This window comes from Corella eumyota, chromosome 4, assembly GCF_963082875.1.
Source record: "Corella eumyota chromosome 4, kaCorEumy4.1, whole genome shotgun sequence".
Taxonomy (NCBI): domain Eukaryota; kingdom Metazoa; phylum Chordata; class Ascidiacea; order Phlebobranchia; family Corellidae; genus Corella; species Corella eumyota.
In genome coordinates, this window is record NC_137493.1 from 2,084,333 (window position 1) to 2,363,566 (window position 279,234).

The 279,234-nt window shown below is 30.2% G+C and overlaps 22 protein-coding genes, 1 long non-coding RNA gene and 1 pseudogene across 33 annotated transcripts; 18 read left to right on the top strand and 6 right to left on the bottom strand.

Annotated features, from left to right (window-relative positions):
* The first annotated feature begins 801 nt into the window (after positions 1-801).
* LOC145751630 (uncharacterized) lies at positions 802-29,307 on the top strand. Of its 2 annotated transcripts, XM_082567816.1 has the most exons (38): positions 802-1,157; positions 2,252-2,389; positions 2,880-2,989; positions 8,493-8,597; positions 11,606-11,728; positions 15,341-15,463; positions 15,612-15,740; positions 15,952-16,074; positions 16,247-16,372; positions 17,469-17,606; positions 18,283-18,405; positions 19,079-19,201; positions 19,598-19,703; positions 20,122-20,249; positions 20,906-21,034; positions 21,338-21,466; positions 21,863-21,997; positions 22,151-22,285; positions 22,469-22,597; positions 22,694-22,822; positions 23,017-23,142; positions 23,355-23,483; positions 23,609-23,737; positions 23,968-24,096; positions 24,256-24,384; positions 24,542-24,670; positions 25,032-25,160; positions 25,349-25,489; positions 25,691-25,807; positions 26,140-26,268; positions 26,352-26,480; positions 26,571-26,708; positions 26,794-26,922; positions 26,997-27,125; positions 27,555-27,683; positions 27,780-27,911; positions 28,068-28,196; positions 28,282-29,307. In XM_082567816.1, exons 1-38 carry the CDS (start codon positions 1,054-1,056, stop codon positions 28,494-28,496), a joined length of 4,902 nt encoding a protein of 1,633 aa, XP_082423942.1. In that variant the 5' UTR covers positions 802-1,053; the 3' UTR covers positions 28,497-29,307. The 2 variants fall into 2 exon arrangements, with proteins under 2 accessions (XP_082423942.1, XP_082423943.1); XM_082567817.1 differs by lacking the exons at positions 802-1,157; positions 2,252-2,389; positions 2,880-2,989; positions 8,493-8,597 and adding an exon at positions 7,797-8,106.
* LOC145751637 (uncharacterized) lies at positions 29,302-31,278 on the bottom strand. Its single transcript, XM_082567825.1, has 6 exons — positions 31,137-31,278; positions 30,963-31,064; positions 30,756-30,815; positions 30,451-30,528; positions 29,822-30,007; positions 29,302-29,640 (listed from the first exon to the last, which is right to left on the bottom strand). The coding sequence occupies exons 1-6, from the start codon at positions 31,236-31,238 to the stop codon at positions 29,512-29,514; spliced, it is 657 nt and encodes a 218-aa protein (XP_082423951.1). The 5' UTR covers positions 31,239-31,278; the 3' UTR covers positions 29,302-29,511.
* Positions 31,279-32,352: 1,074 nt separating this feature from the next.
* Positions 32,353-34,451, top strand: LOC145751635 (uncharacterized). Of its 2 annotated transcripts, none has more exons than XM_082567821.1 (5): positions 32,353-32,610; positions 32,759-32,815; positions 32,933-33,028; positions 33,299-33,533; positions 33,649-34,451. In XM_082567821.1, exons 1-5 carry the CDS (start codon positions 32,394-32,396, stop codon positions 33,812-33,814), a joined length of 771 nt encoding a protein of 256 aa, XP_082423947.1. In that variant the 5' UTR covers positions 32,353-32,393; the 3' UTR covers positions 33,815-34,451. The 2 variants fall into 2 exon arrangements, with proteins under 2 accessions (XP_082423947.1, XP_082423948.1); XM_082567822.1 differs by having other exon boundaries at positions 32,942-33,028.
* A 203-nt stretch (positions 34,452-34,654) lies between these two features.
* LOC145751638 (thiosulfate:glutathione sulfurtransferase-like) lies at positions 34,655-36,732 on the top strand. Its single transcript, XM_082567826.1, has 5 exons — positions 34,655-34,793; positions 34,870-35,008; positions 35,126-35,271; positions 35,593-35,743; positions 36,007-36,732. Exons 1-5 carry the CDS (start codon positions 34,748-34,750, stop codon positions 36,056-36,058), a joined length of 534 nt encoding a protein of 177 aa, XP_082423952.1. The 5' UTR covers positions 34,655-34,747; the 3' UTR covers positions 36,059-36,732.
* Positions 36,038-38,369, bottom strand: LOC145751636 (large ribosomal subunit protein uL24m-like). Its single transcript, XM_082567824.1, has 6 exons — positions 38,171-38,369; positions 37,465-37,660; positions 37,268-37,325; positions 37,096-37,142; positions 36,911-37,020; positions 36,038-36,744 (listed from the first exon to the last, which is right to left on the bottom strand). The coding sequence occupies exons 1-6, from the start codon at positions 38,305-38,307 to the stop codon at positions 36,564-36,566; spliced, it is 729 nt and encodes a 242-aa protein (XP_082423950.1). The 5' UTR covers positions 38,308-38,369; the 3' UTR covers positions 36,038-36,563.
* A 971-nt stretch (positions 38,370-39,340) lies between these two features.
* LOC145749771 (uncharacterized) lies at positions 39,341-41,755 on the top strand. Its single transcript, XM_082565631.1, has 3 exons — positions 39,341-40,345; positions 41,080-41,263; positions 41,493-41,755. The coding sequence occupies exons 1-3, from the start codon at positions 39,341-39,343 to the stop codon at positions 41,753-41,755; spliced, it is 1,452 nt and encodes a 483-aa protein (XP_082421757.1).
* A 1,243-nt stretch (positions 41,756-42,998) lies between these two features.
* On the top strand, positions 42,999-44,859 carry LOC145751634 (COP9 signalosome complex subunit 2-like). Its single transcript, XM_082567820.1, has one exon. It carries the CDS (start codon positions 43,037-43,039, stop codon positions 44,363-44,365), a length of 1,329 nt encoding a protein of 442 aa, XP_082423946.1. The 5' UTR covers positions 42,999-43,036; the 3' UTR covers positions 44,366-44,859.
* Positions 44,860-44,966: 107 nt separating this feature from the next.
* Positions 44,967-49,750, top strand: LOC145751632 (vacuolar protein sorting-associated protein 33A-like). Its single transcript, XM_082567819.1, has 10 exons — positions 44,967-45,106; positions 45,336-45,617; positions 45,750-45,971; positions 46,195-46,369; positions 46,739-46,923; positions 47,210-47,336; positions 47,649-47,854; positions 47,993-48,127; positions 48,612-48,774; positions 49,165-49,750. Exons 1-10 carry the CDS (start codon positions 44,987-44,989, stop codon positions 49,359-49,361), a joined length of 1,812 nt encoding a protein of 603 aa, XP_082423945.1. The 5' UTR covers positions 44,967-44,986; the 3' UTR covers positions 49,362-49,750.
* Positions 49,751-49,812: 62 nt separating this feature from the next.
* LOC145751631 (uncharacterized) lies at positions 49,813-55,504 on the bottom strand. The gene is made up of 16 exons (XM_082567818.1): positions 55,269-55,504; positions 54,921-55,049; positions 54,524-54,630; positions 54,273-54,420; positions 53,815-54,034; positions 53,393-53,623; positions 53,089-53,213; positions 52,744-52,888; positions 52,371-52,555; positions 51,863-52,034; positions 51,596-51,716; positions 51,198-51,448; positions 50,822-50,963; positions 50,542-50,646; positions 50,157-50,344; positions 49,813-50,005 (listed from the first exon to the last, which is right to left on the bottom strand). The coding sequence occupies exons 1-16, from the start codon at positions 55,344-55,346 to the stop codon at positions 49,941-49,943; spliced, it is 2,412 nt and encodes an 803-aa protein (XP_082423944.1). The 5' UTR covers positions 55,347-55,504; the 3' UTR covers positions 49,813-49,940.
* A 14,554-nt stretch (positions 55,505-70,058) lies between these two features.
* LOC145749773 (uncharacterized) lies at positions 70,059-84,463 on the top strand. The gene is made up of 19 exons (XM_082565634.1): positions 70,059-70,189; positions 70,413-70,579; positions 70,731-70,833; positions 71,382-71,559; positions 71,794-71,918; positions 72,090-72,374; positions 72,812-73,015; positions 73,150-73,332; positions 73,861-74,033; positions 74,131-74,248; positions 74,511-74,684; positions 74,757-76,514; positions 77,010-79,327; positions 79,397-79,643; positions 80,118-82,784; positions 83,331-83,510; positions 83,690-83,872; positions 84,155-84,270; positions 84,398-84,463. The coding sequence occupies exons 1-19, from the start codon at positions 70,099-70,101 to the stop codon at positions 84,461-84,463; spliced, it is 9,336 nt and encodes a 3,111-aa protein (XP_082421760.1). The 5' UTR covers positions 70,059-70,098.
* Positions 84,464-86,832: 2,369 nt separating this feature from the next.
* LOC145750206 (uncharacterized) lies at positions 86,833-93,868 on the top strand. Of its 3 annotated transcripts, XM_082566185.1 has the most exons (15): positions 86,833-86,964; positions 87,188-87,354; positions 87,506-87,608; positions 88,158-88,335; positions 88,913-89,037; positions 89,178-89,462; positions 89,896-90,105; positions 90,301-90,468; positions 90,705-90,877; positions 90,974-91,091; positions 91,158-92,492; positions 92,697-92,909; positions 93,149-93,264; positions 93,380-93,414; positions 93,660-93,694. In XM_082566185.1, the coding sequence occupies exons 1-14, from the start codon at positions 86,874-86,876 to the stop codon at positions 93,386-93,388; spliced, it is 3,291 nt and encodes a 1,096-aa protein (XP_082422311.1). In that variant the 5' UTR covers positions 86,833-86,873; the 3' UTR covers positions 93,389-93,414; positions 93,660-93,694. The 3 variants fall into 3 exon arrangements, with proteins under 3 accessions (XP_082422311.1, XP_082422309.1, XP_082422310.1); XM_082566183.1 differs by lacking the exon at positions 93,380-93,414 and having other exon boundaries at positions 93,660-93,868; XM_082566184.1 differs by lacking the exon at positions 93,660-93,694 and having other exon boundaries at positions 93,380-93,504.
* A 2,019-nt stretch (positions 93,869-95,887) lies between these two features.
* On the top strand, positions 95,888-99,991 carry LOC145749776 (uncharacterized; the record flags this gene model as incomplete). The annotated part of the gene is made up of 11 exons (XM_082565638.1): positions 95,888-95,978; positions 96,201-96,367; positions 96,522-96,624; positions 97,178-97,355; positions 97,596-97,720; positions 97,892-98,170; positions 98,332-98,538; positions 98,663-98,854; positions 99,201-99,373; positions 99,471-99,588; positions 99,858-99,991. Coding segments are annotated over exons 1-11 (1,767 nt in total), but the record flags the coding sequence as incomplete, so codon positions are not given.
* LOC145749779 (uncharacterized) lies at positions 99,992-112,162 on the top strand. The gene is made up of 7 exons (XM_082565641.1): positions 99,992-100,631; positions 103,239-105,320; positions 105,804-108,739; positions 108,782-110,717; positions 110,897-111,109; positions 111,395-111,510; positions 111,910-112,162. Exons 1-7 carry the CDS (start codon positions 100,001-100,003, stop codon positions 111,946-111,948), a joined length of 7,953 nt encoding a protein of 2,650 aa, XP_082421767.1. The 5' UTR covers positions 99,992-100,000; the 3' UTR covers positions 111,949-112,162.
* On the top strand, positions 102,170-103,232 carry LOC145749521 (uncharacterized; the record flags this gene model as incomplete). The annotated part of the gene is made up of 2 exons (XM_082565307.1): positions 102,170-102,679; positions 103,218-103,232. Coding segments are annotated over 2 exons (525 nt in total), but the record flags the coding sequence as incomplete, so codon positions are not given.
* Positions 112,163-114,298: 2,136 nt separating the features above from the next.
* Positions 114,299-138,449, top strand: LOC145749780 (uncharacterized). The gene is made up of 16 exons (XM_082565642.1): positions 114,299-114,426; positions 114,628-114,788; positions 114,950-115,052; positions 115,146-115,323; positions 115,514-115,638; positions 115,767-116,048; positions 116,485-116,694; positions 116,890-117,057; positions 117,291-117,463; positions 117,561-117,678; positions 117,927-117,967; positions 118,790-122,293; positions 122,417-136,352; positions 136,613-136,825; positions 137,339-137,454; positions 137,843-138,449. Exons 1-16 carry the CDS (start codon positions 114,336-114,338, stop codon positions 137,879-137,881), a joined length of 19,458 nt encoding a protein of 6,485 aa, XP_082421768.1. The 5' UTR covers positions 114,299-114,335; the 3' UTR covers positions 137,882-138,449.
* A 2,340-nt stretch (positions 138,450-140,789) lies between these two features.
* On the top strand, positions 140,790-170,692 carry LOC145749786 (uncharacterized; annotated as a pseudogene). Its single transcript, XR_014283652.1, has 23 exons — positions 140,790-140,880; positions 141,479-141,559; positions 141,620-141,651; positions 142,040-142,157; positions 142,391-147,750; positions 147,868-148,341; positions 148,499-148,620; positions 148,763-148,819; positions 149,546-149,642; positions 149,781-149,947; positions 150,100-150,202; positions 150,760-150,937; positions 151,555-151,679; positions 151,821-152,105; positions 152,260-152,469; positions 152,569-152,763; positions 153,122-153,294; positions 153,683-153,800; positions 154,047-155,294; positions 160,677-161,924; positions 167,034-170,021; positions 170,183-170,304; positions 170,450-170,692. The product of XR_014283652.1 is annotated as an uncharacterized LOC145749786 (transcript).
* A 232-nt stretch (positions 170,693-170,924) lies between these two features.
* LOC145749787 (uncharacterized) lies at positions 170,925-180,431 on the top strand. The gene is made up of 13 exons (XM_082565649.1): positions 170,925-171,003; positions 171,291-171,451; positions 171,709-171,811; positions 172,135-172,312; positions 172,491-172,612; positions 172,730-173,011; positions 173,111-173,302; positions 173,414-173,608; positions 173,768-173,943; positions 174,098-174,215; positions 174,421-179,880; positions 180,039-180,154; positions 180,294-180,431. The coding sequence occupies exons 1-13, from the start codon at positions 170,925-170,927 to the stop codon at positions 180,369-180,371; spliced, it is 7,260 nt and encodes a 2,419-aa protein (XP_082421775.1). The 3' UTR covers positions 180,372-180,431.
* Positions 180,432-183,395: 2,964 nt separating this feature from the next.
* On the top strand, positions 183,396-192,358 carry LOC145749373 (eukaryotic initiation factor 4A-I-like). Its single transcript, XM_082565121.1, has 12 exons — positions 183,396-183,790; positions 183,967-184,052; positions 184,378-184,437; positions 184,637-184,921; positions 188,092-188,224; positions 188,519-188,658; positions 188,906-189,074; positions 189,600-189,687; positions 190,075-190,378; positions 190,562-190,731; positions 191,141-191,291; positions 191,607-192,358. The coding sequence occupies exons 1-11, from the start codon at positions 183,433-183,435 to the stop codon at positions 191,283-191,285; spliced, it is 1,938 nt and encodes a 645-aa protein (XP_082421247.1). The 5' UTR covers positions 183,396-183,432; the 3' UTR covers positions 191,286-191,291; positions 191,607-192,358.
* Positions 192,359-193,244: 886 nt separating this feature from the next.
* On the top strand, positions 193,245-200,964 carry LOC145751522 (kelch-like protein 3). Its single transcript, XM_082567696.1, has 13 exons — positions 193,245-193,510; positions 193,780-193,886; positions 194,142-194,293; positions 194,659-194,791; positions 195,613-195,722; positions 196,101-196,217; positions 197,371-197,520; positions 197,833-197,967; positions 198,602-198,782; positions 198,839-198,940; positions 199,269-199,397; positions 199,536-199,676; positions 200,084-200,964. Exons 1-13 carry the CDS (start codon positions 193,338-193,340, stop codon positions 200,254-200,256), a joined length of 1,803 nt encoding a protein of 600 aa, XP_082423822.1. The 5' UTR covers positions 193,245-193,337; the 3' UTR covers positions 200,257-200,964.
* An 8,974-nt stretch (positions 200,965-209,938) lies between these two features.
* LOC145751324 (cysteine--tRNA ligase, cytoplasmic-like) lies at positions 209,939-216,830 on the top strand. 2 transcript variants are annotated; one of them, XM_082567440.1, is made up of 17 exons: positions 209,939-210,053; positions 211,077-211,171; positions 211,315-211,500; positions 211,694-211,792; positions 211,994-212,176; positions 212,359-212,448; positions 212,607-212,817; positions 213,079-213,191; positions 213,391-213,519; positions 213,703-213,810; positions 214,234-214,359; positions 214,540-214,640; positions 214,783-214,972; positions 215,135-215,282; positions 215,424-215,572; positions 215,763-215,906; positions 216,113-216,830. In XM_082567440.1, exons 1-17 carry the CDS (start codon positions 210,038-210,040, stop codon positions 216,239-216,241), a joined length of 2,217 nt encoding a protein of 738 aa, XP_082423566.1. In that variant the 5' UTR covers positions 209,939-210,037; the 3' UTR covers positions 216,242-216,830. The 2 variants fall into 2 exon arrangements, with proteins under 2 accessions (XP_082423566.1, XP_082423565.1); XM_082567439.1 differs by lacking the exon at positions 209,939-210,053 and adding an exon at positions 210,357-210,820.
* A 153-nt stretch (positions 216,831-216,983) lies between these two features.
* Positions 216,984-223,695, bottom strand: LOC145749789 (uncharacterized). Its single transcript, XM_082565651.1, has 19 exons — positions 223,602-223,695; positions 223,285-223,453; positions 222,927-223,033; positions 222,363-222,519; positions 222,104-222,244; positions 221,488-221,611; positions 221,078-221,219; positions 220,846-220,971; positions 220,549-220,697; positions 219,993-220,140; positions 219,560-219,790; positions 219,219-219,350; positions 218,979-219,134; positions 218,556-218,830; positions 218,300-218,456; positions 217,836-218,022; positions 217,560-217,663; positions 217,329-217,461; positions 216,984-217,218 (listed from the first exon to the last, which is right to left on the bottom strand). Exons 1-19 carry the CDS (start codon positions 223,693-223,695, stop codon positions 216,984-216,986), a joined length of 2,967 nt encoding a protein of 988 aa, XP_082421777.1.
* A 1,490-nt stretch (positions 223,696-225,185) lies between these two features.
* LOC145751648 (uncharacterized) lies at positions 225,186-244,569 on the top strand. Of its 5 annotated transcripts, none has more exons than XM_082567842.1 (16): positions 225,186-225,314; positions 237,500-237,690; positions 237,885-238,053; positions 238,318-238,452; positions 238,759-238,895; positions 239,279-239,449; positions 239,564-239,663; positions 239,855-240,079; positions 240,630-240,698; positions 241,604-241,706; positions 241,922-242,134; positions 242,486-242,723; positions 242,913-243,015; positions 243,241-243,406; positions 243,521-243,632; positions 243,707-244,569. In XM_082567842.1, exons 1-16 carry the CDS (start codon positions 225,251-225,253, stop codon positions 243,761-243,763), a joined length of 2,253 nt encoding a protein of 750 aa, XP_082423968.1. In that variant the 5' UTR covers positions 225,186-225,250; the 3' UTR covers positions 243,764-244,569. The 5 variants fall into 5 exon arrangements, with proteins under 5 accessions (XP_082423968.1, XP_082423969.1, XP_082423966.1 ...); XM_082567843.1 differs by lacking the exon at positions 225,186-225,314 and adding an exon at positions 227,527-227,612; XM_082567840.1 differs by lacking the exon at positions 225,186-225,314 and adding an exon at positions 232,622-232,825.
* A 199-nt stretch (positions 244,570-244,768) lies between these two features.
* Positions 244,769-251,727, bottom strand: LOC145750166 (sodium-coupled monocarboxylate transporter 1-like). The gene is made up of 14 exons (XM_082566128.1): positions 251,634-251,727; positions 249,334-249,558; positions 248,621-248,808; positions 248,261-248,326; positions 247,973-248,092; positions 247,722-247,876; positions 247,334-247,474; positions 247,047-247,176; positions 246,817-246,905; positions 246,402-246,579; positions 246,213-246,299; positions 245,791-246,053; positions 245,589-245,689; positions 244,769-245,477 (listed from the first exon to the last, which is right to left on the bottom strand). Exons 1-14 carry the CDS (start codon positions 251,674-251,676, stop codon positions 245,221-245,223), a joined length of 2,043 nt encoding a protein of 680 aa, XP_082422254.1. The 5' UTR covers positions 251,677-251,727; the 3' UTR covers positions 244,769-245,220.
* Positions 251,728-252,756: 1,029 nt separating this feature from the next.
* On the bottom strand, positions 252,757-253,605 carry LOC145751267 (uncharacterized). The gene is made up of 3 exons (XR_014283722.1): positions 253,445-253,605; positions 253,096-253,242; positions 252,757-252,912 (listed from the first exon to the last, which is right to left on the bottom strand). It is a non-coding gene; the product is annotated as an uncharacterized LOC145751267 (long non-coding RNA).
* Positions 253,606-279,234: the final 25,629 nt, after the last annotated feature.

Here is a 279,234-nt window from a genome sequence, read left to right on the forward strand (position 1 = left end):
AGTTAGAATACGCAAAAGCGGTTAAACTTTTGTTAATTCGATTATTTGTTACAGAACAATTCAAATAGAAAGGGATTTGTTTGAAATTTTTCGACGACAATCACTAGTTTTATTGACGTCACAATGCGAAATTTTTTTTCGTAAATCGTACCAGACAGGGCCGAGAGACAAGATTCGGCGTTTTTTCCAGTCTAGGGTTTCTGCGGTTTGTTTAAATTGTGACGTAATAAAGCCGACATCTTTTTATAAATATGTGCGCATTTGTGTAATAGCCACGCACACAGAAGCGCAACAAAGGGTAGCCAGGGCAACCAGAAATGTAAATATGAGAACTATTTTTGCGTAAAAGGTAAAGTCTTTTGTGGAATTCGACAGACGATCTAATCCTAAGTTGTTAAAATTTAGGTCGTGTCAATTTTTGTGAGTTATTTCCCGCAAATCAAACTGTGTGGTCTCGTAATTCACTTATGCCCAGGTCAGTGAATACATGTGCATTAAAGGGGCAAAGCAATAGGTCCCTAAATTGAGGATAAAAGTTTAATAAAAGTAAAGTCGGGACGGGAGAAATGTATGTTATGGAAGACGGTCTTCTTCTTAGATTTTAATCTTTTTGCTTAGTTTTATATGACCCGAGGGCATTATGAGATCACAATACAACCGTTGTTTAAGCATAGTAAGATTATTCGACTACGGCTTAGTACAATTGAGTTTTGTTAAGTCTACGACAAACAGTTTATGAATTGTATGCGTCATTTGCTTGTACTTAAAACCCAGTGTTTTATATTTTTACCACGCAGATTAAAACTTGTGTTTGTTAGCTTAGGGTTTTAAAGATAACTGGTCCATAGTTTAAACTTAAGGAACCCAAGCCTTAACATAGGGTTATAACGAACGAATCAATCAAATTTGCCTTGTTTCGGACATTGAAGATTACAAGCAAGCAAAAGGGATTTATTAGACTTAACAACATACCAGACAGTAATCCAATAGACCGGAACACCCGATTTAAAGGCCGAAAAGTCGTTCTATTGTGACGGAACAATTTTAATCGAAATGAATATTTTAATAAGATCGAAAAGAAAGCGAATGTTGCTCCAACTTTTTCTCACCACAACATTTTTCACTCTAGTCGCATCAGATGGCCTCCGAATGGGAATGTAAGTAAAATTTTTATCGATAAAAGATTAAAGTTAATTTGTGGTTTCCATTAAGAGCAGTAGATAAGTTACATCAAAGCCAGAGATCGATTTAAATTAAGATAAAAGATGTCCAAATTTGACTCCATACATAAATGTCACTTTTCGTAAACCTAAGTGCTCGAACAAGGTGTGCGAAGAAAAAAATCTCAAGTCCTTCGCGCGAGCTCGACAAGTTTCGCTTAGCTGCACGCTCGAGTGTCGTTTTTATTGTGACGTCATAAGAGTTGGTATTGTCCGAGCGCGAAGTTTCAATCGTCACTTTTTAACGCGTGACACGACTCGGATAAAAGCCATTGTCGCCCGACTTCCGCGAACAACTAATTCCCTTGTTAACGAACACGCGCGACCGCCGTGACGTCATAATTTATTCACTGATGACGTCACAGGCGGTTCATTGTTTTTCGCGTAATCATGTTTTTATCCGCAGTGTGTTTTGTATCATGCTGCGGTTAGCGAAAAACGAAAAAAAACAAGTTACTCGAGCTTGAAAACAGGCTCGCAATATTTAATATTTACACAAGTAATCTAACTAAACAATTTAAAGTCCAATCAATCTCCTTAAATCGCAACACATTCTCCTTCTTTTATGTAATTACTGTTTGTTAGCGGATATAGTGTTACTTTTGTAATTTATGTATCTTTGAAGCTTGGATACGTCAGCACAAATTTTGCTGCCTTGTAAATTATAATAATTAACTTTGAAACTTGTAAGAAATATTAAAAAAAGTGTAATTTAGTATTTGTCCATACTTTATTTAACTATGATTTATGTAAAGGTTGCTAATAATTTTAATTACCGATTTAAAATGATCTATTTATCATTTTTTGTGATTTATGTAATAACTTATTCGACAACTGGGTTTTATAAAAATAAATGCATATTAAGTAAATTTTTGGTTTATAATATTACCTAAACCTCCAAAATAAAATTTAGTTTAACCCAGCAATTCTTACAAGTCATATTTTATTATTATATTATCTTCCTATGTTTAAAAAAAACATGCTTAAATTACAAAATCCACGTAATTTATGTTTTAAATTTACTTTTTTAGGCCCAACGTATGTGAAGAAGAAGAAGTGAGGGTCGTAAGATCAGTCCAACCCTGCACCAAAGCATTTACAAGAATGGTGAAAGTATGGAAACAAAGTTGTGGAGGTTCGAAACGTTGGTGTGTCGGATATGAGAGGAGGTCAGTATAAGGGCAATATAAGTAAGATAGTGTAAGTTAAGGGCAACCTTTAAACACCATTGTGTTAAGGTTAATACTAACCACATGATTTTGGGATCATAATGTCAGGGAATTTTTGTCTGTAGATTACAATTATATAAAAACCTGCAGTTTTAATGGTCTATTGTAATACATCATATTTGTGCTTAATAAACAAAACTAGAAAAAAACGTAACTATCTGGGGTAAAAATGGGGGTAAAACATAAGACTATGGGTAAATTTATGTCATGTTGGATAAAAATAAAGCAACATTTTTAGGGTAAAAATGGGGGTTAAACATATTACGCTGGGTAAAAGCATAGCAAGTTGGGGAAAACTGTTAACGAAACATGCATACCATGGGTAAAAATGTGGGTGATATACATGGAGTGAAACTGTGTCATAAATTTGAATACCTGGTTTAAAAACGGTCGTAGAACAAGACTTTTTAGCATTCTTGTTTTTGCACAGAACCGCTTATTACACGACTTATAAAACAAGTTACGACACCGAATCAACAACAAATTATATTTGTTGTGCGGGGTGGACTCAACATAACAACGAACCTGGATGCAACCATCGTAAGTTCCTATTGTTTATATTTGTGACGTCATAATAATATTGATTCGCTTTAGTGTTTGGGTCAAGGTTTAGTCTTAACTTGTAGATTATTAAAAATATTTTTATATAGGTAAATAAATAGGTGGATTTTATTAAAAAACGACTAAATTTATGGCCCATCCACGTTGTGAGTCAATTTCTAGTAAATGTTTTGGACCGATTTAAAATCTGCTGACGGCTTTTTTATTTGTGTTGATATGAACTCGTTAGATTTTATTAAGGGATGTTAATTCTGTTTGTTTATCGTTCCTACGTTGTCGAAACATACCTCGTGGTCATGAACTCAAGTTTTTTTATAGTTCATCGGGTAGTATATATTATATTATATTAGGTGTTTCGGGGTCTGCTACAGATAAAACCATTGTTATTTCTGTATTTGTAAGTCAACATCGTTTCTTTGCGATTTTTTTTTTACGATTCGGTAAACTTAACACTTAGCTACAAAAAAAAATCTTTGACTTTGCAAGTTTTTATCCGTTTGTAGTTTTGTTTAATTCAAGCAAAGAGTTTTTTTTGCGGATAATCTTTTAAATCTCTGTTTAAATTGAAGATTTAAATGTTTGGAAAACGAATTAAGTTAATTTGTTTCTAAACGCTGGGGGATGAAGTTACGCGAAATTTAAACACTTTTCATTAATTAAGATTAGTCAAACCATTATTTATTTGTCCAATTAGTTTGTCATTATCGAATTACCAACAATAATACAAAACAATTATTTATATTCTCATTCAAAGTACATTTGTATGTAAAGTTAGAGTTTTTTCTACTTTAAACCTTGTATACACAAAACATTATTGTTTCGAACAATCATCATTGTGACGTTGACTCACGTTCAAAATATGTCTTTAAACGAGGGTTAAAGTGAACATGAGGTCACGTGACCGGTACGGTTTCCTTATCGCAGCCAGGTAACAAGTTCCTGTTCTTGATTGTTGGTTATTACCCAAGCTAACAAGCGTGTCGTTGGTTACTGAGCCTCTTGTCACCGGGTAATCTACACAGTCCCCTTTTCATTATGACGTCATTATAGTATCGATGTTTACACTTTATTAGGTTGTTAATTGTTTTTTAAAAAATGTGACCTTTCTGGTAGTTTAATCGTTCTGTTTGTTTGTTCATTATAATTTCATTGTCTTGGACATTGAACCTAACAAACGGTATTGTTTAACCAAGTCTAAAACAATGAACTCCATTCATTAATTTCTTGGTCACGTTTCATTAATCTCCCTGTGAGGTAACAATGGATACTGTGACGTCACATAGAGCCTGATTAACCTATGATTTGAGAGGATATGGTCCAAAGTAGAATAATTGGTAAACAACAAACAAAACTTCATAACAAAAATATTTTTGCGTCCAAATATTTTGGAACAAGAATTAAAGTAAAATTAAAGTTCACAGTAAAGTTTGAAATCGTAAAAAGTCGAATTCTCCTTAAAATAATTGCTCGTAAAATATTTTACAACATTTTTAAGCACCTTATGTGCACAATATACAAGATTTCCTAAGAATTGTGAACCGTTCTTGGTAAACAACTTTACCTTGAATTAAATCATAATAAACGTGTTTGTTGGAAGTGGATTAAACAATTGTGACGTATTCACCATTCTCTTGTGACGTAGTTTTTGATGTGAGAAATTAATATTTACGTCAAGTTTGGGTTTTAACCAAAAAAATATTTTTAGTGACTAATTTGTTTTTAACAAATCTGTTGTTTTACAAAACCACGTGACCCGGTTCAAATGCAAGTTACTATGGCAACAGAATTAGACAGCTTAGCGTTGATTGATTCTGCCAGAGTGAAGGCGCGCCCGAAACTCGATCCGGACCCGGTTCATGGCGCCCTACGATCTCAGGGTCCCGGTGAACTTTTGTTTAAAGGTGACCCTAGTGCGGTCAGATCAACGGATTGACGTTTCTAATTTACAGTTATGGAAACAAATAGTGGGGTGTAGTAAGGGTGGGCAAACTCGTTAATGTTTTATTATACCTTTGGGTAGTTTTGAACCTCTTTTATTTTTGACCAAGAATTAAAATTTCTTTGCAGATCTTGTTTTTAACTTTGTACCTATAAAAAAATTACTTTATTTTCTTCCTATGCTTACAGTCCCCAGTGTAATGCAATGCGCGTGAGTTTGTGGTAGTTGTAATCTTTACATTTCTTTGATGGTTTAAATTGCAAATCAACTAACTTTTCCCATGGGATGATATGTTGTTAAAATAGTTTGCAGAGTTGTAAAAAACATTTTAAATCTGTGATTGATTTATTAGGATATTTGTAAAAATAAAGCGACCTTGGTTTGTAATTTAAAGATCATCACGTTTTGGGGTTCATTTTACCCCAATTTGCATGCAAATACACTTACCTGGATCCTATAATTTTAACTCATTTCAACACCAATTTTTTTTGTCGAAATCGTGTGTGGTTTTATTGTGCTTCATCCAGACGTCATGTCACGTGACCCCACGACCTTTAAAGTGTCACGTGACCTCTACAGTGTTCGATGTCGCAAAAAGTTTGGTTAAATTATTGGCGAGACGGATCAAATTGTCACAAAATTGAGAAATCTGTAATTTCTTACAATTTGTTTTGACCTAGATTTTATCTTTTCAATTTGTAACAACTTATACACAATTGGGTTCTTTTTTTTATTCAGTATTTTCATAAAGAATTCGTATTTTATTCTTAGTTAAAATGAATTTTAATAATTTAATTTTTTTCCAATTTTTTTCTTAAATTTTTTCTCCATTTTACTCGAATTTCAGGCAACCCTGCCACGATTTGCAGTGTTCGGTTTCCTATGACGTCACAAGGAAATCTCGCCCGTTCCAGAAAAGATAATAAAAAGTGATTTGTTATTGTTTTGAGGCGTCGCGCTACCTTGAATATGTTAAACGAAAAATTGTTGAGAATTTTGGGAAAATATTCGATCGGGTTTGACCCGTGAAATAAAAAGGTCAAATCATTCTCTGTTTATTTTGTTGCCAAGTTTTTATTTTATCCATCAACACTCTTCTGTAATTGCTTTACTCAGCAAAAGATTTCACTTATGCAACATTTTTGTTTTCAAAACAACATTTATTACCCTCAAAATGACCATTTTTAGTGATGTAAAAAATGACGTCAAAATTAACCTTTATGACGAATATACTACGTACAAACGCAAAGCGATGACGAAATAATGATTTGTTTAATCCCGTGCGGTCAGACCCTAATCGACCGGGCTCAAAGTAAACAAATCCCGCCAACGCTGACAATATTTCCCGATAAGTCAACACCAAGTTCCTAAAACGTCAAGTTTTATAAAATATTGAAGATAAATCACGTAAAGCAAACCTAATTGTTCCGATGAATTTTAAAATATTTTGTTTTATATCTCTCTGAAAATCTTGTGGATACAAAAAGTTTATTTTTCGACAAGCAATTACGGAGATTTCTTTCACATTTATCTATTTAAATTGACAGTGAGTAAATATTGGAATAATGAAGTAATTGTATATACATGGTATCTTGTTTTTATCTATCAATAAAGACCAAATCTTTGTCATTTAGTTTTATAGATTTATCAGAAATTTAACATTTAGCAACACAAGGTTCAATGTTGTGTTATATGAATCACAAAGTAAAATGTCATCCTAATATCTCACATTTTCCCCCCAAAGTACCAAGCTTTAAATGTTAACAATCCCTTAAAAATCTTAAGGATTTACACAGATGGTCCTATTCTTAACGACAAGTACTTTCGTGACGTCACCTGTCAATCAAATAACGAGTGGGTTCGATTGTCTACTTTCTGGCTACTTTATCGCCAACTTAATTCAATCAAATTTGAGCAAATTTCGGGCGACCTGGAAGCCTGATTTGACCTTAAATTTTGTTTCAATCTCAAAGGGCTCCAACTATTTAAATCCTTATAAACCTATTTAATTCTAATAGAACAATACATTTTGTATAAGGACAATACGCAGAAAACTAAGTACCAAGCTTAGAAATAAGTTGACATCGCGTTTAGTTAGTTAAAAGTTTATGTTTTAAGATTTTCTGTTCTCACGCTTATCCATGTTTAAAATCTGGTTAAAGATTAAGCGATCTCACCACTTTAAAGTAATCTCTAAACTACAAGAGCGACAACACCCTCCCTTAATTAGAAATTAACATAAAAGCTCGGTTCGTAAAGAGAAAGAACAAACGGATTTCTTGCAAGTTTTTTGAGGTTTTCAATTCAGGAAGTTATTACAGTTTGCCAACTTTTATGTCGTATATGAGCAGCGAAGGTGTCATAGTTTCTTTATTTTCACCTTTCTGTATCTCAGATCAACATAACAGTTAACCTGGAGGTTAATCTAAAGAAATATAAGCCGAGGATTGCTATTGAATTTAGTTAAGATATCAGCTCGATATATTAAATTTGAGACCGTGTTATTTCAAATTGTTTGTACAAGAAATTAACCCCATGGACCTAGTGTTATGATTTCCCCTTTATTCTAAATGACGGATAGACTAACTAATCATCATACCAAAGTTGTGGCTTGATTAAATTTACTTTTTTGTTGCTTTTGAATGACTATGTAGGCCATTTAATGAAAACAATCCTTTGTGAGAATTCTATTTCGTGATTAGAGTTCGGAAAAATCGAGTCAGAGTCAGCAGAAATATTGTTATATAAATAGGGATTGCAGGAGATATATATCATTATAGAGGTATAGTCTGCAATAAGAAAGGTTTCGAGTTAAAGTTTTGTAAACATTCGAGTTTCAACTTTGATTTCTTGTTTATTTAGAATAGAAATAGGTAATTCGGGTTCAAAAATAGTTTTGGCATTATGACGAAACTACTTTTCATTGTCGTGGTGGCGACGTTCTTCTGTGACGTCATAGCACAACAACACATGCCGTCGTATCGAAACCTGCATCCCATGGACTTCACCGTGGAGGAATGTGGTCCCGATATCTCGAAGTACCACGATGAACCGAGTCAAAACGATCCCAATGTGTATAAGCCTTGGATGGGTCATAATAACCGTTACAACGTTCACGCGATTGAGAAAACTTGGTTTAAACGAAAATGGGCCACAGGTCACGTGATATGTTTCGACTTTTATTGAGTTTCAGTGGATTAGGCAACCAGAGTAAAAATTTTTATAAAATTTTGACAAAAAAATATTTTGGATTTAAATTTTTTAAATTAATTGTCAAAATTAGTTTGGGTATCAACACTGGTTGCGAAGATCTCTGAAATTCAAGTCATTTTTTTCTCTTTCGCTTATTGTAAATTCAGAATAATAAACTCACGACTAATAAGTTGTGGGTTCAACTGATAATAACAATATGCGAAAGCGCTGTTAAAGAAATTGAAAGCTTTTGCTAAAAACGCAAAATTTCACTCTTTCAATTTCTTTACAAAACAGCGATTTTTTACTATTTTGTACCGATCATAACCACTTTAATTTCCTCCAATTTAGCACAATGCTCATACGGAGTTTGCTTCAACGGAGGTCGGTGCCAGGATTCGGCGGTAAATATGTGCCAGTGTGCCGGCGGGTTTACCGGTGCCAGATGTGAAAAGGGTAAGATGTCTTAAAGAGGGGCTCGGGTGGTTAAAAGATTGTGTGTTTGTGGATTATGGGTTATGTATACATAGTAACTTGGTGTATATGTATATGGGATGTGGTATAATTGTATAAGTTTATATAGGGATTAAGTATGTATGTATATAATATTATTTGAATAACCTTTGTTAACATGTGGTTTAATTTTAAATGTAGCACACAACCTTTTTTTTAATGTAAATTAATTAAACCTTACTTTTTGGTGTAGTTTTAATTATAATTTAGGTTTCCATAGTGATATTATACGTTAAACTTTCGCCTAAATTAAAATTTAATTTCGCTAAAAATAAATGACAAGGCAAATATAATCTCGCTAACAAGATCCTTGTTTGACTTTCCCTTGTGACGTCATAATGGTTTTACGCAACGTCACGACGTCTTGTTAGACACGGCTAGTTACGTAACAATGTTTGATTATTACTGGACATCTTTTATATTATGACACGCCTGTTTGCGGAACGTGACAACGCACTTTGTACACCAGGAACTTAAAATAGAATTTAAAGAAAAAAATTAACGTTTTTTTTTAATTTTATCGAAAAATAAAACGGTAAGAAATTCGAAATAAAACGGTAAATATTATAAATTTAAAACGGTAAAAATGTAGCTAAAAACCGGTTAAATATTTAAACTAAAAAGGTAAAAATTAGGTAAATAAAACGGTAAAACAGTAAATAAAAAACGGTAAAAAATTAGGAGGTAAAAAAACAATTATATATATATTTTTTTTTCCGGAACAACTTTAAATTTAGGGAATTATATTTAAAATCGTTTATTTAAAATTAGTTTCTACAGACAACCTAATACACCTTCTAATTATTACTTTAGATAACAAGTTGTACATTTCCTTTCACGTAATAATTAAACATTATTTAATATAACCAATTGTTAAACAAATTTTATAGATTTTAAAAAAATTAAAAAAAAATTAATGTTAAAGTGTTTAAAAAAATATTATTTCAATATATGTTGCAATATTACAATTTTACAAATATCCATTAAATTTGTAGGTAATTTAACCTTTCTCTTATACCCAAAATACCGGTTTTAAACCTCTATTTACCCTGAAATTTAAGGCCAGAAACTCGAAAACAAATCAGATTTCGCGAACTTATTATGGTAACCTCGTATTACCTTTACTTGAATGTACATAACTCACACACCTTTACAAGTATATAACAAGAATGTATTTACTTACCAAACACCTAACCCAGTTAACCTTTTAATTTATAAAGAAAACTGCATTTTTTGTTTATTAACAAAGGATTGCCTGCATTAAACGGTATTTAGTTTGGCATTTTAAAAATGTTAAACTTAAACTTGTGTTACCATATAAGAAGGGACCACTTATAACCTTTTAAATTTTTGTGTAATTCACAGAAAACGATCTTGTTTTTAAGGTATAAAAGTATGGAAAAAATGTTGATAAAATCTAGTTAGAACCCAGATAAAATCAAACTTTTTAAAACTATTTTTAGAAGGTAATATTTACAAACGAGCTGACATTTACATTCATTCTGATTACGCTTCTGAACAAATACAGACTTTAGATTTTGGCTCCAAATTTTATCAATTTTACAAACTAGAACATAAAAACAAATTTCAAATTGTGACGTAATGTCTGTTATACTTACATCATATATTTGCAGCAGCAAAGTGCAGAATTAAATTCTTATCTAACCTGACATTACATTGAAGTTAAAACAATCATAAAAACGTGAGGTATTTTATTGAAACACCTGTGTACAGTTTGTGTATTTAGTTATTAAAATACCACAACTTGGCTGATATCTTAAGTTACGACGACATAAGATTATTCGCACGGCTGCGTTTAGCGTCATCTACCGGTTAAAATTGGTCACGGGTCAACGGGTTAACCGTTAAAAATGCAAACGACAAAAACCAACAATTTGTGTTTAGTAAAAATATTTTCGTAATTCGCGAAAAAATTATAACATCGTATCTTAAAAATCTAAGTTTACTTTTTTAATCCCTCACTAACTCGGTAATGATCTCCGTGAAATGGATAAAAACAACATCTTATATCAACTGACAGAATATTTTAATCACAAAAGTATGTAACCTAAGCCCTTCGTGTTAATTTAAACCCCCATGTAATTGAAATTTTTTGCTGATGTTTGAGATACAATTAAGTTTACTAGACTGTTTGTGTATATATAAATTGTAGTCATTTTTTTGTCAGTTAATGTGTAAGTGGAATTGGGTACTATGTGAGTTTACATGTATTTATAAGCCTTTCTTTTTCTTAAACTTTGTGTTCTATTTTTGCTTTACAAATTAGGTGGATTTATAAAATTAACATATGTATATGTATGGGTGTATAAATCATCATGTAAATATATAAATACTTTTTCTTAACTTTAAAGATTAAAATTAAGATCTTCGAAATTTTTGCTAAATCTTCATGTGATATCAAAATTCTAGTTATAAGTATAGGATTACAATATAAGTATGTCCGAGCGCTAGTGTGGTTTATATGAAAGTGTGAATGATTAGATCGACTTAGTATATGGGAGTGGCTGAAACAGGAGTTTTACTACAAAGTGACGACACATTTTAAATGCTTTATCTCAAACTTGTCAGCTCTTCTGCTTTGAAAATCAAATTTCAACCAATTTTAACAAATTTATAGTTGTTTAATCTATGCTGTAGTTAAAAAATGTGTTAATAATGTCAATTAAATGGCTATGCTTTTTGCAAAATTAAAAGTTTTGCAGTAGGAGTTCATGATATTTTTGATTTTTTTTAACTAAATAATTTTGTTAGATTAAATTAAAAGAAGTTTATAAAACTTTTTTCCAAAGGATAAAAAATTAAATATATAAACTACTAATATTAATATATGCAATTTAAATACCTATTTTTCAACTAAATATTGTTATTTCATCGAAATTATTTCTTGTTTATCTTTTTCTGTATTTTAAAACTTAAATATTCCACCTCAGATATCAACGAATGTGCTACGAGGAATGGAGGATGTCAGCAAATGTGTTGTAACACCTTCGGAGGTTATTCCTGCAAATGTAGAGATGGGTTCCATCTTGCTTCAAATGGAAGGGACTGTGTCGGTAAATACAAGTATTTCTTTTTAGTAAAACTAAACAATAATTCGCAAAAAAGAGTTTTTAAAAAAATTAATTTTAAAGTCTTTTAATGATAACATAACCTTTTGTGAGTCATCTTATTACGCAATAAGTACTTTATGACGTAATGCGGTTGTTGTGACGTCATATTGTTATATCTTTCTTGTGTTAAAAGCGTTTTAAAATAGAGTAAAGTTTATTTAAATGGGTTTTGTTACACGAAAGTCGTCGGTGTTGTTGTTGTGAGTTAAAAGTTGTCGTTTTTAAGTCTTTATTTGGTTTTGTTTGTGATTTCTTTAAAACTTAAAATAGAAAAATTCTTGGCAAATTCCGAGCACTGGAAATGATCATATCTTAAATGATTATGTTTTTATCTCGATGTAATATTTTACTTCACATTTTAGGCCAATTTTTGTTGGCAAACCTCGTTAAAAATCAAAGGTTTCAGGAAGGAAAATATGAATTTTAATATCGATTTTGCAATAAAAAATGTGATAATTTTGCATTTTATGAGCATCCTATATACGGTTTAATAACTATGTGTAATTTGATATTGTCTAGACCTAACCTATATCACTTTGTCAACCATTTGACTTAAATCCAACGTACCTAAAACACAATAACATTTGAGTGATAATATTTGTTTGTGGATTATAGTTAAAGATAGATGAATCTAAAGATTAAATTAAATCTGTTGCACAAATAAAAACTGCAACACCAGTTTAACGTTAAACGATTTTTTTGTTTTTTATTTGGGGATAAATAGTTTAAAATTTGTGATTTTTTTTGTGTTACTTGATAACGTTAAAGATTAGGTGGAAAACAAAGGAATTAAGAACTTAGGAAGTTTCTCACGAGTATTTAACTAATAAGTCACACTTTGTTAAAAACTTCTATTTTAAGAAGCGTTTATTTTCTTTTTTTTTTTTTTTTCGGTATTTTTTCTACAAATATAATAAATTTAATTTGGGAAATTGTTAATTGTTGTCAAAAAATGACAAATTTTCAATTTATTTCAATTTAACAAAGGGGAAGTGTCAAAACGATTTTATTCTCATAAGGCTCAGGTTAAACTACCAGGTTCAACATTTAATACTTTAACTTTATTTAAATCCCTCTCACAGGAATACCACTTCACTTAGGGAGATTTAATGACGTATTTTTATACACCAGTGGCTATTATGATGTAATTATTGCCCTGTATCATGTTATAATTGGGTTTCATTTAAAATCATTTTGATTGAAGATTTTAGAAAACGGGAAACCAAATTTTGTCAACTTTTTGTAAAATTTAATTAAATTTTTATTAATTTTTCGGATCTAATTTATAGAAAATCAATCATCGGTTTTTAATATTTAGAAAAATCGGCAAACAATTTTTAGTGTAGCATTTTACATAAAAAATACGTTTTTAATAAATTTTAATAGGTTTGAATAAATTAATTGCTAATTGGTTAATAATTCGTCCATTTAAAATACTTTAACTTTATTTAAGATAAACTATATTACACCTAAATGTAATTGCTTACAAACATATACTTAACTTAAATAATTTTCAAGGATATTTTGTGTTTTAGCCCTAGGGGTTAAAATATGTAATATGCAAAATTTTTAGTACTATGGCTTGGTGATATATTAAAATACAAAATTTATGCTTTACTATGGTTATAACTCTAAACTTCAAATACTGTTAATTTAAAGTTAAAAATTTTAAATTCCATTTCAAAAACAGCCTTATCTATTAATATTGCTCTTTAGCGACCTAATATGGTAAAATAACAACTACTATTACTTATATTAGATGGGCATTAATATTACCTATACATTGCTATACTATAAGGTTATATTTTTGCAAATTTGAGCCAGAATTTGTTGCAGAAAGTCGTTATAAAACGGTTGGGTACAAAAAATTTCAACTTTTATGCAAATATTTATTTGTTGATTTAAAACTGAAATAATTTCATGTCGTTAAACAACAATTCAATTTTGCTGCCCTAGCTTTGTAGGGAGCGTACCCTAAGTTTATTAAATCCCAGTTTTTATTGTTATTAAATAAATAGTAAAGGGGTGTGCGGTTCTTACCTCAGCAAATAACAACAAACAAACGCTTTGTCTATATAGGCGTGGTTGCTCTATATAAAAACAAAAAGTTATTTTATTTGTTTTTTAAGTTGGTTGCCATTATTCCACGTTTTGTGTTGTTGATTTTTGGTTAAACCACAGTTTTATTCCGTGATAAAATGTTGGGGTTTTAAGGGTTTGAGTTATATTATGTCAATCAACGCTTATTTATATTTTTGGGGGACATTTTTTTTAGCAATATAACGTTTCCAAAGCCAGAAATTGATTTATTTTAACCACAAGAAATGTTTTAAAAAATGGATTAAAAAAAGTTTAATAATTGAATATATAACTATTTTATATTTACTTTAGTTTTTAAGAAACCATTTTTAATTAATTTTCACACGCATTTAGCTTAATGATATTCGTTCTGTGGGAAAATAAAACCAAACACTAAATGTGGTCAACCACTATGGTTGAACTAATTACTACGTTGACAAAACTTAACCTTGCGTCTTCAGTTTAGCATGAAATTGAGTTAAAGTTTGTAAATTAGACAAAGTTTAACGTTATTTTGACTTGGTCAGCTTGTTAAAATACTTTTACTCATTCGTAGTTGCATTTCATTTCACCAAAAAAATTCTTGTCTTTAATTTCAGTAAAATGTTGTAGAAGTTTCGGTTTTCTAGCAAATTTCCTTTTGCAGTTAAATAATTTTCGGTCATATGTCTGAGAACTTATTGCATTTAAAATGTTTTTACTGAAATTACTAATTTTTTTCTTTAACTTTATACATGTTAGTAATAGAAAAAAATACAATAGAAATAAAAATAGTTGTTTAACATTTTAAAATGAATAATGCCAAACAAATATCTAATTAAATAGAGACAGCATATTAACCTATTGGACTACATTGACATTTCAGTGCACATGCACCACACAACCCAGCATACAAGTGTTAACACTTTAGCTTAAAACATTCCACCAAGATTATTCTCACATTTTTGTGTTAAAACTTTCGTGTGACAAAGTACCTGGATATTGATTTGTAAACAACTTAAATTTGATTTAAAATTGCAAGGAAACCAAATTAAATCATAATTTCACTTGATCAAAGCTTCTAAAAAAAAATTATTTTGAAATAAGGGCAATTAAAAATTGACTAAAACGATTAAAATTTGTATTTTATTGATCATATTGAAAGAAAGTATGAAAAAGTTAAAAATACTGCTAATGAATTGCACAATTCTGCGCGTGGTTTAAATTAATTAACTTAAATAGCATTATTAAGTAATTAATTAGTAATTTTTTTACCACGAAAACGGAAAATAAATACTTCAAAATTACCCTATATTTTTTAAAAACGCCGGGCAATATTTGATAGCTATTCGTTGCAGATTTTAGATGACGTAATTAGATTATGATTTGAATTCTTCAAATAAAAATTTAGGCTTTTGCAAATTTTTTCCTCAAGTTCTTGTTTTAATATTTACTAAAACTTAAATATTAAACGTAATAAATATATTTTTTTATTAGATAACAATGAATGTGATGACCACAATGGAGGTTGTTCACAGAATTGCACGAACATCGAAGGAGATTCATATTGTAGTTGTTATGAGGGATACAGGCTTCATATCGACAAAAGATCTTGCATCCGTAAGTGTTTTACCTAAATATTCTTAACTATTAAAAATATATCATAGATACAGCATCATTTACTGTTGCTAAATTTAAAATAATTTTTAACTAATTTTAATTTCACTTTTTAATAAATTATTTTAACTTTATTTTTTTTCGATTACAGCTACGAATATGTGTTTGGAACAGAACGGGGGTTGTGAACAAACGTGTGAACCACAAGGCACTAGTGGGCGTTATAGATGTCTGTGCGGGAAAGGTTACGTCCTTAATTACAACGGGAGGACTTGTGACAGTAAGATTGTTTATAAAATTAGTAAAAAAGTAAATTTATATTTTATATATGTTAGTGAAAGGTAAATTTAAGGCTTCAAGTTAAAATTAAACAAACTGTCTTTTATACTAGCTTAAATTTACGATTAATTTAATTTATATATTCTTTTTTTCTTAAAATTTTTACTGGTTAAACTGTTTTTAACGACTTAATTTTAATTTTTTATTTCTAGTTGCTGATCCATGTGAGGATAACAACGGAGGTTGCACTCATACTTGTGTTCCAGTTGGCTTTATGGCTCAATGTTCATGTTTTGAAGGATATCAGTTGGGGGCGGATAACAAAACATGCTCTGGTAGAATTCAAATTTAACAAACTCTTTTAATTATAATCAAATTTTACAAAAAAATACATTTTCAGTGTGTATTCTATGTACAAACTGTATTTGTAATAATATTTACCCCAAAAAATTGATTTTTAATAAAAATATCTTAAATTTAAGTTAATAAAAACCGATTTTTCACTAGATATAAACGAATGTCTTGCTGATAACAATGCTGGTTGTTCACATAATTGTGTCAACACAAGAGGTTCATTCACTTGTGTTTGTGACGCAAACTATGAACTTGGAACCGACGGCAAAACGTGTTATAGTGAGTTTTTATTTAAATTCATGCAAAATTGGGTCTAATTTTAAAAATTAGGGTCTAAAATCACAGGTTTTGAAAATCATTCTCAGATTTATGTTTTATTTGAATTTAAAAAGGTCAATTTTTCATTTTTGGTTCAAAAATATGTTAAAAAACGTTTTTTATTATTTCTGTCAGTTTTTATCACACTACCTAATAATTACTACGTAAAACATTAGCGCTATCTCGCGTTTTGTGACGTCATTTAACAGTCTATGACGTCACAGTCAATACCGCTTTGATCTTGTCATAAATCAGAGGTTTTGTGTTAATAAACTTCGAAAGTTGTTTGAACACGATATTATCAATCGTAAAAACGTGCGATTTTGACCTTATGGTTAACCGAACGAGGTCGTATATTTAAACAGTTGAAATATTGATAAATCACTTGTAAAGTAAAATGGGTTCAAAATTAAAGAAATTAATTAAAAGTTACCACTTTTGACTTAAAATTTGCAATTATTGAAAATTTTAAAAGAACTTGATAAAATATGATTGATTGCTCGAATTGTTCTCCAATAATGCCTGATTATGACGCCACAGAATGACTTCCGATGCGAATATGAAATTGTTGTAAACAAAAGCGAGAATAAAGATTAAGATAAACAATAGGAAACCAAAGTCGCTTTTAGAGCAATTTTTGGCGCAATTTTGGGACGAAATTGTTGGCGAATAATGCAATTTTTTATTGCCGCAAAATCCTTAAAATTTGACAAAATTTAGAATCAATTTTTGCTCAACACGTTTCTGTATTTGGGGTAAGGGGTCGTAAAATCACCCAATAAAAATTAAAGAGAGTATTATAGGTAGCTAAAAATACGTTTTTAGTATAACGTAATTCTATAATTACAAAATAACACACACAACGTACGTCATAACTGTATTTATTCTGGTTTTGTAATGATTTCTCAACAAATTTGTGGCGTCATAAAAACCTACCAGTGACGTCATAATCTAAAATTAAAATGTCGCTTTTCAACGTCCCTACTAATGAAATTGTATAATAGTTTAACATTTATAAAACGTCAAAATCATGCTAATAGTGACGTCATAATAACAGGGGTCGAGATGGAGGTGATAAGATCTTGTTCAGCGATGAATGGAGGTTGTATGCACACTTGTGAGATGAACAGAGATGTAGTTATCTGTAGTTGTAGAGATGGGTATCGACTGGATTCGGATGGAAAAAGTTGTACAGGTAAGTTGGTAGTATAATAAGACCTACTAATTAAAAGGGTTATAACTGGATTGGATTTAAGATTTTTTTTGTATATATCTTTATCCTCGATGTGGAAAAGTCGAATGCGCTACTTAAACATAGAGTAACATCAGTTACTCCGACCCAATCTCGAGATGCCTGTGGCAGTTTGGGATATAATAGATTATATTTGCCCGATAATTATGCTGCTGATTAAGTGCTGGCTCAGCAGGAGTTTATACGTTTATAGCACCTTACTCAAGGGCGCTACAGCATGAGACCAGAGGGAATTGAACCCATGACCTTATGTGTGGTGTAGCAAGTGTTCTTACCACTATACCACGCTGCCGGCTTTCAGATATTGTATTTATTGAAAAAAAGGTGTCAGAATGTTTTTTTTGAGCTAGTCATAAATGCTGGTCTCAAGGGCGAATAGTGTGGCAATGGGGCCGAAACCTTTTGGCTCGTAGTACGCTGATACCACGTTAAACAACTTTTTTATTACCCTTTTTTTAAGTTTTACAAGTACAAAGCTGGTCTTATACCCGCTTCTAAGCCCTGCGTTACAGATAGCTCAAACACGTCACTAGCACACCCTTTCTTAGTAAAACTAAAAACCCATATTTAAACAAGCTTATGTTTTTCTATTTTTTAACCTTGCCCCTATTTGTACCAGATATTGACGAGTGCACAGATGGGACGCGATGTTGCGACCAGGGTTGTTCAAACCTACCTGGAAGTTATCAGTGTAATTGCCGATCTGGATTCATCATTTTACCTGATCGATGTCGTTGTCAAGGTAATTTAAAAAAATGTGTTTTTACCACAAATTTTACTATTTTATTTATTTAAAATTTGGTTATTTCATATATTATGATGTAGCCTAATTTTAACTATTTTTGTTTATTTGTTACTACTATCTTATTAACATAGCTTAAATGCACGTCTGTAAAATTCATTTAAAAATACTTTAAAATAATAACATGCACATTAAGTTATTAAGTTATTAGACTCTGTCTTACTAGAATATAAATAAAATTGAAATTGTAACCACAAATATGTGAAAAGAAAACGACAAATTTTAAAATAACTTCTACTGAAGCATGTAAATTTTTTTTCATAATAAGCTATATAGGATTAGTTGCATTTTTGTGGATTTTTAGTTAATATATTTTGCATTTTTTTTAAAGTTAAAATACTATTTTTATTTTCTCTAAACCCTACTTAAATTGCAATATCAAATTGCAGCATAGATTTAACCTTAATCTTATAGGTTAAGGGTTAAAATAATTCATTTTAAAAATAAATTTAAACCGTAGAAATTCAACATTTACAATGAGTTTACCAATAAAAATCGACTCTTTTTACTCTTGATATAATTAGCTTTAAATTTTACAATATAAGTGTATATATATTTGTTACTTCAATATGTCAAAATTTTAAAAATCTAAACTCTAATTTTTTCCACTCAGATGTAAACGAATGTTTAAACAACAATGGAGGTTGTGATCATATGTGTGTTAACAGTGTTGGATCGTTTGAGTGTGCGTGTGATGGTGGACATTTACTTGGGGAGGATAGGAAAAGGTGTATACGTAAGTATCAGTTCAGTTTTTTTTTACAATCTTCAACAAAACATAAAGTTTTATTAATTATGGTATTTTTAATTATTGGTGGTGCAGCGTTAAAAATACTTGTCTTTACTATATGAGGTCCTTAGTTCGATACCCACTGATTCCATGTTGTAGACTCCTTAAGTAAGGCTTTCTTGATGTTATAAACTTCTGCTGAGCATTTGGCAAATTAATTTTAGGGCATATGTCATTAATGGTATCTTAAACTGAAGTCAACTTGAGGCTGCAGGTCGGGGTAACAAATGTTACCCTATGTTAAGGCCCACATTAAGAATAAATAAATACAACAAATATATTTTAAGCATGCAGCCGTTGTTAACAATATAATTTTCCGATCTAACATGTATTAATTTACAGCGATGCTCCCAGACGCCCCCTTACGAGAAATAGTTTTCAGACCCAATATACAAAAGATAGACGAAGCAGATAGCAGTGATTTGTTAGCTTTCTCTCTTCTTACAAGGTAAGTTCTTTTAAAAAATTACTAAAGTGATTTTCTATAAAAATATAAAGTAATTATTTCGATTATCACACAAGCTAAAATTAAGAAAACCTAGCGTTAACTGACCTTACTATAGAAATAATATTAAGACCTACCATAAATCTATATATAAAAGAGCTTAGTGGACGATATATTAAAATATTTATACATGTCCAATACAATGGGTTTAAAATTAAAAAAACTGCCGTTCGTGGTTTGCGGGGTAAAAGATCTCAAGCAAATGTAAGTTAAAAGTAGCGACCAATTTAGGACAACTAAAATAAAGCCTGTGGGGCAGAAAATCTACTAATATTGCTAATTCCTACATTACAATAACAGACATCTTATAGCGCAATACTAAACATGTATTAATTAACTTAAAATTTTATTTATATTTAAGATGTCAGGCTGGTCAGTTTGGTTCAGATTGTGAATATTCATGTTCAGATTGTAGACATGGAAGATGTAACGACGAAGGAAGCGGATGTGTTTGTGATGCTGGATACGCTGGACTCACTTGCAACCAAAGTAAGTGTGACGTGATATTGGTATGCAGTTTTACGTCATAATAGTTTTATTCTAGGTGCGGTATTATTTACTTAACAATATAACATGTTATTTCTCCAGATTTTATTTATTTAAATAATATTTATTTTATAATTAATAGTAACCTTAACATTCATGTTACGTATATATTTAAATGTCGTTCATCCTTAAGGTCAAATACTTGGTGTTATGACGTCATATAACACTGTTTTAATATTAGAAATGTTGTAATATTTACAAACGTAAAAGTTTGTATGTTTATTGAAGGGGTGTATGTATTGACATTATGTAGTATTAAAATGTTTACTATGGTATATAAGATAAATGCTAAACTAATAACACAGTGTTGTAACCTGTGGGTTAATGTTTAAAAATGTAAAAATTATTTTTGACGTCGTTTAGTCAATACAGCAATGCTTTTATTCCAAAAATATAGCAAAAAATGATTTAAAATAAAATTTTAAGTTAATTTTTCGAAACATTTACTTAAATTTTTTATTTTTTAATTTTTATTTTAAGTATTTATTTTGCATGTTAGACTCTTTACCATATTAGGTTTCTACAGTTAAATTATATAACATGTATTATAAATTTATGCATCTATATACTTTATTAAAATATCGTTTTTCACTTTACAGCTTGTCCAACTGGTACTTATGGTGAAAATTGTGCAAGTTTGTGTGAATGTATGAACGATGGAATTTGTCATCCAACGACTGGCGTTTGTAAATGCCCGAAAAGTGTGTTCGGAAAAAGATGCGAGAAAGGTAAACACTGTTAAATTAAAGTGTTTACCTTTTGGGGTAAACACTTAAACCGTCTAAATTGCACATAAAATGCCTTTTTTTGATATTTTTTAGACAGAAAAATCACTTTTTTTTTAATTTAAATACCTGTTCTTTTTAGTCCTATATGATTTATATTAGATTTGTTGTCAAAATAAATTCCCTTTTTTTAAAATTAGTATGAACCCTAAAAGGTAAAATAAACATTAAATTAAACAAATATTTTTAAACCAATTTGGGTACTTGTTTTTATAATTTTAATTATCCCTATTTCTTCGACTTCAGGTTGTCCAGCAGGAATGTATGGACGAAGTTGTGGTAAGAAATGTAAATGCCAGAAGGGAGTAAGATGCCACCGAACTCTGGGAGTTTGTTTCTGCAACCCTGGTAGATATGGAAGAAGATGTAACAGAGGTAAACTATATATATCATGTACTGTATTTGAGAAATGTATATATAAAGGAGAAGTAGTGGAGGATATATATAAAAGTTGAATTTACAGGCCTACAAAATTTAAAAAAATTGCAGTTTGTGGGTAAATATTAGTGGCAAGTTCCGACCATGTTACAACAAATAAAAAAAGACTTTAGGACAGACTATTTATTACTGGTTTAAATAATATAGGCAAAACAAATATCTATTATTTTAAATTTCAAATAAATGTAAATCTATAAAATCAAATGGTTTCAATGTTTTTATCGATTCTGTTAAAGTTTCAAAACGCGATTGAACACAATTATATTTGTTTTTAATGCCATCTGTATAACCACCAAGCCTCATATTAACTCAACCTTCAACCTCTTTTAATAGCTTGCCCAGCATGGAGTTATGGGATGATGTGTAGAAACAAATGTGAATGTGTAAAGAACCAAACCTCGAAGTGCGACAAAAAAGTTGGATCTTGTATTTGTAAAGCTGGATACACTGGCGAAACCTGTGCATCACGTGAGTAACTACTATGATGTAATAATGACGTCATATCGGTTTAAATCACGCTATAGTGACGTCATTTATTTTTCCTCAATACAATGTCATATCATAAAAATAATTTTTATTGTGACGGAATTGTTGAATAATTGCTTTATTATGACGTAACAGAATGTGCGGAAGGAACGTACGGAAAGGGATGTTCGAAGAGATGTAGATGTGACGAGGGAGTGGATTGTCATCACGTGACTGGGGCTTGTAAAAGGGAATGCCCCCCAGGATACAGGGGAAGAGATTGCACAAAACGTAAGAACATAAAACTCCTTTAAATATTTAAATTTTTATACAAGGAGTTTTTATATTTTTTTAACTAGTATATTTGATTCTTTGTTTTTTTTTTAATTAAAAAGCCTTATAATCTAAAAAAATGTACAAATAATTATTTCAATTTTTTTCCAATTTTCTAAATTATTATTTTTAACTTAACAGAATGTAGTGAAGGAACGTGGGGATTAAATTGTTTGGAAATATGTAGTTGTTCGATGGGAAGTTCATGCAATAAAGTTGATGGAAGTTGTATTTGTGGACCTGGAAAGAGGGGACCCACTTGTGAAGAAGGTAAAATTCTAGAATATTTTAAAACCTGTTTTTCAAAAAAAAATTTGAATACAATTTAAATTTTTATTTTTTTTTTTTTTTTTTTTTTTTTTTCAGATTGCCAACATAACACTTGGGGACTTCTATGTGCAAACACGTGTTCCTGTCTCAACAATGGAACTTGTGACGTCATAACTGGGGTTTGTCAATGCAAAGCTGGGTACTATGGTAGCGATTGTGCTGAAAGTAAGTCAAAAATTAAAAATATATTTTTTAAAGTTTTTTAAAAATATATTTTTTAAAGTTTTTTTCTACTTTATTTAAATGTAATCGTAAGGACTCTATTAAATAATTTTTTTTAAATTTTTAAAATTTAAATTGGCAACTGCAAGGATAAATTAAATGTGTATATTTAAATTTAATATTTTATGTGTATTTAGGTTGTCCAGTAGGTAAGTTTGGAATGAGATGTCTTCTAAATTGTAATTGTGGAACTGGAGATTGTAATCCAATTGATGGAAGTTGTACTTGCAAGCCTGGATTCGTTGGTTTACACTGCCAGAAAAGTAAGTTCATTAATTTCCAATTTATTTGCTTAATTTATCAAACTTTAACTTAACCTTGATATGACCTTCTTTTACATAAGTATTGTCCGCTAAAGAGTGCAACAACATGCCAGCAGTTGGTATTGAACACACAACCTCGAGGGTTTAATCAAAATATCCTAAAATTCAATTATTTTACTTTTATCTTTGTTTAATTAAAGTCTTTTTTTTAGCTTGTGGATTGGGATATTGGGGAGCGAGTTGTTCAGAGAGATGTGATTGTGAGAACAATGAACCTTGTGACGCAATAAACGGTGTTTGTAATTGTGCTTCCGGATGGAAAGGAAAACGGTGCCAAGAAGGTAAAAAATAATTTATAATAAAAAATGTGTTAAAATTAAAAAAAAAGATTAAAAAACTAAAAGCATAAAAAGGTATTTTTTTAACTTTAATATTTTTTATTTAAACAATTTGTTTTTATTTTAAGCTTGTGCGGATGGAAGATATGGCCCACAATGCCAACATAAATGTAAATGTCAGAATGGGGCCACTTGTGACGCAATAAGTGGGGCTTGTACTTGCTCTCCGGGATGGAGGAATACTTATTGTGATAGAGGTAACAAATGTATAAAAAGTTACTAATAATAAATTAATACTAATTTTTATATTTGTTTTAATTAAATAGAATAAATGAAATTAATTTTTGATCAAACAGAACAATTTTTTTCTCGACATTAAAGAGGCAATTTTAACAAAATCATTTTTAAATAATTTTTAATAAAAAATTATTTAGTTAAGGAAAAAAAATAATTCAAAAATTTTCAAAAAATTTTGTTTATTTTTCAGCCTGTCCGGACGGTTACTTCGGTTTAGACTGTGGTAACACTTGCGTGTGTGGAAATGGCGCCAAATGTAGTCACGTGACCGGAGAATGTTTCTGTCCACCAGGTTGGGTCGGAGAAAACTGCAACCAACGTAAGTACCCAGGGTTCGAATCCCAGCTAACGACAACTGATGTTAAAATTAAAATATTATAGAATGTAATTTATAATTAAAATTACTAAAGAATTCTATTGCAAAGGTTTTTTCCTGTATAAAATAATTATTTTTTAAATTAATTATGTTTTTTTCTAGAATGTGACGAATTCTCTTACGGTGAGAATTGCACGAACCGATGTGAATGCGCAAATGGCGCGAAATGTGATCACGTGACCGGAAGATGTGTTTGTGGATTAGGTTTCCACGGTGTTAGATGCGACAGACGTAAGTTTTCATTCTAGAATTAAAAACAATTAAAATTATGGTAATTAAAATTTAATTGCTAATTGTTAAATTTTTTGTAATTTTTAATTACTTGTAATTTTAAAAAGGCGAGAGTTTTTAATTGTGCGGAATAATATTTTTTACGATCTACTTACAGCGTGTGCGGAAGGATACTTCGGAGCAGGTTGTAAGCGAAGTTGTTTATGCAGACATGCGCGGGGTTGTGATCCATACACGGGAAAATGTATTTGTGAGCCTGGGTGGATGGGAGTTGCTTGCGAATTAGGTTGGTTCATGTAGTTTAAAAAAATTTGTTATATTTTGTGGGTTATGACGTGTTTCGAGCTATCCAGAAATGTCAGATTCAAGGGTAAATAGTGTGGCATTGGTGCGGATCGAACCTGAAACCCTTTAGCCTGTTGCCAGGAATGATATACCAGCTATAAGCTTGATTTTTTATTAAGATTAAAATACATCAAACTGTAATGGACTATGTCCCATTCATGGACCTTCAAAATTAAAATAAATACCGTTTGTGGTGCACATAACTTAGATGCTATAATAGTAACTTGGTGAATAAGTTAAAATGCAGCTGTTTAACTATATAACGAACTTACATTTAAAGCTATATAACCTTTAACTTTTAGAATGTTCAAGTGGAACATATGGAGATGGATGTACGACAACTTGTAGTTGTTATAACGGGGGTAGATGTAACTCCATGGATGGACAATGTACATGCAGACCTGGTTGGACGGGCCCTAGTTGTGAGATTCGTAAGTTTTTATTTCTGTCTTTAATTTTATCTTTTCTTATTGTAGAACTTTTTTAAATGTTCAATCTTAAGAATAATTTTATGCAGTTTTGTACACTACAAGAATAATAAATAATAAACAATAAAATCTACTTAAAACCCATCCAAAACACTTAATTAAAATAAATTAAAAATTATTAAACTTTTTAGGTTGTGATGATGGATTCTTTGGACTTGAATGCCGGGAAACTTGTAATTGTGAGAACGCACATGGCTGTGATCACGTGACTGGAAGATGTAACTGCGACGCAGGATGGAGAGGATCAAAATGCAACAAACCGTGTATCGCAGGTTCGAATCCCACTAATAGCAAATTAATTTTTTTTTTAATACTAAGCTTGCTATGTTGGATCAATATTATCAGAAAATTTTAGGACGGATTAGCACTATAAATAACATCGTTTACTGACTGTATTAAAACAATATTAATAGTAAATTTTAAGAATAATTTAATAGATATTTTGTATTTTAATTAACACCACTATATTTCAGGTTTGTTTGGATTGGATTGTGAGCAGAGATGTAGTTGTAGAACTGGTCAACCATGTCATCATATTACTGGAGAGTGTTCTTGCCCATCTGGGTTCACTGGATCTGGTTGTCAGTTTGGTAAGTTAACAATCAAATTAACAGTTGTAAGATGTAAAAACTATTAAAGATAAAGAATTTTGGATTCCTAAATTTTTGAGCTTTACAAAAAGTGTTATAAATAGTTTTTTTTTATAAAAGTTTTATAATTATATTTAAATGAGTTTCTCTGCTTTTTGCATTATGCATTTTATTTGTCTATTTTACAATCCTTTAAGAAATATGTTTAAACATATTTTAGGTAAAAAAATTAATTTGGTTAAGTCATATTAATATTAACCCCAAATGTTATATTTTAGTTCTGAAAAATAATTTTTATTTAATATTTTATGAACCCCATTTTTTTATTCTAGTTTGCCCCCCTGGTCGACATGGGGATAATTGCGAAGGAATCTGTTCGTGTGGAATTAACTCCCAATGCGACCCAACATCAGGGGTTTGTACTTGCTCTCCTGGGTGGACTGGGTCAGATTGTAGACAGAGTAAGTGTTTTTCTAGATTGTGACGTCATTTTTGTCAACTTTATTTTGAAGACAGATTTTAAATATTTTTTTTTTTTTTCCAGGATGTCGAGAAGGAACCTACGGTGATGGATGCGAAGTTGATTGTTTGTGTGAAAACAATGGAGTTTGTGACGTCACAAAGGGAACGTGCACGTGTACATCAGGATATACCGGACCTACTTGCAGTCTAAGTAAGTTCAAAAAATTTAATTTTAAAAAAACAAAAATTCTCTATTTCTAAAATTGTGACGTCACCATAACTTTATCATCTTTTATTCTAGATTGTCCAGAGGGTTTCTATGGTGTGAATTGTAGATCGACTTGTAACTGTGTGGGAAATTCCCCGTGTGATCACGTGACCGGAGTTTGTAAAACTCTGGTTTGTCCGGCCGGCAAAACTGGGCCGAATTGCGACTCAAGTAAGTTCTATTATGACGTAATAGTTGCTTAGTAGCAATGTAACTATTTAAAACTTTTTATAATTTTTTTATTATTTTTTTCAAGGCTGTACACCAGGGAATTGGGGAGTGAATTGCACGAGTAGTTGCCAATGTGAAAACAATGGGGTCTGTGACGTCATAGACGGAACTTGTAGTTGTGGATTGGGTTGGACTGGACCGCAATGTGATCAAGGTAAAATATCGAAATTCTAATTTTTTGTTTTAATTTAATCAAAAGTTCTTTGTAATTATTTATTTTTATTCTAGAATGTTCTTCTCACACATGGGGACCAAATTGTGGGTTGGAATGTGAATGTAACTTGAACGGGACTTGTGACCGATTCCACGGATTCTGTCAATGTTCACCTGGATATTATGGAGTTAGCTGTGATCAAAGTAAGTTTATTTTTTAGTATTTATTTATTTATCCTCGATGTGGGAAAGTCGACTTCACGACCTAAACATAAAGCAACATCATTTACCCCGACCCAGTCTCAAGTTGTCTTTGCAAGTTTATTATATAGATTATAATCGACGAAAATTAAACTGCTGATTAAGTGTTGGGTCACCAGGAGTTTGTGTGGTTTATAGTGCCTTACTTAAAAGGCGTTATAACATAAGAGCAATGGAAATCAAACCCAGGACCTTATGTAGTAAAGCCAAGTGTTAACAACTACATCACGCTGCTATTCGTTGTAGCTTTTTGCTAGTTTTCCGATTTGATTTAATAAAAATTGTAAAACTAATGGTCTCACAATACCTAAATTAAAAAAAAAATAAATAATCAAATATAAATCAAAAATTGATTTTAATTTTGGTTTCCAGTTTGTCCTCGCGGTTTCTTTGGTGCAAATTGCGCCCTCAAGTGTGATTGTTTGAACTCATTGAATTGTGATCACGTGACCGGACAATGTCAATGTGAGGCAGGGTGGCACGGACTTCAGTGCGAATTAGGTAAAAAAAAAAATTTGACTAAAAATTTTCATATTTGTGATATTTTTAAAAGTTTTAAATTAAATTAAAACGTTTCTAAAATTTGTTTTTTTAAAGGGTGTCCATCTGGCAAATACGGGGTAAACTGTCTTCAGAATTGTAATTGTGGGGATGATAGTGTTCTTTGTGACGTCATAGATGGTTCTTGTTCGTGCCCAGCTGGTTATTGGGGCGGAAGTTGCCAACAAAGTAAAAAACCAAGATTTTTTATTAAAACATTTTAAAGAAAATTAAATAACTGATAATTATATAATAAATTAAAAAATTAATACTTTTGTAGCATTTTTGAATTGGTTTATTATTAATTAAATTATTTTTTTTATTAATCAATTTTTTTGTTATTAGTTTGTAGTATTGGTAAATATGGTCCTGGTTGTTCGTTCGATTGTCAGTGTGAGAATGGAGGAATTTGTGACCCGAACAATGGGGCTTGTTCGTGTAATAATGGTTGGTTGGGTGCAACTTGTCAAACTGGTAAGTACCGCTTCTAATTTGTTTTTAATTAATAATTAGTGACGTTTTTTTTTTTATTTTTTTACACCTAATTTTCTGGTCACAGCTGGACTCCGAGCCCAACTTCGTTATGGTTATAACACCCAGACTTCCGGTCACGCCCGGTCCCAGTCTTCCGGTCACGCCCGAATGAGCCAGCGTATTACGTCATCTGCGACGCACCGCCGCGTGAAGATGACCCGGGTTCGAACCTCGTATCAGACAACTCAGTCTGGGGGCAGATTTCAATATAAAACCCACCACCAAAACCGAAGCACCTGATTCCCACTTTATCCTCTTTGATTCTGTCCGCTAGGGGGCGCCCTTTTGCTCTACTTGCCTCCTCTCTGTCACGCTATTTTCTTTTACACCGTGACGTCACATCAAATGATCTTATTTTTTATTATGACGTCACAATGCGAAGTTTTTTGCTGTTTTTAATCGCTATGACGTCATGATGTATGATTTTATTTTTATGGTGATCATGTTTTTTTTCTTTTTTATATTTGTGACGTCATAAAATCTGATCCAATGCGCCATATTACTTAAATGTTTTGTGCCAAAAACATTCAGAAAACATTTGATGACAATCGCGAAATATTTTTTGTTTTTTATTTGTGACGTTGCAATCACGTTTCATTACGTCACAAGTTGCGCCTTTTTTTTCTTTTTTGTTTATTCTCGTTTATGTAAATTTCGCCAAAAGTTCCGTTTCAACTTTGAGATCATAACAAAAGGCATTCTACAAGGCCAAGCAGAATCGTTTCCTTTTACCTAACTAACTACAAACTTTTGTAGCTTTCCAGTATTAGACAAATAGACCAATCTTCACTTTAGGTTAATTTTTTGACGTTCGTTAACTCGTATATAATGTACTTCTAGTTAAATCCACGTAAAGCTTGGTTATTTGGACTTAAAAAATGTTTTTTAGTGTTAGTTTTTAACAATCTGACGATAGCGCAAAACCGCTATAATGTACATAGACATCGTATATTTATTTTTCATAAATATTCTCAGCATTTTACATTAATGGTCCACCCAACTTTTTGCTGTATGTTTGCCAATATATAACAAATAAACCAACCAGCTCCAACTTGAAAATTTACATTTTGAAACAGTTAATAATCATATACAGTAATATAGAAATAAAAAGTTTATTTAAATAAAAATATCGGCAAGTGAAAGGCAGTATTTATATAGTGCTGTTTAATACACAATTTGCCGTACATTTTAGGCCTATTGTAACCAAATATTGGTTTAAATGGTACAGTTTTAAGTAAGTTAAACAGTGTTTTGTTTAAGCCTGGTTTGCTGTATATTTAACTTGAGTAACACGCGGTATTAGATGCGTGTTGTTGTAAGGCCGGGTTGGCGGCAAATTCTCGGCTGCTGGTTGGTCAGTTTCAGTTCGAGGCTGCTTTTCCATCTAAATAGATTAAAATGTATTACTACTTAAATACTGGTTAGATTAACAGGCTGTGAATTATATTGCTGACCAGTCACCAGTATTGTTATGCAAATATCATATGTATTATCAAACATAAAATTTTAGTTTGTTTAATATGATGTTAGGAAAAATATTTCACTTGAATAAAGTTAGAATTTACCTGTACACAAACACATCCACCACAGGCTCCACTATACCCCAATGCAGAGTTTACTGCGCAGCAAAACGATGCACTCATCACGCAAAATAAAACCACGAAGCAGTCGAGTACACCAAGTGCTAATAAGCGGGGGTCACCGGGCAGTAAAAGTGGAGAAACAGGGAAAAGCTCTAGGTGAAACGGACTCTAAAAATCATGTAACAATTAAATAAATATAGGCGTCATTATAAGGCTTAACCCTGGTTTAAGATTTAGATTGATGCCAGTTTACTTACAATATATAGATACTTGGCAGCGTGGTGTAGTGATAAGAACTCTTGCTACACTACCATGAGGTCGTGGGTTCAATTCCCACTGATCTCAAGCTGTAGCGCTCTTGAGTAAGGCGCTATAAACGGTATGAACTCCTGCTGAGCCAGCACTTAATCAGCAGCATAATTACCGGGCAATTATAGTCTCTATAATATTCCAAACTGCCACAGGCAACTCGAGACTGGGTCGGAGTAACTCATGTTACTCTATGTTTAAGTCGCGCATTCGACCTTCCCACATCAAGGTTAAAGATATATACAAAAAAAAAAAAAAACTTATTATTTTTGGAATAATTTAAAAAGGTTTGCCAAACTCACTGATTGATAAAATCCAATAAATGATAACCCTGCGCCTCCGAGTGCAGAAGTAATACAGAATGACATATGCGTATTAATCTAAATCAGAATGAAATAATAATTATCATAAAAAACTATTTATATTTTAATGCATTGACTGTGCTTAAAAAACAAATAGTGAAAATTATGAAGTTTAGTTTTTGTTTTATATCAGTTTATATATATAAAGTACATATAGCTTGTGGTGATAAGTTCTAGGAAAAGGCAAATACACAAAAGTTGCATGAATACACACAATAAGGCTATAATATATCAAACATATTTACCAAACAAGCATTTGAAAATCTTGTTCCCGAAAATGTTCCAATAAATCCAGTTATCGAAATCTTTAAATATAAAAAAGATATACCTATGTTATCTAAATCATTTATTTAAAGCAGCGTTAAATACTATTTTGTAAAACCACATTTTTTAAACAGATATTAGTTATAAGTATGTTAAATAACAAATTTTTTATTAAATAAACTATCTACCCATATTCCTCCAATAACCCAAAATGCGGTGAGATATGTGCTTTGAAAACTGAAAGATGCCCCTATGCCAATATTTGTAAGTCCCAGTACTACTTCAGAGATCTATATAGTAATAAAACAAGTGTTTATATGACTATGCAAATGCTCTAATGCTTTGCTATACGCTAAACTCACCGATAAGATTAGAATAATTCGTTTATATAAATGCGAAATTGGTTTTAGCGGATACATTCGGTTGCCTGTTGGATTAATTGCTTCTAGCTTAGGACTTTCCATTATCTTGTGCTACAGCTAGTTCCTTTGAATTTACTTCGCTCATTTAGTTATAATTAAAAAGTTGTCAACAGTTTGTACCATTCCTCCCTTTTTAGAATTATCTCATGTCAAAAGTAATTTGAAACCACTGATGTAATGATATAACTCCTTTGTTTTGGTTGTTGACCGTTTCTTTTAAAATTACAAATATCTTTAACTCTTTATGTACGCGATATTGAATTGTATGTTTATATTTTTTTACTTATAGCCTATCTCAGTTGCGGGCTGTGGTTTTTTATTCATCGTTACAAAAACAAAATACAAGAACATGATAACAGTTATTCAGCATTATTTATTATTGTTAGCTAAACTTAAAAATACATAAATTCTTATAGAATCAAAAGGATAATATACAATTTGTTTAATAATAGGGTTATTAAACAGCATTTTCTTGTAAAAAAATAATAATTTTTACTCGAAACTAACTTTATAAAGAGGATAACTTAAATAGCCTAGAAAAATCAGTTATTTTAGAGTTGCCGAGATAAAAATTAAAAAAATTTGAAAATTAGTTTTTACAATGTAATTTGAAATGACGTTAATTTTTATGAACTGTATGGATAATTACTTAAAAACTAATAATTTTTTCAATTGTTTTATTTAGCTTAAGTAACATTAAAATATAAATTAATGATTAAATTTTTTTAATAAAACTTTATTGGCAACATCAAAAAATAGTAAATTTTTTAGTGCGGTGCGGTCTTGATGAAAAATAGATTTTGAATTTTGATTCAATTAAATTCGTTTTTATTTGCTACATTTTAAGGTATAAAGCAAAAATAAATCAACCTCAGGGCATAATGTATTAATAAGATACTTATAATGGTTAGTCTGTTCAGTTGCATGTATAAAAAAAATCGCTAGTTTTGTACTAAATATGCAGATATGTTCATTTTGTACTTTTTATTAAAGCACGTGACCCAAAAATGAATGAGCATTTTTACCACGCAGAGTTATCGTTAGTAAGCAAAGCAAATATCTTTTTCACAACCCAATATAAAAGGAATGTTTTTAAGCACAATTCAACCTTATGCTTTAATATGTTATTAATAAGAGATTAATTTTTCTAGAAAATTTGATAGTTTTTTTATTAAAATAAACAAACAAGTTGTAAACATGCCTGATATTAGGGACGATAGAGATAGTTACGAGCCTCGTAGGTACAACAACAGCGACGAAGTTTGTTACTCTTGCGAGAAACCTGGTCACTTTGCACGAGACTGTCCCGAGAAGGAAGGAGGGGGTTATCGCCCTAGCAGAGGTCGCGGAGGTTACTACAGAGGTCGTGGAAGAGGGGGTAGAGGGCGTGGACGTGGAGGATACCGATCAGATAGTCAGTTTTTTTTCTCGTTTCTGTTTTCAATTTTCTAAAATTTAAGCTTTTTATGAATTAAATTTTTATATCAATCTCTACATATTTCTGCATAAAAATATATTTTTTTGTAATATTTTAAACTTTTTCAATCTTTATTTCTTAACAGATAATTGCTTCAACTGTGGAAGAAAAGGACATTATGCTCGCGAATGCAACCTGTCAAGTAATTTATCTTATTTTTAAAACTAAATATAGGTTTTATTACTCAATATATTTTATTTACTATTCCCATAGCAACGTTTTATTTTAGTTTCTTAATTTTAATTTCTTAACTCTGAAGGTGATCCAGAAGATCGTCCACGAAGGTCGAATAATTATTGTTACAGATGTGGGCAGGCTGGTCATATGGCTCGTGACTGTTCTTCAGATCAAAATGGTAGATTTTGTTGCTTTGTAGTGTAGTACTATGATAATCCCTCCAATTTTGATTTTATGTGTTTTTTACCTAATAGTATTTGTAAGTTTTAATAATTAAATCAAAATGTCCTTACATCTAAATCAATTCCTCTTACCTCTAAATCAATTAAGTTTGCGATTTTATGGTTAATTAGTAGAAACAGTGAATAAACTATTCTTTGTCAATTTTTTTATGTAGAGTTTTGTAAACGATTGTGCCACAAAATAACTTTTATTTTTTGTTATACAGCATGCTACAACTGCCACAAAGAAGGTCATCTGGCACGAGATTGTCCTGAAGATAATGAATGTTATCGATGCGGTAAACCTGGTCACTTGGCTCGAGCTTGCACAGAAGAATATGAAAGAAATAATGACGGAGGAAGTCGTTACCAGGGTCGCAGGGAGGCAGGGGTGAAAGAATGTTACATCTGTCATAGCACAGATCACATTCAAGCTCATTGTCCCAATGCGACGTGCTATCGGTAACATTTTTTAATTGATTTTTGTCACAGTTTTAATCAAAATAGCTGGTTTAAAATACTTTTTAAAATCTGCCGAAAAAATGGGTTTAATTTATTTGAAAATTTCATTACCTAGTTGCCAGAAGGAAGGTCACATTGCTCGCAATTGCCCTAACAACAACGATGAATGTTACACTTGTGGTGAGGTCGGCCACATTGCTCGTGACTGCACTGAGCGTCGTCGTGACGATGCAAGTAATGATGAAGAAGACGAAGACGACCAGCAGGAAAACGATTCTTAAATCCAACCGGGCCACACATGGTTGCTACGCAAAATATCGGTTGCCGGACACTAATTACAAAATTAAATTGAAGAGCCATCAAAAATGTTATGTAGAAAGAGAGTGTTTGTGTATAAAAAGTAGATTTTTTGTGACGGCGTGTTTTTATGGGGTTTCAGGGGGTATGAAAAAGGGGGGTGAATTTTTGCGAGTATATTTTTACTTTAGAAGCATGGTTTTTATTATTTAGATTTAAGTTTTAAAATGTTGAATTATTTCGTTGGATGAAAAGAGCAACCTAATATTGTGTGTGTTGATTATGTAGTTTTGTCTGTTTGTCTATTTTTTAAAGCTTGGTGATTTGTACATATTACGATAATTTGTAAATAATAGCATGAAAAAACAAAGTAATATTTTACTTCAAACATTGTTTAAGTTACGGATAATAAGAATAATATTTTAATCACCTGAAGTTTTAATTTGTAGTATGTTTATAATTAATTAGGTGCATTTTTTTAGCAAAGCATAAAATTGTAGACTGTTTTTGTTGACACTGGCTTAGAAATTATTTTGTGCATGTTGTAATTTCTTTTAATTTGGAATTTTAAATCCATTGATGCATCAGTTTGATGGAAATATGAATAAATACTCTGATTATTATAAAAGTGTTTGGTATCAAATTCTACTACTCCACATATCAAATAATATTACAAAATTAGGTTGAAATCTGTGATACATAAAACCTTAATTTTAGAGGTTAAAAATTACATTTTTTCTGGGAGAAAATGAATTTCTGACTTTAATGTAATAGGGAAAGGTTGTTATACTTTACATTGCGATAGGTTATTTCCTAACTAAAAGGAAACGTATGCGTAATGATGGCGGTTTTGTTATCGATTATAAAACGCATAACTTTCTTTCGTTAAGTTAGATTAATGTAGTAGTTCTAGAGAAATGGCAAGTCGAATTTACGCGTTACTTAAACTTGCCAAAAATTCAGGTAACTCTATTTTTATTGATATTTTTGCATTTATTTGCCTTTTCTGATATTCCTTGACTAACGTTTTTGAAATTAGGTGCAGCAATACGGCAGTTCAGCCATCTGCAAAACCAAAACCAGTTTGTTGAAATAACAAAAAATGGAGGTTTTCTATGTAAAAATACGACATCAGTATTTCAAAAAGCAAAATTTTCTGACGATACAATTGATATGAGGTCAGAACCAATTTAATTATTTAAAAATTGTGTTAACAAATTAAGATGATTTTATACATTTTTTTAAGTATTTACTGACATTTTTATTCGTGAATTAAGAATGATATATGTTTTTAGAGAGCAGTATGTAATATCAGTCAATGAGTTAAAAGAAAAGTTACCAGAAAATAAAGTTTTTGTAATTGATGTAAGAACTCAGCAAGAAACTTTAGATGGAATAATAAAAACCCAAAACTGGGTTAATATTCCACATGATGAAATAGGTAAATATATCTTATTAAATATCTTCTCATCTACTTGTATTAATCTTTTATTATAAATCTTATTATGTTGAACAAGTTGGTATAAACAACTTACGGATTTATACAGCAAAGTTTTCCATGTTGTTTGTCAAATAGAGCAGGTAATGTTTGCTCTGCAAATATAGCCTTTTGTTAGCTTTTCAAAAACCAGTCAAATATTTGTAAAATGTAAATAAACATATCAATAGCTAACAATACATTTTGTTTTTTAATGTTAACTATTTAACAATCACGGCACATAAACACAGTTTATTGTTGATAAATATTATTTTACAAATTAAGATGGTGCTCTAAAACTTCCTCAAAAAGAATATTTTTCCAAATATGGGGTGGAAAAACCCAATAAATACAGTGATGATATCGTGTTTTATTGTCATGGTGGAAGACGAAGCACAATTGCTTTACAAACTGCCGTAGAACAAGGATTTTCCAAGTAAGAAGCTTGTTTTATCAACAGCTATAGACAAACCATAATTTTTTTAAACCCTTTATAGTTTTTTACCTAAGGGTGCTACAATTTGAGACTGGGGATCGAACCCAGGACCTCATGTAGTGAAGCCAAGTATTTTGCTGCCATATTAAAGACTAATATTAACTATTTCATTTTTTTGTATTAGTTTCAATTAGGTAAATTTATTAGTTGATTATTTTTTTATTTAAAAAAACAGAATTGATTATTTTTTTTACCTTTCCTAGGGCAAGGCACTTTCCACATGGATGGGTGGGTTGGGTTGATAATAAGAATTAAATATTGCTAACTCTTAAGTTACAATCTTTTTTACACAACGTACTACTACACAATACAACACCAAATACACAAATTGTACATAAACCTATACACAACTTTTTTGTTTTTTTTGCGGATATCATGTATATACATAAAACTTAAGTTGGTAGCTAGATATTTAATGAATCTGGTAACTTGTAAAATTAAAAAAAATAAACCTAGTTTATCTAAACTACAGTTTACACATTTTAAAGTTACACATAATTTATTTCTTGTTTGGTTTTATTGTTGTTTTGTTTCGTATTTATGTTTTATTGGTTTAATGTTTTTAACATGTTTAGTGTTTTATAAAAATATAGATAAGGAGTTGCAACTAAAATTTTCTTCTTTTAAAATAACTAGACTTTTTTACAGCTAAATAATGGATAACAATGTTTAAGTCTTGAAAACTTGATGGTTACAAAGAAGTTGTTTAATTTGTGGCCAATTTTATTATTAACAACAATTTGTTTTAAGGTTTGTTTTTTTAATACCAATAAGTTTTCTTCCTTGGAGGATCTTTTACATTAAAAATTTTCATTAACTCGTCTTCCCAACTTTCCATTGTCGGGAGATATGACCGCTCGAGGGCGATATCTTGTTGTGTGTCTTTATCCCCACATTTAAATTCGTCTTTTTTTGTTCCATCCCATAATAATTCCGGTGGCCTACATAAAATTTAAATCTTTTTAAAAGAAATTAAGTTTGAGATAAATTTAAAAAGTTTAGCCAAAAATTTGTTGTTTACACTTTTAAATACATCTAAGTTGTTAGGTTTTTTGATAAAAAAAAGGGGTAAAAAAATAATTGTTAGCAAGATAAGGTTTAACTTGCCATGGTATCGAATGCCCACTTCTAGTTGAAACACGAACTCGTTCTCCTTTCTCATTTACTCGAAACTCAACTTCAACTGCTTTTAAATCAATAGGATCTAGTAGTTGTACCTAGGATTAAAAAATCATTTAATGCAATAAGAAAATCTTTATTTTAAATTGTTGAAATCAGATATTTAAATTAACCTCATGATGTTGCAATGCCTTCTCTATTTTTTGAAGTTTATTTTGTTCTAAAAATCAACAAAATTTTTATATTTATGATTTTGATTCTGAATGTTAAAACTATAAAGCAATTTTGAAACCATGTTCACAAATTTAATAATTTAAAATATGTTTTGAAATAAAAACTAATTACCCAGTTTATGTTCGCAATTTAATCCACCAACAAATATAACATTTCCTTGAGGATGAGCCTAAGTTATTAAAATATAAGTTACTCTAATAAATAAATACAGAAACACTTCAACTACATCATACGAAGTTGGGTATTACTTTTAAATTTAAAAATTCAAACTTTTTGCTGTTGTTATTAACGAAGATACATTAATTTACCACAACAATTTCCCCTTGTTTTCCTTTATCTTTTCCAACCAGAATTTCAACTTTATCTCCAATTTTAAACAACCATTTATCTGGTGGAACCATTTTTAATTTATGGTAATTAAATCGGTACCAATTAACATATCTTCCTTCCAATATTTTGTTCTGTTCTTCAGGTTTGTAAGGTGATTCTCTTCCCCATTTATACCTTTATAAAATTCAAAATATTCGTAGAAAAATTTTAGCAGTTTTATATAAAAAATATTAAAATTATTTTAGCTTTTTAGTTAAAAGGTATTTTTTATTTTTTTTGTATATATCTTTATCCTCGTTGTGGAAAAGTCGAATGCGCGACTTAAACATAGAGTAACATAAGTTACTTCGACCCAGTCTCGAGTTGCCTGTGCCAGTTTGGGATATTATAGAGACTATAATTGCCTGGTAATTATGCTACTGATTAAGTGTTGGCTCAGCAGGAGTTCATACCGTTTATAGCACCTTACTCAAGGGCGCTACAGCATGAGATCATTGGGGATTGAACCCATGACCTCATGTGTGGTGTAGCAAGAGTTCTTACCACTACACCACGCTGCCGGTGCGTTTTCTAAAATAAAAGCTACCAGATGTATGTAAAATAATTTAAATCAAAAGGCAACTATAAGGTGTTAAAGTAAGTTAAAATGTGTTAAAGTTAGTAAAATCACTTTGTAAAACGTACCAATACGGCGGATCAATATATTTTGATTGGTAATCTCTCCACTTTACTTTTCCCCATTTTATTAGTTTTGCACTTTCTGAAGGTTCGTCTGGAAATCGTAGCCAGCCCCTTCGCAGTAACTGAGCAGTAAAACGCATTTTATCGAATAGTATTAGAATATAAAACGAAGCTTTTGTTAAATTTTGAAATCAAAACAAAATAACGTGAGGCCAGTCATGCGTTAATAAATATTTTCTTTGGCAACCCTGGAAGGAAGATAAACGCGGATAGACGGAATGGAGGGGGTTATAGGAAATTCGTTTGTGGTCTTTTTTAATAAATAATAAAAATTATTAATACTAAAAGACAGGATAATTAAAAAGGGGAAAGAAAGTTTATGTGCAAATATAATTTATTGTATAGAAAACAATTGGTCGATAGGAATGTGCTTTTAATCCGTGCCAAAAAAGTAAAGAATATAAATATATTTAACAAATATGTTGCGACGCCGACATTTTGTGCTTTTAAAAAAATATTTTAAATAAAATACTTTACATAAAAATTACTTATTTTTCATTTAATTTTACCTTTTTTTGTATTTCGTTTACCTTAAATCCCACCTTTTTGTACGCACAATTTTTGCTGTTTACTAAAAATGACCGCAAGAAACTTTTTCTCTGTGCCCACTTTTTCTCGCTTTTTTGTTGGTGTTGCCATCGTCGTTAGATAGCGACAAAGATTTAAAAATAGTAAAGCAAAATTTTGTGAGGAATACAGATGTTGATGGTAAGGATAACGAATGTTTAATTTACTCACAGCTTTGACTTTTGGCAGGGCATAAGTAATCAATAACGTTGATAAAATAATAAAATAGATCTAATTAAAAAAAGGTCGATAGTTAAGGAATAATTTTGTTTGAGTAGAATAACGTTTTAAAATTATTTAGACATTACTATATTTTAACCAGGCAGTCTATAAGCAGATAAGCTGAATGGTTTAGCAAAGTTTCCTTTGAACTTAACTTTATAATATCAATTTAACATAACTACAAATGCACAGCAATTTATAATATTGGATAACACTTTACTAGTCATATACTTATCTTTTAATTTTTGAATATAATTTTTATAAAATAAAAAAAATGTTTGTCTTTCAGATGCCTTCTAGAAATATTGTATGAAATGTTAAAATATGATACATTGTGTTTGCTCTAGAATACCTTATAATGCACATTCTTATAGATCACCAGAGAATACTGAAACATCAATCGAGATTGAGAGTTATTTATGTAAACAAAATGATTTTCAGAACACTTTAGATAAAGAAATTATTCCTACAAAAAATGATGAAGAAATTGTTGATTCGGAAGATATTTATCTAAAGAAAATGTGCAATAGTTCTATAAGTTGTAGTTGTCAATGTTCTTGTACTAAACAGAGGATTTACCAGACCAAAAACGAGGATTATAACAGATATATGAACACTAATCCAATCTACAAGTATCCTCCTGTTAGACATAAATACCTAAACTTTATTTCTGCATCACAATCAGTCACTCACTTATTTTGCCTTTTAATTTCAAAGAACGTAACTTACTGGTGTAGATTTATTTTTCTTCTGTTGTTATTATCTGGTTTTCCTTTACATGTGCTCTCCTTTGTTAATACCCTCACAACGACTGAGAAGTGCATGAACTATAAAACAACATACAGAGATGTTGTGACAAAAGTTACGACAAAACATACTTTACGTGATTCAGTAGACTGTAAACAATCCTACAGTGATTCTGAATCATTTTGTGCAAATTTACCGAAGTGTTTTAATATATTTATTCCATCAAAAGACAACTTAACTCTGGGGACAACTCGATCATATTCAGAAGAAACAAGAACAAATTTAAAGGATTATAATTGTGGAGTATCTTTATCAATTTTAAATTCAATGGAATATGATTTGTTCTGCAACCATTTTTCTATATTTTTATTGCTAAATATCAACTTAAAAGATAAAAATTTATACAATGATTGCCAAAACCATGCTACAAATTGTCAGTATGAGCAATGTCAACAAGATTTAAAAAGAATAAAAGAAAATGACCAGCAGGCTTTGGTTCAGTTTAATCAATTTTACGACACAATCGAAAAATATGCGACGCCAAATTCTTATTCAATAAATTGGTCAAAACAGCAGTGTTTGGTAAGTTTAACAAATATACTTTATTAAATTTCAAAAAAGCTTGCAACATTATTATATTGGCAACCCATAATTTAATTAACATAATAAAGAATGGAGAAAAAAATTCATTTCTGCATTACTTTTGCAAATAAACTAGCAAGTCGTTGCAAATAATTTTCTTTAGTGGAATCGATGTTAAATCGGTTACTTAAATATAACAACAAGTCATGAATTATTAATCATGAATTGAAGCTGGGTTAATAGTAAGACTGCATCATTTATATGTGCAACTTTATATTTTATTGATTTTTTTGGCTTGGAAATTACATAACCTGAATAATAATTTAATTACCTTTATCAAATTGAATATATTTTTTGATTGTAATCACTAAAATTTGTTAAGTTTGCTTTTTTTAAATGGTATTAGTTGATATAAAGTTTTACTATTTTTTAGTATATTAAAAAAGTTAAATATTATAATATTTTATCAAAAATAAACTAGGGTAAAACTATTTTGATTTTATAAACAAAAAATGTAATAAATTAATTTTTTTTATTAAAAATTTGCAATAAAACAGTGCCCTCTTCAAATTGTGACTAGGTTATTTCTCATATTGATAATCAATATATTGTTTTAAAAAACCCTTAATGTGAATAGTGATAATTGTATACTGAAAAGAGTAAATTATAAATGAAGACTACTAGCTATATCAAGCTTGCATATTTTCTTATCATGAATTAATTATGTATTTCAGTTGAATTATAAAGCATGGATATGCTCCGAAATGCACCAAATTTATGGCGAAACCAAAGATTGTACAAGAGAACTAGTAGAACCATGTGCATCAAGTTGTATTGCAACTGAAGCTTCTTGTCCTTTTTTTCGAGTTTTTAATGAAACTAAATTGGCGGGGGGACAACCAGTTTTCATATGTAATGGTAAGACTTTTTACATCTCTATAAAAGAAAGTGTCTCGGTTTTAACTTTTATATAAACACATCATATTGTGGTTATCTTTTTTAGATTTATATTGCTAATACAACTATTTTTTTTGTTTTTTACTAAGCTTTTTCGCATTAACAATTAATTAAAATGTTTAATAAAAAATTCACAATTAATTATATTTGTTCTCAACTTATCCTAAAATTTTGTTTATATTTTTTTTAGGTTTTAAGGTCAGAAATATAAAACAAGACAATCATAATTGTTTGAACATTCCTTTAGATCAAATTTACCTTGGTAGCGAATACATTATCATAGAAAACGAAAATAATTTAAATAATTTTACAGAAGAAAACGTTTTAAGGAATTTTACAACAAATTTTTCTAATTCGAAAGCAACAAAACCATTACTTTTATCTTCCTTTATTTTTTTCTATTCTTTAATAATATTTTTAGACAATTTTTATTATCACTGTTTATTTAATTGAATTTTACTTCTTCTAAATTAATTTATATTATTATATTTAACAAAACAATTTTATAGAATTTTATTTAAGAATGTATTTGTTTTAATAACGTGAAGTTTCCATTTTTGTTTGTGCATTAAAACTTATTAAATATTCTTCAGTTGTAGTTACTATAAAAAATTGCAGAACTTAAAAAATATAAAAAACAATATAAATTTATTTAAATATGGAAGAATTTTTGTTATCTCATATTTAATGTTTGATTTTGACAAATTAATAAAAAAACTGCGGGAAAACCTCGTAGACAATGATTAAGTTGATCCAAATTAGCACGTTTTCGCGAATTTATAATTAGTTAAAACTATTAAAATAATTGTAATTTATTTAAAGTAGAAATGTTTGTAAGTTGTATTGTGTAATCCTGCAGCCCTAAAAACCGCGTGGGTGTTTATTGATAAAAAATAGAAAGAAGAACGCATTAGAAAATTAAAAGTGCGACTGCTTCGCACGGCTAGGCCGAACAGGCTGCTTATTTTTTGCAGCATTGATTTTTCGTATCGATTGGAAGGCAACTTGTGATATTATTCGTAGCTTAAATTCTCATTTTGGCTCTCTTTTTTCAGTTCAATATGTTCATTTACTCTGTGCTGTTCTAATTTCGTTTTAAAATAATCTCCCGATGCTGTGACGTCATGGTTCGCGCGCCCTGATAAATATACTGTAATTAAATTAATATTCAAGAAAGGTGACTCAAAATGGACAGTTAAATTGAATAACAGGTCGCCGGGAAAAAAAAATTTATTGAAAATTTTAATTTAATTTTTATATTTCCAAAGTTACGTCGGTAAAATATAAAAAAATTATAAAAAATTTAGGTTTAGTACAACGGTTTATTTATGCAACAGTCAAAAATATTTAAAATTTTAAGCAAACCCAATGTGCTTGCAAATTTTGCATGCTCTTACAATTAACTAACACCGAAATCAATTATTAATCGCTCCCTCCAAATGCAAAGATCATTCTAATTAATGAAAATGTAACATTTTTTTTTTTAATTAAGATTTATAATAATATATATTTTTTAGTAATTGAAATTTAATTTTTTATAAAAACGGTAGTTTTAAGTAGTAGAAAATGTTTTAGAATATTATTTTTGTACTATCGAGGATAAACAAAAACTTGTATAAATAATCTATAAATCTTGTCTTAAATTATGTTACCGCTAGAAGATGTTCAAGAGCTAAGCAACACATGAAACGAAATTTCCTCGACTAGTTTTCAGGGATTAGGTAACTTTTAAACATGGATGACTCTGATTTTATGTGCGATAGTGATGTAGATTATGATCTTGAATATTCGGAAGATGACGCGTCAGAACCTGATGTCGACCTTGAGAATCAATATTATAATTCAAAGGCTTTAAAGGGCGGAGAAAATAAACTTGCACTAGAGAGTTTTCAAAGAGTTCTAGAACTAGAGGAACAGAAGGGCGAATGGGGGTTTAAGGCGCTCAAACAAATGACAAAAATTAATTTTAAGTTGGGAAAATATGAAGAAATGATGACAAGATATAAACAGCTTCTAAGTTATATTAAAAGTGCTGTAACGAGAAATTACTCAGAAAAATCGATCAACTCAATTCTTGATTACATTTCAACTTCAAAGCAGATGGATTTATTACAGCATTTTTATGAGACTACATTAGATGCGTTAAAAGATGCAAAGAATGACCGCCTATGGTTTAAGACCAACACAAAGTTAGGAAAATTGTATTTTGATCGAGAAGATTTTATTAAACTTGCAAAGATTTTAAGACAGTTACATCAATCTTGTCAAAATCAGGATGGTACAGATGACATGAAAAAGGGAACACAGTTGCTCGAAATCTATGCACTCGAAATCCAGATGTATACAGTTCAAAAAAACAACAAAAAACTAAAGAATGTTTATGAGCAATCACTTCATATTAAGTCTGCAATACCTCATCCATTTACGATGGGAGTAATCAGAGAATGTGGAGGAAAAATGCATTTAAGAGAAGGTGAATACGATAAAGCACACACCGATTTTTTTGAGTCTTTTAAAAATTATGACGAATCAGGCAGCCCACGTCGAACGACTTGTTTAAAATATCTAGTGCTTGCAAACATGCTAATGAAATCTGGGATTAATCCATTTGACTCACAAGAAGCAAAACCTTATAAAAATGATCCTGATATATTAGCAATGACAAATTTAGTAAGTGCTTATCAGAACAACGACATTGCAGCTTTTGAATTGATCGTTGCAACAAATCGGGCTAATATTATGCAAGATCAATTCATCCGGGAACATATTGAAGATTTGTTACGAAACGTGCGAACCCAAGTTTTATGCAAACTAATAAGACCTTACACTAGAATTCGAATCCCGTTTATATCAAAGAAATTGAACATTGATTGTGCAGAAGTAGAGAATTTATTGGTGACTTGTATTTTGGATGGAACAATTAAAGGAAGGATTGATGAAATAGAGCAGGTCTTGGTGATTGATCAAACTAACTTAACTTGTGCTGCGCGATATAGAGCGTTAGATAAATGGACTGAGCAGTTATCCACCTTACATCAAGTTATCTCAAATCGATTATTGTAATTCAAAATAATATCAATTTCTTTCATTCTTAAGTCTGCCTTTAAAGACATTGTAAAATGTTTTATAATATCTGTTCTATATATAACTTTTTTACTACTTTTTGTGTTTACCAATTTTTCACAAGGGTTATAATAATTGAAAGTTCATATCATACAGCTATGATTAGTAAATGGTTAAAAAAATGTATTCGTGATATTGTTCTTGTTTCTGAGAGTTATTTAATCATGTTATTTGTACACTGTAACTTGTGCAAGATTCAATTCAAAGTTTTAAACATAAATGGAAATTTCTATCTGATTTGGATTTTTAAAATTGTAGTTGGAAACCTTTTTTTGTATTTGTAGTTCAATGTTCTTTACAAAATCTTTATTTAAAATTTTTGAAACGCTTTTGTTAAATTGCATGGTACTTTCAATATTTTCTTAAAACAACATTCTACAAATCTTAATATGTTTTTCAACAGCCTGGAATTGGGTATAAAACCCAATTAATTTCTCAATTACAATTATTTTTATTTTCAAATTTCTTTTTATATAAGTAGTAACTATTTCTTGAATTTATACGTTAACAATTATTTTTTTGTTAATTTAGCAGTACTTAAGTTGTTTTAAACAAACAAAAATGTCTGGTTTAAGTAATGGAGCTGCCCATCTTTCAACAGGACCTGTAAATATCGGGTTAATTAGAGAAGATTCAAGAAAAGAATTGTTGAGATTGTTGGATCTGTGCCCTGGAAGCAAGGTTAATATTTAAGTCAAATATTCAAGTTAAAACTATGTTATTTAATAAGGATTAATAGCTTTATATGTATTTTTGTTATTTCTACTGGCTTATGTTAAAAAATACTTATTTAAATTTCAACATTCAAAATTTTTTTTTGCTGAAGAAGTTGCAAATTACCTTTTTTTAAGATTGGCAATTTTTGCTAATGTTATTAAGCTTTTTAAATAACTTGAACATATTTATTTAGGCACTTGTATGGGACCCAGAACTAACTGAACAATTTGGTTTGATTGCTGAATATTCATTACTTAAAGAATATGAAGTTGATCGAATGTTCCCACTTAGACCAACTCGACTACCAAAGTCAAATGTTCAACACATCGTGTTCATGTGTCGGCCTGTTCCTTCCTTAATGGAGCAAGTTGCAATTAATATTAAGGAGGAGGAGAAAGGGGATGGGTTTGGGAGAAGAGAGTATCACATTTTCTTTGTTCCTTGGAAGAGTTTTTTGTGCACACAAAAGCTTGAGGTTGGTTTCAACAACATTTATTTTAGAAACTAGTAACGTTTATTTTTTATTGTTATATTCATATCACAGTAGTAAAAAAATACAAATACCTTTTTTTAAACAACCTTATGATAAACTTTTGAATTTTTTTAGGAACTTGGCGTGTTTGGTTCCTTATCGAATGTTGTAGAATATCGTCTTGATGTAATTGCATTGGACAGTGACATTCTATCGATGGAAAATCATAATTCCTTCTTAGATTTGAACATTGATGGCGATGGGACTTCTGTTTATTTGGCTGCCAAAGCTATTACTACTATTCAAAAACAATTTGGGGTTATACCCATGCTGTATGGGAAGGGAAAATGTGCCAAGGTTAATTTAACTAGACCTATTTAATTTTATGTTTACGTAAAATGTTATATAATATGGCATATAAAGTTATTATTTATGACATTTTTTTGATATGTAATGACATAAGCTTTTGCAAAAATTATCCTAATTATATACTTTAATTTGTCATTATTTTTGTTTTTTTTTATAAATTTAAGTACAAAAATTTCTCCTTAACTGTTTTAAACAATTATCTTCTTTCTAGAGTGTTTGTGGATTGGTTCAGAAAATGTGGGCGGAGTCTGGTGATAATTCGGAGGAGGAGATTAGTTTGATTGATAGGTTGGTGGTGATTGACAGGTCAGTGGACCTAATAACTCCAATGGTTACACAGTTAACATTTGAAGGATTAATCGATGAAGCTTATGGAATAAAAAATAGTAAGTTAAGTTATTTTTGGTACAATGTAAAATTTTTGCTTATTTTGACATTGAAATTTTGTAGCTATTTTCAATGGTTAGTCAACCAAAATTTATTGCTGAAATTTTAATATTTTTAGCAAGTATAATATACCTTTAATAAAGCAATAATATAATATTGCTTTTCATAATTTATTTTGTTTGATGACTGTCATTTATATATATACAGCAATAAATTATTAAAATATATTGTAAAAATGAAACGAATTGAAACAGATTTTGGAGCAAAAAATAATGCAAATCAAATTTTGATTTAAAATATAAATATATAAATACTACCACTGTATATGTAATAACTATATGAATAATAAATTAAAATTAAATTCATAGTAACTGCTTCTTTTCCGCCTGAGAATTTCTCTCAAACTTCAAAATCTGACGACCTTACTAACGAAAAGAAAAAAGTTCTTTTATCATCGAAGGATGAGTTGTACCAGGGTTTAAGAGACAAAAACTTTAATGCTGTTGGACCCACATTAAAGAAACATGCTAAAGATATATCTGAAAAATATGAGGTTTTTATCATTTTTTTGTTAACCTAATTTTTAAATATTTTATTTTTTTATCTGTGTTACTTTTACAGTGGGTGTATAAGGAAATGTTGCTTAAATTTTCACTTTGTTTTTAGGTTAAACTGCTGACCATGTTAGAATTACTGTAAAATTATGCATAAAAACTTTAAACATAATGCTCTTAACTAAATATTGGATCTAATTTAGGGAGATTCTTCATTGTGTTATTATTTTGTATTATTTTAAATGTTGGCTTAAAAACAAGAAATAATATTTTATTTTTTTACAGGCGCGACATTCAGCCAAAACAGTTGGTGAAATGAGACAATTTGTTTCACATATGCCACAAATGCAACAATCAAAGAGTGTTCTTTCTATTCACACAAGTATAGCTGAGTTAATTAAAGAATTTACAGGTATGTTTATGTATAAAAATGACAAAATATTTAACAATTCTATGACTAAAAACACTTGGTAATTTATATACAAGGCAAACATTACAACTGTATATAATGGAGCTTACTGTACGATATATGTATGTCCAATTTATAGGCCTATAAAATATTTAAAACTGCTGTTTGTGAAATATTAGTTGTGGCCAGTGGTTGGTGCCCATATTACGACAAATAAAATGCCAACTAGTGGTTTTTAAAGGACTTATGTTAACATATGTTTTAGTCAAAAGTCTTGTGATTATACATATTAGTTAAATTTATTACTTAATTTAGACGGAGATGATTTCCTTGAGAATTTATCAACTCAACAAGAATTTCTAAATGGAGTTGGAACAGATAAAATTAATCCCTTTTTAGAGGAAAGTATATTTCGTCAACGTCCCATCACCCAAGTCTTCAGACTTCTTTGTTTACAAAGTTTAACCAACAACGGTCTAAAACAAAAAGTTTTGGAGTATTATAAAAGAGAAATTTTACAGGTAAAAAATATTATTTTTTTCATGATTTTATGTTAAAAATAAATTATAGTATTTTTTAAGCACAGCGCATTTTTTTTATTGTTTTTATTCTAAAACCAAATTATTTTTGTATTTTAACTAACACAATGTTTTTTTTAGAGTTATGGTTACAAGCATTTAATCTCATTACACAAGTTAGAGCGATGTGGTTTAATTCGCACCAACAATGGACCTTGGAATTATAATACTATAAGAAAATCATTAAATTTAATTGTAGAGGATATTAACGAAAAGGTAAAAGCACTAATCTATATATAACAAGCGTAATGGTAGAAGTGTATATAAATACATGTTTTTTTTTTGTATATATTCTTATTCTTGATGTGGAAAAGTCGAATGCGCGACTTAAACATAGAGTAACATCAGTTACTCCGACCCAGTCTCGAGTTGCCTGTGGCAGTTTGGGATATTATAGATTATAATTGCACATTAATTATGCTGCTGATTAAATGCTGGCTCAGCAGGAGTTCATACCGTTTCGAGTGCTTTACTCAAGGGCGTTACAGCATGAGAGCAGTGAGGATTGAACTCACGACTTCATGTGTGGTGTAGCAAGTGTTCTTACTACTTCACCTTGCTGCCGGGTATTTTTTTTTTATTTTAAATGAATTAAATGTAGCCCATAGGGCGGTCACTTAATTAGCATTAATTAATCCATCATTACATGGTATTTTTTTGTAGCTCTTCTGAATATCACATTTTTGATTAATTTTTGTAGGACCCACAAGATATAGCATATGTTCATAGTGGGTATGCCCCTCTTAGTATAAGGTTGGTTCAAATCCTATCCCATCCGGGATGGAGAAGCATCGACGAAGTTCTTAAAATATTGCCTGGACCAACTGTTCATGGAATTCAACAAGTTAAACCAAAGACCAAATGTAAGCTTCATAATTAATTTTTAAGGCTTTGTGTTAATAGATAATCAAATATGTACTTGGTTTTAACATAGGTAAATACAAGATAATATTCTATAGTTTGATTTTACAGTTTAAAAATTATTAACTCAGTATAAATACATTAGGTTTTGACATATTAATATGTAAGACAAGATATATCATATTATAGTTTAAAATTTATAAAAAAATAAGTATATTTGGTTGATGGTATAATGTAAACTTTGTTGTTTACAATAAAATAAGATAAAAATCTGTACTGACTTTTTTTTCAAATTTCAAGGCTTTACTAAATTAAGTCCAAATTTGCTAATGTTAAATTTAACAATTTTTTTTGACTTGTTTTGATTTTAAATATGTTTTATCATGTAATAGGGCAAGGCAGCTTGAGTGGAGATAGTAACTCATCAAGCACAGTCACGCTTGTTTATTTTATCGGTGGCATGACTTATGCCGAGATGTCAGCACTCCGATATTTATCCTCGCTTAAGAATGGATTTGAATATGTTGCCGCAACAACTAACATGATAAACGGAACATCTTTGATTAAAATGATGATAGAAGAATCATAATAGGTTTGATGTTTGATTTTAATTTGTATAACTCTACTTAACCAACGTATGCTAGCAAGTGTTAAAATAGCAAAATGTCTTAATAACATTAAGTTTATAAAGTGATAACGTACACTAAACAAAATGGCTTGATATGGTTAAAATGAATTAAGTAAATTAAAAAGTGTGATTACTATATATATTTATACACACTTTTAACCATCCTAATCTAATTAAAATATATAATCTATATTTCATAATGAATTAAAATTTAAATCCATTTACAACTTTAACTTATTTCTAAACAACAAAGTAATATTCTTATTATACAAATTTTCATCTTTTTTAGTTTTTGTTTCGAATTTTTTTTGATTTTTGTTTATTTTTCTGTGCAATATTTTGTTTTAATTTCTGCAGTCAATTAAAATTTATTTTCTCTTTATTTTTGTTTTTTTTTTTAGACATTCTGTAGAACACTTTTTAGAATTTTATTTGTAGTTGCACCTTTACAATTTACTTTACAGCACCTTGTATATAAGCATTAAGTATTTTGAACTAATTTACATTACACAAACACGTTATTATAAAACAGAAACACTTTTAGCCAGCTGTTCTTGCTCTGTATGTTAACCAGTTCTTATACTCCAGTTGAAAATGGCGCAAACCTGCAAAAAAATGATAAAGAGTCAAAACTCCTTCACTGGACTATAAAAAGTCTTGTTTAAATATTATTTTGAACCTTAGTTTAACCTAAAATTCTTGCTAGAAAGGGACATGCATATAGATTCGACGATCTACCTATTTTATTATTTTTACCTGCAACTACCCCTTGCATTCCCGCATTGTAATCGAGCCCAACTCCATTGCTCCTAAAATTTGACCGATCGTCCTGCCACTGATCCAAGTTATCCGGACCTCCGACCAAGGCTCCGTATAAAATCTGTGGATTGGATGAATCTGATTCAAAAACATCCCATTCGCATCGACCGTCTAACGGGCATGAACTAAAAATAAAAATTAACAAGTTTTGCGTAAAAAATTTACCCATTCTATTGAAGAATACTAAAATTATTTTCGTTATGATTAAATCACATTGTTTATAAACCCCCCTTAAAAATAATAATATTTCCATTAATTTGACGAAAATTCTTTAAAAATTATCCCCAAAATACTTCAAAAGTATAGAGATTTGCTGTTTTACCTCATTCTGTGATGAGGTCTCTTGGGATATTTGGTTCCGTATCCAATCACAAAACTTTTTCCGGTTTTGCCAAGAATATAATCTATTTGACTCTCCGCAAATTCCCTGTAATAAAAGATTGTTTGTCATATATATTTATGAAAATAGTTAACTGCTATCCAATGTCCAATCATATTATCTTAAAGCTACCAGAATGGTATCACCCAAAAAGATGCCAGATATTATTATCTAAACGATTTTTTTTTTGAAGAGTTTGTATTGTACAAAGTTATTATTCTACCTCCATGCTATTTTTCTATCATCGGGGGTTTGGGGTAAGGTCGAGGCAACCAAACACACAAATGCAGCGTTGCAAGCATATCTTGTCGTCCCCCATTCGTTTGTAAACAACAAACCTTGCGGTGTGTACTCAGCACCTCCTCCTGTAGTAAAAATCAAGGGTTCTCAGTTTAATAAATTTTCAATACAACGCAAGTGTTCAAATTAAGGTCAAAAGTTTTCCTTTTTGTCAAACTTTTATATCTTGAAAACTACTTAATGTAAAATTATGGCATCTTTGTGCAAGTCTGAAAAGTGCCAGTATAATTAAAAAACCAACACTTTAAACAACGTTAAAGTTTTCACATCGTCTACACACTAACAATATTTAAACCTGCCTGGTAAGTTGTATTCGCAAAAAGAAGTAACAGGTTTAAGGTACTCCTGTGCTGGTTGTGTTGCACCATTCCTTTGTGCAAACTTTGCCATTAGAACCTGAACTCCGACGGTTTTCGAGTCCCAGGAGAACTCCGATTGCGGCGATTTTAAGTTATGCTTCTCATAGAATCCTCCGGCATCCGCTAAGTAGCGGTGTTCATTTGTGACGTCATATAACCACAATGCCGCCCAAGCTAGCTCGTCGTGGTAGCTTTTAAAAAAATAATCAAAACTTTGATTTTATGATTCAAAAATGATTTTTAAAGTGTTTAATAGAGACAATGTGTTGGTAAGTCATCTTCTAACTACACTGGGAGGAAACTAGACATTTAAAAAAGCAATAAGGTTAAACTTTTACCTGCTTGAAGCGTAATATGGAATCACTTCTCTGATTGAGCTGGAATAAACGCTGCGATATCTTGTAGCGAATTCGTACAACTCTTTCGCGTGACGTAGTAATTCGACTACGTACGGATCATCTAAATAAATAATTGTGATGCTATTTTAGAAACAAAACAAGAAAATTAAATTTAAATATATTTTTTATTTAAAAGTTGGCCCTACAACTTTAGTTATATTTGAAGAAATGTAAAAAATGTTAGTTTTCATGAAGTACATCATTTACCTCTGCTGACATTTGTAGCGATCAACACTTTAGCTGTTGCTGCCAAAGCTGCTGCTGTCTCACCAGCAAGATCCGAGCCCGGGTTTTTGTCAGTTATACTAAAGCAAGGTCGAGGTACATTCATTTCATCAGGTCGCGACCAGAAAGTATTTTCGACATCAGGATTTCCAACCTAAGATTGTTCAAAGTTTGTTAAAATAAGATGCATTTTAAGCCTAAATTTAAATTCTTATAGAGCGTACAAGATGGACAAAACATCTACAAAGTTGTCTTCTAATGGCAAAAGTTTTTTAAATTTGCAAATACGTGTTATGTTTGTTTTAAAATTAGAAACTTTTTGGCTCCACATCTATACAACCAGCATAGAAAATATACATAAGGTATTTCACTTGAGGTATTTAAATATTCGACCAAGCAAACCAAATCTTGCCTGATTGATAATGTTGTTAACCGGTAATCCGTATTAGACATATCGCAGTTTGCATAACCGCCTTCACAGACAACTTACCATTCCAACTAACTTGTACTTAGAAACATGAGCTTTCATAAAGTAATCGGCTCCCCACTTAAGAGCACGTGTAAGAAACGTTGTCTCCCAAGCTGACTTATAAGCATCTGGAAACTCAAGAAAACCCCAAGCCAGGACAGTCATTGCAGATGCAGTTGGGAAGCCAAATTTGATATAGTCCCCAGCTAAAAACAAATAAACATAAAACATTCCTCATGATGTGTTTATTTTGTATAAAAGAATTATGTCTTTTACTTGAAATTCGTCCAAGCAAGCAAAATTTTCATTGTTAATGATATTTTTACAACAGTTTCGACTGTGCTACATTTGCAACCAACTACATATACTTAGACATCTCTATGTTAAAACTTACAAACGTAATATCCTCCTTGTAGATCAACTCCTCCACATTCTTGACCATCATGCATATGAGAGTTTGTTTTCCAGTATATTCTACCGTTCGTTCCAGCATTCCCCGATCTTTGTGCTTCGTAGAACAACAACGAATTGTGAATTAGCTTTGAGTAAAAACAAAACGTATAAACGAAAGGAACTTTACAGGTTAAAAATGAAGGTCAATGTTATAAAGAGCTTTATGTTGTAATCTAAACTTGGTGTTAAATCAGAATGTTTTCTTTATTTGTGACCCTATTTGTATAGTTATTTACAAATGCAACTTAAACCCACAACAACTTTGTTTTATACCCTAACAAGTTACCAGGTTATAGTTGTAACTATTTCGTGGTGTAAAAAGTGGTTTTGCCTGCGGGGCACCACCCGAAAACTGCGCCGTCACTGGCGTTTTCATCGTCGTGGTTGTTGTTGCTTTCGTCACAAGTTTGCCTGAAACAATGACGTCATAGTTACGTAACAAAGAAAAAGACTAATAACTTGAGCAAATATTTAAGTTAAATTTTTTGTTATAGCTTTTAATCTAGTAAGTATACCTGGAAATAAAGTTACTGGGTAAATGGTGTTTGACATTTATGTCTTAAGGTTATAGAAATTTTTTTTAAGCTTACCAATATCACATCTTAGCCTTGACGAATGTTTATATTTAACAATTTTACTCGATCTCACACCAGTTCTCGAATCAACACACCAGCAAGATCCTCTATACCTCCAACATTGAAGTACATTATATCTTCTTGGGTTATTCTTATTACATTGTGGAATGTTGCATCGTTTTAACGGCTTTCCTGCGGCTTCGCATACCGAGGTTAGTCGTTCTTTTACTCGACTACATGATGGAGCTGAAAGTTTTAAAAAAAGATTAAAAATTAAATAATTAACAGTCCGCAAGCCTCTGGTTCACTTTAACTTAGTTAAAACTAATTAAAGAAAAATAGCGTAAATTAAAATGGTAAACTTAATATTTATTAGTACACTAAATATTAAAAAAGATATATAATTATAAAGTATATCAAAAAGAGTTAAAATTTACTGAATTTCGCAGCCTTTGTGCGTTTCACTTCAGATGTCGTTGTCGTCGAAACTTTTGTTGTTAAAGTTGGTTTTGCCTGGGGTGGGGACCGCGTCTGCACGAACCAAAAGAACCCTGCACCAGGGGGTTTTGTTCGTGGGGTCGTGGTGGACACTGTGGGGGCCGTTGTCGTGGTAACAGTTAGAACAGGAAACATTTCAAAGTTATCGGGAAGAATGTACTAGAATAAATTTAATATGACGTAACAATGATAAGTTTAATTGGGTAATAATATTGTTTTGTATAAAACAATAAACTTTTAAATGTATTTGTAACAACGTCTAATTATTACGTAATAATATAGTGTCCAACATATCAAGCTTCTGGAATAGATAAAAGTTTAAAAATTTTATGATTTATTATTTATTTGAATCACAATCTATACTTGAATAATTTAAAAATAGAATTTCTAAATTCACCTCTCCAACGTTGTAAACTTTCATTTCATGTTCATGGTTGTTATATGGGTTCGGTTTATAAACTTTATCGCGAAATACGATGACGGGTCGGGGTCCGTAATATTCAGTGTAATCTACATCCGGTTCCATTATAAAGTCAATAAGGTATCTGCGTAAAAACGAAATTTAAAGTTAAAAAAGCTTTTTGTTTACTGGTTTTAGTTAATAAAATAAAAAATTAAGAAACTTACAAATTTAAATTATCAACCTACCTTTGATCCATAACCTGACCCACATATTGGTGTCCATTCCATCGAGTTTGTTTTATATAGAGAATCTTTTTATCAGGACTTTGGTGAAAGAATGTTCCTTGCCATGCCTATAGATTTATGTTTCAAAAAAAACTTTAATTACATTTTGTCGAAACTAATAAGTCGTAAAACAAGCAGGTGATTTGGTTAATGTTAATCTAAGCAAGTACAACTAAAGGTTATAGACAGTATTTTAAGATACTGTTTAGGCTGTGAAATCGTCATTTCCAAAGCGGGAATACTTTCCTATAATTTGTAACTACAAATGTTTTCGCGTTTTAATAGTTAAAGAAAACCCAACTTAGCATTCAGCTAACATAATCAGGTTATAAAATAAACCCCCTTAACAGTAACCTACTTCAAAGTTGACGATAGGCTGGGGATAAATTAAGGCGATCCACCAACTTGGAAACTCAACAGTGACTGGGAGCTTGAAATGGCCGATGTAACCTGCATGAGTTTGATTCTTCCAACCTTGTCCTTCAATCTAAATCAAAATACAAAACATCGTTGAAAAATATCGTCGATGTTCCAATGTTTCAAAGTCTAAAACATTGCAAAACTTTTTTGTTTCCGCTAGTTAAAATTAAATCTCTCTATTTCAAATTTCCCTTTTTATTATAGTTAGTTAATTTAAATATATCTCAAATTGAATAACATTATTTTACGGCTGTTAAAGTGACTCTTAGTTGTATTCCAAACTTACAAAAAATACGGGGTTGATATTTCCAAAGTTTCCTGGTAAAAAATATAACAGAATCCCGAATAGCAAGTAAATTTTCATTTTATTTATGTTGTCTTTGACGGTATTTAAAACTTTAGGTGATTTAATAAACTCTTATAACCTTGTTTTAAATTCTGAAATCTAAACTTGTCTTCTAACTCTTTTTGCCAATTTAATCGTTTGAATAATAATCTAAATTTTCGTTTAAAAGTATCAATATAGCTCGAGTTTTTGGTTTATTTTATTGCGATTTTTTCCTGTATTGGATTATGACTAACCATAATAACGTGCACCAATCGTCGATTTTGTTACGAATCGCCGTGGGCATTGTCATATGCTATGACGTCATAACCCTTTATTAGCCAATATCACTAATACTGAACCAATTTTAATAAAAAAAATAATTTTTCTGTTGCGAAAGGGTTAAATATTTAATAAAAAGTTTATTGCATATAAAATCGAAAAATTTTTTGCAGGATTTTCTAAAGAAAGTGAATAATTTTTTCTAAATTGATATAAGTTTTAATGTAAAAATTACACTTTTAATATTTTTATTTTAACAAAATTATATAAAAAAAATTTTTTGCGCTGCAAAATTGTAGAAAATGCATAAAAAATAACCTAATGCATCTAATTCTTTGCCAATAGATCCTGTGTTTAAAAATCATACTAATGGTACGCTATTTTTAAAATGCTTAATGTAATATGTGGTTTAAATATTTTTTAAATTTAACAACACATTCCTTTTTTAATTAAATAGATAAAAAGATATCACAAAAATATAAAAGTAAAGGTTTCTAATTCATATCTTTAAAGCATATTTAAAAACTAAAATCATTTGAATAAGATTGTGTAGTTATATTAGCATACTAGGAATTTTAATAATAATAGCCCAGTGCTTTATGTTTGCAAAACTTGCATTTTTAAAATTAAAATTATAGATAATGCTGCAAAATTTACAAGTATCAATACCTTTTTATGCAACGAATATAAATTTGTTGAATTTTACAAAACTTAGCATAATAATAAAAAAATGTTTTGTTATTGTTTTTTAAAACAATTACTAGTTCACAATTTTTATTTAGTCATAATTAATAACAAAAATATTATTTAACCAACTAATGTAAACATGAATATGTTAATTCGTATTGAAAATAATTCAACTATTATGTAGGTTATAGGCTATGTATAAAAAGAAAAAAATTGGAGAAACACAAAGATTGTTAAAGGGTGTTATCTAATGTTTTGAATTAAAAATTGAACATTTACAATATAAATGAGAGTTTATTTCGTATTAGGAATACTGGTTTATTTTATAGAAAGAGGCTTGGGAATTCTTAGTCCCAAGTTTTTAGTAAGTTTGCAGAGCAGTTTTTAATGTGGATAAATAAACTATTTTACCCTATGTTTAAAATTATTAAACTTTATTTAATCTTATTTATCTAAATCATATCAATGGTTACAAAAATTTAAACATTTAAATAAATGAAATTAACAAAAAATTAATGTTGTTTATTATTTTTAACAACTTTTTTGTTGTACTAAAAAAATTTAAATTCTAAATTTTTTTAAATTTATTTATTACTACAACAAAATATTATTTTTACGATTTGTAATGTTTTAGATTGAAGGACAAGGTTGGAAGAATCAAACTCATGCAGGTTACATCAGTCACTTTAAGCTTCCAGTCACTGTTGAGTTTCCAAGTTGGTGGATCGCCTTAATTTATCCTCAACCTATTGTTAACTTTGAGGTGAGTTAATATGAAAGGATTTATTTTACAATTTTATTTCACATTCAATGTAATAATGTTAGCTAAATGCTTAGTCGGTATTTATTTAACTGTTGTAACGTAAAAGCATCTGTGGGTACAAATCATATTAAAGTATTGGCAGCGTGGTGTAGTGGTAAGAACGCTTGCTACACCACACATGAGGTCATGGGTTCAATCCCCACTGATCTCATACTGTAGTGCCCTTGAGTAAGGTGCTATAGACGGTATAAACTCCTGCTGAGCCAACACTTAATCAGCAGTATAATTATCGGGCAATTATAATCTATAATATCCCAAACTGCCACAGGCAACTCGAGACTGGGTTGGAGGAACTGGTGTTACTCTATGTTTAAGTCGCGTATTTGACTTTTCCACATCGAGAATAAAGATATATACAAAAAAAAAATTCCCCAACCCATCAGCAATTTTATGTTTAGTAAATATGTGCTTTTTTTTAATAAAAGTTTGTTTTTAATGTATTTAATTTATAGGCATGGGGGGGAAAATTCTTTAACCAAAGCCCTGACAAAAAGATTCTTTACATTAAACAAAAAAGATGGAATAAACATCAATATGAGGGTCAGGTTATTGATCAGAGGTTCGATTTTAAACTTGTTTTTTTTTAATATTTTCTTTTTTTTCTTTCACATGTTTGTTTTAATAAAGTCATTATAAAAAATAAAACAAATATTATTTTAATTTTTTTAAATTTTAAACAATTTATAATGACTGTCCATTACTAAATGGACATGATTTTTTAGACTGAACTTTATTAACTCGTTACACAAAAAAGTGTAGAATATTTAAAAACAATGTGCTATATTTGATTAAAGTTTTTGTGTAAAAATTACTATGTGTCTTACAGGTATCTCATAGACTTTATAATGGAACCCGATGTAGATTACAATGAATATTACGGACCCCGACCCATCATCGTATTTGGCGATAAAGTTTATAAACCGAACCCATATAACAACCAAGAACATGAAATGAAAGTTTACAATATTGAAGAGGTGAATTTGAATTACATTTTAAGATTATCCAAATATAGATTGTAATTCAAATAAATAATAGATCATAAAGTTTTAAAACTAACATTCATTTTAAAAAACATGATAGGTTTTATTACTTTATTACTACTTAAAAATACAGCATTAGTTTCAATATATGTTAATGACAATTGTTTTATGAAAAACATATTTACAATATTACTGAACTAAAGAAAAGGTAATTTAATAATAAAAGTTTTATTTAAAAAATGTGTTTTTAGGGTCTTTTTTTAGGGTCGGCAACAATTCCTAAAATCCACAGAAAAAGGTCACTTGGTGGAAAAATCTTAAATTATATAAAACCTAGGTTACGAGATGCAAGACAAGGGACTTCAACAACTGCAATGCAAAGTACAGTGACAAAGGCAAATGGTAATTTATTTAGGTTTTATTTTTTTTTATTTGTAGGCAATTAACAATGTACTTTTTATAAGTAGCCAAATGCTAAAAAAAGCTTGTTATGGATTTATTTTTTTTAATTTTAAAACAAAAATGATATTTTAGAAATTAAAATCAGTGTATTTCTCTAACAAAAAAATCATCGATTTTTTTATGTTAAGGTAATACATGTGATCAAGTAATACAACGTGAAATTGAAAAATGTGAAGCAAACAATACACCATTGGACCAATGCAAATTGCCACAATGTGATGAAGACAATTCTCAAACAATCCTTCGATGTTCAGTAGAGGACAACACTTGCTATTGTGAAGACCCAGAAACTGGGGAAATAACAAGCAGAGTTGTCCAATACAAGCAAAAGTCAATGCTGGCGTGCACTGCAGGTACTTTTTTTTAATTAATAATTTTAAATAATCATTGCACAACTTTAAAGCCCAAAAATAACAATGACATGATTTAGTATTAAAACACTGGTTTTACAGCCTTTAATGCTGTAATACTTTTGAGTCAAGCGCTATCACAGTTTAAATTACTGCTGAGCAAGCTTGCCTTAAAACAAAAATATATCTAATGCAAAATTCGAGTTAGTAAATTTAAAGTCTACTTAAAGAAATATATTTATATCAAGCTAAGTTAGATAAGCATACATTTTGTAAAAGTTAGTGAATCAATAAAAGCAATGTTTTTGTTTAGAGGAAAACCCATGTGAAGATAAAACTTATCCCTGTAGTCCAGTTGCTAATTGTACAAACAATGCTGGGTCATATATTTGTTCTTGTAATACTGGTTACATTGGCGATGGAATTACCTGTGCAGATGAGAATGAATGTTCAACAATGAATGGCGGTTGTGACAGTAATGCCAGCTGTATGAACAATGTTGGGTCATTTACTTGTTCTTGTAATACTGGTTACATTGGCGATGGAATTACCTGTGCAGATGAAAATGAATGTTCAACAATGAATGGCGGTTGTGACAGTAATGCCAACTGTATGAACAATGTTGGGTCATTCACTTGTTCTTGTAATACTGGTTACATGGGTGATGGATTTACCTGTGCAGATGAAAATGAATGTTCAACAATGAAAGGCGGTTGTGACAGTAATGCCAACTGTATGAACAATGTTGGGTCATTTACTTGTTCTTGTAATACTGGTTACATTGGCGATGGATTTACCTGTGCAGATGTAAATGAATGTTCAACAATGAATGGCGGTTGTGACAGTAATGCCAACTGTATGAACAATGTTGGGTCATTCACTTGTTCTTGTAATACTGGTTACATTGGCGATGGAATTACCTGTGCAGATGAAAATGAATGTTCAACAATGAATGGCGGTTGTGACAGTAATGCCAACTGTATGAACAATGTTGGGTCATTCACTTGTTCTTGTAATACTGGTTACATTGGCGATGGAATTACCTGTGCAGATGAAAATGAATGTTCAACAATGAATGGCGGTTGTGACAGTAATGCCAACTGTATGAACAATGTTGGGTCATTCACTTGTTCTTGTAATACTGGTTACATTGGCGATGGAATTACCTGTGCAGATGAAAATGAATGTTCAACAATGAATGGCGGTTGTGACAGTAATGCCAACTGTATGAACAATGTTGGGTCATTCACTTGTTCTTGTAATACTGGTTACATGGGTGATGGATTTACCTGTACAGATGAAAATGAATGTTCAACAATGAATGGCGGTTGTGACAGTAATGCCAACTGTATGAACAATGTTGGGTCATTTACTTGTTCTTGTAATACTGGTTACATTGGCGATGGAATTACCTGTGCAGATGAAAATGAATGTTCAACAATGAATGGCGGTTGTGACAGTAATGCCAACTGTATGAACAATGTTGGGTCATTTACTTGTTCTTGTAATACTGGTTACATTGGCGATGGACTTACCTGTGCAGATGAAAATGAATGTTCAACAATGAATGGCGGTTGTGACAGTAATGCCAACTGTATGAACAATGTTGGGTCATTCACTTGTTCTTGTAATACTGGTTACATGGGTGATGGATTTACCTGTGCAGATGAAAATGAATGTTCAACAATGAAAGGCGGTTGTGACAGTAATGCCAACTGTATGAACAATGTTGGGTCATTTACTTGTTCTTGTAATACTGGTTACATTGGCGATGGATTTACCTGTGCAGATGTAAATGAATGTTCAACAATGAATGGCGGTTGTGACAGTAATGCCAACTGTATGAACAATGTTGGGTCATTCACTTGTTCTTGTAATACTGGTTACATTGGCGATGGAATTACCTGTGCAGATGAAAATGAATGTTCAACAATGAATGGCGGTTGTGACAGTAATGCCAACTGTATGAACAATGTTGGGTCATTCACTTGTTCTTGTAATACTGGTTACATTGGCGATGGAATTACCTGTGCAGATGAAAATGAATGTTCAACAATGAATGGCGGTTGTGACAGTAATGCCAACTGTATGAACAATGTTGGGTCATTCACTTGTTCTTGTAATACTGGTTACATTGGCGATGGAATTACCTGTGCAGATGAAAATGAATGTTCAACAATGAATGGCGGTTGTGACAGTAATGCCAACTGTATGAACAATGTTGGGTCATTCACTTGTTCTTGTAATACTGGTTACATGGGTGATGGATTTACCTGTACAGATGAAAATGAATGTTCAACAATGAATGGCGGTTGTGACAGTAATGCCAACTGTATGAACAATGTTGGGTCATTTACTTGTTCTTGTAATACTGGTTACATTGGCGATGGAATTACCTGTGCAGATGAAAATGAATGTTCAACAATGAATGGCGGTTGTGACAGTAATGCCAACTGTATGAACAATGTTGGGTCATTTACTTGTTCTTGTAATACTGGTTACATTGGCGATGGAATTACCTGTGCAGATGAAAATGAATGTTCAACAATGAATGGCGGTTGTGACAGTAATGCCAACTGTATGAACAATGTTGGGTCATTTACTTGTTCTTGTAATACTGGTTACATTGGCGATGGAATTACCTGTGCAGATGAAAATGAATGTTCAACAATGAATGGCGGTTGTGACAGTAATGCCAATTGTATGAACAATGTTGGGTCATTCACTTGTTCTTGTATTACTGGTTACATGGGTGATGGATTTACCTGTGCAGATGAAAATGAATGTTCAACAATGAATGGCGGTTGTGACAGTAATGCCAACTGTATGAACAATGTTGGGTCATTTACTTGTTCTTGTAATACTGGTTACATGGGTAATGGATTTACCTGTACAGATGAAAATGAATGTTCAACAATGAATGGCGGTTGTGACAGTAATGCCAATTGTATGAACAATGTTGGGTCATTTACTTGTTCTTGTAATACTGGTTACATGGGTGATGGATTTACCTGTGCAGATGAAAATGAATGTTCAACAATGTATGGCGGTTGTGACAGTAATGCCAACTGTATGAACAATGTTGGGTCATTTACTTGTTCTTGTAATACTGGTTACATGGGTGATGGATTTACCTGTACAGATGAAAATGAATGTTCAACAATGAATGGCGGTTGTGACAGTAATGCCAACTGTATGAACAATGTTGGGTCATTTACTTGTTCTTGTAATACTGGTTACATGGGTGATGGATTTACCTGTGCCGATGAAAATGAATGTTCAACAATGAATGGCGGTTGTGACAGTAATGCCAACTGTATGAACAATGTTGGGTCATTTACTTGTTCTTGTAATACTGGTTACATGGGTGATGGATTTACCTGTACAGATGAAAATGAATGTTCAACAATGAATGGCGGTTGTGACAGTAATGCCAACTGTATGAACAATGTTGGGTCATTTACTTGTTCTTGTAATACTGGTTACATGGGTGATGGATTTACCTGTACAGATGAAAATGAATGTTCAACAATGAATGGCGGTTGTGACAGTAATGCCAACTGTATGAACAATGTTGGGTCATTCACTTGTTCTTGTAATACTGGTTACATGGGTGATGGAATTACCTGTTCAGATGAAAATGAATGTTCAACAATGAATGGCGGTTGTGACAGTAATGCCAACTGTATGAACAATGTTGGGTCATTTACTTGTTCTTTTAATACTGGTTACATTGGCGATGGAATTACCTGTTCAGATGAAAATGAATGTTCAACATTGAATGGCGGCTGTGACAGTAATGCCAACTGTATGAACAATGTTGGGTCATTCACTTGTTCTTGTAATACTGGTTACATTGGCGATGGAATTACCTGTGCAGATGAAAATGAATGTTCAACAATGAATGGCGGTTGTGACAGTAATGCCAACTGTATGAACAATGTTGGGTCATTCACTTGTTCTTGTAATACTGGTTACATTGGCGATGGAATTACCTGTGCAGATGAAAATGAATGTTCAACAATGTATGGCGGTTGTGACAGTAATGCCAACTGTATAAACAATGTTGGGTCATTCAGTTGTTCTTGTAATAGTGGTTACATGGGTGATGGAATTACCTGTTCAGATGAAAATGAATGTTCAACAATGAATGGCGGTTGTGACAGTAATGCCAACTGTATGAACAATGTTGGGTCATTTACTTGTTCTTGTAATACTGGTTACATGGGTGATGGATTTACCTGTGCCGATAAAAATGAATGTTCAACAATGAATGGCGGTTGTGACAGTAATGCCAACTGTATGAACAATGTTGGGTCATTTACTTGTTCTTGTAATACTGGTTACATGGGTGATGGATTTACCTGTACAGATGAAAATGAATGTTCAACAATGAATGGCGGTTGTGACAGTAATGCCAACTGTATGAACAATGTTGGGTCATTTACTTGTTCTTGTAATACTGGTTACATGGGTGATGGATTTACCTGTACAGATGAGAATGAATGTTCAACAATGAATGGCGGTTGTGACAGTAATGCCAACTGTATGAACAATGTTGGGTCATTTACTTGTTCTTGTAATACTGGTTACATTGGCGATGGAATTACCTGTTCAGATGAAAATGAATGTTCAACATTGAATGGCGGTTGTGACAGTAATGCCAACTGTATGAACAATGTTGGGTCATTTACTTGTTCTTGTAATACTGGTTACATGGGTGATGGATTTACCTGTACAGATGAAAATGAATGTTCAACAATGAATGGCGGTTGTGACAGTAATGCCAACTGTATGAACAATGTTGGGTCATTTACTTGTTCTTGTAATACTGGTTACATTGGCGATGGAATTACCTGTTCAGATGAAAATGAATGTTCAACATTGAATGGCGGTTGTGACAGTAATGCCAACTGTATGAACAATGTTGGGTCATTTACTTGTTCTTGTAATACTGGTTACATGGGTGATGGATTTACCTGTGCAGATGAAAATGAATGTTCAACAATGAATGGCGGTTGTGACAGTAATGCCAATTGTATGAACAATGTTGGGTCATTCACTTGTTCTTGTAATACTGGTTACATTGGCGATGGAATTACCTGTTCAGATGAAAATGAATGTTCAACATTGAATGGCGGTTGTGACAGTAATGCCAACTGTATGAACAATGTTGGGTCATTTACTTGTTCTTGTAATACTGGTTACATTGGCGATGGATTTACCTGTGCAGATGAAAATGAATGTTCAACAATGAATGGCGGTTGTGACAGTAATGCCAATTGTATGAACAATGTTGGGTCATTTACTTGTTCTTGTAATACTGGTTACATTGGCGATGGATTCACCTGTGCAGATGAAAATGAATGTTCAACAATGAATGGCGGTTGTGACAGTAATGCCAACTGTATGAACAATGTTGGGTCATTCACTTGTTCTTGTAATACTGGTTACATTGGCGATAGACTTACCTGTGCAGATGAGAATGAATGTTCAACAATGAATGGCGGTTGTGACAGTAATGCCAACTGTATGAACAATGTTGGGTCATTCACTTGTTCTTGTAATACTGGTTACATTGGCGATGGACTTACCTGTGCAGATGAGAATGAATGTTCAACAATGAATGGCGGTTGTGACAGTAATGCCAACTGTATAAACAATGTTGGGTCATTCACTTGTTCTTGTAATACTGGTTACATGGGTGATGGATTTACCTGTACAGATGAAAATGAATGTTCAACAATGAATGGCGGTTGTGACAGTAATGCCAACTGTATGAACAATGTTGGGTCATTTACTTGTTCTTGTAATACTGGTTACATGGGTGATGGATTTACCTGTGCAGATGAAAATGAATGTTCAACAATGAATGGCGGTTGTGACAGTAATGCCAACTGTATGAACAATGTTGGGTCATTCACTTGTTCTTGTAATACTGGTTACATTGGCGATGGACTTACCTGTGCAGATGAAAATGAATGTTCAACAATGAATGGCGGTTGTGACAGTAATGCCAACTGTATGAACAATGTTGGGTCATTTACTTGTTCTTGTAATACTGGTTACATTGGCGATGGACTTACCTGTGCAGATGAGAATGAATGTTCAACAATGAATGGCGGTTGTGACAGTAATGCCAACTGTATGAACAATGTTGGGTCATTCACTTGTTTTTGTAATACTGGTTACATTGGCGATGGACTTACCTGTGCAGATGAGAATGAATGTTCAACAATGAATGGCGGTTGTGACAGTAATGCCAACTGTATGAACAATGTTGGGTCATTCACTTGTTCTTGTAGTACTGGTTACATTGGCGATGGAATTACCTGTGCAGATGAAAATGAATGTTCAACAATGAATGGCGGTTGTGACAGTAATGCCAACTGTATGAACAATGTTGGGTCATTCACTTGTTCTTGTAGTACTGGTTACATTGGCGATGGACTTACCTGTGCAGATGAGAATGAATGTTCAACAATGAATGGCGGTTGTGACAGTAATGCCAACTGTATGAACAATGTTGGGTCATTCACTTGTTCTTGTAATACTGGTTACATGGGTGATGGATTTACCTGTGCAGACATAAATGAATGTGAATTAATGACAGACAATTGCAGTGATGATGCTAATTGTTCAAACACAATTGGATCGTTTACATGCAATTGTTTATTTTATGGGAATGGGATTAATTGTACATATTGTCCAAATGTTTCTCTTATAGATGTGTGTCAACCATTGAACATTTTTGAAAGTTGTCCATTTAATGAACTGTGTTTTTTAGAAACGGCAAGTATGTAAAGATGTGTTATAATCAATTATGTATTGTTTTTTTTTTTAAATAATTCAAGTTATAACTTACTACTTGCTTAGTCAAAAATTAGTATATTAAATTAACTTTCATGATTAAAAAAGTATACTGATTAGTTATATTATGTTGAGAACAGACAATTTATCAGCACAATACAATTGTGATGTTTGTGAGGTAACAACCAGAACAAACTGTGTTGAAGCTCGTGAATTATGTCCAGATGTTCCAAATTATTGTCAACAAGATGGTGTTTGTGGGAACCATATTGGGTCCAACTGCACCTTTAATGGTACCGGGGTTTCTTGTTCATGTTTGGACGGTTTTTCATTTAATGCTACAACGCTTTTGTGTAAGAACTTTACATATATTAATGTTTTAAATAAATAAGAAATCGAAATCTCAAACTGCCTAAGTCAACCTGACACTGATTTAGAGTAACAAATGTAAATTTCCAATCAAATATAGAAAAAATTTATACCGTGAATGTTTTTAAATTTGATGACTTTAAATATGTATTTGTTTTAGATTAGTTACAATAACTTAAAAATATTAGTTATTTTTCTTAAAAGTATTTTTGCAGAATAATTTAAATCCTACTTTAAGGTATTAGAAATCCTTCAACTTTGCCAATTTGGGTAACATCTGTGATTGCTGTGGTTGGTGTAGGTTTCACAGCAACTACAGTCTCAGCTTTAACTTTATTTTTAAGAAATGAGGTAACTTATAATTTATTTAACATTTATTATATATACTTTATTTTTATTACTTTTTACATAAGTTTAATAAAATTAGGCATTGTATTAAATTAATATTTTTTTTTAGTTATCTTAAGGGAGTTTTAAATTTTGATAAATTTGTTTTTGAATATTCTTTTTAAAAATTCATTGTCTTTATTTGTTGAAGTCCTTTTATAATTACCTAACATTTTTATAAATTTATTTTACATGACATTTAAATATAAATTTAACCCTTTTTATTTTAGGTGTGGATTAAATATAAAGTTACCCCTGGTTGAACAAGGTTTTGGTTTTTTTAAATTTGTAAGTTGCCAAACTTATTAGGCAATTTAGCCCAATTGTTTATTTATTTAACTTAAAATATTATTGGTAATTTAATTTCTTAAAATTTTTATTTTAAGTAAATTTCACTTTGACCAAGGTTTGGTTTCGTTTTTTTACAGATTGTAATTTTTATTTTTATATGTAAATTATATAAGTCTACATTTTTAAAAGTATTTTTTAAGTGTTTTTTTACAGGACATTTTTATTTTAGTAGCCTCAATAGGCCTATATAGATTTTTTAATGATTGTTTTGCAACAGTTTAAAACAAATCAATTAAAATTTGACAAACGACTTATTATACTGTGAATTTGTTTACACCGTGAAGTTCAAAATAGTAAAATTTAGGAGGCTGAAAGTTTATCAACCGTAAAGAAGCAATGTTACGTATACAAATGCGATGCTGAGTCATAGAACTCAAAAGGGCAAGAAAACCAATAAAGAAGTTAACTCACCACAATGTAATAAAAATAACCCAAAAAGATATAATGTACTTCAATACTGGAAGTATAGATGACCTAGCTGGTGTGTTGATTCAAAGATCGAGTAGAATTGTTAAATATAAACACACGTCGAGGCCAAGTTGTGAAACCAACAAATACAATAAATATTTCTTTTCTCTGGAATTTAAACTTTAATTTTACTTCCAATGATCGTATTAAAGCCATGAAGTAAAACAATATCACATAAGAATTTTTGTTTTGTTTTTAAACGCTTTTGATGACGCACTATCAAAGTTTGTAAATATTTATATTTTTGGGGGAATGAAATTAACTCGCAAAAATATATATTTTTAATAAAGTTTTAATACTATTGGTAGGTTAGCACAAACGTATGTTTTTGTATTAAGATTTGATGCTTTTTATTAAGGTTTATATAACGTAATAGTAGTTTGACGAGGCGCATTTACATATAAGTAAGTTAGGGTAAAAATAGTTTTTCTTAACCTCAACTAAGAAATTTATAAATAGCCTAAGCAATTTTTATCTGCTAAATTATGCTTCGAAAAACATGAACGAGTATAACAAATTGCAACAAAATTTTTTTTAAACTGTAGTAATTTTATCGACCTAAATATATTACAATAAGAAGAGCGAAAAATGGTTTTTGATTGAGAGACTATAAAATATTTGCATGTTGTTTAAAAAGCGTTTTTATTAAGCTCTATTCGGGGTTTTCTAAAACAAAATTTTTATAAAATCAAAATCTTTTATTTTTATTTTTACAACTGTACATTTTCTTTTGTGTAAAAAAAAATATTTAGGTTCAACAAAAAGTTCTGTAAATATCCAAAAGGATATAGGCTACCGCAATCTGTTTAGCTAGATACTCTATGTATAGAAATCAAAATAATCTTGTTTAATAAAAGTCAGTACACTTATATATATATTCAAGCGTAACACAACTTTATATATAGGAAACAGCCACTTGTTATTATTTTTTATGTTATTTATTTGCGTGTAGAACATGAATAGCTTTAAAATGATGTTGCAAAGAGAGATTATTTTAATAGGTTAGAAGTGGTTTATTTCGTTCACTGTAAAAATTGAGAAATTTAAGAGGTTTGTTTTTATTTTAAATGGTTCAGGTAATAAACTACGCATGAGTTAACATTTAAAAGTTTCGTTTTTTTTAAGGAAGATTAAAAATAAATTTAAGCCTAAAGTCAAAACGCCAAGTGAGGTTTTACTTTTATTTATTTAACTGAGTAATAAAAAATTCTCCTTAAGCAAATTGTAATTTAACCCGGGACCCAATTTTTAGTTTGTTTGTTTTTTGTTATAATTATTTTGTTGGCGGAATGGCGCCGGTCTTGTTATGACGTCATAATCAGTGATAACTAACCGCTTCTTAGCTGTGCAAACGTAACTTGTTACCACAACCAGGAAATATAAATTTTAAAACAAAAATAAAATTAAAAAAACTTAAAACGATTTTTAAAGCACGGAAACGCTAATTTTAAGTTCCCGATTTTTTGTTTTTGACGTAAGACCTGGCGCGATTGTTTTGTGTGGTTAGGGTCAAATTCCCCTTGTCTACGCACGAGACTAAACCCCGTTTTTTTATAAATTTTAGTTCTATTCGATTTTGCTATTACAAATATCAACAAGACTATACAAATATTTATATAAAAAGTTTTCACAATTCAAAATAAATGTTAATTTGTTTGTGTTTTTAAATAAAATTTATTTTTAAATATCGAAACCTAGTGTTGTAAGATTTGGTCGAAATTTAATCTAAAACAAATATCACGTAAAAAGAAATTCTACGGTTGTGGACTAAAATTCTAAAGAAAATCGTTCTTTTGTTAGTTTTATCTCTTTCTATATCGAGATTTAATTTTACTTTTATATGCGGTGATATAGCTTTACGATTATAAAAAATTTTTTTCCACTAAATTTAAATTTTATGAAAATCCCAGAAACATAGCGACAAAAACCCCTTATCTTGTTTGAGTAAACTTTTGCTTAGATCGTTTGCTTCATTGCATTTAAATTGAAAAAAACCTTTGAAAGAAAAAGGGAAAATTGAGCATTTTTACCCATTTTTGTTTGTCGTAGAGTATTAAGTAACATCAGATAAAGTTTTTACGTGTTTTTAGTAACTTAACAGATTAAAGATATGTTTAATTTCAAAATATATTATTATATATAATTAGGTAGTGCAACTTTAACAAAATTTAAGTTAGAATATCCAAAATGTACATTAACTTTTATATTAGCGGTTACATATAATATTAGCTTTACGTTTTAAAAAAATAATTCTTTCAGTTAAAAAAGTGTATTTAAGTTAGACTTATTTGTTGATGTATTTTTGCGCCATATTTAACTTTACTTTACCTTAACCTGCATGCAAATTACGAATATTTTCTCACAGCAGAAGTATGTTGTTACTATTTTTTGTGGTGTAACGGTTGCTGATTTTGTACTTAAAGTTAAATTCAACATAATACGAGATTGTTGTGTTATTATATGTTGCCATATTCAAGAGTAATTGTCATTAAAAAATAATTTTTTTATATAGTTTTACAATTGTAACAAGCAATAAATATAAGGTTTTGCCGAATTTAATTAATTACGTTTGCGTAAGCTTGAGTTGGTTTTAAAAATGCGCTTAGATTTTGCAGAAATATCTTTAATTCATTAAAACCTCATGCACGCACAAATAAGGTTGCTTCAATTTAAAATAATCAAATTACTTGTCTGCTTTTTGTTGCTAATTTAAATAGTTTTTTGCAAGGCGCGTATATAAGAAACTATTTATATGTTATATTTAAAACTACATGTTTTTTTAAAGATTAATTTTTATTAACGTTATGTATAAATGATGCAAAATGTTTAAAAATCCTCAAAAATCGATGTTTAAAATCCCAGTCTTAGCTTTTGTGTTTTGTTTAATAAATACAGGAAATGGACAATTAGCAGGTATTTAGTTAATTACTTGTTTAATAATAATAATAAAAATTTGTTTTTTAAGAAGTTTAAATAGCTGGAAGAATTTAGTAATTAAATACATAATTTAAGGATAAAGTTATTTTTTTAATATTAATGTTGCATAGGGAGTTCCCCTACTATTAAACTTACCACGAGTTTTAAAACTTTGATTATAAAAGGATAATCAGATTAATCCTTTTTTATTATTTTATAGCTCCAGTAGTTGACCCAATAAACGAATCCTCGGTAACTTTTAACAGTTTTCAAGTCAGTTTTTCAAGTGTAGATGATGTTGTTTTATATCAAGTTAGATTCCAATCTCGTTACGATTCCAATAATGTCGGGTTCGTTAACGGAACTAGTACTATAATACTCGTTTCTGTAAGTAAACTGTTTACTATTAAAGTTGACTTTGCTGTATTACTGCCCCTTTATTTGTTAACTTTTTTTTAAACCAATATACCGAACTTTATATTATACACTCATAACTGATGTATTTTAAATCAATGTAATTATGTTTTAATATGTGTAGAGCGATGATGTTCGCTCAAATATTATTTATGATGTCCAAGTCAGAGCTTTTGATAATTTCAGCAATGTCGGAAATTTTAGTGAAATTGTTTCCATCAGAACAGGTTTTTATTTTTTTAAATTTTTTATTAATTTTACTTATAATTTATGCATTGTATAAAAGTAAACCTGAGCAGTGTGATGTAGTAATCAGAACACTTGCTGCACTACTGAGGTCCTGGGTTCGATCCTTACTGCTCTTATGCTGTAGCGCCTATGTGTAAAGCCAGCTCTTAATCGGCAGCAAAATTGTCGGGCAATTATATTTTATAACATCTTAAACTGCTAAAAACAACACATTGGGTCGGTGTAGATGATGTTAATCTATGTTTAGGTCATGAATTTGATCGTACCACATCGAGAATAAATATATAAAAAACACTGTAAAAAAAATTTACCACAAAAAATACTAATGGATTAATTATGTTAGAATTGTTTTGTTTTGGGTGTCTTCAGCCTCACTTTAAGAGCCAGGGCATGAGAACAGTGAAAATTAAACCTAGAACTTGCCAATTTGATGTCAGACAATGGGAAAATGCAAATACATTAGTATTGTGCCTAGTATGGACCATTTCATTTTAAATAGCTTATTTTTACTAATTTTTTATTATAGCTCCATCTGGTGTCAACATCACAAGTTTCATCACTACTCCAGAATTTATCACGGTTTTTATTCAAGAAATACCAGGGGTTATCTCATGGGTGGTTGAATATACAAATACAAGAACTAGTCAAGTTAATACAAGTATTGTACCTGATGATGTACCAGCTAATTCTTCCTATATTGCTATGTGAGTTTATTTTTTTTAGACTAAGTTTTTTTGCTGCATTACGAAACATTGTGATTAATTTGCTTAACAAAATATTTAAATTTTTATTTGGAATAAACCTATCCCAAAAAAGAAATCATTAAGCCAATCGAAATTCTATCAATTTAATGTCTAACTTAAATTTAAGTTTAGATGCATTGTTTGTTTCTTTATAAAATGTTTCAATTAAAATATTACTGTTTGTTTTTTTTGTAGTTTGTTAGATTTAATTCCAAACACTGAATATAACGTGAGAGCTCGGGCATTAGGTGTTCAGGGATTTACATCAAATTTAACTGAATCTCAAAGTCCTTTTGGTGTTTCACAGTTAATTACAACAGGTATTTTTTATATTAAAGTAGGTTTTAGTAACTAAACATTTAAAAAGTGTAGTTTTATTTCTGTATATTTAATATACTTTCACATAATGCTTTTTACATATGTTAAAATAGTTTACTAATAATTTTTTCTATTTATCTAGCAATAAAATCATTTATATTTTGTTATTATAGACATGACATCAGTTTTTGGGCAAGTTAATTCTCTTACTACCACTTTTACTGTAGCTAACAACTCCGATACAACTTTAAGAAATGAGATTTCAACCAACCTCACCTCTGCTTATCAGAGTTTATCTAGCAATGTTTTTAATGTTGTTGTACTTATGTTAATTGATGGATCAATGAATATAGACCATGAGATATTTTTAAATGACAACACAACTACTCCAGACACGAGTGCCTTAAATACAACTAATTTAGATGTTGGTTTATTTGGCTCTAACCAAATTATTACTAGTAAGAAAATTAATAAATAGTTTTTAAAATAACAAACAGAATTTTCGGGAAATTAGATTTTGTTTACTTTTTTTAAGTTATAGATTACTACTTTTTGGATAACAATATATTTTGTAAGCATTAACTTCATACTGGCAGCGTGGCATAATGATTAACTATGTTAGGTCCTGGGTTGGATCTCCATTGTTCTTATGCTGTAGGGGCCTTATGTAAGGTGCTATAACTGGTAAAAGTTTCTAAGCCAACATATAATTAGCAGTTTAATTTTCATGCAATTATTATCCACAATTTTTCAATCTGCCAAAGTAAACTTCAGACTGGGTAAAGGGTAACTAATGTTACTTTATGTTTATGTTGTAAAGTCATTATTATAATTAAATTTATTATGTGTTTAAAAACTGCATTTATCACTAATATTTTAACAAATTTATATTAAGGAACTGGATCATTTCCTGATGGATACATATTTAGTGATAACAATTTAATTGCTTTTGCATCTATCCCACCTTGTTCAACTCAAGATAATAGAACATGGTCTTTGTATAATAACATGGGGTTAGTTGCTTCAACTTTATTTCCTGAAAGTTCAAGTAGTGATGCATCTGCACAAACTCCAGATAGAATAGAATTTAATCAAACAGGTATTTGTCAAAAAAGTTAAGTTATTTGTTTCTCTTTTAAAAAAATATACATGGTAGGTTGTAATAAATTTATATTTATCCAAATGTTTATTATAAATAACAAACTATATTTAATGATTGTATTGTAATTTTAGATTTAACAATCTTGCCCGAGGGTGATACGAATTTTACTATTCTTTTCAATTTAACATCAAACACGATCTATGGAATAAGACAAACTTATTTGATTTATTGTGATACTAGGTTTGAATATAGTAGATTTTATCAAGCTATTCAAAGTTCTGAGTTAAGAAGATATACAATTTTATATACTACTGGTAAGGGTATAAATTAACACATGTATAATAAATACCGGCAGTGTGGTAGTGGTAAGAACACTTGGTACACCACACATGAGGTCGTGGGTTTTATCCCCACTGATCTCATGCTGTAGCGTCCTTGAGTAAGGCGCTATAAACGCTATAAACTCCTGCTGAGCCACCACTTAATCAGCAGTATAATTATCGGGCAATTATAATCTATAATATCCCAAACTGCCACAGGCAACTCGAGACTGGGTCGAAGTAACTGATGTTACCCTTAAAGTCGCGCATTCGACTTTCTCTCATCAAGGATAAAGATATATACAAAGATATACAAAGAAATAACTAAACACTATTAAAACAGTTTAGTTAAAGTGTTTTAAAGTAAAACTGCCATTATTGCTATTACAACAGGAAGTGTAAATATTTTGCATTTTTGAATTATAGTTTAATGTATTTTTCATATAACATTTTTTGTGTTAACATGATTTTGCCATATGACTGAATTACAATATTAGTTTAAATGCCCAAATTATTTTTTAGACCCATCCCCATTAGACCCAAGTAATTTTATATTTACCCCATCCACAAGTGGGACAAGTGCAACTATAACCTTCCCAGCAAGTTTGAGTAGAGCTACAACTTATTTGTTTAGAGTTGATGGAACTCAGACTCAATTACAAGAAAGTCAATTGGACAGCTCAAATAATTATCAGGTAAAATTATTTTTGAATTATTTTGTGTACAGTTTGTATACATTTTAATATCTTAACATGTATGAACTTATTAAGTTGTTTAGATTTTTATCTTCAGGTTATTTTGAACAACCTTACACCAAACACAAACACATCTATTGAGATTCAAGTTTCAGCCAGATCTGCAACAAATGAAATATTAAATTCCTCTTCTACTACTCTTACAGGCTTTACAGGTATTCCTTAAAGGTTTTCTTTGTGTGATTATAAGTCAATTAAAGTATTAGCATAAATCTTGTTTAATGCATTAACTGGAATTTGTCATAACTTGTATGTCAACTTTAGTCTAGACTACCATATTTTTAACTTAATCAAATTATTTACACTATGAACTTAGGAATAATGTCTTTCAAAAAAAAAAACTAAAAATAAACAAGCTTTTTTTCAATATTTTTAGTAAAACCAAATAAATATTTTTTTAAAAAATTTTTTGTTTAGAGGAAAACGAATGCGAACGTGAAATATTTCCTTGTAGTCCTGTTGCCAACTGTACCAACATAATTGGATCATTTACTTGTGCTTGTAATGCTGGATACACTGGCGATGGAGTAAACTGCACAGATATAGATGAATGTGCTTTAATGACAGACAATTGTGATGATAATGCTACTTGTACAAACACGATTGGATCATTTACTTGTGCTTGTAATGCTGGATACACTGGCAATGGAGTAAACTGCACAGATATAGATGAATGTGCTTTAATGACAGACAATTGTGATGATAATGCTACTTGTACAAACACGATTGGATCATTTACTTGTGCTTGTAATGCTGGATACACTGGCAATGGAGTAAACTGCACAGATATAGATGAATGTGCTTTAATGACAGACAATTGTGATGATAATGCTACTTGTACAAACACGATTGGATCATTTACTTGTGCTTGTAATGCTGGATACACTGGCAATGGAGTAAACTGCACAGATATAGATGAATGTGCTTTAATGACAGACAATTGTGATGATAATGCTACTTGTACAAACACGATTGGATCATTTACTTGTGCTTGTAATGCTGGATACACTGGCGATGGAGTAAACTGCACAGATATAGATGAATGTGCTTTAATGACAGACAATTGTGATGATAATGCTACTTGTACAAACACGATTGGATCATTTACTTGTGTTTGTAATGCTGGATTCACTGGCAATGGAGTAAACTGCACAGATATAGATGAATGTGCTTTAATGACAGACAATTGTGATGATAATGCTACTTGTACAAACACGATTGGATCATTTACTTGTGCTTGTAATGCTGGATACACTGGCAATGGAGTAAACTGCACAGATATAGATGAATGTGCTTTAATGACAGACAATTGTGATGATAATGCTACTTGTACAAACACGATTGGATCATTTACTTGTGCTTGTAATGCTGGATACACTGGCAATGGAGTAAACTGCACAGATATAGATGAATGTGCTTTAATGACAGACAATTGTGATGATAATGCTACTTGTACAAACACGATTGGATCATTTACTTGTGCTTGTAATGCTGGATACACTGGCAATGGAGTAAACTGCACAGATATAGATGAATGTGCTTTAATGACAGACAATTGTGATGATAATGCTACTTGTACAAACACGATTGGATCATTTACTTGTGCTTGTAATGCTGGATACACTGGCGATGGAGTAAACTGCACAGATATAGATGAATGTGCTTTAATGACAGACAATTGTGATGATAATGCTACTTGTACAAACACGATTGGATCATTTACTTGTGCTTGTAATGCTGGATTCACTGGCAATGGAGTAAACTGCACAGATATAGATGAATGTGCTTTAATGACAGACAATTGTGATGATAATGCTACTTGTACAAACACGATTGGATCATTTACTTGTGCTTGTAATGCTGGATACACTGGCGATGGAGTAAACTGCACAGATATAGATGAATGTGCTTCAATGACAGACAATTGTGATGATAATGCTACTTGTACAAACACGATTGGATCATTTACTTGTGCTTGTAATGCTGGATACACTGGCGATGAAGAAAACTGCACAGATATAGATGAATGTGCTTTAATGACAGACAATTGTGATGATAATGCTACTTGTACAAACACGATTGGATCATTTACTTGTGCTTGTAATGTTGGGTACACTGGCGATGGAGTAAACTGCACAGACATAGATGAATGTGCTTTAATGATGGACAATTGTAGTGATGGTAATGCTACTTGTACAAACACAATTGGATCATTTACTTGTGCTTGTAATGCTGGATACACTGGCAATGGAGTAAACTGCACAGACATAGATGAATGTGCTTCAATGACAGACAATTGTGATGATAATGCTACTTGTACAAACACAATTGGATCATTTACTTGTGCTTGCAATTCGGGATACACTAGCGATGGAGTAAACTGCACAGACATAGATGAATGTGCTTTAATGATGGACAATTGTAGTGATGGTAATGCTACCTGTACAAACACAATTGGATCATTTACTTGTGCTTGTAATGCTGGATACACTGGCGATGGAGTAAACTGCACAGACATAGATGAATGTGCTTTAATGATGGACAATTGTAGTGATGGTAATGCTACTTGTACAAACACAATTGGATCATTTACTTGTGCTTGTAATGCTGGATACACTGGCGATGGAGTAAACTGCACAGATTTAGATGAATGTGCTTTAATGACAGACAATTGTGATGATAATGCTACTTGTACAAACTTGATTGGATCATTTACTTGTGCTTGTAATGTTGGGTACACTGGCGATGGAGAAAACTGCACAAACATAGATGAATGTGCTTTAATGATGGACAATTGTAGTGATGGTAATGCTACTTGTACAAACACAATTGGATCATTTACTTGTGCTTGTAATGCTGGATACACTGGCGATGGAGTAAACTGCACAGACATAGATGAATGTGCTTCAATGACAGACAATTGTGATGATAATGCTACTTGTACAAACACAATTGGATCATTTACTTGTGGTTGTAATGCTGGATTCACTGGCAATGGAGTAAACTGCACAGATATAGATGAATGTGCTTTAATGACAGACAATTGTGATGATAATGCTACTTGTACAAACACGATTGGATCATTTACTTGTGCTTGTAATGCTGGATACACTGGCGATGGAGTAAACTGCACAGATATAGATAAATGTGCTTTAATGACAGACAATTGTGATGATAATGCTACTTGTACAAACACGATTGGATCATTTACTTGTGCTTGTAATGCTGGATACACTGGCGATGGAGTTAACTGCACAGATATAGATGAATGTGCTTTAATGACAGACAATTGTGATGATAATGCTACTTGTACAAACACGATTGGATCATTTACTTGTGCTTGTAATGTTGGGTACACTGGCGATGGAGTAAACTGCACAGACATAGATGAATGTGCTTTAATGATGGACAATTGTAGTGATGGTAATGCTACTTGTACAAACACAATTGGATCATTTACTTGTGCTTGTAATGCTGGATTCACTGGCAATGGAGTAAACTGCACAGATATAGATGAATGTGCTTTAATGACAGACAATTGTGATGATAATGCTACTTGTACAAACACGATTGGATCATTTACTTGTGCTTGTAATGCTGGATACACTGGCGATGAAGAAAACTGCACAGATATAGATGAATGTGCTTTAATGACAGACAATTGTGATGATAATGCTACTTGTACAAACACGATTGGATCATTTACTTGTGCTTGTAATGTTGGGTACACTGGCGATGGAGTAAACTGCACAGACATAGATGAATGTGCTTTAATGATGGACAATTGTAGTGATGGTAATGCTACTTGTACAAACACAATTGGATCATTTACTTGTGCTTGTAATGCTGGATACACTGGCGATGGAGTAAACTGCACAGACATAGATGAATGTGCTTTAATGATGGACAATTGTAGTGATGGTAATGCTACTTGTACAAATACGATTGGATCATTTACTTGTGCTTGTAATGCTGGATACACTGGCAATGGAGTAAACTGCACAGACATAGATGAATGTGCTTCAATGACAGACAATTGTGATGATAATGCTACTTGTACAAACACAATTGGATCATTTACTTGTGCTTGCAATTCGGGATACACTAGCGATGGAGTAAACTGCACAGACATAGATGAATGTGCTTTAATGATGGACAATTGTAGTGATGGTAATGCTACCTGTACAAACACAATTGGATCATTTACTTGTGCTTGTAATGCTGGATACACTGGCGATGGAGTAAACTGCACAGACATAGATGAATGTGCTTTAATGATGGACAGTTGTAGTGATGGTAATGCTACTTGTACAAACACAATTGGATCATTTACTTGTGCTTGTAATGCTGGATACACTGGCGATGGAGTAAACTGCACAGATTTAGATGAATGTGCTTTAATGACAGACAATTGTGATGATAATGCTACTTGTACAAACACGATTGGATCATTTACTTGTGCTTGTAATGTTGGGTACACTGGCGATGGAGAAAACTGCACAAACATAGATGAATGTGCTTTAATGATGGACAATTGTAGTGATGGTAATGCTACTTGTACAAACACGATTGGATCATTTACTTGTGCTTGTAATGCTGGATACACTGGCAATGGAGTAAACTGCACAGACATAGATGAATGTGCTTCAATGACAGACAATTGTGATGATAATGCTACTTGTACAAACACAATTGGATCATTTACTTGTGCTTGTAATGCTGGATTCACTGGCAATGGAGTAAACTGCACAGATATAGATGAATGTGCTTTAATGACAGACAATTGTGATGATAATGCTACTTGTACAAACACGATTGGATCATTTACTTGTGCTTGTAATGCTGGATACACTGGCGATGGAGTAAACTGCACAGATATAGATAAATGTGCTTTAATGACAGACAATTGTGATAATAATGCTACTTGTACAAACACGATTGGATCATTTACTTGTGCTTGTAATGCTGGATACACTGGCGATGGAGTTAACTGCACAGATATAGATGAATGTGCTTTAATGACAGACAATTGTGATGATAATGCTACTTGTACAAACACAATTGGATCATTTACTTGTGCTTGTAATGTTGGGTACACTGGCGATGGAGTAAACTGCACAGACATAGATGAATGTGCTTTAATGATGGACAATTGTAGTGATGGTAATGCTACTTGTACAAACACAATTGGATCATTTACTTGTGCTTGTAATGCTGGATACACTGGCGATGGAGTAAACTGCACAGACATAGATGAATGTGCTTTAATGATGGACAATTGTAGTGATGGTAATGCTACTTGTACAAACACGATTGGATCATTTACGTGTGCTTGTAATGCTGGATACACTGGCAATGGAGTAAACTGCACAGACATAGATGAATGTGCTTCAATGACAGACAATTGTGATGATAATGCTACTTGTACAAACACAATTGGATCATTTACTTGTGCTTGCAATTCAGGATACACTAGCGATGGAGTAAACTGCACAGACATAGATGAATGTGCTTTAATGATGGACAATTGTAGTGATGGTAATGCTACCTGTACAAACACAATTGGATCATTTACTTGTGCTTGTAATGCTGGATACACTGGCGATGGAGTAAACTGCACAGACATAGATGAATGTGCTTTAAAGATGGACAATTGTAGTGATGGTAATGCTACTTGTACAAACACAATTGGATCATTTACTTGTGCTTGTAATGCTGGATACACTGGCGATGGAGTAAACTGCACAGATTTAGATGAATGTGCTTTAATGACAGACAATTGTGATGATAATGCTACTTGTACAAACACGATTGGATCAATTACTTGTGCTTGTAATGTTGGGTACACTGGCGATGGAGAAAACTGCACAGACATAGATGAATGTGCTTTAATGATGGACAATTGTAGTAATGGTAATGCTACTTGTACAAACACAATTGGATCATTTACTTGTGCTTGTAATGCTGGATACACTGGCGATGGAGTAAACTGCATAGATATAGATGAATGTGCTTTAATGACAGACAATTGTGATGATAATGCTACTTGTACAAACACGATTGGATCATTTACTTGTGCTTGTAATGCTGGATACACTGGCGATGGAGTTAACTGCACAGATATAGATGAATGTGCTTTAATGACAGACAATTGTGATGATAATGCTACTTGTACAAACACGATTGGATCATTTACTTGTGCTTGTAATGCTGGATACACTGGCGATGGAGTAAACTGCACAGATATAGATGAATGTGCTTTAATGACAGACAATTGTGATGATAATGTTACTTGTACAAACACGATTGGATCATTTACTTGTGCTTGTAATGCTGGATACACTGGCGATGGAGTAAACTGCACAGATATAGATGAATGTGCTGTAATGACAGACAATTGTGATGATAATGCTACTTGTACAAACACGATTGGATCATTTACTTGTGCTTGTAATGCTGGATACACTGGCGATGGAGTAAACTGCACAGATATAGATGAATGTGCTTTAATGACAGACAATTGTGATGATAATGCTACTTGTTCAAACATGATTGGATCATTTACTTGTGCTTGTAATGCTGGATACACTGGCGATGGAGTAAACTGCACAGATATAGATGAATGTGCTTTAATGACAGACAATTGTGATGATAATGTTACTTGTACAAACACGATTGGATCATTTACTTGTGCTTGTAATGCTGGATACACTGGCGATGGAGTAAACTGCACAGATATAGATGAATGTGCTTTAATGACAGACAATTGTGATGATAATGCTACTTGTACAAACACGATTGGATCATTTACTTGTGCTTGTAATGCTGGATACACTGGCGATGGAGTAAACTGCACAGATATAGATGAATGTGCTTTAATGACAGACAATTGTGATGACAATGCTACTTGTACAAACACGAGTGGATCATTTACTTGTGCTTGTAATGCTGGATACACTGGCGATGGAGTTAACTGCACAGATATAGATGAATGTGCTTTAATGACAGACAATTGTGATGATAATGCTACTTGTACAAACACGATTGGATCATTTACTTGTGCTTGTAATACTGGATACACTGGCGATGGAGTAAACTGCACAGATATAGATGAATGTGCTTTAATGACAGACAATTGTGATGATAATGCTACTTGTACAAACACGATTGGATCATTTACTTGTGCTTGTAATGCTGGATACACTGGCGATGGAGTAAACTGCACAGACATAGATGAATGTGCTTTAATGATGGACAATTGTAGTGATGGTAATGCTACTTGTACAAACACGATTGGATCATTTACTTGTGCTTGTAATGCTGGATACACTGGCGATGGAGTAAACTGCACAGACATAGATGAATGTGCTTTAATGACAGACAATTGTGATGATAATGCTACTTGTACAAACATGATTGGATCATTTACTTGTGCTTGTAATGCTGGATACACTGGCGATGGAGTAAACTGCACAGATATAGATGAATGTGCTTTAATGACAGACAATTGTGATGATAATGCTACTTGTACAAACACGATTGGATCATTTACTTGTGCTTGTAATGCTGGATACACTGGCGATGGAGTAAACTGCACAGATATAGATGAATGTGCTTTAATGACAGACAATTGTGATGATAATGCTACTTGTACAAACACGATTGGATCATTCACTTGTGCTTGTAATGCTGGATACACTGGCGATGGAGTAAACTGCACAGACATAGATGAATGTGCTTTAATGATGGACAATTGTAGTGATGGTAATGCTACCTGTACAAACACAATTGGATCATTTACTTGTGCTTGTAATGCTGGATACACTGGTGATGGAGTAAACTGCACAGACATAGATGAATGTGCTTTAATGATGGACAATTGTAGTGATGGTAATGCTACTTGTACAAACACGATTGGATCATTTACTTGTGCTTGTAATGCAGGATACACTGGCAATGGAGTAAACTGCACAGATATAGATGAATGTGCTTTAATGACAGACAATTGTGATGATACTGCTACTTGTACAAACACGATTGGATCATTTACTTGTGCTTGTAATGCTGGATACACTGGCGATGGAGTAAACTGCACAGATATAGATGAATGTGCTTTAATGACAGACAATTGTGATGATAATGCTACTTGTACAAACTTGATTGGATCATTTACTTGTGCTTGTAATGCTGGATACACTGGCGATGGAGTAAACTGCACAGATATAGATGAATGTGCTTTAATGACAGACAATTGTGATGATAATGCTACTTGTACAAACACAATTGGATCATTTACTTGTGCTTGTAATGCTGGATATACTGGCGATGGAGTAAACTGTACAGATATAGATGAATGTGCTTTAATGACAGACAATTGTGATGATAATGCTACTTGTACAAACACGATTGGATCATTTACTTGTGCTTGTAATGCTGGATACACTGGCGATGGAGTAAACTGCACAGATATAGATGAATGTGCTTTAATGACAGACAATTGTGATGATAATGTTACTTGTACAAACACGATTGGATCATTTACTTGTGCTTGTAATGCTGGATACACTGGCGATGGAGTAAACTGCACAGATATAGATGAATGTGCTTTAATGACAGACAATTGTGATGATAATGCTACTTGTACAAACACGATTGGATCATTTACTTGTGCTTGTAATGCTGGATACACTGGCGATGGAGTAAACTGCACAGACATAGATGAATGTGCTTTAATGACAGACAATTGTGATGATAATGCTACTTGTACAAACACGATTGGATCATTTACTTGTGCTTGTAATGTTGGGTACACTGGCGATGGAGTAAACTGCACAGACATAGATGAATGTGCTTTAATGATGGACAATTGTAGTGATGGTAATGCTACTTGTACAAACACGATTGGATCATTTACTTGTGCTTGTAATGCTGGATACACTGGCGATGGAGTAAACTGCACAGACATAGATGAATGTGCTTTAATGACAGACAATTGTGATGATAATGCTACTTGTACAAACACAATTGGATCATTTACTTGTGCTTGCAATTCGGGATACACTGGCGATGGAGTAAACTGCACAGACATAGATGAATGTGCTTTAATGATGGACAATTGTAGTGATGGTAATGCTACTTGTACAAACACAATTGGATCATTTACTTGTGCTTGTAATACTGGATATTCTGGCGATGGAGTAAACTGCACTGATGAAAATGAATGTACATTAATGACAGACAATTGTGCAAATAATGCTAATTGTTCAAACACAATTGGATCGTTTACATGTACTTGTATTCATTTATTTGATGGAAATGGAACTGTTTGTGAATTTTGTCCAGACATTTCTCGAGAAACTTTGTGTAACAATTCTCTAAGTTGTTTATTTCATGATAGTTGTTCAATAGTATCTGGGGGTAAGTTTAAAATTTGTTATTTTTGTACTATATTTTTATACTATTAAGTGTAACAACATAACTTAATAATTTTTATATAGTTTTCTTTTGATGTGAGAAGTATTTAAATACGTTTAAATTTTTTTTGAAATGTTTTATCAGTATAGTCAAATTTAAATACTGTTATTTGGGGATGACAGATAATGTAGCAGCACAATACAATTGTGATATCTGTGAGGTTACAATTAGAACAAACTGTGTTGAAGCTCGTGAAATATGTCCACATGTTCCAAATTATTGTCAACAAGATGGTGTTTGTGGGAACCATGTTGGGTCCAACTGCATCTTGAATGGTTCCGGGTTTTCTTGTTCATGTTTGGAAGGTTTTACTTTTAATGTCGGAAGAACAGTATGTAAGAATTTAATCTTATTTTATTTATACTGATAAGGTTAGAAATATGTCTTTTATGTTTGTATGCGTAGTGGTTGTCATTATGTGTTCTGGGTTGGATTCTTCTTTTTATTAAGTAAAAGAACATATATTAGGGGTTATAATCTGCTGTAATTTTTGTTCATTTAAAAAACTTTAGCAAGGTTCTTTAGCAAGTTACCCAGCAGACTATAAATTCATAATTATTAAAAATGTACAAATTACATATGTTAAGGTATTGAAGAGCCCTCAAATGCTTTGCCTGGGTGGCTTATTGCTGTGATTGTTCTTATAGTGGTGGTCTATACTGTTATTATAGTCCTAGCTCTGACTTTATTTTTAAGAAATCAGGTAAATTATTTTTAAGAATTATATATATTTATATATACAACATTTTTATGTGTTTTATTATGTTTTAAAAATTGATAAGTAAGTTTTATATAAAGTTTATAATATTTTGTTTCAGTTATCTTGACAGAATGTTCAAAATCTACCTAATTGGTATTATATTGCTTTGGCATGCAACTGGATTAAAAATGCTTAAGAATGTTAAATTATTATTTTAATATTTAATATGTTAAAAAGAAGATATAACATTTGAAAATTAAATTCCTCTAGAAACTAGTTATTACAATGCATAACATATATAATAGTGCATGTTATGATATTACTGATACCCACAATTTTGTGTTGTATAGTAGATTAGTTTATGTAGCCTTAAATTTTTTTTCATTTTTTGTTTAGAAATCGAAAATATATAAGGTTACCTCCACACATCGTTAACAACACACTCTACTGGAGACTCAAGGAAATAATTGTAGATTAACCCAGAATTGTAAAAATATTTATCCTTTAAATTATAAAAAAAGTTTGAACGTTATAGTATATTAGGCAATGCAGTTAATTTTACTTGTATGTTAGGTTAGTTTAGGCCATGTTACTATGCAAATGTTTATAAAATACCATATGCACTTTTAAAAATAATTTCATTTTTTCTGTAATATCTGAAGTTTTTTGATTTACTTTAATATGTTTTATATTTATACTTAAAACTTACTAGTATTTTCTTTTATGCTTGGCTATGATTGCTAAAATATAGTATATGCCAATTAAAAACTTTTGTTCGGTATTAAATGTATTATGTTAAATGCCTACAAATTCTAAATAAGAAATATGTTTAAACTTCTTTTACCCATCTTTCCTTAAAATATGTAAAACAATACTGTTATAAGGACATTTTTTTACTATATTACTATATTAGGGGATTTTTTTGCGTATGTTTACAATTTTTAACAGTTTTTCAAGCGTAGATGATGCTGTTTTATATTGAGTTAGATTTTAATCTTGTCCTAGTTCCAATAATGTCATAAATATTCATTTTTAGTTTGTTTGTTTTTTGTTATAATTATTTTGTTGGCAAGATGGCGCCGGTCTTGTTATGACGTCATAATCAGTGATAATCATCCACTTCTTAGCTGTGCAAACGTAACTTGTTACCACAACCAGGAAATATAAATTTTAAAACAAAAATAAAATCAACAAAACTTAAAACAATTTTTAAAGCACGGAAACGCTAATTTTAAGTTCTCGATTTTTTGTTTATGACGTAAGAAGTGGCGAGATTGTTTTGTGTGGTTAGGGTCGAATTTCCCTTGTCTACGCACGAGACAAATTTTAATTCTATTCGATTTTGCTTTTACAAATATCAACAAGACTATACAAATATTTATATAAAAAGCTTACCAATTCAAAATAAATGTTAATTTGTTTGTGATTTTAAGTAAAATTTATTTTTAAATATCGAAACGTAGTGTTGTAAGATTTGGTCGTAATTTAATCTAAAACAAATGTCACGTAAAAAGAAATTCTACGGTTGTGGACTAAAATTCTAAAGAAAATCGTTCTTTTGTTAGTTTTATCTCTTTTTATATCAAGATTTGATTTAATTTTCTTGTCAATGGCGGTTTTATGGTTTTAAGGTTATCAAAATTTTTATTGCACTAAATTTAAATTTATGAAAATCCAATAAACATAGCGACAAAACCACCTTTGTTGATTGGGTAAACTTTTGCTTTAATCATTTGCTTCATTGCATTCAAATTGAAGAAAACCTTTGAAAGAAAAAGGGAAAATTGAGCATTTTTACCCATTTTTGTTTGTCGTAGAGTATAAAGTAACATCAGATAATATGTTTACGTGTTTTTGGCAACTTAACGGAATAAAAAGATTGTTTAATTTCAAGATATATTATTATATATAATTAGGTAGTGCAAATTTAACAAAATTTTAGTAAGAATATTCATAATATACATTAACTTTTATATTAGCGGTTGCATATGATATTAGCCTTACGTTTTAAAAAAATAATTTGTTGGCGTTTCAGTAAAAAAAGTGTATTTGATTTTTTATTAGATGATATGTTGATGTATTTTTGCGCCATATTTAGTTTACTTCACCCTAACCTGCATGCAAATTACGAATATTTTCTCACAGCAGAAGTATGTTGTTATTATCCTTTGCGGGTAACGGTTGCTGATTTTGTACTTAAAGTTAAATTTAACATAATACGAGATTGTTGTGTTATTATATGTTGCCATAATCAAAAATAATTTTTATTTAAAATACTTTTTTTAATTAATAGTTTTACAATTGTAACACGCAATAAAATTAAGGTTTTACCGAATTCGATTAATTACGTTTGCGTACGCTTGAGTTGGTTTCAAAAATGCGCTTAGATTTTGCAGAAATATCTTTAATTTATTAAAACCTCATGCACGCACAAATACGGTTGCTTCATATTAAAATAATCAAATTACTTGTCTGGTTTTGTTGCTAATTTAATTAGTTTTTAGCAAGGCGCGCATATTGGTAAAAACTATGTATATGTTATATTTAAAACTACATGTTTTTTTAAAGATTAAATTTTTATTAACGCTATGTATAAATGATGCAAAATGTTTAAAAATCCTCAAAAATCGATGTTTAAAATCCCAGCTTTAGCTTTTGTGTTTTGTTTAATAAATACAGGAAATGGACAACTAACAGGTAGTTAGTTAATTACTTGTTTAATAATAATAATAAAAATTTGTTTTTTTAGAAATTTAAATAGCTGGAAGAATTTAGTAATTAAATACATAATTTAAGGATAAAGTTATTTTTTTAATATTAATGTTGCATAGGGAGTTCCCCTACTATTAAACCTACCACGAGTTTTAAATTTTTGATTATAAAAGGATAATCAGATTATTCCCTTGTTATTATTTTATAGCTCCAGTAGTTGACCCAATAGACGAATCCTCGGTAACTTTTAACAGTTTCCAAGTCAGTTTTTCAAGTGTAGATGATGCTTTTTTATATCAAGTTAGATTCCAATCTCGTTACGATTCCAATAATGTCGGGTTCGTTAACGGAACTAGTACTATAATACTCGTTTCTGTAAGTAAACTGTATACTATTAAAGTTGACTTTGCTGTATTACTGCCCCTTTATTTGTTAACTTTTTTTTAAACCAATATACCGAACTTTATATTATGCGCTCATAACTGATGTATTTTAAATCAATGTAATTATGTTTTAATATGTGTAGATCGATGATGTTCGCTCAAATATTATTTATGATGTCCAAGTCAGAGCTTTCGATAATCTCAGCAATGTCATAAATTTTAGTGAAATTGTTTCCATCAGAACAGGTTTTTATTTTTTTAAATTTTTTATTAATTTTACTTATAATTTACGCATGGTATAAAAGTAAACCTGAGCAGCGTGACGTAGTAATCAGAAAACTTGCTACACTACTGAGGTCATGGGTTTGATCCTCACTGCTCTTATGCTGTAGCGCCTATGTGTAAAGCCAGCTCTTAATCGGCAGCAAAATTGTCGGGCAATTATATTTTATAACATCCTAAACTGCTAAAAGCAACACATTGAGTCGGGGTAGATGATGTTACTCTATGTTTAGGTCATGAAATTGACCTTTCCACATCGAGGATAAATATATAAAAGAACAATGTAAAAAAATTTACCATAGAGATTACTAGTGGATAAATTATTTTAGAATTGTTTTGTTTTGGGTGTCTTTAATGTCACTTTGAGAGCTAGGGCATAAGAACAGTGGAACTCAAGAACTTGCAAGCCAATTTGATGTCAGACAATGGGAAAATGCTAATACATTAGTATTGTGCCTAGTATGGACCATTTCGTTTTAAATAGTTTATTTTTACTAATGTTTTTGGTTATAGCTCCATCTGGTGTCAACATCACAAGTTTCATCACTACTCCAGAATTTATCACGGTTTTTATTCAAGAAATACCAGGGGTTATCTCATGGGTAGTTGAATATACAAATACAAGAACTAATCAAGTTAATACAAGTATTGTACCTGATGATGTGCCAGCTAATTCTTCCTATATTGCTATGTAGGTTTAGTTTTGTTCATATATTTTCAAACTTAGGTTTTTGTTGCTGTATTACTAAAAAGGGTAAATAATTTCCTATATTGGCGATTTTTTTACTCAAAAATTAATAAGAGTTATTGTCACTGAGCACAAAAATGGTTATAAAAAAAAATTATTTTGATTAAGAAAAAAAAAGGCAAGCCCTGTTTGTGATGACGAAAAAAATATTAACTTGTTAACACTCACTACGCTAACTTAGTACTTTCTACCTCACAAATAATATGGTAATCTGTTTTTGGTGTTTTTTATTTTTAATATTTTTGAAATTTGAATTGTAAGCACCACAAACATTTTTTAGAGGTTTTATAGGCATTTTGTGATTTATTGTTAACCATACTAACATGTTATATTACTTACAAAATTGCAAAACTTTCTTTAACAAAAAATTTAAATTTTTAAACATCATAAACTTATCATAAAAAAGTAATTCTCAAACCAAATAAAATCCTATCAATTAAATATCTAATTTAAATGTAAGTTTATATCCATTGTTTGTTTCTTTATAAATGGTTTTAATTAAAATATTACTGTTTTTTAGTTTGTTAGATTTGATTCCAAACACTGAATATAATGTGAGAGCTCGAGCATTATGTGTTCAGGGATTTACATCAAATTTAACTGAAGCTCAAAGTCCATTTGGTTCTTCACAGTTAATTACAACAGGTATTTTTTTATATTTAATTTATACTAAACGCTGACAATATAATGCTATTTACATATGTTAAAATAGTTTACTATCTTAAAATTTTTAGTTCTTTTAATATTCATCTAGCAATAAAAGCATTTGTATTTTGTTGTTATAGACATGACATCAGTTTTTGGGCAAGTTAATTCTCTCACTACCACTTTTACTGTAGCTAACAACTCTGATACAACTTTAAGAAATGAGATTTCAACCAACCTCACCTCTGCTTATCAGAGTTTATCCAGCAATGTTGTTAATGTTGTTGTACTTAGATTAGTTGATGGATCAATGAATATAGACCATGAGATATTTTTAAATGACAACACAACTACTCCAGACACGAGTGCCTTAATTACAACTAATTTAGAAGTTAGTTTATTTGGCTCTAACCAAATTATTACTAGTAAGAAAATTAATAAATAGTTTTTAAAATAACAAATAGAATTTTCTGCAAATTAAACTTTGTTTATTTTTTTAAGTTAGAGATTACTACTCATTAAATAACAATATATTGTGTAAGCATTAACTTCATATTGGCAGCGTGGTATAATGATTAACTACGTTAGGTCCTGGTGAAACTCCCCCGATCTTATGCTGTAGTGCCCTAAAATAAAGAGCTATAACTGGTTAGAGTTTCTAAGCCAACACCTAATTAGCAGTTTAATTTTCATGCAATTATTATTCACAATTTTTCAATTTGCCAAAGTAAACTTCAGACTGGGTGAGGGGTAACTGATTTATTCTATGTTTCTGTTGTAAAATCATTATTATAATTAAACTTATTATGTGTTTAAAAACTGCATTTATTACTAATATTTTAACGAATTTGTATTAAGGAACTGGATCATTTCCTGATGGATATATATTTAGTGATACCAATTTAATTGCTTATCAATTTGCCACAAACCCAATTTGTTTAACTCGAGATGATAGAACATGGTCTTTGTATAATAACATGGGGTTAGTTGCTTCAACTTTATTTCCTGAAGGTTCAAGTAGTGATCTATCTGCACAAAGTGTAGATACAATACAATTTGGTCAAACAGGTATTATTCAAAAGCAATTAATTTATTTTTTTATATATTTTTTTTACCCAATAAATTTTAATTAAAAATTATTTTTTTAAAGATTTTTTAAATAATTTTTTTTATTTAAAAATAAACATTGACTTGGTTATTATATTTATCTACATTTACATTTTAAATACTCTACTATATTTAATGATAATTTTTTGATTAAAGATATAACAATACTTCCCGATCGTGATCTTTTTAATTTAACATCAAACACGATCTATGGAATAAGACAAAATTATTTGATTTATTGTGATACTAGGTTTGAATATAGTAGATTTTATCAAGCTATTCAAAGTTCTGTTTTAAGAAGATATACATTTTTATATACTACTGGTAAGGGTATAAATTAACACATATGTAATAAATAACTAAAACATTTTTAAAACAGTTTAATAAAAGTATGTTTTAAAGTCAAATTGCCATTCTTGCTAGTACAACATAAAGTGTACATATTTTGCATGTTTAACTATAGGTTAATGTAATTTTATATAACATTTTTTTGTATTAACATGATTTTACGATTTTTTGACTGAAATACAATATTAATTTAAATGCCAAAATTTTTTTAGACCCATCCCCATTAGATCCAAGTAATTTTATATTTACCCCATCCACAAGTGGTACAAGTGCAACTATAACCTTCCCAGCAAGTTTGAATAGAGCTACAACTTATTTGTTTACTGTTGATGGAACTCCGACTCAATTACAAGAAAGTCAATTGGACAGCTCAACTAGTTATCAGGTAAAATTATTTTTAATTTTTTTGTGTAGAGTTTGTATACATTTTAATATCTTAACATGTATGAACTCATTAAGTTGTTTAGATTTTTATCTTTAGGTTACTTTAAACAACCTTACACCAAACACAAACACATCTATTGAGATTCAAGTTTCAGCCAGATCTGCAACAAATGAAATATTAAATTCTTCTTCTACTACTCTTACAGCCTTTACAGGTATTCCATAAAGATTATTTTTATGATTGGAAATTAATATTTTTTTTAAACGTATATTTTGTTTAGAGGAAAACGAATGTGAACGTGAAACATTTCCTTGTAGTCCTGCTGCCAACTGTACCGACACGAATGGATCATTTACTTGTTCATGTAATGCTGGATACACTGGCGATGGTGTTAACTGCACTGATATAAATGAATGTACTTCAATGACAGACAATTGTAGTGATGGTAATGCTACTTGTACAAACACAATTGGATCATTTACTTGTGCTTGTAATACTGGATACACTAGTGATGGAGTAAACTGCACTGATATAAACGAATGTACTTTAATGACAGACAATTGTAGTGATGGTAATGCTACTTGTACAAACACAATTGGATCAATTACTTGTGCTTGTAATGCTGGATACACTAGCGATGGAGTAAACTGCACAGATATAAATGAATGTACTTTAATGACAGACAATTGTAGTGAAGGTAATGCTACTTGTACAAACACAATTGGATCATTTACTTGTGCTTGTATTGCTGGATACACTGGCAATGGAGTAAACTGCACTGATATAAATGAATGTACTTTAATGACAGACAATTGTAGTGATGGTAATGCTACTTGTACAAACACAATTGGATCATTTACTTGTGCTTGTATTGCTGGATACACTGGCGATGGTGTAAACTGCACTGATATAAATGAATGTACTTTAATGACAGACAATTGTAGTGATGGTAATGCTTCTTGTACAAACACAATTGGATCATTTACTTGTGCTTGTATTGCTGGATACACTGGCGATGGAGTAAACTGCACTGATATAAATGAATGTACTTTATTGACAGACAATTGTAGTGATGGTAATGCTAGTTGTACAAACACAATTGGATCATTTACTTGTGCTTGTAATACTGGATACATTGGCGATGGAGTAAATTGCACAGACATAGATGAATGTGCTTTAATGACAGACAATTGCAGTGATGGTAATGCTACTTGTACAAACACAATTGGATCATTTACTTGTGCTTGTAATACTGGATACACTGGTGATGGAGTAAACTGCACAGACATAAATGAGTGTACTTTAATGATAGACAATTGTAGTGACAATGCTACTTGTACAAACACAATTGGATCATTTACTTGTGCTTGCAATTCTGAATACACTGGCGATGGAGTGAGCTGCACAGACATAGATGAATGTGCTTTAATGACAGACAATTGTGCTGATAATGCTACTTGTACAAACACGATTGGATCATTTACATGTACTTGTAATAATTTATTTGATGGAAATGGAACTGCTTGTGAATTTTGTCCAGACATTTCTCAAGAAACTTTGTGTAACAATTCGCTAAGTTGTTTATTTAATGATAGTTGTTCAATAGTAGCTGGGGGTAAGTTTAAAATTTGTTGTTTTTGTAACTTTAATAACTTTTTTAAGGGTGGTATACATTTGATATACTTTTAAGTGTAACAACATAACTTCATAATTTTTATATATTTTTCTTTTGATATGACAAGTATTTGTATCCGTTTAAATTTTTTGAAATGTTTTATCAGTATAGTCAAATTTAATTACTGTTTTTTGGGGATGACAGATAATATAACAGCACAATACAACTGTGATATTTGTGAGGTAACAATTAGAACAAACTGTGTTGAAGCTCGTAAAATATGTCCAGATGTTGCAAATTATTGTCAACAAGATGGTGTTTGTGGGAACCATGTTGGGTCCAACTGCATCTTAAATGGTTCCGGGTTTTCTTGTTCTTGTTTGGAAGGTTTTTCATTTAATGTCGGAAGAACATTATGTAAGAATTTAAACCTAATTTATTTTTACTGATAAGGTTAGAATTATGTTTTTAATGTTTGTATGCGTAGTGGTTATCATTATGTGATTTGGGTTGGATTCTTCTTTTTATTAAGTAAAAAAACATATATTAGGGGTTATAATCTGCTGTGATTTTTGTTTATTTGAAAAACATTGGCAAGTTACCCAGCAGACTATAAATTCATGATTATTAACAATGTACAAATTATATATGTTAAGGTATTGAAGAACCCTCAAATGCTTTGCCTGGGTGGCTTATTGCTGTGATTGTTCTTATAGTGGTGGTCTATACTGTTATTATAGTCCTAGCTCTGACTTTATTTTTAAGAAATCAGGTAAATTATTTTTAAGAATTATATATATTTATATATACAACAGTTTTACGTGTTTTATTATGTTTTAATAGTTTGTAAGTATGTTTTTTATAAAGTTTATGATATTTTGTTTTAGTTATCTTGACAGAAAGTTCAAAATCTACCTAATTGGTATTTTATTGCTTTGGCATGCAACTGGCTTAAAAATGCTTAAGAATGTTAAATTATTATTTTAACATTTAATATGTTAAAAAAAATATATATAACATTTTAAAATTATGTTTCCCTTGGAACTAATTATTACAATGCATAACATATTCAATAGTGCATGTTATGATATTACTGATACCCACAATTTTGTGTTGTTTAGTACATTAGTTCATGTAGCCTTAAATTTTTTTTTATTTTTTGTTTAGAAATCAAAAATATATAAGGTTACCTCCACACAACGTTAACAACACACTCTACTGGAGACTCAAGGAAATAATTGTAGATTAACCCAGAATTGTAAAAATATTTATCCTTTAAATTATAAAAAAAGTTTGAACATTATAGTATATTAGGCAATGCAGTTAATTTTACTTGTATGTTAGGTTAGTTTAGGCCATTTTACTATGCAAATGTTTATAAAATACCATATGCACTTTTAAAAATAATTTAATTTTTTCTGTAATATCTGAAGTTTTTTGATTTACTTTAATATGTTTTATATTTATACTTAAAACTTACTAGTATTTTCTTTTATGCTTGGCTATGATTGCTAAAATATAGTATATGCCAATTAAAAACTTTTGTTCGGTATTAAATGTATTATGTTAAATGCCTACAAATTCTAAATAAGAAATATGTTTAAACTTCTTTTACCCATCTTTCCTTAAAATATGTAAAACAATACTGTTATAAGGACATTTTTTTTACTATATTACTATATTAGGGGATTTTTTTGCGTATGTTTACAATTTTTAACAGTTTTTCAAGCGTAGATGATGCTGTTTTATATTGAGTTAGATTTCAATCTTGTCCTAGTTCCAATAATGTCATAAATATTCATTTTTAGTTTGTTTGTTTTTTGTTATAATTATTTTGTTGTCAAGATAGCGCCGGTCTTGTTATGACGTCATAATCAGTGAGAATCATCCACTTCTTAGCTGTGCAAACGTAACTTGTTACCACAACCAGGAAATATAAATTTTAAAACAAAAATAAAATTAAAAAAACTTTTTTTTTAAAGCACGGAAACGCTAATTTTAAGTTCCCGATTTTTCGTTTATGACGTAAGAAGTGGCGCGGTTGTTTTGTGTGGTTTGGGTGGAATTCCCCTTGTCTACGCATGAGACTAAACCCCGTTTTTTTATGAATTTTAATTCTATTCGATTTTGCTTTTACAAATATCAACAAGACATAAATATTTATATAAAAAGTTTAACAATTCAAAATAAACGTTAATTTGTTTGTATTTTTAAATAAAATTTATTTTTAAATATAAAAACTGTAGTGTTGTAAGATTTGGTCGTAATTTAATCTAAAACAAATGTCACGTAAAAAGAAATTCTACGGTTGTTGACTAAAATTCTAAAGAAAATCGTTCTTTTGTTAGTTTTATCTCTTTTTATATCAAGATTTGATTTAATTTTCTTGTCAATGGCGGTTTTGTGGTTTTAAGGTTATCAAAATTTTTATTGCACTAAATTTAAATTTTATGAAAATCCCAGAAACATAGCGACAAAAACCACCTATGTTGATTGGGTAAACTTTTGCTTAGATCGTTTGCTTCATTGCATTTAAATTGAAAAAAACCTTTGAAAGAAAAAGGGAAAATTGAGCATTTTTACCCATTTTTGTTTGTTTTGTTTGAGTATAAAGTAACATCAGATAAAATGTTTACGTGTTTTTGGCAACTTAACGGAATAAAAAGATTGTTTAATTTTAAGATATATTATTATATATAATTAGGTAGTGCAAATTTAACAAAATTTTAGTAAGAATATTCATAATATACATTAACTTTTATATTAGCAGTTGCATATAATATTAGCCTTACGTTTTAAAAAAATAATTTGTTGGCGTTTCAGTAAAAAAAGTGTATTTGATTTTTTATTAGATGATATGTTGATGTATTTTTGCGCCATATCTAGCTTACTTCACCCTAACCTGCATGCAAATTACGAATATTTTCTCACAGCAGAAATATGTTGTTATTATCCTTTGCGGTGTAACGGTTGCTGATTTTGTACTTAAAGTTAAATTCAACATAATACGAGATTGTTGTATTATTATTTGTTGCCATAATCAAGAATATTTTTTATTTAAAATAGTTTATTTTTATATAGTTTTACAATTGCAACAAGCAATAAATTTAAGGTTTTACCGAATTTGATTAATCACGTTTGCGTACGCTTGAGTTGGTTTTAAAAATGCGCTTAGATTTTGCAGAAATATCTTTAATTCATTAAAACCTCATGCACTCACAAATAAGATTGCTTTTATTTTAAATAATCAAATTACTTGTCTGCTTTTTTATGCTAATTTAATTATTAATAGCAAGGCGCGTATATTGGTAAAAACTATGTATATGTTATATATTTAAAACTACATATTTTTTAAAGATTAAACTTTTATTAACGCTATGTATAAATGATGCAAAATGTTTAAAAGTCTTCAAAAATCGATGTTTAAAATCTCAGTCTTAGCTTTTGTGTTTTGTTTAATAAATACAGGAAATGGACAACTAGAAGGTAGTTAGTTAATTACTTGTTTAATAAAAATAATAAACATTTGTTTTTTAAGAACTTTAAATAGTTGTAAGAATTTAGTAATTAAATACATAATTTAAGGATAAAGTTATTTTTTTAATATTAATGTTGCATAGGGAGTTCCCCTACTATTAAACTTACCACGAGTTTTAAATTTTTGATTATAGAAGGATAATCAGATTATTCCCTTGTTATTATTTACAGCTCCAGTAGTTGACCCAATAGACGAATCCTCGGTAACTTTTAACAGTTTTCAAGTCAGTTTTTTAAGTGTAGATGATGCTGTTTTATATCAAGTTAGATTCCAATCTCGTTACGATTCCAATAATGTCGGGTTCGTTAACGGAACTAGTACAACAATACTCGTTTCTGTAAGTAAACTGTATACAATTATTAAAGTTGACTTTGCTGTATTACTGCCCCTTTATTTGTTAACTTTTTTTTAAAACAATCTACCTAAATTTATATTATGCGCTCATAACTGATGTATTTTAAATCAATGTAATTATGTTTTAATATGTGTAGATCGATGATGTTCGCTCAAATATTATTTATGATGTCCAAGTCAGAACTTTCGATAATTTCAGAAATGTCGGAAATTTTAGTGAAATTGTTTCCATCAGAACAGGTTTTTATTTTTTTAAATTTTTTATTAATTTTACTTATAATTTATGCATCGTACAAAAGTAAACCTGAGCAGTGTGACGTAGTAATCAAAACACTTGCTGCACTACTGAGGTCCTGGGTTCAATCTTTACTGCTCTTATGCTGTAGCGCTTATGTGTAAAGTCAGCTCTCAATTGGCAGCAAAATTATCGGGCAATTATATTTTATAACATCCTAAACTGCTAAAAGCAACACATTGGGTTGGGGTAGATGATGTTACTGATGTTACTTTAGGTCATGAAGTTGACTTTACCACATCGAGGATAAATATATAAAAAAACAATGTAAAAAAATTTACCATAGAGATTACTAGTGAATAAATTATGTTAGAATTGTTTTGTTTTGGGTGTCTTTAACGTCACTTTAAGAGCTAGGGCATGAGAACAGTGAAAATCAAGAACTTGCAAGCCAATTTGATGTCAGACATTGGGAATATGCAAATACATTAGTATTGTGCCTAGTACGAACTATTTCATTTTAAATAGTTTATTTTTACTATCATTTTTTTGTTATAGCTCCATCTGGTGTCAACATTACAAGTTTCATCACTACTCCAGAATTTATCACGGTTTTTATTCAAGAAATACCAGGTGTTTTCTCATGGGTGGTTGAATATACAAATACAAGAACTAATCAAGTTAATACAAGTATTGTACCTGATGATGTGCCAGCTAATTCTTCTTATATTGCTATGTGGGTTTATTTTTTTTAGACTAAGTTTTTTTGCTGCATTACGAAACATTGTGATTGATATTGCTTAATAAAAAATGTTTATTTTTATTTAGAATAAACCTATTCCAAAAGAGGAATTATTAAGCAAATTGAAATTCTATCAATTTAATGTCTAACTTAAATTTAAGTTTAGATGCATTATTTGTTTCTTTATGTTTCAATTAAAATATTACTGTTATTAATTTGGTAATTTTTTTTTAGTTTGTTAGATTTGATTCCAAACACTGAATATAATGTGAGAGCTCGAGCATTAGGTGTTCAGGGATTTACATCAACTTTAAATGAAGCTCAAAGTCCTTTTGGTTCTTCACAGTTAATTACAACAGGTATTTTTTATATTAAAGTGGTTTTTAGTAACTAAATATTTAAAAAATGTAGTTTTATTTCTGTATATTTAATATACTTCCACATAATGCTATTGACATATGTTAAAGTAGTTTACTATTAATTTTTTCTATTTATCTAGCAATAAAATCATTTATATTTTGTTGTTATAGACATGACATCAGTTTTTGGGCGAGTTAATTCTTCTACCAATTTTACAGCTGACAACTCTAATACAACTCTAAGAAATGAGATTTCAACCCAACTCACCTCTGCTTATCATAATTTATCCAACAATGTGGTTAATGTTGTTGTACTTAGGTTAATTAATGGATCAAATAATATATACCATGAGATATTTTTAAATGACAACACAACTACTCCAGACACGAGTGTCTTAATTACAAATAATTTAGAAGTTGGTTTATTTGGATCTAATGAAATTATTACTAGTAAGAAACCTAATTAAATTTAACTCATGATAAGAATTACCAAATATTTTAACTAGTCAGACATTTTTTTAAAACTATAACTGTGTATTATGGCAAATTTTTTTTGTTAAAAAGTTTATTTGTTTAATTAAGTAATTTGAACAAAAGTTTTTATTTTTTAGGAACTGAAGCTTTTATTGGTGCTTATAGTTTTGCATCTGCAAGTTTAGGTTTCGAATCGTTAAATCCCATAGGTTGTCCAAATGGTAATGAAAGAACATGGTCTTTGTATAATGACATGGGGTTAGTTAGGTCAACTTTAATTCCTGCAAGAACAGGTGGTGATGCATCTGCAGAGGATGTAAATGAAATTGCATTTACCCAATCAGGTTCATTTGTTAAAAAGAAAATAAATATTATTATTTATTTTTTCTGCACTTAAACAGTTTTTATGTTTTTTTATTTGTAAGATAATAAGATTTTTCATATTTAAAATAATTTTTAATTTTTAAGCATTGATAAGCATTGATCGTGACTCGAATTCCATTGTTTTATTTAATTTAACATCGAACACCATCTATGGAATACGACAAAACTATTTAATTTTTTGTATAAATGATGATGCGTTGCGATATAGTCGATTTTATCAAGCTACTAATGTTGGCCCTTTGGAATTTCGAAGATATTCAATTTTATACACAACTGGTAAGAGCATTAAAACACATTAAACAAAATACTCATGAACTTAATTTTTTAAATGTTTATTAAATATGTTTATTTGTTATTTTGACATGCTAAGAAAATATTGTTAAATTGTCTGGGGTAGCATTGTTGAAGAAAATATTAACACTTAAATATTATTTTTAAATTTTGAGCTTTTATGATCGATAATAAATAAGTAAGTTATAAGTGTAAGTGATAAAAGCTAGACTAGATAAAAATATTTATAAACAAAAAGTAATAGATATTTAGCATTTGACAATTTGTTTTGTAGTTTATCAAACGGTTTCTTTCAAATACAAATTACTTGTTACTATTTATTATTCTTTAGACCCATCCCCATTAGACCCAAGTAATTTTATATTTACTCCTTCTACAAGTGGGACAAGTGCAACTATAACCTTCCCAGCAAGTGTGAATAGAGCTACAACTTATTTGTTTACTGTTGGTGGAACTCAGACTCAATTACAAGAAAGTCAATTGGACAGCTCAACTAATTATCAGGTAAAATTGTTTTTCAATTATTTTGTGTAGAGTTTGTATACATTTTAATATCTTAACATGTATGAACTTATTAAGTTGTTTAGATTTTTATCTTCAGGTTATTTTGAACAACCTTACACCAAACACAAACACATCTATTGAGATTCAAGTTTCAGCCAGATCTGCAACAAATGAAATATTAAATTCCTCTTCTACTACTCTTACAGGCTTTACAGGTATTCCTTAAAGGTTTTCTTTGTGTGATTATAAATCAATTAAAGTATTAGCATAAATCTTGTTTAATGCATTAACTGGAATTTGTTATAACTTGTATGTCAACATTAGTCTAAACTACCATATTTTTAACTAAATCAAATTATTTACTATTTACACTATGAACTTAGGAATAATGTCTTTCAAAAAAAAAAATTAAAAATAAACCAGCTTTTTTTCAATATTTTTAGTAAAACCAAAAAAATATTTTTAAAAAAAATTTTTTGATTAGAGGAAAACGAATGCGAACGTGAAATATTTCCTTGTAGTCCTGTTGCCAACTGTACCAACATAATTGGATCATTTACTTGTGCTTGTAATGCTGGATACACTGGCGATGGAGTAAACTGCACAGATATAGATGAATGTGCTTTAATGACAGACAATTGTGATGATAATGCTACTTGTACAAACACGATTGGATCATTTACTTGTGCTTGTAATGCTGGATACACTGGCGATGGAGTAAACTGCACAGATATAGATGAATGTGCTTTAATGACAGACAATTGTGATGATAATGCTACTTGTACAAACACGATTGGATCATTTACTTGTGCTTGTAATGCTGGATTCACTGGCAATGGAGTAAACTGCACAGATATAGATGAATGTGCTTTAATGACAGACAATTGTGATGATAATGCTACTTGTACAAACACGTTTGGATCATTTACTTGTGCTTGTAATGCTGGATACACTGGCGATGGAGTAAACTGCACAGATATAGATGAATGTGCTTTAATGACAGACAATTGTGATGATAATGCTACTTGTACAAACACGATTGGATCATTTACTTGTGCTTGTAATGCTGGATACACTGGCGATGGAGTAAACTGCACAGATATAGATGAATGTGCTTTAATGACAGACAATTGTGATGATAATGCTACTTGTACAAACACGATTGGATCATTTACTTGTGCTTGTAATGTTGGGTACACTGGCGATGGAGTAAACTGCACAGACATAGATGAATGTGCTTTAATGATGGACAATTGTAGTGATGGTAATGCTACTTGTACAAACACAATTGGATCATTTACTTGTGCTTGTAATGCTGGATACACTGGCGATGGAGTAAACTGCACAGACATAGATGAATGTGCTTTAATGATGGACAATTGTAGTGATGGTAATGCTACTTGTACAAACACGATTGGATCATTTACTTGTGCTTGTAATGCTGGATACACTGGCAATGGAGTAAACTGCACAGATATAGATGAATGTGCTTTAATGACAGACAATTGTGATGATAATGCTACTTGTACAAACACAATTGGATCATTTACTTGTGCTTGCAATTCGGGATACACTGGCGATGGAGTAAACTGCACAGACATAGATGAATGTGCTTTAATGATGGAAAATTGTAGTGATGGTAATGCTACCTGTACAAACACAATTGGATCATTTACTTGTGCTTGTAATGCTGGATACACTGGCGATGGAGTAAACTGCACAGACATAGATGAATGTGCTTTAATGATGGACAATTGTAGTGATGGTAATGCTACTTGTACAAACACGATTGGATCATTTACTTGTGCTTGTAATGCTGGATACACTGGCGATGGAGTAAACTGCACAGATATAGATGAATGTGCTTTAATGACAGACAATTGTGATGATAATGCTACTTGTACAAACATGATTGGATCATTTACTTGTGCTTGTAATGCTGGATACACTGGCGATGGAGTAAACTGCACAGATATAGATGAATGTGCTTTAATGACAGACAATTGTGATGATAATGCTACTTGTACAAACACGATTGGATCATTTACTTGTGCTTGTAATGCTGGATACACTGGCGATGGAGTAAACTGCACAGATATAGATGAATGTGCTTTAATGACAGACAATTGTGATGATAATGCTACTTGTACAAACACGATTGGATCATTTACTTGTGCTTGTAATGCTGGATACACTGGCGATGGAGTAAACTGCACAGACATAGATGAATGTGCTTTAATGATAGACAATTGTAGTGATGGTAATGCTACCTGTACAAACACAATTGGATCATTTACTTGTGCTTGTAATGCTGGATACACTGGCGATGGAGTAAACTGCACAGACATAGATGAATGTGCTTTAATGATAGACAATTGTAGTGATGGTAATGCTACTTGTACAAACACAATTGGATCATTTACTTGTGCTTGTAATGCTGGATACACTGGCAATGGAGTAAACTGCACAGATATAGATGAATGTGTTTTAATGACAGACAATTGTGATGATAAGGCTACTTGTACAAACACGATTGGATCATTTACTTGTGCTTGTAATGCTGGATACACTGGCGATGGAGTAAACTGCACAGATATAGATGAATGTGCTTTAATGACAGACAATTGTGATGATAATGCTACTTGTACAAACACGATTGGATCATTTACTTGTGCTTGTAATGTTGGGTACACTGGCGATGGAGTAAACTGCACAGACATAGATGAATGTGCTTTAATGATGGACAATTGTAGTGATGGTAATGCTACTTGTACAAACACGATTGGATCATTTACTTGTGCTTGTAATGCTGGATACACTGGCGATGGAGTAAACTGCACAGATATAGATGAATGTGCTTTAATGACAGACAATTGTGATGATAATGCTACTTGTACAAACACGATTGGATCATTTACTTGTGCTTGTAATGCTGGATACACTGGCGATGGAGTAAACTGCACAGACATAGATGAATGTGCTTTAATGATAGACAATTGTAGTGATGGTAATGCTACCTGTACAAACACAATTGGATCATTTACTTGTGCTTGTAATGCTGGATACACTGGCGATGGAGTAAACTGCACAGACATAGATGAATGTGCTTTAATGATAGACAATTGTAGTGATGGTAATGCTACTTGTACAAACACGATTGGATCATTTACTTGTGCTTGTAATGCTGGATACACTGGCAATGGAGTAAACTGCACAGATATAGATGAATGTGCTTTAATGACAGACAATTGTGATGATAAGGCTACTTGTACAAACACGATTGGATCATTTACTTGTGCTTGTAATGCTGGATACACTGGCGATGGAGTAAACTGCACAGATATAGATGAATGTGCTTTAATGACAGACAATTGTGATGATAATGCTACTTGTACAAACACGATTGGATCATTTACTTGTGCTTGTAATGTTGGGTACACTGGCGATGGAGTAAACTGCACAGACATAGATGAATGTGCTTTAATGATGGACAATTGTAGTGATGTTAATGCTACTTGTACAAACACGATTGGATCATTTACTTGTGCTTGTAATGCTGGATACACTGGCGATGGAGTAAACTGCACAGACATAGATGAATGTGCTTTAATGACAGACAATTGTGATGATAATGCTACTTGTACAAACACAATTGGATCATTTACTTGTGCTTGCAATTCGGGATACACTGGCGATGGAGTAAACTGCACAGACATAGATGAATGTGCTTTAATGATGGACAATTGTAGTGATGGTAATGCTACTTGTACAAACACAATTGGATCATTTACTTGTGCTTGTAATGCTGGATACACTGGCGATGGAGTAAACTGCACAGATATAGATGAATGTGCTTTAATGACAGACAATTGTGATGATAATGCTACTTGTACAAACACGATTGGATCATTTACTTGTGCTTGTAATGCTGGATACACTGGCGATGGAGTAAACTGCACAGATATAGATGAATGTGCTTTAATGACAGACAATTGTGATGATAATGCTACTTGTACAAACACGATTGGATCATTTACTTGTGCTTGTAATGCTGGATACACTGGCGATGGAGTTAACTGCACAGATATAGATGAATGTGCTTTAATGACAGACAATTGTGATGATAATGCTACTTGTACAAACACCATTGGATCATTTACTTGTGCTTGTAATGCTGGATACACTGGCGATGGAGTAAACTGCACAGACATAGATGAATGTGCTTTAATGACAGACAATTGTGATGATAATGCTACTTGTACAAACACAATTGGATCATTTACTTGTGCTTGCAATTCGGGATACACTGGCGATGGAGTAAACTGCACAGACATAGATGAATGTGCTTTAATGATGGACAATTGTAGTGATGGTAATGCTACTTGTACAAACACAATTGGATCATTTACTTGTGCTTGTAATGCTGGATACACTGGCGATGGAGTAAACTGCACAGATATAGATGAATGTGCTTTAATGACAGACAATTGTGATGATAATGCTACTTGTACAAACACGATTGGATCATTTACTTGTGCTTGTAATGCTGGATACACTGGCGATGGAGTAAACTGCACAGATATAGATGAATGTGCTTTAATGACAGACAATTGTGATGATAATGCTACTTGTACAAACACGATTGGATCATTTACTTGTGCTTGTAATGCTGGATACACTGGCGATGGAGTTAACTGCACAGATATAGATGAATGTGCTTTAATGACAGACAATTGTGATGATAATGCTACTTGTACAAACACCATTGGATCATTTACTTGTGCTTGTAATGCTGAATACACTGGCGATGGAGTAAACTGTACAGATATAGATGAATGTGCTTTAATGACAGACAATTGTAATGATAATGCTACTTGTACAAACACGATTGGATCATTTACTTGTGCTTGTAATGCTGGATACACTGGCGATGGAGTAAACTGCACAGATATAGATGAATGTGCTTTAATGACAGACAATTGTGATGATAATGTTACTTGTACAAACACGATTGGATCATTTACTTGTGCTTGTAATGCTGGATACACTGGCGATGGAGTAAACTGCACAGATATAGATGAATGTGCTTTAATGACAGACAATTGTGATGATAATGCTACTTGTACAAACACGATTGGATCATTTACTTGTGCTTGTAATGCTGGATACACTGGCGATGGAGTAAACTGCACAGATATAGATGAATGTGCTTTAATGACAGACAATTGTGATGATAATGCTACTTGTACAAACACGATTGGATCATTTACTTGTGCTTGTAATGTTGGGTACACTGGCGATGGAGTAAACTGCACAGACATAGATGAATGTGCTTTAATGATGGACAATTGTAGTGATGGTAATGCTACTTGTACAAACACGATTGGATCATTTACTTGTGCTTGTAATGCTGGATACACTGGCGATGGAGTAAACTGCACAGACATAGATGAATGTGCTTTAATGACAGACAATTGTGATGGTAATGCTACTTGTACAAACTCAATTGGATCATTTACTTGTGCTTGTAATGCTGGATACACTGGCGATGGAGTAAGCTGCACAGATATAGATGAATGTGCTTTAATGACAGACAATTGTGATGATAATGCTACTTGTACAAATACGATTGGATCATTTACTTGTGCTTGTAATGCTGGATACACTGGCGATGGAGTAAACTGCACAGATATAGATGAATGTGCTTTAATGACAGACAATTGTGATGATAATGCTACTTGTACAAACACGATTGGATCATTTACTTGTGCTTGTAATGCTGGATACACTGGCGATGGAGTAAACTGTACAGATATAGATGAATGTGCTTTAATGACAGACAATTGTGATGATAATGCTACTTGTACAAACACGATTGGATCATTTACTTGTGCTTGTAATGCTGGATACACTGGCGATGGAGTAAACTGCACAGATATAGATGAATGTGCTTTAATGACAAACAATTGTGATGATAATGCTACTTGTACAAACCTGATTGGATCATTTACTTGTGCTTGTAATGCTGGATACACTGGCGATGGAGTAAACTGCACAGATTTAGATGAAGGTGCTTTAATGACAGCCAATTGTGATGATAATGCTACTTGTACAAACACGATTGGATCATTTACTTGTGCTTGTAATGCTGGATACACTGGCGATGGGGTTAACTGCACAGATATAGATGAATGTGCTTTAATGACAGACAATTGTGATGATAATGCTACTTGTACAAACACGATTGGATCATTTACTTGTGCTTGTAATGCTGGATACACTGGCGATGGAGTAAACTGTACAGATATAGATGAATGTGCTTTAATGACAGACAATTGCAGTGATGATAATGCTACTTGTATAAACACGATTGGATCATTTACTTGTGCTTGTAATGCTGGATACACTGGCGATGGAGTAAACTGCACAGATATAGATGAATGTGCTTTAATGACAGACAATTGTGATGATAATGTTACTTGTACAAACACGATTGGATCATTTACTTGTGCTTGTAATGCTGGATACACTGGCGATGGAGTAAACTGCACAGATATAGATGAATGTGCTTTAATGACAGACAATTGTGAAGATAATGCTACTTGTACAAACCTGATTGGATCATTTACTTGTGCTTGTAATGCTGGATACACTGGCGATGGAGTAAACTGCACAGATTTAGATGAATGTGCTTTAATGACAGCCAATTGTGATGATAATGCTACTTGTACAAACACGATTGGATCATTTACTTGTGCTTGTAATGCTGGATACACTGGCGATGGGGTTAACTGCACAGATATAGATGAATGTGCTTTAATGACAGACAATTGTGATGATAATGCTATTTGTACAAACACGATTGGATCATTTACTTGTGCTTGTAATGCTGGATACACTGGCGATGGAGTAAACTGTACAGATATAGATGAATGTGCTTTAATGACAGACAATTGTGATGATAATGCTACTTGTACAAACACGATTGGATCATTTACTTGTGCTTGTAATGCTGGATACACTGGCGATGGAGTAAACTGCACAGATATAGATGAATGTGCTTTAATGACAAACAATTGTGATGATAATGCTACTTGTACAAACCTGATTGGATCATTTACTTGTGCTTGTAATGCTGGATACACTGGCGATGGAGTAAACTGCACAGATTTAGATGAATGTGCTTTAATGACAGCCAATTGTGATGATAATGCTACTTGTACAAACACGATTGGATCATTTACTTGTGCTTGTAATGCTGGATACACTGGCGATGGGGTTAACTGCACAGATATAGATGAATGTGCTTTAATGACAGACAATTGTGATGATAATGCTACTTGTACAAACACGATTGGATCATTTACTTGTGCTTGTAATGCTGGATACACTGGCGATGGAGTAAACTGTACAGATATAGATGAATGTGCTTTAATGACAGACAATTGCAGTGATGATAATGCTACTTGTATAAACACGATTGGATCATTTACTTGTGCTTGTAATGCTGGATACACTGGCGATGGAGTAAACTGCACAGATATAGATGAATGTGCTTTAATGACAGACAATTGTGATGATAATGTTACTTGTACAAACACGATTGGATCATTTACTTGTGCTTGTAATGCTGGATACACTGGCGATGGAGTAAACTGCACAGATATAGATGAATGTGCTTTAATGACAGACAATTGTGAAGATAATGCTACTTGTACAAACCTGATTGGATCATTTACTTGTGCTTGTAATGCTGGATACACTGGCGATGGAGTAAACTGCACAGATTTAGATGAATGTGCTTTAATGACAGCCAATTGTGATGATAATGCTACTTGTACAAACACGATTGGATCATTTACTTGTGCTTGTAATGCTGGATACACTGGCGATGGGGTTAACTGCACAGATATAGATGAATGTGCTTTAATGACAGACAATTGTGATGATAATGCTATTTGTACAAACACGATTGGATCATTTACTTGTGCTTGTAATGCTGGATACACTGGCGATGGAGTAAACTGTACAGATATAGATGAATGTGCTTTAATGACAGACAATTGTGATGATAATGCTACTTGTATAAACACGATTGGATCATTTACTTGTGCTTGTAATGCTGGATACACTGGCGATGGAGTAAACTGCACAGATATAGATGAATGTGCTTTAATGACAGACAATTGTGATGATAATGTTACTTGTACAAACACGATTGGATCATTTACTTGTGCTTGTAATGCTGGATACACTGGCGATGGAGTAAACTGCACAGATATAGATGAATGTGCTTTAATGACAGACAATTGTGATGATAATGCTACTTGTACAAACACGATTGGATCATTTACTTGTGCTTGTAATGCTGGATACACTGGCAATGGAGTAAACTGCACAGACATAGATGAATGTGCTTTAATGACAGACAATTGTGATGATAATGCTACTTGTACAAACACAATTGGATCATTTACTTGTGCTTGCAATTCAGGATACACTGGCGATGGAGTAAACTGCACAGACATAGATGAATGTGCTTTAATGATGGACAATTGTAGTGATGGTAATGCTACTTGTACAAACACAATTGGATCATTTACTTGTGCTTGTAATGCTGGATACACTGGCGATGGAGTAAACTGCACAGATATAGATGAATGTGCTTTAATGACAGACAATTGTGATGATAATGCTACTTGTACAAACACGATTGGATCATTTACTTGTGCTTGTAATGCTGGATACACTGGCGATGGAGTAAACTGCACATATATAGATGAATGTGCTTTAATGACAGACAATTGTGATGATAATGCTACTTGTACAAACACGATTGGATCATTTACTTGTGCTTGTAATGCTGGATACACTGGCGATGGAGTAAACTGCACAGATATAGATGAATGTGCTTTAATGACAGACAATTGTGATGATAATGCTACTTGTACAAACACAATTGCATCATTTACTTGTGCTTGTAATGCTGGATACACTGGCGATGGAGTAAACTGCACAGATATAGATGAATGTGCTTTAATGACAGACAATTGTGATGATAATGCTACTTGTACAAACACGATTGGATCATTTACTTGTACTTGTGATGTTGGGTACACTGGCGATGGAGTAAACTGCACAGACATAAATGAATGTGCTTTAATGATAGACAATTGTGATGATAACGCTACTTGTACAAACACGATTGGATCATTTACTTGTGCTTGTAATGCTGGATACACTGGCGATGGAGTAAACTGCACAGATAGAGATGAATGTGCTTTAGTGACAGACAATTGTGATGATAATGCTACTTGTACGAACACAATTGGATCATTTACTTGTGCTTGTAATGCTGGATACACTGGCGATGGAGTAAACTGCACAGACATAGATGAATGTGTTTTAATGATGGACAATTGTAGTGATGGTAATGCTACTTGTACAAACACGATTGGATCATTTACTTGTGCTTGTAATGCTGGATACACTGGCGATGGAGTAAACTGCACAGATATAGATGAATGTGCTTTAATGACAGACAATTGTGATGATAATGCTACTTGTACAAACACGATTGGATCATTTACTTGTGCTTGTAATGCTGGATACACTGGCGATGGAGTAAACTGCACTGATATAGATGAATGTGCTTTAATGACAGACAATTGTGATGATATAGCTACTTGTACAAACACGATTGGATCATTTACTTGTGCTTGTAATGCTGGATACACTGGCGATGGAGTAAACTGCACAGATATAGATGAATGTGCTTTAATGACAGACAATTGTGATGATAATGCTACTTGTACAAACACGATTGGATCCTTTACTTGTGCTTGTAATGCTGGATACACTGGTGATGGAGTAAACTGCACAGATATAGATGAATGTGCTTTAATGACAGACAATTGTGATGATAATGCTACTTGTACAAACACGATTGGATCATTTACTTGTGCTTGTAATGTTGGGTACACTGGCGATGGAGTAAACTGCACAGACATAAATGAATGTGCTTTAATGACAGACAATTGTGATGATAATGCTTCTTGTACAAACACAATTGGATCATTTACTTGTGCTTGCAATTCTGGATACACTGGCGATGGAGTAAACTGCACAGACATAGATAAATGTGCTTCAATGACAGACAATTGTAGTGGTGGTAATGCTACTTGTACAAACACAATTGGATCATTTACTTGTGCTTGCAATTCTGGATACACTGGCGATGGAGTAAACTGCACAGACATAGATGAATGTGCTTTAATGACAGACAATTGTAGTGGTGGTAATGCTAATTGTACAAACACAATTGGATCATTTACTTGTGCTTGCAATTCTGGATACACTGGCGATGGAGTAAACTGCACAGACATAGATGAATGTGCTTTAATGACAGACAATTGTAGTGGTGGTATTGCTACTTGTACAAACACAATTGGATCATTTACTTGTGCTTGCAATTCTGGATACACTGGCGATGGAGTAAACTGCACAGACATAGATGAATGTGCTTTAATGACAGACAATTGTAGTGGTGGTAATGCTACTTGTACAAACACAATTGGATCATTTACTTGTGCTTGCAATTCTGGATACACTGGCGATGGAGTAAACTGCACAGACATAGATGAATGTGCTTTAATGACAGACAATTGTAGTGGTGGTAATGCTAATTGTACAAACACAATTGGATCATTTACTTGTGCTTGCAATTCTGGATACACTGGCGATGGAGTAAACTGCACAGACATAGATGAATGTGCTTTAATGACAGACAATTGTAGTGGTGGTAATGCTACTTGTACAAACACAATTGGATCATTTACTTGTGCTTGCAATTCTGGATACACTGGCGATGGAGTAAACTGCACAGACATAGATGAATGTGCTTTAATGACAGACAATTGTAGTGGTGGTAATGCTACTTGTACAAACACAATTGGATCATTTACTTGTGCTTGCAATTCTGGATACACTGGCAATGGAGTAAACTGCACTGATATAAATGAATGTGCTTTAATGACAGACAATTGTAGTGATGGTAATGCTACTTGTACAAACACAATTGGTTCATTTACTTGTGCTTGTAATGCTGGATACACTGGCAATGGGGTTAACTGCACTGATGAAAATGAATGTACATTAATGACAGACAATTGTGCAAATAATGCTAATTGTTCAAACACAATTGGATCGTTTACATGTACTTGTAATCATTTATTTGATGGAAATGGAACTGTTTGTGAATTTTGTCCAGACATTTCTCGAGAAACTTTGTGTAACAATTCACTAAGTTGTTTATTTAATGATAGTTGTTCAATAGTATCTGGGGGTAAGTTTAAAATTTGTTATTTTTGTACTATATTTTTATACTATTAAGTGTAACAACATAACTTAATAATTTTTATATAGTTTTCTTTTGATGTGAGAAGTATTTAAATACGTTTAAATTTTTTTTGAAATGTTTTATCAGTATAGTCAAATTTAAATACTGTTATTTGGGGATGACAGATAATGTAACAGCACAATACAACTGTGATATTTGTGAGGTTACAATTAGAACAAACTGTGTTGAAGCTCGTGAAATATGTCCACATGTTCCAAATTATTGTCAACAAGATGGTGTTTGTGGGAACCATGTTGGGTCCAACTGCATCTTGAATGGTTCCGGGTTTTCTTGTTCATGTTTGGAAGGTTTTACTTTTAATGTCGGAAGAACAGTATGTAAGAATTTAATCTTATTTTATTTATACTGATAAGGTTAGAAATATGTCTTTAATGTTTGCATGCGTAGTGGTTATTATTATGTGATTTGGGTTGGATTCTTCTTTTTATTAAGTAAAAGAACATATATTAGGGGTTATAATCTGCTGTAATTTTTGTTTATTTAAAAAACTTTAGCAAGGTTCTTTAGCAAGTTACCTATAAATTCATATATAAAGATATAAATTCATATATAAAGACTATAAATTCATGATTATTAACAATGTACAAATTACATATGTTAAGGTATTGAAGAGCCCTCAAATGCTTTGCCTGGGTGGCTTATTGCTGTGATTGTTCTTATAGTGGTGGTCTATACTGTTATTATAGTCTTAGCTCTGACCTTGTTTTTAAGGAATCAGGTAAATTATTTTTGATAATTATATATATTTATATATACAACATTTTTATATGTTTTATTATGTTTTAATAGTTTGTAAGTAAGTCTTATATAAAGTTTATAATATTTTGTTTCAGTTATCTTGACAGAAAGTTCAAAAATCTACCTGATTGGTATTATATTGCTTTGGCATGCAACTATAGCTTAAAAATGCTTAAGATTGTTAAATTATTATTTTAACATTTAATATGTTAAAAAGAATATATAACATTTGGAAATTAAATTCCTCTAAAAACTAGTTAATACAATGCATAACATATATAATAGTGCATGTTATGATATTACTGATACCCACAATTTTGTGTTGTATAGTACATTAGTTTATGTAGCCTTATAAATTTATTATTTATTTTTTGTTTAGAAATCGAAAATATATAAGGTTACCTCCCCACAACGTTAACAACACACTCTACTAAAGACTTAGGGAAATATTTGTAGATTAACCCAGAATTGTAATAATATTTATCCTTCAAATTATAAAAAAAGTTTGAACATTATAGTATATTAGGCAATGCAGTTAATTTTACTTGTATGTTAGGTTAGTTTAGGCCATGTTACTATGCAAATGTTTATAAAATACCATATGCACTTTTAAAAATAATTTTTTATTACTGATTTTTTTAAGTATTCTATTTCAATTTAGTTTAATGGCGTTTTTTCTTAAAGACGTTTATTTTTACATTTTTTCTGTAATATCTGAAATTTTTTAATTTACTTTAATATGTTTTATATTTATACATAAAACTTACTAGTATTTTCTTTTATGCTTGGCTATGTTTGCTAAAATATAGTATATGCCAATTAAAAACTTTTGTTCGGTATTAAATATATTATGTTAAATGCCTACAAATTCTGAATAGGATATTTGTTTAAACTACTTTTACCCACCTTTCCTTGAAATATGTAAAACAATAAACAGCTCGTCATGTAATTTAAAAGTGATGAGTTTTTAAGGAAAACCACCATTTTGACAAGGTAATGTCGTAAGTAGTTTTTATCATATTAGGGGATTTTTTTGCGTATGTTTACAATTTTTAAAAGAAATTTTACAGCTCCAGTAGTTATCCCAATATAGACGAAACCTCGGTAACTTTTAACAGTTTTCAAGTCAGTTTTTCAAGCGAAGATGATGCTGTTTTATATTGAGTTAGATTCCAATCTTGTCCTAGTTCCAATTATGTCATAAATATTCATTTTTATTTTGTTTGTTTTTTGTTATAATTATTTTGTTGGCAAGATGGTGCCGGTTTTGTTATGACGTCATAATCAGAGATAATCAACTGCTTTTTAGCTGTGCAAACGTAACTTATTACCACAACCAGGAAATATAAATTTTAAAACAAAAATAAAATCAACAACACTTAAAACGATTTTTAAAGCACGGAAACGCTAATTTTAAGTTCCCGATTTTTTGTTTATTACGTAAGAAGTGTCGCGATTGTTTTGTGTGGTTAGGGTCAAATTCCCCTTGTCTATGCACGAGACTAAACCCTGTTTTTGTGAATTTTAATTATATTTGCTTTTGCTTTTACAAATATTAACAAGACTATATAAATATTTATATAAAAAGTTTAACAATTCAAAATAAATGTTAATTTGTTTGTGATTTTAAGTAAAATTTATTTTTAAATATAAAAACTGTAGTGTTGTAAGATTTGGTCGTAATTTAATCTAAAACAAATATCACGTAAAAAGAAATTCTACGGTTGTTTACTAAAATTCTAAAGAAAATCGTTTTTTTGTTAGTTTTATCTCTTTTTATATCAAGATTTGATTTAATTTTCTTGTCAATGGCGGTTTTGTGGTTTTAAGGTTATCAAAATTTTTATTGCACTAAATTTAAATTTTATGAAAATCCCAGAAACATAGCGACAAAAACCACCTATGTTGATTGGGTAAACTTTTGCTTTAATCGTTTGCTTCATTGCATTCAAATTGAAGAAAACCTTTGAAAGAAAAAGGGAAAATTGAGCATTTTTACCCATTTTTGTTTGTCGTAGAGTATAAAGTAACATCAGATAAAATGTTTACGTGTTTTTGGCAACTTAACGGAATAAAAAGATTGTTTAATTTCAAGATATATTATTATATATAATTAGGTAGTGCAAATTTAACAAAATTTTAGTAAGAATATTCATAATATACATTAACTTTTATATTAGAGGTTGCATATAATATTAGCCTTACGTTTTAAAAAAATAATTTGTTAGCGTTTCAGTAAAAAAAGTGTATTTGATTTTTTATTAGATGATATGTTGATGTATTTTTGCGCCATATTTAGCTTACTTCACCCTAACCTGCATGCAAATTACGAATATTTTCTCAAAGCAGAAATATGTTGTTATTATCCTTTGCGGGTAACGGTTGCTGATTTTGTACTTAAAGTTAAATTTAACATAATACGAGATTGTTGTGTTATTATATGTTGCCATAATCAAAAATAATTTTTATTTAAAATACTTTTTTTAATTAATAGTTTTACAATTGTAACACGCAATAAAATTAAGGTTTTACCGAATTCGATTAATTACGTTTGCGTACGCTTGAGTTGGTTTCAAAAATGCGCTTAGATTTTGCAGAAATATCTTTAATTCATTAAAACTTCATGCATAAATAAGGTTGCTTCAACTTAAAAAGATCAAATTCTTTGTCTGCTTTTTGATGCTAATTTAATTAGTTTTTAGCAAGGCGCGTATATCGGTAAAAACCATGTATATGTTATATATTAAGACTATATGCCTTTTTAAAGATTAAACTTTTATTAACACTATGTATAAATGATGCAAAATGTTTAAAAATCTTCAAAAATCGATGTTTAAAATCTTAGTCTTAGCTTTTGTATTTTGTTTAATAAATACAGAAAATGGACAACCAGCAGGTAGTTAGTTAATTACTTATAATTACCGTTTTTTAGGAACTTTAAATAGTTGTAGGTAATTAAATACATTATTTAAGGATAAAGTTGTTTTTTTAATATTAATGTTGCATAGGGAGTTCCCCTACTATTAAACTTACCACGAGTTTTACATTTTTGATTATAAAAGGATAATCAGATTAATCCGTTGTTATTATTTTATAGCTCCAGTAGTTGACCAAATAGACGAATCCTCGGTAACTTTTAACAGTTTCCAAGTCAGTTTTTCAAGTGTAGATGATGTTGTTTTATATCAAGTTAAATTCCAATCTCGTTACGATTCCAATAATGTCGGGTTCGTTAACGGAACTAGTACTATAATACTCGTTTCTGTAAGTAAACTGTTTACAATTATTAAAGTTGACTTTGCCGTATGACTGCCTCTTTATTTGTAAACAATTTTTTAAACCAATATACTAAACTCTATAACATACACTCTTAACTGACGAATTTTTAAATTAGTGTAATTGTGTTTTAATATGTGTAGATCGATGATGTTCGCTCAAATATTATTTATGATGTCCAAGTCAGAGCTTTCGATAATTTCAGCAATGTCGGAAATTTTAGTGAAATTGTTTCCATCAGAACAGGTTTTTATTTTTAATATATATTTTTATAATTAACTTTATTATTTAACGAATAACGCATTAGCATGGTTTATTTTTACTAATTTTTTATTATAGCTCCATCTGGTGTCAACATCACAAGTTTCATCACTACTCCAGAATTTATCACGGTTTTTATTCAAGAAATACCAGGTGTTTTCTCATGGGTGGTTGAATATACAAATACAAGAACTAATCAAGTTGAAACCCATATTGTACCTGATGATGTGCCAGCTAATTCTTCCTATATTGCTATGTGGGTTTAATTTTTGTTAGTAGCTTTTTATTTTTTTTATAATAAATTTTGCTTAACAAAAAATTCAAAAAAATATTCAATATCAAAATGTTATCAATTAAATGTCTAATTTAGATGCATTATATATATTTTTTTCATAAAATGAATTAATTAAAATAATTCTGTTATTAATTTGGTGATTTTTTTTTAGTTTGTTGGATTTGATTCCAAACACTGAATATAATGTTAGAGCTCGGGCATTAGGTGTTCAGGGATTTACATCAACTTTAAATGAAGCTCAAAGTCCATTTGGTTCTTCACAGTTAATTACAACAGGTATTTTTTTATATTTAATTTATACTAAACGCTGACAATATAATGCTATTTACATATGTTAAAATAGTTTACTATTAATTTTTTCTATTTATCTAGCAATAAAATAATTTTTTATTTTGTTATTATAGACATGACATCAGTTTTTGGGCGAGTTAATTCTTCTACCATGTTTACTGAACCTGACGATTCTAATACAACTTTAAGAAATGAGATTTCAACCAACCTCACCTCTGCTTATCAGAGTTTATCCAGCAATGTTTTTAATGTTGTTGTACTTAGGTTAGTTGATGGATCAATGAATATAGACCATGAGATATTTTTAAATGACAACACAACTACTCCAAATACTAGTGCCTTAATTACAACTAATTTACAAGTTGGTTTATTTGGCTCTAATGAAATTATTACTAGTAAGAAAATTAATAAGTAGTTTTTAAAATAACAAACAGTATTTTCGGCAAATTAAATTTTGTTTACTTTTTTTAAGTTAGAGATGACTACTCATTAGATAACAATATATTGTGTAAGCATTAACTTTATCATGGCAGCGTGGTATAATGATTAACTACGTTAGGTCCTGGTTTGGATCCCCACCGATCTTGTGCTGTATGGCCCTAAAGTAAAGAGCTATAACTGGTTAGAGTTTCTAAGCCAACACCTAATTAGCAGTTTAATTTTCATGCAATTATTATTCACAATTTTTCAATCTGCCAAAGTAAACTTCAGACTGGGTAAAGGGTAACTGATTTATTCTATGTTTACATTGTAAAGTCATCATTATAATTAAACTTATTATGTGTTTAAAAACTGCATTTAATACTAATATTTTACGTAATTTATATTAAGGAACTGAATCATTTCCTGATGGATATATATTTAGTGATACCAATTTAATTGCTTATCAATTTGCCACAAACCCAATTTGTTTAACTCGAGATGATAGAACATGGTCTTTGTATAATAACATGGGGTTAGTTGCTTCAACTTTATTTCCTGAAGGTTCAAGTAGTGATCTATCTGCACGAAGTGTAGATACAATACAATTTGGTCAAACAGGTATTATTCAAAAGCAATTAATTTATTTTTTTATAAATTTTTTTTACCCAATAAATTTTAATTAAAAATTATTTTTTTAAAGATTTTTTAAATTATTTTTTTTATTTAAAAATAAACATTGACTTGGTTATTATATTTATCTACATTTACATTTTAAATACTCTACTATATTTAATGATAATTTTTTGATTAAAGATATAACAATACTTCCCGATCGTGATCTTTTCAATTTGACATCAAACACAATCTATGGAATAAGACAAAATTATTTGATTTATTGTAATACTAGGTTTGAATATAGTCGATTTTATCAAGCTATTCAAAGTTCTGAGCTAAGAAGATATACATTTTTATATACTACTGGTAAGGGTATAAATTAACACATGTTTAATAAATAACTAAAACATTTTTAAAACAATTTAATAAAAGTATGTTTTGAAGTTAAAATGCCTTTATTGCTAATACAACATAAAGTGTACATATTTTCATTTTTTAACTATAGTTTAATGTACTTTTTATGTTACGTTTTTTGTAGTATCATGATTTTGTTACATGACTGAATTACAATATTAATTTAAATGCCAAAATTTTTTTAGACCCATCCCCATTAGATCCAAGTAATTTTATATTTACCCCATCCACAAGTGGTACAAGTGCAACTATAACCTTCTCAGCAAGTGTGAATAGAGCTACAACTTATTTGTTTACTGTTGATGGAACTCAGACTCAATTACAAGAAAGACAATTGGACAGCTCAACTAATTATCAGGTAAAATTGTTTTTTAATTTTTTTGTCTACAGTTTGTATACATTTTAATATCTTAACATGTATGAACTTATTAAGTTGTTTAGATCTTTATCTTTAGGTTATTTTGAACAACCTTACACCAAACACAAACACTTCTATTGAGATTCAAGTTTCAGCCAGATCTGCAACAAATGAAATATTAAATTCCTCTTCTACTACTCTTACAGGCTTTACAGGTATTCTATAAAAGTTTTTTTGTATTACCATAAATCTTATTACCATAAATATTGTTTAATGCCTTAACTAGAATTTGTTATAAGCATGTCAACATTAAACTAGACTACCGTATTTTTAACTCAATCAAATTATTAACACTATGAACCTAGGAATAATGTCTTGTAAAAAAAAAATAATAAAACAAGCTTATTTTCAATATTTTTGTTAAACTAATATAAATTTATTTTTAAATGTATTCATTGTTCAGAGGAAAACGAATGTGAACGTGAAATATTTCCTTGTAGTCCTGTTGCCAACTGTACCGACATAATTGGATCATTTAATTGTATTTGTAATACTGGATACACTGGCGATGGAGTAAACTGCACAGACATAAATGAGTGTACTTTAATGACAGACAATTGCAGTGACAATGCTACTTGTACCAATTCAAATGGATCTTTTATTTGTGCTTGTAATGCTGGATATACTGGCAATGGAGTAAACTGCACAGACATAAGTGAGTGTACTTTAATGACAGACAATTGCAGTGACAATGCTACTTGTACAAACACAATTGGATCATTTACTTGTGGTTGTGATACTGGATACACTGGCAATGGAGTAAACTGCACTGATGAAAATGAATGTACTTTAATGACAGACAATTGCAGTGACAATGCTACTTGTACAAACACAAACGGCTCATTTACTTGTGGTTGTGATACTGGATACACTGGCAATGGAGTAAACTGCACTGATGAAAATGAATGTACTTTAATGACAGACAAATGCAGTGACAATGCTACTTGTACGAACACAAATGGCTCATTTACTTGTGCTTGTAATGCTGGATATACTGGCAATGGAGTAAACTGCACTGATGAAAATGAATGTACTTTAATGACAGACAATTGCAGTGACAATGCTACTTGTACAAACACAAACGGCTCATTTACTTGTGGTTGTGATACTGGATACACTGGCAATGGAGTAAACTGCACTGATGAAAATGAATGTACTTTAATGACAGACAATTGCAGTGACAATGCTACTTGTACGAACACAAATGGCTCATTTACTTGTGCTTGTAATGCTGGATACACTGGCAATGGAGTAAACTGCACTGATGAAAATGAATGTACTTTAATGACAGACAATTGCAGTGACAATGCTACTTGTACAAACACAAACGGCTCATTTACTTGTGGTTGTGATACTGGATACACTGGCAATGGAGTAAACTGCACTGATGAAAATGAATGTACTTTAATGACAGACAATTGCAGTGACAATGCTACTTGTACGAACACAAATGGCTCATTTACTTGTGCTTGTAATGCTGGATATACTGGCAATGGAGTAAACTGCACTGATGAAAATGAATGTACTTTAATGACAGACAATTGCAGTGACAATGCTACTTGTACAAACACAAACGGCTCATTTACTTGTGGTTGTGATACTGGATACACTGGCAATGGAGTAAACTGCACTGATGAAAATGAATGTACTTTAATGACAGACAATTGCAGTGACAATGCTACTTGTACGAACACAAATGGCTCATTTACTTGTGCTTGTAATGCTGGATATACTGGCAATGGAGTAAACTGCACTGATGAAAATGAATGTACTTTAATGACAGACAATTGCAGTGACAATGCTACTTGTACAAACACAAACGGCTCATTTACTTGTGGTTGTGATACTGGATACACTGGCAATGGAGTAAACTGCACAGACATAAATGAGTGTACTTTAATGACAGACAATTGTAGTGATGGTAATGCTACTTGTACCAATACAAATGGATCTTTTACTTGTAATTGTAATGCTGGATACACTGGCAATGGAATAAACTGCACAGACATAAATGAGTGTACTTTAATGACAGACAATTGCAGTGACAATGCTACTTGTACAAACACAAACGGCTCATTTACTTGTGCTTGTGATACTGGATACACTGGCGATAGAGTAAACTGCACAGACATAAATGAATGTACTTTAATGACAGATAATTGTGATGATAATGCTACTTGTACAAACACAATTGGATCATTTACTTGTGCTTGTGATACTGGATACACTGGCAATGGAGTAAACTGCACTGATGAAAAGGAATGTACTTTAATGACAGACAATTGCGATGCTAATGCTATTTGTACGAACACAAATGGCTCATTTACTTGTTCTTGTAATGCTGGATACACTGGCAATGGAATAAACTGCACAGACCTAAATGAGTGTACTTTAATGACAGACAATTGCAGTGACAATGCTACTTGTACCAATTCAAATGGATCTTTTACTTGTAATTGTAATGCTGGATACACTGGCAATGGAATAAACTGCACAGACATAAATGAGTGTACTTTAATGACAGACAATTGCAGTGACAATGCTACTTGTACAAACACAAACGGCTCATTTACTTGTGCTTGTGATACTGGATACACTGGCGATGGAGTAAACTGCACAGACATAAATGAATGTACTTTAATGACAAACAATTGTGATGATAATGCTACTTGTACAAACACAATTGGATTATTTACTTGTGCTTGTGATACTGGATACACTGGCAATGGAGTAAACTGCACTGATGAAAATGAATGTACTTTAATGACAGACAATTGCGATGCTAATGCTACTTGTACGAACACAAATGGCTCATTTACTTGTGCTTGTGATACTGGATACACTGGCAATGGAGTAAACTGCACAGATATAAATGAATGTACTTTAATGACAGACAATTGCAGTGACAATGCTACTTGTACCAATTCAAATGGATCTTTTATTTGTGCTTGTAATGCTGGATATACTGGCAATGGAGTAAACTGCACAGACATAAATGAGTGTACTTTAATGACAGACAATTGCAGTGACAATGCTACTTGTACCAACACAAATGGATTATTTACTTGTGCTTGTAATGCTGGATACACTGGCAATGGAGTAAACTGCACAGATATAAATGAATGTACTTTAATGACAGACAATTGCTGTGACAATGCTACTTGTACCAATTCAAATGGATCTTTTATTTGTGCTTGTAATGCTGGATATACTGGCAATGGAGTAAACTGCACAGACATAAATGAATGTACTTTAATGACAAACAATTGTGATGATAATGCTACTTGTACGAACACAATTGGATCATTTACTTGTGCTTGTAATGCAGGATACACTGGCAATGGAGTAAACTGCACTGATGAAAATGAATGTACTTTAATGACAGACAATTGTAGTGACAATGCTACTTGTACCAACACAAACGGCTCATTTACTTGTGCTTGTGATACTGGATACACTGGCAATGGAGTAAACTGCACAGACATAAATGAGTGTACTTTAATGACAGACAATTGCAGTGACAATGCTACTTGTACCAACACAAACGGCTCATTTACTTGTGGTTGTGATACTGGATACACTGGCAATGGAGTAAACTGCACTGATGAAAATGAATGTACTTTAATGACAGACAATTGTAGTGACAATGCTACTTGTACCAACACAAACGGCTCATTTACTTGTGCTTGTGATACTGGATACACTGGCAATGGAGTAAACTGCACAGACATAAATGAGTGTATTTTAATGACAGACAATTGCAGTGACAATGCTACTTGTACCAACACAATTGGATCATTTACTTGTGGTTGTGATACTGGATACACTGGCAATGGAGTAAACTGCACTGATGAAAATGAATGTACTTTAATGACAGACAATTGCGATGCTAATGCTATTTGTACAAACACAAACGGCTCATTTACTTGTGCTTGTAATGCTGGATATACTGGCAATGGAATAAACTGCACAAACATAAATGAGTGTACTTTAATGACAGACAATTGTGATGATAATGCTACTTGTACAAACACAATTGGATCATTTACTTGTGCTTGTGATACTGGATACACTGGCGATGGAGTAAACTGCACAGACATAAATGAATGTACTTTAACGACAGACAATTGTGATGATAATGCTACTTGTACAAACACAATTGGATCATTTACTTGTGCTTGTGATACTGGATACACTGGCAATGGAGTAAACTGCACTGATGAAAATGAATGTACTTTAATGACAGACAATTGCAGTGACAATGCTACTTGTACAAACACAAACGGCTCATTTACTTGTGCTTGTGATACTGGATACACTGGCGATGGAGTAAACTGCACAGACATAAATGAATGTACTTTAACGACAGACAATTGTGATGATAATGCTACTTGTACAAACACAATTGGATCATTTACTTGTGCTTGTGATACTGGATACACTGGCAATGGAGTAAACTGCCCTGATGAAAATGAATGTACTTTAATGACAGACAATTGCGATGCTAATGCTACTTGTACGAACACAAATGGCTCATTTACTTGTGCTTGTGATACTGGATACACTGGCAATGGAGTAAACTGCACAGATATAAATGAATGTACTTTAATGACAGACAATTGCAGTGACAATGCTACTTGTACCAATTCAAATGGATCTTTTATTTGTGCTTGTAATGCTGGATATACTGGCAATGGAGTAAACTGCACAGACATAAATGAGTGTACTTTAATGACAGACAATTGCAGTGACAATGCTACTTGTACAAACATAATTGGAACATTTACTTGTGCTTGTGATACTGGATACACTGGCAATGGAGTAAACTGCACTGATGAAAATGAATGTACTTTAATGACAGACAATTGCAATGACAATGCTACTTGTACAAACACAAACGGCTCATTTACTTGTGGTTGTAATACTGGATACACTGGCAATGGAATAAACTGCACAGACATAAATGAGTGTACTTTAATGACAGACAATTGCAGTGACAATGCTACTTGTACCAATTCAAATGGATCTTTTACTTGTAATTGTAATGCTGCATACACTGGCAATGGAGTAAACTGCACTGATGAAAATGAATGTACTTTAATGACAGACAATTGCGATGCTAATGCTACTTGTACGAACACAAATGGCTCATTTACTTGTGCTTGTGATACTGGATACACTGGCAATGGAGTAAACTGCACAGATATAAATGAATGTACTTTAATGACAGACAATTGCAGTGACAATGCTACTTGTACCAATTCAAATGGATCTTTTATTTGTGCTTGTAATGCTGGATATACTGGCAATGGAGTAAACTGCACAGAAATAAATGAGTGTACTTTAATGACAGACAATTGCAGTGACAATGCTACTTGTACAAACACAATTGGATCATTTACTTGTGCTTGTGATACTGGATACACTGGCAATGGAGTAAACTGCACTGATGAAAATGAATGTACTTTAATGACAGACAATTGCGATGCTAATGCTACTTGTACGAACACAAACGGCTCATTTACTTGTGGTTGTGATACTGGATACACTGGCAATGGAATAAACTGCACAGACATAAATGAGTGTACTTTAATGACAGACAATTGCAGTGACAATGCTACTTGTTCAAACACAAACGGCTCATTTACTTGTGCTTGTGATACTGGATACACTGGCAATGGAATAAACTGCACAGACATAGATGAATGTACTTTAATGACAGACAATTGCAGTGACAATGCTACTTGTACCAACACAAATGGATCATTTACTTGTGATTGTAATGCTGGATACACTGGCAATGTGGTAAACTGCACTGATGAAAATGAATGTACTTTAATGACAGACAATTGCGATGCTAATGCTATTTGTACAAACACAAACGGCTCATTTACTTGCGCTTGTGATACTGGATACACTGGCAATGGAGTAAACTGCACTGATGAAAATGAATGTACTTTAATGACAGACAATTGCGATGCTAATGCTACTTGTACAAACATAAACGGCTCATTTACTTGTGCTTGTGATACTGGATACACTGGCAATGGAATAAACTGCACGGACATATTTGAGTGTACTTTAATGACAGACAATTGCAGTGACAATGCTACTTGTACCAACACAAATGGATCATTTACTTGTGCTTGTGATACTGGATACACTGGCAATGGAATAAACTGCACAGACATAAATGAGTGTACTTTAATGACAGACAATTGCAGTGACAATGCTACTTGTACCAACACAATTGGATCATTTACTTGTGCTTGTGATACTGGATACACTGGCAATGGAATAAACTGCACAGACATAAATGAGTGTACTTTAATGACAGACAATTGCAGTGACAATGCTATTTGTACAAACATAAATGGAACATTTACTTGTGCTTGTGATACTGGATACACTGGCAATGGAATAAACTGCACAGACATAAATGAGTGTACTTTAATGACAGACAATTGCAGTGACAATGCTACTTGTACCAACACAATTGGATCATTTACTTGTGCTTGTGATACTGGATACACTGGCAATGGAATAAACTGCACAGACATAAATGAGTTTACTTTAATGACAGACAATTGCAGTGACAATGCTACTTGTACCAACACAAATGGATCATTTACCTGTGCTTGTAATGCTGGATATACTGGCAATGGAGTAAACTGCACAGACATAAATGAGTGTACTTTAATGACAGACAATTGCAGTGACAATGCTACTTGTACCAACACAAATGGATCATTTACCTGTGCTTGTAATGCTGGATATACTGGCAATGGAGTAAACTGCACAGACATAAATGAGTGTACTTTAATGACAGACAATTGCAGTGACAATGCTACTTGTACCAATACAAATGGATCCTTTAATTGTGATTGTAATGCTGGATACACTGGCAATGGAGTAAACTGCACAGACATAAATGAGTGTACTTTAATGACAGACAATTGCAGTGACAATGCTACTTGTACCAACACAAATGGATCATTTACTTGTACTTGTAATGCTGGATATACTGGCAATGGAGTAAACTGCACAGACATAAATGAGTGTACTTTAATGACAGACAATTGTAGTGACAATGCTACTTGTACAAACACAAATGGATCATTTACTTGTGCTTGTAATGCTGGATACACTGGCAATGGAGTAAACTGCACTGATGAAAATGAATGTACTTTAATGACAGACAATTGCGATGCTAATGCTACATGTACAAACACAAACGGCTCATTTACTTGTGCTTGTGATACTGGATACACTGGCAATGGAGTAAACTGCACTGATGAAAATGAATGTACTTTAATGACAGACAATTGCGATGCTAATGCTACTTGTACAAACACAAATGGCTCATTTACTTGTGCTTGTGATACTGGATACACTGGCAATGGAATAAATTGCACAGACATAAATGAGTGTACTTTAATGACAGACAATTGCAGTGACAATGCTACTTGTACCAACACAAATGGATCATTTACCTGTGCTTGTAATGCTGGATATACTGGCAATGGAGTAAACTGCACAGACATAAATGAGTGTACTTTAATGACAGACAATTGCAGTGACAATGCTACTTGTACCAATACAAATGGATCCTTTAATTGTGATTGTAATGCTGGATACACTGGCAATGGAGTAAACTGCACAGACATAAATGAGTGTACTTTAATGACAGACAATTGCAGTGACAATGCTACTTGTACCAACACAAATGGATCATTTATTTGTGCTTGTAATGCTGGATATACTGGCAATGGAGTAAACTGCACAGACATAAATGAGTGTACTTTAATGACAGACAATTGTAGTGACAATGCTACTTGTACAAACACAAATAGATCTTTTACTTGTGCTTGTAATGCTGGATACACTGGCAATGGAGTAAACTGCACTGATGAAAATGAATGTACTTTAATGACAGACAATTGCGATGCTAATGCTACATGTACAAATACAAACGGCTCATTTACTTGTGCTTGTGATACTGGATACACTGGCAATGGAGTAAACTGCACTGATGAAAATGAATGTACTTTAATGACAGACAATTGCGATGCTAATGCTACTTGTACAAACACAAATGGCTCATTTACTTGTGCTTGTGATACTGGATACACTGGCAATGGAATAAATTGCACAGACATAAATGAGTGTACTTTAATGACAGACAATTGTAGTGACAATGCTACTTGTACAAACACAAATGGATCATTTACTTGTGCTTGTAATGCTGGATACACTGGCAATGGAGTAAACTGCACAGACATAAATGAGTGTACTTTAATGACAGACAATTGTAGTGACAATGCTACTTGTACAAACACAAATGGATCATTTACTTGTGCTTGTAATGCTGGATACACTAGCGATGGGGTAAACTGCACTGATATAAATGAATGTACTTTAATGACAGACAATTGCAGTGACAATGCTACTTGTACCAACACAAATGGATCATTTACTTGTGCTTGTAATGCTGGATATACTGGCAATGGAGTAAACTGCACAGACATAAATGAGTGTACTTTAATGACAGACAATTGCAGTGACAATGCTACTTGTACAAACACAAATGGATCATTTACTTGTGCTTGTGATACTGGATACACTGGCAATGGAATAAATTGCACAGACATAAATGAGTGTACTTTAATGACAGACAATTGTAGTGACAATGCTACTTGTACAAACACAAATGGATCATTTACTTGTGCTTGTAATGCTGGATACACTGGCAATGGAGTAAACTGCACAGACATAAATGAGTGTACTTTAATGACAGACAATTGTAGTGACAATGCTACTTGTACAAACACAAATGGATCATTTACTTGTGCTTGTAATGCTGGATACACTGGCAATGGAGTAAACTGCACTGATGAAAATGAATGTACTTTAATGACAGACAATTGCGATGCTAATGCTACTTGTACAAACACAAATGGCTCATTTACTTGTGCTTGTAATACTGGATACACTGGCAATGGAATAAATTGCACAGACATAAATGAGTGTACTTTAATGACAGACAATTGCAGTGACAATGCTACTTGTACAAACACAAATGGATCATTTATTTGTGCTTGTAATGCTGGATATACTGGCAATGGAGTAAACTGCACTGACATAAATGAGTGTACTTTAATGACAGACAATTGTAGTGACAATGCTACTTGTACAAACACAAATAGATCTTTTACTTGTGCTTGTAATGCTGGATACACTGGCAATGGAGTAAACTGCACTGATGAAAATGAATGTACTTTAATGACAGACAATTGCGATGCTAATGCTACATGTACAAACACAAACGGCTCATTTACTTGTGCTTGTGATACTGGATACACTGGCAATGGAGTAAACTGCACTGATGAAAATGAATGTACTTTAATGACAGACAATTGCGATGCTAATGCTACTTGTACAAACACAAATGGCTCATTTACTTGTGCTTGTGATACTGGATACACTGGCAATGGAATAAATTGCACAGACATAAATGAGTGTACTTTAATGACAGACAATTGTAGTGACAATGCTACTTGTACAAACACAAATGGATCATTTACTTGTGCTTGTAATGCTGGATACACTGGCAATGGAGTAAACTGCACAGACATAAATGAGTGTACTTTAATGACAGACAATTGTAGTGACAATGCTACTTGTACAAACACAAATGGATCATTTACTTGTGCTTGTATTGCTGGATACACTAGCGATGGGGTAAACTGCACTGATATAAATGAATGTACTTTAATGACAGACAATTGCAGTGACAATGCTACTTGTACCAACACAAATGGATCATTTACCTGTGCTTGTAATGCTGGATATACTGGCAATGGAGTAAACTGCACAGACATAAATGAGTGTACTTTAATGACAGACAATTGCAGTGACAATGCTACTTGTACCAATACAAATGGATCCTTTAATTGTGATTGTAATGCTGGATACACTGGCAATGGAGTAAACTGCACAGACATAAATGAGTGTACTTTAATGACAGACAATTGCAGTGACAATGCTACTTGTACCAACACAAATGGATCATTTATTTGTGCTTGTAATGCTGGATATACTGGCAATGGAGTAAACTGCACAGACATAAATGAGTGTACTTTAATGACAGACAATTGTAGTGACAATGCTACTTGTACAAACACAAATAGATCTTTTACTTGTGCTTGTAATGCTGGATACACTGGCAATGGAGTAAACTGCACTGATGAAAATGAATGTACTTTAATGACAGACAATTGCGATGCTAATGCTACATGTACAAACACAAACGGCTCATTTACTTGTGCTTGTGATACTGGATACACTGGCAATGGAGTAAACTGCACTGATGAAAATGAATGTACTTTAATGACAGACAATTGCGATGCTAATGCTACTTGTACAAACACAAATGGCTCATTTACTTGTGCTTGTGATACTGGATACACTGGCAATGGAATAAATTGCACAGACATAAATGAGTGTACTTTAATGACAGACAATTGTAGTGACAATGCTACTTGTACAAACACAAATGGATCATTTACTTGTGCTTGTAATGCTGGATACACTGGCAATGGAGTAAACTGCACAGACATAAATGAGTGTACTTTAATGACAGACAATTGTAGTGACAATGCTACTTGTACAAACACAAATGGATCATTTACTTGTGCTTGTAATGCTGGATACACTAGCGATGGGGTAAACTGCACTGATATAAATGAATGTACTTTAATGACAGACAATTGCAGTGACAATGCTACTTGTACCAACACAAATGGATCATTTACTTGTGCTTGTAATGCTGGATATACTGGCAATGGAGTAAACTGCACAGACATAAATGAGTGTACTTTAATGACAGACAATTGCAGTGACAATGCTACTTGTACAAACACAAATGGATCATTTACTTGTGCTTGTGATACTGGATACACTGGCAATGGAATAAATTGCACAGACATAAATGAGTGTACTTTAATGACAGACAATTGTAGTGACAATGCTACTTGTACAAACACAAATGGATCATTTACTTGTGCTTGTAATGCTGGATACACTGGCAATGGAGTAAACTGCACAGACATAAATGAGTGTACTTTAATGACAGACAATTGTAGTGACAATGCTACTTGTACAAACACAAATGGATCATTTACTTGTGCTTGTAATGCTGGATACACTGGCAATGGAGTAAACTGCACTGATGAAAATGAATGTACTTTAATGACAGACAATTGCGATGCTAATGCTACTTGTACAAACACAAATGGCTCATTTACTTGTGCTTGTAATACTGGATACACTGGCAATGGAATAAATTGCACAGACATAAATGAGTGTACTTTAATGACAGACAATTGCAGTGACAATGCTACTTGTACAAACACAAATGGATCATTTATTTGTGCTTGTAATGCTGGATATACTGGCAATGGAGTAAACTGCACTGACATAAATGAGTGTACTTTAATGACAGACAATTGTAGTGACAATGCTACTTGTACAAACACAAATAGATCTTTTACTTGTGCTTGTAATGCTGGATACACTGGCAATGGAGTAAACTGCACTGATGAAAATGAATGTACTTTAATGACAGACAATTGCGATGCTAATGCTACATGTACAAACACAAACGGCTCATTTACTTGTGCTTGTGATACTGGATACACTGGCAATGGAGTAAACTGCACTGATGAAAATGAATGTACTTTAATGACAGACAATTGCGATGCTAATGCTACTTGTACAAACACAAATGGCTCATTTACTTGTGCTTGTGATACTGGATACACTGGCAATGGAATAAATTGCACAGACATAAATGAGTGTACTTTAATGACAGACAATTGTAGTGACAATGCTACTTGTACAAACACAAATGGATCATTTACTTGTGCTTGTAATGCTGGATACACTGGCAATGGAGTAAACTGCACAGACATAAATGAGTGTACTTTAATGACAGACAATTGTAGTGACAATGCTACTTGTACAAACACAAATGGATCATTTACTTGTGCTTGTATTGCTGGATACACTAGCGATGGGGTAAACTGCACTGATATAAATGAATGTACTTTAATGACAGACAATTGCAGTGACAATGCTACTTGTACCAACACAAATGGATCATTTACTTGTGCTTGTAATGCTGGATATACTGGCAATGGAGTAAACTGCACAGACATAAATGAGTGTACTTTAATGACAGACAATTGCAGTGACAATGCTACTTGTACAAACACAAATGGATCATTTACTTGTGCTTGTGATACTGGATACACTGGCAATGGAATAAATTGCACAGACATAAATGAGTGTACTTTAATGACAGACAATTGTAGTGACAATGCTACTTGTACAAACACAAATGGATCATTTACTTGTGCTTGTGATACTGGATACACTGGCAATGGAATAAATTGCACAGACATAAATGAGTGTACTTTAATGACAGACAATTGCAGTGACAATGCTACTTGTACCAATACAAATGGATCCTTTACTTGTGATTGTAATGCTGGATTCACTGGCAATGGAGTAAACTGCACTGATGAAAATGAATGTACTTTAATGACAGACAATTGCGATGCTAATGCTATTTGTACAAACACAAACGGCTCATTTACTTGTGCTTGTGATACTGGATACACCAGCAATGGAGTAAACTGCACAGACATAAATGAGTGTACTTTAATGACAGACAATTGCAGTGACAATGCTACTTGTACCAACACAAATGGATCATTTACCTGTGCTTGTAATGCTGGATATACTGGCAATGGAGTAAACTGCACAGACATAAATGAGTGTACTTTAATGACAGACAATTGCAGTGACAATGCTACTTGTACCAACACAAATGGATCATTTATTTGTGCTTGTAATGCTGGATATACTGGCAATGGAGTAAACTGCACAGACATAAATGAGTGTACTTTAATGACAGACAATTGTAGTGACAATGCTACTTGTACAAACACAAATAGATCTTTTACTTGTGCTTGTAATGCTGGATACACTGGCAATGGAGTAAACTGCACTGATGAAAATGAATGTACTTTAATGACAGACAATTGCGATGCTAATGCTACATGTACAAACACAAACGGCTCATTTACTTGTGCTTGTGATACTGGATACACTGGCAATGGAGTAAACTGCACTGATGAAAATGAATGTACTTTAATGACAGACAATTGCGATGCTAATGCTACTTGTACAAACACAAATGGCTCATTTACTTGTGCTTGTGATACTGGATACACTGGCAATGGAATAAATTGCACAGACATAAATGAGTGTACTTTAATGACAGACAATTGTAGTGACAATGCTACTTGTACAAACACAAATGGATCATTTACTTGTGCTTGTAATGCTAGATACACTGGCAATGGAGTAAACTGCACTGATGAAAATGAATGTACTTTAATGACAGACAATTGCGATGCTAATGCTACATGTACAAACACAAACGGCTCATTTACTTGTGCTTGTGATACTGGATACACTGGCAATGGAGTAAACTGCACTGATGAAAATGAATGTACTTTAATGACAGACAATTGCGATGCTAATGCTACTTGTACAAACACAAATGGCTCATTTACTTGTGCTTGTGATACTGGATACACTGGCAATGGAATAAATTGCACAGACATAAATGAGTGTACTTTAATGACAGACAATTGCAGTGACAATGCTACTTGTACCAACACAAATGGATCATTTACCTGTGCTTGTAATGCTGGATATACTGGCAATGGAGTAAACTGCACAGACATAAATGAGTGTACTTTAATGACAGACAATTGCAGTGACAATGCTACTTGTACCAATACAAATGGATCCTTTAATTGTGATTGTAATGCTGGATACACTGGCAATGGAGTAAACTGCACAGACATAAATGAGTGTACTTTAATGACAGACAATTGCAGTGACAATGCTACTTGTACCAACACAAATGGATCATTTATTTGTGCTTGTAATGCTGGATATACTGGCAATGGAGTAAACTGCACAGACATAAATGAGTGTACTTTAATGACAGACAATTGTAGTGACAATGCTACTTGTACAAACACAAATAGATCTTTTACTTGTGCTTGTAATGCTGGATATACTGGCAATGGAGTAAACTGCACTGATGAAAATGAATGTACTTTAATGACAGACAATTGCGATGCTAATGCTACATGTACAAACACAAACGGCTCATTTACTTGTGCTTGTGATACTGGATACACTGGCAATGGAGTAAACTGCACTGATGAAAATGAATGTACTTTAATGACAGACAATTGCGATGCTAATGCTACTTGTACAAACACAAATGGCTCATTTACTTGTGCTTGTGATACTGGATACACTGGCAATGGAATAAATTGCACAGACATAAATGAGTGTACTTTAATGACAGACAATTGTAGTGACAATGCTACTTGTACAAACACAAATGGATCATTTACTTGTGCTTGTAATGCTGGATACACTGGCAATGGAGTAAACTGCACAGACATAAATGAGTGTACTTTAATGACAGACAATTGTAGTGACAATGCTACTTGTACAAACACAAATGGATCATTTACTTGTGCTTGTAATGCTGGATACACTGGCGATGGGGTAAACTGCACTGATATAAATGAATGTACTTTAATGACAGACTATTGCAGTGACAATGCTACTTGTACCAACACAAATGGATCATTTACTTGCGCTTGTAATGCTGGATATACTGGCAATGGAGTAAACTGCACAGACATAAATGAGTGTACTTTAATGACAGACAATTGCAGTGACAATGCTACTTGTACAAACACAAATGGATCATTTACTTGTGCTTGTGATACTGGATACACTGGCAATGGAATAAATTGCACAGACATAAATGAGTGTACTTTAATGACAGACAATTGTAGTGACAATGCTACTTGTACAAACACAAATGGATCATTTACTTGTGCTTGTAATGCTGGATACACTGGCAATGGATTAAACTGCACAGACATAAATGAGTGTACTTTAATGACAGACAATTGTAGTGACAATGCTACTTGTACAAACACAAATGGATCATTTACTTGTGCTTGTAATGCTGGATACACTGGCAATGGAGTAAACTGCACTGATGAAAATGAATGTACTTTAATGACAGACAATTGCGATGCTAATGCTACTTGTACAAACACAAATGGCTCATTTACTTGTGCTTGTAATACTGGATACACTGGCAATGGAATAAATTGCACAGACATAAATGAGTGTACTTTAATGACAGACAATTGCAGTGACAATGCTACTTGTACAAACACAAATGGATCATTTACTTGTGCTTGTAATGCTGGATACACTGGCGATGGGGTAAACTGCACTGATATAAATGAATGTACTTTAATGACAGACAATTGCAGTGACAATGCTACTTGTACCAACACAAATGGATCATTTACTTGTGCTTGTAATGCTGGATATACTGGCAATGGAGTAAACTGCACAGACATAAATGAGTGTACTTTAATGACAGACAATTGCAGTGACAATGCTACTTGTACCAATACAAATGGATCCTTTACTTGTGATTGTAATGCTGGATTCACTGGCAATGGAGTAAACTGCACTGATGAAAATGAATGTACTTTAATGACAGACAATTGCGATGCTAATGCTATTTGTACAAACACAAACGGCTCATTTACTTGTGCTTGTGATACTGGATACACCAGCAATGGAGTAAACTGCACTGATGAAAATGAATGTACTTTAATGACAGACAATTGCGATGCTAATGCTACATGTACAAACACAAACGGCTCATTTACTTGTGCTTGTGATACTGGATACACTGGCAATGGAATAAACTGCACAGACATAAATGAGTGTACTTTAATGACAGACAATTGCAGTGACAATGCTACTTGTACTAATACAAATGGATCCTTTACTTGTGATTGTAATTCTGGATATACTGGCAATGGAGTAAACTGCACTGATGAAAATGAATGTACTTTAATGACAGACAATTGCGATGCTAATGCTATTTGTACAAACACAAACGGCTCATTTACTTGTGCTTGTGATACTAGATACACTGGCAATGGAGTAAACTGCACTGATGAAAATGAATGTACTTTAATGACAGGCAATTGCGATGCTAATGCTACTTGTACAAACACAAACGGCTCATTTACTTGTGCTTGTGATACTGGATACACTGGCGATGGAGTAAACTGCACAGACATAGATGAATGTACTTTAATGACAGACAATTGCAGTGACAATGCTACTTGTACCAACACAAATGGATCATTTACTTGTGATTGTAATGCTGGATACACTGGCAATGGAGTAAACTGCACAGAAATAAATGAGTGTACTTTAATGACAGACAATTGCAGTGACAATGCTACTTGTACCAATACAAATGGATCCTTTACTTGTGATTGTAATGCTGGATACACTGGCAATGGAGTAAACTGCACAGACATAAATGAGTGTACTTTAATGACAGACAATTGCAGTGACAATGCTACTTGTACCAATACAAATGGATCCTTTACTTGTGATTGTAATGCTGGATACACTGGCAATGGAGTAAACTGCACAGACATAAATGAGTGTACTTTAATGACAGACAATTGCAGTGACAATGCTACTTGTACCAATACAAATGGATCCTTTACTTGTGATTGTAATGCTGGATACACTGGCAATGGGGTAAACTGCAATGATGAAAATGAATGTACTTTAATGACAGACAATTGCGATGATAATGCTATTTGTACAAACACAAACGGCTCATTTACTTGTGCTTGTGATACTGCATACACTGGCAATGGAATAAACTGCACAGACATAAATGAGTGTACTTTAATGACAGACAATTGCGATGCTAATGCTACTTGTACCAACACAAATGGATTATTTACTTGTGCTTGTAATGCTGGATATACTGGCAATGGAGTAAACTGCACAGACATAAATGAGTGTACTTTAATGACAGACAATTGCAGTGACAATGCTACTTGTACCAATACAAATGGATCCCTTAATTGTGATTGTAATGCTGGATACACTGGCAATGGAGTAAACTGCACAGACATAAATGAGTGTACTTTAATGACAGACAATTGCAGTGACAATGCTACTTGTACCAACACAAATGGATCATTTACTTGTGCTTGTGATGCTAGATATACTGGCAATGGAGTAAACTGCACAGACATAAATGAGTGTACTTTAATGACAGACAATTGTAGTGACAATGCTACTTGTACAAACACAAATGGATCATTTACTTGTGCTTGTAATGCTGGATACACTGGCAATGGAGTAAACTGCACTGATGAAAATGAATGTACTTTAATGACAGACAATTGCAATGCTAATGCTACATGTACAAACACAAACGGCTCATTTACTTGTGCTTGTGATACTGGATACACTGTCAATGGAATAAACTGCACAGACATAAATGAGTGTACTTTAATGACAGACAATTGCAGTGACAATGCTACTTGTACCAACACAAATGGATCATTTACTTGTGCTTGTAATACTGGATACACTGGCGATGGAGTAAACTGCACAGACATAAATGAGTGTACTTTAATGACAGACAATTGCAGTGACAATGCTACTTGTACAAACACAATTGGATCTTTTAATTGTGCCTGTACTACTGGATACATTGGAAATGTAGTAAACTCCACTGATAGAAATGAGTGTACTGTATTGACAGACAATTGCAGTGACAGTGCTACTTGTACCAACACAAATGGAACTTTTACTTGTGCCTGTAATACTGGATACACTGGCGATGGAGTAAACTGCACTGATGTGAATGAATGTACTTTAATGACAGACAATTGCAATGACAATGCTACTTGTACGAACACAATTGGATCTTTTAATTGTTCCTGTAATAATGGATACACTGGCAATGGAGTAAACTGCACTGATGAAAATGAATGTACTTTAATGACAGATAATTGCAGTGATGGTAATGCTACTTGTACAAACACAATTGGATCATTTATTTGTGCTTGTAATGCTGGATACACTGGCGATGGAGTAAACTGCACTGATGTGAATGAATGTACTTTAATGACAGACAATTGCAATGACAATGCTACTTGTACGAACACAATTGGATCTTTTAATTGTTCCTGTAATAATGGATACACTGGCAATGGAGTAAACTGCACTGATGAAAATGAATGTACTTTAATGACAGATAATTGCAGTGATGGTAATGCTACTTGTACCAACACAATTGGGTCATTTACTTGTGCTTGTAATGCTGGATACACTGGCGATGGTGTAAACTGCACTGATATAAATGAATGTACTTTAATGACAGACAATTGTAGTGATGGTAAAGCTGATTGTACAAACACAATTGGGTCATTTACTTGTGCTTGTAATGCTGGATACACTGGCGATGGTGTAAACTGCACTGATATAAATGAATGTACTTTAATGACAGACAATTGTAGTGATGGTAATGCTACTTGTACAAACACAAATGGATCATTTGCTTGTGCTTGTAATGCTGGATACACTGGCAATGGTGTTAACTGCATTGATGTAAATGAATGTACTTTAATGACAGACAATTGTGCTAATAATGCTAATTGTTCAAACACAATTGGATCGTTTACATGTACTTGTAATCATTTATTTGATGGAAATGGAACTGTTTGTGAATTTTGTCCAGACATTTCTCGAGAAACTTTGTGTAACAATTCACTAAGTTGTGTATTTAATTTTAGTTGTTCAATAGTATCTGGGGGTAAGTTTAAAATTTGTTGTTTTCGTTTTTGTAACATTAACTTTTTAATGGATGTTAGTTGTAAACTTTTAAGTTTAACAACATAACTTAACGATTTTTATGTATATTCCTTTTGGTATGACAAGTATTTGTACCCATTAAATTTTTTTATTTTATGATTTAGTTTAACTTTTTATCTAAAATTTTATTTTGAAAAGTTTAATCATTATAATCGATAAAAATATGTATCATGAAATTTAAAATTTTTGTGTTGATGACAGATAATGTAACAGCACAATACAATTGTGATGTTTGTGAGGTAACAATTAGATCAAACTGTGTTGAAGCTCGTGAAACTTGTCCAGATGTTCCAAATTATTGTCAACAAGATGGTGTTTGTGGGAACCATGTTGGGTCCAACTGCATCTTGAATGGTTCCGGGTTTTCTTGTTCTTGTTTGGAAGGTTTTTCATTTAATGTCGGAAGAACATTATGTAAGTGTTTAAATTGCATGTGTTTTATCCCCCAAGAATTGTTACTTTAATGTTTACTAGTTGCCCTACAGTCAGGATTTCAATCGATATTAATATTGTCACAACTCTTTCAATCGATATTAATATTGTCACAACTCTGCCCTACAGTCAGGATTTCATTAATATTATGTTGTCACAACTCTGAACTTATAGTTGCTTGCGACAATTTTCGCGCTCATCACAATAAGCATTTTTATTTTGTTGGCCTATAAATTGGACATGTATAAATATGAATATATATTGTCCACATAGCGTTATTACATAAAGATGTACATATTACATTTCTTCAACTTAATAAGTTTGCTTTTTGCTGATTTTTAGTTTAAGCAACATATAGTAAGTTGCTATATTATGTTTTTAAATTATCTGTAGCTGAAAACCTATTAACCAGTTACCAGTAAATAAAATCTATGGAATAATATTAAAAATGCCAAAAAATAGGTATGTGTAGAACAGTATGAATTATATGTTAAGGTATTGAAGAGCCCTCAAATGCTTTGCCTGGGTGGCTTATTGCTGTGATTGTCCTTATAGTGGTGGTCTATACTGTTATTATAGTCTTAGCTCTGACTTTATTTTTAAGGAATCAGGTAAATTATTTTTAATAATAAAATACATTTATATGTTTTATTATATTTTAAAAGTTTGTCAGAATATTTTATATAAAGTTTATGATATTTTTTTTCAGTTATCTTGACAGAAAGTTTAAAAATCTACCTAATTGGTATTTTATTGCTTGGGCATGCATCTAGCTTAAAAATGCTTTAGAATATTAAATTAATATTTTAACAATTAATATGTTAAAAAAAGAAATTTAGCATATTAAAATTACATTTCTCTTGTAACTAAATAATACAATGCATAAAATATATAATAGTGCATGGTTATAGCATTAATAATAACCATAATTTTGGTAAATTTTGTTAGTGTGTTAGTTTATATAGCCTTACAAGTTAACTTATTCCATTTTTTGTATAGAAATCGAGAATGTATAAGGTTACCTCGACTCAACGTTAGCAAAAAACTTTATTGGAAACTTCTACATCAGGCTTAGAAAATATTTGTAAATTAACCCCGAATTGTAATAATTATAGTTTCTTTTAATATACAAAATGATACAATAAATTAAAAGTATATTAGAAAATGTAGCCAACTGTTAATTTTAATTATGTGTTTGGTTAAATATAGCCATATTACTATGCAAATGTTTCTGTTATACTTTATGCACTTTTAAAAATGATTTTTTTTAATTAATGTATTCTAATCTAATATAGTTTAATGAAATGTTAAACTTAAATATATTTATCTTACATGTTTTTTATTTTCTATAATATTTGAAATGATGTGATTTGTTTTATTATGTATTGTGTTAATACCTAAAACTTGCTTTTTTTTCTATGCTTGGTCATGATTGCTAAAATGTAGCATATGCCAATTTAAGAGTTTTGTTTAATATAATAAGAATTGTAGCCTATTGAGTTGCCATTAAATCTTAACAGGATCTTAGTTTTAATAATTTTCACCCACCTTCCTTTATATTAAGTGTAAGTATTTTAACTAAAGTTATAAAATGCGTTGGTTTACTTGGTGCCTACTTTAAATAAAACTACTTTCACAGTGGTATTGTATTATAGGTTAGCGAAATTTAATTTAATTAATAAAAATTTGCAGTTCTATAGCATTAGTTCCTTGATCACAAAGTGTTTGTTATTGGAAACGAAAATATGAATTTTAACAATAATGTTATTAAAATATTATTGTTGTTGTTCGTATTACAAAGAAGTAACGGATTGTCAGGTAATTTAAAAGATTAGTGTTGTTGGGGACAACTAATGTTTAAATGACGTCAGAACTTTCAACGTCATTACTGTTATATTAGGGGATTTTTTTGCACATGTTTACAATTTTTAAAAGAATTTTACAAAATATTTTTAGCTCCAGTAGTTGACCCAATAGACGAATCCTCGGTAACTTTCAACAGTTTCCAAGTCAGTTTTTCAAGTGTAAATGATGCTGTTTTATATCAAGTTAGATTCCAATCTCGTTACGATTCCAAAAATGTCGGGTTCGTTAACGGAACTAGTACTATAATACTCGTTTCTGTAAGTAAACTGTTTACAAATATTAAAGTTGACTTTGCCGTATGACTGCCTCTTTATTTGTAAACAATTTTTTAAACCAATTTACCAAACTCTATAACATACACTCTTAACTGACGAATTTTTAAATTAGTGTAATTGTGTTTTGATATGTGTAGATCGATGATGTTCGCTCAAATATTATTTATGATGTCCAAGTCAGAGCTTTCGATAATTTCAGCAATGTCGGAAATTTTAGTGAAATTGTTTCCAACAGAACAGGTTTTATTTTTAATATATATTTTTATAATTAACTTCATTATTTAACGAATAACGCATTAGCATGGTTTATTTTTACTAATTTTTTATTATAGCTCCATCTGGTGTCAACATCACAAGTTTTATCGCTACTCCAGAATTTATCACGGTTTTTATTCAAGAAATACCAGGTGTTTTCTCATGGGTGGTTGAATATACAAATACAAGAACTAATCAAGTTGAAACACGTATTGTACCTGATGATGTGCCAGCTAATTCTTCCTATATTGCTATGTGGGTTTAATTTTTGTTAGTAGCTTTTTATTTTTTTTATAATAAATTTTGCTTAACAAAAAATTCAAAAAAATATTCAATATCAAAATGTTATCAATTAAATGTCTAATTTAGATGCATTATATATATTTTTTTCATAAAATGAATTAATTAAAATAATTCTGTTATTAATTTGGTGATTTTTTTTTAGTTTGTTGGATTTAATTCCAAACACTGAATATAATGTGAGAGCTCGGGCATTAGGTGTTCAGGGATTTACATCAACTTTAAATGAAGCTCAAAGTCCTTTTGGTGTTTCACAGTTAATTACAACAGGTATTTCCTTATATTTAATTTATACTAAACGCTGACAATATAATGCTATTTACATATGTTAAAATAGATTACTATCTTAACATTTTTAATTCTTTCAATATTCATCTAGCAATGAAATCATTTGTATTTTGTTGTTATAGACATGACATCAGTTTTTGGGCGAGTTAATTCTCTTACTACCACTTTTACTGTAGCTAACAACTCTAATACAACTCTAAGAAATGAGATTTCAACCAACCTCACCTCTGCTTATCAGAGTTTATCCAGCAATGTTGTTAATGTTGTTGTACTTAGGTTAGTTGATGGATCAATGAATATAGACCATGAGATATTTTTAAATGACAACACAACTACTCCAGACACGAGTGCCTTAATTACAACTAATTTATCAGTTGGTTTATTTGGCTCTAACCAAATTATTACTAGTAAGAAAATTAATAAATAGTTATTGAAATAACAAATAGAATTTTCTCCAAATTAAACTTTGTTTACTTTTTTAAGTTAGAGATTACTACTTATTGGATAACAATATATTGAGTAAGCATTAACTTTATATTGGCAGCGTGGTATAATGATTAACTACGTTAGGTCCTGGTTTGAAACTCTACCGATCTTATGCTGTAGTGCCCTAAAGTAAAGAGCTATAACTGGTTAGAGTTTCTAAGCCAACACCTAATAAGCAGTTTAATTTTCATGCAATTATTATCCACAATTTTTCAATCTGCCAGAGTAAACTTTAGACTGGGTAAAGGGTAACTGATGTTACTTTATGTTTACGTTGTAAAGTCATCATTATATTTAAACTTATTATGTGTTTAAAAACTGCATTTATTACTAATATTATAACGAATTTATATTAAGGAACTGAATCATTTCCTGATGGATATATATTTAGTGATACCAATTTAATTGCTTATCAATTTGCCACAAACCCAATTTGTTTAACTCGAGATAATAGAACATGGTCTTTGTATAATAACATGGGGTTAGTTGCTTCAACTTTATTTCCTGAAGGTTCAAGTAGTGATCTATCTGCACAAAGTGTAGATACAATACAATTTGGTCAAACAGGTATTATTCAAAAGCAATTAATTTATTTTTTTATAAATTTTTTTTACCCAATAAATTTTAATTAAAAATTATTTTTTTAAAGATTTTTTAAATAAATTTTTATTTAAAAATAAACATTGACTTGGTTATTATATTTATCTACATTTACATTTTAAATATTCTATACTATATTTAATGATTATTTTTTAATTAAAGATATAACAATACTTCCCGATCGTGATCTTTTCAATTTGACATCAAACACAATCTATGGAATAAGATAAAATTATTTGATTTATTGTGATACTAGGTTTGAATATAGTAGATTGTATCAAGCTATTCAAAGTTCTGAGTTAAGAAGATATACATTTTTATATACTACTGGTAAGTGTATAAATTAACACATGTTTAATAAATAACTAAAACATTTTTAAAACAATTTAATAAAATTTTGTTTTAAAGTTAAATTGCCATTAATGCTAATACAACATAAAGTATACATATTTGCGTTTTTAAACTATAGGTTAATGTACTTTTTATGTTACATTTTTTGAAGTATCATGATTTTGTTAAATGACTAAATTACAATATTAATTTAAATGCCAAAATTATTTTTTAGACCCATCCCCATTAGACCCAAGTAATTTTATATTTACCCCATCCACAAGTGGTACAAGTGCAACTATAACCTTCCCAGCAAGTGTGAATAGAGCTACAACTTATTTGTTTACTGTTGGTGGAACTTAAACTCAATTACAAGAAAGTCAATTGGACAGCTCAACTAATTATCAGGTAAAATTGTTTTTCAATTATTTTGTGTACAATTTGTATACTTTTTAATATCTTAACATGTGCGTGGTGTAGTGGTAAGAACTCTTGCTACACCACACATGAGGTTGTGGGTTCAATCCCCACTGATCTCATGCTGTAGCGCATTTGAGTAAGGTGCTATAAATGGTATGAACTCCTGCTGAGCCAGCACTTAATCAGTAGCATAACTACCGGGCAATTATAGTCCCTATGATATCCCAAACTGCCACAGGCAACTCGAGACTGGGTCGGAGTAACTTTTGTTACTTTATGTTTAAGTCACGCATTCGACTTTCCTTTATCGAGGATAAAGATATATACAAAAAAAAATGTATGAACTTATTAAAGTTGTTTAAATTTTTATCTTTAGGTTACTTTGAACAACCTTACACCAAACACAAACACTTCTATCAAGATTCAAGTTTCAGCCAGATCTGCAACAAATAAAATATTAAATTCCTCTTCTACTACTCTTACAGGGTTTACAGGTATTCCTTGAAGATTATTTAAGTGTGATTGGAAATTATTTCACATTAATTTTGTATAATGCCCTAAATTAGTTTTGTCTGAATTTTATGTTAACATTAACTAGTAGACTATCATATTTTTAACTTAATCCAACAAATAACACTAGGCTATAAACTTGTGAATAACTTCTTTTAAAAAACAAAATAAATAAGCTTTACTTAAATACTTTTTTTAAAACATTTTTTTTGTTTAGAGGAAAATGAATGTGAACGAGAAATATTTCCTTGTAGTCCTGTTGCCAACTGTACCAACATATTTGGATCATTCACTTGTGCTTGTAATGCTGGATACACTGGCGATGGAGTAAACTGCACTGATATAAATGAATGTACTAAAATGACAGACAATTGTGATGATAATGCAAATTGTACAAACACAAATGGATCTTTTACTTGTGCTTGTATTGCTGGATACACTGGCGATGGAGTAAACTGCTCAGATATAAACGAATGTACTTTAATGACAGACAATTGTAGTGATGGAAATGCTACTTGTACCAACACAAATGGATCTTTTACTTGTGCTTGTAATACTGGATACACTGGCGATGGAGTAAACTGCTCAGATATAAACGAATGTACTTTAATGACAGACAATTGTGATAATAATGCAAATTGTACAAACACAAATGGAAATTTTACTTGTGCTTGTAATACTGGATACACTGGCGATGGAGTAAACTGCTCAGATATAAACGAATGTACATTATTGACAGACAATTTGTGATAATAATGCAAATTGTACAAACACAAATGGATCTTTTACTTGTGCTTGTAATGCTGGATACACTGGCGATGGAGTAAACTGCACAGATATAAACGAATGTACTTTAATGACAGACAATTGTGAGAATAATGCAAATTGTACAAACACAAATGGATCTTTTACTTGTGCTTGTAATGCTGGATACACTGGCGATGGAGTTAACTGCGCTGATGAAAATGAATGTACTTTAATGACAGACAATTGTAGTGATGGAAATGCTACTTGTACCAACACAAATGGATCTTTTACTTGTGCTTGTAATACTGGATACACTGGCGATGGAGTAAACTGCTCAGATATAAACGAATGTACTTTAATGACAGACAATTGTGATAATAATGCAAATTGTACAAACACAAATGGATCTTTTACTTGTGCTTGTAATGCTGGATACACTGGCGATGGAGTAAACTGCACAGATATAAACGAATGTACATTATTGACAGACAATTGTGATAATAATGCAAATTGTACAAACACAAATGGATCTTTTACTTGTGCTTGTAATGCTGGATACACTGGCGATGGAGTAAACTGCACAGATATAAACGAATGTACTTTAATGACAGACAATTGTGATAATAATGCAAATTGTACAAACACAAATGGATCTTTTACTTGTGCTTGTAATACTGGATACACTGGCGATGGAGTAAACTGCTCAGATATAAACGAATGTACATTATTGACAGACAATTTGTGATAATAATGCAAATTGTACAAACACAAATGGATCTTTTACTTGTGCTTGTAATGCTGGATACACTGGCGATGGAGTAAACTGCACAGATATAAACGAATGTACTTTAATGACAGACAATTGTGAGAATAATGCAAATTGTCAAACACAAATGGATCTTTTACTTGTGCTTGTAATGCTGGATACACTGGCGATGGAGTTAACTGCGCTGATGAAAATGAATGTACTTTAATGACAGACAATTGTAGTGATGGAAATGCTACTTGTACCAACACAAATGGATCTTTTACTTGTGCTTGTAATACTGGATACACTGGCGATGGAGTAAACTGCTCAGATATAAACGAATGTACTTTAATGACAGACAATTGTGATAATAATGCAAATTGTACAAACACAAATGGATCTTTTACTTGTGCTTGTAATGCTGGATACACTGGCGATGGAGTAAACTGCACAGATATAAACGAATGTACGTTATTGACAGACAATTGTGCGAATAATGCAAATTGTACCAACACAAATGGATCTTTTACTTGTGCTTGTAATACTGGATACACTGGCGATGGAGTAAACTGCTCAGATATAAACGAATGTACTTTAATGACAGACAATTGTGATAATAATGCAAATTGTACAAACACAAATGGAAATTTTACTTGTGCTTGTAATACTGGATACACTGGCGATGGAGTAAACTGCTCAGATATAAACGAATGTACATTATTGACAGACAATTTGTGATAATAATGCAAATTGTACAAACACAAATGGATCTTTTATTTGTGCTTGTAATGCTGGATACACTGGCGATGGAGTAAACTGCACAGATATAAACGAATGTACGTTATTGACAGACAATTGTAGTGATGGAAATGCTACTTGTACCAACACAAATGGATCTTTTACTTGTGCTTGTAATACTGGATACACTGGCGATGGAGTAAACTGCTCAGATATAAACGAATGTACTTTAATGACAGACAATTGTGATAATAATGCAAATTGTACAAACACAAATGGAAATTTTACTTGTGCTTGTAATACTGGATACACTGGCGATGGAGTAAACTGCTCAGATATAAACGAATGTACATTATTGACAGACAATTTGTGATAATAATGCAAATTGTACAAACACAAATGGATCTTTTACTTGTGCTTGTAATGCTGGATACACTGGCGATGGAGTAAACTGCACAGATATAAACGAATGTACTTTAATGACAGACAATTGTGAGAATAATGCAAATTGTACAAACACAAATGGATCTTTTACTTGTGCTTGTAATGCTGGATACACTGGCGATGGAGTTAACTGCGCTGATGAAAATGAATGTACTTTAATGACAGACAATTGTAGTGATGGAAATGCTACTTGTACCAACACAAATGGATCTTTTACTTGTGCTTGTAATACTGGATACACTGGCGATGGAGTAAACTGCTCAGATATAAACGAATGTACTTTAATGACAGACAATTGTGATAATAATGCAAATTGTACAAACACAAATGGATCTTTTACTTGTGCTTGTAATGCTGGATACACTGGCGATGGAGTAAACTGCACAGATATAAACGAATGTACATTATTGACAGACAATTGTGATAATAATGCAAATTGTACAAACACAAATGGATCTTTTACTTGTGCTTGTAATGCTGGATACACTGGCGATGGAGTAAACTGCACAGATATAAACGAATGTACTTTAATGACAGACAATTGTGATAATAATGCAAATTGTACAAACACAAATGGATCTTTTACTTGTGCTTGTAATACTGGATACACTGGCGATGGAGTAAACTGCTCAGATATAAACGAATGTACATTATTGACAGACAATTTGTGATAATAATGCAAATTGTACAAACACAAATGGATCTTTTACTTGTGCTTGTAATGCTGGATACACTGGCGATGGAGTAAACTGCACAGATATAAACGAATGTACTTTAATGACAGACAATTGTGAGAATAATGCAAATTGTACAAACACAAATGGATCTTTTACTTGTGCTTGTAATGCTGGATACACTGGCGATGGAGTTAACTGCGCTGATGAAAATGAATGTACTTTAATGACAGACAATTGTAGTGATGGAAATGCTACTTGTACCAACACAAATGGATCTTTTACTTGTGCTTGTAATACTGGATACACTGGCGATGGAGTAAACTGCTCAGATATAAACGAATGTACTTTAATGACAGACAATTGTGATAATAATGCAAATTGTACAAACACAAATGGATCTTTTACTTGTGCTTGTAATGCTGGATACACTGGCGATGGAGTAAACTGCACAGATATAAACGAATGTACGTTATTGACAGACAATTGTGCGAATAATGCAAATTGTACCAACACAAATGGATCTTTTACTTGTGCTTGTAATACTGGATACACTGGCGATGGAGTAAACTGCTCAGATATAAACGAATGTACTTTAATGACAGACAATTGTGATAATAATGCAAATTGTACAAACACAAATGGAAATTTTACTTGTGCTTGTAATACTGGATACACTGGCGATGGAGTAAACTGCTCAGATATAAACGAATGTACATTATTGACAGACAATTTGTGATAATAATGCAAATTGTACAAACACAAATGGATCTTTTACTTGTGCTTGTAATGCTGGATACACTGGCGATGGAGTAAACTGCACAGATATAAACGAATGTACGTTATTGACAGACAATTGTGAGAATAATGCAAATTGTACAAACACAAATGGATCTTTTACTTGTGCTTGTAATGCTGGATACACTGGCGATGGAGTTAACTGCGCTGATGAAAATGAATGTACTTTAATGACAGACAATTGTAGTGATGGAAATGCTACTTGTACCAACACAAATGGATCTTTTACTTGTGCTTGTAATACTGGATACACTGGCGATGGAGTAAACTGCTCAGATATAAACGAATGTACTTTAATGACAGACAATTGTGATAATAATGCAAATTGTACAAACACAAATGGATCTTTTACTTGTGCTTGTAATGCTGGATACACTGGCGATGGAGTAAACTGCACAGATATAAACGAATGTACGTTATTGACAGACAATTGTGCGAATAATGCAAATTGTACCAACACAAATGGATCTTTTACTTGTAATTGTAATACTGGATACACTGGCGATGGAGTAAACTGCTCAGCTATAAACGAATGTACTTTAATGACAGACAATTGTGATAATAATGCAAATTGTACAAACACAAATGGAAATTTTACTTGTGCTTGTAATACTGGATACACTGGCGATGGAGTAAACTGCTCAGATATAAACGAATGTACATTATTGACAGACAATTGTGATAATAATGCAAATTGTACAAACACAAATGGATCTTTTACTTGTGCTTGTAATGCTGGATACACTGGCGATGGAGTAAACTGCACAGATATAAACGAATGTACGTTATTGACAGACAATTGTGAGAATAATGCAAATTGTACCAACACAAATGGATCTTTTACTTGTGCTTGTAATACTGGATACACTGGCGATGGAGTAAACTGCACTGATGAAAATGAATGTACTTTAATGACAGACAATTGTGATAATAATGCAAATTGTACAAACACAAATGGATCTTTTGCTTGTGCTTGTAATGCCGGATACACTGGTGATGGAGTAAACTGCACTGATATAAACGAATGTACTTTAATGACAGACAATTGTAGTGATGGTAATGCTACTTGTACAAACACAATTGGATCATTTACTTGTGCTTGTATTGCTGGATACACTGGCGATGGTGTAAACTGCACTGATATAAACGAATGTACTTTAATGACAGACAATTGTAGTGATGGTAATGCTACATGTACAAACACAATTGGATCATTTACTTATGCTTGTAATGCTGGATACACTGGCGATGGTGTAAACTGCACTGATATAAATGAATGTACTTCAATGACAGACAATTGTAGTGATGGTAATGCTACTTGTACAAACACAATTGGATCATTTACTTGTGCTTGTAATGCTGGATACACTGGCGATGGAGTCAACTGCACTGATATAAATGAGTGTACTTTAATGACAGACAATTGTAGTGATGGTAATGCTACTTGTACAAACACAATTGGATCATCTACTTGTGCTTGCAATACTGCATACACTTGGGACGGAGTAAACTGCACTGATATAAATGAATGTACTTTAATGACAGACAATTGTAGTGATGCTACTGCTACTTGTACAAACACAAACGGCTCATTTACTTGTACTTGTAATGCTGGATACACTGGCGATGGAGTAAACTGCACTGATATAAATGAGTGTACTTTAATGGCAGACAATTGTAGTGATGTTAATGCTACTTGTACAAACACAATTGGATCATTTACTTGTGCTTGTAGAGCTGGATACACTGGCGATGGAGTAAACTGCACTGATATAAACGAATGTACTTTAATGACAGACAATTGTAGTGACAGTAATGCTACTTGTACAAACACAATTGGATCATTTACTTGTGCTTGCAATACTGGATACACTGGCGATGGAGTAAACTGCACTGATATAAATGAGTGTACTTTATTGACAGATAATTGTGGTGTAAATGCTTATTGTACAAATGTTCCAGGAAGTTTTATTTGTACATGTTTGCAAGGATATCATAGAACTGGGATTGATCTGGCATGTAAGTATTAATTAGTTTTGTTATTTTATATTTTCAATAATCATGCCAGTTTTTTTAGTTTCAAATACCAACTTGTATTAGCCTCACAACTAAAAACTAATTTTTTGTTTATAAATTAATTTTACCACATTCGAATTACTTTTTTAATTGTTTTTAGGTATATTGAGTGTTAACCAAACCGGAAGGGAATCTTGGATTAATCCGGTTTTAATCGCTCTTGCTTTAATTTCTGTTATCAGCGTGATAGTTGTTCTTTGGATATATCTAAAATATAAGAAAGTAAGTTTTTGTTTACACCTTCATATTTTTAATAGAAAATATGTACAACAACGTATATAATTTTTACTATGCTCACAGAATTAAAATTGCTTTTGTTTTTTAATTTTTTTTTTGTTAAAACATATTTATTTTTTTAAATTAGGCAAAGAGTTCTTATTCAGTGAGTTCTATTCCTGGATTAAACAACCAAAAAGATGAAGTTGCTTTGGATCAAATCTAAGAATAAAATTTTTTGGCCTCTAAAATAAACTTTTATAAATAGTGTTATTTTTTAATGATCAATGTAACCTTACGCAGAAATATTTGTATCTATTATATTATTTTTAATGCTTCTATTTGTTGTTATGTTTTGTATTTTATTAAATGATTTCAAAAGTAGTTTTAAATACAATTTATGCAGAACAAGTTTTAAATTACTCTTACTCACTTTCCTTTTATGTAGGTTTAAAGGCAAAGTTTTTGTTATAAAGTGTGTAGGTTTACTTTTTTCATATAATGTATTCTAATCTAATATAGTTTAATGAAATGTTAAACCTAAATATGTTTATTCTACATTTTTTTTTCAATATTCGAAATTATTTGATTTGTTTTAATATGTATTGTGTTAATACCCAAGACTTGCTTTTTTTCTATGCTTGGCCATGATTGCTAAAATGTAGCATATGCTAATTTAAGAGTTTTGTTTAATATAATAAGTATTATAGCGTATTGAGTTGCCATTAAATCTTAACAGGATCTTAGTTTTAATAACTTTCACCCACCTTCCTTTATATTAAGTGTAAGTATTTTAAAGTTATAAAATGCGTTGGTTTACTTGGTGCCTACTTTAAATAAAACTACTTTCACAGTGGTATTGTATTATAGGTTAGCGAAATTTAATTATTTAAAATTTGCAGTCTTATAACATTAAATTCTTGGTCACAAGGTGTTTGTTATTGGAAACGAAAATATGAATTTTAACAATAATGTTATTAAAATATTATTGTTGTTGTGCATATTACAAAGAAGTAACGGATTGTCAGGTAGTTTAAAAGATTAGTGTTGTTTGGGACAACTAATGTTTAAATGACGTCAGAACTTTAAACGTCATTACTATTATATTAGGGGATTTTTTTACACATGTTAACAATTTTTAAAAGAATTTTACAAAATATATTTAGCCCCAGTAGTTGACCTAATAGACGAATCCTCGGTAACTTTTAACAGTTTCCAAGTCAGTTTTTCAAGTGTAGATGATGTTGTTTTATATCAAGTTAAATTCCAATCTCGTTACGATTCCAATAATGTCGGGTTCGTTAACGGAACTAGTACTATAATACTCGTTTCTGTAAGTAAACTGTATACTATTAAAGTTGACTTTGCCGTATGACTGCCTCTTTATTTGTAAACAATTTTTTAAACCAATTTACCAAACTCTATAACATACACTCTTAACTGACGAATTTTTAAATTAGTGTAATTGTGTTTTAATATGTGTAGATCGATGATGTTCGCTCAAATATTATTTATGATGTCCAAGTCAGAGCTTTCGATAATTTCAGCAATGTCGGAAATTTTAGTGAAATTGTTTCCATCAGAACAGGTTTTTTATTTTTTAAAATTTTTTATTAATTTTACTTATAATTTATGCATCGTATAAAAGTAAACCTGAGCATCGTATAAAAGTAAACCTGAGCAGCGTAGTAATCAGAACACTTGCTGCACTACTGAGGTCCTGGGTTCGATCCCCACTGCTCTTATGCTGTAGCTCCTATGTGTAAAGTCGGCTCTCAATTGGCAGCAAAATTATCGCGCAATTATATTTTATAATATCCTAAACTGCTAAAAGCAAAACATTGGGTCAGGGTAGATGATGTTACTCTATGTTTAGGTCGTGAAATTGACTTTACCACATCGAGGATAAATATATAAAAGAACAATGTAAAAAAATTTACCATAGAGATTACTAGTGGATAAATTATGTTAGAATTGTTTTGTTTTGGGTGTCTTTAACGTCACTTTAAGAGCTAGGGCATGAGAACAGTAAAAATCAAACCTAGAACTTGCAAGCCAATTTGATGTCACACACTGGGAGTTTTGTGTCTTGTACGGACCATTTCATTTTAAATAGTTTATTTTTACTAATTTTTTTGGTTATAGCTCCATCTGGTGTCAACATCACAAGTTTTATCACTACTCCAGAATTTATCACGGTTTTTATTCAAGAAATACCTGGTGTTATCTCATGGGTGGTTGAATATACAAATACAAGAACTAATCAAGTTAATACAAGTATTGTACCTGATGATGTGCCAGCTAATTCTTTCTATATTGCTATGTAGGTTTAGTTTTGTTCATATATTTTTAAACTTAGGTTTTTGTTGCTGTATTACTAAAAAGGGTAATTTCCTATATTGGCAATCTTTTTTACTCAAAAATTAATAGAGTTGTTGTCACTGAACAAAAAAATTGGTTATAACTTTAAATAATTTTACTCACTTTTTATCAAGTTATACAACTAAAAAAAATTAATTTTGATTAAGAAAAAAAGGCAAGCCCTGTTTGTGATGCATTAAAAAATATTAACTTTTTAACACTCACTACGCTAACTTAGTACTTTCTACCTCACAAAAAAAATATGGTAATCTGTTTTTGGTGTTCATTATTTTTAATATTTTTGAAATTTGAATTGTTAGTACCACAAACATTTTTTAGAGGTTTTATAGGCATTTTGTGATTTATTGTTAACCATACTAACATGTTATATTACTTACAAAATTGCAAAACTTTCTTTAACAAAAAATTTAAATTTTTAAACATCATAAACTTATCATAAAAAAGTAATTCTCAAACCAAATAAAATCCTATCCATTAAATATCTAATTTAAATGTAAGTTTAGATCCATTATTTGTTTCTTTATAAGTGGTTTGAATTAAAATATTACTGTTTTTTAGTTTGTTAGATTTGATTCCAAACACTGAATATAATGTGAGAGCTCGAGCATTAGGTGTTCAGGGATTTACATCAACTTTAAATGAAGCTCAAAGTCCATTTGGTTCTTCACAGTTAATTACAACAGGTATTTTTTTTATATTTAATTTATACTAAATGTTGACAACACAATGCTATTTACATATGTTGAAATAGTTTACTATCTTAAAATTTTTAGTTCTTTCAATATTCATCTAGCAATAAAATCATTTATATTTTGTTGTTATAGACATGACATCAGTTTTTGGGCGAGTTAATTCTCTTACTACCACGTTCACTGAAGCTAACAACTCTGATACAACTTTAAGAAATGAGATTTCAACCAACCTCACCTCTGCTTATCAGAGTTTATCTAGCAATGTTGTTAATGTTGTTGTACTTAGGTTAATTGATGGATCAAATAATACCGACCATGAGATATTTTTAAATGACAACACAACTACTCCAGATACTAGTGCCTTAATTACAACTAATTTATCAGTTGGTTTATTTGGCTCTAACGAAATTATTAATAGTAAGAAACCTAATTAAATTCTTGTTAAGAATTACCAAATACTTTAACTAGTCAGACATTTTTGTAAATCTATAACTATGTATTAGAACAACTTTTTTTTTGTTAAAAGGTTATTGATTAATTCTATAATTTAAACAAAAACTGTTATTTTCAGGAACTGAAGCTTTTGATGGTGCTTATAGGTTTGAAGCTGCAAATTTAGGTTTTGAATCACCAAGAAACATAGGTTGTCCAGCTCGAGATAATAGAACATGGTCTTTGTATAATAACATGGGAGAAGTTGGTTCGAGTTTGTTTCGTGAAGCTTCAGTTGGTGAAGCTTCTTCTGCTGAAAGACCCGATATTACACAATTCAATCAAGCAGGTATTTTTAATTTAAGCAAAAAAGTATTTTTTATGTAATGTCATGTTCGTTTGTTGTTTGGACAATTTAAAAACTTTTAATATTATTTTTATATTTTAGATATAACCATATTTCCTGGAGGTAATACAAATTCTGTTATTCTCTTTAATTTAACATCAAACACAATCTATGGAATAAGACAAGATTATTTGGTTTTTTGCGCAAATGATGCATTTCGATATAGAAGATTTTACCAATCTGCTGGTAATAATCAAACTTTTGAATTTAGAAGATATTCAGTTTTATATACCACTGGTAAGCACTTTTACAAAATAATTAAAAATAAAATTTATTAAAATATATAAAAATTAAAAAAAAAATTTCTATAATTTTGAAATGTCCTGTATTTTTACTTGTTGCAAACTTTTGTAGTAATTAGGTTAAAAACCACAAACAGAAGATTTTTTCCTAGTATTTAAAAGTTTGCAACTATTTACAACGTATGATTTTGTTTCTAAATTATTTTTTGTACAAATTTTTAAAATATGTTGTGGAAACAAGACTGAATAAAAATAAAAATGTTTATAATAAGAATACATTTTCAAGAATTGACAATTTATTTAATTTGCTTGTATTTTAAATTTCTATGCTACTAGTTATTGCTTTTTGCTAGACCTATTCCCATTAGACCCAAGTAACTTTATATTTACCCCATCCACAAGTGGGACAAGTGCAACTATAACGTTTCCAGCAAGTGTGAGTAGAGCTACAACTTATTTGTTTACTGTTGGTGGAACTCAGACTCAATTACAAGAAAGTCAATTGGACAGCTCAACTAATTATCAGGTAAAATTATTTTTCAATTATTTTGTGTACAATTTGTATACTTTTTAATATCTTAACATGTGCGTGGTGTAGTGGTAAGAACTCTTGCTACACCACACATGAGGTCGTGGGTTCAATCCCCACTGATGTCATGCTGTAGCGCACTTGAGTAAGGTGCTATAAATGGTATGAACTCCTGCTGAGCCAGCACTTAATCAGTAGCATAACTACAGGGCAATTATAGTCCCTATGATATCCCAAACTGCCACAGGCAACTCGAGACTGGGTCAGAGGAACTTTTGTTACTTTATGTTTAAGTCACGCATTCGACTTTCCTTTATCGAGGATAAAGATATATACAAAAAAAAATGTATGAACTTATTAAGGTTGTTTGAATTTTTATCTTCAGGTTACTTTGAACAACCTTACACCAAACACAAACACTTTTATCGAGATTCAAGTTTCAGCCAGATCTGCAACAAATGAAATATTAAATTCTTCTTCTACTACTCTTACAGGCTTTACAGGTATTTCTTGAAGATTATTTAAGTGTGATTGAAAATTACTTCACATAAATCTTGTTTAATGCCCTAAGTTAGTTTTGTCTGAATTTTTTGTTAACATTAACTAGACTATCATATTTTTAACTTAATCCAACTAAAAACTATAAACTTGTAAATAACTTCTTTCAAAAAACAAAAATAAATATGCTTTATATAAATTTTTTTTGTAAAACCAATTAAATATTTTTTTTAAAACATTTTTTTGTTTAGAGGAAAACGAATGTGAACGAGAAATATTTCCTTGTAGTCCTGTTGCCAACTGTACCAACATATTTGGATCATTCACTTGTGCTTGTAATGCTGGATACACTGGCGATAGAGTAAACTGCAAAGACATAAATGAATGTACTTTAATGACAGACAATTGTAGTGATGGTAATGCTATTTGTACAAACACAATTGGATCATTTACTTGTGCTTGCAATACTGGATACACTGGCGATGGTGTAAACTGCACAGACATAGATGAATGTACTAAAATGACAGACAATTGTGATGATAATGCTATTTGTACAAACACAAATGGATCTTTTACTTGTGCTTGTATTGCTGGATACACTGGCGATGGAGTAAACTGCACAGATATAGATGAATGTACATTATTGACAGACAATTGTAATGACAATGCTATTTGTACAAACACAATTGGGTCATTTACTTGTGCTTGTAATGCTGGATACACTGGCGATGGGGTAAACTGCACTGACATAAATGAATGTACTTTAATGACAGACAATTGTAGTGATGGTAATGCATCTTGTACAAACACAATTGGGTCATTTACTTGTGCTTGTAATACTGGATACACCTGGGATGGGGTAAACTGCACTGACATAAATGAATGTACTTTAATGACAGACAATTGTAGTGATGGTAATGCTACTTGTACAAACACAATTGGTTCATTTACTTGTGCTTGTAATGCTGGATACGCTGGCGATGGTGTAAACTGCACTGATGAAAATGAATGTACTTTAATGACAGACAATTGTAGTGATGGTAATGCTACTTGTACAAACGCAATTGGGTCATTTACTTGTGCTTGCAATACTGGATACACCTGGGATGGGGTAAACTGCACTGACATAAATGAATGTACTTTAATGACAGACAATTGTAGTGATGGTAATGCTACTTGTACAAACACAATTGGTTCATTTACTTGTGCTTGTAATGCTGGATACGCTGGCGATGGAGTAAACTGCACTGATATAGATGAATGTACTTTAATGACAGACAATTGTAGTGATGGTAATGCTACTTGTACAAACACAAATGGATCTTTTACTTGTGCTTGTAATGCTGGATACACTGGCAATGGAGTAAACTGCACTGATATAGATAAATGTACTTCAATGACAGATAATTGTGGTGTAAATGCTTATTGTACAAATAATTTAGGAAGTTTTATTTGTACATGTTTGCAAGGATATCAAAAAACTGGAGCTGATCTGACATGTAAGTTTTAATCAGTTTTGAGATTTTATATTTTTAATAGTTATGCCAATCTTTTTAGTTTTAAATACTTACTTAGAACTTTCTTACACCAAAAAACAAATATTTTGTTTGTTTAATTAATTTACCACATTTGAATTTCTTAGTTTTTTAATTGTTTTTAGGTATATTGAGTGTTAGCCAAACAAGAAGGGAATCTTGGGTTAATCCGGTTTTAATTGCTCTTGCTTTAATTTCTGTTATCAGCGTGATAGTTGTTCTTTGGATATGTTTAAAATATAAAAAAGTAAGTTTTTGTTTACATCTTCATATTTTTAATAGAAAATATGTACAACAACGTATATAATTTTTACTATGCTCACAGAATTAAAATTGCTTTTGTTTTTTAATTTTTTTTTTGTTAAAACATATTTATTTTGTTTTTAAATTAGGCAAAGAGTTCTTATTCAGTAAGTTCTATTCCTGGATTAAACAACCAAAAAGATGAAGTTGCTTTGGATCAAATCTAAGAAATTTTTTTTTTGGCTTCTTGAATAAACTTTTATAAATAGTGTTGTTTTTTAATGATCAATGTAACCTTACGCAGAAATATTTGTATCTATTATATTAATTTTAATGCTGCTATTTGTTGTTATGTTTTGTATTTTATTAAATGATTTCAAAAGTAGTTTTAAATACAATTTATGCAGAACAAGTTTTAAATTACTCTTACTCACTTTTCTTTTATGTAGGTTTAAAGGCAAAGTTTTTGTTATAAAGTGTGTAGGTTTAATTTCTTCTTATAATGTATTCTAATCTAATATAGTTTAATGAAATGTTAAACTTAAGTATGTTTATTTTACATGTTTTTTTTTATTTTTTTCAATATTCGAAATTATTTGATTTGTTTTAATATTGTGTTAATATTTAAAGCTTGCTTGTTTTTTTTTCTGTGTTTGGTCACGATTGCTGAAATGTAGTTCATGCCAATTTAATATTTTCATTTTATATAATAAGTATTATAGCCTATTGAGTTGCCATTAAATCTTAACAGGATCTTAGTTTAAATTACTTTCACCCACCTTCCTTTATATTAAGTGTAATTATTTTAAAGTTATGAAATGCGTTGGTTTACTTGATGCCTACTTTAAATAAAACTACTTTTACAGTGGTATTGTATTATAGGTTAGCGAAATTTAATTTAATTATTAAAAATTTGCAGTCCTATAACAATAATTGCTTGGTCAAAAGTGTTTGTGTTATTAAAAAGTTAAAATGAATTTGAACAATAATGTTATTAAAATATTATTGTTGTTGTTGTGCATATTACAACGAAGTAACGGATTGCCAGGTAATTTAAAAGATTAGTGTTATTGGGGACAACTATGACATCAGAACTTTAAACGTCATTGCTATTATATTAGGGAATTTTTTTGCACATGTTTACAATTTTTAATAGAATTTTACAAAATATTTTTAGCTCCAGTAGTTGACCCAATAGACGAATCCTCGGTAACTTTTAACAGTTTTCAAGTCAGTTTTTTAAGTGTAGATGATGCTGTTTTATATCAAGTTAGATTCCAATCTCGTTACGATTCCAATAATGTCGGGTTCGTTAACGGAACTAGTACAATAATACTCGTTTCTGTAAGTAAACTGTATTCAAATATTAAAGTTAACTTTGCCGTATGACTGCCTCTTTATTTGTAAACAATTTTTTAAACCAATATACCAAACTCTATAACATACACTCTTAACTGACGAATTTTTAAATCAATGTAATTATGTTTTAATATGTGTAGATCGATGATGTTCGCTCAAATATTATTTATGATGTCCAAGTCAGAGCTTTTAATTATTTCAGCAATGTCGGAAATTTTAGTGAAATTGTTTCCATCAGAACAGGTTTTATTTTTAATATATATTTTTATAATTAACTTCATTATTTAACGAATAACGCATTAGCGTGGTTTATTTTTACTAATTTTTTATTATAGCTCCATCTGGTGTCAACATCACAAGTTTCATTACTACTCCAGAATTTATCACGGTTTTTATTCAAGAAATACCAGGTGTTTTCTCATGGGTGGTTGAATATACAAATACAAGAACTAATCAAGTTAATACAAGTATTGTACCTGATGATGTGCCAGCTAATTCTTCCTATATTGCTATGTAGGTTTAATTTTTTTAGACAAAGTTTTTTTGCTGCATTACGAAACATTGTGATTAATTTGCTTAACAAAATATTTTAATTTTTATTTGGAATAAACCTATCCCAAAAAAGAAATCATTAAGCCAATCGAAATTCTATCAATTTAATGTCTAACTTAAATTTAAGTTTAGATGCATTGTTTGTTTCTTTATAAAATGTTTCAATTAAAATATTACTGTTTGTTTTTTTTGTAGTTTGTTAGATTTAATTCCAAACACTGAATATAACGTGAGAGCTCGGGCATTAGGTGTTCAGGGATTTACATCAAATTTAACTGAATCTCAAAGTCCTTTTGGTGTTTCACAGTTAATTACAACAGGTATTTTTTATATTAAAGTAGGTTTTAGTAACTAAACATTTAAAAAGTGTAGTTTTATTTCTGTATATTTAATATACTTTCACATAATGCTTTTTACATATGTTAAAATAGTTTACTAATAATTTTTTCTATTTATCTAGCAATAAAATCATTTATATTTTGTTATTATAGACATGACATCAGTTTTTGGGCAAGTTAATTCTCTTACTACCACTTTTACTGTAGCTAACAACTCCGATACAACTTTAAGAAATGAGATTTCAACCAACCTCACCTCTGCTTATCAGAGTTTATCTAGCAATGTTTTTAATGTTGTTGTACTTATGTTAATTGATGGATCAATGAATATAGACCATGAGATATTTTTAAATGACAACACAACTACTCCAGACACGAGTGCCTTAAATACAACTAATTTAGATGTTGATTTATTTGGCTCTAACCAAATTATTACTAGTAAGAAAATTAATAAATAGTTTTTAAAATAACAAACAGAATTTTCGGGAAATTAGATTTTGTTTACTTTTTTTAAGTTATAGATTACTACTTTTTGGATAACAATATATTTTGTAAGCATTAACTTCATACTGGCAGCGTGGCATAATGATTAACTATGTTAGGTCCTGGGTTGGATCTCCATTGTTCTTATGCTGTAGGGGCCTTATGTAAGGTGCTATAACTGGTAAAAGTTTCTAAGCCAACATATAATTAGCAGTTTAATTTTCATGCAATTATTATCCACAATTTTTCAATCTGCCAAAGTAAACTTCAGACTGGGTAAAGGGTAACTAATGTTACTTTATGTTTATGTTGTAAAGTCATTATTATAATTAAATTTATTATGTGTTTAAAAACTGCATTTATCACTAATATTTTAACAAATTTATATTAAGGAACTGGATCATTTCCTGATGGATACATATTTAGTGATAACAATTTAATTGCTTTTGCATCTATCCCACCTTGTTCAACTCAAGATAATAGAACATGGTCTTTGTATAATAACATGGGGTTAGTTGCTTCAACTTTATTTCCTGAAAGTTCAAGTAGTGATGCATCTGCACAAACTCCAGATAGAATAGAATTTAATCAAACAGGTATTTGTCAAAAAAGTTAAGTTATTTGTTTCTCTTTTAAAAAAATATACATGGTAGGTTGTAATAAATTTATATTTATCCAAATGTTTATTATAAATAACAAACTATATTTAATGATTGTATTGTAATTTTAGATTTAACAATCTTGCCTGAGGGTGATACGAATTTTACTATTCTTTTCAATTTAACATCAAACACGATCTATGGAATAAGACAAACTTATTTGATTTATTGTGATACTAGGTTTGAATATAGTAGATTTTATCAAGCTATTCAAAGTTCTGAGTTAAGAAGATATACAATTTTATATACTACTGGTAAGGGTATAAATTAACACATGTATAATAAATACCGGCAGTGTGGTAGTGGTAAGAACACTTGGTACACCACACATGAGGTCGTGGGTTTTATCCCCACTGATCTCATGCTGTAGCGCCCTTAAGTAAGGCGCTATAAACGCTATAAACTCCTGCTGAGCCACCACTTAATCAGCAGTATAATTATCGGGCAATTATAATCTATAATATCCCAAACTGCCACAGGCAACTCGAGACTGGGTCGAAGTAACTGATGTTACCCTTATGTTTAAGTCGCGCATTCGACTTTCTCTCATCAAGGATAAAGATATATACAAAGATATACAAAGAAATAACTAAACACTATTAAAACAGTTTAGTTAAAGTGTTTTAAAGTAAAACTGCCATTATTGCTATTACAACAGGAAGTGTAAATATTTTGCATTTTTGAATTATAGTTTAATGTATTTTTCATATAACATTTTTTGTGTTAACATGATTTTGCCATATGACTGAATTACAATATTAGTTTAAATGTCCTAATTTTGTTTTAGACCCATCCCTGTTAGATCCAAGTAATTTTATATTTACCCCATCCACAAGTGGGACAAGTGCAACTATAACCTTCCCAGCAAGTGTGAATAGAGCTACAACTTATTTGTTTACTGTTGATGGAACTCCGACTCAATTACAAGAAAGTCAATTGGACAGCTCAACTAATTATCAGGTAAAATTGTTTTTCAATTATTTTGTGTACAATTTGTATATTTTTTAATATCTTAACATGTGCGTGGTGTAGTGGTAAGAACTCTTGCTACACCACACATGAGGTCGTGGGTTCAATCCCCACTGATCTCATGCTGTAGCGCACTTGAGTAAGGTGCTATAAATGGTATGAACTTCTGCTGAGCCAGCACTTAATCAGCAGCATAACTACCGCTCAATTAAAGTCTCTATAATATCCTAAACTGCCACAGGCAACTCAAGACTGGGTCAGAGTAACTTATGTTATTCTATGTTTAAGTCGCTCATTCGACTTTCCTACATCGCGGATAAAGATATATACAAAAAAAAATGTATGAACTTATTAAGGTTGTTTAAATTTTTATCTTCAGGTTACTTTGAACAACCTTACACCAAACACAAACACATCTATTGAGATTCAAGTTTCAGCCAGATCTGCAACAAATGAAATATTAAATTCCTCTTCTACTACTCTTACAGGCTTTACAGGTATTCATTGAAGATTATTTAAGTGTGATTGAAAATTATTTCACATTAATTTTGTTTAATGCCCTAAGTTAGTTTTGTCTGAATTTTTTGTTAACATTAACTAGACTATCATATTTTTAACTTAATCCAACTAAAAACTATAAACTTGTAAATAACTTCTTTCAAAAAACAAAAATAAATAAGCTTTATATAAATTTTTTTTGTAAAATCAATTAAATATTTTTTTTAAAACATTTTTTTGTTTAGAGGAAAACGAATGTGAACGAGAAATATTTCCTTGTAGTCCTGTTGCCAACTGTACCAACATATTTGGATCATTCACTTGTGCTTGTAATGCTGGATACACTGGCGATAGAGTAAACTGCAAAGACATAAATGAATGTACTTTAATGACAGACAATTGTAGTGATGGTAATGCTATTTGTACAAACACAATTGGATCATTTACTTGTGCTTGCAATACTGGATACACTGGCGATGGTGTAAACTGCACAGACATAGATGAATGTACTAAAATGACAGACAATTGTGATGATAATGCTATTTGTACAAACACAAATGGATCTTTTACTTGTGCTTGTATTGCTGGATACACTGGCGATGGAGTAAACTGCACAGATATAGATGAATGTACATTATTGACAGACAATTGTAATGACAATGCTATTTGTACAAACACAATTGGGTCTTTTACTTGTGCTTGTAATGCTGGATACACTGGCGATGGGGTAAACTGCACTGACATAAATGAATGTACTTTAATGACAGACAATTGTAGTGATGGTAATGCATCTTGTACAAACACAATTGGGTCATTTACTTGTGCTTGTAATACTGGATACACCTGGGATGGGGTAAACTGCACTGACATAAATGAATGTACTTTAATGACAGACAATTGCAGTGATGGTAATGCTACTTGTACAAACACAATTGGTTCATTTACTTGTGCTTGTAATGCTGGATACGCTGGCGATGGTGTAAACTGCACTGATGAAAATGAATGTATTTTAATGACAGACAATTGTAGTGATGGTAATGCTACTTGTACAAACGCAATTGGGTCATTTACTTGTGCTTGCAATACTGGATACACCTGGGATGGGGTAAACTGCACTGACATAAATGAATGTACTTTAATGACAGACAATTGTAGTGATGGTAATGCTACTTGTACAAACACAATTGGTTCATTTACTTGTGCTTGTAATGCTGGATACGCTGGCGATGGAGTAAACTGCACTGATATAGATGAATGTACTTTAATGACAGACAATTGTAGTGATGGTAATGCTACTTGTACAAACACAAATGGATCTTTTACTTGTGCTTGTAATGCTGGATACACTGGCAATGGAGTAAACTGCACTGATATAGATAAATGTACTTCAATGACAGATAATTGTGGTGTAAATGCTTATTGTACAAATAATTTAGGAAGTTTTATTTGTACATGTTTGCAAGGATATCAAAAAACTGGAGCTGATCTGACATGTAAGTTTTAATCAGTTTTGAGATTTTATATTTTTAATAGTTATGCCAATCTTTTTAGTTTTAAATACTTACTTAGAACTTTCTTACACCAAAAAACAAATATTTTGTTTGTTTAATTAATTTACCACATTTGAATTTCTTAGTTTTTTAATTGTTTTTAGGTATATTGAGTGTTAGCCAAACAAGAAGGGAATCTTGGGTTAATCCGGTTTTAATTGCTCTTGCTTTAATTTCTGTTATCAGCGTGATAGTTGTTCTTTGGATATGTTTAAAATATAAAAAAGTAAGTTTTTGTTTACATCTTCATATTTTTAATAGAAAATATGTACAACAACGTATATAATTTTTACTATGCTCACAGAATTAAAATTGCTTTTGTTTTTTAATTTTTTTTTTGTTAAAACATATTTATTTTGTTTTTAAATTAGGCAAAGAGTTCTTATTCAGTAAGTTCTATTCCTGGATTAAACAACCAAAAAGATGAAGTTGCTTTGGATCAAATCTAAGAAATTTTTTTTTTGGCTTCTTGAATAAACTTTTATAAATAGTGTTGTTTTTTAATGATCAATGTAACCTTACGCAGAAATATTTGTATCTATTATATTAATTTTAATGCTTCTATTTGTTGTTATGTTTTGTATTTTATTAAATGATTTCAAAAGTAGTTTTAAATACAATTTATCCAGAACATGTTTTAAATTACTCTTACTCACTTTTCTTTTATGTAGGTTTAAAGGCAAAGTTTTTGTTATAAAGTGTGTAGGTTTACTTTCTTCATATAATGTATTCTAATCTAATGTAGTTTAATGAAATGTTAAACTTAAATATGTTTATTTTACATTTTTTTTTCATTATTCGAATTTTCTATGCTTGGCCATGGTTGCTAAAATGTAGCATATGCCAATTTAAGAGTTTTGTTTAATATTATAAGTATTATAGCCTATTAAGTTGCCATTAAATCTTAACAGGATCTTAGTTTTGATTACTTTCACCCACCTTCCTTTATATTAAGTGTAAGTATTTTAAAGTTATGAAATGCGTTGGTTTACTTGGTGCCTACTTTAAATAAAACCACTTTCACAGTGGTATTGTATTATAGGTTAGCGAAATTTAATTTAATTATTAAAAATTTGCAGTCCTATAACAATAATTGCTTGGTCGAAAGTGTTTGTTATTGAAAAGTTAAAATGTATTTGAACAATAATGTTTTAAAAACTTTATTGTTGTTGTTGTTGTGCATATTACAACGAAGTAACGGATTGACAGGTAATTTAAAAGATTAGTGTTATTGGGGACAACTATGACGTCAGAACTTTAAACGTCATTACTATTATATTCGGGGATTTTTTTGCCCATGTTTACAATTTTTAAAATAATTGTACAAAATATTTTTAGCTCTAGTAGTTGACCTAATAGACGAATCCTCGGTAACTTTTAACAGTTTTCAAGTCAGTTTTTCAAGTGTAGATGATGCTGTTTTATATCAAGTTAGATTCCAATCTCGTTACGATTCCAATAATGTCGGGTTCGTTAACGGAACTAGTACTATAATACTCGTTTCTGTAAGTAAACTGTATACTATTAAAGTTGACTTTGCCGTATGACTGCCTCTTTATTTGTAAACAATTTTTTAAACCAATTTACCAAACTCTATAACATACACTCTTAACTGACGAATTTTTAAATTAGTGTAATTGTGTTTTAATATGTGTAGATCGATGATGTTCGCTCAAATATTATTTATGATGTCCAAGTCAGAGCTTTCGATAATTTCAGCAATGTCGGAAATTTTAGTGAAATTGTTTCCATCAGAACAGGTTTTATTTTTAATATATATTTTTATAATTGACTTTATTATTTAACGAATAACGCATTAACGGTTTGTTGCCCACCTTTGTATGTTAGCATTGTGCCTGGTATAAACCATTTTGTTTAACATGGTTTATTTTTACTAATTTTTTATTATAGCTCCATCTGGTGTCAACATCACAAGTTTCATCACTACTCCAGAATTTATCACGGTTTTTATTCAAGAAATACCAGGTGTTATCTCATGGGTGGTTGAATATACAAATACAAGAACTAATCAAGTTAATACAAGTATTGTACCTGATGATGTGCCAGCTAATTCTTCCTATATTGCGATGTGGGTTTAGTTTTGTTAGTATGTTTTTAAGACTTTTTTTGTTTTTTTACTAAATGAGGCATTTAATTTTGCTTAACAAAAAATCCAAATTTTCTCTCATAATACCTAATCATAAAAAAGTAATTATTAAATCAAATAAAATGTTATCAATTAAATGTCTAATTTAAATTTAAGTTTAGATCCATTATTTGTTTCTTTATAAAATGAGTTATTTAAAATAATACTGTTATTAATTTGGTAATTTTTTTTTAGTTTGTTGGATTTGATTCCAAACACTGAATATAATGTGAGAGCTCGGGTATTAGGTGTTCAGGGATTTACATCAAATTTAACTGAAGCTCAAAGTCCATTTGGTTCTTCACAGTTAATTACAACATGTATTTTTTTTATATTTAATTTATACTAAACGCTGACAATATAATGCTATTTACATATGTTAAAATAGTTTACTATCTTAAAATTTTTAGTTCTTTCAATATTCATCTAGCAATGAAATCATTTATATTTTGTTGTTATAGACATGACATCAGTTTTTGGGCAAGTTAATTCTTCTACCATGTTTACTGAACCTGACGATTCTAATACAACTTTAAGAAATGAGATTTCAACCCAACTCACCTCTGCTTATCAGAGTTTATCCAGCAATGTTGTTAATGTTGTTGTACTTAGGTTAGTTGAAGGATCAATGAATATAGACCATGAGATATTTTTAAATGACAACACAACTACTCCAGACACGAGTGCCTTAATTACAACTAATTTAGAAGTTGGTTTATTTGGCTCTAACCAAATTATTACTAGTAAGAAAATTAATAAATAGTTTTTAAAATAACAAATAGAATTTTCTGCAAATTAAACTTTGTTTACTTTTTTTAAGTTAGAGATTACTACTCATTAAATAACAATATATTGTGTAAGCATTAACTTCATATTGGCAGCGTGGTATAATGATTAACTACGTTAGGTCCTGGTTTGGAACTCCACCGATCTTATGCTGTAGTGCCCTAAAGTAAAGAGCTATAACTGGTTAGAGTTTCTAAGCCAACACCTAATTAGCAGTTTAATTTTCATGCAATTATTATTCACAATTTTTCAATCTGCCAAAGTAAACTTCAGACTGGGTGAGGGGTAACTGATTTATTCTATGTTTACATTGTTAAGTCATCATTATAATTAAACTTCTTATGTGTTTAAAAACTGCATTTATTACTAATATTTTAACGAATTTATATTAAGGAACTGGATCATTTCCTGATGGATATATATTTAGTGATACCAATTTAATTGCTTATCAATTTGCCACAAACCCAATTTGTTTAACTCGAGATGATAGAACATGGTCTTTGTATAATAACATGGGGTTAGTTGCTTCAACTTTATTTCCTGAAGGTTCAAGTAGTGATCTATCTGCACGAAGTGTAGATACAATACAATTTGGTCAAACAGGTACTAATCAAAAGCAATTAATTTATTTGTTTATAAATTTTCTTTATGCAATAAATTTTAATTAAAAATTATTTTTAAAGTTTTTTAATAACTTTTTTATTTAAAAATAAACATTGACTTGGTTATTATATTTATCTACATTTACATTTTAAATACTCTACTATATTTAATGATAATTTTTTGTTTAAAGATATAACAATACTTCCCGATCGTGATCTTTTTAATTTAACATCAAACACGATCTATGGAATAAGACAAAATTATTTGATTTATTGTGATACTAGGTTTGAATATAGTAGATTTTATCAAGCTATTCAAAGTTCTGAGTTAAAAAGATATACATTTTTATATACTACTGGTAAGTGTATAAATTAACACATTAATAAATACCTTAAACATTTTTAAAACAGTTTAATAAAAGTATGTTTTAAAGTAAAAGTGCCTTTATTGCTAATACAACATAAAGTGTACATATTTTCATTTTTAAACTATAGTTTAATGTACTTTTTATGTTACATTTTTTGAAGTATCATGTTTTGTTAAATGACTAAATTACAATATTAATTTAAAAGCCAAAATTATTTTTTAGAACCATCCCCATTAGACCCAAGTAATTTTATATTTACCCCATCCACAAGTGGTACAAGTGCAACTATAACCTTCCCAGCAAGTGTGAATAGAGCTACAACTTATTTGTTTACTGTTGGTGGAACTCAAACTCAATTACAAGAAAGTCAATTGGACAGCTCAACTAATTATCAGGTAAAATTGTTTTTCAATTATTTTGTGTACAGTTTGTATACATTTTATTATCTTAACATGTGCGTGGTGTAGTGGTAAGAACTCTTGCTACACCACACATGAGGTCGTAGGTTCAATCCCCACTGATCTCATGCTGTAGCGCACTTGAGTAAGGTGCTATAAATGGTATGAACTCCTGCTGAGCCAGCACTTAATCAGTAGCATAACTACCGGGCAATTATAGTCCCTATGATATCCCAAACTGCCACAGGCAACTCGAGACTGGGTCGGAGGAACTTTTGTTACTTTATGTTTAAGTCACGCATTCGATTTTCCTTTATCGAGGATAAAAATATATACAAAAAAAAATGTATAAACTTATTAAGGTTGTTTAAATTTTTATCTTCAGGTTACTTTGAACAACCTTACACCAAACACAAACACATCTATTGAGATTCAAGTTTCAGCCAGATCTGCAACAAATGAAATATTAAATTCCTCTTCTACTACTCTTACAGGCTTTACAGGTATTCCTTGAAGATTATTTAAGTGTGATTGGAAATTATTTCACATAAATCTTGTTTAATGCCCTAAGTTAGTTTTTTCTGAATTTTTTGTTAACATTAACTAGACTATCATATTTTTAACTTAATCCAACTAATAACACTATAAACTTGTGAATAACTTCTTTCAAAAAACAAAAATAAATAAGCTTTACTTAAATTTTTTTTGTAAAACCAATTAAATATTTTTTTTAAAACATTTTTTTGTTTTAGAGGAAAATGAATGTGAACGAGAAATATTTCCTTGTAGTCCTGTTGCCAACTGTACCGACCTAATTGGAACATTTACTTGTGCATGTAATACTGGATACACTGGCGATGGTGTAAACTGCACTGATATAAATGAATGTACTAAAATGACAGACAATTGTGATGATAATGCAAATTGTACAAACACAAATGGATCTTTTACTTGTGCTTGTAATGCTGGATACACTGGTGATGGAGTAAACTGCACTGATATTAATGAATGTACATTATTGACAGACAATTGTGATGATAATGCAAATTGTACCAATACGAATGGATCTTTTACTTGTGCTTGTAATATTGGATACACTGGTGATGGAGTAAGCTGCACTGATATAAATGAATGTACTAAAATGACAGACAATTGTAGTGATGGTAATGCAAATTGTACAAACACAAATGGATCTTTTACTTGTGCTTGTAATGCTGGATACACTGGTGATGGAGTAAGCTGCACTGATATAAATGAATGTACTAAAATGACAGACAATTGTGATGAAAATGCAAATTGTACAAACACAAATGGATCTTTTACTTGTGCTTGTAATGCTGGATACACTGGTGATGGAGTAAACTGCACTGATATTAATGAATGTAGATTATTGACAGACAATTGTGATGATAATGCAAATTGTACAAACACAAATGGATCTTTTACTTGTGCTTGTAATGCTGGATACACTGGTGATGGAGTAAACTGCACTGATATAAACGAATGTACTTTAATGACAGACAATTGTGATAATAATGCTACTTGTACCAACATAATTGGATCATTTACTTGTGCTTGTAATGCTGGATACACTGGCAATGGAGTAAACTGCACTGATATTAATGAATGTAGATTATTGACAGACAATTGTGATGATAATGCAAATTGTACAAACACAAATGGATCTTTTACTTGTGCTTGTAATGCTGGATACACTGGTGATGGAGTAAACTGCACTGATATAAACGAATGTACTTTAATGACAGACAATTGTGATAATAATGCTACCTGTACAAACACAAATGGATATTTTACTTGTGCTTGTAATGCTGGATACACTGGCGATGGAGTAAACTGCACTGATATGAATGAATGTACTTTAATGACAGACAATTGTAGTGATGGTAATGCTACTTGTACAAACACAATTGGATCATTTACTTGTGCTTGTAATGCTGGATACACTGGCAATGGAGTAAACTGCACTGATGAAAATGAATGTACTTTAATGACCGACAATTGTAGTGATGGTAATGCTACTTGTACAAACACAATTGGATCATTTACCTGTGCTTGTAATACTGGATACACTGGTGATGGAGTAAACTGCACTGATATAAACAAATGTACTTTAATGACAGACAATTGTGATAATAATGCTACCTGTACAAACACAAATGGATATTTTACTTGTGCTTGTAATGCTGGATACACTGGCAATGGAGTAAACTGCACTGATATGAATGAATGTACTTTAATGACAGACAATTGTAGTGATGGTAATGCTACTTGTACAAACACAATTGGATCATTTACCTGTGCTTGTAATACTGGATACACTGGTGATGGAGTAAACTGCACAGATATAAATGAATGTACTTTAATGACAGACAATTGTAGTGATGGTAATGCTACTTGTACAAACACAATTGGATCATTTACCTGTGCTTGTTATACTGGATACACTGGTGATGGAGTAAACTGCACCGATATTAACGAATGTACTTTAATGACAGACAATTGTAGTGATGGTAATGCTACTTGTACAAACACAATTGGATCATTTACTTGTGCTTGTAATACTGGATACACTGGTGATGGAGTAAACTGCACTGATATTAACGAATGTACTTTAACGACAGACAATTGTAGTGATGGTAATGCTACTTGTACAAACACAATTGGATCATTTACCTGTGCTTGTTATACTGGATACACTGGTGATGGAGTAAACTGCACAGATATAAATGAATGTACCTTATTAACAGACAATTGTAGTGATGGTAATGCTACTTGTACAAACGGAATTGGATCATTTACTTGTGCTTGTAATACTGGATACACTGGCGATGGAGTAAACTGCACTGATATAAATGAATGTACTTTATTGACAGACAATTGTAGTGATGGTAATGCTACTTGTACAAACACAATTGGGTCATTTACTTGTGCTTGTAATGCTGGATACACTGGCAATGGAGTAAACTGCACAGACATAGATGAATGTACTAAAATGACAGACAATTGTGATGACAATGCTATTTGTACAAACACAAATGGATCATTTACCTGTGCTTGTAATACTGGATACACTGGCAATGGAGTATACTGCACTGATATTAACGAATGTACTAAAATGACAGACAATTGTGATGGTAATGCAATTTGTACTAACACAAATGGATCTTTTACTTGTGCTTGCAATACTGGATACACTGGCGATGGAGTAAACTGCACTGATGAAAATGAATGTATTTTAATAACAGACAATTGTAGTGATGGTAATGCTACTTGTACAAACACAATTGGATCATTTACTTGTGCTTGTATTGCTGGATACACTGGCGATGGTGTAAACTGCACTGATATAAATGAATGTACTTTAATGACAGACAATTGTAGTGACAGTAATGCTACTTGTACAAACACAATTGGGTCATTTACTTGTGCTTGTAATGCTGGATACACCTGGGATGGAGTAAACTGCACTGATCTAAACGAATGTACTTTAATGACACACAATTGTAGTGATGGTAATGCTACTTGTACAAACACAAATGGATCTTTTACTTGTGCTTGTAATACTGGATACACTGGCAATGTAGTAAACTGTGCTGATATAGATGAATGTACGTCAATGACAGATAATTGTGGTGTAAATGCTTATTGTACAAATGTTCCAGGAAGTTTTATTTGTACATGTTTGCAAGGATATCATAGAACTGGGATTGATCTGGCATGTAAGTATTAATTAGTTATGTTATTTTATATTTTCAATAATCATGCCAATCTTTTTAGTTTTAAATAATTATTTAGAACTTTCTTACAACAAAAAACAATTATTTTGTTTGTTTAATTAATTTACCAAATTTGAATTTCTTAGTTTTTTAATTGTTTTTAGGTATATTGAGTGTTAGCCAAACAAGAAGGGAATCTTGGATTAATCCGGTTTTAATTGCTCTTGCTTTAATTTCTGTTATCAGCGTGATAGTTGTTCTTTGGATATGTTTAAAATATAAGAAAGTAAGTTTTTGTTTACATCTTCATATTTTTAGAAGAAAATATGTACAACAATGTATATAATTTTTACAATGTTCACATAATTAAAATGGCTTTTGTTTTTTGATTTTTTTTTTGTTAAAACATATTTATTTTGTTTTTAAATTAGGCAAAGAGTTCTTATTCAGTTAATTCTATTCCTGGATTAAACAACCAAAAAGATGAAGTTGCTTTGGATCAAATCTAAGAAAAAATTTTTTTGGCCTCTAAAATAAACTTTTATAAATAGTTTTGTTTTTTAATGATCAATGTAACCTTACGCAGAAATATTTGTATCTATTATATTATTTTTAATGCTTCTATTTGTTGTTATGTTTTGTATTTTATTAAATGATTTCAAAAGTAGTTTTAAATACAATTTATGCAGAACAAGTTTTGAATTACTTTCACCCACTTTCATTTTATGTAGGTTTAAAGGCACAGTTTTTTTATGAAGTGTGTAGGTTTACTTTTCTTGATGAAGAATTAGTTTGTGTAGGTGTATTTGAATATTATATTGCTTAGCTTAATATGTTTAATTATTAAATCATTTGTCTATGGTTTTCATTAATAAGTTAGTGATTAGATTTTACTAGGAAATCAATATGATTTTTAGCAATAATGCTGTTAGAAAATTATTGTTGTTGTTGTTGTGGTTATTACAAGAAAGTAACGGCGTGTCAGGTAAGTTGACGTTGTTGGGGACAAATAATATTTAGGGGAAGTAAACATTACGTCATTTTTATCGTATTAGGGGATTATTTTGCACATGTTTAAAATTTTTAAAAACAATTTACGAAATGTTTTTAACTTTTTAGATCAAGTAGTAAACCCAATATCACATAAAAATAATGCTAATTTTTAATTCTAGTTTATCAACTTTTTTTGGTTGTTTAATTAATATTTATCGCTAGTACCGCGTGCATAGAAAACATTTACTTACAAATTATGTTATTTTTTTGATTGGCCAGCTGTAAATCCTGACAACTTTGTTGTATTGGACATTACTTTTAACAGTTTTGTTGTAAGTTTTGACCCATCATCGGTTGCAGTTTCCTATCAAGTTAGATATACTGCCTTATACAACATAACCGATTTCACAACTGTAAACATTACTACAACTGGTCAAAAAGTATGTAACTGTTGTTAGTTTTATTAATTATTTTACAATCAAGTTTTATCTAAATTTAAAATATGGGTTCTACTACTTAACAACGTCTAGTGAAAATTAAATTAAGTAATAATTGCGTGTATATTTATGTTGTAGTATTATATTTTGATTTTAAGTTTTTATGTTTATTGAGATAACTATTTTTAAACTGCAGGTAATTCTTTAAATTTATATTATTTATATAACATTTGAACAAATATTCTTGTTTTATATATTAGATTAATGGTTTAAGAAGTAACATCAACTACAATGTACAAATTCGTGGAATTGGATCAGACAACAATGCTGGAGTTTACAGTGATCCTACACTTATTAGAACAGGTATATATGTGGTTAAAATTATGTGTTTAGTTTTGCTATTTTTAACATTCTTTTTATAGGCCCATGTAGTTTAGCTTTATGAAAGTATTTATATATTTTTAGATTTTTTTTAAATATTTAAAATTTCATATAATTACATACCTTAGATAAATTTTTAATAGCTAATGTGAACCTAAATTAAAGCTTTGTTTTAAAAAAAGGTTATTTAGTATTTCAAAAAGGAAGGATAAAAAATTTGCTTCAAATGGTTTATTGATTTGTAATATAATCTATGAAATGACTTTATGGTATCCAAATGAAATATTTTTTTTTTACAATTTTAGCTCCTTTTGGTCCTGCAGTTTTACAATATATTACAACTCCAGAATTTATTACTGTCTTTATGGAGGAGCTTTCTGGTGCCACCAAGTGGATTGTTGAGCTTAACAACACTATCAATGGACAAAGTAATCTTGTTAATGTTCCTGAAGATGTCCCAGCTAACACCTTCAATGTTGCTATGTAAGAATTTTAAGTTTTTTTTGGGGGGGTTTAATGTATATATGTATATTTTTCAGATTTTTTATTTACAGAAGTTCCTTCTTTATTTTAATAATAATAAACTAGATTGTATTTTAAATCTTGGTTAAAACTTTGACAACATTAAGTTTTTATACTTATGTTTTTTGTACCGTTTTAGCTTACTTGGGTTATTGCCTAATACACCTTATAATGTTCGAATTCGGGTGCGTGAGCTAAATGAAAATTTAAATTTTACTGAAGTTCAAAGTCCATTTGGGGCATCTACTTTAATTACAACTGGTCAGCCTTTATTTTTGTTATTTTTACTATTAAAAATTACATATGTGTAGTACTGTGTGGTTAAACAAACTTAAAAAAGTTATGGTTTGTTTAGAAATTTATGTTTTAAATTTTTAGATCAAATCTCAGTTTTTGGAAGGGTTTCCTCTGATTCTTTAACATTTACCAGAGAAGATAACGACAACAACACATTACGGAATGACATTTCGGCTCAATTAACTGAAATTTATACAAATCTAAATATGACTATTACAAATGTGACTGTGTTAAGGTTAATTAGAGAAAGTTCAATGATTGACTTTGAAATTTTGGTTACCGACAGAGAAATTCCTCCGTCTATTGATGGTTTAAATATAAGTCTTGGAAATGGTTTCGGAAAAAGTGAAATTGAAAATACAAGTATATATGTCAAATTGTTTTTCTGTTTAGATAAAAATGTAAACTATTATTTCAGTTTGTTAATTTATTGAATTAACACTTTTAATTTTACTTTTTTAGTTGACTTTTTGGGGGACTATATTTTTACTGAAAGAAGTGATAGAATTGCTTACAGTGGTGGGTTTCCCTGTTCACCTATGGATATGAGAACTTGGACACTATATGATAAAACCTCAATGGGTTTAAGTTATATTTTTCGTGCAGTTGGAGACAATGCACTTGCTGCAAATCGTATAAGTTTTCAGCAGACTGGTTAGTGTCTTGATGTTATTATTTTAAATGTATATTTTGTGAAAACCTACTACATAGATATATTTTGTTTTATTTTAAAAAATTTTAAAATCAACTAAATTGTAAATTTAGAATTAGTTGCAACTGAACCTAGTCCAGATGTTGTGATGTTTAGTCTTTCTCCAAACACAATTTATGGCATTAAACAAAGTTATCTCGTATTTTGTACAAATGCAAATGATGGTCTTAACTATGATCGTTTTTACGCCGCTTTAAACATAAATACTGTTCAAGGTTTTAAAAGGTACACTGTGATCTATACAACAGGTAAATATTTTAATTTCTCAATACTTTAATAAGTTTATTTTTAAATAATCCAATCTCTAAATAATAAATAATTCAAAACTAAGGTTGCCAAATAATTAACAAACTTTTGTATAACAATATTAATCTTTTTTAATTTTCTAACAATAAACTTAAAATTAGATCCCGGTCCAGTAAATACAACTAGCTTTACTTATACTCCATCTGGTACTGGTACAAGTGGAACCTTAAATTTTCAACCAAGTATAGACAGAGCAGTAGATTACACATTTATGCGAGATGGTTTACAAGTTGCTCAACTTACTGAACAAAATCTTGATAGCTCAGTCGATTACCAGGTTCCTATTTATTTACATGTATTTTAATTTATATTTTTTAACACCTAAAATGGATTGGGCAGTTTTAATATTAAAAAATAAAATTGTAAGTTATATGAGAGAAAAGGGGCTACTTTTTCTAAAACTAATAAATATTTGTCATATAAACATTTAGGTGAACTTGAATAATCTTCTTTATAATTCAAGTCAAACAATTTCAGTTCAAGTAACTACAAGATCAGGGACTGGCTTGTTGCAAACTTCTGCTTTGGCAAATTTTACTTTCTTAACAGGTTAACATAAGTTGCTAAAGGTTTTAAGCTATATTGTGATAACAATTTTCTATATGTATAGACCATTTATATTGGTCTAGAAAAGGTAATTAAAAACCTGTTTTCGGTTCAAGTTACAACTTTAAAATTACTAATACACATAAACATGTAAAATAATATAATATGCAGGTTAAAAAAATTAAAAAAATTTTGTGCACACAAACAGGTGAATGCAATAATGGATTCGTTTTCATTGACATGATATGTACTGACATAGATGAATGTAATAGAAGTACTGACAATTGTGATTTTAATGCAAATTGTACAAACACAAATGGATCTTTTACTTGTGCTTGTAATACTGGATACACTGGCGATGGGGTAAACTGCACAGATGTAGACGAATGTACTTTAATGACAGACAATTGTGATGATGATGCAAATTGTACAAACACAAATGGATCTTTTACTTGTGCTTGTAATACTGGATACACTGGCGATGGGGTAAACTGCACAGATATAGACGAATGTACTTTAATGACAGACAATTGTGATGATGATGCAAATTGTACAAACTCAAATGGATCTTTTACTTGTGCTTGTAATACTGGATACACTGGCGATGGGGTAGACTGCACAGATATAGACGAATGTACTTTAATGACAGACGATTGTGATGATGATGCAAATTGTACAAACACAAATGGATCTTTTACTTGTGCTTGTAATACTGGATACACTGGCGATGGGGTAGACTGCACAGATATAGACGAATGTACTTTAATGACAGACAATTGTGATTTTAATTCAAATTGTACAAACACAAATGGATCTTTTACTTGTGCTTGTAATACTGGATACACTGGCGATGGGGTAGACTGCACAGATATAGTCGAATGTACTTTAATGACAGACAATTGTGACGATAATGCAAATTGTACAAACACAAATGGATCTTTTACTTGTGCTTGTAATACTGGATACACTGGCGATGGAGTAAGCTGCACTGATATAAATGAATGTACATTATTGACAGACAATTGTGATTATAATGCAAATTGTACCAACACAAATGGATCTTTTACTTGTGCTTGTAATACTGGATACACTGGTGATGGAGTAAACTGCACAGATATAAATGAATGTACATTATTGACAGACAATTGTGATTATAATGCAAATTGTACCAACACAAATGGATCTTTTACTTGTGCTTGTAATACTGGATACACTGGTGATGAAGTAAGCTGCACTGATATAAATGAATGTACATTATTGACAGACAATTGTGATTATAATGCAAATTGTACCAACACAAATGGATCCTTTACTTGTGCTTGTAATACTGGATACACTGGCGATGGAGTAAACTGCACAGATATAAATGAATGTACATTATTGACAGACAATTGTGATTATAATGCAAATTGTACCAACACAAATGGATCTTTTACTTGTGCTTGTAATGCTGGATACACTGGTGATGGAGTAAGCTGCACTGATATAAATGAATGTACTAAAAAGACAGACAATTGTGATGATAATGCAAATTGTACCAACACAAATGGATCTTTTACTTGTGCTTGTAATACTGGATACACTGGCGATGGAGTAAACTGCACAGATATAAACGAATGTACTAAAATGACAGACAATTGTCATGACAATGCTATTTGTACAAACACAAATGGATCTTTTACTTGTGCTTGTAATACTGGATACACTGGTGATGGAGTAAACTGCACAGATATAAACGAATGTACTAAAATGACAGACAATTGTCATGACAATGCTATTTGTACAAACACAAATGGATCTTTTACTTGTGCTTGTAATACTGGATACACTGGTGATGGAGTAAACTGCACAGATATAAACGAATGTACTAAAAGGACAGACAATTGTGATGATAATGCTATTTGTACTAACACAAATAGATCTTTCACTTGTGCTTGTAATGCTGGATACACTGGTGATGGAGTAAGCTGCACTGATATAAATGAATGTACTAAAAAGACAGACAATTGTGATGATAATGCAAATTGTACAAACACAATTGGATCTTTTACATGTGCTTGTAATACTGGATACACTGGCGATGGAGTAAACTGCACAGATATAAATGAATGTACATTATTGACAGACAATTGTGATTATAATGCAAATTGTACCAACACAAATGGATCCTTTACTTGTGCTTGTAATACTGGATACACTGGTGATGGAGTAAACTGCACAGATATAAATGAATGTACATTATTGACAGACAATTGTGATTATAATGCAAATTGTACCAACACAAATGGATCTTTTACTTGTGCTTGTAATGCTGGATACACTGGTGATGGAGTAAGCTGCACTGATATAAATGAATGTACATTATTGACAGACAATTGTGATGATAATGCAAATTGTACCAACACAAATGGATATTTTACTTGTGCTTGTAATGCTGGATACACTGGTGATGGAGTAAGCTGCACTGATATAAATGAATGTACTAAAAAGACAGACAATTGTGATTATAATGCAAATTGTACCAACACAAATGGATCTTTTACTTGTGCTTGCAATACTGGATACACTGGCAATGGAGTAAACTGCACAGATATAAATGAATGTACATTATTGACAGACAATTGTGATTATAATGCAATTTGTACCAACACAAATGGATCTTTTACTTGTGCTTGTAATGCTGGATACACTGGTGATGGAGTAAGCTGCACTGATATAAATGAATGTACTAAAATGACAGACAATTGTGATGAAAATGCAAATTGTACAAACACAAATGGATCTTTTACTTGTGCTTGTAATGCTGTATACACTGGTGATGGAGTAAGCTGCACTGATATAAATGAATGTACTAAAATGACAGACAATTGTGATGAAAATGCAAATTGTACAAACACAAATGGATCTTTTACTTGTGCTTGTAATGCTGGATACACTGGTGATGGAGTAAACTGCACTGATATAAATGAATGTACATTATTGACAGACAATTGTGATTATAATGCAAATTGTACCAACACAAATGGATCTTTTACTTGTGCTTGTAATGCTGGATACACTGGCGATGGAGTAAACTGCACAGATATAAACGAATGTACTAAAAAGACAGACAATTGTGATGATAATGCAAATTGTACCAACACAAATGGATCTTTTACTTGTGCTTGTAATGCTGGATACACTGGTGATGGAGTAAGCTGCACTGATATAAATGAATGTACATTATTGACAGACAATTGTGATGATAATGCAAATTGCACAAACGCAATTGGGTCATTTATTTGTGCTTGTAATGCTGGATACACTGCTGATGGAATAAACTGCACAGATATAAACGAATGTACTAAAATGACAGACAATTGTGATGACAATGCTATTTGCACAAACATAAATGGATATTTTACTTGTGCTTGTAATACTGGATACACTGGCAATGGAGTAAACTGCACAGACTTAGATGAATGTGCTTTACTGACAGACAATTGTGATGATAATGCTATTTGTACAAACATAAATGGATCTTTTACTTGTGCTTGTAATACTGGATACACTGGCAATGAAGTAAACTGCACAGATATAAACGAATGTACTAAAATGACAGACAATTGTGATGACAATGCTATTTGTACAAACATAAATGGATCTTTTGCTTGTGCTTGTAATACTGAATACACTGGCAATGAAGTAAACTGCACAGATATAAATGAATGTACTAAAAAGACAGACAATTGTGATTATAATGCAAATTGTACCAACACAAATGGATCTTTTACTTGTGCTTGCAATACTGGATACACTGGCAATGGAGTAAACTGCACAGATATAAATGAATGTACATTATTGACAGACAATTGTGATTATAATGCAAATTGTACCAACACAAATGGATCTTTTACTTGTGCTTGTAATGCTGGATACACTGGTGATGGAGTAAGCTGCACTGATATAAATGAATGTGCTAAAATGACAGACAATTGTGATGAAAATGCAAATTGTACAAACACAAATGGATCTTTTACTTGTGCTTGTAATGCTGGATACACTGGTGATGGAGTAAGCTGCACTGATATAAATGAATGTACTAAAATGACAGACAATTGTGATGAAAATGCAAATTGTACAAACACAAATGGATCTTTTACTTGTGCTTGTAATGCTGGATACACTGGTGATGGAGTAAACTGCACTGATATAAATGAATGTACATTATTGACAGACAATTGTGATTATAATGCAAATTGTACCAACACAAATGGATCTTTTACTTGTGCTTGTAATGCTGGATACACTGGCGATGGAGTAAACTGCACAGATATAAACGAATGTACTAAAAAGACAGACAATTGTGATGATAATGCAAATTGTACCAACACAAATGGATCATTTACTTGTGCTTGTAATGCTGGATACACTGGTGATGGAGTAAGCTGCACTGATATAAATGAATGTACATTATTGACAGACAATTGTGATGATAATGCAAATTGCACAAACACAATTGGGTCATTTATTTGTGCTTGTAATGCTGGATACACTGCTGATGGAATAAACTGCACAGATATAAACGAATGTACTAAAATGACAGACAATTGTGATGACAATGCTATTTGCACAAACATAAATGGATATTTTACTTGTGCTTGTAATACTGGATACACTGGCAATGGAGTAAACTGCACAGACTTAGATGAATGTGCTTTACTGACAGACAATTGTGATGATAATGCTATTTGTACAAACATAAATGGATCTTTTACTTGTGCTTGTAATACTGGATACACTGGCAATGAAGTAAACTGCACAGATATAAACGAATGTACTAAAATGACAGACAATTGTGATGACAATGCTATTTGTACAAACATAAATGGATCTTTTACTTGTGCTTGTAATACTGGATACACTGGCGATGGAGTAAACTGCACTGACATAAATGAATGTACTTTAATGACAGACAATTGTGGTGCTAATGCTACTTGTACCAACACAAATGGATCTTTTACTTGTGCTTGTAATGCTGGATACACTGGTGATGGAGTAAACTGCACTGATATAAATGAATGTACTAAAATGACAGACAATTGTGGTGACAATAGTATTTGTACCAACACAATTGGATCATTTACTTGTGCTTGTAATGCTGGATACACTGGTGATAAAGTAAACTGCACAGACATAGATGAATGTACTAAAATGACAGACAATTGTGATAATAATGCTATTTGTACAAACACAATTGGATTTTTTACTTGTGCTTGTATTGCTGGATACACTGGCAATGGAGTAAACTGCATTGATATAAATGAATGTACTTTAATGACAGACAATTGTAGTGATGGTAATGCTACTTGTACAAACACAAATGGATCTTTTACTTGTGCTTGTAATACTGGATACACTGGCGATGGAGTAAACTGCACAGACATAAAGGAATGTATGTTAATGACAGATAATTGTGATGATAATGCTTCTTGTACAAACACAAATGGATCTTTTGCTTGTGCTTGTAATGCTGGATACACTGGCGATGGAGTAAACTGCACTGATATAGATAAATGTACTTCAATGGCAGATAATTGTGGTGTAAATGCTTATTGTACAAATAATTCAGGAAGTTTTATTTGTACATGTTTGCAAGGATTTCATAAAACTGGAGCTGATCTGACATGTAAGTATTAATTAATTTTTGTTATTTTATATTTTCAATAATCATGCCAGTTTTTTCAGTTTCAAATACCAACTTAAAATAGCTTTACAACAAAAAACAATTATTTTGTTTGTTTAATTAATTTACCACATTCGAATTACTTTTTTAATTGTTTTTAGGTATATTGAGTGTTACCAGAAGGGAATCTTGGGTTAATCCGGTTTTAATCGCTCTTGCTTTAATTACTGTTATGAGCATAGTAGTTGGTTTCTGGATGTATCTAAAATATAAAAAAGTTAGTTTTTGTTTAAGCTTTCACACTTTTTTATAGAAAATAATTTTATCTTTGTTTGTAACCAAAATCATTTGTTTGTTTTTGTATTTTTTCTTTGTTAAAAATACTTATTGTTTTAAAATATTTAAAACTTTTTAAGGTTAAGAGTTCCTACTCAGTGAGTTCTATTCCTGGATTAAACAACCAACAAAATGAAATTGCCATGGATCAAATCTAGAATATCTTTTTGGCATGAAGTGTTGTTTAAAGGGCAAAATATCAATTTTATAATTGTTATTAAACACTCAAATCTTTACTTTTATGTTTGGAATTATTTTTTTGGATTTAAAATATCTTAAATTAAATTACTTAATGTTATGTAATTACTTTTAAAAAATGAAAGCAATTTTTCATTTTTTTTTGATATTTTTAAATTTGTTTATCTGTAACAATTAACTCACAAATATATACACTGTTGTAAAATATATTCTTTATTATTACTATTTTTTATATATGGCTTAATCACTTTATTGTTTTATTTAATCATGTTAAATTTGGCTTATTTTGTTTCCAAAAGTTATTATTTGATTATTGGATTAACTTTGTTCGTATTCTTTTGATTTCTAAAATATCATGATTTTCTATTATTCAGGGATATAGGTGAAATAATTTTTAGTAAAATATGCTTTGCTGAGTTTGAAATTTATTCGAAGCAGAAAGATTATTTCTTTAAATTAAGGTAGTTTTTTTTAATTTTTTATTTATTTCTGTTTATAACCAAGTTACTAAAATTGAAATTTTTTTACAGTAAAAGTGTAAAGAAAACTCTGAGATGTACAACACTGAATCTAAACCAGAAAACCATCTGACCTGCATTTTTTTGTTTGGCATAAACAAGTGATAATTTATTTAAAAGCTGTGTTTTGTGCGTTGTGTAATATGCTTGTCTAAAAATAAGTATATTGTAAAATTTTGAATAAAAATAGAGTTTAATTTTAAACCACATGGTGGAAATAGAGAGGTATTATGGAGAGTACACGTAAATGTGATGAATATAGGGTGTAGACGCTTTAATATATTGTAAAAATTCTGTCATAAATTAAATGGTAATAACATTTGTTAAAAATATTTGTTTTTTTTTAAGTAAAAAAACTTTTTTAAATTCAAAATGGCGTCGTTTTTCTAAAAAATAATTATTTTTGGCAAAAAATTTGAAATGTTTTTTTGGAAGAAGATTGTTTTTTAAGGTCATGACCTTTTGTGTCACTTGACTGTCGATTTGTTATTATTCAGACCTCCGCATAGCATTGTGACGTCATCAATCGATATCAAAATATTCTTTGTTATCTTCTAAAAGTTGATTATAATAGAATAATAGGCTAGGCGTTTGAACGTTTAAAAATTATCCAGAACTGTTGATTTGTTATTATTTTGTAGTCATGCGAACCGTCTTAAGAAGTTAAAAACGTAGTAGAAGCTTTAACTTTTGATGTAAGACACGAATTTTTTCAACATGTTATCAGATGACATGTTGTTAAACATCTTTTTGCGTTTAAAATTTGTAACCACATTCAGGACAACGCGATGTTTTGAAACAAAGTTTTAATATAGCTACTGCAATATGTGAAGTGAAGATAGAATAGCGTTTATTATAAAAAGGCACTGATATATTTAGTAATATTAAATTTTAATTATTTTGAATACCCTTTTTGTATTATAAGTTTTTTTTTACTAGTTTTAAGTAAGATCTATAACAAAAATTATATGTAATATATTAAATTGAAAAAAAGAATAAAAGTAGATTTTTTTTTTATTTTTTTTTTGTTTATTATCATATTTTTACCTGTTATAACTATATAACAGCTTTATATTTTTAAAGTAAATCTGTCTAACCACAATAAGTCTCGAATTTCATGACGTAAAATATACTTGAGCTTTAATAGTGCGTGAATAGGTCGATTTAATTGGGTATTGGATTGGGTTTTAATGTAGCTTTTTTTTATCTAAGTGATAATTAACATTTTAACCTGGCTTATCTATAGCTAATTTTGCGGAATTAGGCTTGTTGTTATTAAAGCCAGTATTAGATTAAGTTTGAGATAATATAATGGTAAGGAGATTTTACGTATGAAAAAAAAACATTTTGTTTTTGTTATCGTTATTTAGGTATTTTTACTTAGTTTTTAAGTATTTTGGTTCAGTTTTTTGATAAGTGCCCGCGGCATAATTTTCTTAACTTAACCAAAGTTTGGCATTTAAAGATCACGTGACCAAATTTATTGAAGTGTAAATTTGAAACACGAAAAATTGTTTTTTACATGTCGTAAACTGTTATGGTTCAACTAAATCAACTTTTCAGGTTGTTGTGAATAAAAACAAATTTGTTTCAAAAGTTTTTAAACGTTTATTACATTCTAGCAACATTACATTTTACATCTTTTTAACACGCTGAATTTACACTTTGAATATTGTATATGGCAAACACAATTGTTTACTTAATTTTTAGATTTTAAAATGTATTTTTTTGTAAATATTTGGTATTTTGTTATTAAAATTGCCAATTATGATGTTTTTTTTCGTACTGTCAATATACCAAGTAGTACCATAGGTTATGCTTTTTATTTAATTAAACTGTTTTTAGTCTTTAAAATATATTTTTTGTAAATACCATATAGGTTAAATATTTTGTTAAAAAAATTGTCAAATAATTATGTTTTTTGTATTATGATTATAGATAAGTACCACTTTAAGTTATGCTATTTGTTTAATTAAACCTACAATGACGTCACACTATATCTCCGCAATATATACATTCATATACGCGACTTAGTTTATTGCAATTTGATCTTAACCAATCCACAGCCTATACTTGACTGCTGCGGAATAACATGTTCAAGTGCTGACTAGTGTTTGCGCTCCTACATAGCTCTTCAGTTGTAGCGCATAACTTTGCCCAACGTAACTGTTGTGTTTATAAAAAGTTTTGTTTGTATTTCTATCATGCGAATATCCTTTACTACTGGATACTTAAATGTTGTTAGTCATAGTTGGTAGCGTTCTGGGTTGCTTTGAAATTGTTTTCAACCGTTAGTTAAAAATTAATGATGCTTATAACATACATAATAAATGAATATTTGTCTAAACTATAAACTGCTTGTAAAAAAATAGTTTTTAGGTATAATTTTTTTTTTTTTAGTAATTGAGAAGCCGTGGGTAAATAACGATGTGATTATTTTTATTATTTAGTTAAAAAAAAGAAAAATATAAATTTAAATGACGTCATTGATAATTAGTAAATAATGGAGTCCGAAGATTCACCATTTTTGTTTAAAGGGAGTCCGCCAGACGGCGTGAGAGAGGTGAAGGGAAGAGAAAAAGTTCAAATTGCAGAAGTCCTCTCCAAGAAGGATGCGGATCAAAAAAGCTCTTCCTCCGAAGAAGAAGAGGAAAATGATCTTAGCAAAAGTGCAGAGTCATTGCTCCTGGAGCATTTCGGATCCGAAGATGGTCTCCATGATATTAAGGAGGAGACGAAGCTCCCGGATCTTTCGGATCAGGAGCCTGGAGAAGCACTACTTTCGGAGGAAAGATGTGAGTCGGTTTGTGTAATTGAAACGGAAGAAGATCAGAATCTATCTGACAGGGAATCAGAAAAAGGTTTCAAATAAATTTTTTTTTTTTTTTAACTAATTTATTTCCTTAAAAAGTAGTTTGAATTTATCTAGAAATTTGGATCGTTTATTTGGTTTAATTTAACACAGAGCAGTTCTGTGTCTGTATACGATTTTTATAACTTTATGTTAATAGGTACTGAATATTTTATATTTTTACAGCTTCACGGTCTACTACGCCTGAAAAATTGAATTTTAAACAAGTTGAAAATGTCATCGAAATCACGGCACCAAGTTTACAAAGTTTGGTAAATATTTTATTCAAAATTTCTTGCGTTATTTTAAAGATTTATAATATTATAAACAATTTTTTTTTTAATTTTGTTGAAAAGCACGTTAAGTCGAGCATTATAGCCCAATTTAATATTGATATTTTCTGTTAACTAAAAAAAGGTTGGAAAATTGAAAAAGTATTTTTTCTCGATGTTTATAAAGTTAACTGAAGCACAACCCTCATATATACGTTGTTGAGGCATAGCAGACTTACTTATAAATAGACAGGGGCAGGGCATAGTAACCCAAAGAAGGGTAAAAGTGTTGAAACTTTGTTTATTGTGATTAATTTTGTTTTAGGAATTGGTTAAACAAGTTGAACCAGAAACCAAGGAAATTAACCCTCAGGAAAGAGAAAAGGTAAAACTAGTTAAAAGTAGTTGATTTTGGTATATAAAAATAGTAGGTAAAACGTATAGACACTTAAAAAACATGCACGCAATCTTCACTTGCCTTTGTAAGGGGTCTAATAAGTAAACACTGGATTGTGAAAAACCTAGGCTCCCATTAGTACAAAAAGTTGTATTCTATACAGTTTGTTATGTGTTTAACTTTTCAGGTATTCAAGGAAAACCAGGTTTTAAAAGCAAGGCTGATGGAGATTGACGAACAACTTCAAGTTTCAAGAAAGGAAATGGAAAATCTTCAAACCGAGCTTCAGACGAAGTCATCGGAAAACTTAAACTTAGAAAGTCAAAAGTTGCAGCTTCAACAACAAGTAGACTCGGCGAAAAATAATCTAGATAACCTGAACCTACAATACAAACAATTAGTTGCTTCGAATGACGACAAAAACGAACAATTACTTCAGAAACAAAAAGATATTGATGAATTTGAGATAAAAGTTCGCGACCTTACTGAAAAAGTTCAAAAACTGTCCACCGTTGATCCGGTAGAGGGCAGTAGCACGAATGGACTGGGTCGAGAGAGGTCACACATTCAGGGAAAGTCAAGGACAAGTTTAAGGTCAAATAATGAAACCAAATCGACCCCAAGGCGTTCAAAATCAAAAATTTGTGTCATTTTGTAAATTTTCTTTTTCAGAGAATAAGAAAAGATATTTCTTCTATTTTTTAATGGCAATGGGATTTTTAAAGTATTTGGTTATATAAGTTATACTTAAATAATTTGACTTTACGTAAACAAGTTTATTTGAGTTCATTAATGGTGTAAAATGAGAACGAACTCCGCCCTCGGTTGCGGTCACGAATTTTCTTTATAAAATATCTTGTTTATAACCCCTCCCTTTATAACGTCACTTCGAGCTTCAAGAGTTATGTATAAACTGATGCCAAATAACTTTAATAAGGTCCGTCCAATTACTTTTTAGGCCTATATAATTGTCAACAGTTTGATATCCTATTTAATGGTGCTTATTATATTAAACGCCAGTCTATATTTTATTTTGTGATGAATATATATTATCCGTTTAAATATTTTTATACATAAACAATCTTTAGAAACGGTAACTATATAAATGCAATGTTGTTGTGCATTTAAATTGGTTGACTTGGAAAATTGTTTAAATAAATATATACTGTGAATTGTTTACACGTATATTTTCTAGATTCACTTTACTTTTGTAAGCTATTTAGTGTGGTTTAACTGAACAAACTTTAACATAAAGTTAGACTACGATTTTATTTGGTTTTTGTCTTATTTTTACTTCATGTTTTTGGGATTAAAATAAGAAACAACTTTCGGTATTTAATTAAGGTTAAGTTTCTTCACAGAAGTTTGTGGCATTTGCGGTTGCATAACAGACATTTAAACAAACTGGGAAATTCCGAGTACGTGGTTGTTTAATTTTCAGGTCAATATTAACGTGTGTTTATTGTCTAACCACAAGAAAGACTATGTAAGATTAACGTCAGTTTACGCTTAGAGAGGAAATGATATTTCCCGGCGGTTTGAGAACGTATCTATCTCACATAAAGTTAAGTTCTTTCTGGGTTATAGCTTATTGCAAGTATATTAGATTAGGTGCAATTATTATTTATATATATATAGATGAGACTGTGATCGTGTTTAATTAGACTGAAAACTGTAATAGATTTAACGCGCATCTTGTGACATCTTCTGGCGAAATATTTATGGTTGTTAGTAGCTAATATTTTTATTTTTGATCGTAAATTAGGTCGTTAAGTACAATCATGTTCTAAATAATGAATTTTTATGCATTTAGGTATATGCATTGTAACTTGAAACCGTGTTAAAATGTTTTTAATTAGAATATTTCGTTAGGTTAACCTTTTAAACTGGTATTTTATTAGGATAATTACAAGCGTTGCTTGGTTATATATATTTTTATAAGACAAATATATTTTATTAATTATATTTACTAGAAAGTTGTGATAAATTAATTACTTTATATTTGTTTTTGTGCATTAGTCATCGTGATTTCGCAATCAACGATTAAAATAAACGCTTATATGATGTCTGTGTAAGCATGTGGGATTTCATTATTGCGTAATTTCACTACGGGTTTCCGACTATTTTAGTGTCTTTCCGCCGATATTTCCCGCTCTTTGTTTACGTAACATAAATGTAATTATGATTTCATTTTGGTAATTAACTAAAATTTTTGTCAATTAATCTTTTATTTTAGTAGCAGATTACAAGCGTTTTTTGTAAGGTTTTTATAGAATTGTGTAAAACTTGATTTTGGTATTCATCCGCAGTAAGCGTGACAACTTGGCGTAACAAAGTTTCGGTCTTTTACAAGAAAAGATGTCTCAATACGATAGGTAAGTGAATTCTTTTGATGTTTTTATGAATTAAACTAATGATTTAAGTAAATTTTACTTTAATAAAGTTTTGTAAAGTAACTGTTTTGTGTATAATTTGTTGGTTAACGATAATGTTGCATATTTTTAACGTGTTGTAGTTGCCAGGTGTTAAAAAACGTGTTTTTCTCATTTGGTCGTAATTGTAAAAGTCTTGAGTTAGGGATTTTAATATTATTGCTAGAATCTCTTATAGGTTTATATATACATGTTGTTTATTTTTATATGGGTTTAGTTTTATTCATTCTTTTAAACTGAGTTAGGGATTTTAATATTATTGCTAGAATCTCTTATAGGTTTATATATACATGTTGTTTATTTTTATATGGGTTTAGTTTTATTCATTCTTTTAAACTGTTAAAAGATAATAATATAGTTAGTTATCGTTCCTTCAAAAAGCACCATTGCTGTAGTTTTGTTGTGTTTAATTAAAACCTAAACACTCGAAGCTTTGACTCGGTGGTTCGTCACAAGGAACAAAACTAAACAGAGCATTGCATTGTGGGTGAGAAGTGATGCGACCTCTTTCCTAATGTCTGGTCATCATTTTCTCAAGATGCAGTCCTACAATAATAATTGTGATTTGGTTATACTAACAATCAAATTATTTTAAATTGTTTACTTTGTAATCTTGTTTTATGGTTTTTGTGGCTTGGAAGACTTAAAGGTGTGATGTTTCTCTAAGTGCAGATTATTGATTTAAAACATTTTCTAGAACTGAATACAGTCGACCCGGTGGAGCCGGTTATGAAAAAACTGATGAAGAGTTTGAAAAGTCAAACGGGAAACCAGAATATGATGGACCAGCTGGAATGGACCCCGAAGGTCTCATTGAGGTAAAAATAGATGTTGGTTTTTGTATTTTTAACATAAATTGAAGTTTTCTGGTCTTGGTTGGTTAAGTATAAGGTCCTTCAAATCTAAAAAATATATATATGTCATGTTTTTTGTGTTTAAATTTTTTTACAATGTTACTGCTATTGGAAGTTTTTAAAGCGATTTAATTTCTTTAATATGTAGCTATATTTGGTAGTGACAAAATAAAAAATTGGTGGTTTTTTTTGTAAGTTAAGCACAAATGATGTTACAACAATCCAACTCTGAAGTTAAATTGTAGATTTTCTATTATTCCTGATGTGCTTAACTTAAAAACAACAACTATCTTTTTAATCAAACCTTAGCATTAAGTTTAAGTAGGTATATGTGTAACATGAATTATTTTATTTAGACCAACTACCATGTTGTAGTAGATTCATTTGATAGCATGGATCTTAAAGAAACTCTTCTCAGGGGAATTTATGCTTATGGTTTTGAAAAACCTTCTGCCATCCAACAAAGAGCTATTATGCCTTGCATCTATGGTAAATTTAAACTCTTTATTTTTTTAATATTTCAACGTTCCTTCAAAAAGCACCATTGCTGTAGTTTTGTTGTGTTTAATTAAAACCTAAACACTCGGAAGCGTTGACTCGGTGGTTCGTCACAAGGAACAAAACTAAACAGAGCATTGCATTGTGGGTGAGAAGTGATGCGACCTCTTTCCTAATGTCTGGTCATCATTTTCTCAAGATGCAGTCCTACAATTACAATTTGTAAAATTAAGTTTGTGCTTGGATTAATCCAATTCAAAGTTAACATATATATATTTTTTACAGGAAAAGATGTCATTGCCCAGGCCCAATCTGGTACTGGTAAAACTGCAACATTTGCAATTTCTATTCTTCAGAATATTGATATAACTCAAAATCGAACCCAAGCTCTTGTTATTGCTCCAACCAGAGAGTTAGCGAACCAGGTAATTCTTTAATCTTTATAAAATAAACACATGTACTTTTGGTGCTTGAATATGCTTTAAAATTTCACATATACACAAATGATGTTCAAAAATCCAACTCTGAAGTTGAAATGTAGATTATTCGAGAAACTGATGTGTATTAAACAATAACAAGATGGTTACATCCATATCAGTAGTTTTGAACACCATTTCATTATTCTACATCCTTTAAAACAAATTTTCAAAACTAAGTTTTATTTCTTCACAGATTAGAAAAGTAGTTGTCGCTTTGGGTGACTATGAGAAAGTAAATTGTCACGCCTGTATTGGAGGAACAAGTGTAAAAACTGAGATTCAAGTTTTGGAGAACAAGCCACCTCACATTGTTGTAGGAACACCTGGTCGAGTCTTTGACATGATAAACAGAAATAGCTTAGGTAACTTTATTTTTTTTAGTAGATTATATGCTCAAGTGTTTATTAATTGTTTTATTGGCCTTATTAATATGACCTTTTTATTGAAGTTTTTATTATAACTTTTAGATCAAAACTTATCATTTTTAATTTAAAAATGGCACAAATGATGGCAATTTAATTAAACTTAGAATTTATAATGTTGAAATTCTGTCGGAAATACTGATGTGCCAACTAATGACTGTCATTATAGAAACATTAAACTATAATTTTACTGGTGTATAATAAAGTGTAGTTCTTTGTTACATTTCAACATGTTTGGTTTAGTTAATACTAGTATTAACTATTTTTTTGTATAATACATCTATATATTTATTTATTGTTACTTTAAAGGTTAATATATTTAGTGTTAGGTCTGATAGTTTTTTGTATCAATAGTTATAAATATTGCTTAGAGATAATTAACGATTTTTTTAAGATTTTAATTAAGCTATATATGGTATATATCTAGTCAACAAATTAAATATATTTTACAACAATTTTGTTTAGATCCTTCTCATGTAAAGATGTTTGTCCTTGATGAAGCAGATGAAATGTTATCCAGAGGTTTCAAGGATCAAATTTATGACATTTTCAGGTAAACTTTAATGTTATTATTAGTTGTATTTTAATATCGCAACAAAACTAAATAACATTTCTAAAAGGATTTTTTAGTCGGTAAATTTTAGTAGATCATAAAATTTATTTTAAACTTTATAACATAGGTCATCCAATAAAATCAAATTACAAAAGATTTTTTTTTATCACCTTAAAGTGATAGTTTTTATATTTTTATTGGGAAGGGTGTGCTGTTATGACGTATTTGAGCTATTTGTGAACGCCGGGCTCAAGGGCGAATAGTGTGGCAAGGGTGGGCTCAAACCCAAAACCTTTCGCTTCGTAGTCCGCTGCCATGACTGCTTAACCACACTACCGGACAAAATTATTAAAGATTTGTATATAGTAAAGTTTTATTTTTAAACAGACGAATGCCGTCTAGTATACAAGTTGTTCTTCTATCGGCTACAATGCCAGCTGATGTGCTGGATGTGACAAGTCGTTTCATGCCTGATCCAGTTCGAATTTTGGTCAAGAAAGAGGAGTTGACTCTGGAAGGTATCCAGCAGTTTTATGTCATGGTTGAAAAGGAGGAATGGAAGTTGGACACACTCTGTGATCTGTACGAAACTTTGACAATTACTCAAGCTGTTATTTTTGCTAATACTCGACGAAAAGTTGAGTGGCTTAATGAAGAGCTTACTGCGCGTGATTTTACAGTTTCAAGACTGGTGGGTTTTTAGTTTTATAAATTTTAATACCAAAAAATTGGCACAATGATGCTTTTTAATTAAACTTAGAATATATTATGTTGAAATTATGTCGGAAACACTGATGTGCCAAACACTGTTCATTAGAGTAGTTAAACTACTGTAGATTAATCTTTTATTAAATTTTTTTTCAAATTTTTTTAGCATGGTGAGATGGATCAGAGTGACAGAGATAGGATTATGAGAGAGTTTAGATCTGGATCATCTCGTGTCCTCATCACAACTGATCTTCTGGCTCGTGGAATTGACGTGCAACAAGTCTCACTTGTCATCAATTACGATTTACCATCGAATCGTGAAAACTATATTCACAGGTTTGTAGATTAAAATCAACTGTCTTACTTTTGTATTTATTAATGACTTGACTTTAATGGTCAAAATCCAAATGTTTTTGGTTATTTTAAATACTCGTTCTTTCAAAAAGCACCATTGCTGTAGTTTTGTTGTGTTTAATTAAAACCTAAACACTCGAAGCGTTGACTCGGTGGTTCGTCACAAGGAACAAAATTAAACAGAGCATTGCATTGTGGGTGAGAAGTGATGCGACCTCTTTCCTAATGTCTGGTCATCATTTTCTCAAGATGCAGTCCTACAATTATAATTTAAGCAAAATTGATAGGCCTAGCTTTTCATTGCAAATTAGCAAAGAATTCTATTCTCATTTACATAATAGTAAAAAAGCTAGTGTCGCATTACGTTCATTTGTTTTGTTTTTTTCAACAGAATTGGTCGTGGTGGTCGATTTGGTAGGAAGGGAGTTGCGATAAACTTTGTCACGGAAGATGATAACAGAGTTCTTAAAGATATTGAAAAATTTTACAGTACTGACATCCGAGAGATGCCCATGAATGTTGCTGATTTAATTTAGTAAAAGGTGAACAAAATTTTTACAGTTTATTTTAAATAGGCAGCTTTACACTTAATATTACAGTAAAAGAAGTCTCTTGTCTTAAACCTTACATAAAATAGCCAGTTAATATTTGTTGTCGAAGAGTAACATTATGGCCTAAACGTAAAGTAACATTTGTTACCCTGACCCAGTCTGGTGTTGGCTTTGGCTATTAGAAATTAGATTTGTTTGATAAATTGTCGGCCAACTTGATTGGCACGAAAATCTTGGATTGAAAGTTCTATTTTTTTTAACTTTTGTAGAATTGCATTAACATAATTTTGATATTTTTTGTTTTAGAGAGAACACCGCGACATCAGTGGGCCTCGCACTGTTGTCATTTTCATCAATCTTTAAAGATAAAAGATTGCTGGAAACCATATTTATATTTAATATTAAGTCTACCCCTGCTATTAAAGTCCTACTTTGTCTCTAAGAAAATCTTATTTTTAAATTTAAACCCCTTTTTATAACTTGAATCTTATATGTTATGTAAGGAGAAACGAAAGAAAACAAAAAAGTTAAAAGCCTCTGTCCTTTGTGGCAGCAGGGAGGTCTGTTGCCATGACGACGCTGCCTGTCCTGCTCTGCTGTGTATTTAAAAGTCTTCTTTTTTTCGCCCTTTTTGTTTTGTATAGGCAACTATTCGCGTTTTTGTGTAAATTAATATCTGTGTATTGCTGCATCGTATACGCTACGTTTTATCTTCACTTTAATCCTAGATGTGATTTCAAATTATCGACCCTGGGTTGTAATTGGTTTTGTTGCGAATATTTTTTTCGGTGTTTTCAAAATAATTTCAGTAGCTACAAGATTTTATGGAGATTAGTATCATTTTTACTTTTGCGAAAATGGCGGGAATCCTTGTTAGCTGTTCACGTCATTTCTAATCTATATTCCTCTGTATTAATATAACGTTGCTAATTAAGGTATTTATTTTAGACAATTTTAATATCAAAATGTTTTAAAAAAATGTTCAATTTACTTTACAAATATTCCTGTTGCTTTGTATGTAGGAATGAAATAGAAATACAAACTGTATAAACATGTGATTTTTTGTCTTTATCGGATTTCTTTAGAAAGTTTTTTGCTCTATAATGGAAATAAAAAGAGATACTAAAAAATTAGTGCTTACATCAAGATTTTAAGTAGGTTTTGGATTCCTTAGTCATACCTTGTTGAAGAAAGACTAAGGCAGGCTAGGCAACAGATTGCATCATAAAGATTATTCTTTTATTTAATCGATTACGGCACCTTTTTAGCTGTGTCTTCTGAATACATATGACAACTAGTCACGTAACCCATACTTCCTGCTCACCATTACTCTTTAAATACCCAATCTTTAGGCCCTGTTAACGTTATTTTTTTGAGCCTTAGAAATGTTATCAGCTTGTTTAAAATAATTTCTTTTAACATAATTTTTTAATATTATTTACTTATTTATTCACACTTTAGCTTTAATTAAGTATATTTGTCTAAATACATGGTTTTTAAAAGTTAATTTTGGGCACAAAGGCGATCTACGTCGAGGATAAACAATTGAAATAAATTTAAAACTTTTGCGGTCATAATTGTCATTTTCGGCACCAACGAGTTACGTCATTGGTTGTAACTACAGCAAATGTTAATTCGCCAGGCGTTCTAATAAAGGAAACCTATACATTGTTTATGCGTCTAGGAATTGTTGTTTAATTTAAAGTGATTGTGTAAAATATTAAGTAAGATATTGTTAGCTTAAATAAAAGATAAACTCAGGAAACTTTTTATTAAATCTGGCCCAATCTGCAGATCTGACTGTCTAGCCGTTATCTGGCACTGACGACCGACCGTCCGTCAGTCTGTCTATTAATACTTGACCAGCTGACCAGTCAAGTTTTGTTTGACATGAGTTTAATCTCAGCTCTATTTAAATTGTCAATCATTAATTTTCAGGCTAAAATTATGGACAACTTTTATTAACAATTAAAAACCTGACAATCATTAAATTTTACAAAAAATTTCAATTCTTCCCACAACTGCACAAACAAAACAATGATGAACTTCTTTGGAACGGAGTTGGAGTCTTGTAGCGAAAGTACAGCGGCTGCGGCATGTGTCGCGGCAGGTGGCACATCGGAGAGTGGAAGAATGCAAAGTAACGCACAACAATTTCGAAATGATTTGCACACCAAAGAATGCTTTGGAGCAATGAATATTTTAAGAAAGTAAATAATGTTTTTGTTACTTTTTTATTTCAAGTTTTTATATTTTTATTCTTTAAATTAATAAATTTCATATAGTTGAATTTTAGTGCCCACTAAATGTAAATAAGAGTTGTTTTTGATATGTGTTACTTAAATTAAACAAATTGTTATAATTCTTTTTACTTTTTTATCTTAGTATAAAAGTGCCACCTTTCAGTCATAAAATTTGTTTAAAAAGAAGACTTAGCTTGCATATTTTTTTATTTATTTTTTTATTTTAATTTTTTTAGGTCTGAGGTTTTATGTGATGTAATATTAGAAGCGGGAGAAACTGAAGTTCCCGTTCATAAACTTGTTCTTGCTTCTGGTTCTCCCTATTTTATGGCAATGTTTAATGGTACTTATTCTTTGTCTTATTTTTACTTAAGGGGTTTTAAACATATTTGTGGAAATGTTTTGTTTCTTAATATTTTAACAATGAATAACCTATTTTAAGGCTGGGTTATTTCAAATTTTGGTTTATTCTTGTTAAGTATAAAACTGTTATAAAATTTATGTTGAAAGTAATAAACAAAATGCTAGCTATAAAAGAATTTTTTGTATATATATTGCTTATTTAATATTTTCTGTTAAATTGGTTTCATGTTTTGAGGTAAAATGAGTGAAAGTGATGCAAAAAGGGTGAAATTAAATGGAATAGATGGTCGAGCTTTAATCCAGTTAGTTGAATATGTTTATACCGCACAGATTGAAGTTACTGAGGAAAATGTTCAAGGTTTATTACCAGCTGCGAGTCTACTAGAGGTAACTTTTACTAAATTTATCTTTATTTTTCGTAAAAAAAATTTAGGGTCATAAGAAAAAATAAATGTTAAAATTAGTAATAATATTACAAAATTCTAATTTTTAATAGTAACTCTATACATGTACAGTTATGTTTATACAATATATTGTAATACACTACTTAATAATTGACATCAATATTGTTATAGTGCTAGAGGCTATTTTGTTAATAGCAAAACCCCTCATTACACAAATTACATCACTATATACTTCAACAGTACTTCACTTAAAACAACATAACATTATAAGGCTGATGAATTTGTTAACTGTATGGCAATAAACTTTATTATGATGACATCACAGTAATTTGTATTATGACATCACAGTTAACGTTTGTTCGTGAATCTTGTTGTTGTTTTTTACAATCCCAACTGCATCCATCAAACTGTTTGGGGATTCGACAATTTGCCGACATTCACGCTTGCTCTGATTTGTTCACACACGCTAGATCTTTTACAGGTGAGTTAAAAACCTTTAATTTAAAGAAATTAGTTTTTAGCACTTTACTATTTATTAAATATTTGTCCCAAAATACTGTCATATTATTGGGTTAAATTTGTTTTGTGCCTCGAAAAATTAGTCTTTTTTAAAAGGTTAATTTTATCTCTTAATTTTACTTATTATATAATTTTTTAATATAATTTTTTTACGAAAAATGCCAAATTGCTTGTATATCTGCATTACTATAAAAATTTGCTTATATTATTATATTGTGTTTTGACATCATGACTCTATATTTTACAACATAATGAAATGTTAACAATAATAATGTCTTTTTTTTATTGCATACATAATATATTATTATAACGTGCTCATATTGCATAACAACATTAATAATTTTTGAGTAAAATAATATGTTTTTGTTTACGAATATGTTTAATATTTATAAGCATATGTTAGTTGTTTACTTTGTATAAACATATGTTATTATTCTAGCACTCTTGACCTCAGTTTTGTTTATTTTTAATAATTAAATTTCTGTTTTTCACATCGTAAAATCCATTTTCGATTTTATTTAAATATTTAACTAGAGCTTCTCTAAATAGTAAATTATATACCATATGTTAGGCTGAATAGTTAAATAAAAGTATTTCTATTGTTTACTTACTAATGTGTTATTATGTCTTTCATAAACCCAGTTATAAAAGACATACTTTTTTAAACAATTTTCTAATTTAAATTCTATAAAACTTATTTTTTTGTTATTTTAAGTTTGTTGTTACTATATATAGAAACAATGTTATTAAATATATAATTGAAATTTTTATATTTTTTTGCAGAACAACATTTCTCTGATGTAGTTCGAGGTGAGGAATTTCATAATTTGTCATGCCAGCAAGTTTGTGAATTAATTAATTCGGATCAACTATCTGTTTCTTCAGAAGAAATGGTAAGTTTTAGGTTTTAATATGATGTTGAAGATGTGATTAAGCAATCTGTAAACGCCGGGCTCAAGGTGAAATAGTGCGGCTTGAACTCGAAACCTTTTTACTCGCATGCAAATAGCGTTATCAGTATACAACACTACTGGATGTAGGAATCTTTATTTTGTGCAAAAACTAAATAACCGTACAAGTGTCAATTTTTGGTATATATATATATAAAAAGTATTCAATTAACAATCAATACTTTTAAATACATTTTTACAGTTTAACTATTTTACATTTGTTAATAAAGAATATATTTTATGTAAAAATTAATATCATGTAAAACTTAACTTGATCTTTGGAGTTAGCTATTAAAATTCTTACTCTGAAATATATTTTAGGTATTTGAAGCAGTGGTTGGGTGGGTAAGAAGTGATTTAAACCAAAGATCTCAACATATGCCCAGATTGCTTGAATATGTTCGACTTCCACTTATGCCAAGTGATTATCTAGTAGAGGTATGTTAAAACCTAACAACTATTTTTAAGTATAATTGACCATATAAAAAATTTTAAATATTTTATTTGTGTCTGTTATATTAGCGTTATTGTTTTTTTGTTGACATTTTAAATATTGCAGTTTACTGTAATAAAAAGGGCAATATTTTTGTTGTGTTTTTTGGTTAATAATTCATAAGTTATAATTTTAACTGTTTTAATGTTTTTTAAAAGCTTTAAAATTGTAAATTTTTTATTAACTAAGTAAAGTTGTGCTTTAAACTGGCTGATTTTTTAAATCCAAAAATATTTATAATAAATATTATAATAAGATTATACTGGTTTAATGTTCTTATATTTCTGTTGATATTATGCAATAGGATTTAAAATAATTGGTTGCTTAAATAATTTATAATGGGCATTGTTGTTAAATATTTAAGTCCATTGTTTAAACAGAGGTTAATTATGATGAACAATTCAATCATTGTTGAATGAACAATTAGATTAAAACAATAGGATTTTCATTGTTGAGTGCGAATTGTTATGGAATTGTAGAATTTATTGACTTAACTCAATGACTTTTTGCTTATATTAAATTTCATTGTTTTAGTGTTAATTATAAATTATTTTAAATTATTTTTAGAATTTAATTTTTTTTTCTTTAAATCATGCAATTCCTGATTTTTGTTTCAATTTTGTACATGATTTTAACTAAACAAAAGTTTATAAATTAAAAAATTTATGATTCAGTTCATGATTTAATAAGCTTAAAAATTCTAATCACATTATTGTACAAAGGTTATGGGTGGGTCCATATCATTTTAATTATTTTATAAAATAAATTGAATTTTATAATACTATAATTACTTGTTTATAAGCTTTTAAAAAATATACACTTTAAAAATAAAAAAAGGGTTTGTATAATATACACTTATTTGTGTAATAGTTTTTACATTTGCTTTTGAAGTTTTCAAAAATTACTATAATATAAAATCCTATTTTGTCAACTGTAATTGCTTTTTAATAAGCTATTTTATAATATTTTCAAAAAAAATTGTTAAACATTTATTTATTTGTATATATTCTCTTTTATTTTAGTTTTTGATTTTACTCAATATTTAAAAAAATATATATATATATAATATTAAATACATATTTTTAATGTTTTAAATAGAGAGTTGAACAAGAAATATTGGTGAAAAACAATGATTTGTGCAAAGATTTTCTCATTGAAGCCATGAAATATCATCTGTTAAGTCCCGAACATCGAGCCATGATGAAAATAACCAGAACCAGACCTAGGACTCCAAAAGGAATGCCAAAGGTTGGTGTTTAGTTTTGTTTATTTTGTTTTTAGATTTTAAAAAATGCTTTTTGTAAGTTATATTTTACTTATTTTAAATATCTTTAAAGATTGTCTCTATTTTTTAATTTAAATTTAATTAAGGATTAGTTTTATTAATTATTAATAAGCCTAATTTCAATTTAATTTTATTTGGACAGTCTGTGTTTCATAATATTATTCTCAATACATTTTAATGATTAATAAAATAATTATTTTTTATCTTCTTGTTATGATTATATATAATTATATTTATTGGTTTACTTAGTTTAAAATGTTTTTCCTTTTTTAAAGTCCATGTATGTGGTTGGGGGGCAGGCACCAAAAGCGATTCGATCGGTTGAATGTTATGACTTTAAGGAAGATCGGTGGAGGCAAGTTTCGGAGATGACTTCACGAAGATGCAGGGCTGGTGTCGCTGTTTTCCAGGTATTTAAAATCTTATGTTTTATTACAGTGTTATATTATTTACAAGGAAATTAAAACATTTTAATGTGGGTCTATTATTTTAATTCTTTTTTACAAATTTTAAGTTAATATAATCTTGCTAATATTATATTATTTTTTTATGTTAGGCATATATTATTGAACTCTTTCTTGTTTATGTTTTGTTTTTTCTGTTTTAAACTTTTATTGCAACACCCAGGCTAAAAGTTAGTTTAAGATTTGTCCTTTTTCTGATTAGTTTAATTATTTGGTTACTAAGTTTTGGTACAAGTATTTATTTAAATTATATATTTGTATTGTTTAAAAAATCAATCAGTTAATAATATCTACTTGTACATAATTGGCATAATAATACTCAACAACCCCACAATACCAAGGTTATTGATCTTTTTTTTTGTATAAAACTATTAATATATATAACATGATATAAGTATATTTTTTAATTAAAAACAAAAAATGAAACAAAATTTGGTTTAAAACATGCCGCAGGTGTTGAATTATCTATGTAATTTTTTGAAACCATATTAAATGATTTTCAGGTATAGAATCACAATATAACTTACTTACAATGGATATGTTTTAAAGTACAAACCTTGACCAAATGTTTTTGTTACAGGGAAGCATTTGGGCTGTTGGTGGTTTCAACGGATCTCTACGAGTTCGAACTGTTGACAAATTTGATGCTTTAACTGATTGTTGGACTACTGGGCCTTCGATGGAAGCCCGAAGGTCGACACTAGGGGCAGCAGTGCTTCATGATATGTTGTACGCTGTCGGGGGATTTGATGGGAGTACAGGTATGAAAAATTTTGAATTTTTTGAAAATTTTTTTTTATATATATTTGTTTTTTAGGTTTAAACACTGCTGAAGTTTTTGATCCAAAGGTGAATGAATGGAGGGCGATTGTTCCAATGAACACAAGGAGAAGCAGTGTCGGAGTTGCTGTTTTAGGAGGTAAATATATTAAACAAAACAATTCAAAGTTTTTAAATGGATAAATGGCATTGATTTGTTATGATTTTAATCAAAAAATAGGGTCATGTTTTCTTAGTGGTTTTCCTAAAAAAAAAGTTGTAAAAGTAATAAGGTAGGTCTAGGATATTTCTTGTCTTAGACATAATGTTTTATAAGTGCAGTAAAAATAAAGCACAAATTAAACAACTTTATAGTTAATGTAATTTTCTAAATTCTTTTTTTTTCTAAAGACTAATTAACATCATGGACAACTTAAGACACTTGTCATTTATAGTCACTATAATCAATTTTTTGAAAAATGTTTTAGGTTTGTTGTATGCTGTGGGAGGTTATGATGGTGTTTCAAGAAATTGTTTGGTTTCTGTTGAGTGTTACTCCACCGTGGTTAAAAAGTGGAGTTTCGTGGCTGAGATGAGCACGCGGCGAAGCGGAGCAGGTGTGATGTCATAATTCATATATTATTAACCTTCATGACGTCACATGCTTGGATTAAATTTAAAAAAATCAAATTTTTATCAAAAATAATTTTAGAAACACTTTTATTATAATAAAACTTGTAACAATAATGTGACAGGAGTAGGGGTTGTGGATGGTTTGTTGTACGCGGTTGGTGGCCATGACGGGCCAGTTGTGAAAAAAAGTGCTGAAGTTTACAATCCTGCCACGAACAAATGGTCGGCTATTAGTGACATGAATATGTGTCGAAGAAACGCTGGTAAATAGAAGATTTCGGTTAAAAGTCTTGTACTGTTTTAGGGAAAAAGTTGTCAGTTTATCAATACTTTAAATTAATGACGTTGTAAAAGCACAACAACTCATTAACCAGCTAAATATTTTCGGGTTCAGAATCAATAAATGTTTTATACCATGTTACATGGGGTTCAGGTAAAGAGAGTTATAACATAACATAAAAGAAGTTCCAAGTCTGGTGGTAGGGCTAACAGGTAACATCCTACGAGTCGAAAGGTTGGTGGTTCGATCGCCTTTAAGCCCTACGTATAAAGATCGCCCAAACACGTCACAACAGCCCACCCCTTTTTATAAAAATACAAAAACATAAAAATAAAAAATTCTGAGTTTTAAATTTTTATTTGGAATGCACTAATTTTATCTACATAACAGGAGTGGCATCGATCAATGGTTTATTATACGTGGTTGGGGGAGATGATGGATCATGTAACCTGGTCTCTGTTGAGTATTACAACCCGAGGTCCGATGTTTGGACCTTGTTACCAACCACTATGAGCACAGGGAGGTCATACGCTGGAGTTGCTGTCGTGGATAAGCTTATTTAAGGGGGTCACTTTAGAGTGATTATATTGGCACGTGATCATCGGCATAACGTGACCATTTTGGTCACGTGGGTATTAGGGTCACGTGATGTGGCCGTTTGGTCGCATTGTTTATTGGCTTAAAGCATTCTGGCCTTTTTCTTATTAAGAGCACGTTGTCGTAAGGTCACGTGATCACTTTTGTTTCAGTTTCCACTCGAGTCACGTGGTCTTCTCTTGCGAGTCAAGATGGCATGACGTCATGCGGTTGGAACAATGACGTTGCACTTTTTATGTTGATTCACATTTGCTCGAATGCATTCCATTTTTTTCTTGATTTTTTTTATTTGTGACGTCATATGGGAAGTGACGTCACTTGGTACCTTAACATTCCTGGTGCCTGGATTTCTTTGTGCGTAATTTCGTACGCTTACAATTTTATGTTTGCGCGCGTTTCAGCGTGTTATTATTTTGCAAATTTTGTTTTTATAACGTCATGACAAGTAATTGTGACGTATATCGTCGGAATCAAGTCATATTTTAATTTACTGTGATTAGAAAATTTCTGTTTTCGAAAGTATTTCCGAATTATGTTTTGACTTCGAATTACTCGTTTAGAAACAATTTTGTTTGTCGCAAGTTGGCGTTAAAGAGGCCTAAATTTAATTTGTTTCGTGTTTTTTTTATTCTTGTAGTAAAGTTATGAATTTTCGATTATAAAAGAATTTTATATTGGCATTAATACTCCGTGTTAAATTACAAAAGATCTCAATATTAAAAGCAGATATTTTAGTTAAGTTATATAATTTAACATAACGCATTTTAAATGGGAAGGTTAAAAATTACCATGAAAAGTAGGCATTTATAGAATTATAATGACTGTAATTATATGGTCATCAAATTGTTGTAAAATTTTGACAAATATTTTGCAAAAAAAATGAATTTTTTGTCATACAATTCGTCTTAAGGTCAGTAGGTTATCCTTACCAAAAAAGTTTATTTGTCAAGTCATAAAATAAGTTTTAACCGACGCCAGTTTTCATTTCTTCTTGATATTTAGAAGACGTGATGAAGCTATTTATTCAGTCAACAATTAACTTGTAACGTAAATGTTTCACGTGCAAAGTAAACCGAGTTATGTTTGGTGATATTAATGTCTAAATATCAAGATCGAACGCCTACTAAGCGTTTTCGTAAAGTAACGTTTTTTTGTTTGGAAAGTGGGCGCTTATGTCGTTAGGATTTGGGCAGGTGATAAATTGGATTGTTCGCCCTTTGTTTAAACACAAACCACAAATGTTAAATCGGACGATTGTTAAGCTTTTGTTTTTAAACAATCAAACAGGAAATGTTTTTTTAAGTAACTTGTCCGCCTTGACATAAATAAAGATGTATTTTTGTTTAAAATCACTTTTTTAATTCTTGTAAGATAAAATATTTAATTAAAGCAAAAAAGGGTAATAAGTATTTATTCTCAAACTAATAGGCTGCTATAAAAAAATAAAATATAAATTAAAGTTTCTTAAAAAAAAAACATTTGTAAAAACTATTTAAACTTTTATTTTAAAATTCCAACTGAATAGGTATTTTAAAACATTGTTTTACTTATAAATGCGTGGGTTGGTGAAATAAATGTTAATCTTTGTACTTTGAAATCACGTGATCCTAAAATTACGTAACTTTGTTCCACCTTGATATTGAATACTCAAGATGGATGAAACTTTGTTAACTGTATTGGAGAAGGGCAAACATAGATTTTTTTCTAATTATTTGATGGGAGAATTTTCCAAGCTATTTTTTGGTAACTCAAAGTTAAAATTAGACTTCTACCTACCTACCTGGCAATATATTAAAAGAGAAAACACAATTTAACTAACTTCATGTCTTTTTTAATTATTCTTAAAATTTAAAATTCTTTTTTTTTTATTAAATTTTTTTCCATTGCAATAGAAATTACAAAACGCATCAATAATTTCTTTATTAAAAATAAACAGTTAAAAATACGTTTAAAATTTTTAAATGTGATATTGGTTATTTGCACAACAAGCTTTTAATATTTACCAGTTAAAGTTTGTTTATTAAAACGTGATTTATTGAAATTAACGTCGCCATATTCCAGTTTTTGTGACAATAATTAAAAGATCTGAAAATATTGGAATAAGGGGCGTTAAAAATTTGAAAGATTACGGAAAATGTTGAACAAGGGTGAGCAAATAAAAAAACTTGTTCATTTAACATGGTCCGATTATTGACCAAGAACTATTGTTTGAAATATTTTCACACTTATGATGTCATAATATCCTATTGTTCCAACATGCTTAAAAGAGCGACGAAATGCATATTTTATCATTAAAAAAAATTTTGGTCAAAAAAATTTATCAATTAATTTATCTTGAATTACTTGACAAAATTAACGCTTTTATTATATTAAAAAATAAACAAATAAATGCGCGCCAAAAAATGTTACAAAAATAGTAATGCTATTAAAGTCGTGTATATATTTATTTTAACTTTAAATTTAATTTTTTTGCTTAATCAGGGGAATATTTAAAATAGAGAAAATGCCGAAATTAGTATTTTTGTTGGTGGTTTGTTTTGTTTCATCAACATTCTCAGCTCCACTGGTTGTTGGTAAGTTTTAAACTAATATTTTAAAGAACAAATTATATACTTCTAACCTTAAAATAGTAAAAAACAAACTTTTTTTCAAAATTTTGCGAAAGCTAACTTGAATTAAGGTTGTTAATATACGTTTTTTTACACAAAATATATGATTAATACTTTTTTAAATTTTATTTTTAATTATAAAAAGTGTTGCTATTTAAATATGTTGTATATTAAATACGCCTATTGTTTAAATTTGGCTGAACATTTTTGTGTTTTTTTTTTTTAAAGATAAGAATATCAACAATGCAGATATAAGTAAGTTTTTAATATTATTTTTTAATTTTTTGATGACTTTTTGTTTTTATATTTTAATTTTTTACCTTTACATTTCTTTAAGTTTTTTTTATGTATTTCTTTTAAGTTGAAGAGAAAAAATGGTCTGCCGTTCCTGACAGACCTGTGCCATATCACCATGATCATGGTATTCAAGGTCAAGTACAAGGCCAAGTTCAAACACAGGGTCAAGGTCACGGAGGTCAAGTCCAACAACAGGCACAAGCCCAGGGTCACGGAGGTCAAGTCCAAAAACAAGGAAAAGCCCAGGGTCACGGAGGTCAAGTACAACAACAAGGACAAGCTCAGGGTCACGGAGGTCAAGTCCAACAACAGGCACAAGCCCAGGGTCACGGAGGTCAAGTCCAACAACAAGGACAAGCTCAGGGTCACGGAGGTCAAGTCCAACAACAAGGACAAGCCCAGGGTCACGGAGGTCAAGTACAACAACAAGGACAAGCTCAGGGTCACGGAGGTCAAGTCCAACAACAAGGACAAGCTCAGGGTCACGGAAGTCAAGTCCAACAACAAGGACAAGACCAAGGTCACGAAGGTCAAGTCCAACAACAAGGACAAGCTCAGGGTCACGGAGGTCAAGTCCAACAACAAGAACAAGCCCAGGGTCACGGAGGTCAAGTACAACAACAAGGACAAGCTCAGGGTCACGGAGGTCAAGTCCAACAACAAGGACAAGCTCAGGGTCACGGAGGTCAAGTCCAACAACAAGGACAAGCCCAGGGTCACGGAGGTCAAGTACAACAACAAGGACAAGCTCAGGGTCACGGAGGTCAAGTCCAACAACAAGGACAAGCTCAGGGTCACGGAGGTCAAGTTCAACAACAAGGACAAGCCCAGGGTCATGGAGGTCAAGTACAACAACAAGGACAAGCCCAAGGTCACGGTGGACAAGTTCAAAGTCAGATCCAGGGCCAAGCTCATGGCCACGGACAAGGAGGTCAGTCACAAGTCCAGGGTCAATTTCAAGGTCACGAAGGTCAATTCCAAGGTCAAGCACAGGGACAGGGCCAATTCCATAACTTAGGATCCCATTCGGCAAGTGTATATCCAAACTTTCCACTAGGTTACCCAGGTCACCCATCTACTTACCCCATTCACCCAGTTGTATATCCCAATAAGCCCTCCACTTACCCTAATTTTCCCCATAAACCCGCTGTATATCCTAGTTTCCCCCATAAGCCTGCAACTTATCCAAGCTTTCCCGACGAACCATCATCTGTGTATCCAAGCTACCCCGATGAACCTTCTACATATCCTATCCACCCTAATGAGCCCTCCACCTATCCTATCTACCCAGTAAACAAAAAATGGTGGGGAGGGCAACATCAATCCCAGTCACAAGTTCAATCCGGATGGGGGGGACATGGATATCAACATCAGTCCCAATATCAGAGCCAGGGTAGTTATGGGCACGGTAGATCACACCAAGTACAAATGCAAAGTCAAAGCCAGCATGGTGGCGGCGGATCTCAAAGCCAAGCTCAAATGCAGAGCCAACATGGTGCGGGTGGATCTCAAAGCCAAGCACAGATGCAGAGTCAGCACGGTGGTGGTGGTTCACAACATCAATCGCAGATGCAGAGTCAGCACGGTGGAGGTGGATCTCAAAGCCAAGCACAGATGCAGAGTCAACATGGTGGGGGTGGTTCACAACATCAGGCACAAATGCAATACAGCCACGGGCATGGCGGAGGGGGAATGCAGTTTCAAATGCAACACCAGTCCAACTTTTTTAAGCGTATGTGGCAGGCCCAGGCTCAAAAACAATCCCAGCTTGGCATGAATGGTTATCAAGCACAAGCTCAGAAACAAGGTCAATATGGAAATGGTGCTTATCAAAGCCAAGGTCAAAGTCAATTTGGTATGAATGGTTATCAAGGACAAGCACAATCCCAGTCTCAATACGGAAAAAGCGGAAAACAAAGTCAGGCCCAAGCCCAGTCTCAATACGGAAAAGGCGGAAAACAAAGCCAGGCCCAAGCCCAGTCCCAATACGGAAAAGGAGGAAAACAAAGCCAGGCCCAAGCCCAGTCCCAATACGGAAAAGGTGGAAAGCAAAGTCAGTATCAAGCCCAGTCCCAATACGGAAAGGGCGGAAAACAAAGCCAGGCCCAAGCCCAGTCCCAATACGGAAAAGGAGAAAAACAAAGTCAGTATCAAGCCCAGTCCCAATACGGAAAGGGCGGAAAACAAAGCCAGGCCCAAGCTCAGTCCCAATACGGAAAAGGAGGAAAACAAAGCCAGGCCCAAGCCCAGTCCCAATACGGAAAAAAAGGAAAACAAAGCCAGGCCCAAGCCCAGTCCCAATACGGAAAAGGAGGAAAACAAAGCCAGGCCCAAGCCCAGTCCCAATACGGAAAAGGTGGAAAACAAAGTCAGTATCAAGCCCAGTCCCAATACGGAAAAGGAGGAAAACAAATCCAGGCCCAAGCCCAGTCCCAATACGGAAAAGGCGGAAAACAAAGTCAGGCCCAAGCCCAGTCTCAATACGGAAAAGGAGGAAAACAAAGTCAGTATCAAGCCCAGTCCCAATACGGAAAAGGCGGAAAGCAACATCAGGCCCAAGCCCAGTCCCAATACGGAAAAGGAGGAAAACAAAGCCAGGCCCAAGCCCAGTCTCAATACGGAAAAGGAGGAAAACAAAGCCAGGCCCAAGCCCAGTCCCAATACGGAAAAGGAGGAAAACAAAGTCAGGCCCAAGCCCAGTCCCAATACGGAAAAGGCGGAAAACAACACCAAGCCCAGTCTCAATACGGAAAAGAAGGAAAACAAAGTCAGGCCCAAGCCCAGTATCAATACGAAAAAGACGGAAAACAACACCAAGCCCAAGCCCAGTCCCAATACGGAAAAGGTGGAAAACAAAGTCAGGCCCAAGCCCAGTCTCAATACGGAAAGGGAGGAAAACAAAGTCAGGCCCAAGCCCAGTCTCAATACGGAAAAGGCGGAAAACAAAGCCAGGCCCAAGCCCAGTCTCAATACGGAAAAGGAGGAAAACAAAGTCAGTATCAAGCCCAGTCCCAATACGGAAAAGGTGGAAAACAAACCCAGGCCCAAGCCCAGTCTCAATACGGAAAAGGAGGAAAACAAAGCCAGGCCCAAGCCCAGTCTCAATACGGAAAAGGAGGAAAACAAAGTCAGTATCAAGCCCAGTCCCAATACGGAAAAGGCGGAAAACAACATCAGGCCCAAGCCCAGTCTCAATACGGAAATAGCGGAAAACAAAGTCAGTATCAAGCCCAGTCCCAATACGGAAAAGGCGGAATGCAACATCAGGCCCAAGCCCAGTCTCAATACGGGTATGGTGGATATCAAGCTCAAGCCCAACACCAAAACCTATGGTAAAAATTGAGGTAAGTCCCTTTACCATTTTTGTTGTATACCCAAAAAGGTATTTTAAATATGGTTAGAAAAGTTACTAAAAAAATAGCCTTTTTAAATATTTTTTTTATTTTAGCCTTTTTAAATATTTTTTTTTTACCTTAATAGCATTACTAACATGTTTAATTTTGGTATTTTTAGATCAATGACGTCACACTGCTGCAATAGTCGTTCGCTCCTACAAAAATTACGATGAACACTCTTTTTTATTTTTTTAATTCTTAGTTAATTCTGTTTTTCTTTGTAAAAAAAGTAGTTTTTAATACATCTAATGCTGCATTTTTATATTGTGTGTTTAATTTTGAAAATGGGTTGCTTATCAATTGCTCAGGTCAAGTTACAATTCATTTTGGGGGGATTAAAAAAAACAATATAATGTTATATGTGTTCAGAAGTATTTAAAATATAAAAGACTAAAATAACCAAATTAAAGAAATAAACTCAACGTTTAACATATAAAGGTCAAGAACTATCTTGAAATGTCCTTCTGACCCTTTCCTTAGCAAAGAGAAAATGCTACTTTTAGTATCAATATTAACATACCCATCAAGCAATATTATAAAGCTGTCATTTGGCCGAACTAAAAAAACAAAAGTTTACGTTGTGTGTCAACTTTTTGGGCGTCGCCTTAAGTTTTATGTTGTATTTCTTGATTGCCATTTTCCTTGACAAACAATTTCGAAATAGCCAAACCAAGATGCCGTATATATAAAGCACACACATTTTCAAGTAGCCTCATTATTTAAAGAATCTTACTAAAAAAGATGTTTTATCTTTAGACGCAAAAATTTGTAATTTATGTTGCTTTACTGCGCTTTATTTTATATCTAACTTTATAGTTTTAGAAATAGTTTAAAACTAAGCTTATGTTTTTATTTTTTAGATAGTATTTTAAGTAGTATAACTCAATACCTAGAATTATGAGGTGGGTTTTTGCTTTGGCGTTTATCGCAGTTGTTACCGCAGCTCCTGTAGTCAACCAAGGCGTAGGAACGCTTGGTAAGTTAATTTTTAAACCTTTATTTCAAAGCTAACCCTTGCCTATCCTAAAAAATGTTTAGTTTAAAACTTTGTAAACAGGTTATAGTTCCAAATTTGCGATAGTTGGGACTGTTGCGTGTACATATAATGATTGTTACGTAATAGCTTGATAACTGTTGCGTGTAATATACTTTTTTTATAGAAATAACCCCGGAGGAAACGGAATTGCTTCTTTTGCTAAGAAAATATCTTGAAGGTCAAACCACTGAAAAACGACATTGGAACAGTCAATCTCAATCCCAGGGCCAGTCCCAAGTTAACATCGGTGGAGGAGCAAGCATTCAATCTCAAGGGCAACAGCAAGGTCAGAGTGCTCACCACGGGGGTCAATCTCAATCTCAAAGCCAAACACAAGTAAGTGTTGGTAAGGGAACAAGCATCCAAACTCAAGGTCAACAGCAAAGTCAAAAAGGTCACCACGGGGGTCAATCTCAATCACAGAGCCAATCACAAGTCAGCATCGGAAGGGGGACAAGCATTCAATCTCAAGGACAACAGCAAGGTCAATATGGCAAACGTCATTACAATCAAGTCCAGAGCCAAGGCCAGTCCCAGGTCAGCATCGGAGGGGGAGCAAGTATCCAATCCCAAGGGCAACAACAAGGTCAAAGTGGCCACTACGGAGGTCAGTCTCAAAGCCAGAGCCAAACACAAGTAAGTGTTGGTAAGGGCACAAGTATCCAGTCTCAAGGTCAACAGCAAAGTCAAAAAGGTCACCACGGGGGTCAATCTCAATCTCAGAGCCAGTCCCAGGTTAGCATCGGAAAAGGGACAAGTATCCAATCGCAAGGACAACAGCAAGGTCAATATGGCAAACGTCATTACAATCAAGCCCAGAGCCAGGGCCAGTCCCAGGTCAGCATTGGAGGAGGCGCCAGCATTCAGTCCCAAGGGCAACAACAAAGTCAAAAAGGTCACCACGGAGGTCAATCTCAATCTCAAAGCCAATCACAAGTTAGTATCGGCAAGGGGACGAGCATTCAGTCCCAAGGGCAACAACAAAGTCAAAAAGGTCACCATGGAGGTCAATCTCAATCTCAGGGCCAATCCCAGGTCAGCATCGGGAAAGGAACTAGTATCCAGTCCCAAGGACAACAACAAAGCCAAAGTGGTCACCATGGGGCTCAATCTCAGGGCCAATCACAAGTTAGTATCGGCAAGGGGACAAGTATCCAATCTCAAGGGCAACAGCAAAGTCAGTTTGGCAAACGTCATTGGCAACAGCAGCACCAGCAGCAGAAGCAAGTCCAAATCGGTGGTGGAATACAAAGTCAATCCCAGAGCCAACATCAAGGTATGAATAAACGGGGGATACAACACCAACACCAAGGTCAAACCCAGGTCACTATACACGTACAACACCAGAGCCAGTCACAAACACAAGTAGGGGCGGGCTCACAAAGTCAGTCACAATCACAAACACAAGTACAGGGTGGGCAATCGCAGTCGCAATCACAGTCACAAAGTCAGGGCCAGGGCAATTCTAAACCACCCCCTCCACCTCCTACCAACCCTAAACCACCTCCACCCCCACCAGATAGCCCAAAACCACCCCCTGAAAGCCCAAAACAGTCCAGTCATGGTTCGAAAAGTAGCAAAAGCTCGAAGAGTAGTAAGAGTTCTAAAAGTAGCAAGAGCTCAAAAAGTGGAAAAAGCTCTAAAAAGAGCAAAAGTGGAAAGAGTTCAAAGAAAAGCAAAAGCGGGAAATCTAAAAAGCATTAATAACTTTACCCAGTTGTTCAATCTAATTTTTCTTTAATTTTTTAGTAATTATTTCTTTTATGATGGTGTTAATTATAAATGAAACTTGACTTGTTTTCAATACTAAATTAGTTTTACTTTTAGGTTTGCACTAAGAAAAATGATGTAGACTCGTAGCATGTTAGCTGTCAAATTCCTCAAAATTCACACTAATCAATGTTCCTGTAATTCAGATTCTTGATTTTTTTTGCACAGTCGTTTTATATCTTGTTTTAATTGATTTATAATGTGTATTATTACAATTTTCTAATTAAATAAAAGAAATGTTATAAAGTTTTATGGGTTAAAATCGTTTACACGCAGAAGGGCAAACAACTGAAATTGTAAAACAAATATTTAAGTTAAATTTGGCTGATGCAATGACAAGATGTTGCCAGATGTCTTTTTTATTCTTACGCAATCTCTTAAAGTCTATTTAAAAATATAAATAGTGACGTATAATTAAAAATTTTAAAGCAACTGCAAAAGTTTAAAGTAAATTTAGGGTGTATCTTAGTAACATATTTAAAAAATTAAATACGATAAAATTACTTGGCAGCACTATAAAAGTCCCTACTACGTGTACTCGTGGGCTTCCAACACTACTCGACAAAGATTCAAACACGTTTTTTTAAACTGATTTTTAATTGTTGCTTATTAATTAGCTTGGAAACGGCGTATTTAAAACATGGAAAACGGAACCGGTAAGTTTTAAGTAGATCTGTGTAGCATTCGGGCATGTATGTGTTAGTTTTTGCCGGTTGACAGTTATAATTATGACGAAATAATTTTTTATTTAATTAGTAAGTAAGTTTGAAAGTTAGCTTTTCAAACGTGATATAAATCAGTTTTTAAAAAATCTTAAGTTGCTGCATCAGTAACACACACATTTTGGATATGTAATACTAACAGACTTAATTATTATGAATAAGTTTCTATGGATTGCATATACTTTACAGTTCTACCTTTTTAGAGTCGCTTTTTTTGTTTATTGACAGACTATTTTATTTAAAAAACTGTTAAACAGTTAAAATGAATTCTAATTTATTAAATCTGGCTAAATCTCATGCTAACATTCAAGAAACTGTGTGGCTTGATAAAGAAATAGTTCAAGAAAAAGAAAATCAGTTTCAAATTTATTTGCGAAATCAAAACAAAAACTCAGAAGTTTTGGCAAAAGAAATTAACTTAAACCCAACCAAACAAGCTAGTATTAACATTGCTAAAGAAATTGAAAAAGCTCGTCAAAATATTAACAAATTAATTTCAACCACAAATCAAAAACCTTGCGACAATGAAACTGTTTTTGCAATTCAAAAACTCGTTAAAAATTTACAAAATGAAATAAGAGATTTGACAAATACAATTAAGTTGATTTCACCTAAGATTTCTGATCTTGATTCACGATTAAGTGTTGTAGAAAATAGAACAAATCACAAGAAAGTTAATCAATTAGACATAGAACAGAAAGGTAACAAAATATTGAAATTATTTTGTTAAAAAAAAAAATTAAACTTACTATCTACTAACATTTACATGTAGTTTTTTGCATGTTTGACAAAATATAATGTGTTTCCTAATAATTTTAAGTATTTATGGGTGTTTTAATTTGTGATGTTGCATTCTTTATAGTAACAAATTAAAAACTATAAAAAATGCATATATAATTGGTTCAATGTATTTTATTAAAAACACATTTTATGTTTACTGAATTTTTTTTGTTTTAGGAAATATTGGAAGAAGATCGCAACCTAATTGGTCGCCTCCTTCTAACACAAAACAACAGAAATTAAGACTTTTCAACAGTTTTACAAGACAAAAGGTAATATTTGTAAAGTTATTAAAAGTTTTTAAAGAACCAATTTTGTAGGTAAAAATTGTTAATTGTTTAAGCTATATGCATATCCAACAAAGAGAGTTTGTAATTCTCTCTTAAATTGACTGGCTTTTAAAATATTATCTTAGGAAGAATTTATTCCTGAAAATGGCAACCAAGTGAAGTGGTATAGTTGTGGTCCCACAGTGTATGATGCATCTCATATGGGTCATGCTAGATCTTATATTTCATTTGATATTCTTCGAAGAGTGCTGTCTGATTATTTTGGATACAATATTCTGTACTGTATGAACATAACTGATATTGATGACAAGGTAAATTAAAAAAATAAAAACTGGTATGTATATATACCAGTTATGTTTAAGTAGTTTAGTTATAAAAATGTTTTTTATTTAGTTTATTTTTTACTTGTTTTTAAATCTGTTTTTGTTATTACATTTTTTAAAATTTAAGTTATTTATTTTTTTGGATTACATAACATTAAATATTCATGATATTAAAATTTAGATAATTACAAGAGCTCGTCATAATTATTTGCTTGAGCAATACAAGAAAAATTCAGCTGGGATTGATCAAGTTTTGGAAGATGTCACATCAGCTTTACAGGTATTTGTGTTTTAATTTGAGTTTGACATTTTTTCACAATGCAATAAAGTGTTAGGTTTTGTATATCCTTCTGCTTCTTTTATTGTTGCACGAAAAAAAATTGTGTTGTCTATTAATATTTTGTTTTAATTTTTTATATTTGTATGCCAAGGTATAGTATAAGTTTGTTTAACTAAGTTTTGAATATTATTTCCCTTTTAGGCATTTTCTTTAAAAATTAGAACAACTGAAGATCCAGACAAGAAAGCAATGATGGAAAGAATGGAGGTAAAAGCTGTAGCCTGTGAGGATAAACTAAAGAAAAGTGAGAATTTAACTTCGGAGTTGATGACAGATGTTGTGAGTGAATGTCAGGATCCTCTGGCAGCTTGGCTCGATAAAAAAGTAAGAACTTTTTTTTATATAAAATTTATCTTTAATTTGGGAAGGTCAACTTCACGACATAAACATAAAGTAAGAACTGTTTTTAAAACAAAATCTTGAAAACATTAGCACTGTGTTGAAAGTTTAACAAAATCTTTAGCCTGCTTTCTAATTTGTTTAATTATATTGTTATATTTATACAGTATGGAGATACAGTCACAGATAATTCGATATTTTCTGCCTTGCCTCAATATTGGGAAAAAGAATATTTTAAAGACATGGATGCACTGAATGTAAGCAAAACAAATTAACATATATTAAACCACTTTTATGTGATATGACTGGTATTGTAGCAAACAATATATAAAAATGATTTTGAAAACCATATTTAAGTTAAAATTTAAAAATTATTTTTTTAAATGTTTTTCAATTTTGTTTTTACATTATTTAGGTAGCTCCACCTGATGTGTTAACAAGAGTTAGTGATTATGTTCCAGAAGTTGTCACCTACGTTGAACAAATCATCAAGAATGGATTTGGATATGAGTCGAACGGGTCTGTTTACTTTTCAGTTGCTGAATTTGATTCAAAATCTTCTCATTTTTATGCAAAGTTGGTCCCAGAAGCGGCTGGTGATTTAGCAGCTTTACAAGATGGGGAAGGTAAGACAGCCTTAATTTAAGAAAATTAAATTCTAATTCTACAACACTAGTGGATATTTATTAAAATCTGAAACTTTGATATTTTAAACAAAATAAAGTGGATTTAAAACTTTTATAAACTAGAAGTTGTATAGTAAGTTTAAAGGAAAGACTTCTTAACTTTTTAGTTATAAAATATTAATATGATGATAAGTACATTGTAATGGCACAAGTCTTATGTTAATTTCAAAAATACTTGAGTTAACTTTTATTTTTAACTAGGATCCCTGAGTGTATCGGCTGATCAGTTAAACGAGAAGAAATCTCCAAATGATTTTGCTTTATGGAAAGCCTCAAAACCTGGCGAACCTTCGTGGAAGTCACCTTGGGGAATGGTGGGTAATTAGGGGGTTAATATAAATATCTGTCGGGGTCTTTAAATATTCAGGGTTACTTAAATCTTTGGGTTATTTAATTATGTTTTTTTTCGGGTATAATTTTAGGACATTTAGTACGAAATCAAAAAATGTACTTTTCATAGTTTAAGACCTAACACCAAACGAAATTTTGATTAATAACACTTCATACTATTAGGGTCGACCAGGTTGGCATATTGAATGTTCAGTGATGGCTTGTAGTATATTAGGAGATTCAATGGATATCCATACAGGAGGTGTAGATCTAAAATTTCCACATCATGATAATGAAATTGCACAGGCTGAGGTAGAACTTTGTTAAAGTTGGACTTTGTATTAGATTTTAAAGTAATTGTACAATTATTAATTCAATTTTGTTAGTGTTATGTTCATATGAAAAAAGGATTGATTGGCTTAAAAACACACTGTTTTATTTGTTTAAATGGTCCTACTTTAAAATATTTTATTAATACATTTTTTTACTTTTTAGGCTCACTACAATAGCACAAATTGGGTTCGATATTTCTTACATTCAGGACATTTAACTATAGCAGGATGCAAGATGTCAAAATCACTTAAAAATTTTATCACTATTAAGGTAAAAACTATTCTGAAGACTTCAGAAATTTTGTCGTAGATTATTGGTTTTGTAAATTAAATTATAGTTTAGTGATTAATATTATTTATTCATGATAGTCACTGGTGTGTAAAATTGTATACAATTTTGTATTCTATTACATTCTTAACCTTTTCTTATTAAATTTAGTAATTACAATTTAGTAATTTCCAGGATTAAGCTATTGTGATCATAAGAGCAACAAAAATGTCATAAACCGTTGACTTGTTTTATTTAGTTGTTAATAAATTTTAACTTAGTTTTTTTTGTGATATTTAAACCCTTTATTTTTATTATTTCTACATATTGGTACCATTTTTTAAAAATCTAAATGGTAAAAAAAGGTTTTAAACCAATTTTTTAATTATTAAAAATAGTATAAACCCGTTTTTCAATTAATTTTAGGAAGCTTTAGAGCGAAATTCGGCGAGACAATTAAGATTTGCTTTCCTCTTACATTCATGGAAGGACACGTTAGATTATTCTGAAAATACGATGCAAGATGCTGTTCAGTTTGAAAAACTCATGAACGTGAGTTTTCTGTTTTATTTTATTTGACGTATTATTTTTTGTTAGTATTTAATAACTTTTGGTAAACACATTTTTGTCCTTAAAAAATTATTGTTCGTTCAATTTAACCCAAAGTTTTACACTGGTATATGCAATGTGTTTAAATTTAATTAAATTAACTTATTAAACCTTTTTTTATAGGAATTTTTCTTGAATGTGAAAGATATTTTAAGAAACCAACCAAGTAATGGACCAGAAGCATTTTGTAAATGGGGAAAAGAGGAATTAGATTTACAAAATATGTAAGATTTAAACTTGTTCAAGCTAATGTTAGGCGTTCTTATATTGCAAAACCTTGATAAAATAAAAAAAGTAAAAGATATATTTTTTTGATGTATATAAATATTTAATTTTTAATTCTTAAATATTTTTGTAATTTTTTAGATTTGGTGAACGTCAACAATCAGTTCACGAAGCTCTTTGCGATAATGTGGACACTAGGGCGGCGCTAGACCAACTACGCCAACTAGTGACAACTTCCAACTCGTACCTTGCTGCTGCTCACGAGCGTAAAGCGACACCTAATGGACAACTATTAAGAAACATCGCTAAATATGTGACATGGATTTTTAAGGTAAGGAAAATTTTAGAAAATATTTTTTATTGGGTAAATTAAAATTAATTTTAATATATTCACTTATACCAAAATTGGTTTAGGTCTAAGGTAGAACCTATATTATTTTCTGTCTAATTTCATGTTAATAATCTAATTAAAATTCTTGAAAATACTTTACAGGTTTTTGGAGCAATATCAGGAGATGATGAAATAGGTTTTCCAATCAAGGTTGCTGGTGGTCAAAACACTGAAACAATATTGATGCCATACTTAAATGTTTTATCGGAGTTTAGAGAAAATGTAAGAACTATAGCTAGAGAACACAAGGGTGAGTTGACATTGCAATTCGTAAATTTTTCTAAAATTAAAATAATTAGTTATCATGAGTAGAAACTAAAACATTTTTTTATTAAAAAAATTCTTATCAAAAAATGTGTGTGTTTAAATAAAATTAAATACCTCCACCCAGTGACCGAAGTGTTGAAATTATGTGACTTACTTCGAGATGTTGAACTTCCACCACTTGGTGTCAGGCTTGAGGATAAAGAAGGAATGCGAACAGTTGTAAAATTGGTCGATCCTGCCGAATTACTTAAAGAAAAAGAAGAAAAAAAGGCTGTAAGATTATATTTAATTTTAACATAAAATATTAATTGTTTTAAAGAGTTATAAACTTTGTAATTAATTAAAAAAAACACCCTCACTGAGATTTAAACTTAAGACCCCAGTAATGAGAATCTAACGGTATGTTTTTCTCATTTGGTATACTCTTTTACTTATTTAAAAATTCTTTTTTTTACTTAATTAGCTTGAAGAGAAAAAGAGAAAGGAAAAAGAGTTGGCCAAGGAAGTGGCAAGAAAAAAGAAAGAAGAGAAAGAAGCACAGAAGAGAATTCCACCAAATAAACTGTTCACCAACCAAACTGATAAATATTCGCAATTTGATGACAAGGTAGAAAATAAATATAAACTTATTTTATGTTTTTTTTTTTTAAATTATTATTGTTAATGTTGTTCTTTTATTTTTTTTTGCTATGAATTTTTTTTAGTGTTTCCAAACATTTTTTTAAATTATTATTGTTAATGTTGTTCTTTTATTTTTTTTTGCTATGAATTTTTTTTAGTGTTTCCAAACATTTTTTTAAATTTAATTTCCAGGGTTTCCCAACACATGATGTAAGTGGTAAAGAATTGAGCAAAGGTCTTTCTAAAAAACTTCGCAAACTCTTTGATGCCCAAGAAAAAACGTACAACGAATATTTGAAAGAAATTGAAAATGGAAGTTAATTTTTTTTTACTTTTTAAGTAAAATTACAAATAAAAATTACCTGTTTTAAAAATTAATTAGATTTAAATTTAAAAATTAAAAGTGCTTTTTTATTTAAAAAAAATATTAATCAGTTAAATACATATAACTAACTTATACTATACATTTATTTATTTTTAACTTCATAATATTTCTTAGATGATTATGTTAAATTTGAACTATTTTTATTTACTATAGTACTTTAAATAAGGTGAATAATGGTGGATAATAGCATATTTTTTACTTGTTATGGTAAAGTTATTGACATAAACTAAAAACTTTATATTTAACTTTAGTTGGACTATAGTTTATGCAATGATGTTAATAGTTAATAATAGTGTCTCTTTTTAAAGGGTTTTTGGTGTTTTAGGTTGTTTATATTTAATTTAAATTCTATTTACTACTTGCCTGATATTATATATAAAATAGTAAAACATAATTGTTACTACATTTATTATTAGAATATTATTTTTTTAAAGTTTAAATTACTACCTGTGGGTTTTTATGGAAATTCTTTGTTTGGAAAAAATTTATACATTTTCTGTTCAAGAGCTGCTTTAATTATCTTGATGAAAATCTTAAGCAATACACAAAATATTTTGCATATATATTGGATTTAACAGAGCTGTGAAAATATTTTTAGTATTTTATTAACAAAACCATTAAAAACGCAAAAAAATAAGATCACCAAGATTGAAAATAATTTAAAAATCACAAAAAATTTCACGAAATCGTTCCATATTTTCTACTTGGTATTACAACATCAACATCCCTCTGTGGTCCGCTAAGTGGCGCTCTTTTCTTGATTTTTCTACCTGGAGCGGGAGGTTTAGGGTTCGACTCTCCGCCCTGGTGATCTTTAATGTCTGTGACGTTGATACGAAATGTGTCTTCAGTGTCGTTATTTCGGTAAGTCAAAGTTTTTTCCATAACCTCCATTAGCGGCATCGAATGTTGCCTAAAAACAAAAGTTAATACCATTATGGCGTACTAGATAATGAATTGATGACGTATATTTACACTTCATAACGTAATTAGTCATGACGTCATACAATTAACCAATCTTACCTGTAGTACCGATAGAAAATTGCGGCGAATAATATCACGACGATCGCGATTGCAGTTGGAACTACGATTATAAATGGGAATTCCTCCGATGACGTTTTTTTCGTTGCAGTTTTACTGTTTATAAGATCCGAACCTGGTTTGTTAAAACAATAACATTAAGTCTGATTTTTACCTACATTGTTATTGTTGAAAAAACTACATTGATATTGTTTTTATTAAATAAGTTTTTACCGTTTTTGTTGATTGGATTTTTGGTATTAGGTTTTTCTGATTTTGTTTGTGGAATGGTTGATATTGTAGTTGGTTTTACAGTGGTTGTTTCTTCGACTGGTTTGCTGGTCGTTGTGCTGGTTGCTTCTAAATAAAGAAACAAAATCATAATTGTATTAATACATATTTGTTGTGAAGTTGTGCTTTTTGTTAAGGAAAACGAGTTTTAATATATGTTTAAAAATAGTACCGGTTGGTGTTTCCCCCGTTGTGGTAGTAGTTAAGAGATTTTTAGTTTGACAAATAGGATTTCCAATCCATTCTCCGTTATGGTCACAAACAATAAATTGTTCTTCTATTTCTTCAAATGAACCTTTCGTACAATTTACTTTAACCCTAGATCCATACAAATTACCGCACGTGGAGCTTAAGATTTCAACTGTTTTGTCTTTTAAATATTCTTCCGCGTTCGTACATCTGATAACTGTATAATACAATATTTTAAAACATTACTTTAACTTGTATTGTCATAACTTTGTAATATTTAGTGGCTCTAGAGAACGTTTGACTTTATACCCTACCAATTTTACTAAATTTAACTCAAAAATGTATTTTAAATCATTTTCTTTGAATTATCTTTTAATTCAAATGCTATGGTTAATGCAGCCTTAAATTAAGCGTGGTTTAAAATTATCATTTTGTTTAGGAATTATAAATGTTCCAACTTTTAATCTTTAACATTTTAAAGAAATGTAACTTACCTTTTACTTCGATTCTTACTACACAAAAATCGTGATTTCCCGCTCCATCTACTGCAGTATATCTATGTTCATATTTTCCTTCTGGTAGTAGTAATGGAGGTATGGTTGATGGTGATTCCAACTTCACTATCCCTGAATTATCAGTCGCTACAGGGAGCTAAAGAGTAATACGAATCATGTCATTCCAATCTTTACTTTATAAATTTAACATTGTATTTGTTATCATAAACATCTAATATTTAAATTTTTTTATTACCGCGTAATTGATCAAAACTTTGTTGTCGCATGTTGGCGCTACAAACAACAAATTTTCGGGGCACGTTGTTCCGAAAGAAGGCGCGGTTCCGTCGATTCCGTCACTCGGTTTGTCACAAGTCCCATTGTAATCTGTTCCACAAACACACACTCTAGTGGCCAGATACGCGTCATTCGTGACGTCACCCTTTACGTCATTGTCAGAGCTCGTTTGCTTAGGAATGGGAATGCACAGACCGGTGCAATTTCCGTTCGAGTTTTGGCAAGGATTTGTTCCTGTAATGACGTCATTATTTAGTAGATGACGTCCCTATTTTTAAATTAATTTATAAGAGCTTTCATAACTTAAGAAAACCTAAAATCTTTCGTGACCTTTAAGTTGATTAAAAATCGTGTTTTTTCTACAAAATATCTAATTACTTACGGTTATCTTTCATGAAAGTTTCCTCTCCGATAAAATCATGAACGTCACTCGCTTTATCGAATATCATTGGTCCAAATTCCTCCATTTGTTTTAGCGGATCGTTTTTGCGCATGCGCAGTAGGACGGGTCGATTCCAGTCCGACCAATATACGTAATCTGTAAACCAGTATGACGTCACACTACTGCATTGTTTATAGACGAACAAATTGAGTTGTTAAAACTTGTTAATTTTTGTTCTACCTTTTGTTGTTGTGATTCCAAAAATATGTGGATTCGAATCATTAAACTGTTTTATTATTTCTCTTACACTTCCATCAAAATTAGAAGACTCTATGACGTCACGTTTTGCGTCACACCAATATAGTTTTGAATCTTGGAAGATATTAAAAAAAAATTAAAATAAATTTGTCTTGCTTTTAAAAGCAAAGTTAGGCCTGACCATTTAAACAGTCTTCTATGTTAAGGTTGTAAGGTCGGGCTTTTTATTAAAAAAAGAAAAAGTTTCTAAAAAGTCTTTACTATTTAGGCTGCTAAGTCGGTATTTTAACTTTAAAAATACACGAATTCATCAATCTACCAACCTGTAAAATCTACAGCTAACCCGTTAACCCATTCCAAATCATCCTTCACTATAACTTCTCTATTTGAACCATCCATAAACGCTCTTTCTATCGTCTTTGTTCCCCAATCGGACCACCACATGTATCCAGTATATGAGTCTAATACTAAACCACGTGGTCGAGTCATATTTGTTGAAACTAATATTTTGCGATGTGTGCCGTCGGTCCGGATGACGTTGATTGTACCTGTACCTACAATGTTAAAGTTAGGGAAATTAAATTGTAGATTTAAGTTTATTTAAAATCATTTTATTTGTAAAAATTTGGCTAAAGCGATTTAAAATTTTTAAGAATTACAAATAAAACTGTTAAAATCGACTTTAAACTTTGGAAATTATAATTTACACACATTTTTTGAGCCTAAAAAATAGAAGGAAAAATAAAATAAATTTACCTTCATCTGTCCAATAAAGGTTTCTAGAATATCGATCAAGGGCCAACCCAGTTGGTTGTCGAACATTTTTTGAAGCCAAGGTCACGTGATGACTCCCGTCTATGTTTGCACGGTTCACTGAGTTTGTACCAATGTCTGTCCAGTAAACCTAAATGAAGGAAATTAATATATATATATATATATTATATTTATTTATCTTTTATGTGGAAAGATTTTCACAACCTTAACGTAGAGTTCACAACCTTAACGTAGAGTAAAATCCATTTCCTTGACTAAGTCTAGAGTTGCCTTTGGCAGTTTATATACTGTTTATGGCGCCTTACTTCAGAGTGCTACAGCATAAAGACAGTCTTACATTTTAAATTGGTGATAATCTACTAGAAAATTGTACTATAATATCTTTTGACCAAATTGACAATCCATAAAAAATCATCATTATATTTCCATCTTAAATCTTAAATTTAAAGTAATATATGATATGTTATATTTCTCAGTATTATTATAAATACAGTTTGGCCAGTTTATAAACACTTGCAAATCAATCTTTTTAACTTACTTTCATTGTATCTGGATCAAAAGTAACTTGAACTGGAATGGAAACGTTTGGAATAACCAACTTGTTGAACTTTTTCCCATTTTCTGAAACTTGGATAATCCATTGCATGTCAGAGTCAACCACAAGGAAAAAATCACGTTTAAGAATTTCTAAAAAAATATATTTTTAAAACGTTTACTGTTTCTTTAAGGTTTTTGCGCATATTCATCTTAAAAAAAATATTTTTGCCTAATAATGACGTCATAATATAATTGATAATGATGTCATAATTTGATTGATAATGACGTCATAACCTACTTGATCCGCACGTAGTTCCATCTGATCTTAGTTGGAGTCCCAAATTGCATCCACATTTTCGTCGGTTACCCGGGGGTAAGGGAAAACAAAACTGATCACAACCCCCATTGTTGATGTCACATGGACCTATTATAACGTAACAAAAATAAGGCAACAAATTAAATACAAGAGTCCATATAATAAAAAAATAAAAAACATAAAAAAAAATTAAATTTTTAAATAAACAACATACCAGATAATTTGGGCTGCATGCTGCCACCAATAACAGTAATACCAGATGGTGATTTAGTGAAAATATGTTGAAGTACTTGACCGGTTGTTTTGTTAAGCCGAAGAATTAAGTCCTTGTTGTCGGCTGTTAAATAAACTGAATTCTGCAAACATAAAATACTGGTTTGCATTTGTTGTAAATATATTGTTTTATTAAGATATGGTTTTACTGTTTTATTAAGATATGGTTTTACCTTTTTTACGGGTATTTTGAAACAAAAAACTTAATTTTTAGTTTATTTTTTTCTTTGTATGGTCGGCATTTTTTTGTCTAACAATTTACCATAGGAACACATACAAAAAAATACTTTAAAATGTATTAAGATTTTTGACATTGTTTTTAAATTTTATTTATTTTTATTTTTTACTTACCTCATATACATGTAGATCCTTCATAGTTAAACTTGCATTCCTATAAAGTTCAACCGAGAATTTATCATCTCCGTTTATACTCGCATAATAAACTCCCATATTGCTAACATCAATCCAATATATTCTAAACAAAAAAATAATGGTAAAGTTATATTTTGTAATAAATTATTTGTTGTACATAATTGTATTGTTCAAAACAATTGCTCTTGTTTTTTAATTTTTTAAGAATGCCCATTGTTATTATAATTATGTTAATAATGGTTTGTAAATTGCATTTAAAAATTGGTTAATAAGTAACATGTGGCTAAACCGTCGCCATTTAGAAAGTTAATTCAAGCGTTATTAGTTAATTCTGGTCAACTTATTACATAATTAACGCTTGTAATAATGAACATTAAAAGTAAAAAAGTAAGTGTTAAAAATGTAAAAAAACTAAATGGTTGAAAATACGTTTTCTGAATAACATTAAATTAGGTTTAATAATTATGGAGTTTAATTAAAATACTCTGTTTTAAGAAGCGAAAAATACTTTAAATATTTAAGTTAAAAAATGTTTATTTTCCATTAAGTTAGGTAAGTTTATTTTCCTTTTTTAAAATATCATATTTTGGTTTACCTTTCGTTTTGATAATCTAAAGAAATAGATGATGGATTCTCCATCACATTTGCTATTTGTTTCGGGTATTCCCCCGATAATGATGACCTCATAATATGACCAACGCCTGTTTTTAAATTTGTTTCCGCCCAAAACAAGTACCTAAATTTGAAATAAGTTTTTTATCGAAATGTGACCAAGATAAATAAATAAATTAAAAATTAAGTTTAATATATGTTTTTTTTTGGTATTTTCTTTTTGGTAATTATGACGTAGTTACCCTTTTTGTGGATAAACTGCAATACCACGTGGTTCAGTGACGTCAGTTAAAATAGGGGTTGAAAATTTAAAATCTGAAGTTGAAACGAATATCCATTTATGAGCAGCATCTGTCCAATATACGTTCCCACTTGTCCAATCTATGGCTACTGCTTGTGCTTTAATACAATGAGAATTTTAATAAATTTAAAAATAAATTTTTGCAAATTTTAATTTTTGTTACAAATTTTTACGTTTTGCAATTTTTTACAGTCTTTTTTTTATATTTATTTAACTTCGATGTGGAAGGTCAACTTCACGCCCTAAACATAGAGTACCAACACGTCCCCGACCCAGCTTCGTGTTGCCTTTGGCAGATTTTGATATTATAGATTATAATTTCCCAATAATTAAGCTGCTGATTAAGCATTGGCAAGTTTATGCCGTTTATAGCGCCCTATCCAAGGGCGCTTCAGCATAAGAGCAGTGGAGATCAAACCAATGACATTATGTAGTGAAGCTAAGTTTACTTACCACTACACCAAGCTTTTAAAAATATTTTAATTTTATGCAATCTTGTATTTACCTTGGTTAGTAATTCCTCTATGATTTCTCTTAATAGTTCGTTTACTTACAACAGCTAAATTACCTCGACCAATGTCCATAATTGCAATCTCGTTCTTAGCATCGTTGCTAAAATAAAAATAAAAACATTTTACTGTAAACAATACACAATTATATTTGTTTTTTTTTAACGCGTTAGTAGGTTTATTAAACGCGTTAGTTGGGGTTTGAACACAAGGCCTTGCGTATAACAAGTACAAATGTAGTATTAAAACACGGATAACTTTATTTAACCACCAGTGGTCGGGATTCGAACTTAAGACGTTATGTATATTATTTACAAATGGAATATGAAAATACGGATAACATTATTTAACCACCTGTCGAATGCGACAATAAAATGTGGAAGTCGCAATGAAACGATTTTATTGGCTAGAATATAATCTCGTGCGGATCTTTGTTTTTGCGGAATCGCGGATGCGGAGAATATCCCGGACGTTTTGGATGTTTTACGGATACTGCTCCACACTAACCGAGGTGGTAATTTTTCTGTTACAAAAACAAAAATAGATTTTTAATTGTTTTAATTAAATCTAACGTTGTTTAAATATCATATACAGAAATACAGAAAATATTAAAAATTAAAAAAATTAGGATAACGAACTATATTGTTTAAAAACTTGTTTGTTATATTTACCTTCTCCAAAGATTTTATTAGTATTAATAATTAGAAGGAACAATAAATAAGCTAATTTATAAGTCCAAATATTTCGTTTAGTTAAGTCTAGCATTATATTTATTATTAAGTAAAAATATTTTTATATAATCTAAAATAACATTTTTTTTTATTTTTCTCAAAAATTTCTTATTTTTATTCCCAAATTATGTACATTAACTAAACTATCTTTTAACAAATTTTAAATAATTATAGCTAAAAACTCTCTTTAAATTATATTTTGGTTTGGTTGTAACAAAACTAAAACCATTCTTAGTAATATTGAAATAACACTGCTTTTACTTTATCGAGTTTTACTAAGAAAATTTCAACTCAAATTTTCGACCGATTAAAACATAATTCCTCCTTTGTACTATGACGTCATAATCATAAAATCTACGACGTCACTATAGCTCGTTGTATTTAAATACTCGGTAGCATATTGGTATGCATGGATTAAGTGCATGCTATTTATTATGCTCTGCTAGTTTTTGAAGCACTTAATAATTAATCGTTTATTGTTGGTATTGTAACGCAACTATGGTGTGAATTTGTTATGGAAATTAAAACTACAACTATATATAATAGTTGCTTTATATTAGTTCAAGCATATCTATGATCAAGTTTTATATATTTACAAATCGCAATATTTATGGGCTACAAAAAACATGGTTTTTGTAATAATTTTAACATTTAACTTTTACTGGTCAGAATTTATTTAAATAGCTTTAATAGTTTTTTAATGGCAGAATATTTTGTTTTAATTGATTTAAAATAGACATAATTATTTTACTTTTTAATTTTTGTAGTGTTGCGTTACTATTTTTTTGTCGCAAATAAATGAAAAAGTTTAATCGGCAGTGGGCGCTGGTAAACAGCATGGATTTTTTTAAAATTTTTACGGCTGCAAGGTTCTTTACACGTGTAAATTTTGTTTACATATTTTAGCCTGAATGTTTACTAAAATGCTAAATGGTTAAGTGAAAACACAACAATAATAGTAGGTAATGGATTTTAGACTATAAGTTATAACATATTTAATACGATCGTTGTTGTATCACGTCGTTTTAATTCACAAAAAAGGGAAATGTAAAATAAAACCGTTAAACAGGATGCGGTAGGAACAAAATACCTTTAAGTTTTGTTGTCGCATTTCCAGACTGCTCGGCTATTGTACAATGTAGACTTCACAGCTTCTGTTCGAATGTCAACATAAGGTTTCAGCAAGTTTTGAGTATAATTCTTTGTTTGATAAAAGCGATTTTTTATTATGAACGACGACTTTTTTATGTTTTTATTAACTGTTATTGATCACAGCATGATTGACAATAGAGGTATGCAAAGTATTTAAGTTCCGCGGTTTTAGAAATTGGCAAGCAGACAGATTTAGTCTGTTAGTCTGTCAGTAATTATGGTTCATTGATATAAAACTCAACAATCTACAAAATACCTTATTTAAATTCATGTTTTAAAATGCAACTAGCAGCATAGTTAAATTAAATTAATTGTTTAACTTGGGTTTGAATTTACTTAATTTAAAGCAACTGTTTATTGTATTTTTTTTACAGATTTTGTTATATAATAAATATTGTTTTGAATAAAATTGAATATTCTGGTTCGAAAGATTGAGAATGGAAGAATTGATACCACGAGGAAACGAGACTAAAATTCCTTCTAGAGAATATCTTTCAACAGGTAACTATTCAATTTCATAAATTAATTATTGGTAATTTTATTAGCTGCAGTCAGCACTTAATATAGCAAAAACAGTTTATTAATTAAAGTTAAAAACTGTATTGGTCATAATATTAACACATCATCATTAAAATTTTAATCATCCTTGTGTTTTTTATACTGACTTGTCTAATTCAAACATTATTTTTACCTTTGAATCAATGTTTTGATGTGATTAAAGTTGTTAAATATTTAATAACTTTCATGTATTTGTTTAATATGGGCTAGGTTGTGGTGTCAAGGAAGTTATTAATTTTAAATTGAGATATTAAATAATAGTATCTTTATTAAAATTTAAAATGTTTTATGATAATATTATTAGATGTATATACATTAAAATTAACATTGATTTAATTAAGAATTGTGCAGAAAAAGTAAAAAAAATAAGCACAGAATATAAATTTTAAGACTAGAATTTAAGTATATATATATATAATAAAAATGTTGTAACAATTATTAAATCTTTAAATATAACCCCGTGGGAAATGTATTATATTTTTCGATAATTTTGTAATTATTTTACAATACCAGATAACAAAGTGATATTTTTATTGTGTTTATTGTTTTATAGACCTTTTGACCTTTAGAAAATTATGACAGAGTTAAATGTAATTGAATATTTTCAATGACTGAGTTATTTTAAAAATCTATAAACTGTAATTGATTACTTAATTAAGAAGCCTTAAAAAGGTATTATTAAATTATTGTAGTTAGAATTTATAGATTAATTAGAAGTATATATATACAAAAATTTCAACTAAAAATTATAAAAGTTAATAAAAAGTCTTATTTAATTTATTTAAGTTAGTAAAAGTATTTTTTTGCAAAAAATTTTATCCAGCATTTTTTTGCAAAATTTTTGACCATTTTTGGGCAAATAATTTGATGTTTTGAAAACTTGTGCATCGTTGTCGAAGTCTGCTTTATTTGTTCTAAATAATTCAACCATGACCAGAGTAACGGTTGATTGCATTTGGCAATAAAATCTTTTATTTCAAGAAAAATGGTAAATTACTGGTTTTGTTTATGTCAGGTAGTGGAAATTTTTTTAAAATATTTTTTCGCTAAAATTTTTATCCTTATATAATACCATAGAATATTTTAATGGTATTTAAATAAGCTGTAAAAAAAGTTTGGCAAAAATTAAATTGATATATCCCCTTGAAAACTTAAATATCTGTGATAGTTTAAACACTGGACTTTTATTCACACTTTTCACTAATGTTAGCACTCTAAACATAATCAGAATGTCATCTGATATTATTAAAACATTCGATTGGCGTTCACACAACATTATAGCGTCGGTGTCTGAAAAAATGACCAAACCGTGTATTTATTGTGACGCTACAATGGTGTATATTGTGTATTATTAAACTCTATTGTAATTGTGGTCATTATAAAGTTGTAGAAGCCCAAATTTTATTCGTGTTTTGTTAAAATAGCCTCAGCGAAATCACGCTATGTTTTTAACGCTTGAACAGTGAGACCACGTATGGCTGTGTACGATCCCACGTTGGTAACATATGTCTAGTATTGAAAGGGTTATTTACACGTGTTGTACGGGTTGATTTAGGCACAAAAGAAAAAGGACCAAGTTGGTTTAATCCTTGACACTTGGTGTGGTTTTTTGATTGACAATTTAACAATAAGTTCGTATTTGTTCCCATACGAAATTTAAGTTTTGTGAACTTTGTGAACTATTAAAATATTACGAAATTACCGTTAACCATTAATTTGTATAAATATGAAGTTTGAAAATAAGAAAATTTGAAGTTGATTTTTAAAATAAAAAATAAGTTGAATTAATAAATCAATAAACTATTTAGTTAAAAATTATAAATGTAATACTTTTGATAAAAGATTATCATTGTGTCTATATTAGATTTATATATAAAAAACAGTAAAAAATAGGTCATTAAATTTATATTAAAAATAAAAAAAGTTTGCTATTTTTATGCTATTCGTTATCAAATTTAAAATTAGCAAAATCAGTTTATTTAGTTAATACCAAACACAACAAGTTAACTAGAAGCCCAGTAGCCTCCTATCTCTAAGCCCACAGTTACCCTCTTAAGTACCTTCAATTGAAGCACCTTTTGTTAGTTAACATATGATCAATAAACAACGCATAAGCTTGATTGCTTTGGAGTAATAAGACTTATTGATTTCTGTGTTGAGTTTTAGATTCAGTTTTTTTGCTATTAGGATTTTGATATTTTTGGAAATTAAAAATGGAATCAACTTTTGAAATGGATATTGGTGAGTTATTTATATTTTTAAATAAATTTATGTGATTAAATTTAGGTGGTCCTTGTTAAAGTGTTAGGGTTATGTTATAATTTATAATTTGCTAAATATATTTTTACAATTTAGTAAAATTGACTTTGATTTTAAAAGTAATTTATTTACTTTTAGTTAAATAGTTGGCATTTATTACGATTTTAAAATGTATTTTTTAATAAATTTTTGTGTTTAAATTGTTTTAAATAGTTAAAGTGTTTAATTAAAGTTTGCAAATATAAGTATAAATATATATTTTTTCACATACTAGTAAAGTTTTTTTGAAGAATTTATTAACTTTTATTAAATAGTTGGTATTTATTTATTGTTGATCTTCAAAATTTAAATGATTTGCATTTTAAAATGTCTTGTTTTGGTTGTCAGTACAGTAAAACATTGAAGCACTTATAACTAGCAAGGTTCACTTATTTTCACCTTTTTGTTTGGTCTTAGATTTCAACTCTCAACTTGTTGATTTCAAATAAAGAATTAGTGTCAGATTTCACATTAGAACATTAAACAAAAGAATAGTTGTCATTCAACAACGTTTAAACTTAACAGAATCCACTTAGTTAATGTAATTGATCGCTGATTTGTTAAACAAAAAACACGTTTTTATAATTGTCAACTAAATAACTTTGTAGTTTGAAAATTTAAGTGAATGTGTAAAAATAAATCTGTATATATTTTTAGAATAAGTAATTAATATATGGTAGGAATTAGGCAGTGAAAATTTGATAAATATTAAGTTAAATAAATTGCGTTGGTCTTGCGGAGCATTTTTAAATTTTCCGTTGGTCTCTAATAACTAAGCGTGTGGCTTGTTATAAGAATTTTGTTAAACAACTTTGTATATCTATAAATTACAATCCAGAAAAAAAACAAGATAATGTTTGCACAAAAAAAATTGTGCACTTTTTTACATTAATTTGCTTTTAAAACAACCATTAAAATCAAGCTAACCCTTCACAAACAACGTATCAGAATTTAGGTTTCTTTTGAATTACAAAAAAAAGTCTTTCGTCGGTCAAGGGTTAAGTTTAAGCGCAGGTGTTTAAACACACTTCACTTTTTCCACTCCAACTTGAAAATGGGTATATTATGACGTCATTATTGATATAGTTCACATCGAGAGCATGTTAGAACGACATTAGAAGCTCGAAGTGTTATTTAATCTCATGTTTTTCTCGAATTAAATCATTTAAGTTAATACTTAAGCATTGTTCTAAGTTACAAGTATCTAAATCTAGTTAGGTCTTACTTAAAATCAGCGACAGTTGCTTGCAAGATATTTAAAAAACTTTAAATATTTTTCGATCGTACGATCTTAAGTTCGAAACCGCGCTATATGCAGATTTGAATATGCAGATTTGCAGAATATATTAGAGTTATAAATTATAAAAAAATATTTAAATATTTTATGATGTTTACGACATATATTTACCAGTAAAGCATATTAGTGTTAACAGGTTGAAATTATTTATTATTTAACATAATCAGCTAAAGTGGTGTAATAATTTATAAACAGACAGCTTAAAAAAATAAACAAAAAAAAATTTGGTTGCGTATTACGAAAAACTGTTACTTTTTTTTGGGGTAAATGTTTTTATATTAGAGTAAATTTTTGTTTTATTATTAGCTATATTTAGTTATATATTAAATTTTTTTTAAACTTTTTTTATTTTTTTTACATTTTTTTAAGACAATGTTACGTAATTTAATTTGTAATATTTATTTATAGACTGTTCCGCGTAACATCGGTTTTTATAAAGTAAAATATAATTTAAAACTAGGTGTTTTTAAAAATAAAATCAATTACAAATTGCGCTACAATGTTCTGAACTTCCTTAAAATCGATTTTGTTGCAATAGTTTTTAATTTTAAAGTGGGTTTTGTTTTGTAGTTGGGGTATTTTTAGAGAACTTTATTATTTTAAAACCTCCTGTTTTTAATTCCGTTTTGGAGCTATAAAAACCCTGAAATTTTGTTTTTGGCATAGATATCCAATTAATTTTGCAGTTTTACTTGTATAAAATTTTAGAATTTTAAGTTTAAGAAATTCTAAGTAATTTTTTAATCGGAAAACTGATATGAAAATCAAGTTTTTAGGAGATTTAATAAATTGTGTTTCTGTAAACAATTTAATCCAATGTTGCGGTATTTATATTCGGGTTGTGTGGTCGAAAATCAATGTCGTTCATTTGTAAATCAGGTTGCAGAATAGGATTAAAATAAATATTTCTAATTTTAGAATAACCGCGTTTTCAAAGTTCTTAATACTTGTCATCTTATTATTTAAAAATCTTAATTTTTTTGAAGAATTTTAAGAGGATTTCATCCAAAAAAAGTTGTCGTTTTTTTTAAGTATTTGCAGTCGAGTATATAAGCGTTTAAATGCTGCAATTAAATACTAGAACGTTTTAACACAGTCGAAAGTCGGTTGGAATCTGATAATAATGGGGTATTGTTTACGCGCGATTATTTAGTTGTGACGTCATAATCGGTAGTTCAGGTTTTTATGAAATAGAGATTTAAAAAAAAATGGCAGAAAATTTATACTTGAAGTTTTTGTAAAAAATATTTCGTTTTTTTGGGAAAAAATCAGATTCCAGCTAGACCTAAATAAATAAATTTGATACCCTTTCAGTTTAACGCTTCTACTTTCAAAGTTTCTATATAATTAAACACGCATGAGTTGACTTAACTATCAGTGCACCTGCCCTGTTAAACTCACGCGTATTCATGTTTATTGTTGGCTTAAATATAGGCTTAGCAACACGGCTAGGTGTGAAAATAGTTAAGGTATTATAATTCAATAATATTTCACCTTTTTATACGCGTTTAAATTTCGTTTTTTAAGAATATAATAACCTTAGAACGAAGGATCTTTGTAAAAGTTAAAAATAGAACTATAGTTGAATTGTTTTGATTTTTTTATTGACTTCATTCAAAACATCAAAAGTTTTAAAAATTAAATCAATATTATGTCTAAAAATATTATTTAAAATTTTTTTTGGTTTCCTGCAAATATTTTGTCGAATCTTTAAAACGAACTTTTGTTTAACTGACACGCTGTTGTGCTCTGTGTGTGACAATTCCGTTTTGTGACGTCACAATACTTGATTATGAATGAACGATTTGCGCTTCAAAGATAATCGGCGAGGAATAATAATAAAAGAAAACAAACAAAATTTAAACTTTTTTTATTAGGTTAAGGTTGAGGGTTCGAACCCCAGTAAAAGTATGTTAAAAAAATTATTTTTTTTTATTTTATTAAAATTTAAATAATTAAAATAACCAACTAATTAATTGAAATTATTTTTTAACATAAATTAAATTTGTTTTTTAATTGTTCTTATTTATTATGATATAACCATAGCAACGTGGTATTAAGTATTTTCTAAGGCCCAATTAACAATTAGTCTTCTCCTTGAGCATTTTCTTTCGTATTTAAGAGAGACTTTACTACCACAGTTGCTACAATTAATTTCTCAATATTTATTTAATGTTTTCTTAATTCGAGAATAACTGGTTCGATTTTAAGATGTTACCAGACGAAAGAAATTATTTTTTTTAATGTAAGGCTGAGTTTTTAAATATAAAATGATTGAGTTTAAAATTTTAAGTTAAACATGGTCCCTTACAGAGAATGTTTTAAATTTTTTTTTGATCAGCAAACAATATTTTCACTTTCTTATTATTTTGTTAATTTTTAACACAATATTTTTTTAGGCATTGTTAAAACAGCGAATTTCAATATTTACTATTTGTGACGTCATATAATAAACGTTTTATCTTCTGTTTCACGAGTTTTACGTAATAACAGGCGTTGTTACCCTTAGAATAGTGAAAAAAAAATCGTAAAAAATTCGGTAGATTTTTGGTAGTTCGTTTAAGGTTATAATTATCTTTAATTATTTTATATTAAAAAAAAAATTTTATCAGGCCAGCCATAAGGTTTTAATCAAATATAATATTTGCTTTTACCTTTTTCCACTTTCGTGTTTTATTCAGGGTTTAAACTTTAGTTAACCTTTCGCTTGTAAAGGTTTTAAAGGGAGAAATATATATAGCCAGACTTTTAAATATGTTTAAGATATATGACGTCACTAAATTGAATGATTTATTATTTTTCTTAATGCGAAACCTATTCAGGAAGCTATAATACGTGATAGAAATCTCGTTAGTTTTTTTTTTTAATTCCCATCGCAATCTAATATCGATTCTTCGCATTAAAATACGATCACTAATTGCAACATATGCTCTTGAACATCGACGTCGTAAACACGGACTATTGTGACGTCATTGAAGCGTTTGTTGGCAAACAAATGATGTTTGTTCATGGCAGATAAAGGCGCGACCTGTAAACGGTGTAAAGAGGACAAGGTGTCAATATAGAAGTCGTGTTAAACATGTTTTTAAAATTGTGTACAAATATAATTATCGCCTTTTGTTTAAGGGTTTGTTGTTTTCGTTCCTTCTTCGTATTTCGCGGGGATTAGTTTGGTTTAAAATTACTGCAAACGCCGTTGGTCAAACTTAGAACCCTAATTGCTGGCTCGAAAACAGAAATCGTTTAAAATATTAAATAGTTTTTAGTTTGAAGTCGTTCTACTAGGCAAGCAGAGGTCAGATAGTTTATTTTTTTTAGTTGACTTAACAAAATAAATGCGCACAATAGAAAATAAACAAAAAAGGGCTCGCTAGAAAATCGTACTCCGGGTTTTAATCGTATGTAAATAAGTGTAAAGAAGTATTATATATTATACCTCAATACAGGGAGAATGCCATATTAATAAACATTAGTTGTCTAGCTACGGATTTTATAAATTAAATTAAAGTGTATTAATAATAACATTTCAAACTACGTTATTAAGAGTGCGTCAGTAATTTTAGATTTGAATAGAAGGGAAGTTATAGAAAGTTACCTAAGCTTGTGAGGTGATTATAACCTTTACTATTCTATTTCACCACACCATTTCGTTTCTTAGATTTAAAGTAGTTTTAAATTGAATAGGTTTTCGGGTATTTTAAAATGTTAAAGTTAGAAAACGTGCAAGGTTGTTTGATTGAACAAAAAATAAATCACAAAAATATTGAAATGAGTAAAAATGAAGATTCGAAAGGTGATAATTCTCACAACGGTTCGTTTACTCACGCATTTGCAACTAAGTTTAACTGCATGGATATGGGTAAGTTTAAAACATTCAAAACTAAATTTTTATCTACCAAATATACAATTTTTTAAAAATGAATTTTTAATAATTTCACTGATAATTTAAAAAATATTTTTTAAAGAAATATGTTAAGTCCTTTTTTAGGTAATGTGTATAATATATACTTGTATATATTCAATACAGATATTACATTAATTATTTATAAAATACAAGTTCACATGAATAATTATAAAGTAACATATAAATTTACATATTTCAATTTCAAACCAGTTTCCAACGGTATTTACTTTGCTTGTAATGTTTATTTTATTACGTTTTTTAATTAAGGAACCTTTTTATCAATCTTGAATCGATGATGTCATAATTATTTACTCTTTAATAAATTAATAAGTAACAATGCCACCGCGTTGTGAAAAAATATGTTGTAATATATGCTTAAACTGTGAACATTTTAAATTATTTTTAAGTGAATACACTCAGTTAAGTTTAAACTTATTTAACCCATTACCAGCGGGTGAGCGCGTTAACGAGGGTTTAGTGCAGCTTATAAATGATTAATAAGTTAAAGAGTTAATTTGACAGGCTTATAATATGTTGGCTTTAATTATTCACATGAGAATATTTGGTTTATTTATAATTTGAGTTTTGCAGAACGAAGTTGGTACTAAATCAGTTAGTTATTTTTTTTAAGGAATTAAGACCAGATATTAAAAATCATAATTTAACATTAATAATGCATTGATGTATATTTTCTATATGTATATTGAATATCAATAAGGTTTATATTTTTTAACTTGACAGCATAAAATCAATATTATTTCTTTAAAAGCGCATTGAAGAAAGAGAATTTTCAAATAAATTGGGTATTAGAATGATGTAACGAATTTTAAGGTTTTATAGAACGCAAAAAATATAATTTCAAATAAAATTCAGGGATCGTTTTTTATGCAGTATAGGTCATATATTAAGATATTATTGTCCGTATATTTCGTTATGTAGTTATGTTGGTTTTGTCGGTGTTTTAAGTTTGGGGAATTCTGATTCTTATCTAAATGTTGATTGATAGCTTTATCAGTTTCAAGTATTTCAAATCTACTTGTTTTTATTTACTGTCAGTGTTACTAGATCAGCCGACCTCAAATTAGGTCGAAATTGGCATTTTTATCTTTTACAAATAATCCAGGTGAAAATAAGTTTAATCTGTAACTACAACGTTTATTTATCGATTTAAGAAACAATTTGTACGAACTTTTGCGGCCTTTTTATTGTCCCAATTTCGTTGGAATGTTTTCCTTTTGTTTAAATGTAATTAGATCGAAATGAAACAATTGTGTTGGGCGCAAGGTAAGTGTTTCAGTTTAGTTTCAGTCTTTATAAAACTCGGTCCCCCGTTTTCGTACCTAATATGGGTCTTCCGGTGATTTAATTGTGTCATTTTGCAACAAGAATTTCTTTATTTTAAAATTCGTTTTGCCCAAATAGAAAAAATACTTTAAATTGAACTCTTTTATCACCGGGTATTTATTTACAAAACTGTTTTATTCTAAAAATAATATTTTTTCTTTATTATGAAGTCTTACTTTTTTGTTTATAAAAACAATGTTAAATCAACCATGTTATTTTGTAAGCAATTTATTTAAATTTTACCCAAATAAAAATAATATAAATTATATGAAAATCAATTATAATTCTAGTGTTTGTGATATTATATTTAAATTTGTCCCATTATTTGGCTTTAAAGTCAAAAAACTTGATATTTAACCCGTTGTTGACTTTTTAATTGTTATTTATATACTTGTTAAACTTGTGTGAGATTTTTACGTTCCCTTATTTCGTTCACATGGTAACTATATATACGTCAATATTTTGCTTACATCACAATCTAAATCATCCATAATCTCCCCTTAATACGTCATAAAACGGGTTTGTGATCTGTCTATAAGGGTGTTATAGGCGTCTATTATATAATATTATAGAGGTGGGCAAAAAATAAACTACAAATTTTTTTAAAATTTTTTAATATTTTTGACGCAAATTTTTGGGGAGTTTTACTAAAATTTTGTCATTTTTTTAGTTATTGTAATTTATGATGCCTATGATTAATGTTCAACTTATTGCGGACACTTGAACTGAAGTAGAAGGGCTGCAGGCCATGAATTGTTACTTAACTACTAGGTTTACACTCTCGTAGACAACTGCGAAATTTCGATCTGGTTTTGTTGAACAAAAGTTTTTTTTTTGAGAATTTGGGTTAAAATAAAGGAGTTTGTTTATGTTGTAAAGTTTCTTTAGAAAGTCTTGTTTCTTAAAGTATTAGTGATTGTTTAGACTATTGTGGATATGAGGTAATAAGTTAGAAATTTTGTTTTTAAGGTAATTAGTTTTTTGCTATTTAAAGAATTATTGGATGTACGATACTTAACATAAGTGGATGTTTACGTAATTTCAATTTTTTTACTTTCAATTTTTTTGACGAATTGCATAAAGTTAATGACCCTTAACGTCTTGGTGCCACTGCCATGAAATAAGATACCTTGTGACGCGTGGTAGCGTCACATTTCGGTTGATTACCATGTTTAGGTAACCACTTTTAAAAGTGTAATGTTACTAAAAAAATAAACCAAAAAATTTTCAAACTTGCGTTTTTTGTTTATTTACAAACCTATCAAATTTTAGTTTAGGAATTTTGTTTTTGTTGTTTTTTAACTAAAAGTTATTTTAAAAATACACTTTTTAGTAGTTTTTTTACTAAAAAAATAGGGTAACATCGCCCTTGTATATTATTTAGTCTCTAATTAGTTAAAAGCTTATCTTAAGTGGGTAGTTAGTGTATGTTGATTATCTTTAATAACTCGCTAATGTCGAATACTGATCATAATATCAATCGCTTTTCAAATGAATTCATGAACGTTTTGATGCCCACTTAAATACGTTATATTTAATTGTGGTATACGTAAGTATGTAATTTAAATGGAGCTACGGATAATTGTAGTGTGTTGTGTACGAATAGAAAACTAGAAACTGAAATAAAAATTTTACAATTATATCTGAAAATAAAAATACTATTATTTGAACGTTAATTTAGTTAAAATTGTTTAATTTTCGTTCATATAATTTTTGCGTAAAAATAGTTATTTTGTTTGTAAAAGTAGTGACATAATTGTTTAAAAATAATAAATAAACCGTTTTAAGTTAAATATTTAGGCAGTTAACGCCCTTTTAAATTATTTATTAAGTTAGTTAAATCGTAATAGTTTTAAATACGATTTAGTAAATAATGAAATGAAAAAAAGTTAATTTTAAGTAGAATTAGGGAGTTAGTTTGAAAGATCGTTGGTAACAAGTTATTCCGTGTTTTTAAGTATACATTTGTGTATTATAATAAAGTAAAGTTAAGTTATGTATAACATTTAGGCGTATATTTAAAAATGTATATGAATTAAACGTTGTATTTTAAAAATGAATTTAAATAACGTTTATTTTTTATTTAGTCAGTAAAAACGTATTTTTAGATTTCAAAGTTAGGAATTATTTAAACAGGGTAATTTTAAATTGCAACAGATGAAATCAAAAAACGTTTTACATTTGAAAGCCAATTAAGAAATAATTGTTTTTTAATGAATGACAAAAAAAAATTTTTACCGGATACTCAAAATCGTTTTTTTAATTCATGTGGATGTTTCTATTGTTACGTTAGCCCATTGTTTAAGTCGAATGTCGTCTGTTTGTTGGTTAGAAACCCCGAGAGGTCTAGCCGATAAACAAGCAAAATCGGCGGCAATTTGTTTACTCTTTTCCCGCCGTTTGTTTACTAGATCGTACGTGATATTTTTCTACTGAATTGCTTTTTTAGTTGCTCGCTGTTTAATTGGAAAGTGCTTAATAATAGACTTTGGTAAGGCTAGTTTAAATGTATATCATGGGTTAGGTTAAGTGCTTTTAAAATGCCGTTAAAAAATCTTTATGCAAATTAAATAGTTGTCTTAAAAGTTAATTTTAAACCAGTTACTTATATAAATTGTTTACGTTATATCTTTCAAACCAAAAAAGATGAGGTATTTTTGGATTTTTAAAATTATTTCGCAATTTTCTTTGAAAGCAATTTTGTTTACCAAGTTTAAAAACGTCAGTTGTTTTACTGCTATCAATATTGACACAGTCAGCTAATTTACAGGCTCACAAGATAGTTTTACTAGCATAGGTTTATGATGTAATAGAATAACGTGTGATTTACAACGATATACTCGCCTATTAAGCTCACTTATATTTGTTTATGGAGTTTTACAAGCAGTAAGAAATAATGTTGAGAAAAGGTTGTAACTGTTTGGTAAGTTGTTAAAAATAAACAAAATGAATAATTGCTGATTATTTATTGAAACTAATGAAATAATTTTGTTATTGTTTTGTAAATATATGAATTGTTTTTAAATGCTATTAAGTCTCATATTAAAAGTACAGTTTATATCTGGTATATAGTTTAATCAAATTAAGTTACAAAGCAAATTTATGTATGTAGAATAAATAACTTTATATTTAAATTTGCTAAAAGTTTATTACAAACAAGATTTAAATTATTTTACAGAAACGCTGATGAGTTTTTTTTATAGAAACTTATGATAACTTAGTTTAAAATATAAACAATTCTTTTTATAAAAAAAATAAAAACTTAAAATTAATTTTTTTTCTTAGCTCTGCAATCATTAGACTCCCTGAGTGAACAAATCCTCCAATTTATCTTCAGTTCCTCTTTAAATAACGGAACAATCACTCCTTCTGATCTCTCCTCCAAGGTCCTTGATAGTTCGGCTCTGTTGCCACAGCAACGCGACGCTCTTCACGCATCATTGACTTTGATGCGGGGGCTGCTTATGGAGGCACAGGTTAAAAAAGATTTGATTTTTCAAAAATAAATTTTTAATTTAACGACTTTCGTGATTTCAATATTTTTAATATATATTTGTACACTTTAGATTAATGTTTATTGCATTATTTCTATGCTTTTTTTAGTAAAATTTAATTTGAAATTGATAAAAAAAACTTTTTTTATTTCAAATGTGTTAAATTTTGATTTTAGTCCAAGTTTAAGAAAATGGTCGATAACAATCGCAGACTTGCATCTCATATCGACGGTACAATTCAATCAGCCAATCAGGAGGTTAATACATTAAGGGTGGAGCTAAACGTGACCAATCAGAAGCTTCGAGAGCTTTCAATGGTCAAGGAAATGTGTTCTCATTGCCAAGGTAAAAAAACACTTCAAATTTTGTACAAAAAATATTTTAACTTTTTAGAACATTTCTTAAAAGAAATCTTGCTTTTATGTTAGTATCTTTGGTGACATTATTTATATAACAATATTAAAAGAGTTAATCAAGTTTGTATTTAGGTTTTTATTGTGTTGTAACTGTTAACTTGTATCTATTGTTTAAAGCTTTTTGTATACAACTTAAAAGTAAATTAATTAAAAATACTTTAAAATAATAAATATTTACAAAAATATGTTTTAGAAACCATAGAGATGAACAAAGTGATGGAAGATAATAAATCACTGAGTTTAACAAACAGAAGATTTCAGAAAGAAATTGAAAATTTAAAACAACAGATTTCGAATGGAGATAACAGAAACAAAGATGTTACTCAAGGTAATATATTGCTTGTATAAGATTAAATTATTGTATAAAAATAACCATGCCATCTTTAAAAGCATTACATATTAGTTTTGCGTAAAAAAAAAATTAGTTTTACGTAAAAAAACATTAGTTAAAAAGCAGTATTAATTAAAGAATGCCTGCTTAAATTGATTATTATAAAGATATTTATGTATGGGTTAGAAGGTATAATGCCCAAAACTCCATATCATGTTAAATTTGTTATTGTCCTTTATTTAATACCTATTTTTTTTCAGTTTTATTAAAATTGTAACTTATTTTATTATTATTTTTGTTTAGCTTTAAAGAGTGATCGACAGAGATTAAAGCAAGATAAAGTGGAATTATTAAACCAAATACAAGAGATGCAGAAGACAATAGATGATAAGGAAGAACAATTGAGAGATTTTATTCGAGAATTCGAACTTCAAATGAAGGTAAATTTTTTTTACCTAAATTTTCAATTTAATTAACAAAAAAATGATTTAGTAAAACTTTATTTTAAATATTACAAGTTATTATATATGTAATTATTTTTTATAATTCTAAAGGTAATATAAAGCGTTTTTTAATTTGCTTAAGTATCACTATTTTATCCTAATATAAAGTTATTGATTTAATTTATTGAGTTAAATAGATTTAAGATGATTATCCCCAATATATCTGTCTAGTCACCTGATCATTAAAATTAAATATGAAATCTATAGAGAATTAAAGATCAATATTAATTAGTTTTATTATTTTATTTAAAAGCCTTCAATTAAATCAAATATATATTAAAAAGAAAATTAAATTTTTATTTATTTATTTTTATTTTTAGGAAAATGAAGATATTATGAAGGAATCTGATGAAGAGCGGAAGAGATTGACGAGGGAACGAAATGACATCACACGAAGGTTTGATGACATCAGCGAGGTGGTGACATCACTTAGAAACGAGTTGGTTGCTAACGAAAGGAAAACTAGAGAGATGGAAGCAGAAATTAATATGGTAAGATAGATTTTAAATTTGATTTTTTAAAACTATTTTTTAAAGTTAAATTTAGAATTATCTAGTACTAAATTAAAACTTTTGGTTTGAAAATATTAATTATTTATGTTGTAGTTGAGGCAAACTGCATCCCAGACCCAGAGTTCCAAGCGAAGATCTCTTCACATCCCATTGGAGGAAGGAATCACTAATCACAAGATTCTAAATAATTCAGGTAAAAATGTTAATTTTAACTTTTTTTGTCTAATATGCGATAAACGTTTATTCAAATGAATTTTTTTTAAATTATTTTTTTTATTTTTAATTTATTATAATAATTAATTTCTTCCAGTTTATATTAGACCCTTTTTGTCTAATATATAATGAACAAATTTTTTTTAATTTTTAAAATTTTTAATCTTTTAGGACTGGAGCCAAACAACTCCATGAACATCGGAGATCCTCTTCTTCTTCCTGCATCATCTCCTGTCTCCCCTCGTCATTTTCCACACAACTCCTCCTCATCGAGCGAGGATGTTCAAATTGAGAGTTTCAACCACCCGAGGAAGCAGAGGTTCGTGCAACATCTTTCCGGATCACTTAGCAGAGCGTTCAGAAGAGGAAAAAATAGAAAAAGCCTGGATATTGCAAGTAAGTCCAAGTTTAAAATTTTTGTTTAAATAAAACCAATTTTTATGTCTATTAGGTTGAAATCTTAATCTTTAATAAAAATACTTTTATCTGATACCTATGTCTATACTTTATCATTGGTGTTACACATTAAATATCCAAACCTAATACTTATTTATTTATTTTGCTCTTATACTTATGCAGTTTGTAAAATTCTTGTTCTGCCATGTTATGTGGTTTGGTGATTTAAATATCTTAAGGGTGTTTTTATTGCATTATTTTTGCCTGGTTTTTGAAAATATTTATCTATGTTCAAGGATTTTTCTATGTTCAAGATCAAATTATTTTGATTAGTTTTTATTTTTAATTTAGGCTTTAGACGATTATATGCTTTTAGTCTGTAGCTAGTTGCTTAAATACTTCTATATTTAATTCATGTTAAACACATTTAAAATCTAAACAAATTTTAGTTTTTCGCACAAACATAATTTTTATGTGATTTTGAGTAAAATTACTCTTATACTTATACGAGTAAAAGAATTTAAGTTAAACTTAAGTTAAACTTGAGCAGGACCTGAGTCATCGATGTCGACTTTCCCTCGCAATGCCTCCTTCTCTATAGGCTCTGTTTGTTCCTCAGGTTTGTTACATCACAATGACATGTGATGTCATAATTGGCATGGTTCATTTTTGTGCAGAATTTTTAGTTGTAGCCAAATTTAATTTAACCGATTTTTGATTTCCGTTGCTTGACTTTAATTTTAAATCAGTGCATTTTATTGATCAGTTTGCATGTGCGCGATGACGTCATAATCAATGCTTTATGATGTCATCAATAATTCAATCAATCACATTAAAATATGATTTATTAGAAAATTGATTTTATGATTTACTAACCAAAAATTATTTTTTGGTTGATGTGAAATTTTTTGTTTATTTTTGTTAGATGTAACTTAAAATATTAACATATTTATGTTGTTAATACTTTTATATATTGTTTTGTTTTTCATTTTTAATATTTTTTTAAATTATTTTGTTTTTGGCAATTTAAAAATTATAATTTAATTGCTGTGTATAAATAAGTTTATCTAATATTTTAAATAGCAACAAAAATAATTTAAATACTTTGGCAAATTTTTTATAATTTAAAATTTCAAGCTATAAAAATGCATTTATTAATTTTATTTTAATTTATTTCTTTAAAAAGTTAAGGCGTTAGAATTGGCACAAGTTTTAAACAGACGTTTACTTAAGATGTTGATTTAAGATAACTTCACACAGACTACCTTGTTTGCTTACTGGCTTAATATTAGCTCCTATATAACATGAACACAATACAGTTCAGATTCATATCTTTTATATTGACCTACTACCATTATGTCATGACTTTTATATTGCTAAGTTTTGATTGATTATATTTAATCTTTTATACTGGTCTTTGGTGGGATTTTAGTTTTGTGAAAACACAATTTTTTTTAAAATTTTAATTTGCAAAGTTTTGGGTGTAATATAACTTGATTTTAATTAATTTTTTTATGATTTTAGATACCGAAGTTTTCTTAACTTCGAGTCAGTTATGCTTGGCCGAACGCACAGAAGAAGAGAAAAAAGAAATTCTTCAAAATAATCAAAATATTCCGATGCACAAGTAAGTTAAATTTCAAGTCTTTAATAATATAAACATCAAAATCTACTGCTTTTATTCTTTAAATGAATAATTTTTAGTAAAATCTGAGTAATGCAATAAAAATGGGAAAATTTATCAAATAAAAGTATTTGTAATAATTCTTAAAAAAATATTTTTAAAAATTTACAAAAAAATTCTTTTTAAAAAATTGAAAATTTTTTTATTTTCCTTTTCAGATGGAAAGCTGATGTTGTGTTGGTATGGTTAGAAATGGTGATGCATATGGACCAATATGTTAAAGAATGTGCTGAGAATATCAAAAGTGGGAAGGTTTTGTTGGGTTTAACTGAGACAGAGTTGGAGAGATATCTCTGTATTGAAAATCCACTTCATCGAAGGAAATTATGTTTGGCTGTGGACGAATTCAGAAATCCAGCAGTTACTATTGCGTGAGTGATAATAATGTTTTTACACATACTAAGAATAAATACCCTATGATGTTGTACTGGTTAGAACACTTGTCTTCACCCTATTGGATCCCTGGGTTCGATCCCTACTGCTTCTATGGCGTAGTGCCCTAAAGTTAGGTTCTATAAACCACCTAAACTTCTAAAATACCCCACCCACAAGTTAATTAAGGTGGAATTATAATTAATAATATCTTAAACTACCAATGTTAAACTACCAAAGGCTGGGTCGGGTAACATATGTTACTTTGTGTTAGCCCTTGCAGAAAGCCTTTTCACATTGAGAATAGTAAAAAAAAATTAAAATTATTTAAAAAATTTTTTTTTTTTTAGAAACATGTCAGCAGCTGGACAACTTGACCACTGGTGGGTAAGTGAGCAATGGTTGCGTGACGTAGGTCTGACGCAATACGCTTCACGCTTTCGCGAACATTTGATTGACGGTCGAACGCTGGCTTCTCTAACCCGAAAGGACCTCGAGCGCCATCTAGGGATGGAGGGAAAGAAAATGCACGTGGACAGCGCCCTCCGTGGTGTAAATTTGTTGCAGATGTTGGCTTTTAATGTTCAGGTAAAAACTAATTTGAATTTTAGAATTTTTAACAAGTTTTGTTATTTTTTGGACATTTTTTCAATTAGAATTTTTTATTGTAGTGATTGTTATATATTGTGATTGTTGTTGTGATTGTTATATATTGTTGTGAATGTTATATATTTGTCTATGTGTTAATTAATTAATTTTATTTTTTGTAATACCCAGAGATTGGATGAACGAAGGCAAATGTGTCAAACTAGTGATAATGATTTGTTGGTTTGGAATACGAATAGAATTATACAATGGGCTAAAACTGTCGACCTTAAAGGTTGGTTGAATTTAAAGTTAACCTGGTTAAACTAAATATCCAGTAGATCTATAAATATAAGGCATTTTTATGTTATTTTGATATAGTTGAATAAGGTTTAAAATTCTCTTATTTCTATAGTCTGTTTACTAAGAAAAGTTATTTTTTAATTTAAACTTAATTTTTTCTCTAAAGATATTTTTTTAAATAAAATGATAAAATAAATTAATTTGAAATCTATTTTAGAATATTCATCCAACTTACGTGATTCGGGTGTTCATGGATCTTTAATTGTCCTCGATTCAACTTTTACTTCGGATGACATGGCATCAGCTCTCGGTATTCCTGTTAACAAAGCAACTGTTCGACGACATCTAGCGTCAGAGTTTGACACCCTAGTTCGATCTGCAAGGTAAGGTTCGAATCCCAGCTCGAGCAATTTAAAAACCAATTTTTATATTTACAAATCAAGTATTTTTTTGTGAAATTTTAATTTAAAAGTCTAAAAACTTAATTTTTTCCACAGAGAGTCACTACAGGATGAGATTTTATGTTCAGTGAATGAGAATGGAGCAACAGTTCCTCCAATGACAAACAACTTTGTGAGAGCAACAAACAAAACGAAGAGAAGCATTCGAGTAAGTTTTACAAGATTATAATTTATTTATTTCAACTTTTTTGTATTTCCAACTAACAAATTATATTATTTTAGTCTTCTTTAAGCAGAGGATTCGGTCGCCAAATTTCAAAGGATTTAAACGGAAAATAATTTAAAGCTGCTTTTTGTTAGTGTTCCAACTTTGTTTTACACCCTTGTAATGTGACGGATCGATTGATGACGTCTTATATTCATGACGTCATTATTATTTCTCGCAAGATTATTTCTTCTTAGTTGTTTTATGGAACAAGTAAATTCTTGTGTTGTTCACAATTTCTTCCCAAAAAGATGTCTTCTATTCGTGTACGTCATTGTGTTATCTATGACGTCATTTTTGTTACTTCTGACGTCACGTTTTGTGTTTGTGACTTTATTTTTTTTCCTATTATTATTTTGTAAATGTCGATCTTTAAAGAGCTGTTAACGATAATTGTGATGTCATCTTCTATTTCAATCATTCATTATTACGTCACTGTGATGTCATCAGATTACCTTCTTCCATTAATGTTTAATTACCCATGCATGACGTTGATCCATGACGTCACAAAACTACCTAATTGTTACGTTGCTCACCAAAAAATGTTTCCTCATTTTCGATCAAGTTCCGAGGATTTCTGCAATCTAGTCACGTGATCACATTTCTAATCACGTGGCAAAAATAGTCACGTGACCACAAAGTGTCATCTACAACTTAGAATTTTATTGCTTGCAATTATGCTTGCTATAATGTTGTGTCATAGGTGGGTTTGAACCGAAATCTCTAGGTTTGAATCCCGCTCGGAGTTGACCTTGAAAAATTTATACTCGTCAGTTTCTGCTTGGTTTTTATTCATGTTTTTATGCGTTGGCGCGATTACGTTCGTGTGCTACTCCGTGCACTCGGTAATTATTACAAAACGCTTTTAAATAAACCGTGAAAAATATATAAGTTGTTTATTTAAGATAAAAAAAAATTTGGAGATCTAACATGTAAAAGATTTCGTTGTTTAAGCCCCACAAGCAATGTTTTTGTTGCCGAACCACTTGTAATGAAGTTTAACTTTTGACATATTGAACAAGTAAATTTTATTAACCATATAAGACAATCAATGTTAGCACAACATTGTGTATGTAAACATAAGCTTTAAAGGTATGCAGGTAGTTTTTTATATTGAAACTAAGTAAAATTAGAAGGAAATAAAGTACTATTTTAAGATATGTAGTGAGGTATTTGACCGTGTTAGGTTGTTTATAAATGTAAAAATATTTGTAACAAATCTTTAGTAAAGTAGTACAGTAAATATCATAACGTTATCTAAATAATGACGTCATTCACCCTTTAAGTTGAAGTTTCTTTTATTAAACTAAGCGATCAAGAGAAATGTGTTAATATGTTGGTTTGTCTAAAAATGAATTATTTTCGTGTTAGGTTATCATTGGTTAAGTTTTATCGTATTTAAATTGGCGTAAAACCTTTTTAAACAGCTTAAAGGTTGTTTATTTATACCACTGTCATTATATGTACCTCCTACATAAAATATTTTTAACTAATATTCAAGCTCATGAAGTTAGAAATAATTCTAAAATTTTCAAAAAGTCGACTCTTTGTCCGCGGAAAACGAATATCTCTGTGACGTCAAAGTCGAGTTCTTCTTTGGTTTAAGAGGTTGTTGTTCGTCATAAACGAGAGGTTTAAGATCGTAATTTATAACTTGAGCTTTAGCTATAGAAGTTGGTGAGACCCAACTGGATGATCTTTCAAGAGCGGAGTTGTTCTCTTTTTTGGTTTTCGGAGACAAAATAGGAGCAAGGAGTTCTTTGCCAGGAGGAGACTTTTTGGAGCAACCTAAAATTTGAAAGATTTTTTTAAATAATAAATTTACTTAAAAACGGGCAAAAAAAAGATATAAAAATGTCCACTATCTGTTACATCATTCTTGATGACGTCGTCACTTACCTGTAGCAAGACTGACTATTGTTCCAACTAACATAGTTACAACACAACCAAGTACAGCAATGTAGATATAAGAAATTGCATATAATTCTGCTATGGGAGGCCTGTTAAATGAAAATAGATTTATGTTAGTGTTCAAAGAACAATTATCATTTCAATCATAAAAAAAACTTTGTAATTTTTGTACCTAAATTGTTATTTTTACCTTTGGTTTCCTCGCTCTACGTTAGCCAACTGTGTCGTAAAATTATTGTTTATTGACGCCATTGTGGTGTACGATAACGTCATATTTACAGCTGGTGACGTCATATTTAGAACTGTTGACGTCATAGTCGTAGTGGGTGCTGGACATTCTTCAGTATAACGGGGTAAAACATTATAAAACTCGCGGGGGGTTGGGTAAAAAAGGGAGCCAATAAAAATCCATATATTAACCCCCCAACCGAATACTAAACCAAACAACGCGCCCTGAATACAATGTTCACTAATTAAAATTTGGAAAACTAATTTTATTTATGTTTTAATAAAAGTAGATTAATAATCACCTTAATGTACTTATAACTAATTTAAGCTATTACGTTTAGTACAGTCACAACATATGTAGAAATATTTTAGTTTGGCACTTACCCATTTATTAGTAAAAGGCATTAATATTCCCATCGAAAAAACCCCGACTATTGGCCCACTTATGATTCCACCAAGACTGTAAGACATCTGTGGTAACAAAAATAGTCATGTCAAAGAACGTAATAATTATAAATAGTATCATGGCGTGCATCTATAGATTATGCGCTTGAAATGAACCAAGGGACTTACCCTGATTAGGCCGCCAACAACCGAGGCTAGGTAGGCGAGTAAAATATAAGCAACACCGTACACTAACACAAGTACTCTTGATAACAGAGTATAAGAACTTGTGCGCCAGTTCGTATGCGGTCGTATAAAATCTTCTAAAGTTACGCAAGCCATCGCGTTCATACCTGACGAGATTGTGCTAAAAATAAAACAAATTCACTTTAGTTTAAAAGATTTTTTATTTTTAAATCAACTTCATGTCAAGTTGCAAAGTTGGTCATTGGACCGTGAAAGGTTTCCGGACCTTATAAAAAAAACATTATTAGCCCGTAGACATGACGTTTGCAGATAGCTTTACCACGCCACAACAGCACGCACTTATAAAAAAAAAAAAACGATATTTGTTTTTACTTTTAAAGGTTAAATTATGTCATACCTTAGCGAACTGCTGTACACTCCTGCCACAAATAAGCCAGGTACACCAGGCATGTAACTTAAAATATCCATCACTATATAAGGAAATAACTAAAAAACAAATTTTAAATTTGGTCAAGAAAAAGTGCAAAAATTTGTCAGATATTTGAAAATTTTACAATTGCGTTTAAGGGATGTACATATAATGAATTTTTTTTATATTTTAACCGTTTACACTCATGAAGTTATTACCTGATCAGCTGTAGCAATGTTTTTATTATTTAAAGGATCGCACTTTTGATAAGTTGCATAAATTGTTAAACCTGTCATTCCAGCTAAAATTAATATAACAAGAAGTCCTATTGCGTTAAAGACAATTGCTCTAAAAATAAATTTTAATATTGATTTGTTTAAAATGTTGATAAGAACCTTATTTTAAATGCTACAATGGACTGTACTATAGGGTTTAATACAATCAATGTTTATACTCATTTAAAAAGTGTTTAAATAAAAAAAATATTAAAATCATTTTTTTTTACTTTTGTGCTTCTCGTTTCGTTCTACAACAAATATAACGTTGAACTTGCGCCTGATTGACCCCGTTTAACCCTAACCAAAACACTGTTCCACCAATCAGAAGCCCCCAAAATGTGTGACGTATTCGTGGATCGAATTCAAAACTAAAAAAAAATCGAATAAATGCTAAATTATTAACATAAAAACACAATCTTCAAATTTACTTTTAAAAGAGCAATTTAAACGAAAAAACATTTCAACTTTTATGGTTAACTTCATTTAAATAAACAAACAAAAAAATGTTATAAGGCTGAGTTGTGCATTATGTTAAAATAATATAAAATTGTGGCAACATTTTTCATAATTCGACAAAAAAAAACATAAAAAATATAAAACTGGTTTCAACTCAACTGTATAAAGTCGATTCTCCCTCCCTCAACATTCGCTCTCCAGATATTCCCAAAACCCCCTAAGTTAATACTTCCTTGTATGATTACCGCTATAAATCCACCTAACATTATAACTGTTTGAATGACGTCAGTCCATATGACTGCTTTGAGACCACCCTAAAATATAAAAATTAATTTAAGTTTTAAATGTTTTTAAATATAACAAAAAAGGTTTAAAAAATTCTACAATTAATATATTATTAATAAACTTACCAAAGCGGTATAGAATATACAGACTAGTCCTGTTGACAAAATAGCTCCCCACATATTAAATCCAGTAACTTGGTTCAAAGCTAGTGCTGGCCCGTACATGACAATACCTCCGTAAAATAACTAAACAATAAACATTCTTCTTGTTAATTGTAATAATCGACATTGTTAAATATGCCAATTTTAATTGTTAGACTAAAAATATTGTTCTGTATGAAGACGTATTTTTGTCTAAAAGGAATAATTATTTTAATAACTTTAGTAATTTACATAAACTTAAGTTGAACTTACCGCTAGTATAAGGTACATAAGTGTGACCATAATTCTAGTAATCCGAGAGAAACGTAATTCCAAATACTAAAACAAAACATTGAACTTTAAAACTCGTTTTTTATTTTGAAATACGAAAATTTGGGGTCCACTCTACAGATTTTTTTTCAATTTTCATATCACGGCCTGTGATGGATTTACCACTCATGGTATTAAGTAGCGCCTAAGGGTTTCGGGTTCGAATCCCACCAATGCCACTTTAGCCGTCCTTAACTTTTCTAGTGTTTACATGTAGCTCAAACCACGTCTTACCGATACGTTGGTTTTTAATATTTATTGGGATTTAATTAATGACGTCATAACTATTGTTACGTCACTCACCTCGTACGCTGTGTTTATCCCAAGGTCATAGAACACCGGCATGAACAACCAGCCGACAATAATGGGCACTATGACGTAAGAAAGAGCGTACCATGTAAACATGGTTCCGTAGATGTAAAACTCGGCGGGAACCCCGAGGACGGTGATGGAAGACATAAAACTTGCGATAAGGCTCATTGCGACCGGAGCTGTAATAAGAATTAAATTTTGGAGGTTTTGTTAATCTTGTATTGGCGCAAAACTAAAAAAAGGTGGTAAAAAGGGATCGGGAAGATGGGAAGCATTAAAAAGACAGAAGAAGGTGGGAAGAGGGGCTCAAAAAAGTGTTTTTCGTTGATTTTTGACAGTGAAAACCGCCCTCTTTTAGTGCCTTCTTCTTCCCTGTTTTTCCTTTACTTTCTTTTTTAGTTCTACACCTTGTTTTGCGTTTAGATATTAAAGAAGATAAAACATGGGTTTTTATTTATATTTAAATTTCGCAAACAACTAAAAAATTAATATTTTAAATCATTTATTGTTGTTGTTATATTGTGAACTTTAGAAATGTTCTATTATTATATCATATATCTTCGCGATTTTAGCTTCAAGATGCAATAAAATATAATTTTTATAAGTTTTTTTTAATAAAGGGGCTTTATATGTTAAAAATATTAATGAAAGGAAAATAGTTCAAAGAATATAAATTTTAAAATCCATGAAATTCTTATATTTACCAAATCCCATTTTTCGGTTTGCGAGCAAAAAATCTTTGGTTGTGACGACTGCTTTCCTTCGCTCTCTAACTGCAAAAAATATTCCAATCGCTGCTGAAACAATTAACATAAAGACAAACACCCCGTAATCGACCAGCTGGAACGTCTTGACGACACTATTAGCTATTGATGACGTCATAGTCGTATATTCCATTTGTGACGTCATTTCAGGAGGAATGGTTGTATCTGTAAAATATATTTTTTTCATTATCGATTTTTTTCTGGTGTTGTTTATTTTAATATGATACCAAAATAATCAACCACAAAATCACAAAATATAATCAAACATTTAGTTAATGTTTGACTGAAGCTTAAATAAATGTGATCGTTAAATTATGCGATTTGCGGGAGTAAAACATATCGCAGTATTTTCTAGAAACGGACAAACATTTTAAATCAGATTTGTTACTAAAAAGACACACATACATTTTAAAATGTTAAGCAGTTTGAGTAGAAACAAATAAATTCTAAAATTGATTTAAAAAAGATTGAGAAATAGAATAAACTTTTAAAGTAATGCAGAAAAGGAGTTGAAGTAAAAATTACAACAATATTACTGTTGCTGCTTGTAAGAATTTTTTGTTATGATATAGAAAGGAAAATCTTTTGAAAGCAATCTTTTATTTAACTTTGATGTTTAGGGTTAAGTTCCAAGAACTTTTTAAATAATTTGGTGCTGACAAAATAATCTTAATCTAAACCGTGACTAATGTCCAACCTTTATAGAAAATCTTTGTTTATATTTTCTTATCATCCATTAGATCAAATCTGCCTCAAGGAATTGTAATTTAGGTTTAAGATGGGCAATTTTGTTTGGTCTATAGTGTGGTTTATCGGTTTGTTAGTAATCGGTTGGCCTATTGCTGCAATTTTTGCCGCATTTTACATCTTATGCCTTCCTTTTGTGGTGTGCATTGAACCCTGTAAGACGCTTGTCGAATTTCTCGAGAAATGTGTGAAGTTACCGGTTTGGTTTGCCGAACAAATGAAAAATGGGAATGAAATGTGTTAAAAACCACAATCTTCGAAAATATTTTTTTTAGGATTAACAGAATCGGAAACAAATCACAAAAATGATTAAACTGAAATTATCGATAAATTCATACTTTCTATTGCATTCATCTTAAACATTAAAGTATTCAAAACCCAAATTGTATAAAAATATTTTTTTATAACTTCTGATTATATATATAGGCTATATAATTATACCTACCTTATTAAGATATAATTCTTAATAACTCAACAAATATTAATTATTAATTAAAAGCTTTAATTTACTTTGTAAAGGCTTTTCACAATTAAAATGACGTAAAATGATACATTAAGTTTATTCTTAAGAAAATCAAAAAATTTTAAATTTTGTTTTAAAAATGTTATTTCTTACTACGATTTAAAATGAATTTAGATAGTGTGGAATTTACTTTTAAGCCATGTTTTTTTGTATAGAATAATACAAGTTAATCGCATTTCTATTTTGAGTTAAAATAACAATTTACACTTCATGTTTTTGTACCTAATATTGTGGTAATGTTGTTGGCTTTAGGATTAGTTTGAATAAAGATTTTAAAGATTAACTTTTAAGTTTATAAATTTAAATATTTTTTTAAATTAAAAAATGTGTAAATTAAGTTTAAAGAATGTTTAAATTTGACCTTATAACAATAAAGCCTTATTTGTGTCCATAATTACAACATAATTATAATTATTATGCCAATTTTTTTCTATAAGCTCTTCAATTTGTAAATTAACACTTAAACCCTTTTCATACGCATAACAGACAATTTGTATCCAAATAAACACAAAACTTTATTAAACAGATTTAAAGAGTTATTTTACAACATTGCGTATAATTATTTCCCAATGGGCCCAGTACGGAACTTTTAGCCTAATTTTTTTGTAATATAACACGAAATAACGTTTCTATGAACCAATTTGTTTATCAAACCTTAACACAAAAATATTTAAAGTTTATATTTCAATCCCATAACAATGCTTATTATTTAATTTTAGCTTAACAATGGGTAAACAATAAAAAAACAATGCAATTATTAATAAGAAACAATATAGCAATTCACAAACTTAAAATAGTTTATAAATTATCAACTAATTATAGAAAATTACGTTTTGTTACTATTGTCTTTTGTTCAATAGTTATTTATGTCGCTTGTTATAACGACTACGTATAACACATACGTAAGTATCTATTATAGAATTACAAGTTATTATAATGTATTAACATGATGTAACTGATCTTTATTTACCTTTTAAATTAGTAGTTCCAGTAGAGATTGGTTGAGTAGTCATTTTCTTAAATACTTTATAAGAAACCAATATATTTGCAATTATTTCTATATAAATATTGATGCTAAATATGTGATTTTTTGAATTTTAAAACAAAAACTTAGTTTTGTAAAATCATTAAATTTCGTTTCAACAAATAAAAATTTGTTAATTTTATTGAGAATAATCCTATCCTCAGTACGTTAACTTTTGCACGAACTAGTAAAACGTAAACGTAAAAATATTTGCGGAATTTGACTTGAAATTCCTATTTTCTTGACTTAAAACAGATACAAAACAAGCATTTTTGCCTACATATTCTTTATAAAAACATTTATAACTAACTAGTAAATGTATTTCCAAAATCTTAGTGCATGTTTTTAATCTGCTTTAGTTTTTTCTATTATACGTGTTTAAATATTTATGCCAGTATTCTTAAAGTATTACCCTTATTTCTAGACAAATTTAAATTGCCTTTTAAGCTCTGGTTAAATAACGTTCTATTTACATTAAGTTATAGTATCAAGCCATGTACACTTACGATGTAACTTGTTCGCTTAGTAATGATTACAAGTCTAGAATTTAAGTTAATAAACGACTCATAAGCGAGATAGGAACGTATAACTTTCTTATCGACATAACTAATCTCAGCTGAGAGAGAGAGAGGGTCTGTTGAATGTAGGTTGATAAACATTTCTCTTATTCGTGATGTGGTACTATCGGACATGGAAATCAATTTGGTATTTTAGAATTTTTCACAACCTAGATTTTTCGGTGAACTTACAACTGAGCTGTGAAAATGGTTCAAATAAATTACCGTGACGCTAATTATGACGTATAAGTGACGTAGAACTAAGAATTTTTTTGCCTAATCATTTTCTACTACTAAAAACAAGGATATTTATTTACAACATTTCAGTTTTAGTTGTAACCCAACCAAAGCTAATTTTTTAGACAAACTTTGGATCAAAGTAAGTTTTATGTGGTTATATAATACGCACTCAAGCGAAACTAAACTCGATGATATGGATTTTAAAAACATGTTTTGGGAAATTGATGCCGCGAGTCGGTAAACAAATAGATTTTTTTCTCAATTGTTTGTAATTTTTTTATTAAAGTTTTTACATACAATAAAATACAAAAATATACAATTAAGAACAACAAAAATATACAATTACTAAGACACTAAAAGGCGCAAAATGCGGGGGAGATGCCTTCCACAGAATTTTTGACATTTTATGCTTTTAACTGTACAAAAATCTAAAAAAATATATATTTTTAAATTTTCGAAATTGTATAATTTCAAAATTATATTAATGTAAACATTTTATATCTGAGTATTTATAAAAAGATTTACAGCTTTGTCGTTGGATGGAGTTACCTTAATCTAGATTTAAGATTGCATTGTCAGACCATTGTCGGTTATATATTAAACAGACTTACCTCTTCTACGTTTTTGTTTGATTTTTCCACACAAAACTCTCTTCACATTTTTACATGCTGGACAGCATACTTTGATGTATTTGCAGTTTTTCCGTAAGGCATTGGGGCCACAGTATTGAAATTTTATTGCTCGACGTGAACATTTTCCTAAAATCACAAAAAATGATTCTGTAAAATTTAAGCTTAATCGTTAGAAGAACACAAACAAACTTAAAAACTAATCTTGACGTCGTGAATTTACCACACTTCTTGAATCAAAAAAAAATTTTTTATTTTAAATTAATGTAAAAGTTTTAATTTACTATTTAAATTATTATAATTTATTTTTAGTGAACTTTCAAAAACTCACTTCTGCATTCTCCTGTTTCAATAAGCACAAGAATTAAAATTGCGGCCAACGCAATTAACACGAACTTCATTTTTAACGCAAATACCTATCTAAAGTAATTTTATATAAATTTAAAATTCTGCAAAATCGCAGGTTTTTATAGATATATTATAAAATCCCCTTTTTTTCTTAAGAGGAACAAAACTACGATACAGCGTGATGAAATAACATCGGTCGGTAAAACTATAGGGGATTTTTAGTTAGTCTACTTTCTCCTTAATTACGTCATGCTTTTGAAATTGCGTCATGCATATAAAAGTTGCTGACATACTTAATAACGCTTGGACGACAAAAAACAACTTAGCAATCGAATTTCAACACGGTTTAAAAAGCGCATGTAAACTGAGCGCGTATCAGGTTTTGAGATTAGCCTTTCCTTTGGAGACGAGCTTGCGGGTTTTTTTGACACATTGTGTCAAAATTTTGTGTCACGCAAAATGAGACATTTTATGTGTCATTTTCTGTGACACAATTTTTGTGTCATTTTCTATGACACAAAAATAGTGTCATTTTGCGTGAAATTGACACAAAGTTGTTGTCATTTTTTTGTTCCACGATAATTGTTACATAGAAAAGCTTTAGATTGTGTGTTATTTACTGCCAAGACTGATGAATAAGGTCTTCTCTTTTGCTTACTCTAGCAGACAAGGTTAGCTATTGAGGTTTTACGTGTTTATAGGTTTAAATTCTAGATTTTTTCGTTGTAATATGAATTTCAATGTTAGATTTTTTAAGTTTTGCTTTATTCTGTATCACGGTATTTATTACTTAATTTTTTACATTTAATAATTTTACATTTAATTTTGTTGGTTATACGTTAGTGCTTATTTTTTAATAAAATTTTAATAATATGCCTTAGATTTTGAATGGTTAATTAATGTGTATAAAACTTCAGAGATTAGTTAAATTCTTTTTTTATTTTGAATTTATTGAAAATCGGAAAACAAAACTCTACATTAAAAAATAAAAAAATTGTAACAATGGCACGACCTTAAATCCTCTTGCAGAACCTAAAAATAATTTTAAATAAATTTCTGATGTTTAAAAATTTGTATTGCTCAGTTATGAAGTTGTACAAACAACTAGTTAAGTAGTAATATTAAAATTAAAACTGGTTATTTAATAAACAGATTTTAATAATGGTATGTCTTAAAAAGTGACAGTATTTTTGCACTACTTAGCTATATTATGTGAACTGCATCAATAATGCAAAAAAATCTGGGTTTATGTCTTTTGAAAACACTTGTTTTTTATGTAATGGTACTTTTGCAATAATTTACACGACTTAGTTTATAAATGGTTGTTTTACTGCACACCGAAGTTAGCTTAAAAGTATAACTGCGAGGTTTAAAAAACAACTTGAAGTGCTTTTAATTTTATACCAAACTAATTTAACTTACCAGTTCAGCATTATTTACTGAAATATTTCTTACAATTGCTAAACCGTTCACAAAGACATCCCCTAACAACACTTTAAACAGCAAGTTTGTGCTGTGATGGTCTTTGTTATTTCTAATAAATGTTACAACTTTTAATATTAGCAATAAAGGTATAAGAAAAATTTAACAAAAATATAAAAACATAAAATTTTCTTGTTCGCCATAATCTATCACTTCAGTTTTAGATTTTTTATAGCCACTCTTTATTAAATTGACAGAATGTATCATCTTTAAAGGAAAACAAACACACGGTGCATTTTTTATCATTAAGTGTCGCTAAAAACGCGTCTGATGTTTCACCAGAGAAAACACTAGCCATTGAATTACTAATTTTTAATAACTTTAAAATATTTATTTTTTGTTATTTATCTTAACTCTGTAAAATGTTTTTTGTTTTCCATGACCACTTTTAAGCATAGGGTCACATATAATAAAAATAATATAGCCTATTATGATGTGTTAATTTTAACTCGCGATATAACCAAAACTTGCCAAAAAAACAACCATGTGACTTTACTTTATTCTGAATTGCATACAAACTTACGCTTTATTAAATAAAAAAGGCGTTACAAAAAATACAAATAGTAAAACTACATAATTCATCCATCACGAATAGCGCTCGGAAGTGCAAAATCTTTTCCAGCTGCGTTAAGTTCGGATAATTTAGCAATAAAACTTAGAATCTGACTAAAAGCGACCCCCAACTAATAAATCAAAAAAGGTTGCTGATAATATTATAACATAATATGACAAAAATGTTTTTATCAAGCTATCGGAGTAGGTTTTTTTATTTGACGATAACAACCTAATAGGCAGTTTTACAATCAATCCTATAAAAGACCAACAAATGCTCTTTCTTCTGCCATATTAACATTTCATAAAAGTTATTTTAATTTAAAGAGATGGTTCGGTCAAAGAAGTTCTTTTTTAATTATGTTGTAATTTTTACAACTTGTACGAGGATACCATTATTTTAAAAATTGGTCAAGTAGTTTTTGAGATATCGGGGTTTGCAGTTAAAATTATAGAGATAATAATATATACAATTAAAAATATTTAAAAAGTAACAACTGTCTTATATAATATGGATCAATTTTGCTTATCATGCTAAGTTTGTTTTCTGCAAAAAAAATGACGTCGTGCGTCACGTGACTCGCGAGCGTAGGGAATTTCCCCATTTACAATATTTACCTTCAAATTCCGATATCTTAAATATCGGAATTTTTTTTTTTAAATAATAGTATCCTCGTGCAAGTTGGAAAAATTTTAACATAATCAAAAAAGAAACTCTGCGACCGAACCATCTCTTTAACTTTTTTTTTGTATGTTAATAGGAGTATAACAGTAAACATAAATTTGTAGAATACAGCAATTTTGCAAAAATGAAAAAAACGATTTTAATTACATTTAGGTCCAGCAGCAAAGTGGCGCAACAATTTTTTTATAGTTATGTGTGTCGACGCTTACTTTACTGTTTTTAAAGTTTGTGTTAAGACTACAAACATACTTTATAAGTTTTTTGATAAGTTTAAAAACTAATACTAACAATAGAAGTTATTTTTAGTATTTAAGGCTACATCCCTATAAAATAAAACTTCCAAAACGACTCCAATATTTCACATAGCTCAAATGTTTAACATAAGTCTAATCTAGCACTAAACAAGATTTCTTTAATTTTTTCTATTTAAATTTTAAATAAATTTCAAACTTTATTTTCTATTTAATTTTTTAACTTATTTATTAAATTTTTTTCTAAGAACTCTGTAAGTCTTAAATTGTAAACCTTTTTAAAAATTAAAACTTTATAAAAGACGTCTCTTTTTGCGAAATTAAATTTTAAATGTGAGGAATTTTATTTATCTTTACAAATAAAAAAAAAGGTTTCCTTTTTTAAACACTTTTTTAATTCCCTCTTGCTAGCCCCCTCTGTGTAGCGACGTAATTGTGACGCCATGTAAATTAAAGCTGTTTTATATTCAAAAGAAGTTTGACTTTGCAAAATCTGAGTATATATAACTTTAAAGTGTTAAACTCTTATGTTATTAACAAACAAAACACTATTCTAACACTACACAGCACACGTACAACAAAGTTTTTTTTAATTTTTGTTTAATATTAATAAAACAAGTTATAATTCAGCTTTAAATTAAATATCATGGTTAGAAAAAAGTAGTTTTCATTAAATTTTATACAACCGGGAAAGCAAAAGAATTAAAGTTAATAAAAACATAAACAATTTTAATAATTTCTGATTTAATACCATAATTTGATAAATAGTTATTGGTCTTGTGGCTTTTAGTTTTCTGAACAATTACACATCGTCGTTGTCAATCACAAAGCAACATCATTTTGTAAAGCTGTGGATCTGAAATAAAATCTTGTTTTTTAGTTAGTTAATATTATAAACCAATATCTTTATTAAATAAATTTTAAAGATTGTGTCATTTTTGTGGAACAAATTGTGTTTGTGAAACAATTGTGTCATTTAAATTTGACACAAAAATTATGTCATTAAAATTGACAAAAAAATTGTGTCATTTAAAATTGACAAAAAATTTGTGTCATTTAAAATTGACACAAAATATGTGTCATTTTATATTTTTTGACACAAAAGTTGTGTCATTTCTAGTGACACAATATTGTGACACATTGTGTCAATAAAGCCCGCGACCCCTGTTGTTCCTTTGCGATTCGGAACCGATCTTGAAATTATTGTTTCTTATGACCTAAGCGTAATTAAGTATGCGAGTTTGGTTATTAAGTATGTGAGTTGGTTTGTGTACGCTTATACCAGTAGTACACGTAGAAATTTAATAATATGTAAAAAATACAACAAAGATGAGTTATCTACATTAGCCAAGTGTCCGTCTTTTTCTCGCGTACCGGAAACGAAGTGACCTTTTATATGCATGGCGTAATTAATTGCAAACTAAAATCCCTTTAGTTTTTCCCTTTGTTTTTTTTTTCATTACGCTGTATTGAGTTTCAGTCCCTATTACGCTGTATCGAGTTTCAGTCCCTGACGCCAAAAATTCTGTCAAAACAACAATTTGGCATAACTTTTTTGTTTTTAATTTCTTTTTAGGAATTTTTTGTAATAGTTATTTAAGTTATGCCAATACAAATTTAATAAGCCCATTAAATTTAAATTTTAAAGATTTTCGTTTTTTATGCTATAAAACTTTTATGAATATCAATTTTTTGAAATAATATTTTAAATTACGTTTATTGGGCCCTGAGTTTAGTTTGGTTAAGCGAATTTAAAACCTAAAAAAATGTTTTTTTCTAGATTTTATATGCAAAAAAATATATGTCAATGACGTTAAGGCCATTGTTATGGTAAAGTAAATATAAAATTTTAAATATATTGTTTTTGCATTTTACATACCACATTTCATACCTTTACGAAATGCCAAAATTTAAAAAGATTTTATTACTTTGTAATTTATCCATCCATTTTTTTTAATTCTGTAAAAAATATTAAATTCATGGAAGGCACAGTTTAAAATATTAACCAAAACTATCATTAAATACATAAAAAATGTATTACCCATTAGTTACAAAATTTTTTTTTTATGGTTTATGGTAACAAATTACGTCAACTATGGTTGTTGATGATGCATTTTCATCTACCCTTGTATTAAATGTTATTTCATTTTATGTGATAAAAATCCTGCGTCATGTTTTTCTGTTATTACTCAGAGTAATCTATTTTAAATTTTAATTTTAATTTAATACGTTCTATTTTTTAAATTTATTTTAACCTAAACGTAAGTACTAACTACCCTCCAAAAGACATTAAGTTTGATGGACTTTCGTATTTTAATTTAAGTTTTATCTACTACTACTTTGGTAAAAATACGACATTTATTTTAATAAAACACCTTTAATTTGGTAAAATTAACGGCTTGTTAATCGGTGCCCCAAAGGCAATCTCGGGTAACCTTAACTTTTCTGCACTAGATAAACTATTTAAATTGCAGTAAGGTGTCAGAAGATACGCTACAAAAAACGCATTTACTGTAAGTTAAGCGTAAAAATATGAAACTAAAATTTTTTCTCGTGTTTTTTCATGAAACTGTTAATTATACAAAATAGTGACTGTTAATTATACAAAATACAAACTGTTAATTATACAAAATAGTGTATTTTTTTTAGTGTCACAACACTTGGCAATAAATAAAGAAAAAGATTTAATCCAATATTTTTGGCAACAAGGAATTTTTAATTATAGCTAACCGGGCGTAACAAATTTGTAAATAAAAAAAAAAAAAAACATTTTTTTAATAATAAAATGTGTTTAACAGTTTAATAATGATTATAAAATGTCATTCTTACTTTAAATTAATATTTTGAAATGTCATTCTTACTTTAAATTAATTGTTTACAGAAAATAGTTTTAGCAAAATAGCAAAATAATAGCATAGCTAAATAATAGTGTCGTTTTATTAAAGAAATTACAGAAGCTATAAAGAACATGTCCAAAAATATATTCAAATATATATCAAAAAAAGAAAAAATATATAGAAGAATAACACTATTATAAACATTGCATTAAATTTAAAATGTGCCTTGAATTATAAAATATAAATAGTTCTTTTTTTACATTTTTTTATATTATTTTATTACATATACGATTAGTTGCAAGTGTTTTTAATCTGTGAAAGTGGCCTAGTGGTGTAAGCACTTGCATTTTAATCCTGATCTCTAGGTTTAATTCCTGATGTTGTCATTAAAATTTCAATTTCAATGTTTATAGTATTTAAAAAAAAAATTATGTGTATATGACGTCACACGACCATTTGACGTCGAAATTAGTGAAACTGAAAATTCGACATATTTTTTTTGTTTTTAAATATTTTGCCTGATTTCCTTAATACGTATTTAAGTTATACCAATGCGTTTTTTTAAGGGCATTACTTTTTTTGAGATATAGCGATTTTTATGAAATATGTTCATAACTTTTATGAATATCATTATTTTGTTATTATATTTTAAATATACGTTTATTAGGCCAATATTGTGGTAAAGTAAAATTAAAATCTAAAAAAAAAATTTTAATTTTTATACAAAACTATATATTTTATACAAAACTATATTTTTTATACAAAACTATATCTCATTATATTTTTTATACAAAACTATATTTCATTTAAATTTTATTCAAGATTTAATTCAAGACATTAAAGATAAAACATTTCGTTAAAATTTTTAATAGAAAAAAAGTTAGAGCTAATTTTTATTTGGGGTTTAATTAGGTCCCGTGTTATTTCGGCCTATGATATTATTACATACAAATTTAAAAAAAATAAAATTAAAAATTTCAAATCAAAAAATATTTGTTTTGTTAGAACTGCATATGTCTAATAAACGTGTTTACGAAATATTTTTCAAAAATAATAATATTCATAAAAGTTATGACACTTTTATTAAAAATTTATGAAAATTTCAAAACCCAAAATTTTATATTTTATTAGACGCGCATTGGCCTAATAAACATTCAAGATAAAACATTTCATTAAAATTTTTAATAGAAAAAAAGTTAAAGCTAATTTTTACTTTGTGTTTAATTAGATCACGTGTTATTTCGGCTTATGATATTACATACAAATTTTTTTTTTTAAATAAAATATTTCAAATCGAAAAATATTTGTTTTGTTAGAACTGCATAGGTCTAATAAACGTGTTTACGAAATATTTTTCAAAAATATTAATATTCATAAAAGTTATGACACTTTTATTAAAAATTTATGAAATTTCAAAACCCAAAATTTTATATTTTATTAGACGCGCATTGGCCTAATTAACATTCAAAATTAAACATTTCGTTAAAATTTTTAATAGAAAAAAAGTTAAAGCTAATTTTTATTTTGTGTTTAATTAGGTCACGTGTTATTTCGGCCTATGATATTACATACAAATTTTTTTGAAAAAAAAATAAAACATTTTAAATCGAAAAATATTTGTTTTGTTAGAACTGCATAGGTCTAATAAACGTGTTTACGAAATATTTAAAAAAAATATTAATATTCATAAAAGTTATGACACTTTTATTAAAATTTAATGAAATTTCAAAACCCAAAATTTTATATTTTATTAGACGCGCATTGGCCTAATTAACATTCAAGATAAAACATTTCGTTAAAATTTTTAATAGAAAAAAAGTTAAAGCTAATTTTTATTTTGTGTTTAATTAGGTCACGTGTTATTTCGGCCTATGATATTACATTCCCCTTTTTTTTGAAAAAAAAAATAAAAAGTTTCAAATCGAAAAATATTTGTTTTGTTAGAACTGCATAGGTCTAATAAACGTGTTTACGAAATATTTTTCAAAAATATTAATATTCATAAAAGTTATGACACTTTTATTAAAAATTTATGAAATTTCAAAACCCAAAATTTTATATTTTATTAGACGCGCATTGACCTAATTAACATTCAAGATAAAACATTTTGTTAAAATTTTTAATAGAAAAAAAGTTAAAGCTAATTTTTATTTTGTGCTTAATTAGGTCACGTGTTATTTCGGCCTATGATATTACATACAACTTTTTTAAAAAAAAAATAAAAAATTTCAAATCGAAAAATATTTGTTTTTGTTAGAACTGCATAGGTTTAATAAACGTGTTTACTAAATATTTTTCAAAAATATTAATATTCATAAAAGTTATGACACTTTTATTAAAAATTTATGAAATTTCAAAACCCAAAATTTTATATTTTATTAGACGCGCATTGGCCTAATTAACATTCAAGATAAAACATTTCGTTAAAATTTTTTAATAGAAAAAAAGTTAAAGCTAATTTTTATTTTGTGTTTAATTAGGTCACGTGTTATTTCGGCCTATGATATTACATTCCCCTTTTTTTTGAAAAAAAAAATAAAAAATTTCAAATCAAAAAATATTTGTTTTGTTAGAACTGCATAGGTCTAATAAACGTGTTTACGAAATATTTTTCAAAAATATTAATATTCATAAAAGTTATGACACTTTTATTAAAAATTTATGAAATTTCAAAACCCAAAATTTTATATTTTATTAGACGCGCATTGGCCTAATTAACATTCAAGATAAAACATTTTGTTAAAATTTTTAATAGAAAAAAAGTTAAAGCTAATTTTTATTTTGTGTTTAATTAGGTCACGTGTTATTTCGGTCTATATTATTACATACAAATTTTTTTGAAAAAAAAATAAAAAATTTCAAATCGAAAAATATTTGTTTTGTTAGAACTGCACAGGTCTAATAAACGTAATTACGAAATATTTAAAAAAAATATTAATATTCATAAAAGTTATGACACTTTTATTAAAAATTTATGAAATTTCAAAACCCAAAATTTTATATTTTATTAGACGCGCATTGGCCTAATTAACATTCAAAATTAAACATTTCGTTAAAATTTTTATTAGAAAAAAAGTTAAAGCTAATTTTTATTTTGTGTTTAATTAGGTCACGTGTTATTTCGGCCTATGATATTACATACAAATTTTTTTGAAAAAAAAATAAAACATTTTAAATCGAAAAATATTTGTTTTGTTAGAACTGCATAGGTCTAATAAACGTGTTTACGAAATATTTTTCAAAAATATTAATATTCATAAAAGTTATGACACTTTTATTAAAATTTAATGAAATTTCAAAACCCAAAATCTTATATTTTATTAGACGCGCATTGGCCTAATTAACATTCAAGATAAAACATTTCGTTAAAATTTTTAATAGAAAAAAAGTTAAAGCTAATTTTTATTTTGTGTTTAATTAGGTCACGTGTTATTTCGGCCTATGATATTACATTCCCCTTTTTTTTGAAAAAAAAAATAAAAAGTTTCAAATCGAAAAATATTTGTTTTGTTAGAACTGCATAGGTCTAATAAACGTGTTTACGAAATATTTTTCAAAAATATTAATATTCATAAAAGTTATGACACTTATATTAAAAATTTATGAAATTTCAAAACCCAAAATTTTATATTTTATTAGACGCGCATTGACCTAATTAACATTCAAGATTAAACATTTTGTTAAAATTTTTAATAGAAAAAAAGTTAAAGCTAATTTTTATTTTGTGCTTAATTAGGTCACGTGTTATTTCGGCCTATGATATTACATACAACTTTTTTAAAAAAAAAATAAAAAATTTCAAATCGAAAAATATTTGTTTTGTTAGAACTGCATAGGTTTAATAAACGTGTTTACGAAATATTTTTCAAAAATATTAATATTCATAAAAGTTATGACACTTTTATTAAAAATTTATGCAATTTCAAATCCAAAATTTTATATTTTATTAGACGCGCATTGGCCTAATTAACATTCAAGATAAAACATTTCGTTAAAATTTTTAATAGAAAAAAAGTTAAAGCTAATTTTTATTTTGTGTTTAATTAGGTCACGTGTTATTTCGGTCTATATTATTACATACAAATTTTTTTGAAAAAAAAATAAAAAATTTCAAATCGAAAAATATTTGTTTTGTTAGAACTGCATAGGTCTAATAAACGTAATTACGAAATATTTTTAAAAAATATTAATATTCATAAAAGTTATGACACTTTTATTAAAAATTTATGAAATTTCAAAACCCAAAATTTTATATTTTATTAGAGGCGCATTGGCCTAATTAACATTCAAGATAAAACATTTCGTTAAAATTTTTTAATAGAAAAAAAGTTAAAGCTAATTTTTATTTTGTGTTTAATTAGGTCACGTGTTATTTCGGCCTATGATATTACATTCCCTTTTTTTTTGAAAAAAAAAATAAAAAATTTCAAATCGAAAAATATTTGTTTTGTTAGAACTGCATAGGTCTAATAAACGTGTTTACGAAATATTTTTCAAAAATATTAATATTCATAAAAGTTATGACACTTTTATTAAAAATTTATGAAATTTCAAAACCCAAAATTTTATATTTTATTAGACGCGCATTGGCCTAATTAACATTCAAGATAAAACATTTCGTTAAAATTTTTAATAGAAAAAAAGTTAAAGCTAATTTTTATTTTGTGCTTACTTAGGTCACGTGTTATTTCGGCCTATGATATTACATACAAATTTTTTTGAAAAAAAAATAAAACAATTTAAATCGAAAAATATTTGTTTTGTTAGAACTGCATAGGTCTAATAAACGTGTTTACGAAATATTTTTCAAAAATATTAATATTCATAAAAGTTATGACACTTTTATTAAAAATTTATGAAATTTCAAAACCCAAAATTTTATATTTTATTAGACGCGCATTGACCTAATTAACATTCAAGATAAAACATTTTGTTAAAATTTTTAATAGAAAAAAAGTTAAAGCTAATTTTTATTTTGTGCTTAATTAGGTCACGTGTTATTTCGGCCTATTTATGATATTACATACAAATTTTTTTGAAAAAAAATAAAACATTTTAAATCGAAAAATATTTGTTTTGTTAGAACTGCATAGGTCTAATAAACGTGTTTACGAAATATTTTTCAAAAATATTAATATTCATAAAAGTTATGACACTTTTATTAAAAATTTATGAAATTTCAAAACCCAAAATTTTATATTTTATTAGACGCGCATTGACCTAATTAACATTCAAGATAAAACATTTTGTTAAAATTTTTAATAGAAAAAAAGCTAAAGCTAATTTTTATTTTGTGCTTAATTAGGTCACGTGTTATTTCGGCCTATGATATTACATACAAATTTTTTTGAAAAAAAAATAAAATATTTTAAATCGAAAAATATTTGTTTTGTTAGAACTGCATAGGTCTAATAAACGTGTTTACGAAATATCTTTCAAAAATATTAATATTCATAAAAGTTATGACACTTTTATTAAAAATTTATGAAATTTCAAAACCCAAAATTTTATATTTTATTAGACGCGCATTGGCCTAATTAACATTCAAGATAAAACATTTCGTTAAAATTTTTAATAGAAAAAAAGTTAAAGCTAATTTTTATTTTGTGTTTAATTAGGTCACGTGTTATTTCGGCCTATGATATTACATTCCCCTTTTTTTTGAAAAAAAAATAAAAAATTTCAAATTGAAAAATATTTGTTTTGTTAGAACTGCATAGGTCTAATAAACGTGTTTACGAAATATTTTTCAAAAATATTAATATTCATAAAAGTTATGACACTTTTATCAAAAATTTATGAAATTTCAAAACCTAAAATTTTATATTTTATTAGACGCGCATTGGCCTAATTAACATTCAAGATAAAACATTTCGTTAAAATTTTTAATAGAAAAAAAGTTAAAGCTAATTTTTATTTTGTGTTTAATTAGGTCACGTGTTATTTCGGCCTATGATATTACATTCCCCTTTTTTTTGAAAAAAAAAATAAAAAGTTTCAAATCGAAAAATATTTGTTTTGTTAGAACTGCATAGGTCTAATAAACGTGTTTACGAAATATTTTTCAAAAATATTAATATTCATAAAAGTTATGACACTTTTATTAAAAATTTATGAAATTTCAAAACCCAAAATTTTATATTTTATTAGACGCGCATTGACCTAATTAACATTCAAGATAAAACATTTTGTTAAAATTTTTAATAGAAAAAAAGTTAAAGCTAATTTTTATTTTGTGCTTAATTAGGTCACGTGTTATTTCGGCTTATGATATTACATACAAATTTTTTTGAAAAAAAAATAAAACATTTTAAATCGAAAAATATTTGTTTTGTTAGAACTGCATAGGTCTAATAAACGTGTTTACGAAATATTTTTCAAAAATATTAATATTCATAAAAGTTATGACACTTTTATTAAAAATTTATGAAATTTCAAAACCCAAAATTTTATATTTTATTAGACGCGCATTGGCCTAATTAACATTCAAGATAAAACATTTCGTTAATATTTTTAATAGAAAAAAAGTTAAAGCTAATTTTTATTTTGTGTCTAATTAGGTCACGTGTTATTTCGGCCTATGATATTACATACAAATTTTTTTGAAAAAAAAATAAAAAATTTCAAATCAAAAAATATTTGTTTTGTTAGAACTGCATAGGTCTAATAAACGTGTTTACAAAATATTTTTCAAAAATATTAATATTCATAAAAGTTACGACACTTTTATTAAAAATTTATAAAATTTCAAAACCCAAAGTTTTATATTTTATTAGACGCGCATTGGCCTAATTAACATTCAAGATAAAACATTTCGTTAAAATTTTTAATAGAAAAAAAGTTAAAACTAATTTTTATTTTGTGTTTAATTAGGTCACGTGTTATTTCGGCCTATATTATTACATACAAATTTTTTTTGAAAAAAAAAAAAAAAAATTTCAAATCGAAAAATATTTGTTTTGTTAGAACTGCATAGGTCTAATAAACGTGTTTACGAAATGTTTTTTAAAAATATTAATATTCATAAAAGTTATGACACTTTTATTAAAAATTTATGAAATTTCAAAACCCAAAATTTTATATTTTATTAGACGCGCATTGGCCTAATTAACATTCAAGATAAAACATTTCGTTAAAATTTTTAATAGAAAAAAAGTTAAAGCTAATTTTTATTTTGTGTTTAATTAGGTCACGTGTTATTTCGGCCTATGATATTACATTCCCCTTTTTTTTGAAAAAAAAATAAAAAATTTCAAATCGAAAAATATTTGTTTTGTTAGAACTGCATAGGTCTAATAAACGTGTTTACGAAATATTTTTCAAAAATATTAATATTCATAAAAGTTATGACACTTTTATCAAAAATTTATGAAATTTCAAAACCTAAAATTTTATATTTTATTAGACGCGCATTGGCCTAATTAACATTCAAGATAAAACATTTCGTTAAAATTTTTAATAGAAAAAAAGTTAAAGCTAATTTTTATTTTGTGTTTAATTAGGTCACGTGTTATTTCGGCCTATGATATTACATTCCCCTTTTTTTTAAAAAAAAATAAAAAGTTTCAAATCGAAAAATATTTGTTTTGTTAGAACTGCATAGGTCTAATAAACGTGTTTACGAAATATTTTTCAAAAATATTAATATTCATAAAAGTTATGACACTTTTATTAAAAATTTATGAAATTTCAAAACCCAAAATTTTATATTTTATTAGACGCGCATTGACCTAATTAACATTCAAGATAAAACATTTTGTTAAAATTTTTAATAGAAAAAAAGTTAAAGCTAATTTTTATTTTGTGGTTAATTAGGTCACGTGTTATTTCGGCCTATGATATTACATACAAATTTCTTTGAAAAAAAAATAAAACATTTTAAATCGAAAAATATTTGTTTTGTTAGAACTGCATAGGTCTAATAAACGTGTTTACAAAATATTTTTCAAAAATATTAATATTCATAAAAGTTATGACACTTTTATTAAAAATTTATGAAATTTCAAAACCCAAAATTTTATATTTTATTAGACGCGCATTGGCCTAATTAACATTCAAGATAAAACATTTCGTTAATATTTTTAATAGAAAAAAAGTTAAAGCTAATTTTTATTTTGTGTCTAATTAGGTCACGTGTTATTTCGGCCTATGATATTACATACAAATTTTTTTGAAAAAAAAATAAAAAATTTCAAATCGAAAAATATTTGTTTTGTTAGAACTGCATAGGTCTAATAAACGTGTTTACGAAATATTTTTCAAAAATATTAATATTCATAAAAGTTACGACACTTTTATTAAAAATTTATAAAATTTCAAAACCCGAAGTTTTATATTTTATTAGACGCGCATTGGCCTAATTAACATTCAAGATAAAACATTTCGTTAAAATTTTTAATAGAAAAAAAGTTAAAGCTAATTTTTATTTTGTGTTTAATTAGGTCACGTGTTATTTCGGCCTATATTATTACATACAAATTTTTTTGAAAAAAAAATAAAAAATTTCAAATCGAAAAATATTTGTTTTGTTAGAACTGCATAGGTCTAATAAACGTGTTTACGAAATATTTTTTAAAAATATTAATATTCATAAAAGTTATGACACTTTTATTAAAAATTTATGAAATTTCAAAACCCAAAATTTTATATTTTATTAGACGCGCATTGGCCTAATTAACATTCAAGATAAAACATTTCGTTAAAATTTTTAATAGAAAAAAAGTTAAAGCTAATTTTTATTTTGTGTTTAATTAGGTCACGTGTTATTTCGGCCTATATTATTACATACAAATTTTTTTTGAAAAAAAAAAAAAAAATTTCAAATCGAAAAATATTTGTTTTGTTAGAACTGCATAGGTCTAATAAACGTGTTTACGAAATGTTTTTTAAAAATATTAATATTCATAAAAGTTATGACACTTTTATTAAAAATTTATGAAATTTCAAAACCCAAAATTTTATATTTTATTAGACGCGCATTGGCCTAATTAACATTCAAGATAAAACATTTCGTTAAAATTTTTAATAGAAAAAAAGTTAAAGCTAATTTTTATTTTGTGTTTAATTAGGTCACGTGTTATTTCGGCCTATGATATTACATTCCCCTTTTTTTTGAAAAAAAAAATAAAAAATTTCAAATCGAAAAATATTTGTTTTGTTAGAACTGCATAGGTCTAATAAACGTGTTTACGAAACATTTTTTTAAAATATTAATATTCATAAAAGTTATGACACTTTTATTAAAAATTTATGAAATTTCAAAACCCAAATTTTTATATTTTATTAGACGCGCATTGACCTAATTAACATTCAAGATAAAACATTTTGTTAAAATTTTTAATAGAAAAAAAGTTAAAGCTAATTTTTATTTTGTGCTTAATTAGGTCACGTGTTATTTCGGCCTATGATATTACATACAAATTTTTTTGAAAAAAAAATAAAACATTTTAAATCGAAAAATATTTGTTTTGTTAGAACTGCATAGGTCTAATAAACGTGTTTACAAAATATTTTTCAAAAATATTAATATTCATAAAAGTTATGACACTTTTATTAAAAATTTATGAAATTTCAGAACCCAAAATTTTATATTTTATTAGACGCGCATTGGCCTAATTAACATTCAAGATAAAACATTTCGTTAAAATTTTTAATAGAAAAAAAGTTAATGCTAATTTTTATTTTGTGTCTAATTAGGTCACGTGTTATTTCGGCCTATGATATTACATACAAATTTTTTTGAAAAAAAAATAAAAAATTTCAAATCGAAAAATATTTGTTTTGTTAGAACTGCATAGGTCTAATAAACGTGTTTACGAAATATTTAAAAAAAATATTAATATTCATAAAAGTTATGACACTTTTATTAAAAATTTATGAAATTTCAAAACCCAAAATTTTATATTTTATTAGACGCGCATTGGCCTAATTAACATTCAAGATAAAACATTTTGTTAAAATTTTTAATAGAAAAAAAGTTAAAGCTAATTTTTATTTTGTGTTTAATTAGGTCACGTGTTATTTCGGCCTATGATATTACATTCCCCTTTTTTTTGAAAAAAAAAATAAAAAATTTCAAATCAAAAAATATTTGTTTTGTTAGAACTGCATAGGTCTAATAAACGTGTTTACGAAATATTTTTCAAAAATATTAATATTCATAAAAGTTATGACACTTTTATTAAAAATTTATGAAATTTCAAAACCCAAAATTTTATATTTTATTAGACGCGCATTGACCTAATTAACATTCAAGATAAAACATTTTGTTAAAATTTTTAATAGAAAAAAAGTTAAAGCTAATTTTTATTTTGTGCTTAATTAGGTCACGTGTTATTTCGGCCTATGATATTACATACAAATTTTTTTGAAAAAAAAATAAAACATTTTAAATCGAAAAATATTTGTTTTGTTAGAACTGCATAGGTCTAATAAACGTGTTTACGAAATATTTTTCAAAAATATTAATATTCATAAAAGTTATGACACTTTTATTAAAAATTTATGAAATTTCAAAACCCAAAATTTTATATTTTATTAGACGCGCATTGGCCTAATTAACATTCAAGATAAAATATTTCGTTAAAAATTTTAATAGAAAAAAAGTTAAAGCTAATTTTTATTTTGTGCCTAATTAGGTCACGTGTTATTTCGGCCTATGATATTACATACAAATTTTTTTGAAAAAAAAATAAAACATTTTAAATCAAAAAATATTTGTTTTGTTAGAACTACATAGGTCTAATAAACGTGTTTACGAAATGTTTTTCAAAAATATTAATATTCATAAAAGTTATGACACTTTTATTAAAAATTTATTAAATTTCAAAACTCAAAATTTTATATTTTATTAGACGCGCATTGGCCTAATTAACATTCAAGATAAAACATTTCGTTAAAATTTTTAATAGAAAAAAAGTTAAAGCTAATTTTTATTTTGTGTTTAATTAGGTCACATGTTATTTCGGCCTATGATATTACATACAAATTTTTTTGAAAAAAAAATAAAAAATTTCAAATCGAAAAATATTTGTTTTGTTAGAACTGCATAGGTCTAATAAACGTGTTTACGAAATATTTTTCAAAAATATTAATATTCATAAAAGTTACGACACTTTTATTAAAAATTTATGAAATTTCAAAACCCAAAATTTTATATTTTATTAGACGCGCATTGGCCTAATTAACATTCAAGATAAAATATTTCGTTAAAATTTTTAATAGAAAAAAAGTTAAAGCTAATTTTTATTTTGTGTTTAATTAGGTCACGTGTTATTTCGGCCTATATTATTACATACAAATTTAAAAAAAAAAAATTCCAAATCGAAAAATATTTGTTTTGTTAGAACTGCATAAGTCTAATAAACGTGTTTACGAAATATTTTTTTAAAATATTAATATTCATAAAAGTTATGACACTTTTATTAAAAATTTATGAAATTTCAAAACCCAAAATTTTATATTTTATTAGACGCGCATTGGCCTAATTAACATTCAAGATAAAACATTTCGTTAAAATTTTTATTAGAAAAAAAGTTAAAGCTAATTTTTATTTTGTGTTTAATTAGGTCACGTGTTATTTCGGCCTATGATATTACATACGAATTTTTTTTAAAAAAAATGAAAAATTTCAAATCGAAAAATATTTGTTTTGTTAGAACTGCATAGGTCTAATAAACGTGTTTACGAAATATTTTTCAAAAATATTAATATTCATAATAGTTATGACATTTTTATTAAAAATTTATGAAATTTCTAAACCCAAAATTTTATATTTTATTAGACGCGCATTGGCCTAATTAACATTCAAGATAAAACATTTCGTTAAAATTTTTAATAGAAAAAAAGTTAAAGCTAATTTTTATTTTGCTTTTAATTAGGTCACGTGTTATTTCGGCCTATGATATTACAAACAAATTTTTTTGAAAAAAAAAAAAAAAATTTTAAATCGAAAAATATTTGTTTTGTTAGAACTGCATAGGTCTAATAAACGTGTTTACGAAATATTTTTCAAAAATATTAATATTCATAAAAGTTATGACACTTTTATTAAAAATTTATGAAATTTCAAAACCCAAAATTTTATATTTTATTAGACGCGCATTGACCTAATTAACATTCAAGATAAAACATTTTGTTAAAATTTTTAATAGAAAAAAAGTTAAAGCTAATTTTTATTTTGTGGTTAATTAGGTCACGTGTTATTTCGGCCTATGATATTACATACAAATTTTTTTTTTTTAAATAAAAAATTTCAAATTGAAAAATATTTGTTTTGTTAGAACTGCATAGGTCTAATAAACGTGTTTACAAAATATTTCTAAAAAATATTAATATTCATAAAAGTTACGACACTTTTATTAAAAATTTATGAAATTTGAAAACCCAAAATTTTATATTTTATTAGACGCGCATTGGCCTAATTAACATTCAAGATAAAACATTTCGTTAAAATTTTTATTAGAAAAAAAGTTAAAGCTAATTTTTATTTTATGCTTAATTAGGTCACGTGTTATTTCGGCCTATGATATTACATACAAATTTTTTTGAAAAAAAAAATAAAAAATTTCAAATCGAAAAATATTTGTTTTGTTAGAACTGAATAGGTCTAATAAACGTGTTTACGAATTATTTTTCAAAAAAATTAATTTTCATAAAAGTTATGACACTTTTATTAAAAATTTATGAAATTTCAAAACCCAAAATTTTATTTTTTATTAGACGCGCATTGGCCTAATTAACATTCAAGATAAAACATTTCGTTAAAATTTTTATTAGAAAAAAAGTTAAAACTAATTTTTATTTTGTGTTTAATTAGGTCACGTGTTATTTCGGCCTATGATATTACATACGAATTTTTAAAAAAAAAAATAAAAAATTTCAAATCGAAAAATATTTGTTTTGTTAGAACTGCATAGGTCTAATAAACGTGTTTACGAAATATTTTTCAAAAATATTAATATTCATAAAAGTTATGACATTTTTATTAAAAATTTATGAATATTCTAAACCCAAAATTTTATATTTTATTAGACGCGCATTGGCCTAATTAACATTCAAGATTAAACATTTCGTTAAAATTTTTAATAGAAAAAAAGTTAAAGCTAATTTTTATTTTGTGTTTAATTAGGTCACGTGTTATTTCGGCCTATGATATTACATACAAATTTTTTTGAAAAAAAAATAAAAAATTTTAAATCGAAAAATATTTGTTTTGTTAGAACTGCATAGGTCTAATAAACGTGTTTACGAAATATTTTTCAAAAATATTAATATTCATAAAAGTTATGACACTTTTATTAAAAATTTATGAAATTTCAAAACCCAAAATTTTATATTTTATTAGACGCGCATTGACCTAATTAACATTCAAGATAAAACATTTTGTTAAAATTTTTAATAGAAAAAAAGTTAAAGCTAATTTTTATTTTGTGGTTAATTAGGTCACGTGTTATTTCGGCCTATGATATTACATACAAATTAAAAAAAAATAAAAAATTTCAAATCGAAAAATATTTGTTTTGTTAGAACTGCATAGGTCTAATAAACGTGTTTACGAAATATTTTTCAAAAATATTAATATTCATAAAAGTTATGACACTTTTATTAAAAATTTATGAAATTTCAAAACCCAAAATTTTATATTTTATTAGACGCGCATTGGCCTAATTAACATTCAAGATAAAACATTTCGTTAAAATTTTTAATAGAAAAAAAGTTAAAGCTAATTTTTATTTTGTGTTTAATTGGGTCACGTGTTATTTCGGCCTATGATATTACATACAAATTTTTTTTTTTTAAATAAAAAATTTCAAATCGAAAAATATTTGTTTTGTTAGAACTGCATAGGTCTAATAAACGTGTTTACAAAATATTTTTAAAAAATATTAATATTCATAAAAGTTATGACACTTTTATTAAAAATTTATAAAATTTCAAAACTCAAAATTTTATATTTTATTAGACGCGCATTAGCCTAATTAACATTCAAGATAAAACATTTCGTTAAAATTTTTAATAGAAAAAAAGTTAGAGCTAATTTTTATTTTATGCTTAATTAGGTCACGTGTTATTTCGGCCTATAATATTACATACAAATTTTTTTGAAAAAAAAAATAAAAAATTTCAAATCGAAAAATATTTGTTTTGTTAGAACTGAATAGGTCTAATAAACGTGTTTACGAATTATTTTTCAAAAAAATTAATTTTCATAAAAGTTATGACACTTTTATTAAAAATTTATGAAATTTCAAAACCCAAAATTTTATTTTTTATTAGACGCGCCTTGGCCTAATTAACATTCAAGATAAAACATTTCGTTAAAATTTTTAATAGAAAAAAAGTTAAAGCTAATTTTTATTTTGTGTTTAATTAGGTCACGTGTTATTTCGGCCTATGATATTACATACAAATTAAAAAAAAAATAAAAATTTTTAAATTAAAAAATATTTGTTTTGTTAGAACTGCATAAGTCTAATAAACGTGTTTACAAAATATTTTTCAAAAATATTAATATTCCTAAAAGTTATGACACTTTTATTAGAAATTTATGAAATTTCAAAACCCAAAATTTTATTTTTTATTAGACGCGCCTTGGCCTAATTAACATTCAAGATAAAACATTTCGTTAAAATTTTTAAAAGAAAAAAAGTTAAAGCTAATTTTTATTTGGGTTTTAATTAGGTCACGTGTTATTTCGGCCTATGATATTACGTACAATTTTTTTAAAAAAAAATAAAAAATTTTAAACGTAAACGTTGCTTACTTTATCTTTGCATACACAAAATCAAACTTTTTTAAATAATATGTGTATTTATTGTTTCAGATTAATCGTCAGTAAGAAAAACAATAAATGAAATTTGTTATTACTAAAGCACCCAATTAATTAAGTTGTCTAGCAAAAACAGCTTTCATCTAGGAAAACAAAATAGGGCAAAAATTATTATCACAAAAAGTGTTAAATAATTTATACCCGTTTCATTTGTTAGATAGGGCTGTTAATAAAAACAGAAAAGTTAAAAGATACAAATGATTAGAACGAGCCCGCACATATGATCTCAATTTCGAAAAGTGCCATAAAATGTTATACGCATAAAAAAATCTTGTTTGTGGTGCCTAGTTTTAATTTATTTTTTAAAATTATTATGCACCACAAATAGTAGGATATTTATTTATAAGATGTAAGAGCAAATGTGCAATTGCTTGTGGGATCCATCCAACAACTTAAATCAAGAAAAATATCAAATTTATAACTTGATATTTAGTGAACAGATTTGTTACTACGTAAAGTTGAACTTTACCGTCCTGGTCTATCTTCATTAACTTTCAGGATCAAAAATACAAAAGACTCAGATCTTGGAAATTACAATTGGAAAACATCAAAAGGTCGACCTGGAAAAGCTTATAATGTACGCAAACTTTACTTACATAAGAAATATAAGTAAGAGAAATATACTCACAATATTTTATATTAAAAATTTTTATCTAATATTAAAAAGTTAATTAAATTGACAACTAATATTGAAACGTCCACCCAAACTAAGATTTCACATTAAACAATTTCTAAAATGAATTTAAAGATTTAATATTAAACAATTTTCTAGAATAAACTTTAATACTGTAAGAAATATGTCACTACACAATTTAACTTTTGTTACGCAATTAGCTCCCCTGCAGATCAGGTTAAAGCATAATAAGACAGTAGTTGTGCTTAAAAGTTAACAAGGTATTGCAATGCAAGCCTACATACCCAAGTGATTCAACACTTTAGAAATAAAAACTCCACATAGGAATTTATGGAAAAAACGATTTGTATAAAACATTTTAGGAAAGTTTACTCTTTTTTTGACATTATTATTTCGGCAAAGCAAAAACTTTTTTGTTAGTTACAATATACCTCCTCTTCCAAAATTATAAGCCAATTCAAAATTAGAAGCCAATTTCCCAAATAAGAAGCGAATCCAAAATTAAAAGCAAATTTTCGATTTATCGAGTTTCTCGAATAGAATCTTTCACAACTATACCTTATGCCAAGCAAATGATTAAATGTGGTACAGGTGTAGTACATAAAAGTTGCAGAACTAAAGGTGTAACTTAGAATGTGTGTTTTCACAATAAAACTAGCTCAAACCTTAGATTGTGAATATGTTGTTGAAATATTTACAATGGTATTTTATCCAGGGAAATTGAATTTTAAGGGTATGAAGAAAATTAAGCAGAGCTTAGTTATAGAACTGCATATCCATACAGACTAGTGTATTTTCTTTGTGCAATAACTGCTGAACTATAATAGAAAATATAACATTGGGAAGTGTTTATTACGATTTACAACTGCATATGACCTTTTTTATTTAATTTTTGCAATTGCGTGACATCATTTGTCTAAAAATGTATAACGTATGGTAATTGCTATGAAAAAGGTAAAATGTAAATCATTTATGATGGCATTAGACATGTTTTTATTGCTTTTTATGTTAAATTACGGTAATAACATTTTTATTATGTATTTTTGTCTTTTAGCTCTGGTTTGTTAGTAATAAGCCATTGCACCACGTCAAGGTCAACCAGAAAGCAACAGGTTATTTTACCCAATGGGAAGGCAAACGATGAGATTTTAAAGGTACCTTGGAAAAGTAAGACACCTAAAAAATCCCAACAAAAAGCCTTTAATTTAGTAATCAGCCAATTTTTCCCAAATATAAGTTTAAACTAAGTTCGAGGGTGCGCGACTAGCTTCTAATGCTCGGTATAGTGGAAACTGTTTTGCTCTCACGGTACTAAACCGTATATTTAAATAGAACTAATTCTGAACTAATAGATAAAAAGTATTTTAAGATTCGCCAAGGCTTGGAAAGCATGCACAAAGGGTGAAGAACCTATAAAAAAATGTTATATGTATACACATATATAAAAATTAGAACCTGTAAAAACCTGTAAAAAACAAAAATGTTTACAGGAAAAACTGTAAGAGAGATGGCAACGAACCATATTTATTTTAATTACCATAAAATTAATTCCAGATCTTCTTTCACCAGAACGAAAAAGGAAAACTATACCGAGCAAACTGACAACTAATTATCCTTTCTACTTTTTTAACTCCAGACAATGTTAATAACTTTGTGGTTTACCCAACTCCAACAAAGTTAAAACATTTTTTTAAACTAACTTAAATTTAAATTTTATTATCGCGAATTTAATTTTGTGTTTAGACCCTATACAAGTACAATAAAGAATTGGGAGAAGAGAAAAATATTTTGGTTTTAGGTTCTAAGTTTTAAAAAGTTACAATAACCTTAAAATTGACACACTTAAGCTAATACTTTACAACTATAGGTTTAAATTACCTATAATTGCAAAACAATTTATTTATGAAGGTCCTGAGTTGTTGCTAATTAACAAAATTAAAATTTTAATGGTGATTTAATAGTTTTTAAACTTTAAATTAGTATTTAAGGTATGACATTTATTAAATAATTACAGTAGGAGGTTACACCAATATTAATTACAGAGAATGTGACAGAATTGGGTTCAAGTTTTAGGGTTTAATAATTTTTACTTAACTCCCAATTATGTTCCATTAAGCTTTCATCCAAGCTCCTCCAACTCTGCGAAGTTAAATTTCCATTTTCACAAGCTAATAAATTACAATTCTGCAGACTAAGCATGGCGCTATATACTACCCACGAGTAAAACGCACCATGCTTCACTAAGGAAGAAAATAATTGATAGAAAGTGGAAAACCGGGGTTTATAGATGCCGGTATTTAATTAGCGCGAAACTCTTAGTTATAATTAACTCTGCACCCCCAAGCGTGTTGCTTCTTTAGTTAAAGGTTTAGTCCCTGGCTATTGAGGTTAAGCCTCCCACATTTAATTGTTCGGTAGCGTTTATACCCTAACATGAGCTGTGCGTTGTCTACATTGAAAAAATTCTAATGATATGGCACGAAATACAGCAGTAATAAACAAATGTGAAAAAAATATACAACATGGGACAACCCGGACGACCATTTGGCGATACGTGGTTCTGCTGACCTCAAGGGCCAAAACACAGACTAGTACTGGTACATGGGGCACCTAAGGGGACCTAACAATGGTATTGGGAAAATGGCCGCCGGGAACGCATCAGCTCATTGACTGTTTGATCCCAAACTTCGACCGCCCCACGAAGCGAAATGGGTAAATCTAGGTTTGGGACAGTCCGCAAAATAAAAATACACTGGGAGAAGAGAAAGATATTGCATACAATTCTGTTTAATTCTAGTACTTGTCAAACCTCAAAATTAGTGAATAAAATCACAAAATCTAAATCTAATCTCAATGTCCTTTTTTTTCAGATCATTTATTAATGAACAAATCCTACGTCACATTGACCATAAGTGACGACATAATTGTTGATTCCAAAATCGTCATTTTTGATAGGAACAAAAAAAACCAAGATTAGAAGAAGCTACATTAACTTTTCAGATTTCTAAAAGTAAAAAAAATTATTAAAAGGTGGCTTAAAATAATTATGCATAAGTTGAAAGCATCCCATATAGCTATACAGATACAACACACATTTTAAATCAGTTGGGCTATGTTAAAAATAAAAAGAATGCGTTATTTACAAGAGCTATGACGTCACAAATTTATAATAAATATAAATATTTGAATATTTTTAATAATTTACCTTTGGCATAGAGCGGTAGAGCATTGCAGTTCCAATTCCGGTTCAAATCTTATTAGTTGTGACCTAATTAGCAATGATGTCACTTGCTGGTGATAAGATGAACATAAAAGTGACGTTACGTTGACTTCATCACTGAAACAAAAAGGTTAATACATTAAGTAAAAAATAATGAAAAAACACTAATATTTACAGAAAATATTTCTTTAAATTTAAAATAAAAAATTTGATAATTTGAGAACTTTTTAGGTAATTTGAAATGTGTGAATGAAACTTGATTAGACTGCTAAACAATAATTTTTAATTAAAGTTAAGTATTTACCTTTTATTAATCAGGAACTGGCGTTATGGGCGACGTCATGTAGGCTATAACGACGTCACTAAACCACAAAAAGTTTCCGAGGACCATTAGGCTGAAGTCGACCTAAAAATTTAAATTAAAAAGTTAGTAAAATGCATTTAAATTAGAATACAATTGCATTTTACCGCTACAATTAATTAAATCAAGTTATATTAGGGTAAGGAAAATTATTTTAATTAAATACCATTTTACTTATTTTGGTGCACTTTTCCATTTTCTCGACGACAAGACTCTGATGTTGTTAAGTTGATGACGTCATTATATAAAAAAAAACTTGGTTTATATAAAAAAATATTGTCAAATAAACTGAAAAAACATTTTAATCTTTATTTATATGTTAAGGCGTTGGGTTTTTATTTTATTAATACTTTAATGTAATTGGTATTATTGCAGCAGCAGCGCAAGAATAGTAAAAGTGGAAATTAGAATAGATGAAGAGTAGATATTAGCGACGCTACAACAGCAAAATTTAAAAATAAAACAATCACAATCATGCAGCATGCATGGTATATGGCAATAAAGCAACAGCACATGCAGCATATAGCGCTTAAAATTATTCCAAAACTTAATTTTAGTTTATTCACAAATAAATAATTAAACTTACCAATCACCATGACGTCATAGTATACGTTACAATCCACGTCACAAACCACCCCACTCCGCCAACTTTCGTCGAAACATTATCTGCAAGAAATTCAAATTAATTTAACAATATGTTGAAATTTTTTAACCCTTTTAAAATTTATTATATTTTTAAGGTAATTAACAGCACTTGCCAATTCTTGCCATTTTTTAATTAACTTTCTTTCTATACGTTACGAAATATTACAAAAAATAAATATTAAAAATTCTTAACATAAAATTAATTTTGCCTTATTAGGCGTAACATCGACCTTTAAAAGTTGTGAAGATATTGTTGATTTTGATTTCCACTTCCAG

What these genes read in the sequence shown, in the direction of transcription:
- LOC145749789 (XM_082565651.1), bottom strand. Translation starts at nt 223,695, where the DNA reads ATGCTAGACTTAACTAAACGAAATATTTGGACTTATAAATTAGCTTAT. An exon ending in TTTATTGTCGCATTCGACAG is followed by an intron (nt 223,034 to 223,284) that starts GTGGTTAAATAA and finishes TTTTTATTTTAG; the next exon opens with CAACGATGCTAAGAACGAGA. An exon ending in AGTAAGAATCGAAGTAAAAG is followed by an intron (nt 218,023 to 218,299) that starts GTAAGTTACATT and finishes TGTATTATACAG; the next exon opens with TTATCAGATGTACGAACGCG.
- LOC145751631 (XM_082567818.1), bottom strand. Translation starts at nt 55,346, where the DNA reads ATGAAAATTTACTTGCTATTCGGGATTCTGTTATATTTTTTACCAGGA. An exon ending in GATAGAAAAATAGCATGGAG is followed by an intron (nt 50,647 to 50,821) that starts GTAGAATAATAA and finishes CTTTTATTACAG; the next exon opens with GGAATTTGCGGAGAGTCAAA. An exon ending in AGACCTCATCACAGAATGAG is followed by an intron (nt 50,345 to 50,541) that starts GTAAAACAGCAA and finishes TTTTATTTTTAG; the next exon opens with TTCATGCCCGTTAGACGGTC.
- LOC145750166 (XM_082566128.1), bottom strand. Translation starts at nt 251,676, where the DNA reads ATGACTACTCAACCAATCTCTACTGGAACTACTAATTTAAAAG. An exon ending in GGATAAACACAGCGTACGAG is followed by an intron (nt 248,327 to 248,620) that starts GTGAGTGACGTA and finishes GTTTTGTTTTAG; the next exon opens with TATTTGGAATTACGTTTCTC. An exon ending in ACGAAACGAGAAGCACAAAA is followed by an intron (nt 247,177 to 247,333) that starts GTAAAAAAAAAT and finishes ATTTATTTTTAG; the next exon opens with AGCAATTGTCTTTAACGCAA.
- LOC145751635 (XM_082567821.1), top strand. Translation starts at nt 32,394, where the DNA reads ATGCCTGATATTAGGGACGATAGAGATAGTTACGAGCCTCGTAGGTAC. An exon ending in TGGAGGATACCGATCAGATA is followed by an intron (nt 32,611 to 32,758) that starts GTCAGTTTTTTT and finishes ATTTCTTAACAG; the next exon opens with ATAATTGCTTCAACTGTGGA. An exon ending in TCGCGAATGCAACCTGTCAA is followed by an intron (nt 32,816 to 32,932) that starts GTAATTTATCTT and finishes TTAACTCTGAAG; the next exon opens with GTGATCCAGAAGATCGTCCA.
- LOC145749373 (XM_082565121.1), top strand. Translation starts at nt 183,433, where the DNA reads ATGGAGTCCGAAGATTCACCATTTTTGTTTAAAGGGAGTCCGCCAGAC. An exon ending in TTGATGAATTTGAGATAAAA is followed by an intron (nt 184,922 to 188,091) that starts GTTCGCGACCTT and finishes TATTTTATTTAG; the next exon opens with ACCAACTACCATGTTGTAGT. An exon ending in CAAATTTATGACATTTTCAG is followed by an intron (nt 189,688 to 190,074) that starts GTAAACTTTAAT and finishes ATTTTTAAACAG; the next exon opens with ACGAATGCCGTCTAGTATAC.
- LOC145751630 (XM_082567816.1), top strand. Translation starts at nt 1,054, where the DNA reads ATGAATATTTTAATAAGATCGAAAAGAAAGCGAATGTTGCTCCAACTT. An exon ending in GGATAACAAAACATGCTCTG is followed by an intron (nt 16,075 to 16,246) that starts GTAGAATTCAAA and finishes ATTTTTCACTAG; the next exon opens with ATATAAACGAATGTCTTGCT. An exon ending in GAATACTTATTGTGATAGAG is followed by an intron (nt 23,738 to 23,967) that starts GTAACAAATGTA and finishes TTTATTTTTCAG; the next exon opens with CCTGTCCGGACGGTTACTTC.
- LOC145750206 (XM_082566183.1), top strand. Translation starts at nt 86,874, where the DNA reads ATGTTTAAAAATCCTCAAAAATCGATGTTTAAAATCCCAGCTTTAGCT. An exon ending in GTACTATAATACTCGTTTCT is followed by an intron (nt 87,355 to 87,505) that starts GTAAGTAAACTG and finishes TAATATGTGTAG; the next exon opens with ATCGATGATGTTCGCTCAAA. An exon ending in TAATGTCGGAAGAACATTAT is followed by an intron (nt 92,910 to 93,148) that starts GTAAGAATTTAA and finishes ATATATGTTAAG; the next exon opens with GTATTGAAGAACCCTCAAAT.
- LOC145751636 (XM_082567824.1), bottom strand. Translation starts at nt 38,307, where the DNA reads ATGCGTTTTACTGCTCAGTTACTGCGAAGGGGCTGGCTACGATTTCCA. An exon ending in AACAAGGGGAAATTGTTGTG is followed by an intron (nt 37,326 to 37,464) that starts GTAAATTAATGT and finishes TTAATAACTTAG; the next exon opens with GCTCATCCTCAAGGAAATGT. An exon ending in AAATTGCGAACATAAACTGG is followed by an intron (nt 37,143 to 37,267) that starts GTAATTAGTTTT and finishes GTTGATTTTTAG; the next exon opens with AACAAAATAAACTTCAAAAA.
- LOC145749787 (XM_082565649.1), top strand. Translation starts at nt 170,925, where the DNA reads ATGATTTTTAGCAATAATGCTGTTAGAAAATTATTGTTGTTGTTGTTG. An exon ending in TCCTACACTTATTAGAACAG is followed by an intron (nt 171,812 to 172,134) that starts GTATATATGTGG and finishes TTACAATTTTAG; the next exon opens with CTCCTTTTGGTCCTGCAGTT. An exon ending in AACACCTTCAATGTTGCTAT is followed by an intron (nt 172,313 to 172,490) that starts GTAAGAATTTTA and finishes GTACCGTTTTAG; the next exon opens with CTTACTTGGGTTATTGCCTA.
- LOC145749771 (XM_082565631.1), top strand. Translation starts at nt 39,341, where the DNA reads ATGATACATTGTGTTTGCTCTAGAATACCTTATAATGCACATTCTTAT. An exon ending in GGTCAAAACAGCAGTGTTTG is followed by an intron (nt 40,346 to 41,079) that starts GTAAGTTTAACA and finishes TATGTATTTCAG; the next exon opens with TTGAATTATAAAGCATGGAT. An exon ending in ACCAGTTTTCATATGTAATG is followed by an intron (nt 41,264 to 41,492) that starts GTAAGACTTTTT and finishes TATTTTTTTTAG; the next exon opens with GTTTTAAGGTCAGAAATATA.
- LOC145751634 (XM_082567820.1), top strand. Translation starts at nt 43,037, where the DNA reads ATGGATGACTCTGATTTTATGTGCGATAGTGATGTAGATTATGATCTT.
- LOC145751632 (XM_082567819.1), top strand. Translation starts at nt 44,987, where the DNA reads ATGTCTGGTTTAAGTAATGGAGCTGCCCATCTTTCAACAGGACCTGTA. An exon ending in GTTAATTAAAGAATTTACAG is followed by an intron (nt 47,337 to 47,648) that starts GTATGTTTATGT and finishes TACTTAATTTAG; the next exon opens with ACGGAGATGATTTCCTTGAG. An exon ending in TAGAGGATATTAACGAAAAG is followed by an intron (nt 48,128 to 48,611) that starts GTAAAAGCACTA and finishes TAATTTTTGTAG; the next exon opens with GACCCACAAGATATAGCATA.
- LOC145749779 (XM_082565641.1), top strand. Translation starts at nt 100,001, where the DNA reads ATGACAGACAATTGTGATGATAATGCTACTTGTACAAACACGATTGGA. An exon ending in CTGCACAGATATAGATGAAT is followed by an intron (nt 105,321 to 105,803) that starts GTGCTTTAATGA and finishes TAAACTGCACAG; the next exon opens with ATATAGATGAATGTGCTTTA. An exon ending in CTTGTAATGCTGGATACACT is followed by an intron (nt 108,740 to 108,781) that starts GGCGATGGAGTA and finishes GAATGTGTTTTA; the next exon opens with ATGATGGACAATTGTAGTGA.
- LOC145749773 (XM_082565634.1), top strand. Translation starts at nt 70,099, where the DNA reads ATGTTTAAAAATCCTCAAAAATCGATGTTTAAAATCCCAGTCTTAGCT. An exon ending in TAGTGATGGTAATGCTACCT is followed by an intron (nt 79,644 to 80,117) that starts GTACAAACACAA and finishes CTTTAATGACAG; the next exon opens with ACAATTGTGATGATAATGCT. An exon ending in TTCTTGTTCATGTTTGGAAG is followed by an intron (nt 83,873 to 84,154) that starts GTTTTACTTTTA and finishes ACATATGTTAAG; the next exon opens with GTATTGAAGAGCCCTCAAAT.
- LOC145751638 (XM_082567826.1), top strand. Translation starts at nt 34,748, where the DNA reads ATGGCAAGTCGAATTTACGCGTTACTTAAACTTGCCAAAAATTCAG. An exon ending in GACGATACAATTGATATGAG is followed by an intron (nt 35,009 to 35,125) that starts GTCAGAACCAAT and finishes ATATGTTTTTAG; the next exon opens with AGAGCAGTATGTAATATCAG. An exon ending in TATTCCACATGATGAAATAG is followed by an intron (nt 35,272 to 35,592) that starts GTAAATATATCT and finishes TTACAAATTAAG; the next exon opens with ATGGTGCTCTAAAACTTCCT.
- LOC145751648 (XM_082567840.1), top strand. Translation starts at nt 232,669, where the DNA reads ATGTTAAAGTTAGAAAACGTGCAAGGTTGTTTGATTGAACAAAAAATA. An exon ending in TGGAAGCAGAAATTAATATG is followed by an intron (nt 239,450 to 239,563) that starts GTAAGATAGATT and finishes TTTATGTTGTAG; the next exon opens with TTGAGGCAAACTGCATCCCA. An exon ending in CAAAATATTCCGATGCACAA is followed by an intron (nt 241,707 to 241,921) that starts GTAAGTTAAATT and finishes TTTCCTTTTCAG; the next exon opens with ATGGAAAGCTGATGTTGTGT.
- LOC145751637 (XM_082567825.1), bottom strand. Translation starts at nt 31,238, where the DNA reads ATGGAAAGTCCTAAGCTAGAAGCAATTAATCCAACAGGCAACCGAATG. An exon ending in GGGTTATTGGAGGAATATGG is followed by an intron (nt 30,816 to 30,962) that starts GTAGATAGTTTA and finishes TTATATTTAAAG; the next exon opens with ATTTCGATAACTGGATTTAT. An exon ending in GTGGATGTGTTTGTGTACAG is followed by an intron (nt 29,641 to 29,821) that starts GTAAATTCTAAC and finishes TAATCTATTTAG; the next exon opens with ATGGAAAAGCAGCCTCGAAC.
- LOC145749780 (XM_082565642.1), top strand. Translation starts at nt 114,336, where the DNA reads ATGTTTAAAAATCTTCAAAAATCGATGTTTAAAATCTTAGTCTTAGCT. An exon ending in AATTGTTTCCATCAGAACAG is followed by an intron (nt 115,053 to 115,145) that starts GTTTTTATTTTT and finishes TTTTTATTATAG; the next exon opens with CTCCATCTGGTGTCAACATC. An exon ending in CTTTATTTTTAAGGAATCAG is followed by an intron (nt 137,455 to 137,842) that starts GTAAATTATTTT and finishes TTTTTTGTATAG; the next exon opens with AAATCGAGAATGTATAAGGT.
- LOC145751324 (XM_082567439.1), top strand. Translation starts at nt 210,382, where the DNA reads ATGAATTCTAATTTATTAAATCTGGCTAAATCTCATGCTAACATTCAA. An exon ending in ATTAGACATAGAACAGAAAG is followed by an intron (nt 210,821 to 211,076) that starts GTAACAAAATAT and finishes TTTTTGTTTTAG; the next exon opens with GAAATATTGGAAGAAGATCG. An exon ending in ATGAAATTGCACAGGCTGAG is followed by an intron (nt 213,520 to 213,702) that starts GTAGAACTTTGT and finishes TTTACTTTTTAG; the next exon opens with GCTCACTACAATAGCACAAA.
- LOC145751522 (XM_082567696.1), top strand. Translation starts at nt 193,338, where the DNA reads ATGATGAACTTCTTTGGAACGGAGTTGGAGTCTTGTAGCGAAAGTACA. An exon ending in ACACGCTAGATCTTTTACAG is followed by an intron (nt 194,792 to 195,612) that starts GTGAGTTAAAAA and finishes ATTTTTTTGCAG; the next exon opens with AACAACATTTCTCTGATGTA. An exon ending in CTCCAAAAGGAATGCCAAAG is followed by an intron (nt 197,521 to 197,832) that starts GTTGGTGTTTAG and finishes CCTTTTTTAAAG; the next exon opens with TCCATGTATGTGGTTGGGGG.